Source organism: Gobius niger, assembly GCF_951799975.1.
Source record: "Gobius niger genome assembly, chromosome: 4".
Taxonomy (NCBI): Eukaryota; Metazoa; Chordata; class Actinopteri; order Gobiiformes; family Gobiidae; genus Gobius; species Gobius niger.
Genome location: NC_136855.1, coordinates 11,038,786 through 11,308,168, shown reverse-complemented (window position 1 = coordinate 11,308,168; position 269,383 = coordinate 11,038,786). Strand labels below are relative to the sequence as shown.

At 41.8% G+C, this 269,383-nt stretch overlaps 6 protein-coding genes across 10 annotated transcripts; all 6 read right to left on the bottom strand.

Annotated features, from left to right (window-relative positions):
- Window positions 1-31,671: 31,671 nt before the first annotated feature.
- LOC306962404 (sodium/hydrogen exchanger 5-like) lies at window positions 31,672-82,464 on the bottom strand (the record flags this gene model as incomplete). Its single annotated transcript, XM_079555525.1, has 11 exons — window positions 31,672-31,885; window positions 33,574-33,665; window positions 34,392-34,518; window positions 35,437-35,507; window positions 35,581-35,670; window positions 61,385-61,587; window positions 66,844-67,069; window positions 76,790-76,962; window positions 78,833-78,911; window positions 80,634-80,684; window positions 82,429-82,464. 11 exons carry the CDS (start codon window positions 82,462-82,464, stop codon window positions 31,672-31,674), a joined length of 1,362 nt encoding a protein of 453 aa, XP_079411651.1.
- LOC306962345 (uncharacterized protein) lies at window positions 38,950-40,166 on the bottom strand (the record flags this gene model as incomplete). Its single annotated transcript, XM_079555464.1, has 4 exons — window positions 39,824-40,166; window positions 39,516-39,663; window positions 39,293-39,402; window positions 38,950-39,135 (listed from the first exon to the last, which is right to left on the bottom strand). The coding sequence occupies exons 1-4, from the start codon at window positions 40,028-40,030 to the stop codon at window positions 38,950-38,952; spliced, it is 651 nt and encodes a 216-aa protein (XP_079411590.1). The 5' UTR covers window positions 40,031-40,166.
- Window positions 82,465-89,371: 6,907 nt separating the features above from the next.
- LOC306962403 (uncharacterized protein) lies at window positions 89,372-96,878 on the bottom strand (the record flags this gene model as incomplete). The annotated part of the gene is made up of 8 exons (XM_079555524.1): window positions 89,372-89,547; window positions 90,131-90,182; window positions 90,731-90,807; window positions 90,881-91,058; window positions 91,124-91,400; window positions 91,484-91,664; window positions 94,467-94,526; window positions 96,833-96,878. 8 exons carry the CDS (start codon window positions 96,876-96,878, stop codon window positions 89,372-89,374), a joined length of 1,047 nt encoding a protein of 348 aa, XP_079411650.1.
- Window positions 96,879-110,435: 13,557 nt separating this feature from the next.
- tpcn2 (two pore segment channel 2) lies at window positions 110,436-138,127 on the bottom strand. Of its 2 annotated transcripts, XM_079555031.1 has the most exons (25): window positions 137,917-138,127; window positions 131,976-132,031; window positions 130,833-130,909; window positions 130,579-130,756; window positions 129,318-129,434; window positions 129,116-129,222; window positions 128,562-128,634; window positions 127,417-127,516; window positions 127,265-127,330; window positions 127,099-127,163; window positions 126,263-126,354; window positions 126,083-126,170; window positions 124,851-124,931; window positions 124,653-124,772; window positions 124,078-124,137; window positions 117,738-117,866; window positions 117,576-117,622; window positions 117,310-117,409; window positions 117,018-117,089; window positions 116,875-116,948; window positions 115,079-115,181; window positions 111,459-111,541; window positions 110,954-111,035; window positions 110,782-110,873; window positions 110,436-110,622 (listed from the first exon to the last, which is right to left on the bottom strand). In XM_079555031.1, the coding sequence occupies exons 1-25, from the start codon at window positions 138,074-138,076 to the stop codon at window positions 110,544-110,546; spliced, it is 2,301 nt and encodes a 766-aa protein (XP_079411157.1). In that variant the 5' UTR covers window positions 138,077-138,127; the 3' UTR covers window positions 110,436-110,543. The 2 variants fall into 2 exon arrangements, 1 of the variants encoding a protein (XP_079411157.1); XR_013792804.1 differs by lacking the exons at window positions 110,436-110,622; window positions 111,459-111,541 and having other exon boundaries at window positions 110,820-110,873.
- A 2,010-nt stretch (window positions 138,128-140,137) lies between these two features.
- nadsyn1 (NAD synthetase 1) lies at window positions 140,138-163,749 on the bottom strand. 3 transcript variants are annotated; one of them, XM_079555367.1, is made up of 21 exons: window positions 163,601-163,749; window positions 162,179-162,239; window positions 161,887-162,003; window positions 161,607-161,660; window positions 160,373-160,462; window positions 160,073-160,124; window positions 159,912-160,000; window positions 159,472-159,589; window positions 159,242-159,373; window positions 159,070-159,141; window positions 158,329-158,453; window positions 158,204-158,252; window positions 157,736-157,838; window positions 145,246-145,414; window positions 144,215-144,350; window positions 143,952-144,058; window positions 143,685-143,816; window positions 142,900-142,969; window positions 142,683-142,811; window positions 142,363-142,539; window positions 140,138-140,709 (listed from the first exon to the last, which is right to left on the bottom strand). In XM_079555367.1, exons 1-21 carry the CDS (start codon window positions 163,683-163,685, stop codon window positions 140,674-140,676), a joined length of 2,103 nt encoding a protein of 700 aa, XP_079411493.1. In that variant the 5' UTR covers window positions 163,686-163,749; the 3' UTR covers window positions 140,138-140,673. The 3 variants fall into 3 exon arrangements, with proteins under 3 accessions (XP_079411493.1, XP_079411491.1, XP_079411492.1); XM_079555365.1 differs by lacking the exons at window positions 140,138-140,709; window positions 142,363-142,539; window positions 142,683-142,811; ... (16 more) ...; window positions 162,179-162,239; window positions 163,601-163,749 and adding exons at window positions 146,585-146,722; window positions 147,043-147,176; window positions 147,283-147,460; ... (7 more) ...; window positions 151,321-151,357; window positions 154,427-154,718; XM_079555366.1 differs by lacking the exons at window positions 140,138-140,709; window positions 142,363-142,539; window positions 142,683-142,811; ... (16 more) ...; window positions 162,179-162,239; window positions 163,601-163,749 and adding exons at window positions 146,585-146,722; window positions 147,043-147,176; window positions 147,283-147,460; ... (6 more) ...; window positions 149,632-149,884; window positions 150,166-150,568.
- Window positions 163,750-167,628: 3,879 nt separating this feature from the next.
- Window positions 167,629-241,308, bottom strand: dok4 (docking protein 4). 2 transcript variants are annotated; one of them, XM_079555049.1, is made up of 9 exons: window positions 240,975-241,308; window positions 194,544-194,846; window positions 173,115-173,222; window positions 172,630-172,744; window positions 171,452-171,571; window positions 170,677-170,866; window positions 170,231-170,369; window positions 170,017-170,116; window positions 167,629-168,084 (listed from the first exon to the last, which is right to left on the bottom strand). In XM_079555049.1, exons 2-9 carry the CDS (start codon window positions 194,607-194,609, stop codon window positions 167,939-167,941), a joined length of 984 nt encoding a protein of 327 aa, XP_079411175.1. In that variant the 5' UTR covers window positions 194,610-194,846; window positions 240,975-241,308; the 3' UTR covers window positions 167,629-167,938. The 2 variants fall into 2 exon arrangements, with proteins under 2 accessions (XP_079411175.1, XP_079411176.1); XM_079555050.1 differs by having other exon boundaries at window positions 170,231-170,357.
- Window positions 241,309-269,383: the final 28,075 nt, after the last annotated feature.

The following is a 269,383-nucleotide window of genomic DNA, read 5'->3' as shown; positions in this document are numbered from 1 at the left end:
TGGATGAGAGCACTGACATTTCGGACATTGCCCAGTTGTCGATCTTCATCCGCGGTGCGGACTCCAGCCTGAGCGTGACAGAGGAGTTTTTGGCGTTACGTCCTATGCATGACACAACTACAGGACATGATTTGTATGAAGAGGTGTCAAGATGTGTAAATGAGATGGGACTGCCTTGGGAAAAACTCGTGGGTTTGACAACAGACGGAGCACCTGCGATGTGTGGACACAAGAGTGGACTGGTGGCAAGGATACGGCAGAAGATGCAGGAGGAAAACGTCCCAGGTGAGCTGACAGCTTATCATTGTATCATACATCAGGAGTCGTTGTGTGGAAAAGCCTTAAAAATGGAACATGTAATGAGCACCATTACACGCGCAGTTAACTTTATCAGAGCCAGAGGTTTAAATCACCGCCAGTTCAAGGCATTTCTGAGCGAGTTAGAAACGGAGCATGGTGATTTGCTCTATCACACTGAGGTGCGATGGCTAAGCCAGGGAAAGGTGCTGCAAAGATGCTTTGAGCTGCATGAGGAGATTTGTCTGTTTTTGGACAGTAAAGGGAAAGACACTACTCAACTCCGAGATGAAACATTTTTGTGTGAAATGGCATTTCTGTGTGACATCACGACTCATCTGAATGCAATGAACTTGCAGCTGCAGGGTCGGGGTCGTGTCATCTCTGATATGTACAGCACAGTGAAGGCGTTTAAAACCAAACTGACTCTGTGGGAGGCACAGATGCGGAAAGACAAATTGAGCCACTTTCCTTGCTGCCAGACCATGAAAGAAAAGCTCTCTGCCAGTGTGTTCCCGTGCGCACAGTTTGCCGATAAAATTAGTGTACTTGCTGCTGACTTTCGACGTCGATTTGCTGACTTTGAAGCACAAAAAAGCAGGTTTGAACTGCTCGGTAATCCATTTGCAGTTGACGTGGAAAGCTCACCACCAAACCTCCAAATGGAGTTGATCGAGCTCCAATGCAATGATGCACTGAAAGCAAAATATGCGGCGGTGGGTGCTACGGAGTTTGTCCGTTTCCTCCCTGAAACAATGCCCCAGTTGCGCATCCAGGCTGCCCAAACGTTGTCTATGTTTGGCAGCACATACTTGTGTGAACAACTGTTTTCTGTGATGAAGCTAAACAAAACATCACACAGAAGTCGACTTACTGCAGAACACATCCACTCAATCCTGAGGATTTCCTCAGCCCAGAGCCTGGCCCCGAACATTGATGAACTTGTTCAAAAGATGAGACACCACCAAGTATCAGCCACAGCTTCAAAAACGTGAACATTACTGTGCAATGACGTATTTAGAGTTTTTACTCAGTTAAAATTTAAAAGTTAAATATTTGTTTTCACACCACATGTGACTTGTGAAAAATGTTTCATGTTAATAGATTTTTGCACTTTATTATTGTATTTCAATCCAATATTTCAGTTGAGTGAATTATAGAAAATGATATTATTTATTTCTTTGAAGTAAATTTAGGCCATTTTTGTTACTGATGGTGCCTTGAATAATACAGCTTCATTCATTTAATGTTCATGTTTTGGGGATTTTTACATAAAGCTTTTGTCCCTGTTCAAAATTAAAATTTACTGACAGAGCCATAAGAAATTATTTATTTATTTGATCATATACTAATATATTTTTAGGTTTTCAGTCTGTTTAATGGGGATCACTAGACTATATGCGGTCATTACATTTTTTTCAATGAACATTCGATCAGTCCGGCCCTTGGCTTGTTCCTAAATTTTTCATTTGGCCCCCCATCCATTTGACTTTGACACCCCTGTTCTAAACAAACCTCCCCTTTGATGCCATCACTGTCGGACATCAGCATTACTACAGCTCTTCCTGGTAACGTGGAATCGTGGGAGGATCTTGAGGTAAAATGTTATGTTTTTGCATGAGCTAGTACTTTAACATTAACCTCCCCACATCGGGTTGGCAGGACTCTTTGCAAAAATCTGCTTCAAATGACCACAAAGTGACTAAATCGCACACATTTTACACACCTGAAGCAGCACAGAAAGACCGGAGAAGAAGAATCAGTGCTGAAGTCAAGAAGGGGAGGGAGGGTGGGGTCAAGAGAGTTCAGATGAACAGTGTTGAATGAGCTCGGCTGCTATAAAAAAGGAATCCGGATGAAGACATGGTTGGCTGGTAAGAAAGGGTGAGTTGAGGCGTGGTCCTGCACCTGAACCTAGTCAATACAATATGAACTCCTTTTGCACAAAGCAGAGCAGTTTGAAATATAACCACAAACAAAACAAACTACAAAGTTAATGCTGGCTCTGAGACAATAGCATACTGCCTATTTACAAAAGTGAAAACTGTCAAGAGTAAGGTGACCAGACGTCCCAGGTTTTCCCAGTTTCGAGCCCTTTTTCTAAAGCCATTGATTGTCCCCGTTTCACCAAACAACGGTTAAAGGGGGGGGTATTATGCAAAATCGACTTTTTCAAGCTTTACATCATGTTATTATGTCATTCCCTCATTAAAAACATGCCTGAAGTGTTGCCTTGGCACATTCACGTATTTTTGAGTAATCTGTAGAAACTCTGATGGCGGCCATTTTAGGGATAGGTTTGCCCGAGTCCTCCTAGGAACGCCCCCACCTCCTGGAGACGCCTCCGAGCTTTCGTCACCAGCCGAGTAACCAACCACTGCTCCTCAGCAGAGCCCCCTCCCCACTGATGCCACAGACAGAGTGTGGAGGGGGCGTGTCGGAAAGAGTCAGAGGTTCTTAAAGAGACAGAGGCCTATTTCAAGACATTCACTACAGCCATTTTGAGAGAGACATTTTATACAAGGCAGTTATTCTAATTTACTGCATTTACAGACCGACAGAAGGTTTGGTTATCATTGTAGTGTGATATAGACTAGTGCTATGTGATTGAAAAAAGCATAATACCCCCTCTTTAAGGGAAAATGCTCAAATTATTTACTTAATGTTGATAAAAGTAACTCAGTCAGGAGCAAATATCCCGATAAAAGACCATCCACTTCCCGAATGAGATGTGGAGTTTTCCCTGCACTCTTGACCCATCGATTTATTCAGGAGCTGGACAGTGTTTAACTCACAGTGGGAGAAATAGTTTGTGGCTTGTCCTTGGAGCGGTTAGTAAGATGCGAGGCTGCGGGCAATGTTAATGTAGAGAAGAGGAAGTGTTGTAGTCAGTGCTGTTCGTAGCACACTGCACCTCAGCCAAACCCTCTTTTTCATCTAAGGAACACCCCAAGGCGACCGGCGAAAACACTGTTGTCGCGCCTGGCGGAATATCAGGCCCTCGTTCTATGTGGTCATTTGTCATTAGAGTGTGGAAGATTGAATGCTATAGTTGTGTCCTGGATATTGAAATAAATACTTGTCTGCATGTCCAACATCAGCCGTGTCATCGTATCAGGAATTGGTCAAAGTCGGACAAGCGGTCAATGCTGTTCCTCCTGCCGTTAACCGATGGCCCAGGGGCGATAGAAGCAAAAGGATCGGGAGTGGACACTGCAGAAGCAACAGCGGAAGTGACAGCGGCCGCCAAGCTTCCAAACGGCGCCCGCGATACAGCGACGGTGCGTTTGCTGTGGCGCAAATCGACCAGCGACTGATGCCCGATTCCAACTTTTGATAGAGTAAAGTTCTCCAGGGAAATATTTCTGCCTTCAAAGATGAGAAGAGCATCATCTGTGAGACAAAAAAAAGAAAAGAAAAAAGGTGACACTTCAGATCGTGAGCGGTTCCCAATCTTTTTTCTTTGAAGCCCCGACTTCTACTGTAGCCAACCCACCTCGTCCTACAATAACAAACCATTTATTTCAGACAGAGAGCAGCAACTCCAACAATGACAACAAGCATGTGCACATTTAATCTAGATTTGAGGGGAGATTTCAATAGTTTTTTCTTTTTTCTTATCGTTGTCGGTAATGCACACTAGCCTGGCTAACGCCAGACTAAAATCACAAGTTATATTTAGTCTGGCGACCACCAATTCATTTCCTCGTAGGAGAGGTGTGGTTTACGGGGCGCTACGAACGTCTATCATGCGTCTGCACGTAGCCCAGCCAATCGCATCATCGCATCCGATGACGTATGACGTACCCGCTGTAAACTTTCGAGCTAAACTATTTAGAACACGGTCTGAAGCTCGATCGCGTCTGCTGCTGTCTTGTTTGATCCGTAAATAAACTTTTTTTTTTTAAATCCGTAAATAAACTACAAGCTTCCGTGTATCGAATAGCTCGTCAGCGTCTTGCCGTCCCTCCTCGTTCTGTGATTGGTTCCCAAATCCACACGAAATTTCGGCCATGGTCCCCATGCTGCTGTGCAGTTCCAAATGATTCGAGCGCGTTAGCCAGGTTAAATGCACACGGTAATTCACGTAGTTTTGTTACGCACAGAGAAGGCTTCAATTCAAAGGTACAAAACATTACATGGATCGTAGGATGAGGCTAGAAACACATTAAATGTTATTATGCATCATGAAAAATGACACTCACATATGTATAATGAATGATTGGTTTATGAATGAATGATTTATTTTGGTTGATTGAGACATTTAAATCAATACAATTTCCAAACAGTAACACAAAAAAAAAATATTGTGCAGGGCATTTTTTTAATTTTTTTTTTGGGCGGTGATGATGGTAAGGAGCTCAGACCCGCGGTGTGCATCATGTGACCGCTGTATGGCGCTAATCTGTTTTCCACCCTAGATCTGATTTCAATATTCAGAAGCAATCTGGTTAGAATTGGCAAATTTTTACAATTTCATCCATATTGCAGTTTAATGTGTTTTGGACCATAAATGGTGTATTTTGGATGAACCATGCACTAAAAATAGCCAACATTATTTTCAAGAAATTTAGATTTAATGCCAAATTCAATGCAGTTCAATGCATTTTAATGATATTGGCTGCTTTAATTTCAGCATATTTATATAATGACTTTAATGCTTTTTAATGCGGCAGAAACCCCGCTATCAAGTGTTTTTGTGTTGCCTGGATATGAATATCAAAATATAAAGAAAGTTAAGACCCTAAAGCATTAACTTGCATTGACAACAGTAAGTTTTTGTTCATTTGGAAATCATTTTGTGTGAACTCAAAGTGAGGTCAGGTTGTTAGTTCAAGTTTACATGACAATGGACAAAACGCATGTTTCCAATATGTTCATGGATTACATATACGTATGTAAACTTCAAGGATGTGTACAGGTCTTTTTTCTTTCCCTTTCCCTGTCAATCTTAAGTGAATGACTATGGACAGATAGTTTCTATTTCTACATGGTTATACGGAGCTTGTACATTTGGGTATAGTTGGTATAGCAGGGCTGAGCGATATTATATATATTTTTGTATGATCAGAACGAAAGAGAGATGTGCCTTGGTATAACTCTTATGTACCATATGGTGTATTATCTATTTACGACTGTAAATGATAAATCCTTTATTTTTATTTTTTAGTAGACTGTAAATTATGAAATTCTTTGACATTTTGTACGATCATAAACGATTTATATCAACATGTAAGCCCAGACTCATGCATCGGTTTCTTGCATGAGTCTAGCGGAAAGTTTATGTGATGATTACTTGAATGAGAGATAAGGCGTAGGTTTACTTTAAGTTCTTTGAACTTCTTCCTACTCCTTTTGAGCACAAAGTTTTGTTTTGTATTTTTTTCTTTCTGTAAAATGTTAACATACTTTTTCTGCTCAAATGAATAAATAAATGAAATGAATTATTTTTTTCCGGTTGGGATCCACTCCTAACCTAACTGGAAGATTAGCCGATTTGATAGTGTTTTGGGTTGATGTGAGAAACTCTCTATTACAGCACACATTCACTGTGGCATTGTTTAAAGATCCCAGTGTTGCATTCAATTCAAACCAAGATTCTACAGTAATTACAACTACTTGGACTATACCTGGATTGTAGTGCTCGCTGCTAGACACCTCTGTGATCTTCGTCCACAGGTCTTGGACGGTCAGAGGCCTGAACTGCTCCTCAGTCTCACAGAGATGGACCTCAAAGGAATCACCATTGTCGGGGATTATTGTAACTGTGCACATTTTCAACCTTGAAGAAAAGAGAGGTTATACGATTTGCATTTACGACCATATTAGTCCAGCGCTCCGGTCTCTGCACTGGCTTCCTGTCACTCAGAGAATAGACTTTAAAACAGCTCTGCTTGTTACAAGTCTTTTCATGGTTTAGCTCCAAAGTCCATCTCTGACATGTTAGAGCCGTATGAACCATCTCGGGCCCTGAGAACTTCAGGGAGGGGCCTCCTGGTGGTTCCCAGAGTCAATAATAAACATGGTGAGGCTGCGTTTCAGTTTCATGCAGCTAAAATCTGGAACTGTCTTTATGAGGATGTGAGACAGGCCTCAACTCTGACAATGTTCAAATCCAGGCTGAAAACAGTTCTGTTTGCCCGTGCATATGCCTGAAAGTATTTTATCTGCACTCTCGCCTTTTACTGTAATTGATTAATCTTATGTTGATGTTTTTATTGATTCTATTTGCTTTCTTGTATTTATGCAACTGTGAAGCACTTTGAATTGCCTTGTGTGTGAATTGTGCTCTACAAATAAACTTGCCTTGCCATTTTAAGTCCGGCAGAATCTATTTTCCTGTGGCGAAAATGCTTTAGTTTACACTTAACATTACATCAATGCATTTTGTTATAATAATGATACAATTAATCATTTGAAAAGGAAGGATGTCCAAACCAATGAATGTCAGGACTCAGTACTTTCTTCCAGGACATACATAACTCCTTGCCCTCCAGTAACAATATCAATACGATAGTAATTATGACATGATATTGGTAAGTATGTAAGCTGTAAGGAGTGGGCATCCACTGTGTACTTTTATTTCTCTAAAGTTTTGCTGTTGTCTTTCAGGAACCCAATCCTTTATTCCCCCTTCAGCTCAGCCCCCGCAGCAGTCCTCGTAGACAAAGCAAGACTAGAGACAAACTTCCAATTCGTGTCACACAGCAAGGTCTGTAGAGCTCAACAGCCCCACCTACAGGTCACGTGCTGTGGTCCAGAAGTAAACAAAATAAATCTATTGTTCTTCATATTGCAGGCTTAAAACAACACAATAATAATAACAATAACAATAATAATAATAATAATAATAATAATAATAATAATAATAATAATAATAATAATAATAATTGTACTGATATTATGCATACATCCATCCACTATGTGGCGCTGTTGCCTGGAGTTACTGCCTGACGTGCTGAATAAAAGTTGTACTGGAAATGGCATCCTGAGTACGAGTGCAGTCATTACATGTAGGCGGCTGCATATATGAAAAAAAAACACCTAACACCAAAAAAATTGCTACAAATGGTTTTTCAATGGTTTTCTGTAGTATCAGGTGTGCTTATTAACATACTAAAAGTCTACCAAAATCTGACCTCTGGAAAGGTCTAATTTTCAAGATGGCGTCCAAGAGGGTGGCGAGATCTTTAAAATAGAAGTCTGCGCGGTACCGATTTTTCAGTCCCGCGCCCGCCCGCCCCCGCATGGTGCAGTACCGCTCCCGCCCGCATCCCGCAAAGGATTGTCATTTTTATTCCCGCTCCCGCCCGCATCTGTGTTTTTTTGTCCCGCTCCCGCCCGCAAAAATCCCGCAATATGCAAAATGGGGACGTTTGCACTGCAGGAGTCATGACCAGTGCAGGAAGATGTGTGGACGGACCTCGGGCCGCGCACACGGGGCAGAGCAGAGACGTCTTGCTCCGCCCTGCTCTCCCCTGACTCATTGGGCTCTTGCCAAATCAGGTTATACAAAAAGCAAATAGACCAGCTCAGGCCTGTCCATATAGCCTTGTGTATGACATAGGTTTGTCACGGTGGGACAGTCACACCAGTTCAACCCCAAACTAAGCTATGCTCCTGTCACTGTGTAGCATCAAACACAGACTGAATCTATCAACAAACGCACGCGCTTCATGTCAGATAAGTCCGTGCAATAGCCGCACATTAAGGGCAGACTTTACTCCACAGAATAAGCATAAAAACACTACACTCACTGTGCACTCGATCTTCTGGGTCAGTCCTCAGCTCCAGTTGGAAAAACTTTATAATCCACAAAACAGGCCTGTCTTCACCTGCCCCGCGCCGATCACCGCCTGTTTTACATGTCAAAAGTTGTAAATAAGCCTTAACTTCTCCATGGTGTAGCCATGGCCGTATCTACCATTGAGGTCACCGAGGTCCGGACCTCGGTAAAATTTTAGCTTTTTTTTTTTTTTTTTTTTACACATTGAATCCTGCGCAGATGAATGTTGTAAACACGCGCTTCTACAGGCGTAAGAGCCTCTAGTTCAGACGTGGATGAGCTTGTTCTGAACCTAAACGTGTCCACTCTGAAACCGGACCTCATGAGCTGCTTTGGACCCGAGTGCGTAAAACTCCGCGGAGGCGGAGGCGCGGCTGTGCGTCAGCCTCACTACAACAGCAGCGCATGAACCGCGCCAAAGTTTGATTGAGATGCAATTTCTTTGCTCTCCGTCATAAAGAGAGAGGAGTCAGTGCGCGCGCCGTCACGGTGACCTCGATTTACAACAGGAGTTTTCCTCATTCTGATCTGAGGAGCGAGAGGAGAAGGAGAAGCGTCTGCGCCTCATCATTGCCTCCTCCTCTGCTGCTCACTTTGTTTCTGTCTCATGCAAAGAATGTCCTGCGTGTAAATGATCTTCGCTTTAATGAGAGCTTAAACCAGCGCATTCACCTTTGTAGCTCCAGTGGTTTGACAGTGAGGGCGACGCAGAGGGGGCGGGGCCAGAGCGCAGAGTCTGATGTTCAGAATGAGCCAAAGCAAAACCCTCAGCTTCACCCATTCACACCCACAGCCTCGTTTTCAAAACAATTTTCATTTAATATTTCAGTATTTATTTAGGACAAGACATTCTTATTGCCTCTCACTCAGGCGAGTAAAACTGTTTGGAAAACCTGCTTCACAGTAATAATGGATAAAATAGATATTAAATAGATATTTTGTTTTGTGATATTCATCATGTCAAAGTAGGGGGTACGTGACTCGTCACCTAAAACTTCAGGGGGTGCACGGCTGCACCCACTGCCCATGGGTCGACTGATGGAAGCGAGGCCAGTTTGCACCATCTGCATGTCCGACCACCATCCACTCACTGGTCCCAAACGATGCAACAAAAAGCAATTTTGGAAAATGGCTCAAGGATGAGACAAAAGTGTTTTTGATCACTTAAAATACAGGAAATTACATCTGAATCTTTAAAAAATTCCTGGGGGAGGACCCCCAGACCCCCCGGTTTAAAGAATTATCCGGACCTCACTGTTTTTTAAATCCTGGCTACGGCCCTGGGTGTAGCTACTGCAACCACGCGCTGTTGTTTTGGTCAGTGGAGGCAGCGTGGAAGATGCATTCAGGGACCGTGAGAAGTGCGGGAAAGGCGCACTTCTTCTTTTATTCACAAATGTGAGGAAAATGTGGACAAATATACAATAGTGTGGTTCTCCAGCGGGGGGGCAATAGGGGTGGCAGGAACTGACTCCCAAACATCAGGAGGAACGACCGCAGGAGGAGGAAAAGCCGGCGGAACAACTTCAGCACCTGAGGAGCGGCGGCAAAAGTGCGCACTTCTTACGGTCCATGAATGCATCTCTCACGCTGCCTCGCAACAACAATGTGTGGTTACAGCAGCCACACCATGGATAATAAGGCTTATTTACAACTTTTGACATGTAAAACAAGTGGTGATGGGCGCGGGGCAGGTGAACACAGGCCTGTTGTTGTGGATTATGTAAAAGAAGTTTTTCCAACGACGAGAGAGAATCATTGGATAAAGAGGCAAAGAGCAGTAAGTTCTTCGACGGATCCTCAGAAGATCGAGTGCACAGTGAGTGTAGTGTTTTTTATGCTTATTCTGTGGAGTAAAGTCTGGCTGAATGCCATGTTGCACTAACTCATTGCGCGTGCGTTTGTTGTTATGTGTTTGACAGATCCAGTCTGCGTTTGTCCGTGTTACGCAGTGACTGGAGCCTATAACTGTATCAATTTTGAGCATGAACACAGTGATTCTGCGGTACTAATGCTCTCGTTATCAAAATAGAATGAACAAATGAAATGAAAATGAAAAATTATTTAGTTTGCAGGACAGCAGTTTATCGTCCCACCCGCCCGCTCCCGCACTCTGCCGTCCCGCCCCCCTCCCGCGCCCGCAATGAGCTTTAAAAATGTGTCCCGCGCCGCACTGTTTTGCGTTGGGTCCCGCGAGTCCCGCGGGACTCCCGCGGGAGTGCAGGGCTCTACTTTAAAATGCCCATTACTCCTTTATTATTCATCCTAGACAAGTCATTTTGGTGTCTAACCCCATGTTTTGGGTGTCTAGGAATCCAATGGGCTTGTTCAAATTGTAGTGACATGATCACATAATTATGATATACAAATCGTGGACAAAGACTCTATATATTAACATTAGCGAGTTGTCACGGCAACGGCACACATTTTCAATGCAACCTTTGCTTCCCAGAGGCTTAGAGGGGCAGGGATGGGCTCGTTTTAAAGCCCCAACCCTCTTCTTCCCAATGCAATAAAAGGTACGTCATTTACTCACGGAGATATTCACTAAAGTCTGCGAGGTGAGCGCAGTTATCTTAGTATTTTATCAGTTAGCATATTTAAATTATAGTGAAAAGATTGCAATTACAAAGTGATTACAAATCTTAATTATTTTTGAAGAAATACCTTTGATTTGCACCAGATTTACAAATAGTCATTGTCACACTGTTCCTCCCATAAAGGTGGATAATGTGGATTGGCACAATTTTCCACTTGACGTGGTCCACAAGCAGGTGTGCATGGTAGTCCACATCCTCTGCAACGACACCGTGGTGTTCGGCAGGCAGTTGTGCATAAATATCTCATTCTTCTGGAACTCTATAACTCCAGAAGGTTGTGTCACAACCTGTGAAAGCTTGAATAAACAGTAACTGAGAACACAAGTCACCCCCCAAGACTTGTTTCATCTCGTTGATATTTTATACTTTAGGAAGTGTGGATTTGTCCAAATGAAAATAGAAGTCCCCGTTTTTCATCTCAGCCTAGTAGAGAAGAAGAATATGTAAGTCTGTATCTTGGTCTATCAAGATCCTGGGCTGATGTTGGGACACCTGGATTGCTGCCTTCACAACGTCCATGTCTGCATCTCCTGTGCTGATAACATTGCAGCTGTTCTTCTGCAGTTCCTCAGTCACAAGACCAATAAGTTCTTGCCTGTTACATGGTCTGCAAAGAAAATTTTCCTTTACCACAAACTCAATTTTGCACTGAAGGATCTTCACTGTAGCCATCACAAACTACAGTTGCTTTACCATAATGACGTATCAAGCAAAGAATGTCATGAATGTCATTTGCTCAGAGTGTATTACCAGATTATGGTGTGGATCAGAAAGGGGAGTGACATGAATGTGGTGGATGGGGATGGAAACCTGGTCTCACCATACCCTCATACTCACTTCATAGAGAGAGTCTACTTCTTGTGGATATTCCCAATTGTGCTCCGTTTTCAGGAGGGAGGGGTGAACTCCTTTTAAAGTTTTAAATGATTGGATCTGATTTTACCCAATCGCTAGCGTTTAGTTGTGAAGTAATGCACCTGAATGAGTGAAGCAAAGCTATCTAATGCTTGACGTCACCTACAACATCTGCCTCCCCCGCCCGCTGAATGGTAGGTTGAAATTTAACCGATGCAACGCAGCCACTGAAATCAGACCCAGACGTTCATGTAGGGAAATTGTAATTGACTGGAGTTTACGAATGGCTAAGGTCAGGCCAGTTTGTGCCAGTTCTGACCGATAAAACTGCTGCCCTGAAAAGTCTCCTGTAGATGGAGACTGTAGATGGCACAACTACCTGCCGACCACCACGGTGTAGTTGCAGAGGATGTGGACGACCACGCACACCTGCGTGTGGACCACGTCAAGTGGAAAATTGTGCCAATCCACATAATCCACCTTTATGGAAGGAACTGTGTGACAATGACTATTTGTAAATCTGGTGCAAATCAAAGGTATTTCTTCAAAAATAATTAAGATTTGTAATCACTTTGTAATTGCAATCTTTTCACTATAATTTAAATATGCTAACTGATAAAATACTAAGATAACAGAGAGGCCACGTCGGCCCTGACATGGTGGACCTTCCAGGTCCACCATGTCAGGGCCGACGTGGTCGCTCACCTCGCAGACTTTAGTGAATATCTCCGTGAGTAAATGACGTACCTTTTATTGCGTTGGGAAGAAGAGGGGCGGGGCTTTAAAACGAGCCCATCCCTGCCCCTCTAAGCCTCTGGGAAGCAAAGGTTGCGTTGAAAATGTGTGCCGTTGCCATGACAACTCACTAATGTTAATATATAGAGTCTTTGTCCACGATTTGTATATCATAATTATGTGATCATGTGACTACAATTTGAACAAGCCCATTGGATTCCTAGACACCCAAAACATGGGGTTAGACACCAAAATGACTTGTCTAGGATGAATAATAAAGGAGTAATGGGCATTTTAAGGATCTCGCCACCCTCTTGGACGCCATCTTGAAAATTAGACCTTTCCAGAGGTCAGATTTTGGTAGACTTTTAGTATGTTAATAAGCACACCTGATACTACAGAAAACCATTGAAAAACCTTTTTTAGCAATTTTTTGGGGGTCAAACCATATATGCAGCCGGCTAATGGTACCAGGAGTAAATTAAGAAAATTTACTGAAATGAACAACATTCGACCACCAGAAGAGTTGAAACTCTCGGGGAATGTAAACGAAAACTGGAAATCCTTCAGGCAGAGTTTTGAGCTGTATTTGTTAGCAGCTGGCCTCGATGGCACGGATAAAAAGCGCAAAGTAGCATTGTTGCTAACGGTTGCGGGCCGCGGAGCACTGGATGTGTTCAACACATTTCAATTCGACAATGAAGATTTTGAATTGGATGATGTTTTGGCAAGATTTGAGGATTACTGCACACCATGAAGAAATGAAACCTATGAACGGTACGTGTTCAGGAACAGGATGCAAAAGGACAACGAGTCCATAGAGCAGTATGTAACAGATCTACGTCTCAAAAGTCAGTCCTGTAATTTTGGCCCCCTCTGTGACTCAATGATACGTGACCAAATTGTGATCGGAGAACAAGACAAGAGGGTGAGGATGCTATTGCTAAAAGAAACGGATCTTACGGTGGAAAAAGCCATACACATCTGTCAAGCATCCGAGAGCACCAAGTTACAGCTAAAGACTTTTGACAATGACGGTGAACCAGCGGCTGTGGACGCCATAAAGAAAGGAGAGACAGAGAAGAGGCGTTTCAGAGACACTAAAGACAAAAAGAGAGACAAAAGGGACTGTGAAAGATGCGGGAATAAGCACGGTCCAAAGCAATGCCCAGCATATGGAAAAGACTGCAGGAAATGTGGTGGCAGAAAAAACTTCGCAAAGTGCTGTTACGCAAAGAGAAACGTCCACATAGTGAGACAGGACAAGTCAGCGAGCAGCGGCGACGAGGAAGAACCTCTGTATCTGGATGCAGTTACACTAACGGACCTGGACGGTACTGAGGATGAATGGATTGCGCATCAAATGTTAACGGTGTTGAAGTGCCACTGAAAATTGACACTGGTGCAGAGATTAATGTTTTGCCATTCAAATATTTCAACAAACTGAGTCCAAAACCGCAAGTGAGACCAAAGAAACTGAACTTGAGAGCATACAACAACCAGCCTATTCCCCACAAAGGAGTGTTTCGAGCGACTATCAAAGGAGACGGTCGTTTCTGCAATGCTCTGTTTGTCCTTGTGGAGGAGGATAGACAACCGATACTAGGACTCAAGGCAAGTAAAAAGATGGGACTAATCAAAAGGATTAATGTTATTGATGGCACTGTTCTGAATACTGCTAATTCACAACAGAATAACGCAAAAGAAAGTCCAAACACAACAAATGAAACTGTGAAAAAGTACAGTGATATTTTTCATGGTGTTGGCTGTCTACCAAACAAATACAAAATACAGCTAAAGGACAATGCAGAACCAGTGATACATGCAGCAAGAAAAGTGCCTGTAGCACTCAAAGACAGACTAAGGAAGGAGTTACAAACACTCATTGATAAAGGAATTATCCGAAAAGTTGAGGAACCGACAGACAGGGTCAATTCTCTCGTTATTGTGGAAAAGAAAAACGGAGATCTGAGATTGTGCATAGACCCAAGAGATTTGAATAAGTGGATCAAAAGAGAACATTTCAAGTTGCCTACGAAGACAGACATTACAAGTGCAATGGCAGGTGCACGTTACTTTTCCAAACTGGACGCATCATCAGGTTTCTACCAAATCGAACTGGACGAGGAAAGCACAAAATTGTGCACGTTCAATACACCCTTTGGGAGGCATTGTTTTCTGCGCATGCCTTTTGGAATTGCCTCCGCACCTGAAGTTTTTCACCGGACTGTACAACAAATATTCGATGGTGTGGAAGGAGTTGGAGTATTCCTGGATGATGTGGTCATATGGGGAACCACACAAGCTGAGCATGACGCTTGGCAAAAGTAATGGAAAAAGCAAAGCAAGCAGGGCTGAAACTGAATAAACAAAAATGTCAGTTTGGGGTGAGTGAAATAACTTACCTGGGAGACAAGCTGTCAGCTGCAGGGATACAGCCGGATCCCGAAAAGGTGAGAGCAATCACGCACATGCCCATGCCCAAAAACAAAGCAGACTTGCAGCGAGCCTTAGGCTTAGTCAACTACGTCGGCCGTTTCATTCCGAACTTGTCGGCTAACACAAAAGCACTACGTAGCCTGCTGGAAAATGGCAAAGAATGGCAGTGGAGCCATGAGCACAACACTGAATGGGAGATGCTAAAGAGCAGCCTTGTAAGAGAGCCAGTGCTGAAATTTTATGATCCTGCTCTTCCAACCAAAGTTTCCACAGACGCCTCTAAGGATGGGTTAGGAGCGGTGTTGCTTCAGCAGCATGAGGACACATGGTTTCCAATTGCGTATGCCGCTCGCACTATGACAGCAGCAGAGAGAAACTACGCACAAATAGAAAAAGAGACTCTGGGAGCGGTATTTGGATGCGAAAAGTTTCATGAGTACATTTACGGACAAGAAGTAGTGCTAGAGACGGATCACAAACCACTGATCGCAATCTCCACAAAACCTCTGGGAGAGGCACCACCACGCATTCAGCGCCTGCTGCTCCGCCCCCAAAAAAATAAGTCTCACATTTGAGTTTACACCTGGGAAACACCTCGTTGTGGCAGATGCTCTCAGCCCAGCTTCTCTGGACTGTAAAGAGCCAAGCAGCACTGAACATGATGTGCAAGTGCATGTGGATACCATGAGAAAGCACATGCCTGTGTCGGAAGACAAATGGAAGCAAATCGCAGGAGCTACATCAAATGACACAACGCTGCGAGATGTGATAAACACGATCAGTTTACCAGGAGAACAAAACCTGAGCCACCCATACCAAAACTTCAAAGAGGAGCTGTCCGTAGTGGAGGGAGTTCTTCTGAAAGGAAAAAGGATTGTCATCCCCATGTCAATGCGCTCACAAATGTTGCATCTCACACATGAAGGACATTTAGGCATTGAAAAGTGCAAAAGACGTGCCAGAGCTTTACTGTATTGGCCACAAATGAAAAAGGACATTGACAGTTACATCCAACGCTGTGAGACGTGTCAACAACACAGATACCAACAACAAAAGGAGCCACTTCTCGCTCACAGCAGACCCAACGAGCCTTGGAGAAAGGTTGGTGCAGACTTGTTTCACCTGGCAGGGAAAGATTACCTTGTTATGGTGGACTACTTTTCAAACTACCCAGAAGTTGCTTTTCTCACAGATACTACTGCAAAACAAGTGATCAAGCACTGCAAAGCCATTTTTGCAAGACACGGAATCCCGGTGACAGTGGTAAGTGATAACGGACCTCAATTCAGCAGCCAAGAGTTCAAGGACTTTGCTGACAACTATGGGTTCAACCACGTAACATCTAGCCCACTGTTTCCACAGTCAAATGGCTTGGCAGAAAAGGCAGTGCAGATTGTGAAAAGACTGTTCAAAAAAGCAGCGGAAACACACAGTGACATTTACCTAGCATTGCTTCTCCACTGGAGTGTGGAAAATCTCCAGCTGAACTTCTGATGAGTAGAGAACTGAGAACCCGTCTACCTTCAGCTTCACACTTGCTGGAAAAGGAGAAAGAACAGCGTACAAACCAAGCCGAACAAAACCAGGCTTACAATAAAACTGCTAAAACGCTAAGCCCACTATCACAAGAGGACGTGGTACGTGTCAGATGTGATGGGAGATGGGGACCTGTTGCAAAGATTATCAGAGAGACGGCACCCAGGTCCTATGAAGTCATCACTGAGTACGGCAGCACACTGAGAAGGAATCGACGTCACCTACTAAAAGTACCTAAAACATCTTTCGTGGAGCTCGAGAACAGACAAGATGGACTAATGAAAAACACCAGTCCAAAGCGTCCAACTTCCACACAAGGTACTAGTGACATTGTGCATGCTCCAAGTGACACCACCAATGCGACGCCTGAAAGTGCAGTACAGGAAAGACCACGGAGAAACATTGTGAAACCTAAAAGACTTATTGAAGAATATTGAGTGAGCTATAAAAGTAAAAAAAAAAAAAAAAAGAAAAGAAGCAAAAACAAAGGTAGACCTACATGTTTATTTTGTTTTACAAGTGCCTTATGTGAAAAAAATGGTACTGTTGTATACAGATGTATATATTAAAAAAAAAAAAAAAAATAATAAAAAAAATATATATATATATATATATATATATATATATATATATATATATATATATATATATATATATATATATATATATATATATATATACATTTGATTTGTCTATATTGTTATGACACATTTACTTAAAAAAAAAAAAAGGGAGATGTACTGATATTATGCATACATCCATCCACTATGTGGCACTGTTGCCTGGAGTTACTGCCTGACGTGCTGAATAAAAGTTGTACTGGAAATGGCATCCTGAGTACGAGTGCAGTCATTACAATAATAATAATAATAATAATAATAATAATAATAATAATAATAATAATAATAATAATAATAATAATAATAATAATCGATCCGACTCTTACCTCTTCTTCCCCTGCTTTCCTGACAAGTTACTTTCACTTCCGTTATTATGGTCTGCTGTGATTGGCCATTTGAAGTGATGGAGTAATGTAAAAAAATCCCATCGACAGACACGGTAAAAAAATGCATAAATAGAAATATATACAGAATCCACATTGACTGTATTTGGTTTTTTGGTGAAGACGTACAATTTATTTCCATAAACACATTTAATGACATACATCATCAGTCCATTTAAATTCAGAAAAGTACTTAACTTCATTTATTTTCTTTTAATCAACAACAGGTACAGTATCACAACCATCAATAGGCAAAAAAAGGCATGATTAAAAGGAAAACAATGATAGATTGAAATCAGATTAAACCAGAGCAATCTCAAATCAGATCAATTAAATTAAACATGCACTTAAACAGCTTTGAATTTAACTATTACAGAACCACTGCAGTAGCCTTGGATCACTAACTATAATCCAACCTCTCTCATGACAAGTGCAGGGTTTAGAGGGAGCTACTATGTTCTTATGTCCAGACCGTTATGTTGATTTCGTCGGCGACAACTGTGGCCTTCCTCAGAGTCACTCCATGTTACTGGGATGTGTCTGGTCAGCCGATTGAAACAGTTTTTGGCCCTGTCTTCCTGTTTGTACCAGCAGGCCGACAGCGCCATCTGCAGTCCGACTTCTCCTGAACTGTGTCCCAGTTGTGGGAAAGTCGGGACGCCCCCTCATCCCGGTTCACAGTCTGGGGGGCGTGCTTCCGGATCTCGATGTCTTCTCTGATGTAATGGTGGTATTTGTTGCTTTAACATGGGCATTGTCCCAATCCATGAGGCGGCTCTCCCTCTTGCAGTGGTCTGATATAGTCGCAATAAGCCACTGCATATCACCTATGATCTCAGTCCGAGTGTTGGGGTAACGTATTACAAAAGGAACGTGTTACAAAAACTTACTTGTTTCAGTAACTAAGGGATATAACATATTATTTACACAAAATAAGGGAATATATTAGTCATTATAATTTAAGTATCTCAAGTTACAACAAGTGCATTAATGTATAAACAAAAAAATGGCAATTTCCTCCCAAATAAAATGCAGCACCAAAGCAAGTTGAACTTTGGTGTATAAGATCTGCAGTTGCATGTAGCTAACGTCATCAAAACAAAACAGAGAATGGGGAAAAACTAAGGAAAAGGAAATCTTTGACTGCACTTTTGCTCTGTGGCATTATTACTGTTTTGACAAAAGTAAGTAGTGTAACTCAGCCACATTTTTTGGAACTCTAATATGTAATACAAACATCTTACATTCTTAAAGCACAAGTAATTTCAAATATATGACAATTTTGAAGCAACTTGCCCAACAGTGCCAAACAAAAAGTCCAGCAGTGTTAGAGAAATAACAATGGTGTTCGAGAGGATAGATGAATGACAGGCAGCAGTCTGGATGTCTTATGCAGGAGAAGTTTATTTACCATCGGTGCGGGACCCAGAGACATGAACTCGAGACATTGCGCTAGTCCTACCATTCAAGTCTGTCTATGCTTCCACAGAAGAGGGATAAATACCCTCTCAGAGCGTCATACTGATACGCAAGCATTCAGTGGCAGAGAGTGGGCGCCTGAGCACCACAGTCAAGGCTATGACAGAGATAGTACGACTGTACAGCCTGACCCAGTATGATAAATAGCGATTTAATGTTATCCTCTAACACTCCTCCCTTTCAAAACTACAGCTTTCTAGTGGTTTTGACTAAGTGAAAAAAATCAAAATTAAACGCCAGCATAAAATAAACCTGAATCAACTACCTAAGTTTCAATTTAATCCAAAACCAAGATTTTAGAATAAAATCAAAATTCAAATGGTTTATCTATGCCCTAAGTGGAAGCATACACAGAATTTACATTTCAAAACAACATTCAACACACTTCATGTAAAGTACCACAGTACACAGTTATACGGGTCATTGTGATGGAATTAAATGACCCCCCTCCCAGTGACCCCAAAGTACTGAGACATGTGCATCATTAGATTCACTAATCACCCAATCGGGGCAAATACTGCTACCAATAAAAACACATGCATCAAGTACTAAAGGCGTGTAAAAGGGGGTACCATGACCAAACCTCAAATCCCCGACCTGATTGCCAATTATCAGGGATAAGTAAAAGATCATGGCCGCCAATCAGTTTCTCCTGCAAATGATATATTATTGGTCCAAGTCAGAAAATGTACATACAATAAAATACAAACACAACACAATATTCAAAGATATGAATCAATCAATTCTCCTGAGAATCATATTCACATATTAAGAGAATGCTCATAGCAAACTATTAATCATGAAACAATCTTCATACCGGATGGTTAATTTCAACACAACACTTGTGAGGCCCGTCAAAACACCTCCAGGTGCTTCAGATCTATACGGATCACGAGTAGACTATCGTGCCGTAACACCTCTTGGTGTGTCTTTGGGATTATTCTGCCCACACACACCAAGAGTTCCCTATTGTCTTCCAAGTCTTCAGGTTGAAATAGAATGGCGTGGAGAATTGGCAGCGTCCATTGAGAAGGGTGCAAGCTCATACACTCGTGCACAATGAATTTTCCTTAAAATTCAAATCTAACGAGATCGTAAGTCTTATTATTTGTTATCCCTTGCTTCCAATGTTTTAATCAAGATTAAAAATAATGTTACTGAAAACTGCTAAGCAAGAAACCATCATTCAGGACAAAATATATTAAATCCTCTTATACTTCAGGCGTAATGGCCTCTGAAATAGAGCTTAAAACCCTTCCTTTTTGACCTAAACATACCTGCAATGAGCAACACACACAAAACATAACATGAAAGAACCTCACCACAAGATAACCAAGTATTGAATACCTGCCCTTTTGTCTTGTGAATCTGTACCTGCAAAGTTATGAATCGAAATAAAATGAAATTGGTAAGTTGAATAACTAAGCCATAAAGAATAAGCACCAAAGATTAAAAAATATAAATGCAAAATCAAAATATAAGCTGAAAACTGACTGGACCAAAATGAGTAATAATATATAGAAAGAATAAAATAGAAAAATGCTAAAATAATAATAATAATAATAATAATAATAATAATAATAATAATAATAATAATAATAAAAATAGGTAATATAGAAATAAAGTATTTAAAAAAAATATCTAGCCTCACACTAAGTCCTAATTGATCAATATGCCTTTGTCGCTTTAATTGAAACAAACTGCCAACCATCATTGGTTTAAGCGGGAACAAATCCTGGCTTTAACGCTCCCTCGGTGTTGGCCACTAGTGACGGACTTCAGTGATATGGCCAGAAAAGAATAAACAAACACTAAATAAATGAACACTACATCTAAAATACATGCTGTAAAATTAAAAATACATGAAAGCTTATTAACTATAAAAGAGTAATAAAATATAAAATAATAAATGTCAAATATAAAGTAAATATGAATACACACAACTATGAAATAAGTAAATAAGTAAAAATGTAAATATAGAATAAAAGCACTTATGAATATATAAATGAAAATAATTAATTCTAAATGCTAACAAAAAGAAAACAAGAAACGAGTTTGGAAGAAAAGAGACACAATAAATGATTAAAAGAAAATTCCTCTGTACTTTATCAAAAAAGGCCCATCCTCAAAAGAGTCAATGCAGCATGCTTGAAAGTAAGCATAGTGTTATTCATTTCTCCTTTTGTCTTTAATGTGTTTTATTTTTAGTTGCCTTTAGGTTCTTAAAACCACATCACTAAGATTAAAACATCAAGAATTGAGATACTGTACTATGAATTTTCTTTAGCTCTTTAACTCTTTAACTATAATTTACTATATTAAATTCAATTGTCTATTCCAGACTTAAATTAAATTGGTCTCTAAAGTTTAATTTACACATTTCTGGTCAGGACCCCCAAAAACCCTTTGCGAACTATTCGAGATATAAAGTGTTTAGTAATTTAGACAATGTCAAGCAAAACAACACTTAAACTCTTTTATATTATTTGCATAATTTTCTTTTATTTGACCTCTATATTCAAATCAGTGCTGTTTGCAAATAGGAATTATTTAAAATTCATATTATCTCAGTGCTCGCCTCCTGGGGGATCCTAACCCCTACTTTGGGAACAACTGTTCCGACTAATGTTGGAATTTATTAAGACACTTAGTTTGCATTCTAAACCTCTGGTTACCTTTGTACAGTTTGGACTCCAGCTGACCTTGTCTTGAACCTTGTTCTCGAGGCATTACTTAGAAGAGCAAAGGAAGTGTTTTGACTACTCCAATCTAACCTTGGGCACAAAATGTAACAAAGCAAATACTTAAACTATCTTTAAAGGAACCAGGAAGCCAACCTGCCGTAATCTGGGCATCTCTCAATATTCAAATCTTTTATAAAGATTAACGATGTGCAACTCCTGTACAACTGAGAGCCTATATAGACATTCAGAGCCTAGAAAGACAGAGTTAAATTTCACTTTACCACAAGTCTAAACAGTGAAGACAAAATAACAAAATATAATATTTTTCAGGTCCTGGTACTTTTAGAACCAGGCCTACAAACTCAGGCTTCTCAAGCAAATCGCAGCAGAACAACATTTATCCATCTATTCTATTATTGGGCTAATAAACTAAAAATGCAAGCCATTTCAACTTCTCGATTGTACGCATTTTAAATTCAAATTTGTCTGACTGTGATCAATATCATTTGTTTTTTATTGCTCATCACACACAAATCATACCTTTTATTAACATAACTACTTGTAGTTATACATCTTTCCCTCATATATTTTTTCCTTGTGTATTTTAAAACCCAGTTGTTATACTCACAAGTTGCAGCTAAAAAAGAGACATTGTGACATTGTGACACCGGAAATCAGTCCTCCACACAGTTCCTGTGGCCTGTAACAGATTATAAAGCAGCATCAATTCACAAAAATAACACATTTTTCAATTCATCATCACCGTCATGTGAACATCAATTGATTGTGATTCAAAATGCGGACATTGTTTACCCTACAGGGACTCTTAACTTGTATCATTGCTTTACCAATGCATTATCATTATTCAAAGGCATACCCCCCTATTCTATGAAATAGTTATAGCAAACAATGTTGGCATTTTGTTTTGTTAAACTGACTCAACAATCTTCCGAGGCAAGAGTTTATCAGGAACGCTCTGCTCATGGACCTTCACAGACAGAGACAAAACAATAATAGATAGGAGAAACAGTAGATGTGGACAGAGGAGACAAGGCAGAGACACAAAATGTAAGCATCACTCTCCCTGAATTATTCTTACTTTGAAATAAGTGAAAATGTTCATAATTTGGTCTAACATTATGTCATTGCATCTTGCTGAATGTCAAAGAAACCGAACAGCATCAGGTCACCCCAACAACACAATCTGTCCTTTGTATAAAACTGACAGCTCCCTTACTTTGTTAATTTAGACCCTTGTTCTTCCTTGACCCTGTGTCCGTGAAAAACTCTCTACTCTCGTAGTTTGTTGCTTGTGAACACGGTCGGTGTTATACAGCAAGACCTTCACTTATAAGTCCAGATATAGGTGAAATCTCTGGCAAATTACTTGTGTGAGAGTAACATTACTTTGAAATAATTTAGTTTTTACTCGCTCAAGTGCAGTGGTGGAAAGCAATAAAGTAAAAGCACCAGTACAAGCAAAAGGCAAAATTATGGGCATCTTACTTTTGTTTAGTAAATTTATGATGAGTGAATCTCTACTTTACTTATTATATTTTTCAATTGGGTTCAAAGTAAAGCATTTTATTTTCAAAGTGACCTCATTACGATGAACTGGTTAGACCCAATTTAGACTTGGTTTAGTGGTTTAGTCCTTTAAACCTTGTTTTAGACCTTGTTCAAACCGGACTCAAATGATTTTAAAATTCTTCACAATAAACTCTTAAATACTTTTACCTTCCGCTTATAAAGTACATTCCACAATGCATAACTCAACACTCTTACCCAAGTCAAAATCATGTCAGACACCTTTACTTCTTCTCAAGCAAAAGAATCTGTATCTGCACTCTTAAGTAAGAGTGTCGAGCAATTCCTCCACCACTGGATTTTACTTGCTCAAGTGTACTCGAATGCTGTGAGTACTGAGTAACTGTGAGGATGGTGTTGCCTCTATTTTACTTTGTTGGTGTCAGTGTAATCTTATTACCAAAGAATGTATAGTTTTACTCAAATAAGCATGTTGTTATCGCAAAATAACTCAGTACACTTTATGTTCTCTGTGTGTCCATTATAGCCCTAAGTAAAAAATTCAAACAAACATCAAATAAACCAAGCAAACCAAGCAAACAAAGCAAACCAAGCAAGGAAGCACAGAATATGAAATATAAAAACATGGAAATAAAGATCTACTCGCTGCATCCAGAGCCATAGCCATCAGTTACATTTCTCTCAATGTTCATCAGTTGATTCTGGAGTTTCACAGTTGGATTAGAAATGAACACAACAAGCCTCCATAGGTTGTATATGGAGCGTACGTGTTCCTCTCTTTTGTGCACATCTCAAAAATCGGTGCTAAGCGGGTTATCTATCTTAGGAGAAAAATATCCTAGGTTCATCTCCTACCCATAATCCCTTAGCCACCAGTACAACTACTCTACTTCTTGTAACTATTCTATAGTCAGAAGAAAAATCAGCAGATGTATATTAAACCACAAGCTTTTATGACCACTAAAAACAGATAGTTCTATTCAAGTTTTCACACTAGCCTGTGGTCACAGTCCTCTGACTGTGGCGTATTTCTAAGTCCAACTGCCTTAGTAATTAATTACACGGCCAATGTAATTATTACCGATTCAATATTCAGCACTTAGTTCAAAATTAAAAGTAACATGAAACAACAGCTTTACACAGTAGCCCACAGCTTTTGCTTTGACCCACACTTGCTATCCGTAAACCAGACATAGAGACCAGTGACCTGGACCCAGACTCGTTTACAGCTTTCTGGAGCATTCTAGCTTCCTGGCTATGTCGGTGTGAGGCCTTTTGTTTGACACTAAAATTAACATTAAACAAAGCTTTACACTCAAGATAGTCTACAATATGTGTTCCTCACTTTTGCCTATGACGGCTATGTGGATAAACAGTAGAGTCAACAAGTTTAAAAACCTGACCTACTCTAAACTGTATGCATGGAGCTTCACAGATTATTGCAGCTATTTCAGTTCAAGCTTTGTGCATCGGAATACCCCAGTCTCCTAGTGGACCTAAAGTCCCTACTCTCGACCGGAACCAAACATCCAGAATTAACCGATAACATGAGATTATGTCATTTTTACTAATTGTACGTTTCCCATTGCATTGTTCTTTTTTCTATCAAGCATGAATCTGGTAAGGCCATTCCCCCTCCCTTTTATCAAAGGATAAAAATGCACTTACCAGATCAGCTGTAGACATGTTCGTTGACGCCAAATTGTTAGAGAAATAACAATGGTGTTCGAGAGGATAGATGAATGACAGGCAGCAGTCTGGATGTCTTATGCAGGAGAAGTTTATTTACCATCGGTGCGGGACCCGGAGACATGAACTCGAGACATTGCGCTAGTCCTACCATTCAAGTCTGTCTGTGCTTCCACAGAAAAGGGATAAATACCCTCTCAGAGCGTCATACTGATACGCAAGCATTCAGTGGCAGAGAGTGGGCGCCTGAGCACCACAGTCAAGGCTATGACAGAGATAGTACGACTGTACAGCCTGACCCAGTATGATAAATAGCGATTTAATGTTATCCTCAAACAAGCAGTAGTTGAGCTAATCCTATTTGTTATGGATTAATCAGTTCACTGCTTATTGCTCTTTATTGATCAAAGGGCAAAATATAGATTTTATAGATATATATAAAAAAAAAAGGATTCTTGCGATACCGCCGCTGTAAATCAAGTACCATTGCCATACTGGTAACAAAAAATTGTTGAGAAGTTACCCATTCTCACTCATGATGGAGGAGTTAAGCAAAGCCTTTGTGATGCTACGAGGGCAAGCTGACCTGGATGAATGAGAATCTAATGATTACCAGTACAAGCCTGGTCTTACCAAACCCTCGTACTCATTTCATACAGAGGGTCTGGATCTTCACAATTGAGCTCCGTTGTCAGGTGGGAGGGGTGAAGGCAAGGCAAGGCAAGTTTATTTGTAGAGCACAATTCATACACAAGGCAATTCAAAGTGCTTCACAGTCGCATAAATACAAGAAAGCAAATAGAATCAATAAAAACATCAACATAAAACTAATCAATTACAGTAAAAGGCGAGAGTGCAGATAAAATACTTTCAGTCATATGCATCGGTAAAAAGAACTGTTTTCAGTCTGGATTTGAACATTGTCAGAGTTGAGGCCTGTCTCACATCCTCGTGAAGACAGTTCCAGATTTTAGCTGCATGAAACTGAAACACAGCCTCACCGTGTTTATTATTGACTCTGGGAACCACCAGGAGGCCCCTCCCTGAAGTTCTCAGGGCCCGAGATGGTTCATACGGCTGTAACATGTCAGAGATGTACTTTGGTGCTAAACCATGAAAAGACTTGTAACAAGCAGAGCTGTTTTAAAGTCTATTCTCTGAGTGACAGGAAGCCAGTGCAGAGACCAGAGCACTGGACTAATATGGTGTCTGACAGCTCGTTTAGAGAGGCCAGTGAGCAGCCGTTACAGTCGTCTAACCTGGAGACAAATGCATGGATAAGACTCTCTAGGTCTGGTTTTGACACTATTCTAAACCAATAGCGTTTGGTCGTGACGTGTGTAATACGCCCGAGTAAGTGAAGCAGCCATCATAACTCTCGGGGGCAGCCAAGGCTTCAGTTTCAATTACTGGACATTTGGGAGCCGAGCCAGAACAAATCGAAGAGCTTCCTTTACTTTTGTACAGCCGCCGTCATTGCTAAACTACAACCAACAGATCCGGGGCAAATGCTTGACGTCACCTACAAGCCCCGCCTCCCCCGGTCACGAAATGGTAGGTTGAAATTCAACCGATGTAACGCGGCCACTGAGATCAGACCCAGACGTAACATGTAGGGAAATGATAACTGACCGGAGTGTAACGGACGGCAAAGGCCAGGCTCCCGGTGTATTATTATTATTGGAACATTAAAGATGCAGCTCTATCAAATATAATACCTTAGAGTACACAATGACAAAACGGGGGTGAAAACTGCTTCAAAACATCATTAGGTGGATACATTCAGATTTGTCACAGTATTATGCATTCTTTAAAATCAGCCAAGCGATCCATGCTGTCGGCTCTCATACTGGAAGAGCCTGAGCGGTAATTATAATGTAAACGCACTGTTGACTGATTCTTGATTCCAACATCAGTCAACAAAAAGCCGTCGTCTTTGTGAAATGTTCTGCCTTCAAACACGAGATCAAAATCGTCTGGGAACAAAAAAAAAAACATAGTTAGTCACTGCAACAACTACAGTCTGTGATATCAACACTAAATGCATTGAATACGCACATATACATATCATAAAGCGCCTGTAGAAATGTTGAAAGCCTTATTGGACGAGTGACAAAGAAAGGCTGGAGAACTTAAATGAGCGTTTTATGTCCTTCAAGAATGAATAGTAGGGCTGCAGCTAACAATTAGTTTGGAAATCGATTATTTTTTCAATTTATCGATTAATCGCTTGCCTGTGTATGACAATTTTTTCTTTTTTTTTTTACATTTTTTGTCACATAAAGCTGAAGTGGTGCTGCCTGAGGACATGTCAATGGTGTAAACTTAACCAAGTGCATTTTCTCCTGTTTGGCTTTACCCAAATCCAAAAGCTTTTTGACCGGAGAGCAACAACGTAATGCCTCATTTGAAAGCTGAGATCTACAAAGTGATCGGAACTTTGTCATCCCGCTGTCGTGTTTTCGTCTCTTTATGTTGCGTTTTCGTCGCACTTTTGTTGTGCATTCGCCGCGTTTTTGTCACTTTTTGTTTGCTTTGCCGGCACATTTCACGTTGCTTTTTTGATGTTTTTAAGCACTATTTTCATGATTTTTTTCGAGCTTTTAGATTTGGGTAAAGAGGTTAAAGTGAATGTGTGTTGGAGGCTCTTAGTTGTACAGTAATTCTGATTTCTGATTGGATGAGACACAGATATTTATGAAATATACAATGTACAAAACACTACAGACCCTAACTTTAATCAAACTTACAACGTTCTTATGTCATTATTGCTTTATTTGAGTGTTTACGATTCATCGAGGAGTAAAATAGTTGTCAGCTATTTCAATTATTGATTAGTTGTCGAATAATCGATTTGTTATTTCAGCCCTAATTAATAGTGGATATAATTATTAAAGAAAATCTGAATCACAAGACTGGAGGATGAATCTATTGTGCATGTTTTGGGTTGATGGGGGAAACCTGAGCAGACACAGGGAGCACATGCACACACAGAAAGACATTCTCGTGATATGATGCGAGAGCACCAGACACTGCCATGCCGTTCTGGTAAATGCCTTGGTTTGATCCTGGGACGAGAGATTTTGCATGTTCTCCCCGTGTACTAAAAACATGTACAACAGGCCAGGATGAATGAGAGTGTGTCGAGAGTGTGAAAGTGGGACAACAAATGGAAATGCATGTAAACAGGCCATGCCAGATTATAAACCTGAGCTCAGAGTTTAGATCTGGCATGGTTTACATGTCCATTCGTGAACATTAACATGCATTGTTCAGATCAAAGACACAAATGTGATTCTGAAATCTCAGTGGGATTTTCCTGGTTTAGAATTGGTCCAACAAACTCTTGACTCAGGATGTATCATACCTTGAGTGCAGCGCAAATTATTGGAGATCTTTGCCCACAGGTCCTGGGTGGTCAGACGATTGAACTGTTCCTGGGTCGCAGAGATGGACCTCAAAGGAACCACCACCGCAGAGCATCACAGTGACTGTGAACATTTTCAACTCCGAAGAAAAGATGAAATTATTTACATGAGTGAAAATAATGAAGCTGTAATAGGCAAGGCAAGGCAAGGCAAGTTTATTTGTATACATTGTAAACAATCCGAAACAACACATCTCCTGTACATCTTTATATCATTCTGTGATAAATATGATCTTTACAGGACTTGAACTGATTAATGGAAAAATTGGCCATAAAATATCCCCACTTTATTTATTTATTTTTTAAATTTTCTTGAAAGAGTTTTAGTTTTTCACTACTCAAAGTGAATTTTTGTCAACATGACAAAAAAGATCATTAGGCATGGGCGGACTGGCCATATGTCCATTCTGGAAGAGCACAGAAGGGCCACTGGCTCTAGGGCCACCGGTCTGGCCTCTCAGTTTACCTTACCCTTACCCACGGGCGAAACCGAGCTTTACCCAAATCTAAAAGCTTAAAGGAAAAGCATCCAAAAACAAAAATGTGCTGGAAAAGCAACAAAAATGTGACGAAAACGTGACAACAAAGCAATGAAAAAAGCGATGAATAAACAACAATAACATGAAAACCCCCCCCCCGAAAAACAAGAGACGAAAACACAACGAAAAAGTAGCAAAAAAGTGATGAAAACACGCCAAAAAGCCACAAAAAAGTAATGAAAAAGCAACAAAAACATGACAAAAATGCAGCGACAACGTGACAAAAAGTTACCATCACTTTTCTAGATTCGAGCTTTCAAATGAGACGTTACAGTGTTGCTCTCCAGTCAAGAAGCTTTTAGATTTGGGCAAAGCCGAACTGGAGAAAATGCTCTCGGTTAAGGCGGGGGGTAAGAGGTTACCATATGTATTTGTGGAAGTGTCACATTTACGCTAATTTGGGCCAGGCTGACCAGAGTCCAGGGCTGTTTTTCAGTCCCAGTCCGGCCCTGTCATTAGGGACCAATGGTCTGACAAAAGGACACAGAGTCACGTCCAAAAAGGTTATTGACGGAAGTGAGCGGGGAAGTCTTTAGGAGTTACTGCGTGGACGTTTTGCTCCTCGTATCATTACGCCTCACAATATAGTCCCCCTTTTTATTTGCTTATAAAATCGACATGTTACATTTCTGTGTAAATATACTTCGCATGAAAACACTTCACGTAACTGTATTTAAATAGGGAACTCGTGGAAGAGCTTGGTAGCTTCTATCGTGAGCTTTTTTGGAGCTATGTGACATGTGGGAGAGGCTGCGTATGTGCTCCGTTTGCGTGGCAGAGCGCACGGACAAAGACCAGACGGGGATATATTAACACGTCTAAAGTGAGGTAAGAGCATATCTTAGTATGTAAAAACGGTGGCCTATTCCTTTAAGGATTATAGGGTTAGGATTAGGATTATTTGTATTTTTAGACAAACCAACTCATAGATCTATACAAAATCACAGCAGACCGTCCCTCCGGAGCATACGATCTAGCACTAACCTTGGTAGATCACCCAGTCACGAGTGAAACGTCACACATATATCAACCAATCAGCTTAACCCTGACCCTGCCCTAGCCTCTAACCTTAAGGAGAGTGGGCTGGTGCCTAATCTTAAACTAGCCTCTGATTGGATGATGAATGTCCACTGTTTACCAACTATCCTAGGAAAAATATTTTTGGCTGACAGCGAGTGGACAGACTTACAAAATAAAAGTAAATTCAGTATAGCGCATTTGTTGTTTGACAGCATCATTTTGGCTGGAACAAACTGAATGTCTGCAAGCACGTGGAACAAAGAAACAGCTCCATTTAGAAAACACGCACTTCTTTTTTTATTTAAAGACAGACGAGTTTAATTTATTTCCACAAACAAAATCAATCACACAGAACATTACATTCTCGTGCCATGTTTTAAAGGGACTGGCAGACACAGAAGCGGCCGACCGAGGACTCACTTCAAATGGTGCAAAGTAAAAGCCAAGTAAGTTTCAATAACGAAGAACTGCACAAAGAGGCAGTGAGAAAGAAAGGACAAATCTGCATGAACCACCAGGGGGCAGCATCTAAGGCAGGTGGTTATGTCAGACAGAGAAGTACATTCAGGATTTAATTAACATTCGAGGACATGGACAATATATAAATACTCCATTTGTTATTGTTCTTGTAAATTAACAACCCAATTAGTTTTACGCACTTTGATCAAATACATACTTTAAATGTGCGTATACAACTTCCTGTTCTACACATTTGGATCAGCTTTAAGGACAACACACAATTTGGTACAACAGAATAACACAGCTCTGTAGATACAACGATCTCTATGGCAAATATGGCGGCCATTTTATGATTGTCAAATTATCCAAATTCGGATGTGAAAAGAGGGGCAGCTACTTCTTTGAACAAAAATAAAAAATGTTGTCTTTGTCAGGACAAACCTTTGCTGCAAATACAAATATTATATCCCGACTCGCAAGTTCACACACTGTACGGATACATCCACAGATATGTAATCATTGTCACACCAATTCATTTCAATATATGGGCTTTTATGAGCACACATTATTATTTTACTCCCAAGATATTCTCACAGTAATATCAACACAATATCAGCAGGTGGGAGTCCATGCTGAGAGGCGGGGAGGGCGAACGGGCCGGGGGGCTGCTGGACACCTCCAGAGCTGCAGGGACGGGGGACAGAAAACAGGTTGATGGGGCGATAAAGCAAATGTGGGAAGGAGAAATGGCTAAAATTCTATGGGAGGAACTGCAGTTGTATTATTTGGAATTGGATGCTGAGGTTTTGGTCAAATCGCCCACATTATTTCTATGAATGTGATTAGAAGTGTCCAGAGAGGCTGCAGGAGGAATGAATAAGTGAATGACTAAGTCTCTGGAATAGTGGTTGTCAGTAGATCCAATAGCTAACAAAACATTTAGGTTCAACATCGTGCTTGAACATTTGTTAAATTATCTAATTTCGTTCAGTGCAACACTAAACCATGCACAATAGGGTCCATGAAGGGAAATACAAAATCTTGGCGATACTTTCCTGGTTAAAACGTTTGAAAATGCTCATAGTATAAAAAACTCACCAAAAAAGAGAGAGAAATACTAGTGAAAGTGGCCTTTTTCGTTGATAAAGTCAGATGGAGACGGGGAGGGAGACGGATGCTGAGCTGGACATGCACTTTCGACTCTGCCAGTTATATCTGCAATAAAAGCAACCTAACTCTCAAGATATAATTTCAAACTGGACATTTTAAGATCAGACTGTGGGAACCTCGAAACTTAGGAACACATCTCTCACTGGGCAATTGTCTTTTACACTCGGAGTAACCAATAAACTCACAAATATAACTTTTACACCTTACAACAGCATTCTCTAACTACTTTCTGGACAATTGAGAAAAACTCTCTTCGTCGAACAATGGAGCCTTGGATTGAAGAAAGCTGTTTTATGTAAATATAATGGAGTTCCAAAACATCCACACTTTGGGGAAAAACTAAAAGGAGACGCGCGCGTGACCACATGGGTTTCGGTGGTTAGGCCCCAGACGTTTAAAGCAGTTTTAGAGGAAGCCAAAAGGTTGTGATTGGCCTAAGACCCATTTCATCTCAAGAGGTGATTTGCACAGCCCTCGGCGCGCTGTAGTCACCCGTCTGCGAGGCTTGTAGAGGTTTCCGGCAAGAACATGGTGCGTCTCCGAGTCCTCCTCCACTTTGGCTCCGGGGACGTTATCGATCACCTGCAGGTCCAGACACACCCCACTGCCGTTCTCTCGCCTGGGGACACACACGGGATCCTTTACAGTGGGAAGAGAGGGGGTATTTTTGCCTGTATTTGGTAACAATAACACACACATCTTAATCACTATCTTACTTTGTTGCTCCTCTTCGCTGAATAGCATTTTCAATCAAGTTAATTTTGTTTTTAAAAAGACCGTACGGCCCGAGTGTTGAGTGTTTTCACTTTGCGATGAAAGGCTTAAGCTTAGCGAGAGATGTAAAGCTTGTGCAAACCATCCTGGATTAACAGGACCTCAGGAGGTGCTTTTTAGGAGCTGTTGCTGTGATGCTTAAGATTCAAAGATTACTCAAAGATGCGCGACTGGGTTCAATTACAGCTCCAGGTTGGGTTTGAATGGGAGAACAACATTGTAACATTTTGCATAATACTCCAGCCTTTTAAGTGGAGATACAGCATAGGAGCAAAAACATTATTTTGGAGGGTCGATATGCACTCAATATTGGCTTCTGCAGCCAGTAAACAAGCTTTCACTGAAGGGCATGCTAGCAGGTGGCACTGTTAGGGCTTTTCCACCAAGGTGCTGGTTCTGGGCTGGTTCTGGTGCCGGGTTGGTTGCATACTGACTTGGTTTCCCACCAAAATGAGAGCTGTGCCTATTGTCATGTCAAGTCAACATAAAATATGGATAGCAACATCTTACTACAGCCACTTCTGGTTACAGAAAGATAAGTTTATATTCCCGTCACAGCAGCCGTTAACATTTTGATTTCTTCTTTCTAACTGTTCCCTCTTGTTTTAGCTGAAGAGCATAAAGCAAAGCAACAGTTAGTTTCCTCCACAGAGACTGTTTTGGCTTCTCCAGGACACTAACTAATATTGATTGTTTGCCACGCCCCCAGCCGCTGACATCACTGGTGCTCGTTTCTTGGTCCAGCTTCTAGCTGGTTCCCAACCGGCACCAGATTTTGGAACCAAGAGCCAGCGTTTTTTTCAGTGGAAAACGAAAGAACCGGTTCTGAAACTGGAACTGGCCCAGAACCAGCACCAGCTTGGTGGAAAAGGGCTTTGTGAAAACACTTTGAATTACTGCTATTGGCATCTTTCTATCAAGCAAAATAAATATTGGATTGGAAAGAGCAAAATGAGTGCTTTAAAACGAGTCCTCCCACAATTTCCTAGTCCTCAGGGGAACTGAGAAACATTGTGATGAAATTCGGTTAGCTACAAATTTGCAAAAACTCCAAAAATATCGAAAAAAAAATCCTTAGAAAAGCCTTAGGTGTTTCTTAAAGCCTTAGAAAAACCCATATCGGTCGACCTCTAATGCAAAATTCTATGTGGTTCAAAAGTTTAATAAAAAAGGAAACTACTTAATATTGTTGCCTGTTTGACCTTGCAGTCACTGAACGGGGGCTGTATGAGCTTATGGCACCTTTACTTTCCATCACAGTGGTCTCTTTTTTTGTCGCTATTTTGTCGCTCCAGGATCAATTGTTTAGAAGGTTTTGACCTCTGACGAACCCTCTCACCAAAAGACCTACAAAAGTTTGATCCTGGAGCTTTGTAGAGAACACTGTAAAGGAAAGTAGAGGCCGTGTTAGCCTCCCATGCAGCAATTGGGTCATTGAGGTAAATGACAAATATCAAGGTTTTTTTTTCTCTGCATAAAGATATTCCATTATGCACCTTTAACATAAAGCCTGCTGCTGATCATGTGACTCACAGGTAGTTGGTGACGTTGGTGAACTCCGGGAATGAAGCCCTTGAGGCCATCGACGGGAGGGAGAGGCGCGCAGAAGTCAGGACATTACCGCCCTAGAAACACCACAAAAGTCATCATTCAATTTGAATAAAGAGGAAAATGAATACTCCAGAGCAGGGGTCCTCAGACTTTTTTCTCTGGGGGCCACATTATTGTTCCTGACTGTGATGGGGGGCCGGACAGGGTTGGCTATAACATAGAATTGCATGACTCAGACCAAAATGCCTCTTTGTGAAGTAGAGATGACTCGCCTGCACAGTCGTCCCCACTATTATATCCACAAGATCAACACTTGATTCAGGCTCATATTTGTTTCATTGTAGTGGTTTGCAAAAATAGTAATCAAGTCTTCACACTTTGTTTTAATTTCCATTTATTTTCATTTTCAAATAAAACATCATTATGTAATGTGACCAAAGTAATAACTGTTTATACTTGCATTGCGCTTTACAAGCCTGGGTTACAAGTTTCTCAAAGTACTGTAGTCATTATTCATTCTCTCCACACTCTGGTGGTAAGCTCTAGTGGCTGGGATGAGTAAACTGGTTATTTAGTTAAAATATCCTAACTCCGCACAGGAATGGGCTAGAAAAGGATTTGTGCTCTACAGGTGGGGGGCCGGATTAAATCATCTCGGGGCCGTAGTTTGAGGACCCCTGCTCTAGAGTGTATTCAGTATCACATGCTTGGAGTCTTCTTGGTATCTATATTTTGGGATAATATGCTGTTGTATAAGTGCAATTTGTACCAAACATTAGCCTCCAGTATGATAATATTACCTGGTCAATGACACTGATGGCGTCGCGGATGTTGATTTTCTGGTAGGCCTCCCACAGCTCACTCTTCCTGTACACAGACTTCCTCAGCAGCAGCTTACTCAGGTACTTCTTATCAAACTGCTCCCACCTCAACGGGACACACAGAGATATCTTAGAACTTGGTTTCTTCCCGATTCTGATCTTTATTAGACCTAATTTAAATGTTTTTTTTTAGGGCTTTCTGGATCATCTGTCTATATCAGGGGTTCTCTTCTAGGGGGTCGCGAGACAAATTTGGGGGGTCGCCAGAGCATATAGATAAAATATATATTTTAATATTATTATTACAGTGTCGTAGCATACATGCTATTTTACCAGGGTGCCATTATTTGTTCTAAATTTATTTCATTTTTGTTTTAGCCATTGTTTTTTCTTTGTTTTTTAAGAGTTTTATAGTTTAACCTCTTAACTCCCGTCTGAACCGAGAGGATCTTTTTCCTCACGTCATCAGATTTTTTTCCCCATCATTTTTTTGTTGGGTATTCAACTCATTTTTGTAACTTTTTTGGTCAAATTTTTATCACATTTTTGTCACATTTTTGGGTCACATTTTTTATCATTCTTTTTTGTCATTTTTTGTCACATTTTTGTCCGATTTTTGACATTTTTTTGGTCATTTTTTGGTAAATTTTTTGTCAATTTCTTGTGACATTTTTGCCCCTTTTTCATACATTTTTCGTCACTTTTTTGTCACATTTCCATCATTGTTTTCGTCTCAGTTTTGTTGCTATTGTCACAGCTTTTTTCCAGAAGCTTTTGGACTGGGGTAAAGCCAAACTGGAGAATATGTGCTCGGTTCAGGTGGGAGTTAAGGGGTTAATGTCCCTGTTTATCCCATGGTCTAATTAACTGTTATAATGGGGGCGCGGCTCTAAAAGGTGGAGAACCACTGGTCTATATTATCAAGGCAAACATAAATGGTTCACAAAAAATGCTTGCACACAGTTTAACACATGACAAGAGCTCCATCTAGTGCCCTTCAGTCTTACTACATCTTAGCACTGACTTGTCTCTCCAGTGGTGGTAGCCCTGGAGTCCAGCGATGTCCTCTACGGCGGTCAGGATGTGGTCAAAAGCCTGAAAGGAATAGAAAATGTGAAATGAATTATGAGTATGTTGATGACGGCATGTGAACAACACGATGCCTCACTCTCTCGTGGATCTCCTCGTTGATGGTGGGTTTTCTGCTTGTGGAGCGAGGAACTTTGAGCCACTTCACCAGAGGTTTGATCGTCAGCCCCTGAAACACAAGGACATTTGTGCCATAGATGGATTTTCAGGAGCGGTCACCACTGCATATGTCGATCTTTGTCATGTTTTTAGACAGATGATGGAGAAACAAAGGAAACAGAATGAACTACACACACACGATCTTACAAGAGAAGGGAGTCATGACCTTTAGATTTTAAGCAACAATAATTATAGGGCAAAATCATTCATTACGCGATCGACAAACTTAAACTGAAAACATATGAAACTTAAAAATGAGCAAAAGTTCAGTTTCAGTTAGGATTTTTGTTTTCAGCCTCTGTTTGGTCCTGATTCAGCGTTTTTTAAAGTCTTGTTTTGATACAGATTTGCGGAAATCAAGTTTCTTACAGTACTAGTAGCTAGCCTAGCTACTTAGTTGAAGGCGCAGTTGGAGAGGAGGAATGGTGGTGAATCTCTGGGTAAGTTGAAAGCATAGACTGTAAAAAAAATGGACGTCTTATGCTCACTCCTCCCCGTTTACCATAATGACCACGGTCATGGGGGAATTCATGGTGGATTTACAGACTCCTCCTCCTCAGCTCTGACGAAGCATGTTCCTAAAAAGGACATACGGGCGGGATCTTCACTGTAGACTCGGCCCTTGCGTGACGTGTAGCTCGCGCTGCTCCAATGCCAACAGTCCGACCCTCATTAAGTACGAGATTTAAAAAATTCATATTACGAAAACGCAAGGTTAAGAAATTAACCCCGGTTCTCTGAGACATGAGTGAGGTATCTCACTATGGGAACGCTCTCACGCTGTTCCCCCAGAAGCCCAATTACATTACGCCAGTCTGCTGACTGGCTGTCAGACGTGACGTCGCTCAGCAGAGGAGGAGGGACTTCCTCCTACTATAAGAGCGTCATAGCACGTCATAACATTAGTCTAAGCAAGCGCACCTCTTCTCCAGTGCTTAATTTGTAAATTAGTATTTTCAGGAACACTTTTGGTCTGCTGTGATGGATTGGGGGAACAGGCCAAAACATTTGCCGGAACACTCTCGTTAGACACCATTATATCAGATACATTTTTTGCAGGATCCCCCAAAATATTTCCCGGATCCTTTACCCTGAAAAAAATTTAATTGGGGAAATGCGTTCCCCCAAACGGGGGATCAAATTAAGCACTGCTCTTCTCGCTCCAGGCAAGAAGGGCGGTCTGGTGAGATACCTCACTCATGTCTCAGAGAACCGGGGTTAATTTCTTAACCTTGCGTTCTCTTTCAACATTCGTTTCGGTATCTCACTATGGGATGTCGAGACTCCCGTATTGCCAGACAAGCTTACTCGAAGACCGAAAGAAAAACCTACACTGCAAAAAGTACCCTCCTAAAAACAGGGAAAAAAATCTTAAAATAAGACATTTTGTCTTGTTTTAAGCAAAAAAATCTGCCAATGGGGTAAGCATTTTTTTCTTGCTAAGAATTCTTATTTCTAGAATATTTTTCTTGTTATAAAACAAGAAAGAAAAACTAGATTTAAGCAAAGAAATTGCTAGAATTAAGCAAAATGTCCTCAGAAAATGGAATAATTTCAGAAAAAAATTCTTATTTAGGGAAAAATTGTGGGGTATTTCACTTAAATATTGCTTGATTTAAGCAACATGTTCTAAATTAAAACATTTTTAAGCAAAATGTTCTTAATTAATACTATTATTTAAGGAAATTATTCTTATTTTGGGAAAGAAAATCTGAATAATTTGATCGAAGTCTTGATCTAAGCAAAGTTTTCTAGATTCAAGAAAAGCGCAAGACATTTTTGCTCACAACATTACTTGTTTTACTGATGCAGTACCTATTTTAAGCATCAAAACACTTAATATTAGACACAGATTAAGGAAAATTATCTTCAAATAAGACCACTTCAAACACAGGTTTTATAATTTTAAAAAAAGATTTATTCACTGCAATGTGAACACTATTCATCACTGGGCACAGAGGATTTCACAACAGACCTGAAAATGCCAAATTTGTATTGTAACTTCTTTTCACAATGCTACACATTTTTATACTTGGTAATGCCTTCACCTTTGCCTTTAACTTACTTTAACAAGTCAGATTCGTAACATAGATGTCAACGTTGTTCAATGTAACAACGTAGATGTCAACGTAACATAACTGTTGTTTAACGAACACTCGAAGCTTTGAAACAACACTACTCGAACACAAGTAGAAATGGTAATAGATACACTCACTCAATGAAGGACCTCCACTCAGCAATGGCTTTTTTGTACATGGAAGTAGCATCTCGGTCATGGATAGAGTCCAGCAGAATCTCAGTTTGCAGTACTGAGAGCAGTGTTGAAATACACTTTGGGTATGTGAGGTGGAAGGCATAGTAATAGGCCATCAGGTACTAGGGTTGTGCCGATGGACGATGTCATCGTCCATCGGCGATGGATGAGCAACATCACGATGGAGCGCCACCATCGTGATGCCACGCCCCCTCCCGTCAAAAACACGCACTGGTCTTCTGTAGGCCTTGCAAACCTACAAACTTTGCAGGGATTGCACTGTAAATTAAATCACTGATGTAACTAATATGCACGCTAGCGTCAGTAGCCTGCCAGAAGCCACGATGTGTTAGCCGTAATTATTAACGTAAAGACGCAGCTGCTCTGTTTATGACGCGCGGGGCTCTCTCTCTCTCTCTGCAGCTCAGAGTTTAACAGCGCGTGGTTTTGTTTTGTTTTGCTGCGTATTGAAACTTAAACCGTTTTAAAATGAGATGGCTCTCACATCGGAGCTAGCTGAGCGCGTGGACTATTCTCACGAAGGACCGAGAGAAGAAAGAGAGAGGAGAGAGAAAGGCGCGGTGCAGCAGGAGTTAAGAGGTTAGATCACACGGACCGGGCGGCGCGTGGAGCGGCTTCAAAAATGTAGCTACGACGCAAACTTCAAAATATTGTTCCGTTCACCCACTGTTTCTTAAACATTACGTTAAAATTGAGCAAATGCAAATAATAAGCTCCGATTTACATTTGTATTAGTGTGATAAGAGCCTTGGAGTTCACGCTCTGAATAGGCTACGTCGTTCTCCTCTCAGACTTTGCGCACAAGTTTTAACACATTTCTTTTGCAAAAGTCGTGTCCGTGACTCTGTTCAAATCATGTTTAGTTTAGATCCATTTATGCTGCAATCTCACATTTCCCTAGCATACATAGTAATATGCAGCATATATAGGCTATGTAAATGTCTTAAAAAAAAATGCTTATAATGAGAAATGGACGATATCATCGTCCATCACGATGGTTCACTGTAAACATCGTCAACGGCCAATTAAGGGGACATCGCCCAACCCTATCAGGTACACAAGTCCTTCATCCAGCTTCGTACTTGCAAAGGTGGTCACCGGTGTGTTGTCAACTGCTATCATGCAGTTGTCCTTGGAAATGAGCAGCACTGGGCAAGACAGGGGTCGCTGTTGGAGATATCCCTCGGGGTCTTCCGCCGTCTAAATGACAAAACATAAGAATAAAAAATTGAGATGATCAATATCAGAAAATAAATTGTCAGTGTGTGTTTTTTGCTATAACAGCGGCACCAACGTTAGGTAACGACTACAAAAGAGTTAACCAATAAACCTTAAAGTAAAAGCAAAAAATTCTCACCTTAAGTACATGAAAAAAGGCTTCGCTGCAAGGGCCCAACTTCTTGGGTGGAGATACAGCAGATGGAAAAAGTTCTGGAAGAGCCGTAAACACTGCTAAGGCATGGTCCGCTAGTTTAAAGAAAGCACAAAAAACAAAGGAAAAAACAAAAAACATTAGCATCTATTCTGACCTTAATCTATACTCATTTATTGCTATTATATATTTGCTAATGCAATCTCACCACTGTTGAGTGTCTTGGGAGGTTTCATGGCTTTCTTCATTACTCCATAGAACTTGACCTTGGAAAAGAAGTCTTCCCATCTCACCATAGTCTCTGCAATGAAGTTTGAGTTCTTGGGTTGGACAATTCTCTGCACCTCATCCAAAACCTTAAAACAAATACATTGGCTTAGTCTTGCAAATGTTAATCCATAAATTACAAAGTAAATAGCATGTTTTTTCACCAACTAAAAAACTTTTTTTGTAATTTGCCTGTGAAAATGCAACTAAATTTACAACATACTGTATGGTAGAAGCTATGTTACTTACATGGTCCAATTCTTTGAAACAGGGATAGGCTTCTAGGACTTTTGTTGGTCTGTCTGACTCCTTCAGAACGCCACATGTGATAAAGCGTCTTCTTGCTTCAAACTCCAGGTTGAGTAAATGGGTTACAGCTGCTTTGTTTGGCTTTTTAGACTTGTACATGTCCTGGAGGGTCTTGTAGTGTCTACTCTGGCTCTTTTGGCTGTCCATCAGGTCAGGAGAACTCACTGCAAGCAATAAAAAGGTGTTGTAGGTTTTAAGGATTCAACGGTGAATAAATGGAAAGACACTGAACCTGCTTCATCTTCACTGCTTTCCTGACGGGGCTCTGGAGTACTAGTTGTAGTAGGTGACTTTTCCAGAATGATGGTCGATGCTTGACTTGATGTGGTGGAGTCTCCATCAAAATCGCTGGAGTCACCCTTCTCAAATGTCAGGCGACGTCTTTTTGAAGGGGTAGAAGCCTTCTTTGGACTTTTGACATTTGATAGCCTCTTCATAAGTCTCTTTGCCACATGAATCTGCAAGATTAAGTAAAACTTATTAATACGGTATGCAACATTACACAGATACTTAGACAAAATAACATACATTGTCTTTTAACATTGGGTAGTACTCGACCAATCTCTTCGCCATAGAATCCACCTCATGCCTGGAGGGGTACCTCGATTCCTGAAGTGCTCTTGCAATGGATATCATATTAGTCATGGTGTTCCTTATGAGTCTGCAAAAGAGCTCTTTGGAAATCTCAGTGGGAGTCGTGCCAACACGCTTTTGCTCAAAGAAACATGAACGAGCCTGCTCAAGTTCACCATCTGTGTAGACTATGTACTCCGGACTGGACATTGTTAAAAACTTCGATGTGTTCGGTTTCTCCTCTGGAGCGACATCGGCTGCATCGGATGGTTTGGATGGCTCCATAGTCTCCACCTAAAGACATGTCAGTTGTTATTGACATAGACGCGACAAAATCACATATGAAATATATTGTTGAAGGAATATAGGCCACCGTTTCTCCATACTGAGATATGTTCTTACCTTAGCTTTGACGAGTACTTTAGGACCTGTCTGGTCTTCACCCGTGCCTTCAATCACGTAAACACAGCACAGACTGCGTTAGCATTTAGCCTCTCCCCCTCTCCACTATAGCTCCAAAACAGGTCAAGATAGAAGCTACCAAGCTCTATTTAAATATGGTTACGTGAAGTGTTCCACTACAAAGTATAATTACCCCAAATTAAACAATGTGGATTTTCTAAGCGGATAAAAGGGCATCCGCACAGTAAAGTGAAGATTACTGCTCGGATTTCGAACTACTCCTGGTATTATTACACCTTACAATATAGTTCCCCCTTTATCCGCTTAGAAAATCCACATTGTTTAATTTTGTGTATTATACTTTGTAGTGTAACACTTCACGTAACCATATTTAAATAGGGAAAACGTGGAAGAGCTTGGTAGCTTCTATCTTGACCAGTTTTGGAGCTATAGTGGAGAGAGGGAGAGGCTAAATGCTAACGCCGTCTGCTCTGTGTTTACGTGACTGAAGGCACGGGTGAAGATCAGACAGGTCCTAAAGAACTCGTCAAAGCTAAGGTAAGAACATATCTCAGTGTGTAAAAACGGTGGCCTATTCCTTTAACAGTTACAATAACCTTTAAAAATTAAAAGAAACATTAAATCCAAACTTTGATTAAGTGCCCAACATATACTCACATTTTCATCATTATTCACAAGAAGCCATAGTGCCCTGCGCCTCAGAAAATTTTCTGGACCAGGAAAAAGATCCTTGACATCATCCCTGGAGAGTGACCGTAGTAAATCTTCCCCAATATTAGCAGCTAAAACACAATACCACTGTTAGATCTGCAAATTAATTTGTCACTTTATTGTAATTTAAAAATGTGTGCTATCAGCTAGTCGTGTACTGTAAATGATTTAAAAAATATTTGGCTACCTCTCTATGTTTAAGCTAACGTTATCGGTAGCTAAACGTAGCTAAACGGTAGCTAAACGAAACACCATTCAAATTAATACGTTTGCAATTTTAAACATACCTTTTAGAGTTTCAATCGTAGTTTTGTCGAGTTTATCCATAGTCTGACCTGGGTATCAATAACCACTTTTCTCTCAATTATTTTTATGCCTCTGCTTCGTTGCTGTTGCCACCGCTCGTCCGTTGTGAAAATGTCCGCGCAGCCGCGCGCACCCTTGGATTTGAAAATGGACTAGTCCATTATGTGTAATGGGGGGTGTCAGTTGGTTTTCCCGTGCCTTTATATTTTGTTATGTTTCTAAATCGTTACCAGTGATTAACTTAACTATGTTTTAAAATGCATATTAAACATCAAAACCAGTTCTCAACTGGTTATCAGATGAACAAACTATCATATACCCCACTACGACTGAAGTAGTCAGACCCAAAGTCTGCAAGGCATCATGGGTGAAAACGCTGGGATAAACATTCAACTTCACTAGTTTGCGCGCAAATTAGCTCTCTCGAAAAGATACCAAAATGATTTGGCGTTGCGTTATTTGCTTTGTGTTCGTTGGCCTTACCCTGAAATCTTTACTCAGTCACATTAACTCTGCTCATAGTCGAAGCCCAGACTTTCGCGTGGTTTGTGGAATTGATGGCTGTGAACGGGAATATCGAGTTTACAACTCACTCTGGTACCACATCCGGAGAAGCCACTCGGAACATCTTCACAATCATCGAGACGGGACAGCCCCGAACCCGTGGAGGGATCGCAATCCGTGGGCCTACAGACCAAATACGGAGCGCCCGGACGCGGAGACTGAAGCACGGGGTCGACCAGCAGGTGATGCCGCCGTGAGTGGAACCGCTCTGAACGACACTGCAGAGACAGAGCACCGAGAGGACGAGCACGCAGCGCCCGGGGAAACACTTGGACCCAACCCGGACTGTTTTGCTTTGGATGATCATTTCGGTGACTTCAGTAATGTTTCACTGTTTGATGGCTTTGAGCAAATCGCCCTTGTTACCTCTCCACACCGGGAGTCACCGCCCCGCGCTGGGACCAGCCCCGGGACCAGCCTCCATGGAGCCACAAGTGCGCCTGTCCAGCCCCCGGAGAATACTTCTGCAGCATCATACTGTGAGGTAATTATGAACCGTCACGTATTAAATTTGGTGCCTCCTACAATACTTACAGTTATGTGCAGTAAGTGTACATGTACATGCATTTTTTTATTACTCATTTATTGACGTAAAAAATGTGTACATTATTCCAATCCCCAACCTGGTTTAGTAAGAGTACTGTAGGTGATAACCCCAATAATTTTGCTATTTTTTGCTGTATACATTTGGTATCAGTAATCTGTGTCATCAAAAACTGATATAGCTATAAACATTAGAAGCTTGCAATTTAAGCTCATGATATGAAAGATGTTAAGCAAAGTATTTTTGTTTTTTTTTGTTTCTAATAAATATTTATTGGGATTTCATTTGTATAGGATGGCCAGGACACTTTGACCAAACAAGCTACTTCAATAGTGCTGTGTGCAAGAGAGAAACACCATCTTTCACAGGTATGTGTATGTCAGCTGGGGAAAAAACTATAACCTACATTTATAAACCATTAATTTTCACCTCTTCTTTTTTCAGAGCGGTGTCAATGATGTCGTGGCAGCAATACAGCAGTATCAAGCTCTGTTGGTGTCCAATTTGAGGAGTCGGCTTCAAAGTGTCTTTCAGCAACATCCAGGAAACGAACTTGAAGCGGAGGCAATGGCAGTGTTTGACCAGATTGAGGATCCCTTTGCAACAGTTTCAACAACGTACAGGCAGGACAGTGTGATAAAAAAGACTTTTAAATATGTAGAATCAGAGGAGGTGGCAGTGGGATACACGGCATGTTTCAATCCACTAAACCCAAATGCTTTTATTATATCCCCCTCATACAAAGTTTAGAACAGTTACTGTCTCATCCAAAGGTTTTAGCAATCATGGATGAAGGTAGAAACAACAGAAATGGATACCTATATGACATTGCAGATGGAGAACTTGTGAAATCACACTCTTTATTCTCTACTCGACCATCTGCTTTGCAAATAATACTTTATTCTGATGAAATTGAAATATGCAACCTAGGGCTGAAACAACTAATCGATTAATCGACAACTAATCGATTACTAAAATAGTTGTCAACTATTCCAGTAATCGATTAATCGTTTTCTAGTAAACACAGACTAAAGTAGAGCAAAAAAGACATGAAAACTATGTATTTTGGATGAAAACCTACTTTTGTTTCATAAATATCTGTCTTTGTCTCGTCCAATCAGTAAGCAGAATTAGCACAAATAGCCTTGTACAAACGTTTACTTTAAGTTACTCCATCCACATGTCCTCAAGCAGCGTCACTTTAGTTCTATGTGATAAAAAAATGGAAAAAACACAATTTCCATGCACCTTTCACAGCCAAGGGATTAATCGATTAATCGTAAAAATAATCGGTAGATTAATCGATTACCAAAATAATCGTTAGTTGCAGCCCTAATGCAACCCACTTGGCTCTCATGCTTCCAAGAATAAGTTAATTATGTTTTATTATACACTGGGAAACATTAATCCTAAATATAGATCCAAACTAGCTTCAATTAGACTACTTGCTATGGCAAATACAAATGAACTCTCTCAATGTGGAGTGGACAAGATATTAGAGAGACTGCATGCAGATTTGGTGAAATTGTATAATGGTGTAAAAATTCAGACAGAAACTGGTGAAAAGGAAATATATGGAGCAGTTGTTTCAATTTGTGGTGACACGTTAGCTCAGCATGAGCTTTGTGGGTTCAAAGAGGGAGTCGGATTTGCTTTTAGTAAATGCCGACAATGTGAATGTGTGTTTGAAGACATGCAGATGTACTTCAATGAAGACAACTTTGAGAAAAGGACCCTTGAAAGACATGTCAGACAGTGCAGTGACATTGAGAAGGCCAGTACTGACTTTCTGAAAAACTTTAAGACTAAAAAAAAAAGCTTAAAGACTACATATGGGATCAACAGGAGGAGCAAACTTATTGAATTTCCAGGCTTCAACATGATAAAACAAACACCACAAGATATAATGCACATCATTCTTGAAGGCATTGCTCCATTGGAAATAAAACGTGTAATTAAACATTTGGTACTATTAGGTGAACTTGACTTGGAAGATTTGAATGCGGGAATAGTCGGTTTCCCCTATTCTCCACTGGACGTCAGAGACAAACCCAGTTCAATATCCTACAGTACTTTAGCTTCAAATGATAATAAGTTAAAGCAGTCATCAGGGCAAATGATTGTTCTTCTAAAAATATTACCCTTTCTGATTGATAAAGTTAAAGATAATGAATGCTATTCTCTTATTCTTGAACTAATAGAGATTGTTCAAATTTTGCTGGCTCCTGTTATAAGCTTTCAAACTATTGACAGACTGAAAATGCTGATTGAACAACATTTAAAGCATATGAAACGCATGTTTCCAGATAACAACATTACGCCCAAACAGCATTATTTAATACATGTTCCATCGCAGATTAAAAGCCTGGGACCAATGGTTCGCCATATGTGTATGAGATTTGAGTCTAAACATTGTTTTTTCAAACAGTGGGTCTCTAAAGTAAATTTTAAAAATGTGTGCAAGTCTTTAATAAGACACAATCAAATGTATGAATGTTGCCAGAATTTAAGTAGTGCTGAACACCCAATTTTTTCATCTGAACGTATACTTGGACCAACATCTGAAGTTACAAACATGCCCTATCTAAGAGAGAAAGCGAGGGCATTCTTTGGAACTAATATCAGTCATGCAGTATCTGTAAAATGGTTAAATCTTAACGGGAATAAATATGTATCCGGTAAAACTTTAATTGTGAATGCAGTTTCTGATAACTTACCCGAGTTTGGACTGGTTAAAAACATTTTTGTCATAAATTCATCTTTGTGTTGTTTTGAGCTTCAGCCATATACAACTGTTTGTTTTGATAGGGATTATATGGCATATAAAACAGAAATTCCAAATATGGCACAAGCAAATGAATTCATATCTTCTGACCAAATGGTGGACTATACCCCATATTATAGCTACACACATAATGATGTGAGATATGTCCCTTTAAAATATGATCTCAGAGATGTGATTGAATTTCGCAGCCTCATCTGATGTTTTTGCATAATTACAAAGGCTGCAAATTGTATTGCAATCAAATCAAGGTGTTGTAACTAGTTAATTGCAGAGACAGTCTGTTCAAAATCCTTTGCAAAAAAAGAGAATTGTAATGGCAGAACAATGTTATCATTTTGAGTGTAAAAATAAAGAATGGAATGTATTAATCTATCTGTGAGAATCAGTCCTTAAATTAAGAGTTGTTGTGATCTTATTTTTTCTTAAAATAAGAAAAAATATTCTTTGTCTAAAGCTGAAGAAGATTCAAAAAGTCTTTCTTTCTTGTTATAAGAAAAAATAGCCGTTTTTTTAGCAAATATATCTGAACAAGAAATGGCCAGATTTTATTTCCTAAAATAAGAATTTCTTTCTCAAGAAAATTTAGCTTGACAAGACATTTTTACTTTTTAGGGAATAAATGAGAATTTATTTCTTAAAATAAGACTTTTTTTACTTGCTTAGAATCCACTTTTTGTACAGAGACACTCAGTGTGAAGCCCCCACGCTCAGGACATTCTGAGACAGTGAGGGGCCTGTGAAATCCAGTCTATAAAACCTGGCAAAGGTGTGAGGCGTAGCCCAACTGGCTGCTGCACAAATTTCCTCTACCGAGGTGCCCTGGAAGAGTGCCCATGAGGTAGCCATGCCACGAGTGGAATGAGCGCGTAGACCCGCAGGGGGTTGAAGCCCACTGCTGTTGTAGGCCGCTACAATAGCTTCCACCATCCAGTGAGACAAACGCTGTTTGGAAAGAGGTTTACCCCTATGGGGTTGAGCCCATGATACAAACAGCTGCTCAGATTTCCGAAAAGCAGAAGTCCTATCCACGTACGTGCGTAACGCGCGCACTGGACAGAGCGCATGGAGCCGCTGGTGGGTTAGGTTTCAATAAAACCTTAGAATCCCCCCATAGAAACTGCATACATGACGCATTAACAGACAGCGCGTGTATGTAACTCACACGTTTGGCTGATGACAGCGCCAGTAGCAAAACCGTCTTAAAAGAGAGTAGTTTTAACTCCACTTCAAGCAACGGCTCAAATGGTGGTCGAGACAGAGCGCTTAGCACTGTCGTCAAGTCCCATGGAGCGACCAGGTTCCTTGAAACCGGTTTTAGGCGTCGTGCTCCTTTCATAAACTGGCATATAAGAGGATGCTGACCAGCTGTCTTATCTCCAAAACCAATGTGGCAGGCCGATATAGCGGCCAAGTACACTTTAATGGTGGAGAAAACAAGCCCTTTATCCAACAGACTCTGGAGGAAAGTCAAAATAACAGGCATGGGGCTCTGAAAAGCGACGTGTCCCGAGTTTACGCACCACTCCTCGAAAGCACGCCATTTGCCGTCATATGCACTGCGAGTAGACGCTGCCCTGGCGCTCTGTATGGTTGCAATGACGTTCTCCGGGAGACCCGTTGAGGATAAGTTCAACCTCTCACGGGCCAAGCCCATAAAGCCAGGCGCTCCGGATGAGGATGGAATATTTCCCCGCGCGCCTGCGTCACAAGATCCCTGCGTAGAGGCCGAGGCCAGGAGCGGCTGCACAGAAGCTGGAATATCTCCGCCATCCAAAACATCGCTGGCCAATACAGGGCCACGAGGATTAGGGAGTGTTTCTTCTTCCGGACGCGGGAGAGAATAGCAGTGATCAGCTCTAACGGGGGAAACGCATACAGGAGGGTGCGTGGCCACTCGTGTGCCAGTGCGTCCACCCCCAGTGGTGCGCTCCGATCCATCAGGGAATAATATAAGTGGCACTGAGCGTCCTCTTGTGACGCGAACAGGTCCACGTCGGCTTTGCCGTATTTCTCCCATATCCGCGCTGTGGAGTTTCCAATCTCTGTAGCGAGGGTTTCCCCATGAGAGGAGATCCGCTCCTCGGTTCAAAACACCGGGAACGTGTGTGGCTCTCAGTGACAGTAGATGGGAGTTGGCCCATACAATCAGTCTGTGTGCCAACGTGTGCAGCTGATGTGAACGTAGTCCCCTTGTTTGTTGACGTACGCCACTACCGTAGTATTGTCCGTACCGACCAACACATGCTGTCCTCTGATTAGAGGGAGAAAGTGCTGTAACGCCAGCCACACGGCTTGGAGCTCCAGGTAGTTTATGTGGCACAGCTGCATCTGTGAACTCCACTTTCCATTCACCATTCTGCCCTCGTGCGTGGCGCCCCAGCCATGCAGAGAGGCATCCGTCGTAATAAGTTTTCTTGCCGTGGCTAAACGCAGTCCTCTTTTCCGCAGAGGTGCTATTGCAGCCTCTGTGCATTTCACAAATACCCGTGGGCTCAGAGAGAGGCCGAATGAGAGCACTGTGTATTCGTAAACCACCCCTTGGAAAGCAAATCTCAGATACATTCGATGAGGGGGGTATATAGGGATGTGAAAGTATGCGTCTTTCAGATCTATGGACACAAACCAATCGCCCTGCCGTACGAAGCGCACTAGAGCCGTTTGTGTCAGCATCCTGAACGTGTATGTTCTCATGTACTTGTTCAGAGCGCGCAGAGCCAGTATTGAACGCAAACCCCCTCCTTTTTTGGGAACAAGGAAATATCTCGAATAGAAGCCTGCCTGGCACTGCCCTGGTGGCAGTATTTGGATAGCTCCCTTGTTCAAAAGAGCTTTTATTTCCTCCTGTAGGATCAAAGCCTCTTTTTCTCGCGGTTGTGAAAACAGCACGCTCCTGAAACAGGGAGGGGTCGCCGCGAACTGGAGCCTGTAGCCTTTGGTGATGGTCTTCAGCACCCAATTCGGCGCTCCACACTCCAGCCATTGTGATGCGTGTGACGCTAGCGGACCGAGGGGCTTGATCCCCGTGTCTGCTTGCCTGGAGAGTGGAGGCTGCCTCACTAGTGGTGTAATAGCTCCCTCTAGTGGATTTAGAGGGTCCCGCAGAGCTAATGGAGACGCTGTATTGTTCAATCTGTCTGTGTCCACTATGTGTATGTTTTGCAACATGTGTGGCTGCGCCCCCCTGGGGCCTGGGTGTGCAAAGGAACAGGCGTTTATTTCTTTGCAAGAACACATTTTTATTGAACATTTTTGAGAGAGAGGACAAAGGCACTGGTGTGTGCTTGTAAACAACTGCTGTGGCTCCACTGAGCTCTCTGCAGAAAAAGTCCTCCTCTTTGGGCCGTGAACGTCGAGCGCTGATGCAACAGTCTCTGCACGTCGCTTCCCTGGTCTCGAATGCACCACTTGAACACTGGACTGTGGGGTGGGGAGAGGCGTCTGGCCTGACCTGCTCCCCCTCCTCAGAAGGTGCACGTTAGGCAGCCCGCTTCTTTTTCTTTGCACCCTGGGTGGCAGGCTGGCCTTGTGGGGTCCCTGGCTTCACCTTGGGGACAAACTGTTTTCTGGCCCACGCACCCTTGAGCTCTGGAGTCCCACTGCTCTGTGGTTGAGGTTGTGGTGGGCGTTTGGGGATGCGATAGGCCTGTCCACTTGTAGGCCGTGGAGGGAGTTGAGGCGTGGCTTTAGGTGGTGGCGCTTTCCTGGGGAGACACAGCTGCAGCGCTTCACCCTCACGCTTCTTCTCCTCGCATCTCTTCTGCATGGTGGCAACCGCAGAACCGAACAGGCCTTTGGGGTCCACAGGGACATCCAGGAGTTCAGTTTTTTCTCTATGGGAGAGGCTGGAGAGACTGAGCCATCTAGCCCTCTCCTGTGTAACCATGACTCCCATAGCTCGGCCACATGCTTGTACAGCGCATCTGTGCAGGCGGAGGCAGAGGTCAATGACCACGCACAACTCGTCCCACATCTCTGGGCTGGGTGAGGCCGCCATGTCGTCCTGTAGATCAGCCTGGTAGGCTAAAAGCAGGGAGGACGCATTGAGGGCTCTCACTGATGTAGCCACGGGTTTGTAGCCTCTCTCCGTCAGCGTCGTTTGGAAACAATCAGCTTTGGAGGGCATAGCCGGGCCCGCAGTGGTCATGGTGGACCTCTGTGTTGGGTTGAGATGAGCTGCCACTAGAGGTTCGATGGGGGGAAGGCGAGTGAAACCATTTCCCTCCATGCCATCCCAGTCCAGCGCAACCCCTCCCAGGGCGGGGGCTTTCGCGGTGAAAGGATTGCTCCAGGACCGAATGGCCTCCTCCAGGCACTCTGGGAAGGCTGGTAGGAGCTGCTTTGTGGAGGTTTTGGCCTTCGGTAGTCGTCGACCCTCGTAACGGGACCTCGCAGTCTCGAGAGGGGCCTCCGGCCACGTGATGCCTAGCTTTGCAGCTGCTCTACGGCAAACCTCATGCAAGTCCTGTGTGGCAGGCGGGCTGGTGATCCGCTACTGCCGGTGACCGCATCGCTTCCCGGCCTTGCGGCCTGTGTTAGGGTGAATTACTCCATATAATCGTCGTCCTCGTCAGAGGGGAGACTTATGGGCTCATCACCGGAGTCAGAAAACTCGGCAAGGCTGTCCTCCGCGGCCGCTAGGTCCAAGTCCAGCTCGTCCGAGTCCAGGAGAGGGTCCGCAGCATCAACCTGCTCGGCCCAGCTAGGTCCCGCGGAGGTGACTCCACGGGGCCTCTCCTTCAGCTCCACCTGTAGAGGGGGAATGGTTGCCCCCAGTACAGGATCTTCCCCCGACAAGCTCGCTTGGCGCGCAAGTCTCCGACGGCGGGTTTTCAGAGAAAGGCGTGCACAGTGGTCACAGGTTACCGGGTCGGCTAGCGCATCAAAAAACAGCATGGTTGTCTGCCCCGGGAATTTTATTCCCACATTTGCACGGCTTTGGTGGCAGCACGTCTTTTTCCATGGTGAGGAAGAAGCGTAGTGCCGTAATCTCTCGCTAATGTGAAGTAACTAGTATTGCGACACACAAAAAACTCACAAATGGCGACACGGTAATAGGTAGCATTCGGCGTCAGAGTGATTAGCTCTTCCTATGAACAATATGCTATCCCGTTCACCACTCACCGTCTGAGAGAGGCCTCTGGGAGCGAGAAGAGGTTTTAGACTAATGTTATGACGTGCTATGACGCTCTTATAGTAGGAGGAAGTCCCTCCTCCTCTGCTGAGCGACGTCACGTCTGACAGCCAGTCAGCAGACTGGCGTAATGTAATTGGGCTTCTGGGGGAACAGCGTGAGAGCGTTCCCATAGTGAGATACCGAAACGAATGTTGAAAGAGAACCAGCCTGGTTTCATAAGAAGATCAATAAAGTGTCATCTTATCTTATCTTATCTTATCTTAAATTGTGATTAACCCAGCGTTATCTCATGAGGAATATCTAGCCTAGTCTAATAAAGTTAAAGTGGTTTTTAAGGTGTCTAAACTCCAATGATTTTCAATGGGGGCCTAGTGGCGATATGGAGGTACTACAGCAATGGCGGCCCCCACGTTCGTGGTCAAAAAGCAGAGAAGCCAGCGCCCATCGGTTGAAAGTCAGACTCACGCTAACTTTACGAGCAATTCCCCCAACTTCTCTCTAAGTGACGGGGACAGATCGTGTCCGCTACTACGTACACGCAGAGTGATATGAAAGCACGAACTCTGTTGCCATTGGCAGCGGTCATTATTTTTTTCAGAGGTCCTTTATCAGAAAATAATGACCAGTAGAACATTGGGAAATCCCATTCAAATCAACGGAGCGTTCTACTTACGTTGTGAAGAGCCTATAATAATTGCGTATAATGAGCAATGGGCCTCTCCGACATAACACTCATGCCCCTCAAATTGCGAATATAAGCGGAAATAGTTTATTGCACCTCCCTCCAGGACCCACAGAACCTTAGACCTCTATTTTTTTAAAATACATTTTAGACAAATGTTTGCAAAGAAGTGCATGCTGGGAGTTGTCAGGTGACTCTGTCTTGCCCCTCGTCATCTGTGCGCGCAGTTTGGAAATCTTCTAGTTTCCATTGAAAGGATTTACAATGTGTGGCCTTTTTGAGACTTCTATTCTCACCCCACACCTCTCTAACTGTGTGGTGAGTTTTACCATTTCATCTTCAATCTGCAGTGGGATCATGTGGTTGGTTTTGAGAAGTTTATTTGTGTTGCAGTCGCGAGAGGAACTTCATTAACGGAGCGCACATTTTAAGATTGTTAAGTAATTTTACGAAAGTTCCTTCAAGTTATAAATGACCAGATTAAAGTGTTGAGTGCTGTGAGGCGGCACGGTGGCGCAGCGGTTAGCACTCACGCCTCACAGCAAGAAGGTCCCGGGTTCGATTCCCACCTGGACGGGGCCTTTCTGTGTGGAGTTTGCATGTTCTCCCCGTGTCTGCGTAGGTTTCCTCCAGGTACTCCGGTTTCCCCTATCTGGGACTATCCTGGTTAAATTAAGGTCAATAATAAAACAAATAATGAGGGGTTAGCTTGAATTCGGCAGAAACAACATGAAGCTGTTGCCTCAATTCGTAGCTTATACTGTTTTAGTTCAAGCAAAGGGCTTATTGTTTTGCTCATCACCTCGACTATTGTATTGAATATGACTGTTTTTGTTTTTTTTAGAGGGCCGGCCTTGACCCAAAAGTCCCGGGCTGATTTTTTATGCCAGTCCAGCCCTGCCATCAACACTTCTATTAAGGATTTATTAAGGTAAACAAGTTACTAAGTACTGCTTTAAAACCTGCCATGAGCAGTGTAGCTTAGAGTTACTTTTTTGCATGTGTTTTGTTCAGTGACACATTAAATCTGACGTTTAGAAAATCATTTATCGAATTAACAGTGATTAGTTTGTTGCCAAATTATTTGTTCACACTAATTATGGACATTTCTTTCCCTGCTAACTGCACGCCCAGAAGTTTCACCGCTCCTGTTGACATGGTGTGTTTCTGAGCTGTGGTCAGTCGGACAGACCTGTTATGTCCATCCGCCTGACCTCTGCCTCGTCACCACATCACCAGGAGCATTGTTACCTCTGGTGTTAGCTGTAGAAACACGCAGAGCAGGTGCTTGTCTTTGCAGGGGTGGGTGGGCATTGTTTTAATCTGTAAAGCTCTTTGCACTACAGCTTTGTATGAAAAGTGCTTTATAAATAATGTTTTGATTGATTGATTGATTGATTGATCACCACAACATGAATCTGCCAATCTGATTTTTGTGTCACTGAAATTATTTATCAAATTAATAGTGATGCCTGTGAGCCACAATACAATTGCTATTGTCTTATCAATTGTCTTGTTTTGTTGCGTTTGGAGCCCTTTTAATCTGTTATACAACTTATGGACACTTCTTTCCCTGCTAACTGCACGCCGTGCTCAGAAGTTTCACCGCTCCTGTTGACATGGGGTGTTTCTGAGCTGTGGTCAGTCGGACAGACCTGTTATGTCCGTCCTCCTGACCTCTGCCTCGTTTAAGTGACTAGTGTAACCATTTTGCATGGGTTTTGTTGTGTATATGTGTGGGTATATGTGTGTGCGTGTGGGTGTGGGGATTATTTTTAAGGGCTGATTCTTGGGAGCCATGTGGTGTTAATGTCAGCCTTCAATGCCGAGTTCTACTGATGTCCTTTGTAGGATTGGGTTTAGCGGCGGCCAAACCACTTCCACTTCTGTTTGCGGCGATTCTCAGGCTCCTGAATCTGCTCCTCTCTGGCCCTGACAGTTTCCTGAAGCTCATGGTTCTTCGTGAGCAGAGCAGAGTTGTTCTCCTGTGAAGCCTTCAGTGCGTCAGAAAGCTTCTGTATCTCACACTGCAGAACTACCCTTTGTTCTTCTGAGCTTCGCAACGCGCTCACCTGGTTTCTGTGGACGGCTGTTAGACGCTCAGTTTCCTGTCTGAGGTCCTGCGCCTTCTTCTTCATGTCCTGTTTGTCTGCCCGGGCTGCAGACACTTTGGTGCTGGCGTTCTCAACCATGGTCTTAAACATGTCCCGCGCTGCCATGAGGTTCTGCTCTAAGGCCTGGGCTGTGACCCTCTGGTTTCTTAGCTCCTGCTCCTTCTCCGTCACTTTGGAGCGAGCATCTTCTGTGGCTTTTTGCTGTTTGGTTAAGGCAGTTTTTAGATTTTCCACTGAGGACTGCAGACCGCCTTTTTCCTTCTCCAGAGATTTGACTCTGCTCTGGGCCTTTTGCAGGGCTGTTTTATTTTCTAAGTGGGCCGATTCAAGGTTGCCCACCTGCAACCGTAGGCCATCTCTTTCCGCCTGTAATCCACCCTTCTCCCCTTCCAGATGTTTATCTTTGGTCTGGGCCTTTTGCAGCGCCAAGTTCTCCTCACAGAGGGCAGATTCTAGGTTGCCAACCTGCAAGCACAGGCCATCGCGTTCTGCTTGTAGTTTCGCTCTCTCCTCCTCCAGAAATGTAACTTTTCTCAGACCCTCATATGCTGCCAAAGTATTTTCACGGAGAAGAGATTTTTGTCTGCTGATCTGCGAGTGTAGTTGGTCCCTTTCTGCTTCAAGTCCAACCTTCTCCACATGAAGCTTCAACACGTCCCGCTGCAGCTTCATCACTTCCTGCTGCATATGACTACTCTCGTCCTTTAGGCTTTTATCCGTGATGGTTTTGTCACGGATCACAGATTTAAGGGTGCTGTTCTGCAAGCTTAGTTTGTCCTTTTCTTTCTGTAATTCAGCCATCTTTTTTTGCAGGTCAGTGAATTGGTTCTGGGGCACTCGGTTTCTTCTTTCCTCGTTGAGGGCAATTTTTAGGTTCTCAATTTCCGTCTTCAGCCCATTAATCTCACCATTCAGACTGATGACTTTGCTCTGAGCCTCTGCATTTCCCTTATTCTCAGCATTTAATCTATCCACCTCCAACTGGAGGCCACATGCACCTTCCTGCAGGGCATTGGTTTGTCCTAGAGTCTCGAAGGCGATGCCTGCTTTCTTCAGATCCTCCCCTCGGCTCTGGACATCTGCACCTTTTGGCTGTTTGCTTAAAGCCGTTTGCAGACTTTTCACTGAGGACTGTAGGTGACCTTTCTCAGCTTCCAAACTTTGTACTCTGCTCCCGGCTTTTTGCAAAGCCTTGTTCCTTTTACAGAGCGCAGACTGAAGCTTCCACACTTTCCTCTGAAGCCCATTTATTTGATACTGGCTGTTGGAGCCATTGGGCCCTGCTTTCTCCAGCTCTGCCACTCTGCTCATAGCAGCGTCAGTGATCTGCTTTTGTTCAGAAAGAGTTAACTGCGCCATCCGCATACACAAATCCTCGTGTTCTGCGTCGCTGTGGGTTGACTGTAGGATCGATGCGGCCTCTTCCTGGCGCTCTGCGTATGTTTTCACCTGCGTACTGACCCCAGGACCATTCACATGTTCATGGATTTCAATGATTGAGTCTTTTTGAACAATCTTCTTGTGTTGTTCATTTACCTTTGTCATCAACATATCGATTTGCTGTAGGAGGTCTTCCCGTGAAGCTTGGTATCGCAAATAATCCATAACGTCAGAGTTATTCATGACTCGATGGGTCTGAGCGGTGCCTTCTTTGCTCATTTTGCCTTTGTTTTAAGCAAAGCGCACCCTGTAACGTGAAATTAAAGAACAAAGATGGATTTGCAGCCTTTAAACCAAGTTAAAAGCAGTTTCCGTCGTGAGTCTTGAGCTCACAGCCACCTGCGTCAGTGAGGGACGCCTGAATGTGACAAAATGGTGAAATGGTTGTCATGACATCACTGTCCCCTTATGTTCCGTATATGTACTGTTGCCGCGACGATGCTTTCAGGTTCTATAATGTGATGATGTCATATAGATACAGACGGCATCTATGGAATCGCCCATTTATGGTCATGTTTGAAAACAGTTAAGGGGGAAAACAATTTGGAGAAAAATCTAAACTTTGTCTAATTATTCAAAAACTACTTTAACAAAAGCTGAAATATGAATATAGTTTTCTCCTAAATAAAGATACAAAGACATGGAGAGGAGCAAAGTGGTTCAACAGCCCCTTAAATAACGGAGAATGCTAACATGATGCTTCATATTAGCATCGGGCTAACGCTAGCGGTTAGCTAGCGCTAGCTATAACGGCAGTTTTTTCACTTCTACAAAACAATCTGCTGTGACAAAATATCCATATGGGTCCGATTTACACTTGACTTTACACTGCGTTCCAAATTATTATGCAAATGACATTTTTCTAAGATTTTCTAAATTGTCAACTCAAATGAGAGTCAGCATAAATTTCAAGTCTTTAACTGGTAGAGGATCATTTAAATGTGGTGGAAAAAATCTCCCCGTGATAACAGTATTTTTTTCAAAAATAAATATAGTAAAAACCTCAAAATCCACTGTTCCAAATTATTATGCAACTCATCGTTTCAATACATTTTAAAGCTTGTAATTAACTGAAAATGATCATTTGTTGAATTTGTAGCATTAGGAGGTCATATTTACTGAAATCAGAAGCTATTTCAATCAAAAAAGTATTAACAGGTCAAGTTACATTTCAACATAGGAGCCCTTGTGTGAGAGCAGCTTCAAAATTCTTAAATCCATTAAACTTGTGAGTTTTTGTAGAGTTGTCTCTCCATTTCTTTGCAGGATGTTAGAATAGCCTCCCAGAGCTGCTGTTTGGATGAAAACTGCCTCCCACCCGCATAGAAGTGTTTTTTGTTGAGGCTCCAAAGGTTCTCAATAGGGTTGAGGTCAGGGGAGGAGGGGGTCCACATCATGAGTTTCTCTCCCTTTATGCCCATAGCAGCCAGTGATGCAGAGGTGTTCTTTGCAGTATGACATGGTGCGTTGTCATGCATGAAGAGGATTTTGTTCGGGAAAGCACGGCTCTTCTTTTTGTAGCATAGAAGACAGTTGTCAGTCAGAGACTCCACATATTTTTCAAAGGTCATTTTCACACCTTCAGGGAGCCTAAAGGGGCCTAAAGGGGCCGACCAGCTCTCTCCCTTATGATTTTGGTCCAAAACATGACTCCGCCCCCTCCTTACTGACGTCACAGCCTTGTTGGGACATTGTGGTCATTCACCAACTATCCACTACTCCATTGATCTGGCCATCCAGGGTTACACGGCCTCATCAGTGAACAAGACTGTTTGAAAATGAGTCTTCATGTATTTCTGAGCCTGTTGCAGCCGTTTCTGTTCTTCAGCTTCAATTAACCGTTTAGGGGAGGCCCGGATAGAAGGTTTATGCACAACTGCAGCCTCTGGAGGGTCCTACACCTTGATGTTCGGGAGACTCCAGAGGCACCAGCAGCTTCAAATACCTGTCTGCTGCTTTGTAGCATCTGTTCTCTTAATCTGATGTGTTTGTCTGGCAGAAACCGTCCATATTGTGCCTTTATCTGCACAAACCCGAGTGTGTGTCTGAATCATCCACAAATCTCTTATCAGTATGATGATTACACTTAATCTTTTATGAAATATCGAAGGCTTTCATACCTAGACCAAGGCATTCAACTATTTCACGCTTTTCATCAGCAGAAAGACCCTTTTTCTTTACAATATTGCTTAAAAAATTATGATCTGCATAATAAAGTGGAACACCCTTTTCAGTAGTTTTTCCCTTAACTGGGCTTAACCTGAAAACTAATCATCCCAGGTCTCTGAGATTAATGTCAGTGATTCATAGAGCCCTGAGGCACGATACCATCCATGAGTTTCATTATTATTATTTTTTTTTTTACCTTTTTGACACAAAAATACAATTTGCATAATAATTTGGAACGCAGTGTATTTATGTGTCATAAGTAAGTTAATATTCCATCAGAAAATGGCTAAAAAGGCTGAAATTATGTTTTTCTAAAGATTCTATTTTCCCCCCTGGCGAAGCCACGCCCCCCTATGACGAGATCCCGTCTGTATCGCTAAGCATCATGGGATTAGCAGCAGTGATAAACTAGCAGAGTTTTTAGAGTTATTGTTCACATTAAAACACTTGGACACCACAGTGTGACAGATGTATTTTCCAGTAGTGACTCTGCAGCTAACGGAGCTGCTTTTTTTCTATACGTTTTATCTAGTGTTAGTCTATGGAAAATGTTTGCTAACAGCCACAAACATGGCAGATCTCCATGGTAACAGTGGATTTTTTTTTCTCCGCCCCGACACCACTTCATTTGGTGTCAGGGCGATCCATGCACGCTTCCTGTAGCTTTGTCAGGTGAGATCTCAAGGCGTTCAGGCCATAGAGATATATAGTTGGTCATTCACCAGCAGCAGAGTAATTTGCATGTTTTGAGCCTACGCAGCATTCTCAAATACACATTTATTTGTCTATTCGATAGGGACAAGTCTGTACAAATAACATGTAACAGCGTTTGGAATGATTGTCCTAAAGTACAAATCAGATTTACGGCTTTATTTCTGTAATACAGTTTGTAATGGCAAATTAGGTGGAACATGTTTTTTTGTGACCTTTATTTTACCAGGAAAGTCCCACTGAGATTAATAATCTCTTTATCAGGGGAGTCCTGGCCCCAGAGGGGAACTTGTTGTTTTTAGTGGTAGGGGAAACTGGAGTATATGGAGGAAACCTGCATAGACATGGGGAGAACATGCAAACTCCACACAGAAAGGCCCTGTTCAGGTGGGAATCGAACCCGGGACCTTCTAGTATGAAGCATGAGTGCTAACCGCTGTGCTACCATGCCGCCCAAATGACCCTGAAGGTCTGTCCAGCGAGTCCTAGGTCTTCCCTGGGGTCTCCTTCCAATGGGTGTGCCCAGGAACAAAGATCTTTAAAAAGTAATGAATGAATGGCAATTCTGGCGGCCATATTAGGAATGTCCTTAAGAACCTCGTGCCATGTACACCAATAGGAAACACCAATTTTTGTACCTTTAAAGGGGCTGGAAGCAAGTTCGCTATTTTATACTCACTACTGCCACCCCAGGCCATATGTGTAACTGCACCTTCTATATTAAGCTCGTGCATGACGGCACTTCGGGCCGAAGTGACACATTTTTGAGTGACCGTACAGGATTTTAGAGGCAGTTGTGGTGAACAGGTCTGAGCTCATTCTACACATTAGGACATGGCTGGAACATGTAGGGGAGGAAAATACTTAATTTTAACATTTTTAAACTCCCTTTAAAAAACAAACCTGCTCATTTCATGACTTTATTCTAAATACTGAGTTTATGTCAACTGTAGAAAGAAAATGATGGAAAATGATGATTTTTCCTATTTTATTAAACAGTAGAACACAATTGTTTTGGGTCATATTTAGCTACTTTTATTTTTTCACTTTTACATACTGCAGATTCCCCCTGTAAACATGTATATTTGCATTTGTTTCATGCAGTATTTCATACTGTATTACAGGACTTTATATTTATATTTGCACCATATACTGTATAGGCAAACATTTTTTACAATTGTATTGCATTTTGTTACATAACATTAACCAAAGTTGATCTATTCTCACAGACGATGATAGATTGGCATTGCTGCTTTCCAAACAATCCTTTAGTTTATATGACCACAGTCTCGAAAGAAGGAAATAGACCGAATCTGACCAGTATTTAGCTGGTGAACTGTGAAATGAAAGGTACAGAATAGTGCTAAGACAAAACAACAGTCCTTTTAGGTGCATTATTCAACTTTTTATGCGAAAAAAGAGTTGATATTTGAGTGCATTTGACCTTGCAGTGACCCCAGTGACTGTTTAGGTGGTCAGCATGAGTGAGTATTCACCCAGACCATGGTATAAAGTGAAATAAGAAACCTGAAACCAGAATAAAAGTATCAAAAAGTAGTCAGAGTGATGACACAAGTAAAAATAAAAACTCCAAGGTGAAAGACAATTCAAGTATTACACAGCTGGTCAAGAAAAAAAATAAAAATAAAAAATGACAGCAATCTTATAAACAGATTAAATAGGATTTCCCCAGCTCAGATTAAAGCTGCCGTGATTCAGCCTGTGCTGCTTTGAGGGTCTTATTAAGTCAATATGAAATGTATCATTGAGCCAATAAAGTCAGAGAATCTTAAACTTGCAAACAGGCCATTAAATCCACTGTAATAAAAGCTGGCAGCACAGCTCTCTCGCCACCTGCACATTCAATTACTGTAACATGAGCAAACCTGACAATATCAAAATGAACCACTATGGAAGCCCTGGAGGGACACACTGCTGTGTGAAAACGGCGGGGAAGGTGGATTAACAAAACACACAGTTTGAATGGGAATCAATATCCCTCGTGAGATTAGGATTTCCATTTGTGGCCACATGCAAACCAGACAAAATGAATCGCCTTTCTACCGCTCTGATTTTTGAGAAAACCCACAATGGAGGTCAAACACAATCACAGTGTTCGTGTGGTTGGAGACTCTGCACTGTCTGAAGCACTGTTTACTCGCATTTTACACATTTGTGTTCGAAATATGTTACAAAGAGTGTAAGAATGTAAGAAGAAAATGTCTAAAAAGAAAAGAGTGAAACGTGATGCGACACGTCACAACCTGCCATCTGCATCTTGTGCATTGTTTAATTATCATTGTGATGTTCGATAATGGAACATCACAGCCAAAATATATTGCAACTAAATCACACAGCGATAATCCCGGGTTCGATCCCCAGGCAAGGCCTTTCTGCGAGAAGTTTGCATGTTCTCCCCGTGTCTGCGCAGGTTTCCTTCGAGTGCTCCAGTTTTCCCTACCACTAAAAATATGTACAATAGGGATGAATGATGTGTGTGCCTGAATGCATGGTGGTTCAGAGGGACTGTTGGTGCAGATGTGTGCAGATGTGTGCAGTCGTGACAGCGCTTCTGTCAGTCTACCCAGGGGAAATTGATGCTACATACTGTGCGTAGATTACCACCACCGAGTGTGGAGTCAATGAAGAACAAAACTCCAACACTATGTGAAGCACTATGTGAAGCACTATGTGAAGCACTATGTGAAGCACCATGTGAAGCACCATGTGAAGCACTATGTGAAGCACTATGTGAAGCACTATGTGAAGCACTATGTGAAGCACTATGTGAAGCACCATGTGAAGCACTATGTGAAGCACTATGTGAAGCACTATGTGAAGCACTATGGAGGACTTGTGTCATGTGAAACGAACTATGCAAATAAGCTTCCATTCCATTATCAGAGCAGTTCCACATCTGTATTTATATTAAGCGGACTGATTTATGAGCTCAATTTAGTTGATGTCGGATCAATAAAGAAATCCATTAAAGAAGCAGTACTTTACGAACCGAAGTAGCTCTTTAACTGATGATGATCTTAATTATATAATGCACTTTGACCACCACTGTACAAAAGTCACTAAATTAGTACCACTTTGTTAAGATAAATTGTATTATTGTTGCACAAACACACAAAAATCATCTTAAAGATGATTATTGTTGTCTCTGAGATAGATGTGAGGATCAGAGCTTGAATGTCAGATTACCCAGCAGGAGAATAAGGATGTTGTGAATGCTTTAGGTTGATGGGGGAAACCGAGCCTTACAAACAGAACCTGGGACCATTTTTGCTGTGGAGGAACTCTGTCCACTCAGTCACTGCTCTGCACCTACACAGTTCGTACCTGAAACATGACCGTGAAGAAGACCACTACAATGGTCGTGGCCACGAAATAATCCTTGGCTTTGACTTGCTCTCCGTCCAGCAGCACGACCAGAGCGAACGCCACCGCCCCCCGCAGGCCGCCGTACGACATCATCACCTGGTCGATCTTATCCAGCGGGACGAGGCGGAAGCGGTTCAGGACCCAGGTCTGACCAACCACTCCTGCAAAAGTACAAGGAGCAATTTATAATCCTGGTTTAGTTCACGGGGTCTAAACTAAACTAGGGCTTAAGGGGTTAAGATAGAGATTCTGCCACACGTTTATTCCCACACATGCAAAAACCCCAAAAGAGAACACCAAACAACGGGGCTTAGCTAATTCACCCCACACCTCAGATAAAGTTAACAGGTTTGAGGACCGGAGGAGAAACTGAAACCCAAATCTGGATTAATTCATATCCATTAGCAGGCTCTGAAAGTCCTAGACATGAAACCTTTTCGTTATCACCACAAAAGTATATTGGAGAAATATGAACTGCTGAACTGGTAAAACAAATTTCACAATGCTAATCTGTTTTTTTTTAATCTTATGTGACAGTGTGGAGGACATCTGCCCTCCCCATACCTGTTTCTCGGGGCGCTCCTCCTCGCGCTCCTCCTGGTGCTCCTCCTCACGCTCCTCCTCGCGCACCTGGCTTGGCAATGATTGGGGGGTGGAGACCCGAAGGGATTTAGGCTTGGGTTGGTGGATCAGATCCCTCTTGCCTCTTCCCCGCGCTGGTCTGTTTGTGGGTCCACGGAGTTGCGCTTTGGGAAGCGTTTGTGGTGGCTTCACACGCCGTGGTCACCGCAGTACTCACTGCTTTTACCCTACGTTGGTGAGTCCTGTATGCCGCCTGTTATGCACAATTCATGCACACTTGGCGCTCAACTGTGCTCTTTCCAGTGCTCTGGCGCATGTTGACGCCTGGTCGGCTGTCATATTCGGCTGCTGCTTTTGGAATCACCGCTTACTCCTCTCCGGTGAGTTTGGCACATAGTTGCTTCTCATGCCACGGTACTGTGCATGGCAGACACTTACGAGTGTTCTTCTCCTTCCCCAGTGTCACTGCGGCCCGTAGAGGCTGCGACAAGGCTCGTTGTGCCATCAGCGTGGGACGTTGGGTAGGCGGCACGTCTTGCCTTTTTGACCCGTCTGGCCGTGCCCTGCCCGTCCTATTCCTCGTCTATTCAGTATGGTGCGTATCGCGCACGTTTGTGGAGGCTGGGAGTGCACCTCCGCCGGGGTCTAGAGACCGGTGCTTTTCCTGTCGGTAAGTTGCTGTTTCTGCCTGACTCCTCTTTTCCAAATTCCAATCCACGGTCTCCTAACATGGTGCGTTTCCACCATAGCGGGACCAACTGCACCTCCCGCGTCAGCTGGGGATACCGCCTTGGCCCACACCATCCACGCGCTGCTACAGCGAAACTCCTCCCACCCTGTTGTTCTGGATGACACGAACTGGTAAAACCTTTTTTGAGTTCCATTTATTTCGACCAACGAGTTTCCGCAGTTGTTCCCACAACTGTTCCATCTGTTCAACGGGAACAGTTCCATGTACATATTGTATATTTTTAACTGTATATAACGGGTGTTTGATTTATTTTGCAATTTGTTTGTTGCATGGTTTGTATTTTTGTTTGGGTTGTCTTTATTTTGTTTCACTGTGCGATTTTAAAGAACATTGGCCTTTTAACTGTTAAATAAAAATATACATTTTTATATTAAAGGTTTTGTCTCTGCCCTACTTTAAAAAAAAAGGTAAAACGAACCTGTGTCTGCCTTGTGCAGGGTCCTAGGCCTATCCTAGGTGGCGTTGTTGACTAACTATTGACCTGCATTCCTCACCATGCCACACTTACATGGCCCCTCCACCACTTTCTAATTTTGTAAATCTGAGCAGGAGACAAACTACTGTAGATCCGCTACCTCAAATAACCTGCAAGTCCCCTTCAGAAAAAGTGCCTTCAGGCCTTTTCAGTGAGAGCAGTCCAGCTCTGGAACACAATCACCTCTCACATACGACATGTTGATACATTAAGCCCTTTCAAAAATATGCTAAAATCATTGTTGAGAATCAAACTTGTGTACATCACCATTAATGTATTTAATGTTTTGCTGCCATTGTGATTCTGCCTGTGTGTAACTGTCGATAGTGTTGATGACGCACCGTGAGTATGTAGTGCTTGTGCCAAATGTTGCCATAGGCTGTGAGTGAGATCATATGAATGAATTGCTTTACTATTTCTTATTTCTCATGCTGATTGTTGTTATCATTAGGTATTGCTTGCTGACCAGAGACTACGGTTTCTTTAGAGCTAAAACTGGCACATTTACAGAAAGGTTGATTAAAGGAACAGGCCACCGTTTTTCCATACTGAGATATGTTCTTACCTGAGCTTAGACGAGTTGATGCGTAACTGTCTGGTCTTTGTCTGTGCCCTCAGTCATGCAAAACGACCAAAGATGTTGTTAGCATTTAGCCTCTCCCAATGTATTCCTATGGCTCCAAACGGGGGCCTACCAGGATCAAGACCAGACAGGTACGTATCAACTCGTTTTAGCTCAGGTAAGAGCATAATATCAATATGGAAGGACGGTGGCCTGTTCCTTTAATGTACCTTTTCCCTGTTCAAATAAATTAATATAAAAAAAAAAGAAAAGGAAAACCATGATACAAAACTATTCATTTTACGATACAGCAGTAGTTAATAAGTGGGCAGTCACAGCCTTAAAATGAGCCCTCCCACAACTCCCTAGGCCTCAGGGGAAGTGAGAAACATTGCGTTGAAATTCGGTCACAAGTTTGTCACCGAATCGTATTTATAGATATTTTATGTTGCAGACTTTTGATTTTAAATTCAGAATCATGAGAGACTCATTGTTTTTTTGTTCTATACTCAAACCTGAACAAACTCCCTCTGAAGTAGCTACTAAACATGAACGTCAGCCTCATGCCTCTAATGAAGCGCCCCCTGCTGTCACAGTTCAACACTGACACACTTTACAGTTTAGAACAGGGGTAGGCAAGTTTTCTTGGCAGAGGGCTGATTTTCTTCATTGTAAACAGACCGAGGGCCGAAGCCGCTGATTATTAGCCCAAAGTAAAGCACAACACTGGAAAAATGACCAACTTAAATGAGATAAATGACTTAAAATTGCTTGAATTAAAGTTCTTCTATGTTGAATTTGAGTCGGTTTGAACTAATCCACGATACAAATGCTATAGCACCAATGGAACAAAAATAAATACTACTTGAAATCAGACAAATAATTGTTTTTCACTTGAAATGATCTGAATCAAGAGAATAACTACTACTAGAGGTTTTATCTCGTCTAAGACCAGGCCTAATCTACTCAAACCTTAGATTTAATCTCTTAGTTTTATGTCATTTCTTCCTTAAAACGATTATTCTTTTTCCAGTGCACTTCTTTAAAATGTCAGTATTGTACATAATATATGATATAATTGGGTGTATTGACAGTATTTCTACCTTTTTTTCTCCCATTTAACTCTAATGATATTAAAAGTACTCTCTGATTCATGTAATAATGTAAATAATAATTTCTCAAAATCATCTTGAGGGCCAGAGGAGCGGTCTGACGTTGCCTACTCCTGGTTTAGAAGCTTAATACACAGGATTATAGACAAGACATAAAAAAAATATAGGTCCCTATCGGCCTTGAAGTACCCATACTGGTCGACCTCTAATCATCACCCAAATGTTAACGCCAAGATTCCACATCTTCACGAGCTGTAAACTCCTGTCACCCAGGAGATTTTTTTTCTTCTTTTTTCCCGCCTCCTTTGTGTGAGGGAGAGAGTTACGTGAATGTGAGAAATCGAAGCTTAATCGGGTCATGGTTATATTGTGTAAAGCAGTGACATTTTTGTTCAAATAAATTCAGCGCGGAGGGAATTTACTTTGAGAACCCGGATGTTGTTGTTTTTCTCTTTCCTGCGTGGTACGATCTGAACTGTGGAGCTCGATCCGGCCGGCGCTGACAGAGCTGAAAAATAGAGCTGATCCGTGTTTTTGTCAGGTCAGGAGGACGGAGGCCCCACGGAGCGGAGAGAAGGATGCGGGACGTTTCTTAAAGGTCCTATATCATGCAAAATCGACTTTTTGGAGCTTTTAGCCATGTTGTTGCTATTTCCTTATCAAAACCCCCCCAGAGTGGTTTGCGGCTTCATTCACGCAGCTCTCAGTAATCCTCCTGAATCCTGCTCTCTGAGCAGCTGCTCCGCCCTCTCCTGGTGAACGACTGAGTGTTCAGTTGTGTCGTAACAGCGGAACGGAAGTGCTCGACGTCTGTAATGTAATGTCTACGGCCTGATTTTAATTTGTAAAACAGCTTTTTCATTATTTCTGTCGTAAGAGAGATGAAAGAGGAAACAAAATGAAAAGGATGTGCCCGAGGTGCTTCCAGGTCAGCTGTGGCCAAAACAAACACATCCCTGAGCGTCTGAACAGATCAGTCATGTTTGCGCTGCAGCTGTGAAGATGGAGCTCGTTATAACTGGACACACCTGTTATTTATTCTTACCTAACGATCATGTCACAGAGAAAAAGAAGCGCGTTTGGCTACGAGGACGAGGAGTTTATTCAACCTTTTTCAAGAAGAGGCCACTCGAAGTTGTTGTTTTCTGTGGGATTCAGCGACTGTCACCAAAATGGTGTTTTTCTGTGACTGTCTCTGATGGATGTTTGGTGAACCTTCACCAGAATCAAAGTGGATTAACTTTTATAACCAACGTGAGTCCCATAATGTAAACAGCGATGGAGCAGAGCGGTGAGTCAGTCCAAGCGCGTGTTAGCTTGTGTGTTAGCATATTAGCATGTGTGTTAGCCATTTATGAAGCTGTGTTGCAGATGTCAACTCCGTATAACTGCATCATTATTGCTGTTTATTTATATTACGGTAAAGTATGTGCGGAGAGAGGGGGCGGAGTTAACTGAATCGAAGCGTTGTGTCTTCCGGGTTTGAAAAATACCTCCAGAAAACACTTATATTTATCACAAAAATTAGTGCTCAATAGTGGTAGAGGTAAAATCATTCATATAAATGCCTATACTTAACTTTGGAATGGCTAAAATAGCATGATATAGATCCTTTAACAATTAAAATAGCAATGCATTCGCAGCGGAGGACGGGGCGGAGTGGAACGAGGCGAACACAGACAGTGTGGAGACTGGGGGTAAGTCATTATTGTTTTACACCAAGCAGCAGAGACACTCTCCTCTTTTGCACAAACAATGCGAGGACAGAGTGGCATCAAACCCAAATGTCACATCTCAGCGGTAAATGCCAAAGCTTTCACCAGAGTGGACACTTGGAGAATACTAAATGTACCGAGGGGAGATACAGCACACCAGAAAAATAAATAAACAAAGCTGTGACAGCGATGTCGACATGTTCCGTTTGCCTGTACTGACCCATGGCTCTGAAGACGAGGATGAAGACCAGCGTGCAGGAGACCAGCCCGGTGTCCCAGGCCCATTTGGACTTGTCCACCGCAGAGATGCCCAGGAAGATGAAGATGATGGTCTCCGCGATACTGGCCAGAGTCTTCATGGTGTACTTGACCGTGGTGCGCGACTTCTGGGAGATGTTCGCCTCCACGTATTTGTTTGCGCCGATGCCGCAGAACGTCATGCTGGGGGGAAAGACGAGAGAAGCGTCTAGAAGTAAAAGACCCATTCATTTTTTCCCCCAGACAGACTTTTCAAAACAAAAAGTAAGTCCAGCGGCTCACGATAAGATGGCTGTAGGAGACGCATCTGTGTGAGTGTGTGCACTTCTGAGGCGGGGTACTCACGTGGGCATGGGCGTGTGCACGCGGAAGTGTGTGTGAGTAAAAACGCGCACTCACCTGGGGTCCGGATGAGAGAGGTCTAGTCTGGGTAGCCACAATTTTTGTTGACCGCACCGCACCCATTCCATAAGTCATTTTTTGTCCGTTTATCCCTCCTGGTTTGCATCATTTTGTCATATTCATTTAATGCGCTGTTATAGCTTTGTCCTTTTTTTTTAAATGCAATAAATGCACTAACGCAACTCTGGATCTCAGCGTATCTGTCACCATAGCCTCCTTGCGCGTCACAAAACTGAGCCACAGGACCCAGCCTTATATCCTCTCCGCGGTTATAAAATATTGTTTGGAAGCCGCAATATTTGTCAACAAAAAAGGCACTGAATGAAAATCATCAGTCCGGCCAAAAGTGTCAAGGATCCAAGTCATCTCCAGCAATTAGACGGGGACAAGAGCGCCGCAGCTAAGTGCCACATAGCCAACACCACGCTATCCATTCACCTGGAAGCAGGTAGGCCTGAACCTGTTACTGTTTGTGGATAAAGGAATCTGCTTCGATTGCAATGCATAATGCCTAACGAGAGCGATGTATTGAGTGGATGTTACGCTGGTTGTATTGGCGCATCGATGGTGGCGCACTATCTCCGTGCATTATTTGATTGAGATGTCTGGACCGTGCGGCAAATACGGCGCGGCTGGTGTTGTCTAAAGGCCTAAGCTTGTTGAATTGTTTGGATGGAATCCGCATTGTCAATGAATTCAAATGCAATGTCTATGGATGAATTTGGAAGCACTGTTTTGGATGAATTTTAAACGAAATATTTATGGACGGACTTTGAACGCGCGTTTGATGAATTGTGATTGTGTCACGCCACCAACACGAAAATATCAAGGAAATGAGTCAAATAAATGCTGATGTTGAACGTACAAACATGGAAACGGAAAAAAGAGAAATAAAACTGACCGCCAAAGCTTTGGAAAATAAACTCGAACGGCTGCAGCATGAGCGCAAAAGTGCCGTTAACAAAATCAAGGCGCTTATCCCGCAAATAAAAGCGCAAATGAAATTAAAAGAAAATGCTACTGAAATCCCCTCCCAGCTGGACAAAGTGAATGCACTGTGTAAAAAGGCAAATGAACTGCACAATGAATTATTGCCACTGTTTCCTGATGAAGAAAAGGAAAAACAAAAGGAGTGGTTTTCCAGCATTATGGATTACAGCGACGCATTTACGCACAAAACGGAAAAATGGATACAGGAAAATCTCCATGAAAGGTCAAGTGAACCCCAACTTGAAACACAACCACAAAACAAAAACGACCAAGCAGAGCAAGCTCCTGTTGAACAAGGCAATGATTTGCCAGATGGTGACCCTCCAGAGCCCGTCCCTACTGTACAGGACCCTCAGGACGCACTTCATGCCTGCGACAGCGTCTCAAATACAAGCAAGAGATCGCGCTCACATCAAACAGGTTCCTCAGCCTCGCGTTCATCTGCTCGCTTGAAAAGTGAAGCGAATCTTGCATTTTTGGCTGTAAAACAAAAGGCATTAATGGAAAGACATGCATTGGAGGAAGAGGAGTTACAATTGCGCAAAAGAAAAGAGCAATTTGCATGGGAAGAAGAAGAATTAAAGCTGCGCAAAAAGAGAGAGCATTTTTTACTGAGGAACGAAATTGCTGAAGAAAAGGCTAAATTAAGCTCCTTAAAATCACAAAGCAGTGTTGGTGGGAAAACAAAGTCAAATGTTTCGGATGGCATGAATTCGTACTATTCAAAGACACAGTTAAAGAAACTCAATATCAATGCCACCGAATTTGTACCATCTCAGTCAGTTAAACCAAAATACCATGCAGCTGAAACCATGCATCCAGCTGTGAAGCCTAAAGTCACTCACTTACCTGACATGAGACAGCCCCCAGGTCCTCCCTACATGCTCCAACGTTACTTAATGGCTCCTGAAGACACTGTGATCAATGTGCCACAACAGGAAGATCTATTTAATAAAACTGATGGATTACAAAATGATAAAGTACTGGACATCATGAGAAAACAAAACGAAATTACAACACTGCTAATGCAACAACAAAGTCTTTCAGCACTCCCAAAAAGGGAAATACCCATTTTCGATGGAAACCCGCTCAAATATCACTCGTTCATTAAAGCCTTTGAAAATGGAGTTGAACAAAACACCAATAATAACTCTGACAGACTCTACTTCCTCGAACAATACACCAAAGGGCAAGCCCGAGAGCTGGTGAGGAGCTGTCAGCACATTGAGGCAAACCGAGGATATCTGAAAGCAAAGGCTCTACTGAGAGAGCATTATGGCAATGACCAGAAGGTGGCAGCAGCATATATGGAAAGGGCTTTATCATGGCCCACCATTAAAGCAGAAGATGTTGAGGCTCTCCAAGAGTACAGCCTCTTCCTGCGCGGGTGCTGCAACGCTATGGAGGATGCACAGTATTTAAGTGATTTGGATACGCCCACAAACATGTTGGACATAATCAAAAAACTTCCATACAAGCTCAGAGACCTCTGGAGAAGTCATGCATGCGATCTGCAGGAAAAGTACAACAGAAGAGCAAAGTTTATGGACATTGCTAACTTCGTGGGAAAACAGGTGAAGATTCTGACAGACCCTGTGTTTGGAAATATTCAGGACACTGCTCCATCGACGAAACCATATAAGTTCAAACCTCACCTACGCTCTAACATCCAGGGAACCAGCTTTGCTACCACCGTAAATCAAGCAGAAACACCTCCGCCCAGAAACGAAGCAGAACCCACAAACCCACCTGTCAAGAACTGTCCCTGCTGCTCTGGAGGACACACATTGGATGTGTGTGCACGGCTGGAAGAGATGGCACACCAGGAGAAAATTGACTTCCTGATGAAAAATGGCTTATGTTTCCGCTGCCTGTGTGCAGGACACATCAGCAGAACTTGTCAAAGGAAGATTTCCTGCTCAAAGTGTGGCCAAAAGCACTCAACTGTGCTCCATAAGGACAGTGTGGCTAATGCAGGACAGGCTGAGAGGCGCAGCCATGTGGCAGTGGATGGCACGATGGTTTCCAGTGGGCTTACAGGGGCTGGTGAGATCGATTGCAAACTTCCTATTGTACCAGTCCAAGTTAAGGCGAAGAAAGGCAATAAAATCATCTTCACTTATGCCTTTTTGGACCAAGGAAGTACGGCAGTGTTCTGTACAGAAAGCTTGATGCAGAAGCTCAATCTGTCTGGGAAAAGAGCCAACATTCTCCTCAGGACCATGGGGCAGGAGAAGGTGGTCAGCAGTTACATTGTCCCAGAGCTGGAAGTCGCGGCACTTGAAGATGACACATTTGTTGACTTGCCAAAGGCCTACACTCAGTTGTCAATGCCAGTGCACAGAGCCAACATACCGACAAATAAGGATCTGACAAAGTGGCCATATTTGAGACACATCTACTTACCGCAGATCGAAGCTGGAATTGAGCTGCTGATTGGAACAAACGTCCCACGAGCCATGGAACCACTGGAGGTCATTCGCAGTGAGCATAATGGACCCTACGCTATAAGGACGGTGCTGGGCTGGACGGTAAACGGACCACTGACAGGAAACGGTGGAGAGGCCGATTGCAGTGAGCAGCCAGTAACTGTAAACCGTGTGTCCATTGTCAATCTGGATGATCTGTGGCAACAGCAGTTTAAGATGGACTTTCCAGAATCTGCAGTAGAGGAGCAAGTGGGTCTGTCCAGAGAAGACCTGAGGTTCATGGATATGGTCACAAAGTCAGCCAAACACATTGATGGCCACTACCAGGTCGCCCTTCCTTTGAAAACCCCAAACATCAGCATGCCAAACAACAGAAAAGTGGTGGAACAGCGCTTATACCACCTGAAGAGGAGGCTGCATAGGGATCCGGTGTTTCACAAGGAGTATAACGCCTTTATTAATGATCTCCTTGTCAAAGGCTATGCTGAAAGAGTTCCCGATGCAGAGCTGGACAGGAGTGATGGCAGAGTTTGGTACATTCCGCACCATGGTGTCCACCATCCAACAAAAGGAAAACTCCGAGTCGTGTTTGATTGCGGCGCCAGTTACAAAGGACAATCTCTGAATGAGCAGCTGTTGCAAGGCCCCGATCTAACCAGCTCACTAATCGGAGTTGTGACCAGGTTCAGGAGGGAACCTGTGGTCATCATGGCAGACATAGAAGCTATGTTTCACCAAGTGCAGGTGCCTCCAGAAGATGCTGACATGCTGCGATTCCTCTGGTGGCCACAAGGAGACCTGAGTCAAGCGCCATGTGAATACAGGATGAAGGTGCATCTGTTCGGCGCTACATCCTCTCCAAGTTGTGCCAACTTCGCACTCAGAAAATGTGCAGAGGATTTCGGACAGGAGTTTCAAGAAGAGACAGTAGACAAACTGCAGCACTGCTTCTATGTGGACGATTGTTTGGTGTCAGTAGCCAAAGAGGAGGAAGCGCTGACCCTACAGCACGAACTCTGGTCCCTGTGTGCTAAAGGGGGATTCTGTTTGACCAAGTGGCTCAGTAACAGATCTGAAGTGCTGGAGGCCATCCCAGAGCCCAACAGAGCTAAAAGAGTAAAACAATTGGACCTGGAGCGGGACTTGGCACCCATGGAGAGAGTGCTGGGGGTGGAATGGTGCATCAAGTCAGACACCTTTAAATTCAAACTTGTGCTGAAAGACAGACCACTCACCCGCAGAGGCATCCTTTCTATTGTCAGCTCGATTTTCGATCCTCTGGGCATGCTCAGCCCCCTGGTTCTTACAGCAAAAAAGATCTTGAGGGATTTGTGCAAAAGAGGAGTCGGATGGGATGACCTCATGCCAGAGCCAGTCTCCAAGGAGTGGCTTAAATGGGTTCAAGGACTCCATCTCCTGGAAAACTTTGAGCTGCAACGATGTCTAAAACCTCTGAAGTTTGGAGATGTTATTACTGCGCAATTACATCACTTCTGTGACGCTTGCGAGGAAGGCTATGGTACAGTAACTTACCTGTTGTTACAGAATGAGTGCCGACAAATGCACAGCGCCTTCATCATGGGGAAAGCTCGTGTCTCCCCACTGAAGACAGTTACTATCCCGAGAATGGAACTGATTGGAGCAACAATGGCCAGTCGCATGGACGTACTGTGGAAAAAGGAGCTGCACATGAGTCTGCAGGAATCTGTGTTTTGGACCGACAGTGCTTCTGTGCTGAAATATATCAAAAATGAAACCTCCAGATTCAAAGTGTTTGTTGCCAATCGTGTTTCAGAGATATTAAAATCATCTCACCCTGCTCAGTGGAGGTACGTGGATACATCTTCAAATCCAGCTGATGCAGCATCCAGAGGGGTCAAAGTAGAGACATTTCTGAAAGACAGACTCTGGTTGACAGGACCTTTGTTTCTATGCCAACCTGAAACAGAATGGCCTGTGAATCCTGAGCCTGTGAGCCATCTGTCCCAGGACGATCCCGAGGTGAAGAAAAGTGTTGTCGTAAATGCTGTGCAAATTGAAGAAGATTCCATAAGTCACCTGATCCATCATTATTCTTCGTGGATCCGGTTAAAAAAGGCTGTGGCGTGGTGGCTGAAATACAAGGAATGGTTGTTGTCCTGCAGCAGAAAGCGGAAACAGCTAACAGCCAATCAGAGTGAAGAAAGCGTACAACAGCAAAGAATTTTTGAAAATGAAATGCACACATTTAAGAGCACAATTGTCCTGGGGAGACTTACAGTGGAGGACATTGATGAAGCGGAGCTGGCCATTATTCAGTTTTGCCAACGAAGAAAATATTCAGAGGAACTTTTGTGTCTGGAAAAGGGCCAAAACATAAAGAAAAGTAGCCCTCTGCATAAGTTATGTCCAAGCTTCAAAGAGGGAGTCTTGCGAGTGGGAGGTCGGCTCAGTAAAGCGTCCTTGCCTTTGGAGTCAAAGCATCCCATAATTCTGTCAAAGGATCTACATATTTCTACCCTGCTGCTGAGATATGTTCATCAAGAGGTAGGACATAGTGGCCGCAACCACATGTTGTCCAAGCTCAGGGAGAAATACTGGATGACTGGAGTGAGCACTGCCATCAGGAGAGTCCTGTCAAAATGCACCATCTGCAGGAGACTCAACGCTACACCAGTTTACCAGCAGATGGCAGACTTGCCCACAGAAAGGCTCAAACCAGATGAACCTCCATTCACTTGTGTAGGAGTTGATTATTTTGGACCCTTTGAAGTGAGGAGCAGGAGAAGTACAGTGAAAAGATACGGTGTCATATTTACCTGTCTCGCATTGAGAGCTATTCACATCGAGGTGGCACCTTCTCTGGATACGGACTCCTTCATAAATGCTCTGAGGCGTTTTATATCCAGAAGAGGACAGGTCCGCGAGCTGCGTTCTGACAATGGGACCAATTTTGTGGGAGCAGAACGTGAGCTTAAAACGGCTATTGAGCACTGGAACCAGGCACAAGTGCATGATGTGTTGCTCCAAAAGGGAATAAAGTGGACATTCAATCCCCCTGCTGGGTCACATCATGGAGGAGTGTGGGAAAGGCTGATCAGATCTGTGAGGAAAGTCCTGAACTCCACCCTCAAAGAGCAACGTTTGGATGAGGAGGGACTTCACACCGTTCTCTGTGAAGTTGAGGCTGTTATTAACAGCAGGCCCATCACTAAAGCCTCCACCGATCCCAACGACCTGGAAGCTCTGACACCAAACCATCTCTTACTGCTCAAATCCCAGCCTTCATTGCCACCTGGAGAGTTCCAAGCAGCAGATCTGTATGCACGAAGAAGATGGAGACAAGTTCAGTACATCTCTGACCTTTTCTGGAAACGCTGGACGAAGGAGTACCTGCCTCTGTTACAGGAGCGACAGAAATGGATTGGAGTTCAGAGGAATCTTGTCGAAGGAGATCTAGTTCTACTCATGGACAGTACTGCGCCTCGTAGTTCTTGGATTATGGGACGTGTACTACAGACTTTTCCTGACTCTAAAGGATTTGTCAGGCAAGTGCGGATTAAGACTAAAACCAGTTGCCTTGACAGACCCATATCGAAGGTCTGTTTGTTGCTGGAGGCAGAGGAGGCAGCATAAGGACGTTGCTGACCTCTACATAGACTCTGTTTTTTCTGGACTTGTACATTTTTTGAACTTTGAGACGATTTTTTGGACTATGGACTAGTTGATCAAGACGACTTACTATTTAGCCTAATTATGGACAGTAACTTTAATATCAAGCGTTACACTTGAAATCCTATGATATGTTTATGTCTCCTATATGTGTCGTGAAATATGAATTATTATGTGTCACCTAATAATTAGGGGCTGGTGTGTAGGAGACGCATCTGTGTGAGTGTGTGCACTTCTGAGGCGGGGTACTCACGTGGGCATGGGCGTGTGCACGCGGAAGTGTGTGTGAGTAAAAACGCGCACTCACCTGGGGTCCGGATGAGAGAGGTCTAGTCTGGGTAGCCACAATTTTTGTTGACCGCACCGCACCCATTCCATAAGTCATTTTTTGTCCGTTTATCCCTCCTGGTTTGCATCATTTTGTCATATTCATTTAATGCGCTGTTATAGCTTTGTCCTTTTTTTTTAAATGCAATAAATGCACTAACGCAACTCTGGATCTCAGCGTATCTGTCACCATAGCCTCCTTGCGCGTCACAAAACTGAGCCACAGGACCCAGCCTTATATCCTCTCCGCGGTTATAAAATATTGTTTGGAAGCCGCAATATGTGTTGGAGCCATTTCAGCCACGTTTGAGCCTCCTGCCACCGTGTGGCGCTGTGTGTGTGTTTACATAATTACCTGCCCTATATAAGGGGCGAGGAAGGCGCATTCAGGTGTTGCAGTATGGAGGCAAACATCTTTTTGACCGTGTCTATGGAGTTGGAAATCTGTATACTTGTTGATGGCTGTGAGGTATGCCAAATAAACCTTTGAAAATACAGTATCAAGCGACGATTTGTTTGGAAGACACGCGTCCAAGACGCCTAATTACTGTAGCCAGAGCGGAACTTTGCATAGGGCAAATCCTGGCCGCTACATTTGTCAAAAAGATCGCCTCGGGCACCGGGCGTACAGAGCTTGCGCCGGCTGTAAGAGGCACAGCGCGGTTTCCTGGAGTGGAGTGGACCCACCAACTACCGTGGCGGTGATCGTCGCGAGGTCTACGGCGAACCGGCGGACTGTTGGCGGGAGGAGGAAGAGGAAGGAAGGGGACTGTATGTGCGTCCTCTACCAGGAGCGGTGGTGGCGACTGGCGCCCGACGGGCTCTGCGCGGGAGCTTGGAACACGAGGGAGCGGCCCGCAGTGGAAGCCTGCCACGCCACGCATTTCGGAGACTACACGAAGCAAAGGCAGATCACCCACCTGGTGCGCAACTTCGTGAGTTCGATCGTGGAAGCACAGTTTCTTAATAATGGCACAGGAAAAAATGAATGAGTTTTGGGAACGGGACAGCGAGTGCACTGTAAAATTGAACACTGCAAAAAATGCACACCATATGTTTGAAGAAAATGAAGTGGATTGGGAGGGACCAGTGATCTTTATCCCTTTAATGGCTGTCTGTGAAGACACAGGGGCCAGTGATGGCTTTGATGAGGTGGACTGGGAAGGGCCGGAGATATTTGTTCCACAGTGTGTTGCCTGTGACGATACAGGGGCCGGTAACGCCACTGAATTACAACCTTCACTTCCTGCTGCTGATCAGAAGGACACAACTCTGGTCAAATTGGACTGGGAAAATGGATCACTGGTCAACCAGCCTGCTGCTGAGGTGGTTGCTGCTGGCTCTCTCAAGGATAAGGAGCCAGAAAAGAACATCGTGAACAAGGACTGTTTCAACGCAGAGAAAATGTTTGTGTTTGTAGCTATGATGTTCGCACAAACTCCTGTAGAACCCACATGTGTGAAAGGTTGCTCAATGAGCTCTGAAATCTGTACCGTTGCCATGTTGACCTGTTTTATGTTCTTGCTTGTTGGACAGACCCACAAACTAGTCCAAGTTAAGCAATACAAAACCTTCAAAAGGAAGAAATGGAAATTCATTTACTAAGATAATTAGGATGCAAAATTCCACGCTAATGTGAAAACTACTGACATGATTTTGGAATTTGGATTGATGTCTGTATAAAGTAAACTGTTGAAAATGTAAATGTATGAAATGTATTTGTTATGGCTCCATTTTTAGTTGTGTATTTGTATTGGTAATTGCTTTCACATCTGGCTTCAGCAATTAAGGGGCCGGTGTGTTGGAGCCATTTCAGCCACGTTTGAGCCTCCTGCCACCGTGTGGCGCTGTGTGTGTGTTTACATAATTACCTGCCCTATATAAGGGGCGAGGAAGGCGCATTCAGGTGTTGCAGTATGGAGGCAAACATCTTTTTGACCGTGTCTATGGAGTTGGAAATCTGTATACTTGTTGATGGCTGTGAGGTATGCCAAATAAACCTTTGAAAATACAGTATCAAGCGACGATTTGTTTGGAAGACACGCGTCCAAGACGCCTAATTACTGTAGCCAGAGCGGAACTTTGCATAGGGCAAATCCTGGCCGCTACAATGGCGGAGAGGGAGAAGAGCTCGGCGGTGAGGTAGGCCAGGTACACCAGCAGGAAGACGAACAGCGGCTCGATGATGCGGACCTTCTTTGTGAAGCGGGTGATGAAGCCCAGGATCACGGCGAACACCAGGCCGACCAGCGTGCCCCCGATGCTCACGATCAGAAACGAGGCTGACCGGGAGAGAAGCCAGACACAACAGGGGAGAAATAAGTTACATTTGGAGATTTTGGAGATAAACTACACATTTAGGCTGGTAGTGTTCAGTTTACTCGAGTCGGAGTAGTTTCTCATCTAAACTTTAATTCAGTTTTCGAAATTTAATCGAAATCGCAAACTCTACTTTGATCAGTCTCAATAATCGGCATGGGACTTTATAATCGACAGGTTTACAGTCATTTCTTTGGCACAAAGAAAGAAGAAGTTTGGACGAGAGAATGGAAGACTTTTGTGCGTTAAATGAGACTTCATGAAAGTATTTGTTTTTGTTTGAGCTGAAGTTTGAATAAAAGATGTATATAATGACGTGCATTGAGATTTGTTTGCTTTATCAAATGTTAGGGCCCGATCTTGTGTTTGAAAATGCAGACAATGACGTAACATTTTGCTCTTTGTAAGAGCGTGATCTTGCCACTCCAGACCATGAACATTGTTTAGCTCACGATGGGGTTAATAAAGTCTTTAGTTTGACCTGTGAGAGCCTATCAGGCCCAAGGAAGAACGCAAGCCAGCGCGATGTAAACGAGGAAATGAACGTCAGCGGTGCTCCTATCAGAGCGGTCGCCTCTTCTTGCGACGCCCTCTCGCAAGTGGCTAAGGCGGAGAGCGCGTATCCTGCACGCACATTTCTCCTGCGTCAGTGCTTGTGGCCATTGGCTATAAGCTGTTGCTTATAAAAAGAGGCCATTTCCTCTTTACATTACATACATTACATCGCACATCATGTACTTCATGTGGAATTAAACATTGGCCCGAGAGAAAGAGAATAGACTGCAGGTCCCGCTCTGACGCTGGTATTGAAAAGTGCGGGCTCTCCACACTGCAGAAACATGATCAAAACAGCTGCACGTGCTGATCCACTCCAGCTAAAAAACCGTACCAACTTCCCCTCCCGCCCGACACATTTAACCCCCTAATCCCCACCTTAACCGACTGCATTTTCTCCAGTTCATCCATCCATTTTCTTCCGCTTCAGTCTCAAATTTCTCAATTTGAGACGCACACCTCCTCCAGCTGTTCTGGGGGACCCCGAGGCGACACCAGGCCAGCTCAGAGACACAGTCCCAGGTTCTAGACACCAGCGTGTCCTGGGCCTTCCACGAGGCCTCCTCCCGATAGGACATGCCTGGAACACCTCCCGAGGGAAGCGACCAGGAGGCATCCGGAACAGATGCCCGAGCCACCTCAGCTGCTCCTTTCGACGTGAAGGAGCAGCGACTCTACTCCAAGCTCCTACCGGGTCACTTTTCATTGTTATTTTGACACTTTTTCCAAGAACCTTTTAGATTTGGGTAAAGCCAAACTGGAGAAAATGTGCTCTGTTCAGGAGGGGGTTGAGAGGTTAAACATTCCAAAGTTACAGAGTAAATATTTGGTATTTCTGAGAACTATTCCAGGGTGTATACAGGCGACAGCCGGTGAAAGTTCTCGTATCGAGGAACAGAAGGATGACGGAAAAGTTGGATTATTTCAAAGCAAATGGAACAAAAAGGGTAAAACTGACAAAGCTTGACTGTAAAACCTGCATCTAAATGAGTTTTGGGGCATATTTTTTTGATTGAACAATGCTTTTTAATGACAATGAAGGCACTTGTCACTTCTTCTCAAACCTCGACATCACCAGTGCCAGTTTCCCAGCCTTCTCCATAACACAATGCATTTGAAGCTTTCCTATTATTTGGCTGAAATCAACACTATATTAGCACTACTCAAACTGTGAAAAGGATTAGCACAATGATAAACTTTCATAATAAAATCCACAGTCTTAAAACGTATTTAGTGACTTGAGAGTTAAGAATGCCAAGATTGTAATCTGCCTCTCACCCACGCCTTTGAAGTAGTCGGCTGTCTGCACATTCGCTGCTCCCACTTGCACAAAAGAGGTGTAGACTTTGTACAGCACCTAAAATTGGAGAAGGAGAGAATATATTAGAAGGGAAAAAAAACATGCGGGTGGAAAAAAGGTCCACAATATCTCATAAAGAGTGAAGACTATGCTTTTATCCCGGACAAAAACACGCCATGGCAGTGCCCCACATCGTCGCTTTAATAATGGGTCATCATATGGCCCATTAAACTAATTCGCTGTTTACAACTAAACCAAAGCAAAAATGTAGCGGTCAGTCATAATCGGACTAAAAGGTCGACCGGCTCAAACTAAAACTATGTCACGGTGAGTTTGTGAAAGCAGTGATTTTATAAGACGCTTAGACGGCAGGTGACTCCGGTCTCACCCATATGTGGCCTGTAATACACCACAACACGGATTTAATATACAAGAAAGCATGATTACACGAATATCGGCATTTCTTTGATGAATCGTGGAATAGACAATCGCCTAAAAAAATCACCTGAATGAAAACTAGTTGGAATTTTCAGACTTTTTAAAGATTTTTTTGGCTTTTTTCAGACATTTGGTTATAAATTTACCGCTATCTTACATTTTGGTTTGTTAGAAAATGCTAAATTGACTCTTAAGAACTTTCTAAAAAGTTACAATGCTGTTCTCTCATCAAAAACACACCTGGAGCTGTGTTCTGAGCCGCTAGCGCATCTTAGAGTAATCTTTGGATGTTTTCTCCTCCTCTTGAGGTCCTTTCTCCAACTCTTGATCTCTTGTAAAGCTCAACCCTTTCATTGCGAAGTAAAAATCGCTCTCCATAGCTTCACTACAGCCGTTTACAGCTTTTATTTTCTCTTTATTGAAACAGCTGCGCAGCAAAGGGGAGAAAGAAGAGGGAGTGGGAGGAGCATCTGGTGTGAAAACCTCTTCTCCTTCTTCCTCCTCTCTTCCTCCTTTTTTTCTTCTTCTTCTTCTTCTTCCTCTTCTTCTTCTTCCTCCCAAATCCGGCCCGCGAGTGGGTTTTTTCTGGCCCCTGGGATTATATAATTTCATTATTAGAACTGGCCCGCAGGTCACTGCACGCCAGCAGCATCCAGGTACTTTACACGCACCAACGGACTACATTTCCCACAATGCAACGGTGGCGCTCCGAGCGGGAGGCCACTTCCTTTCATTATTCATCAGCGGGCATTAGCATCACTTCAAAAGTCAACTTTCAGATAGTCTACCCTTAAAAATGGCAAAACGGAAGGTGGACACTGAGAACCGGACTTTTAAAACAAGGTGGGAGTCGGAGTACATGTTCACGGAGGTGCTGGAAAACCTGCGTGTCTTTTGTGTGGAGAAAGTGTGGCGGTGATGAAAGAGTTTAATCTGAGACGGCATCATGAGACAAAACACGCGGACCAAGCCAAGGATATGGACATGGAACAGAGGCTACAGAAGGTGGAGGAATTAAAACGAGGCCTTAAATCTCGGCAGGCCCTGTTCAGAAAAGCCAAATCACAAAGCGAGGCTGCTGTCAAGGCCAGTTTTATTTTGGCAGAAGAGATCGTTAAATCATCCCGGCCATTCACTGAGGGGGATTTTATTAAAAACTGTATGCTAAAAGTTTGTGACGAAGTTTGCCCAGACAAAAGGCAACTCTTTTCGAACGTGAGCCTGAGCAGAAACACCATTGCTCAGCGTGTGGACGAGCTGTCCATCAATCTAAAAGAGCAGCTTGTGAAAAAGGGAAAAGAGTTCATCGCATATTCCCTGGCTGTGGATGAGAGCACTGACATTTCGGACATTGCCCAGTTGTCGATCTTCATCCGCGGTGCGGACTCCAGCCTGAGCGTGACAGAGGAGTTTTTGGCGTTACGTCCTATGCATGACACAACTACAGGACATGATTTGTATGAAGAGGTGTCAAGATGTGTAAATGAGATGGGACTGCCTTGGGAAAAACTCGTGGGTTTGACAACAGACGGAGCACCTGCGATGTGTGGACACAAGAGTGGACTGGTGGCAAGGATACGGCAGAAGATGCAGGAGGAAAACGTCCCAGGTGAGCTGACAGCTTATCATTGTATCATACATCAGGAGTCGTTGTGTGGAAAAGCCTTAAAAATGGAACATGTAATGAGCACCATTACACGCGCAGTTAACTTTATCAGAGCCAGAGGTTTAAATCACCGCCAGTTCAAGGCATTTCTGAGCGAGTTAGAAACGGAGCATGGTGATTTGCTCTATCACACTGAGGTGCGATGGCTAAGCCAGGGAAAGGTGCTGCAAAGATGCTTTGAGCTGCATGAGGAGATTTGTCTGTTTTTGGACAGTAAAGGGAAAGACACTACTCAACTCCGAGATGAAACATTTTTGTGTGAAATGGCATTTCTGTGTGACATCACGACTCATCTGAATGCAATGAACTTGCAGCTGCAGGGTCGGGGTCGTGTCATCTCTGATATGTACAGCACAGTGAAGGCGTTTAAAACCAAACTGACTCTGTGGGAGGCACAGATGCGGAAAGACAACTTGAGCCACTTTCCTTGCTGCCAGACCATGAAAGAAAAGCTCTCTGCCAGTGTGTTCCCGTGCGCACAGTTTGCCGATAAAATGAGTGTACTTGCTGCTGACTTTCGACGTCGATTTGCTGACTTTGAAGCACAAAAAAGCAGGTTTGAACTGCTCGGTAATCCATTTGCAGTTGACGTGGAAAGCTCACCACCAAACCTCCAAATGGAGTTGATCGAGCTCCAATGCAATGATGCACTGAAAGCAAAATATGCGGCGGTGGGTGCTACGGAGTTTGTCCGTTTCCTCCCCGAAACAATGCCCCAGTTGCGCATCCAGGCTGCCCAAACGTTGTCTATGTTTGGCAGCACATACTTGTGTGAACAACTGTTTTCTGTGATGAAGCTAAACAAAACATCACACAGAAGTCGACTTACTGCAGAACACATCCACTCAATCCTGAGGATTTCCTCAGCCCAGAGCCTGGCCCCGAACATTGATGAACTTGTTCAAAAGATGAGACACCACCAAGTATCAGCCACAGCTTCAAAAACGTGAACATTACTGTGCAATGACGTATTTAGAGTTTTTACTCAGTTAAAATTTAAAAGTTAAATATTTGTTTTCACACCACATGTGACTTGTGAAAAATGTTTCATGTTAATAGATTTTTGCACTTTATTATTGTATTTCAATCCAATATTTCAGTTGAGCGAATTATAGAAAATGATATTATTGATTTCTTTGAAGTAAATTTAGGCCATTTTTGTTACTGATGGTGCCTTGAATAATACAGCTTCATTCATTTAATGTTCATGTTTTGGGGATTTTTACATAAAGCTTTTGTCCCTGTTCAAAATTAAAATTTACTGACAGAGCCATAAGAAATTATTTATTTATTTGATCATATACTAATATATTTTTAGGTTTTCAGTCTGTTTAATGGGGATCACTAGACTATATGCGGTCATTACATTTTTTTCAATGAACATTCGATCAGTCTGGCCCTTGGCTTGTTCCTAAATTTTTCATTTGGCCCCCCATCCATTTGACTTTGACACCCCTGTTCTAAACAAACCTCCCCTTTGATGCCATCACTGTCGGACATCAGCATTACTACAGCTCTTCCTGGTAACGTGGAATCGTGGGAGGATCTTGGGGTAAAATGTTATGTTTTTGCATGAGCTAGTACTTTAAAGGAATAGGCCACCGTTTTTACATACTAAGATATGTTCTTACATAACCTTAGACGTGTTAATATATCCCCATCTGGTCTTTGTCCGTGCGCTCTGTCACGCAAACGGAGCACATACGCAGCCTCTCCCACATGTCATATAGCTCCAAAAAAGCTCACGATAGAAGCTACCAAGCTCTTCCACGTGTTCCCTATTTAAATAAAGTTACGTGAAGTGTTTTCATGCGAAGTATATTTACACAGAAATGTAGCATGTCGATTTTATAAGCAGATAAAAAGGGGGACTATATTGAGGCGTAATGATACAGGAGCACAGCGTCCGCGCAGTAACTCCTTCCCCCGCTCACTTCCGTCAATAGAAGCTGCGTGACTTGTAGTCATGGATCTATGCTTGACTTCAAAAGAAATAAAAAGATGGCTGACGGAGCAACACGGTCAATTTACCGTGCTGCGACGGATAATGTTGTCACACGCGTAAAATCAGCCTCAGTGTCAGTCATTCATAGAAGAGGTTAAAATTAGAACAAAGAAGAAACTAACGAACTAAAGATTTGCCTCTACAAAGACAACGAAGTGAAGATTTATGGATATTCCGAACTTATACAACTGTTTGTGAATTGTAATTCAGATGATGCATTTCAAATTCAATTGGAGCCACAGATTGAAGCTGCACGTTATTGTCCCTTTACAATAATTAACCATTTAACCCATCCATCTGCCCCTGGAACATGTCAGGAGCAGTGGACAGCCATGCTCATGTTCAGAATCACCAAGTTAGAGGATAATCCTCCTGTGGATCTTTTACGTTGATGGAAGAGACCAAAGCAGAGACCAAAGCACCCCAAAAAAATCTGTCCAGACACAGACAGAGGGAGTAAACTCCACAAAAAACACCTAAATTGAACTTCATGCTGAGAGGCAAGGGAACGCTAAGCACTAAGACTAACCACTGAGGGCATGCAATCTCTCCTGCGCATTCAACACTTTTTGGGCCAGATCTTCCACCTGGTGCAAGGACAGCGCTGCTCCAAACAAGACAAGACCCACATTCTTTTCCTAGGTTACATCGTGCTGCCTCATGTTCTTCCTTTAGTGTTATGGGCTTCTATAAGCTCTATCAGGTCAAACTAAAAACTTGAGTTAACCACTGTCCGTGTCTGAGAGAAAAAGATGTAAAGCCGGTCCTGCTATGTTTCCAGGTTGTACTCAGCCGTAATTCACCCCCCACACCACCTTTCTCCCTCGCCCCTTCCCGGTCGCGGAGTCTGGTTAGAAGAAAGCACAACATTGCCATTGGTCACGAGTCGCCATTGTCAACTGTTGCAGGAAAAGCTTGGTTCTTGGATAACCAACTGTCTAACCAACTGCAGTTTGTGTGTCTTCTTGGACATAACGGTATTCCCTTCGCCCTTTTCTATCAGCATAATGTTTTTGTACAAGGGGATTCAAGAGTGACTGAATGTCTAGCTGTCACCTCACAGCAAGACGTTCCTGGGCCATGTGGGACCTTTCTGTGTAGAGTTTGCATGTTCTTTTTGTTTCATGTGCCCTGAGTTAATTTTCTGTGGAATCCAGCTCAGTACGGTAGAACACCTTGGTACTTCTAACCTAGCTATTGGCTCAAAATCTAGTGATAGTTAACCCCCTTTCGTCTTTTTGGCCATTCGACTGCACAACTCTCTAGAAGCAAAAGATAATGGTGTCTGCAATGTTATATCGCTAGAAATGTTATTTATTTACCAAATACAAATGTAAAATGATGTGGTTTCAGTAGTGAATGAGTGAAAGTGAATGAGACTGTCAGTGAGTGTTTATACAGTGTGCAGGCTACATAATATGGATATTATTTTTACAATTTAGGACACAGTTTATATAATACAGAATAATTGTAATTTTTATAAATGTATTTTCAAGTTGCATCGGCCTGTCCTGGACAGAAAGTCTCACCAGCTGTTCCAACCTTAGAATGGCAGATATAGGCTCATTTCAATGGGAGAGGCTCATGTGAGGTGGACATTCTTTTACTTCGTGGCTCACTGTGAGGCCTTAAGTTGAGAAGTACTGACATGTTATACATTTCCTGAATCCTCAAGTCTAGAGAGTTACCCAGTATCAAACATTTGTCTCTGTGATGTTCCTTGAAGAAACAGCGTTAAACATAGTAAAACTGTTTTTGTGAAAATGGTGAAAAAAACGTCCTCAGGTTTGCGTTTGAGGAGGTTTGGTTACCACGGTAATAGTCACAGAGTAGTACATTTGGGCTCAAATGAAACATGACAGTGTCTTCTTTACAATGATACCAAATACAATGGTGTAAATCAGTATCTAATGGGCTGGAAATGGCCTCAACCAAAATATGGACCAGTGTCAAAAGCGACTTTTTTGACATGGGGGTGGTTCACTTCAACAGCTGAAAACTATGATAAAGCTGTAACTCTGAAAAGGCCAAAAATATAAACCTCAGACATGGACCTACTTAAACATCAACGATAGCCTTTGCCACCTTTTCGGTACCGATATTTGGTCTGGCCCATGGACTAAATATCGCCTTTATGATAGAGACTTCCCGTTTTCGAGCTCAGTCAGAGCTTTAAAATGAGCCCTCCCACAACTTCCTAGGTCTCAGGGGAGTGGAGAAGTTTATATGACTGACACCTTTACTATAATAATACAATAGGCTATTTGAGAGATAAAAAAACGACATCAAATTAAATTACTTAAAATATCAGCCTATATAACCCTCTTTATGTCGGTATCAGACCCAATAAATCCATATCAGTCGGACCCTATTTGGCACAGTGGTTCTCTTTTCACATAAACTGCCACCTCATAAAATAAGTGATCTTCCAAATAAAACTGAATCAAGTTGTTTTGTATAGCCCAATATCACGACACCAAACATCAGAACAGTGAAGCAGATAACCAGTGTAGCGTTCAAACAAATTTAGTGTCTAAATAAACAAGAAGTCAGCAGGACTAGGCCTAGACAAGAACTAACCTTGGTTTAAAATAGAAGAATCCACTGATTTATCACACACTTGTGTGGATAATATGGGAAGGATCATTGTTGTGGTTTACTTCCATGATTTTCACTGGATGTTTTGGTGAATGGTGGGTTTATTTAAATCACCGATCTGTTACAGTGCAGTTTTTACAGAAGCAACATGTGAACATTGTTTTGACCCACCATAGAACTATTTAATACATTTGTGTCGCCCACCAGAGTCTCGGACGTGACGATCCCCCTCATCCTAAACAGTTCTCACCTTTATGATGGCCTGTTTGTAGTAGCTTTTCAAGTTGACTTTGGACATCACTTTGAGCACAGTGGCCACTTGTATGGAGGCAGGTTGGCTGAACAAAACGACACAAACACACGTTAAAACTACTCATTACAGAGAGTGATCATTACAAAGAGGCTTTAATACACAGTGATGAAGTCTTACTCCGCGGTGGGCTGCTGCAGTCCACAGCTGAGGACCTGAAACGCGGCTCTGATTCCCAGCCTCCTCCTGATGATGGACGTCTGGACCGACATCTGAGAAAAAACAGGTCACATGTCTTTTCCGTTTGCCACAGATGCCCAGGGGCAGACTGACAGGGACGTGGCTAATGTTTTCTCCATACAGCAGCTTAAAGGTGCATTGTGCAACTTTATATGTGGAAAAAAAAGGTGATACGTGTGTGTAGTTGACCTTGTAGTGACTGACTGGCTGTATGAGTGGTCACAAACCCTCTCACCAGAAAACCTCCAAAATAATTGATCCTGGAGTGTTGTAGAGGCCACCGTGATCAAAAGTTAAAGTGCCGTGCTGACCACTCATACAGCCGTTGGGTCACTACAAGAGGCGGGGGAGGGGATGAGAGGAGGAGAGAGAGGAGGAGGAGGAGGAGAGAGAGGAGGAGGAGGAGGGAGAGCTCACCAGTAAATATCCTCTGAACTGGTTATAAATGATGGCGGTCAGTAAATTCATCAGGCAGTAGGTTCCTGTGAACAAAAAGGGAATGAAGAAAGATGGATACACACAGACATAACTAAACACATGCATTAAAATGGACTACGCTGACAGAAAAGACAAAGAGAGAGAGGGATATTGTACATCCAATTACACAATGGAGATTTTTTGTTGTTGTAAATGTTGTTTAAGTGGCGCTAGCCCACAGTTAGCTTTGCCCGTTAGCCTGCTAGCTTCTTCTTCATGATTGTATTAGTGTTTATTGGGGCCTCCGGGTCAGAGCAGGGAAAGCTGCAAGTGTGGTTTTCTGGCCAGGGGAAGATGAAAGAGCCCCCAATCACCCCATCAACACTTGTATTACCACAGACGGACTCCGGATTTATTAAGGTAAACAAGTTATTCTTTAAAGAACTACTAACCCCTCCTTCAGAGCCTCAGCGCCAGAGCCTCAGATTTGAAAATCTCAACAGAAAGGGGGCGTTGCCTGGAGGACTAAGGGGCACGCGGGAGGGGTGAGGGGTGGGAGGGGCCTGGGTCTGTGATTGACAGGCTTGAGGCTTCGACGCTGCACCGCTCCTCGTAAACAAAGTCCGAGCATGGGAGCATGGAGTTCCAGCGAGCTAACTTATTTAGCAACATGTTCCACTGGGACAGATCTACAGCTCTCTCTACACAGGGGGGGCATCGTGGCAGACAGCGGCCTTGTACCTGAGGCGCTGGGTCATTTATTCCTCTGTCATTTACAAAGCTAGCAGCTTAGCATTGAGCTCGATCGACGTTAGCATCGCAGCTAACGTAACTGGCTGCTTCAGAATTTACCGATCTATTTTAGATGTAGACTTTTGCTGTGGTCTACGTGAACATGGGAGATGTATCTCAGTGTCCTCAGCAGAGTGTGTGATAGAGAGACGTGGCTATTTGTGTTACAAAGATTTTTATTATAGCAAAGTGCACAAAACATATCACATAAATAAATATATGTAGGCCTGTATTATTGAGCAAGAACACTGTCTTTTTGAAATTGTTTTTGGTTTGCCATTGAAGATGTGAAATAATCTTTCAGGTTATGTTTCTCTAAAGGCTTGACTCTAACATTGTGAACCCAAAGAGCCAGTTAGCCCTAAGTAAATAGCCTGAAGTAATTTCTATAACTAAATTTAGTGAATTAAAGGTTTAACCAACGTTAACACATACACTAAACTACCACTGAATGATGACACTGTAGAGTAAAGACTATAATGAAGTATTTATATGTATGCTGTTTTAGTTGAATATTGAAATATTATAGATCTTGTTTTGTACCAGTTTTCTTACTTGATTCTGCACTTCTGGCTCTTACAACAGTGCAATTTCCCTATTGTAGCACAATTTCTTTGGTAAAACTTACTACAAACTTACATCAGACAGCTCACATTTCACTTGAGGTTGAGCTGCATGTGCCACTCACTTGGCCTACATAGATGTGTGCAATAAACAAATTGAACAGACAAAGTTGACTGGTTATGTTATACAATACCAACTGTAATAAAAATATACATGCAGTAAGTTTTCAGCTTCTAGAAACAGAAAGTGGTGCTGCATATACCTTCCTGTGACATATCTGACAGAACATATACAGGCTTCATTTTTTTTTCACTGCCCACAATTAAATCTTGCATGAAACATTGATTTTAATCTATTACGTTGTCCAATGGGCACAGAGTGGTTCAGGCACAGGTCCTTTGTGTGCTCCTGATATGGGAGAGGATCCTCGACCACACTTTCAAACAGCAGTGCCATTAGTTGGTCAAAGTAGACTGTAAACAAAGCACAAAACATTTGTCCTTGTAAAAGCATTGGTTGTGTTGTTTTTAATGTGACATACCTGAGGTAGCTCTGGTCTTCATGGCTCTCACTGTGTAGTCTCCACGCTTGAATTTTGGATACACTATGGCATACAGCAGCATATGACGATTTGCCTTTTTTAATCATAATTCAAGGCACCAACCTGCACCCTAAAATTTCACAAATAAACATTAATATGCAGTATCTATGTATTATTTTCTAAACATTTCAAAGTGCTAAAATAACTCTAGTGAATATTTGTTGAACCTCTAGGATTCATTACCTGGCCAGCATTCCTTTGAATAAGAAGCCCAGACTATTGTGAGAGAATCAGACTATGGAATGCCTCAATATGCGAAGTGTGGTATTGTGGGCTTATTTTAGCTTAATCTTTCAAAAAACGTGGTGTTAACAAAAGAGTAAGAGTCTCTTGCATGCTGCTATGCCTATATAGAATTATGAAGAATTACATAGAATAATAAATTGATATGTGAAGTGTAAATACATCAATATAAATTAGATATTGGGAGGACTAGTTGTAATTACACATACTTGATATTGGCCACACTCTTGCATCATCCCCAACCAAAGGCCTGTGAAGACAGCGAGGGAACAGGGGGTTTACCGTGGACATTCTGAATGTAGTGATGCCCAGATGTCCACTCAGCCACAGCTTCATCACCTGAGGAGGACTTTGATGGTGACCAGTAGAGATGGTTCATATAGATGGTTCACAATGCTTTTCTTCCACCTCGTCATTTCCTCCGTTCACCTTTTCTTGCCCAGCGCATCATTTTTTTCCGATCCTGGGACACCCAACAAAGACAAAAAAATATATATATATTGTTACATGATATATAAAATTAAATCACAGGCAAAATTACACAATTACATGACAAAAATACACATTGGACTTTGGTTAATGGTTAGCACTATAGTTTAGCTCTATAAGCTAGCTCTATAATCTACATAATTTATTTGCCATACAAAATGACCAAGTCCAAACTTTCTTCAAATCTGTATGCAGTACAGGTGCGTTGGTCACCTTATGTCTTCTTGAAGAATCTGGACCTGTGCCTGCTCACAGCGTCCTGTTTGTCTGGCCTCTCATATTGTGCACAGAGTGGTTCAGGCACAGGGACTTTTTCTGAATGCTCCTGATACAGGAGAGGATCCTCCACCACACTGTCAAAGAGCAGTGCCATCAGCTTGTCGATATAGACTGTAAACAAGGAAAAAAACGTTTGTCCTCGCTGACTTAAAAGCGTTGAACTCATTTTATAAATGTGACATACATGAGGTAGGTTTTGTCTTCAGGGCTCTCACAGTGTAGTCTCCGTGTTTGTACTTTGGGTACACAATAGCATACCTAAGCACACCCTCTACCGTCGTTGCGTGAGACCTATTTGCATTCTCATTGTAATGCAATGCAGCAACTTGCAACCTGGGGAAAAAAGTATGTTTACATATATATATATACACAGAACATAAACATTTGTAATACTTTCTGTAGGTATTACCGAGCAAACATTCCTTTGAAGGAGAAGCCCACACTTTTAGGGGAGAATCTGATAATCAGACTGTGGAAAGCCTCAAGGGTTGATGTGTGGTACACCGGACTAATTTTTTCTACATCCTTGACAAAGCGTGGGGCCAAAAGAATGTCTGTGAGTCTCTCACACGCTGCTGTACCTACAGAGTAAAGCATTTTAAAGAATGACATTTACAATGGCAATGCTAGCCTGAAATCTATTAAATCCATAAAATACAATGGCCAAAGGGCCAGTATTGCTTGCTATACTTACTTGGTTTGAGCCACACTCTTGACCCTTCCCCAACCAGAGGCCCATGGAGGCACTGAGGGAACAGGACGTTGTCATGCGTGTGGACATTCTGCATGTGGTTCGCCACAGAAGTCCACTTGGCGACAGCCTCTTGTCCCGAGGAGGACGTAGAAGCTGACCAATAGAGGTGGTTTACAAGGCTTTTCCTCCACTGGCCAGCGTCCTGGGTGCTCTTTCTCTTTCCCAGCTCATCCACTTTCTTCCCAATTCCTAGGTATTAAAATATATATTTACTAAATGCACAATAACCATAATATTACACAGCATAACCAAAATGCATACCCTTTCCCATGTGCCATGGGTCAAAGTAGTGACTGATTTCCTTTCTTTCCTCCCGTAAAAACTTTTGCACGCCGGTGTGTCGGTCCGTCACAATGGCCTCCACATTGACACCCCTCTCTTCCAGCATAGTCAGACTCCGCACAAAGCCCTCCTTCTCCATGCGCACGCTGTTTCCAACCTCATTGCTCTAATAAGACAAAAAAAATAAGAATAAAGAATTCTATCATAATGCACAGTTATCCCAAATTACATAGTTATGTTTTTATTGTAATGTTTTACCTGGACTAGCTGGATGTCAATGACTTTGTTACACGTTAGATTCATCATGGTGTAACTGCCATACTTGGCTGAATGTCCTACATGAATGCAAGTTATACATTAGCTGACTTTTATTAATACTTCAGATAAATGTTTATGAAATGTATTTACCAGGTGAATCTGCCCGCATGTCCCCGCCCAGTGTAACAGAGCCGCTTTCAAGAGCCTCCCTGATGAGGTCCTCCTGCTCCAGCTTCCACTGCCAGTTTACCGTAGGGATGAGGAGCTTTGCCTGATGCCTGTAGAAGCACTGCTCTGACAGTCCCTGAATATTGAAGGCCCCCAAGAACTATAAAATTAAAACATCTGTTATCATTGGATAATATATGGAAAAATCAAATGTTTTTGCAGTACCTTTGAAATCTGACTAAACGATGAGCCGGTGAACAGCACAGCAGCACAGAGCTGTAGGTTTCCAGCTGGGATGTTGTTCACCATGGGCTGACTGGACCACTGACTGGAGAACTCACAGCGAGGACACTGTTGAGTGACCCGAAGCAGTGTGCCGACTGTGATCGTGTCCACAGCACAGCGACCAGTGCAGACAGGACATGGCCTGAACAGCTCCAGCAGTTGGTCCTCATGAACAATATATTTTTTGTCCTTGTGTGGAGGGACTTCAGCAGGAATGCTATATAAAAGAAAGGATATTTCATTCCTCAAAAAACCAGGACGCTGTATATATTTTTTCAATTAAAACTCTTTTCTTTTTACCTTGAACAGTTCACAGTGCTGGCACTGTCATCAATGTGGAAGCTGGGGTCAGACGCTGACACCTCACACCTTCTCCTTTTTAAAGGTGTAGAGGCTGCTCTGGGACTGTCAGGAAGAGGGATTTCCATCAGGTCCTCAGTCCCACAACCGACGCTTGTGTAAGCGGTCCGGGCTTGAGTAGCTGTACAAAACACAAACAAAATAAACACGTTTAAAATGGCAGTAATTACACAACTTGTGTCTAACTATATAAAACAAACAAAAGTGGTGACTGTTTTATACATAAAATGACAGTACTGTATAAAGGATAAATAGAGATCACCTTTGCTTCGCCTGCTCGGCTTCACATTGGCCTGGACACTTGCATGCCATGTAATGACTGGATCAGTCTGGCAACCAATTTCTCTGCTCACTTTTGGCTGAAAACACAAAAATAAATAATATTCATAAAGTGTACACACACGTGACATGCACATAGATTGTAAACTTGTATTGATGATTTATAGGAAAACAACCTACAATATACTTTAGAATATGCCACCCTATAGCAGATAAACCAAATATTTGTATCAGGTTAATTCTGGCTACAGTAGCTACTAAAAACTTCCAAATGGTTTGGCATTTTGAATAGCTGCGTCCAAATAGGTGTAAACTTTGGTTCACTTCAGAAAACTTGTCAACATGAACATAATTAGCAGAATTGATCCTACTTTGTGAACCTGTTCAACAACAATGGCAATAACAACTATACTGATTCTGAAAGCACGTAAGAACAGCTCACATCTGTGAGCGCCCAATGACCACATGGTCCACCTGGAGAGGTCAGCCCTCTCCTCACTGACCACACGGTCCACCTGGAGTGGTCAGCCCTCTCCTCACTGACCACACGGTCCACCTGGAGTGGTCAGCCCTCTCCTCACTGACCACACGGTCCACCTGGAGTGGTCAGCCCTCTCCTCACTGACCGCAGTCGAGCATCAAACGGGAGTACGTTCTAGCTATACGTTAGCTTTACAGGCTAGCTTGTAGATGCTCTACTGTCAAAAGCTACAGTCATGTAAAACTTAGATTAGTTTGGTGCTCAGACTCGTGCACATTTGCGCACAGTGTTGGCGTAACTTTGCAGACGGATACATTAGCAGGCTGCCCCGGGCAGCGAGTAGACGCGCTTATAACCGGTGGCTGCTGTTCCTCAGCCACAGTGAGCGAGTGCGGGACACGTCGCCTGGAGCTGACGCTGCAGAGTCTATTTACACGCCATATTTTTTCAACATATCTACACGACTCATGTGATTGGTATTATCAGAGGCCAAAACGGCGAATTTGTTTGAGACACTACAATAACGATCTATTCTGACGTGCACATCAAAATTCTATATACTGTACATGACTCAATCTGTGAGCAAAGTAGCTACTACTGACAGAAATGACCGGGACAGAGTGAACCAAGTGCCTCTTTTTACAGCAGCTACAATCATTGCAATTATTACCAAATCCAAAATGGGTAAATCAGCATTATTTTTCTCACTCACCTCACATTGGCGCCCGAAATCGTTCTGTTGGCGGGGCAGCGGTGTCGGTGGGCTAAGGCTCAGTCGTGGAAGAGCAAGGGTGGGGACGGCCTCGCTCTTCAAACGGAGAAGACTAGCATAGCCCAGTTCAACCTCCATGAAGTTGGCGAAGGAATCGCGCGTAAAATGGTCTTTGCAAACTCCAGCCTGAGCAGGGAGTTCGCAGTTTTCCCCCAAGCCAATTGCGCGCGTCCACTGGCGCCTAATTTCTAAGTTCTGCGGAAACCTGTGCAAACCTACAGAACTGTGGCACCCCACTACACTACACTTCCTCCCCATCCTAACACAGTACAATTAACAACTAACAATTAAATTATACACGATAGACCACTAAAAACAATACTAACAAACGCCCTAAGCTAAATTGAGCAAACTAATCTAACAATAAAAGCAACTAGTGATTACAACTACAATATTCAACAACTAACACTACTAAAACTATACAATTATCTATAATAAACAAGCTATCCTAATAAAATCTACCTAAATGCTATGATAACTAATCGCAAACCTGACAATCGATGAAAATATTCTCTCGCTATTCCAACTCCAACTCGCTACGGGGGCGTGAGCGAGACTGAGCCCTTTTATACCCCAGAGCGGCAGGGCCCGTGACATCATCTCTCGCCTCCTGACATCATCTCTCTCCCCTCCGCTAATTGGGTGCCGAATTCAAAAAATCAAATGCAGTACCGACAGTTCGCTGCAGATGGCGCCACACAGACGGTTTGGGACACAAAGACAGGATTTCAACAAATTTGCACTAAATTGTTAAAATAGTGACAGATACACGTAGACAACACTATAAGATACCCATTTATACAACTTAGCTAGAAAAAAAAGTTGATTTTGGGGTTAGTTGTTCTTTAAGTTTCTTTTTTGTTTTGCGTTGATGATGAACGTGATGAAAACACAACCAAAAAAGGACAAAAACATGACAATCGTAACGAGGAAGAAGCTTAGATGAGTTTTGTAGGTCTTAGCTTTCAAATGAGGCATTACACTGGCCTGTAGACTACAGTCCAGAAGCTTTTAGATTTGGGTAAATCCGAACTGGAGAAAATGAGGTTATGGTCTACATACATAAATGAAGTTTATAAACCTAACTTTGTGCACATTGATGTTGCCCTACGTTGGCAGCAGGGGGGAATTATCAATGGATAAAACAAAATTCAAGCCACCATTTTAAGAAAACTGCTAACAAATGTATAAACACCTTGATGAACATTGTACAGCTCAGAACGACTTGAGTGGTGTTTTTCAAAGTTCCATATATTACACAATCCGATGAAATGAAAACTCCTACTCCAGGCCTGTTTTCATGAGGGAATCTTGGTGAAAAGCTTGAAAACATGAATTTTGCACGACAAGTCCCCTTTGAATTAGAGAAAACTACAATGCTGTGTGTTCACCGACCTGCACTCCCAGCACTCCCGTCAGCTCCTGAGGGATTGGCTGATTCAGAGCCGCTTCTGAAAGTGAATAAAAGCATTAACATAACATTAACCAATCTTAGCAACTGATAAACTGGGATTGGTTTGTTTGAAGAAAAACTCAAATGAACGTAAAAAACTCACAGAAAATAAGAAATAAAGATATAATAGCAAATAGTACGGTTATAACATTAGCATCAAAGGTTGTTTGTGTTGTTGATCGAGTCTCGGGATATCTTTGGGACTTTCTTTTATTTGTATTTCCTGCTGCCTTCAGATTCCCCTGATCTGACACACTAAACACAATACTTTTGCTCAGACTTACTGGTAAAGCATCAACTTGTCAGTAGATCATTAATTTTCACAACAAATTCCCAAACTCTGCTGTCACAGTTTTCATACCAGAACTCAGGTTTGCGGTTTGTCTGAAGTCAACAGCCAATAAGGTGCTATTACTACTAGTCATTGTTGATCTTGCCTATTGGTAAAAGTGCCGCCTCATTTCCTTGTGAGAACTGTGGCTGGTAAAGGATATAAAACATAATAATTTCCTTATCTGACCAAAACCAATTAAATGGGTACAAAATACACTAAGCAGTATTGACAAAACTAGGTTCCATTATGAACGAAAATGGAATAAAACAGGAAAAAATCAAGGCTACAAGACTTCACTCAGGTAATTAAAACAATGTAGGACAAAAGCAAGGACCCCGAAAGACAAAACCAAACCAATGTATGCACAAAATTACAAAAAAGGTTATTAAGAATTCAAAGCAAATGAAAAAAGTACCATGTTGATTTAACACAATTTAATTGTGGACATTGGTTCCACACGTGTAGTTTGTGTAGATGCTACATGATGCAAATTGTGTTGCATCAACATGAAGTAATTCTGAAGAATTGACACTCTAGATTTATGTTCAGTATGCAGGACTAAAATGTGTTAAAACTACTCAATTTCAGATGGTTAAATCGTGTTACCCTTACATAATTCTAATCATGTTGTTCTTACTTGATATTAATCATGTTGTTCTTACTTGATATTAATCATGTTGTTCTTACTTGATATTAATCATGTGACTTTTACATGATTCTAATCATGTGACTTGAACAAGATACCTCAAATCTATCACACATCCTGTATTCTCATTAACCTTAACTGAAGTAAAATACAATTACAATAAATGAAGGATGACAATGCAAATGAAATGCATACAAAATGAGAAACAATTTCAATACTTTTTTCACCTTTATTTGATATAAATGTGAAAGAAACATAGTGCCAACAATTGAGCATAAAACTGCACTTATGTAAGCTGTAAAATCAGTGTCAGTGAACACACAAAAACATGTTTGCTGTGGGAAGTTGAACGGGAAGCTCTGAAAGTTTCTTGCTGTAGTGACTTTTCCATCCCTCAGTTGAAGTTAGATTGAAAACGCGTTTGTCTTACCATATGCTATATTGTCCCATTATTCCCCCTTTTGCTATTTTTACTTCTCTATTCAAAATATAGGAGCCAACAGCAAAAGTCCAGCCAGACTGCATAAACCAGGTTCAGTGAGCCCCTGCTGAACACTATGGAGATGCCACACAGACTTAGTTCATTGCTATAATACAGTCTATGTTTGGAGTCAGGCTGAAGCTAAGCCCCTCCCCCTCAGTCCATAAAACACAACTCCCACAAATGCATCAAAAGATACAAATAATTGCCAATATAAAACAATGTCTAACCTATTACTACCTTTTTGTAGATAAACATTCTGACCATATCCATGAGTGCTTTAGGAATTTAGATTCAAACTTTATTTTTTTTAATAGATGTACCATAGATTTCTCCCTCATCTCCTCACTGTCAAAAACAAGTCAGTCAAGACTTAGTCAAATGATTGTTTTCAGTAAACAATAATTCAATGCACAATTAGTCCCACATGGACAAAGCTCAGACCTGTTTCTTTGAGTGAATTTAAATCATATGAAGTCCACAAAATTTTAGTCCCTTTTACTTTTTAGTTTTTGAGTCATTTTTGGTCTTATTTTAGTCAGCAAGAATATTACTGACAAATAAAATAGAATTTTAGAAGACAAAATTAACACTGAAGCATGGGGCAAAGTTTAAATGCTATACAATGTTGACAACAACACAATGCTGAACCACAGCTAATATCCCTCCAGGAGCCCAAAAAGACAAATGTTCATTTACGTTTTCAGGGTGCAAGTTTTTCTGGACAGCAGAGTTGGCTCCAACTCCATGACGAGTTTATTCTCACTTCAAGGGCCACATTGTCCGAGTCATGGAGGACGACCTCACCTCAACACCTCAGAATACTCCAACTTTGGATCTTACCTGGTGGATCCTCACAGCGGTGGCCTATTCTGAGCTTCATGTCCATGTTCTAGTGGGAATAAAAATAATAATAATTAAAATAAAACATGTTAATTTACAATGTTAGAAATTCATAATATATCTTGCATAAATATTGGACAATAATCTGTCTTGGGCCATTTTAATCGGTCATTAATTAATCTCTCGTTGATGTGAGCGTGCATCATGTTGGAACCATCAACCATAAAAGACGGTTTAGTTTACATATGAAATGCAAAGTGAAACTGCGTGCTGTTCCACAGTGATGTAGCTTTAGAGCAGTGCTGCCCTAAGTTTATGACATAAAATAATTTTCTGCTAAAATGTCCACAGAACAAAGGAACACGAGCGGGTTTTGAGGTAGCCTTATAACTACGCAATAAAACAGCACAACAGATCACTGAAATCCACTGACTCCACTAAGTACTTACAGGCATTTCAGCAGCTTGGTCTTCGAGCTTCCTTCCATGCAGGCTGGAGAGCTTCCTGGACACGTTCAGAAGATTTGGAATCCAATAGTCCAGTTGTGACAGGACTCTTGTTGTACACTTGAACTCTGCATTTATCTGCAAATATACAATATCACACATTTCAACAGCTGAAACTACAATAAGAAGTATAAAAAAAGCCTCCAAACATTTACCTGAAATGCGCTGCACATGTATCCCATCGCTGAGCGCCTCAGAGGCCGAGCTGCTTCACAGAGAGCAGGTGAGAAGAGGCTGCAGCCCTTCCTCGTTCTCTGTAATGAAGATATTTCACAGCCATGAAGGGAATACAGAACACAGAACTATTTCAAAAGGGGTTTTCGTTGACTGGCTGATGTTAAAATTCTCAAAGGACATGTAGCAGTGATCAACTCCAAATGAATCAATAAATAAATATTTTCTAAAATGCAAAGCTTAGAATTGTGGAAACTATTACACAATATTGAATAACTATATTGTTCCAGCACCATAGGCTGACTTTACAAACTACAGCACAATAAATCAAAATGTAAATTATAGCATACAATTGACTAAATGTTAAAATATTGTTATTTATACTTACATAAATGAGGGCCTGGCCTGACTCCATCTCCAGTCATCACATGTTGTATCAAACTAGAATAAAATAAAAACAAACTTGAGGACAAAACATGACAAATGTAGAGGTTATTGCTTATTCCAACCATACTCCTATACCACATTTTATAAACATGAGATTACAAAGTGCAGTGAAAAGAATGAAGTAAAAGCTGGATGTAGCTGCTTGGATCGTCAGGTTCAGACAGCAGCCTCCAAAAAACAAACCAAGATCAAGCTCAAGACAATTAATGGTAAAACCACAAATATTTCTTACCACAAACGTGAGGGAGAGCCATGTTGAGTCAACTTGAGTTGAGCCGCGTTGTCCCAATCTGCAACAACAACAAAACTGTCATCGTTCACATAGCAAGTGGCCCTTATCAAACTTTAGATATTATTTTAAACTTGTGTTGTCTATGGACAGTAGCTACTGCTTTGCACCAGACACAGAACAGATTTCCATTTTCCCAAACTCAGTTCGATATGTAGGAAAGCTAACAAGTTAACATAGCAAAGGAGACGAGGAGTAAAGAACTGGACAAAAAAGCGCTTCAAATCCTCTTCGTCCTGTCTTTGCGTGGCTGGAGCGAGGCCGCGGCGCGAGCCTCCAGTCGGAGCGCGGAGGCAGCACGGGGCTCCGCCCGGAGCGTGGAGGCAACGCGGGGGGCAGAGCCTCGCTCCAGCTGGGGATGCGACCCCGCGGGGCTGCAGTATGGGGCGGCTAGGGCAGGGTTGCCAGGTCCGCGGTTTTCCCGCGGAATTGGGCGGTTTTTTACGTCTTTCCGCGGGTGAAAAAAAGTGTCCGCGGTTTTCCTGGAGGGGTTCTTTATAGTTCAAGCACAAGATGTATTAACACATTTATAAATACAAGGTGAATGGCAGCATTATTCTTGACTTGCTATCAGCAAATACAGGCATACAGGATACCCAATTTGACCGAGTCTGACCATTGACAATCTGCTGTTTGAGTCCGACAGACCAACTCATGTCACGTCACGGTCACACACACAAGCGCAACATAGAGCGAGAGCGCGCCGCAGTGCAGCTTCAGTCGCGCGCATTTGCATTATTTGTAAGCTAATAAAAAATACAAAGCTAATTAGCCACGGACAAAATGCCGCCTGGTAAGTGGGCTAAATATGGAAAGAAATACGCAAAAGAGTGGGAAAGTGAAGCTGGGCTTAAGGAATGGATCCTCAGTGTACCTGGGGATGATAAAAAAGCTTTCTGCAAATACTGCAAATGTGAGATCCGAGCTCACCACAGCGATTTACTGGACCATCGCAAAACACAGAAACATTTAAAAAACGCTGCTCCCTTTTCAAGTATGCGCACACTGTTCGACACTGGGATTAAACGCACAGTGATCGACCACTCAGTAAAAATTGCCGAGCTTAAATTAGCAGCACACATTGCTTGCCATTCAAGTATTTTAACTGTGGATCATCTTGGAGAAATAATTGCTGAAATAACGCAGAAGGACATTAAGCTACACAGGACAAAGTGCTCTGCACTTCTACAGCATGTCATCGGACCAGAGATGCAAAGGGAACTACTGAATGATATTGGTCAGGAATCGTTCTCTTTAATTGTTGATGAGAGTACAGATGTGGGCATGACTAAACAACTAGCTGTGGTGATAAGATACTACAGTCAAAAGCAGCAGCGGATCGTCTCAACGTTTGCTGGCCTGTTACATTTGGATGGTGGAGATGCAGACACTATAGCAGAGGCACTACTGGCCTTTTTACAAGCATCCAATTTGAGTCCAAAACAATGTGTGGGGCTTGGGACAGATGGATGCAATACGATGTGTGGCAACAGACACTCGCTGCTTACACGTTTCAAAGAGCACAATCCTGACGTGATATTTGTCAAATGTGTGTGTCACTCAATACAACTCTGCTCATCTTATGCCATGCGTGCATTGCCAAGGAACGTGGAGTATCAGATTTCACAAACTTATTCATGGTTTTCCCACAGCACCATGCGTCAACAGCAGTACAAACAACTGTATGAAACCATAAACGAAGGAATGGCTCCGTTAAAGATTCTACAGCTTAGTGACACGCGATGGCTTTCTATAAGCACCTGCCTGAACAGAGTTTTAGACCAGTACGAGGAGCTCAAGCTACACTTCCAGCTCGCAAAAGATAAAGACAGGAACTATAGCGCAGAGTTGCTGTATCAAATGTACAAAGACCCCACAAATAAGCTGTACTTACTTTTCCTTCAGCCCATTGTCCAGGAGGCTAACCGAGTGAACAAAATGTTCCAACTGGAAAATATAAATCCATTCCGACTGTTCCAGGAGTTGATCACATTTTATGTCAGCCTACTGAGACGGGTCACGAAGATTGGTTGTGTTGTTGTGAACTCATCCAGGTGGTCCGAGGTTCTCCACTTTGACGCAGAAAAAGAAGAAAACCAGCGGCCTCTCTCCGTGGTGGATTTCGGTATCCAGTTCCAAGTCGAGCTTGAAAAGGCTAATATCCCCGAGCCAGCGGCAGTGAGCATCAGGCAGCGCTGCAAAGAGTATCTGCTTGAGTTTATCAAGCAGGTAAAACAACGCCTACCAACAAACATGGAACTACTTCAATCACTCGGGGCATTAAGTCCAACTGTGGTATTGTGCGCGGCCGCGGACAAACCTCAACTGGCATTGTCACAGGATGATAAATTTGCACATTTGATTTTATTGTTTGTGTGTGTGCTTTTATTTTGAAGTGTTTTTATCGTGGTGCGTTGCTGTGCTTTTTATTTCCTGTTTTTAATCACCTGGACCCTCACACCTGTGGCAGGCTGTTTTAACCTAGTTTTTTATCCAATGAGCGTGGCGGCTGGTGGCGGACAATGAGCTTTTATTGGACACTGGGCCATTTGAAAGGGAGAGCGGGTAACGAGAGGAAGGACCGGCTGGCTTGGGAGAGGCACGGAGACGGCAGAGAGCAGGACCAGCACCGGGAGCGGCAGCAGCAGCAGCAGTGAAGCCAGAGTACGACGTGCAACACGGCAGGCGGGCAGAGTTTCTCTGCCCCTGCGCGTAAGTAACGCTCCCTAGTACTCTGGCGTATTTTGAAGTTAGCTGCTGCCTGAAGTGGTTAGCTGCGTGGGCCAAGTGACTGCCCCTGAGTTTTGTCCTCCACAGCGGCTCCGCCAGCGGGAGGACCAGTCACGCACCACCATCCAGTGAAGCCAGAGTACGACGCTGATCACGGCAGGCGGGCAGAGTAACTCTGCCCCCGCGTGTAAGTATCTCTCTAGTACTCTGGCCGGATTGATTGTGTTGGCTCTAGAGCCGTCTGCCCTAAAAGGACAAATCACTGCCTCTGCCGTGTTTACCTACAGGGACGCCGAGGAAGAGAACTGAACCACACCTCTGCTGGCCGCCCCCACCCCTCACTACCGCTTGGGTCCTTCTTTTATTTTATTTTTTAATGAACTTTTAGATTTTTAACGTTTTATTTTTCTGGCATCATCATTCACTGTTGTTTTTAGTTCCTGTAATAAATTATTTTTTAAAAACCTTTTTAACTCCGTATTTGGTTGATTACACTGCTTGCCTTGTTTTAATTGGTTTTAGAGTTCCTAGCCTCTTAAAATACTAGGTGGCGTTGTCGCTTTCGGGCGCAGCTTACAGCATCACTCTCATTTTTGAAGCTTTTCCAAGGAGACCTCGGCAAGCTGGACCAACAGTGGAGGGTGCTGGACACGTTTCCGTGGAAGAATGTTGAAGACTCTGAAAAGTTTTGGATCGAGGTAAAAGGGCATGTCGATGCAGCAGGTGAACATGACTTCGCAGAGCTCGCATCGCTGGCGCTCTCCCTTTTGGCTCTCCCTTTCAGCAACGCAGCCGTGGAGCGCACTTTTTCAGAAATGAACCTGATAAAGAACAAACTGCGTAACCGTATGCATGACGGCCTCCTTGAAAACATACTTCGTATTCGTGGGTTTATGCAGCGCCACGGAATCTGTTGTCAGCAGTTTCAGCCTACGAAGGAAATGCTGGCATTGTTCACAGCCAATAGGATTTACGAACACCAAGGCGATGAGCAATAGTTCGATTAAAAGGATCAAAGTTGTTCATTCAAAATATGTTTAAAATGTTGTTTTGAAATTAATTTAAATTTATTTTAAATCGCTATGAAATTATTCTATTATGGTATGGATTTGTATAGGTTAAATAGGCCAACGTTTTCTGTGTTTTTTTTTATGTTTAAACTAGGCCAATAAAATAACCTATTTTAAAATAGTATTATTTTTCTTCTTTTTATTACCTTTTTATTATTATGGTATCATATATAGACATGTGTTTACTGAAAGACAATCATTTATAGAAGATAGAAAACAACCTATTGGGCTTATGTTCTGGGGCTAAAAGGGAAAAAAACAGGGGCACTGCGCACCACCAGATGTCAGTCTATATTCCGCGGGTTTTGGGCGGTTTTTGAGATGCACTTGGGCGGGTTTGCTGAAACCTGGCAACCCTGGGCTAGGGGAGAGCGCGGAGCGGGCAGGGAAAGCGAGAGCCAGCAGGAGGGGAAACGCTTTTAAAAACAGTGACAATACGTTCTTGTAAACGCGTGTAAACTCCACAGAGGCAAGGCCAGCGCTCTGTCTAGCTAACATTAGCACTGCTGAAACAGCGGCAGAAAAAGACGTTGCCCCCCCCCAAAAAAAGACGTTGGTCACTGAGACACGAATGTAACAGGCCATTTCCACAATTATGGACATACTTTAAGTACATGTACACTCAGCGGTCAGTTTATCTGTAAGGAGTAACTTTAAAAAAAAAAAAAGGGTAATGACCACAAACGAAGAAAATGTTAATATGAAATTTTCATTTCAAAATTTGGAGTAATGGCGTATAATGAGTATGATTGGCAGAAGCCACTTTTTCCGGCCGAACGCTTCTTTGACATTGATAATAATAATACAAAAATACAACAGTCCTCTATCTACTAAAAACAAAAGTATGTAGCTCTCATAAATGTGTACTTACCAACTTTGGATGGTTATTATTCCTATTTTTTGATTGTCAAGACCGCAGTCTCCGGCTGTCTTCTTCCCATGATGCATTGCAAAAGCCCGCCTCTGTAGTCTTCGGCGGGAAAATGAATTGCGTTACTGTAACTTGGACTGTTCATGTTGAGCTGACACGTATCTAAGGTGTATGCGCATTTTAACGCCCTTTGTGTCGGTTCAACACAAAACTAACGTGCTGAAACACAGAACACGTTACAATAGAGTAGACGTAGCAAAATAAAATTTGGTCAATTTAACAGACGGCCTTTCCCATTTCTTTCAGTTACAAGACTTCACTCAGGTAATTAAAACAATGTAGGACAAAACAAAAGACAAAACAAAACCAATGTATGCACAAAATTACAAAAAGGTTATTAAGAATTCAAAGCAAATAATTTCTTCTCTTTTTTTTTTATTATGGTGTGAAGTCCTCAAATTAAAATGGCAGCCAACAAGATAAAATCAAGCCCCCCTCCAAAAAAATAAGAAGGTCACATGCTCTAATGTTTTGTTGTACCATCTTAGATCTTGTATTGATGATGGGAGAGTGTGACCACATCGCAAAGCCTTCTCCAGCACATCCCAAGATTCTCAATGGGGTTAAGGGAAAATGATGTGTCTAAACCACTCTTTCACAACGTGAGCCATCAGGGAAGAAGACATTGATGGAATAACCTGGTCATTCATGTTGCTGAACCTAGAACTGGCCAACTGCAGCAGATCCAGGTCAGAACTACAAGAAGGCTGATATATCGGACCGATACCCAGCTAGCAAATTTCTCTTGGGCCAGAACTGGCCTACAACCTTATGTTTCTTCTGGCTGACAGTTGGCTTTTTCCGCGGCCCTTTGCTGGGCCATAGGCTGCGTGTCTTATCGATTCACAGCTGCCGGCGCACTAGTGGGCCACACGCTCCGTAAAGGCATAACTGGCGAGAGTTCTCTTCTGGCCCAGTTCTGGTTCATACACTTCAAATCTAATGAAGTTTAGAATGTGTTCTGGCCCAGTACTGGTTCATGCACTGCAATCCTAATGAAATTATAAATTATGCTCATACACATATTAATTGAATTGCAGGCTTACAAAAATGTCAACATAGCTGTCTCTGAATGTAGAAGGAAACATCTAAAAATTACATGTAAATACAAACCAACCAACAGGCCTACAGTACATTTTTTTTGTCACAAATGTTTTCTCCATTCAAACAGTCGCAAAACAGAATAAAACAAGGATTCATGTTGTCAAAACAAAGTTTATTCTCCACCAAAATGCAATTTTAATTAAACAAAACAAACAATTACAAATTACAATGCATTTTAGGTGCTAATTCAGTCATTTCACACTGCATGCCCCATTCTCAGTTCAACTCATTTGCTATTTTGACAGTAATATTTTTACTGACTTAAACTGATATAAAAAAAAACTCCATGAAGACTTGATTAATCATGTGCTGATATTTGCATTGACTAATAAACAAAACAAAAAAACAAGCAAAAAAACAGAGGGAAAGTATGAAAATAAATCAAAGCTTTCAATTCATTTCCATTGATTTCAAAGTTCCTCAAACTATTATACCAACTGTACATCTCAGGAACAAGTTTGCTCCTTTGTCCATTTGCTTAAACATCCCTGATGCTACATATTAAAGAAGGCCTAAAATATGGATCATCTCATGATAGGTCACTTATTCATCCAAACCCCTGTCTAAATGCATTGTCACAGCAGGAGTATTCTGTATGTGACTTAAGCACCGTGAAGAACAGATTCATGTATCAATTTTTCAGATAGTATATCTCTTAATTCTCTTGAAGCGAGTTGGGTTTAGAGTTACCATAAAAAAGAACAAGTTACTTCTTTATTATTATTTTAGAACCACTGCTAAATAAAAATAAATTGAAATCAGATGTTGATCTTGCTGGCTCTCAGTCTCCTACCTCTGCTCTGGTCATGAGCCACACATGATGTATTCATCATTTTTCGAGCCTTCCCAGATCACGTCACAGAGGGCGTTGAGGATTTTTTTTTTCTGACAGCACCTGAACTGATGGAAACAAAAAAAGAACTCAGTATATTCTTTGAAAATTGTTGGAAGTTTACAAAGATTTTGAGTTGTTGGTGGTTTTACTCGGCCCGAGCATTTTATTAACTCGGGCATTTAATTGTTTGTTGATGTTTACCTCAAATCTGGTGACATGACTGGTTATTTTATGAAACCAACCATAATATTTAACAACCTAAAGAAAATGTTTACTTACCAAGTAAAGTGAGTGGTGCATGAATTTTGGACGAATATTACTCTATAAACAGAAAAAGGAAAACATTCAATAAAATGTAATTCATGCTACTATCTCTATTTAGTTAAATCAGTGCATCCTGAAGTAATCTCTGATGGCACATTAGTGTAATGTGGCTTTAACAAGTTTGTCAGTTTTCAATGTAAACTTGCTAGCTGGATAACCTAGCCAACCGGTTTAGTTATTCAGCTTTGGCATCACAGAAATTAAATAATGTACATAATATGGCACGACACAACGGTAGCTCACAAACATGTTCACTTATACACTAATGTAAATGTTAGTCTGACAAAAAATCCTAAGAAAAGTTACAATAATTACTCACTTACCGGCAGAAAATAACGTTTGTGGGCAGATCCAGACGTCCACTTGAAAGGTAGCTAGGCAACCACACTTTCAACGACGTACGACGTGACTTATGGTTTGTCGGTTGTGTCCGTTGTGTCCCAAGCGGGCGGGGTCATGTAATACAGACAAACTGTAGTGTCGTTGTAAAGTTATTTTCACTTTTTACGTTCAATCAACAATGACAAACTGCAGAATGATGGCTTTTTAAATAACATATTTTGATTACGGTAATCCCCGCCCGCCTTGTTTGTCAAGGTAATTCAAACCAAGCATCTATTCCAAAAGTTGTGGCTCACTCGCTGTTTGTTTCTTATTGGGCCAGAAGATGGCGCCGCGTGTATCCGCCACATGTTTTGACCGCTGTGGCCCGCACCAGTTGTGACTGTTGTGGCGCAGACGCCGCGTGTCCACTTCAGGCCCAGCAATGATTTTACTGCCTATTACTGACATTCGACTTATTGCGTATGGCTCGTTACTGGGCCAGATAAGAACTGTCGGGTCGCCAGTCAACCAGCTGTGCCACAAGAAAGCCAGAACTGGCGCAGACACGACTGCTACCTGGGTATATTGCTGATGAAAGCAGATATCTCCAGGACCAAAAGAGACTTCCTGTGTTTTGCAATGGAAAAAGCAAAGTCAGGGCTTTAAAACAAGTCCTCCCACAAATAGGCCTGAGAGGAACAGAGAAACTTCACGATGAAAATTGGTTCGCTACAAGCTTGACTTCAGACGGCAAAGGCTTCACTAAACCTCAGTCAATATGGAAATGCTGTACATCCTTCTGAAGCACAGAACCTGGAGAAATCTAAGTTACCTATGTAACTATAGTTCTACGAAATGTGTGCGCCGCCCTTAGGCTGCGCTATTGGCTTGTTGCACAATGTGGCTACGCTAGTTCCTCTGAGCTGAAGCTGTGGGCGCTAGTACTTCCTGTTCATATTCATTTCCATTAAGATTAGCTTAGACCAGTGAGTTTCTGGTAGAAATATTTCCATAGAGGAGACGTTTATGTTTGTGAGGATCAGTGAGTTTGTTTTTTTGGTCACATTTTTTTTTAAATCTTTTTTTTGTCCATTTTTTATCACATTTTTGTAATTTTTTTTGTCAAATTTTTATCACATTTTTGTTATTTTTTGGTCATTTTTTTCTCATATTTTTGTCATTTTTCGTCAATTTTTTGTCAATTTCTTGTGACATTTTTGCCACATTTCCATCATTGTTTTCGTCGAGAAAACCTGCTCGGTTCAGGTGGGAGTTATGGGGTTAATGCATTACACAACTTGAAATAGTGCCTTTATATATATATTTTTCATAGCATGTTAGCCTTTAGCTTCAAGACAAATTATCAATCCTTCATGATCACAGGCGTCTCTGATCTGAACTTGTTCATCATGATTTGAACCCACAGTAAATGATCATCTACCGGGAACTCACCGCCCCCAACATAATCTTTAGAAAATATGATTATTATTCCAGGAAAAGAAAACAGACAGGAAGTACAGGCGCTCACACCTTCAGGTCAGAGGAACTAGCATAGCCACACCGTGCAACAAGCCAATTGCATATCTCTCGGAAGCGCCAGCTTCCCGCCCTGAGAGGATCAAAGAACTGACCGCTCCAATCATACTTGGGGTCCACTCACCCCTGACCCCTATAAAAGGGGGTTTGGTGCTTTTTGTTGACATAAAATTAAAATTATGAGCGATACTGTAAGTTTCTTGTAAACAATGGAGAAATTACTTTATGACTTTTATTTATTATTATGACATTAGGTTGTACTGTAATGGCAGAAACTTGTATGTGCACAAATGTATTTAATTTTTTACATACAATATTTTCACCTGTATTTTAAACTACTGTGTAAAACTAAGAGAGTTATGCAGATTATGTCACAACCTGGCAACAGAAGCCAAGTGAGTCCCTTGTATTATTTTCAACAGAGCACTCAAACAAGGAATATTTCAAAACTCAGCGCGGACACTCATTTGCTTTCAGTTTGCGGTGTGACATCATCTGTATACCCTCTTCAAAAATACCCAACAGAGAAAGACTTTTCAAATGTTTATTAAAAAACTCTCATTGCATTTTATTTACACATTAAGTTACAAAAATACAGTAGAGTGGAAATGACATAAACACTTTTTAAAAGCTCTTCTTTTGCTTTTTGCATTTACAAAAATATATTTGATTTCATTTTTAGAACATACAGTAACATCCCTTTTCACCGTTAAATAAAACATGTTCAGATTTATTTATCAAAGTTAAATAAGACAGTGTTTCCCATACACAAAAAAAAAAGAATGCGTTGTATGGCAGCAAATTCATTCATGTGTCCTTGAAACTCGAGTTCAAGTCAATTATTTTTTATTCCAATCCACAAACAGGTTATGAGGGTGAAGTGAGTTGACCCAGTTATGTTAATGACGCCTATACCAGCCTCGGTTTGCCTCAGTGAAGCAAGATGAGGTCCTTATAAGGTTTAAGGTTATATAATCTTACAGGAAAGCGAGCATAAAGTCCAGTCTATGAGCTTTCTCTATCATCCCCATCAATTTTAAATGTTGTTTGTCAGTAACTTTTTCTTCATGTTTAGCTTTTGTACTAAAGATTTGCTTCATCGACACGATTGGCAACATGTACATAGATTTCCAAACCCTGTAATTCAACAGTCGATATTCAGAGTTTGCCGTCAGTTTGGGAAAATTCACACCAAACAAGCCTTTCATTGGCAGCTCTCCTTTAAGAATAATGAAATCTTTGTTTGATTGATCGGCCAATTACTGCAATGACTGTGTGCTGTTATGAGCCATAAAACTTAAGACATACTTAGGCTGTAATGATGCTGTAATTTTCAAAGCAACAAATTAAAAAACACACAAGGTTTTTACTGTGCATTTGGTGCTCCTTGCTGTACTGCATGCTGTACTGTATGTACATGCATGTACAAGTGATCACATCATGTGTCACAAAGTTCTCTGTACAAACATAGCAGAGATGCTTTGCTCATATAGACAGCTCTCCAGCTTGCGTTTTTGGGAACTCAAGGAATCATTTGCTGGAAAGGATTTTGAAACCTGTTGCAGCAGCGGTTCAAATGCATTCTTTGGTTGAATACATGGACAACAATTGTGCAGTGATGACAGGCAAGATATTTGCTAAATGTCTGCACTGTTGTGGAAAAAATATCTAGCTGCAATATTTATTTGCAACTGTGATTAGATTTGCCATTTCCAGGAGCAATGACACAAGAGAGAAAACAGAAATGTTTGCAAATAATAAGGCATTGTCAAGTCTTTGCAATTTAATAACTGCAACCATTCAAAATGCATTTTCAATTTGATTGTGATTAACTTTGCAGGACCGATAACAGAGAAGTTTTGTCCACATAGACAGTCCTTAAGCTTGTATTAAAAAGGAATTAAAGTTTTTAAATGCTTCAAAAGGATTTGAAGAATTGTAACAACTGTAAACAACATCTACAGTGGTGGCTCTGAGCTTTGCAGCAGAAGCTTCAACTCATTCTGGGCAAAAATAATTAATACAGATGAATTTGTGAGCCACTTTGTAACCACTAGAACCACAACCACTAGAAGGCACAAACCACTCGGAAAACAAGGGCAATTACTTGTTTGTGTGTATGTGGAAAACTATTTGTTTTGAGAAGAAAAAAAAAAAAAAGTAAATCCTGAGAGTTTAAAATGATAAAGTTGGATCAATTATAAATTATAAAAGATGACGTTTATACATTAGTCTCCGCTCACGGATAAATCTGACACAAACCCAGCCCTGAAGAAAGGACTTTGTTAATAATGAAACATGGGTTTTAAAAAAAAAATGTTTTCCGTCAAATCGTTTTGAATAGAGGTCGAAGGCTGATGCCGATATGCTCGGCCGATATATTTTTGATTGATTTTTCCAAATGTCTGGTCTATTATCCTGTAAAAACAAATACTTGGCCACCCCTGAGCAGTGGCTAATTTTACTTTATTACTTTAGGTGATGTAGTTTCTGTCCCAGCTTTGATTAGCAGCCGTTAGCTTTAGCATAGTGTTGCAAAAATACAATTGTGGAGGTTAAAACTAAGCGATCGAATTCTCCAGGTTCTGTGCTTCATAATAACACACAGCCATGTCCATATTCATTTAGGTTTAGTGAAACTAACTTTATTCAAATTTGTAGCTAACCAATTTTCATTGCAATGTTTCTCCGTTCCCCTATGACGCTGTGGGAGGACTCGCAAAGCCCTGACTTTGCTCTTTCCAATGCAAAAACGGGAAGTCACTTTCAGTCACGTAGCCAATATTGTGAAATCCCCAAATATCGGCCAGGCGATGTACATCAGTCGACCTCTAGTTTTGAATGATTAGACTAAATGTAGATGTAAAACCATTGTAACATGAAAAGGAAAAAAACCTTATAAAATGCTATATCAGTTTTGATTGATTACTTTAAATTGTTTGATTGTTTACTTTAAAGGGACGAGAGTTTAAAATGTTAAAATCACTGTATTTTCTACGCCCTACTTGCTTCAACAATGAGCCCAGACCTGTTCACCACAACTGCCTCTAAAATCCTGCATTTTCACTCAAAAAAAGTTCGAGTCCGAAGTGCCGTCATGCACGAGCTTAATATAGAAACTGCAGTTACACGTAAGACCTGAGGTGGCAGTAGCGAGTATAAAAATGACAACTTCAATCTCGTCCCTTTAAATATGTACTTTGCAATCTTACATGACTTTAATATTAAACATGAAAATAATGAACTATTTGAGCGTACTGGGGTGCAAAATGGTGCTGGCTGCTCTGTGTTTAACATGGTAACATAGGTTATTTATTTTGTCATAATATTTTGTTCATTGAGTATTACTCTTTTGGCGATGTCTCAAGCACTACAGACCCCAGTGGTTTCCCCTCCACCTTGAACAAGGCTTTACTCTGGGTCTGGCTTGGCCCCCGCGGGTCACCAGTCTAAATGGAGGTGCGGGTGTTGGTTAAGTTGACACACAAGCTCCTCCTCCGTGGGCTCCTGGATCTTCTCTCTGCGGCAGAAAAAGAAAAGAAGAAAATATATGTTTTCAGTCAGGACGCAGGTGGAGTCCAGGGACACATCTCTAAACCTAAGCCAGAAACTCGGTCAGGAGGAGTTTTGGAAACTACTAGAGCACCAACACACCCACCCACACACAAAGACGACTTACTTGAACATGAGCTGCACAGAGGTTTCATATTGGATCCTCTCCACGTCTGTGACCGAACAGCTGCCACTGCGATCCCATCTATAAATAAAGTTCTGAGGAGGAAAAAAATCAATTCAATTGCAATGACATGTTGTTATCTGATAAATAGGGGGAATTATTAAACCCAACCCACCTCTAGGATGAGAGCTACAAACAGGTTGACCCACATGACGGAGGACGTGAGCCACCAACTCACAAAGTAGATCTTAGACCACCTGGAAAACAGACAAACAGTGTTCAGGGCAGGATTATCTTGTCTGGACAGTCAGAGTATTGCGCTTGAACTTGTTGGTTATGAAATCCAATATTGATCTCAAGCAGCAAGAACAAATTGCACTTCCTGATTTCACCCAATCTCATTGTAAGCTCCTCCCACCCCCACCGTCTCCTACTCCCCTTCACTATGCAGCCGTTTCAATAAAGAGAAAAAAAACATGCCACTGCACTGCTATCCACTTGGGGAGATTCAAAGATTACTCAAACACAGCTCCTGGTATGTTATTGATGAGAGAACAACATGGTAAATGGCTCTAAAAATGGCTGTTGTGAAGGCAAAAATGACACTTGAAATTAATAGTTTGAATTTAGTTGATTTTCAAGACCAGATAATAAAAAGTGTGCTCTGCGGTTGGACTTACTCTGTGGTGTATCGGCTGTACGCGTCTATAAAGGCCTGCCAGTTGTTCACAATCATCACGTCATAGAGCAAAATGATGGCGGCCTGCGGGAAACAAACGTGAGGATTCAGAAAACGGGACGGACTGGTTCAGCGCACAAAACCTTCAGTCAACACCGCGCAGCAGTACAAGAACACAAGAACAAGAACACAGTGTCAAAGCCAGGGTTCAGTGAGACCTTCCTTCAGTTTAAGCTGCAAGATTTACTGCCATTATGAGACATTTAAAAAAGATGATGTGTCCGGGAAGAGGCTTCGGTTGTGTGGTTTGCAGCAGTGGTTCACAAACTGTGGAGCGCGTGTCTCCGGTGGTACTTTAGTCCTGTCTTTGTTTATGTTCTAAATATTAACTTTGTATTGCACTATTATAAGGGTGCATGTTAATAAAGACATACACGTAAATATATCACCACAGCCATTCATTTCTCATTGTTGGTTAGTTCTGTTTGGCACCTGGCTTCGTTTGACCTTGTGATATAGTGGTATTTGCTAAATATTTCGAATGCACGCAAATACTGTGAACACATAATAAAACGTAACTGTGTGAAAAACTGCAACAAATCAATAAGAGTTGTACGTAAATGATGCAGTAATCTACAGCAATCTCAATGGTAATTGTAAATGCAGTGGGGAAAAAAACAATATAACTGAAGTGATTGTAAAGTTAACAAACACATGATAAGCGTTGCCCTTCTCTTGGCTTCTTTTCATTTAAGCTGCAGTTTTGTTGTTTACATTTCCTAAAGTAAAGTAAATCCTAAAGAAAAAAAAAATGTATTCAGCTAAATTTATGTTAAAAGCCAGTGAGGAAAAGTGTGTCTTTAAAGGGACTATACAGAGTTTAAAAATGTAATAATTATGTATTTTCCTAGCCACTTTAAAGCAGTACTAAGTAACTCTTCCCCCTAGAGGCCATAAGCGCGACTGCAGGTGTAGTAGCAAGTTATGATTTTTTTACTTATTAATTGTCTTGGAGAGTAAATACTACGCTGACAGAAAAGGCGAAGGGAGAGAGGGTTACTGTGCATCCAATTATACAATGGAAATATTTTTTTTTCACTCAAACTTGGCTGTAAATACTGTTTAAAGTGACGTTAGCCGCCAGTTAGCTTTGCCCGTTAGCATGTTAGCTTCTTCTTCGTGATTCCATTAGTGTGTATTGCTTTCTCCGGACCGGTGGCAGTCAAGTTGCAAACATGGTTTTCTGGCCAGAGACACCAGGGGGAGATGAAAGACCCTCCAATCATCCCATAAACACTTGTATTACCCCCACAGGGACTACGAAAAGGATTTATTAAAGGAACTATAAGGAGTTTAAAAATGTTAAAATTAAGTATTTTCCTCCCCCTACATGTTCCAGCCATGTCCTAATGTGTAGAATGAGCTCAGATCTGTTCACCACAACTGCCTCTAAAATCCTGCACTGTCACTCAAAAATGTGTCACTTCGGCCCGAATTGCCGTCATGCACGAGCTTAATATACACTGCGTTCCAAATTATTATGCAAATTGGATTTTTGTGTGAAAACGGTAAAAAAAAAAAACAATAATAATGAAACTTATGGATGGTATCGTGTCTTGGGGCTCTATGAATCACTGACATTAATCTCAGAGACCTGGGATGATTAGTTTTCAGGTTAGGCCCAGTTAAGGGAAAAACTGCTGAAAAAGGGTGTTCCACTTTATTATGCAGATCATCATTTTCAAGCAATATTGTAAAGAAAAAGGGTCTTTCTGCTGATGAAAAGCGTGAAATAGTTGAATGCCTTGGTCTAGGTATGAAAGCCTTCGATATTTCATAAAAGATTAAGTGTAATCATCATACTGATAAGAGATTTGTGGATGATTCAGACACACACTCGGGTTTGTGCAGATAAAGGCACAATATGGACGGTTTCTGCCAGACAAACACATCAGATTAAGAGAACAGATGCTACAAAGCAGCAGACAGGTATTTGAAGCTGCTGGTGCCTCTGGAGTCTCCCGAACATCAAGGTGTCGGACCCTCCAGAGGCTGCAGTTGTGCATAAACCTTCTATCCGGGCCTCCCCTAAACGGTTAATTGAATGTTCATGAACAGAAACGGCTGCAGTGGCTCAGAAATACATGAGGACTCATTTTCAAACAGTCTTGTTCCCTGATGAGGCCGTGTAGCCCTGGATGGTCAGATCAATGGAGTAGTGGATAGTTGGTGAATGGCCACAATGTCCCAATAAGGCTGTGACGTCAGTAAGGAGGGGGCGGAGTCATGTTTTGGGCCAGAATCATAAGGGAGAGAGCTGGTCGGCCCCTTTAGGCCCTTTTAGGCTCCCTGAAGGTATGAAAATGACCTTTGAAAAATATGTGGAGTCTCTGACTGACAACTGTCTTCTATGCTACAAAAAGAAGAGCCGTGCTTTCCCGAACAAAATCCTCTTCATGCATGACAACGCACCATGTCCTGCTGTAAAGAATACCTCTGCATCACTGGCTGCTATGGGCATGAAAGGAGAGAAACTCATGATGTGGACCCCCTCCTCACCTGACTTCAACCCTATTGAGAACCTTTGGAGCCTCAACAAAAATAACTTCTATGAGGGTGGGAGGCAGTTTTCATCCAAACATCAGCTCTGGGAGGCTACTCTAACATCCTGCAGAGAAATCCAAGCAGAAACTGTCCAAAAACTCACAAGTTTAATGGATTTAAGAATTTTGAAGCTGCTATCACACAAGGGCTCCTATGTTAAAATATAACTTGACCTGTTAATATTTTTTTGATTGAAATAGCTTTTGATTTCAGTAAGTATGACCTCCTAATGCTAAAAATACAACAAATGACCATTTTCAGTAAATTACGAGCTTTAAAATGTATTGAAACAATGAGTTGCATAACAATTTGGAACAGTGGATTTTGAGGTTTTTACTATATTTATTTTTGAAAAAAATACTGTCATCACTGGGAGATTTTTTCCACCACATTTAAATGATCCTCTACCAGTTAAAGACTTGAAAATTATGCTGACTCTCATTTGAGTTGACAATTTAGAAAATCAGAGAAAAATGTCATTTGCATAATAATTTGGAATGCAGTGTAGAAGGTGCAGTTACACATATGGCCTGAGGTGGCAGTAGTGAGTATAAAATAGCGAACTTGCTTCCAGCCCCTTTAAGGTAAACAAGTTACTTAGTACTGCTTTAAAAGTGAATTGAAATGAAGGAGTGACTCTGCAGCTGTAACATATAGGGAGAAGGCTCGGTCCACCTCTGCCCTTTAGTTTAATCTTATGGATGTCCAGGAGCAGCTAAGAGGAAGATCTCACGGGTTTGTGAGAGTGTGGGGAGAAAACAAATCAGACAAATGGGTATCTGCATTTTGTGCCAACTGTGATCTCAAAAGAGGCCTGGTCTAAACCAATATAAATAGAATGTTTTAAGGTTGTTAATAAAAATCAAATCATCTCGCTAGACTTTCCACGGCAGTCAAAAACATTCAGACGGCTTGAACTCTTACGAAACAGTTAAGTAAGACAGACGGGACTAGCTTTAGGCGCCATGTTGCTGTCAGTGATTTAAAGAACGACCCGAGGTTAGACTTAAAACTCACGGCAAAGTCGTCGAAGTTGTTGGGCCAGTATTCCAGCTGTTCGTAGGTGCCGCACAACGCGCTGTAGTTACTGGTGACGTTCTCCATAGAAGAGTTACCCGAACTGGGGAGAAACGGACACATCACGGTTAAACCAGAACAAAAGGGGCTGCGTTCATTTAAAGGTGCACTATGCAACTTTTAATGTATAAAGAAGTTTATATCAGTGCGTATTTGACCTTTCAGTGACCCAGCGGATGCTTGGGTGGTTAGCACGACGGCCGGTAGGATGCTCCAGGACCAGTTGTTTTTTAGATTTTCACTGCTTATTGAACCGTTTCCATGGTTGCATATACATTTCATTCAGAAAACCTACCATAAATTCTGAAAAAACTTAAATAAATTTGATCCTGAGGCATCATAGGAGCCACTGTGATGGAAAGCAAACCCGTCAAGTTAACCACCCATACAGCCACTGGGTCACCGAATGGTCAAATACACACAAACAACTTTTCCGTATATTTAAAAAGTTGCACAGTGCAGCTTTAATATTGAGAACACTAAAATGTCACATCAAATACTACTAATAACTTTGAAATATGGCGACTGTGCGTTCATTCTAAATAAAACCCTCAACACCAACATGTAGCAGAAAAAGAAACACAAAAGAGTTTGCGATTGTGTCGTGAAAAAGATTTCTGGGATTACTCCACAATAATAAAACAATGGAGACTTCAAACATGTAAAATACTGTGTTAAATTTATTTTCCCGTTGTTCCATAGCTTTTTTTTTGCTATTATTTTTTATTTATGGTATTGTACGTAACTAATGTTAGTCTGTGCACAACCTTTGCGAATAAATTTGCAACATTTCATCCCAAGCTCTATGTGAGTCACTGAACAGATACAGACGGCATCTCGTCATAGAGGGGGGCGTGGCTTCGCTGAGGGGAAAATAGAATCTTTAGAGAAACACAATTTTTCACTCCTTTTAGCCATTTTCTGGTGGAATATGAACTTATTTACCACACATAAATAAAGTCAGGTGTAAATCGGGCCCATATGGATATTTTCTCACAGCAGATTGTTCAGTAGAAGTGAAAAAACGGCAGTTGTAGCTCGCGCTAGCTAACTGTTAGCATTAGCCCGATGCTAACATGTAGCATCATGTTAGCATTCTCTGTTTTTTATGTATTTATGGGCTGTTGAACCACTTTGCTCCTCTCCATGTCTTTGTTTCTTTATTTAGTAGAAACTATATTCATATTTCAGCATTTGTTAAAGTAGTTTTTAAATAATTAGTTTAGATTTTTCTCCAAATTGTTTTCCCCCTTAACTGTTTTCAAACATGACCATATATGGGTGACTCCAGAGATGCCGTCTGTATCTCATAGATGATAGTGGGACGTCCCCATTATGTGGTAGGATTGGGGGACCTTTGCCTAAAAACAGTTGAAGATTCAAACCAGTTTTCAGATGGAAGTGATTATGTGCTTCAATATCATAGTATTTTTCTAATTTTTCATTAAAGCAGAGAAATCCCACAGAGATTCAGATTTTTTTTCTTTTCTTCTGGGGATTTCTTGCTCCATTTAAACTGCTAGAATCAGTACATGCTATAAAGTGAGTGTTGCTGGACGTCTGAGGCTTTGGGGAACTTGTGTGAAAGCGCTGTTCAAGAAAGGATTCCCACCAGGCTTGCACACACTGGCTGTACCGGCTTGTGATTGTACAACACCGCCCTCTGCTGTTTGATTTTGATAGTACATACTTTAGCTTCTCTCACTTATGCTTAATTTGAGTGTGAATTTCCTTACCTGGGATGTGGGGGTGGTTTGATGGCTCCTTCAAAAAGCCAGATCCCAAACACAGCGAAAATGTAAAACACCACCTGCAGCACACGGACGTCACTCTTTGAGCTAAAGAATGATACTTAACGGTCACAGCTTGGTTTACTCACCACCAGAATTCCTGCAAACGCCCTGAGGTTTTTGACCAGATCCACGAGAGTGCTGGCGACGAGAGCCATGAGCTGAAAAGGAAATGATTAAAAACATAATTGGGGAAAACCTTAAAGCAGGACAAGTGCTCCTCTTCCTGCAACTTTGAACTTAGCTCTTTTTTTGCTATACTTTCAAGTAAGTCTGACTACTAGACAAGTAAAAATCTTCTGGGAATAGTATATTTTTGTGTGAACTGTAGGATTGAGCGTGTGTTTTATAATTGAACAAAACCTGTAACTGTGTTTTTACCTTGATATCAGGGATGATCCGTAAGAAGCGAAAGACGATGAGCATGTTGATCATTCGAACCATCTCCCAAAGTGAACCCACATCTTGCCTGTCTGGGTCCCTGTGAAATATAGTTATGAAAGTCATGCAAGTACATTTGTAACATGGGATTTAATAACTATCGTGTTGTTTATATCACAGCATGCAGTATTTAGAGTGTCAGAGGTCAAATACATCGGGAATCTCATGAAGCTTGTACATTGCAATACAAAGATCCTTAAACCCACCAGCGCGACAATGGTGACTTGAAGATAAACATGGTGATCTGCAGAGCCTGCAAACGCAAAAGAGATACTGCAGTTTATCCCTCACAGAACCGTGATGAGAATAGTTAGTTAAATTTATTGTCATTGTATCGTTTTTAGCATGTTCAGGTGTAATGTTTTTACCAGCAGCAGAACGGTGAGGATTCCATCAAAGATGTTGTTCTTGAAGGAGAAGTATCCCCTCCAGCCGAAAGCAAAGAGTTTGGCGGACATTTCAAACAGATAGTATAAGATGAAGACCAGGTTTATCAGCTGCAAAGAGAGAGAATACAAATACAAAATTCATATGAAATTGGAGCTGTTTGTTTTCTGTTGTGTCTGGTTTCACTCTCATCTCCATCACGGTGTTTCAGGAGCAGTCAGTCAAGCATTACAGGTGTGTCTAAAGGCATACCCTAAGGTTCTCTTGGGCCTTTGTTATCTGATCCTCCAATAAAAATGTGTCCATAATTAAATATGTCATAAAAAACCAGACCCAGAATGAAAGTAGTGCTTGTATTTTATTCTTGTTCTTTGGTGAAGTGGTTCGCATCATGGCTTTGACAGCCTATTCTTCCTACTCATGGTTTGATAAAAGTCTGGGGATTTTAAAAATCAGTAGAGACGCTGTTGGCAGTGTTTGCAGACATTACATTCATGTTTTTAGGTCAGCTTTTAAGGATATTTATCCAGTTTAGTCCTATTTATTTATTCAGTTATAATTTATGACTATTATTATATTTAGCTCATATTTTATATTTAATAATAGATGTTTTTTAAATCTAATGTTATTCAATTATATTACTTGCAAATATTGTTTTTTCAAACTTTTATAATCTCCAGTGTTTGCTCTGGGGGGGCCCTCGGGAGCAGTGGTTTGCTGTGGATGTGCGGGCGTTGTCCGGTGGGTGCTTGGATGGAGCTGTCGTGTGCCTCATCTGGGCGACTGTGACTGTGGCGCTGTTTCGGTGCAGACGGCTCCATTGATGATGTTTTGGTGTGTGTATATGTGTGTATATGTGTGTGTGTGTATATGTGTGTGTGTGTGTATGTGTGTGTATGTGTGTGTGTGTGTGTGTATATGTGTGTGTGTGTGTGTGTGTGTGTGTGTGTGTGTGTGTCTGTCTGTTTGTATTTGCAGGGATGGGTGGTTGGGTGGGCATTACTTAAATCTGTAAAGCTCTTTGCACCAAAACTTTGCATGAAAAGTGCTCTATAAATAAAGTTTTAATTGATTGATTGATCTGACATTTAATGTGAAATCATTTATCAAATTAATAGCGATGCTAGTTAGCCACAATACAAGGCAAGGCATGTTTATTTATACTACGCATTTCATACACAAGGCAACTCAACAATTGCTATTGTCTCTTGTCAATTGTCTTGTTTCGTTTTGTCCGGGGAGCCCATTCAGATTGTTGTCGAATTATTTGTTCATACACATTATGGACATTTCTTTCCCTGCTAACTGCACGCCATGCTCAGAAGTTTCACCGCTCCTGTTGACATGGTGTGTTTCTCAGCTGTGGTCAGTCGGACAGACCTGTTATGTCCATCCGCCTGACCTCTGCCTCGTCACCACATCACCAGGAGCATTGTTACCTCTGGTGTTAGCTGTAGGAACACGCAGAGCAGGTGCAGAAACATCTGTAATGCTAACATTTTCAATTTAAGTGAATAGACGAGTTGCCATGTAGCTTAGAGTAACCTTTCTGCATTTGTTTTTATACGTGCGTGTCTGCTTGTCTTTGCAGGGGTGGGTGGGCATTGTTTTAATCTGTAAAGCTCTTTGCACTACAGCTTTGTATGAAAAGTGCTTTATAAATAATGTTTTGATTGATTGATTGATTGATCACCACACCATGAATCTGCCAATCTGATTTTTGTGTCACTGAAATTATTTATCAAATTTATAGTGATGCCTGTGAGCCACAATACAATTGCTATTGTCTTATCAATTGTCTTGTTTTGTTGCGTTTGGAGGCCTTTTAATCTGTTATACAACTTATGGACACTTCTTTCCCTGCTAACTGCACGCCACGCTCAGAAGTTTCACCGCTCCTGTTGACATGGGGTGTTTCTGAGCTGTGGTCAGTCGGACAGACCTGTTATGTCCGTCCTCCTGACCTCTGCCTCGTTTAAGTGACTAGTGTAACCATTTTGCATGGGTTTTGTTGTGTATATGTGTGGGTATATGTGTGTGCGTGTGGGTGTGGGTATTATTTTTAAGGGCTGATTCTTGGGAGCCATGAGGTGTTAATGTCAGCCTTCAATGCCGAGTTCTACTGATGTCCTTTGTAGGATTGGGTTTAGCGGCGGCGAAACCACTTCCACTTCTGTTTGCGCCGATTCTCAGGCTCCTGAATCTGCTCCTCTCTGGCCCTGACAGTTTCCTGAAGCTCATGGTTCTTCGTGAGCAGAGCAGAGTTGTTCTCCTGTGAAGCCTTCAGTGCACCAGAAAGCCTCTGTATCCTACGCAGCAGAAATACAATTTGTTCTTCTGAGCTTCTCAACGAGCTCATCTCTTTTCTGTGGACGGCTGTTAGTTCTTGGTTTTGGTTGCTGACCTGTGAGCGTAGTTGGTCCCTTTCTGCTTCAAGTCCAACCATCTCCTCACGAAGCTTCAACACGTCCCGCTGCAGCTTCATCACTTCCTGCTGCATGTGACTACTCTCGTCCTTTAGACTTTTATCCGTGCACTGAGTCTCTCCCTTTGTCGTGATGGGTTTGTCACGGATCACAGATTTAGCCTTGTTCCTTTTACAGAGCGCAGACTGAAGCTTCCACACTTTCCTCTGAAGCCCATTTATTTGGTACTGACTGTTGGAGCCACTGGGCCCTGCTTTCTCCAGCTCTGCCACTCTGCTCATAGCAGCGTCAGTGATCTGCTTTTGTTCAGAAAGAGTTAACTGCGCCATCCGCATACACAAATCCTCGTGTTCTGCGTCGCTGTGGGTTGACTGTAGGATCGATGAGGCCTCTTCCTGGCGCTCTGCGTATGTTTTCACCTGCGTACTGACCCCAGGACCATTCACATGTTCATGGATTTCAATGATTGAGTCTTTTTGAACAATCTTCTTGTGTTGTTCATTTACCTGTGTCATCAACATATCGATTTGCTGTAGGAGGTCTTCCCGTGAAGCTTGGTGTCGCAAATAATCCATAACGTCAGAGTTATTCATGACTCGATGGGTCTGAGCGGTGCCTTCTTTGCTCATTTTGCCTTTGTTTTAAGCAAAGCGCACTCTGTAACGTGAAATTAAAGAACAAAGATGGATTTGCAGCCTTTAAACCAAGTTAAAAGCTGTTTCCGTCGTGAGTCTTGAGCTCACAGCCACCTGCGTCAGTGAGGGACGCCTGAATGTGACAAAATGGCCAAATGGTCGTCATGACATCACTGTCCCCTGATGTTCCGTATATGTACTGTTGCCGCGACGATGCTTTCAGGTTCTATAATGTGATGATGTCATATAGATACAAACGGCATCTATGGAATCGCCCATTTATGGTCATGTTTGAAAACAGTTAAGGGGGAAAACAAGAGAAAAATCTAAACTTTGTCTAATTATTCAAAAACTACTTTAACAAATGCTGAAATATGAATATAGTTTTCTACTAAATAAAGATACAAAGACATGGACAGGAGCAAAATGGTCCAACAGCCCATAAAGACATAAATAACGGAGAATGTTAACATGATGCTTCATGTTAGCAGCGTGCTAATGCTAATGCAGTTTTTTTCTCTTCTACTGAACAATCAGCTGAGAAAAAAACAAAAAAACATATGGACCCGATTAAAACTTGACTTTATTTGTATGAGATAAATAAGTTTATATTTCGCTAGAAATGGCTAAAAAGAGTGTGTTTCCCAAAAGATTTAGTTTTCTCCCTCAGCCACGTCCCCTTCTATGACGCGATGCCATCTGTATCTATGGAGCTATAATAATAACTATAACAAAAGATAAGTTTAGAAGCTGTAATCTAAAAAAACAATAAAAAAGAAAGAAGTGTGTTCAGCTCAGTTCGTACCAAAGGCCTGTGTACATCTTAGACCAGACCTGGGCAAAATACGGCCCGCAAGATGATTCAGTCCGGCCCACAACATGTAGAGCATGAATTCATAAGTATGTCACAAAAAAAAGTAAGTCTCTAGCCCATTCCTGTGTGGAGTTATGATTTTGTTTTTCATTACCAGAATACTCACTCCAGCCACTAGGGGGCAGATTAAATAAGGATAAAAAGAAAGAATTCCACAGGTGTCCAGCAGAGGGCACTGACATAATAAGGAATCAGGATTATAAACAACACAGTCAAGTGGGAAATGGACAGTCTGCCTCTGGGCAGCTGTGGCTACAATAGTCGCTTACTACCATGGAGTGTGACGTGAATGAATATTGACTACAGTGTAGCAGAGACTTGTGACACAGGCTGGTAAAGTGCAGTAAGTGTAAGTGTTTATATGAGGCTACAGTCCTGCCCGGCTCATTATTATTCATTTATTGAAAAAACCTCCTCAATGTATTTTCCCAATAAAAACATGTTTTTATTTTGGAGCTTTTGTTTATGGACCCGGCGACACACTCCCCATATATTATACTTATGTCCCGATATAAGTTTGAGTTATTGTTGGTGCTGCCCTCCGACTCAATTCAGGCTTCTCATGTGGCCCCTTATGAAAATTAATTTCCCACCCCTGTACTCATTTTTGTACAAAAGTCACAAAGTCCGCTGCTGTTTGCAAGTGTTTTGCAATATGGGAATACAACCATGCCGGCCTGGCAAAACGGAGGTAAGGAAGTGAAACTATAAACATCACAAATATGGCCAAACTTAAAGGGGCTATATCATGCTATTTTAGCCATTCCAAAGTTAAGTATAGGCATGTATATGATATATTGTACCTCTACCATTATGGAGCACTCATTTTTGTGATAAATATAAGTGTTTTCTGGAGGTATTTTTCAAACCCGGAAGACACAACGCTTCGATTCAGTTAACTCCGCCCCCTCTCTCCGCGCATACAACTTTACCGTAATATAAATAAACAACAATAAGTGAAGTCACTTCACGATGCAGTTATACGGAGTTGACATCTGCAACACAGCTTCATAAATGGCTAACACACATGCTAATATGCTAACACAGGAGCTAACCCGCGTTTGGATAGACTCACCGCTCTGCTCCATCGTTGTTTACATTATGGGACTCGCGTTGGTTATAAAAGTTAATCCACTTTGATTCTGGCGAAGGTTCCCCAAACATCCATCAGTGACAATCACTGAAAAACACCATTTTGGTGATAGTCGCTGAATCCCGGAGAAAAAAACAGCTGAGTGGCCTCTTCCTGAAAAGGGTTGAATATAAACTCCTCGTCCTCGTAGCCAAACGCGCTTCTTTTTCTCCGTCCGTGACATTATCGTTAGTTAAGAATAAAAAACAGGTGTCCAGTGTAGGTAACGAGCTCCATCTTCACAGCTGCAGCGCAAACATGACTGATCTGTTCAGAAGCGATGTGTTTGTTTTGGCCACAGCTGACCTGGAAGCACCTCGGGCACATCCTTTTTTTTTTTTCTTTCTTTTTTTTTCTTTTTTCTTTTTTTACTCTTTGTTTCTCTCTTACGACAGAAATAATGAAAAAGCTGTTTTACAAATTAAAATCAGGCCGTAAGCATAGAATTAAGACATTACATTACAGACGTCGAGCACTTCCGTTCCGTTGTTACGACACAACTGAACACTCACTCGTTCACGAGGAGAGGGAGGAGCAGCTGCTCAGAGAGCAGGATTCAGGAGGATTACTGAGAGCTGCGTGAATGAAGCCACAAACCACTCTGGGGGTGTTTTTGATAAGGAAATAGCATAACAACATGGCTAAAAGCTCCAAAAAGTCGATTTTGCATGATATAGGACCTTTAAGAAAACTGGGTACAATCTTTATCAAAATCTTAAATATAATCGTGTTAACTATGTTTAAAGCAGTACTAAGCAACTCTTGCCCCTAGAGGCCATAAGCGCAACTGCAGGTGTCGTAGCAAGTTGCGATTTTTTTAACTTATTAATTGTCCTTGAGAGTAAATATTACACTGACAGAAAAGACAAAGGTTGAGAGGAATATTGTACATCCAATTACACAATGGAGATACTTTTTTTCACTCAAACTTGGCTGTAAATACTGTTTAAATAGCGCTAGCCCGCAGTTAGCTTTGCCCGTTAGCCTGTTAGCTTCTTTTTCGTGATTGTATCAGTGTGTATTGGTGACTCCGACCCAATGACACTTGTATTACCCCCAGAGGGACGACGGAAAGGATGTATTAAGCTAAACAAGCTACTTAGTATTGCTTTAAGAAAAAATTGTGTCTAATGTGTAATACGCACTTTAAAATGTACTCTTTTTTTCTTCTTTTTTCTTTAGTATTGTGTCAGTTACAGTCCATTTTGTCCACAAAAAGAGACATGGCTTTAGTTTCTAATCAAATTTACTCACCTCTATGTAGAAGTTGTCTCTCTCAGATGTGGATTTCTCAGAGTTTAGCACCAAAATAGCCTGAAAAAACAAAATAAAGACTTAATTCACGCTCTACACAGGACAGGGATGACTTTTGGAAACGTATTTAAATTGAGTTTTAGTCAAGATTTAGTCGGGTAATTATTTTTACTTTCAGGCAGCCAAAACTTTAATGTACATTTAGAGTAAATCGAGCAAATCTAAAGTTCATTGAGTCGTAAATGGTTAGGAACAGTCATACATGTGGCCGGTGTGGGCTGAAAAAAGCCCTAACCCACGCATCACTAAGTTGAAGTTCAGATGTTGTACGTTTGTATAAGTCGACAAACATATCAGGAGATTTTTTTTTTAACTTTTAAGCTAGTTTTAGTCTTCATTTAGTCAGCAAAAATGAAGACTGACACAAGAATAATAAAATGTTTATAGTGGTATTGGGGTAATGCCAAAAAAACCCCGACCAAATGGACTGTCCAAAATGCTGTAGTATTTGTATTTTTACACCAAATGTACAAAGAAGTAAAAGAACATGAACACATTTGGTAAACTGCACTTACACATATGCAGACGACGTTAGCCAGAGCCACTGCGTTTCCGATGATGGTCAGAGCGTAGTGACTGAAGGCCGTCTGTAGCTTCTGCAGGACGGGGGAGTTGTACTGGGGCAACGGAGGGTGCTACAAACAGAGACGACAGAACAGAAAATGACGTACAGACTCGGCGCAAAAGCATCAAGAGCGAGAAAACAGTCCCACCTCTTTTATTATGTCCTTGTCCAGCTCGTCGAAGATCCCCCTGAACTGGTCGCAGTCTAACGTTTCGTGACGTTGAGCTTCCTGCAAGGAATGGCAACGAACAGTTAGTGCCAGACGCTCTTCCTGGCTCTCTATCTATTTAGGACTGGAAAAAAACTGTCTGGTGCCTAGATTTTCAACGAGGAATATCTAGATTTGTACTTGCAAACTCCCAAATGTCAAAGTACAATATGACGCTAATAAAACTGATGAAATAGTTGACCGTACACTGTAACTTTAACTAGACGTGCAACCTCACTTAATTTAGTACTAGGGTCCAACATTTGGTTATTTTCAATATCGGCAAAAAGGTCAATATCGCCTTTATGATAGAGACTTCCCGTTTTTTAGCTCAGTCAGAGCTTTACAATGAGCCCTCCCACAACTTCCTAGGTCTCAGGGGAGTAGAGAAACATTTAGATGAAAATCGGTCACTATTTTATATATTTTATGTTGTAGAGACTTGAGCGTATAATTTTGAGCTTCTGGAGCTGAGCCGCGCTGCCACTGTGTGTCAACCTGACCCGCATGACTATAAGACATATTTCTATAGTGTTTATATGACTGACACCTTTACTATAATAATACAATAGGCTATTTGAGAGATAAAAAAAAACCTACATCAAATCAAATTACTTAAAATATCAGCCTATATATTGGCTATCGGCCATGCCAACCCTCTTATGTCGGTATCAGACCCAATAAATCCATATCAGTCGGACCCTATTTGGCACAGTGGTTCTCTTTTCACATAAACTCCCACCTCATAAAATAAGTGATCTTCCAAATAAAACTGAATCAAGTTGTTTTGTATAGCCCAATATCACGACACCAAACATCAAAACAGTGAGACAAATAACCAGTGTAACGTTCAAACAAATTTAGTGTCTAAATAAACAGTCAGCAGGACTAGGCCTAGACAAGAAGTAACCTTGGTTTAAAATAGAAGAATCCACTGATTTAGCACACACTTTTGTGGATAATGTGGGAAGGATCATCGTTGTCGTTTACTTCCATGATTTTCACTGGATGTTTTGGTGAATGGTTTAAATCACCGATCTTTTACAGTGCAGTTTTTACAGAAGCAATGCTCTGTTTGTGAACATTGACCCACCATAGAACTATTTAATACATTTGTGTCGTTCACCAGAGCCTCGGACGTGACGATCCCCCTCATACTAAACAGTTCTCACCTTTATGATGGCCTGTTTGTAGTAGCTTTTCAAGTTGACTTTGGACATCACTTTGAGCACAGTGGCCACTTGTATGGAGGCAGGTTGGCTGAACAAAACGACACAAACACACGTTAAAACTACTCATTACAGAGAGTGATCATTACAAAGAGGCTTTAATACACAGTGATGAAGTCTTACTCCGCTGTGGGCTGCTGCAGTCCGCAGCTGAGGACCTGAAACGCGGCTCTGATTCCCAGCCTCCTCCTGATGATGGACGTCTGGACCGACATCTGAGGAAAAACAGGTCACATGTCTTTTCCGTTTGCCACAGATGCCCAGGGGCAGACTGACAGGGACGTGGCTAATGTTTTCTCCATACAACAGCTTAAAGGTGCATTGTGCAACTTTATATGTGGAAAAAAAAGGTGATACGTGTGTGTAGTTGACCTTGTAGTGACTGACTGGCTGTATGAGTGGTCACAAACCCTCTCACCAGAAAACCTCCAAAACAATTGATCCTGGAGTGTTGTAGAGGCCACCGTGATCAAAAGTTAAAGTATCATGCTGACCACTCATACAGCCGTTGGGTCACTACAAGGTCAAATACACACAAATATAAAGGTTTTTTTTGCATTGAAAGTTGCACAGTGCACCTTTAAACACTTAGCTTTTACTTTCAGCTTGCTTTTAGGGAAAAATAAAATTCTCAAGATGAACTTAAAAAGGAAAAAAAAATATTTTCTGCATCTATCGAAAAGAAATTGGTAGATTGTGACTGCAGCTCATAACTATTACGGTAATGCAAAATCTATCAAGTTCATCTGTATAAAGTGCCTGTCTTTATACAGGAGGAGGAGGGAGAGAAGGGGGGAGAGGAGGGGGAGAGGAGAGAGAGGGAAGAGGGAGAGGAGGAGGAGGGGGAGGAGGGGGAGGAGGAGGGAGAGGAGGAGGGAGAGGAGGAAGAGGAGGAGGAGGGAGAGGAGGAGGAGGGAGAGAGAGGAGGAGAGAGAGGAGGAGGAGGAGGGAGAGCTCACCAGTAAATATCCTCTGAACTGGTTATAAATGATGGCGGTCAGTAAATTCATCAGGCAGTAGGTTCCTGTGAACAAAAAGGGAATGAAGAAAGATGGATACACACAGACATAACTAAACACATGCATTAAAATGGACAGTTTCTCCATGGACTAGAATGTAACTCACCAATGACGCTGAATGTGATGAAGAAAATGGCGTAGCCTCGGTTTAAAGAGTAAGCCTGGATCATGACTGAAAAACACACATTAAACACCATTAGAGACATGTAATAATAATGGTAAAAACAGAATTAAATGTGTTGTGAAGTGACAGAGCACCATCGGGGTTGTTGGCCGTGGTCAGCAGAATCAGGAGCGACGTCAGAGAGTTGGGCATCCCTCTGAAATGAGCCTCCCACTCGCCGTTTTTAGACGGATCCTAAACAACAATGACAAAACATATCAATTATCAGTGTAACAACAATTCAATGATTGCCGGGATTTTTATTTTCAGACAATATAATCGGCCTTTGAAAGAGCAAGCTAAAATAATACATCATTGATTAATTGAGACTTTTATTTTGGCCGCATTTCCTTTCTTCACCCATTGCAATAAACTCCAATAAACTCCAGAATAATGACTTCCACCTTAATCATGAATCCAAATCAAAGGTTTGGATCTTTGCAGGGTACAAGTTCAGAATCATATTAAGCTAAGCAATGTTAAGCAATGTTTTTTTTAAAGGGAAGTTCAAGCAGGGTCAAAGAGCTGGACATTCCACACCAATGCTACAGCACAGTGTCCGCTGTCATGCACAATATTGTTTGCACGACAAATTACGAGAGGTCAAGAGGGAGGGCACTTGACATTCGTCTAAGAGATAAGTGGGACATCTCCAGAGAGCAAGGTTGCCAATTCTGAAGCTCGAAACACTCCTTCCAGTATCTTAAACCCATGAAGCATTCAACCCAAAGCCCAAATTTCACAGATTTTAGCGCCGCTGTGCTAAAAGAGGCTACAGGGAATGGCTCTGAACTTTTAGATTGTCCACTGAAATAGTAAATTGCCACTTTATTCAAGCGTTCAACACATAGCTCTGCACATATGCCTCTGAACAACTGTTTCCACCCGCGGCCTCCATAAAACTGCCCATTTCCACACGATTACGACAGACTTGGCAACAGTGCAATTTGGTGAGACCACGTTGAGTCAAAGGGTGAACATTTCAAAGCTATCGCACAGATTTGAGAGTCTGTAAGTCTAAATCAAATCATTTTGTAGACATGAATATCCAGTTTAACCTTATAATCATAGCACTCAGATCAGAGCACTTCAGCAGCAGAGAAGAAGAAACAACCAAAGTGAGCATGACTCTTCAAAACTGCATGAATGAAGCTAAATGCTACTCCAGGATCGTCTTTCACGAAGGGACAACATTATAAAAGTTGGTTCTGCACGTGTCCTTTAAACGGGCATGTCTGACCTCCGTTTTGACGAACAGCAGCATCCCGATCATGGTGAAGAGAAGGAGGTGCAGAGCGAGCAGCAGGATCACACTGAAGACAAGACAAATAAAAAGCAGGGTCATTGGACTGATATTGGCTGAATATGATATATAAAGAGGAAGATTTACATTCTGAGATCAATTTTGTCTATATACAGTGCTATATGAAAAGAAATGATAATATTTGCAGTTTACCCTCAATTGATAAAACACTGTTTCTGACAGATTTCCCCAAAACAGTGCACAATATTATCTTCATTAGGACAAAATTTCCAAAGCACAGCGCCTTCAAGTCAAAGGTGCACTTTGCTATAAAAATGTGAACCGTGTTGTGCACACAGAGCAGATGAAACACTCCCCTGCGCAGGGCAAAAGACCCCAAAACCCTAAATACTGTTCAATCAAAGTGAAGAAAAGTGTTCAAAAGAGCAAAGAAAGGTTTTGATTTGAGTCATTTGAGAAATGAGTTCCATCAGTCGGTGACTTAAAGCAGTGAACGAAGCAGATACAGGTAATTGTCCATTTGTTTGTACCTGGCGATTTCTGGCAGCGTCCTCTTGATACATTTCAGTGTCTTCTTCATCAGAGACGAGTTCTGCAGCAGGAAAAACGGGCGGAAGAGTCTGCGCACCCTCAGCCTCTAAACAAGGAGACAAACATGAGAATCGTCTAATTCTGGTGTCGTATAGTGAGGCCACAGCTGACTAGTAGGCAATGGGTGACTTGATACCGGACCTCGTCGCAGACCATGCTGACGGACAACATCCAGTCGATCACGGAGATGGTGATGACCACAGTGTAGCCAATGAGCCACTTGCTCTTCCTGAACTCGTCCCAGCCGATCAGGTAGCTCTGAAGGACAAAACACAGACAGGAATACACACAAGTTCACAAGTCGTCTGTAATGTTAATTCATTTCTTATAAATACTCAACCAATCCACCCGAATTTAAAGTGGTGCTAAGAATAAAGAATAATAAAAAGGCACACTGTCAGGTATGTGGCATTGGCTGAGAAAATCATTGCCATGTAAAAACTGATAGATCTGGAGCTGGTTAAGTAATTAGTAAAAGATAAACAGGAACATCCCTAATAGACAGACAACTCATGATCCTCATATCAAGTCCCTACACTATAGGATAGAGCCAGTTCAAACCACTTTGAGGCCTTGGAATAGATTAGAATAGACTGAGTTTTGGTGTCCCTCATGCGGGCCCTCCACTCCCCTCCACTCATGGGTGTGGCAGCAGGCAGCTCCAGGGTATTGTGGGACTTTTAGTTCAAACAGTAAAAGATAATTATATTCGTCTTACCTTAGACACTTTAATTGTTTGTAAATATCAAACAAGGTGGTGGGCGGGGTTTAACCAGAGGCAGGAAACCAAATGCTACTTAACTCCATTCTACCTGTTGTCATCGTAATGAGGAGAACTTTATGTTTTAAATCTTCTATTATCGCCAATAAATACTGGACGACATTTCAAATGTGTAACTTTACACTTACGATCACTTATAATTGGCCAACAAGATTTTGAGCGATCCGTCACATGCTCTCTATTCAAAGTATGAAATTTTGCCTTCGGGAAGAAGGCTCAGAGTCATCTCAACAGATTTAAAACTCAGGCTCTTTAATTATACTCTTAGTGAATGGGGCAGGCCTGTTGTATCTTTGGCTGCAGTATGGGAGAAGGCCAAGACAAATGTCCCATTGTGGGACAATGAAGTTCATTTTATCTTATCTTGTCTAGTTTAAGTTTAATCTTTTTTCTGCTGCATACTGCCGCCAGATGATGAAGGCGGGGAAAGGGTCTCTATTGTAACTCTATAGGAATTAGAAGTAAACGTCCAGTCTACCCTAAGCTTAGAGCAACAGGAGCCATCTTAATTTCACCAATTTATCAATTAATGACAGTCTTTTCTATTGCTATATTTAGCATATTTCATTATTTGTCTCATCTTTTGCAAGCCCCCGTCCTAGCCCTGAAGGAAGCCCGTACCTTGATGGCGAGGTCCAGAGTGAAGATGAGGAGGCAGACCATCTCAATGCCCTCGGTCAAGCCGCACGGAGGCTCCCAGGGCGGGAGGCGGTGCCGCGGGTCAGAGGACATGGAGAGGGAGGAGGGCCGCTCCACGAACGCCAACAGTAACACTGCGGCGATCGTCAGACCAAGACCCCTGCAGCAGAGAGAGAGAGACGGATCAGTTACTGTAGCATATTAAACGTCTATTACAGGCTGCAATGTAAAGGTACCATTGGCAGATCTTGGAGTAGTAGCACTTGTACAGAAGGAGAGACTGGGTGTCCACGCGATGGTTTATGGAGCGATACTGGAAACAAAACAAAAAGAATACATTTTATACACAAATATAAGATAACGAGCAGATCTATCTGTGAATTTTTGCGTGACTGTGGGCATTTTGTCTGCAGCCATCGGTAGCAGGGAATTATGAAGTTTACTCAAGAAAAACAAACATTTACTGAAGGCTTTGGGGTCAAGCTGATGACCTGTCCTGTTATTGCTCATAATACAAATGATACAAATGAGTGAGTAGGTACATACACATGAACTTGTACTTGGACAGTTTTATCACACCAGATTTTTTGTTTTGTTTTGTTTTCTGTTTGAGTATTACCATTTTAGTATCAATACTCAAATTTACACCTCCTATTACGAGAAAGCCAGGTAAGTGACATCGGCATTAGTGTTTCTTGTGCCCTAACATCCCTTTAATACACCGCCTTTAACTTTGATTACGACATGCATTCAGTGTGGCATTGTTTCAATAAGCTTCCACAACGCCAAAAGATCCAGTGTTACAGTAATTTTTCACTGAGATCTTGCATCGACGATGGGAGAGTGTGGCCACTGCGCACTGTTCTCCAGCACATTCCAAAGATTCTCAATGAGGTTGAGATCTGGACTCTGTGGCGCACGATCCATGTGTGAAAATGATGTCTTCTGCTCCCTGAACAACTCTTTCACAGCGTGAGCCTGATGAACCCTGACATCGTCAACTTGGAATATACCCGTACCATCAGGGAAGAAGAAATCCACTGATCGAATAACAACCCGGTCATTCAGGATTCAGGTCATTCAGCTGATCTGAACCTAGACCTGACCATCATAACAGGCAGTTAAGTTTTTTATGCTATATTTATTAGAAATATCAGAATTGTTACATAATTTATTCTTTGTCTGTCAAATTGCATCACTTCCAAATCCAATATGGAGCTTTTACACTATTTTTCACTACTCAAAATGGCCTATACTACAATTTCACCATTTAATATTACATGACAACAATGATCTGGCTCACTACCTTTCACTTACATCTGAATAGAATTATTACTATCCGTCACCTCTGCCCACTTTAGTAAACAAAAGCGCATTACCTGTATGGCATCTTCAATGAACACGACAGCCTGCTGAACGTAAAGCTCCTCGTCTCCTGTGAATAAAGACCCAAAGATCTTGTTTAGATTCATCTGCACACCAATGCCAGGACAAGGAGCAGGAGCAGTCTCCACAACGCAGCTCCTAAACTCTGTATCCCATAATACGACTGGGCTCAAGGCTTGATGTTTGTTCGCATTTATTAAACCTGCCGTTCGTCAAACTGGTTTCACGGAGTAGAAACAGGGAGGAGGCTTTTTCCTCGCGGCAAAACCTGGGAAGTGGAACAACACTGAGGGAACACTGCAGTTTGAGCAGCCTCTGTTGTTATACTGCAATGTTTTGGATATGCATGTTTAATTTGGTTTAATGTCAGTCGCCCTTTCGTATATTCTTCAGCCGGCTTCAGACTCATGTCACTTGCACTGCCTTGCCCCTTCCTAAACACAGGTCCACTCTGATACATGAACTCACAAAATAAAGTGCAAGATTCTGTAACATGGAGTAATGCTAATGTTATTTACGACTGTTTATTAAAATGGGAAAAAACGGGCATTTTCTTCCTCCTGCCATACTAGGTAAAAATTACTTCATGGTGAAACAAATGTGTCAGGGCGTTAGTTTGAAGCCTCAAGGTTCAGAAAACATGCAGAAGTTTGAAATTACATTTTTAATCCGTTTTAGAGTAGCGGTTTGGAAAATAGTCTGTGGAGTCGAAGCTCCAACAACGCCAATACATTTTAGGAACTTTTTGAAAGAAAGTTGGCAATGAAAGGGTTACAATGTTTTTTTTTAAAAAGTAATATTATTTGTAAATGACAAGAGGAGAGTGTGACCTTCAAAATAAAAATGTTTTAAAAAACATTGTTCCTCCCACAACGCCTGTGTTTCACTAGAATGGCCTTTACATAAACAAATTTTAACTTAGAAACAAATCCTTCAGGCCATATTTCACAGACATCTGGCTACACAAAAACCAGATCTGAAATGTCCCATTTTGCATTTGAAATTTTAAAAACATTTCATTGATTTCTGTGTTTTTGGAACATAAACTACAGAAACGGTGTGTTGTAAAGTTGGCAATTAAGGGTTACATTTAGTTAAAGTAATATTCTTTTTGTGATAAGAGGAGAGATGAGCCATCCAAATTAAAATGAAAGTTTCAAAAAATATCAATTGGTAATTAATTTTTTTTATAGCTTTCTACAAGTAAATGTTTGTGTCAAAGCTCCCACAACGCCACTTTTGCAAAGCGATGAGTAAGGGTTAAGTCTTAAGTTATAAATGTAAAATTCAGTCATTTAGTCACACTTAGTTATGCATCAGATTCAAACTTCTATTCAGAAAACTTTGCCTGAGAAGGGCAATTGGGTTTGAAGCCGCCCAGTGCTTTCAGTGCTTTACATTGCGTTTTCAATTAAAGTTGAACAAACAAAAGTTGAATTGTAATCTTTCATATTTGACACTTTTCATAGTTTTTGCAGCACCAGCACCAGCTCATTCACACACTTAGTCTTTGGTCAAGGCCTTCCTGACTCAGTCTAACCACAAACTGAAGCGCTCACACAGACAGCTGTCGGTGCTGACTGAGTGTCATGCAGAGGGATGTGTCATTATGGGACAGACGTGGTGAAAGGGTGTGGAGACGTGAGGGGTGTGCGTTATTGTGTGCCTGATGGCGGTGGTTCCGATTAATTAACCACATATGGTTTAGTGCGATTAAAAATATTAATCCCTCTTTCCTTCAGTGGCACAGACACTTTTTCAGTTTCTGTTTTCCTGCAAGACGTTGCTTAGGGATGAACTCAAAACAAAGCCAAAAACAATTTCACTGTCAAACTTGCTTATTCACACAGTTAAGCCGACATCAACATTTAAAAAGGTAATTCTCCAATGTCTTGGGGCTGGACAAAATAAATCACACTGCTATTGTCTTTGAAGTGTTAGAAATGATCACACAGGCCTCACGTCTCCACTTGAAATAAGTTAAAATGTAGGAAAATACAAAGTAGTGATGTTGACTTCGTCACAGAAATGGCTTTGACCTCGCAGGACAGTTGAAAACCATTTCAGCTGACGACGAATAGTGTTGAACACAAAGAAAAGCTAGTACATAAAAAGTGTTTTCAAACTTCTGACTTGTAATTTATGTAATGTAATTGAGCCCTCACTTTTATGCACAGTTATTGTCAGAGGGTGGAGAACAGGACTGACAGTGAATTAAGGTCTCTCTGAACATATAGAGAAATTGATAATAATAATAAAAACATCTGCATACACTGGTGTACGATTGTGCGTGTATATGAGAAAAAGGTTGGTGTAAAGCGCTATGACTATCCGGTGGCAGTGGAAAAGCCATTTACAGTAAATGTGACCGCTTGCAGTGAAAATGCATGCTGAAAAGTGTTATCTTCTGCACTCCTCTTCAGTAAAAGCATCTACATTGTTACTCCAGCATTATACCTTCTCTCGTTTTCTCTGCACTTGGGATTGGCGTAGACTTGCAAAATAAACTAATTCTGTGATTGAACAGTCATTCATGCTCAGGCTGGGTACGTTTGTTGTGCGTAGACAAGCACCAAACTTGTCTGAAATCTAGGAAAATGGGCGTGGGGCCTTTCTGCAGCAGAGCCATGATTCATATTGTCCTCACAGTCAGACTTGTTATCCAAATTATCCAGTGACATGAACTGCTCAGTCTGGAGAGGCCTTTGCTGACAAGGTTTCCCCTAAAAGTGTGATTGTGGCAAAACTGTTCCCGCAGTCAAGTGAGGAGTGTGTAGCAGGTTTACAAAACGTCTGGTGTGCTTATAATATGAAAAAACACATTATAAAATATGAGATCGTAATACAGAATGTGGGTTAACATATTTAAATCTTGCGAGTGGACAGTTGTGCAGTAAGATGTGTTTTTTTTATACCTGTGCTTTAACAATACTTGATTTACAATGCCGATAACTGAACGATATTTTTTCCCCATACCTAAAATATTTGTCATCTAGAACCAGAAAACAGAACAATAATGTTCATTTACTCCATAAAAGACTATTTCTTTTATATTAGTATAATCCATGTGAGCTGAAACAACCAAGTCACTTCCTTTAATGCTGTCCCTGGACAAACAGGCATCAAAACTCGGTCTCTGAAGATACAATATTTTGTCTAGCACCTAAACGTTTTTTTCAATACTGGTATCGTTTAACAATACCCAGCCCTATGGACAAGACATATTACATAGATAATTGTAGTAATCGCGACTTGCTGATAGCAGCACTCAACATTATAAACTCGATTTGATTGTGAGCAATTGCGCAGCCCTATTGTGTCGGCGTAAAGGGGCTAGATGCAAGTTCGCCATTTTATGCTCACTACTGCCACCACAGGTAATACATGTAACTACACCTTCTATATTAAGCTCGTGCATGACGGCACTTCGGACCCGAATTAACACCATTTTGAGTGACAGTGCAGGATTTTAGAGGCAGTTGTGCTGAATAGATCTGGGCTCATTCTACACCTTAGGACATTGCTGGAACATGTAGGGGGAGGAAAATACACAATTTTGACATTTTTAAACTCCGTATAGTCTCTTTAAGTATTAAAAAAAAAAGAGCTCAAATGAGCAGTTTTCAATTGTCTTCCAAACTCAAAGGAAAACCTTGAATTTGCCCTTTAGGTTGGAGACAGTGAAATTAGTAAAGGGGAGTCACCGGACCCATAACGGTAATGACATTCGCTTTTAAAGGTCAACAAAAGGAGATAGCGCTCAGCAATTACATTCAATACTATTAGCGGTGAGAGTCATGTTACTCTTATATTCACTTAACTACGACATGAAAGTCATGGCTGTAGTGGCACAGAGTAATTTGCAAACACTTGCACGTTTTTTCTTATGAGTTAAAACAGGAGGTACAGACTTGCAGCACTCTGTCCCTCCCTGTGCTGTCTGTGTGTCCAGTCTTTAGAGACACAGAAGACAGAAGTTAGAACAGTATGATTCAGTGAGGAACAAGTGTCATGACTCTTTCTACCAATAAACATTCAATTAGTCTCTGGTTTAAAATCTAGAAACAATTCCCTTTCAGTCTCTATACCACCTCTAGTCTATTGCACATGGCTTTAGTGGCAGGGACAGCACAGAAAACCATGAAACTAGGGCTGCAACAAACACTTATTTTGGTAATTGATTAATCGCTTGGCTGTGAAGGTGCACAAATGTTAGCACATAGACAGGCCTAACGCTAATGTGATGCTGCTTGAGGACGTGTTAATGGAGTAAACTGAAAGTGAATGTCTAGGAGGCTCCTAGTGCTTTAAAAAAAAGTCACTACAGCTGAACTTGATTTGCTCAAAGCTGCACATGAACAAAAGTACAAGTTTCTGTGAACAGGCCATTCATCATTTGAAAGCTGAGAACCTCAAGTTCGGCCACTAAGCTTTAACGACTCAAGGCTGCACTGGCACTGATTGGGACTTCATCAGGGACAGGAGCTGGGATCGAGGAACTAAGAGTCTGCGTTTCTTTATTCTTTTTTAAAACAACTTTGTTTTTAAAGTGAGGGTATTAAAAAGGCCTCGTGGTGGTGGGACTATGTCTCCGAGCTGGCCTGGTGTCGCCTCGGGGTCCCCCCAGAACAGCTGGAGGAGGTGTGTGTGGATCGGGAAGTTTGGGCATCTCTGCTGAGGCTGCTGCCCCTGTGACCCGGCCCCGGATAAAGCGGAAGAAAATGGATGGATGGATGGGTATTAAAATTTCATAAATATGTCAGCACGGTGGCGCAGCGGTTAGTGCTCGTGCCTCACAGCTCGAAGGTCCCGGGTTCGATTCCCACCTGGACGGGACCTTTCTGTGTGGAGTTTACATGTTCTCCCCGTGTCTGCGTAGGTCAGTGGTAGGTTATAAAAACATGTGCAATAGGTTAATCCTCCAACCAGGTGTTTCTGACCACCAGCCTGGTTCCACATCATGGAGATGGGTCCCCGAGCGCCGACCACTGCTGGCAGCTCACTGCTCCTACAGGTCGCCCCATGTGATACTGAGGATGGGTCAAATGCAGAGAACTAATTTCTCTACAGAGATTAATACAGTTTCAGGACAATAATCCAATCAGAAGGCAGATTATCTACGCTCTTATTCTTGCCACATCCTTAAGTTTAAAATCAGTTTGGAAATAAACATAAAAGTTATGTCATTTTGGCTCTTATTTGAGTCCAGAAAACGATAAGTCAACGATTCAATAACTGATCAGTTGTTTAAGCCTATATGCAGGGCTTAAACCTGAGATCTAGTGGTGAACCGAAAGCACTAACCGGTGCACCACCAAAGCCACATCAGACTGCAAACGTATCAAACATTTTTTTAGTTCATTGGACAAATGTGCTGTGTGTCTCTTAACACACCTGTAGTTGACTTGTTTCATTCATTCATGTATATACAGCATATTCAGCTCATCTTCTCAACAACTAAAAATCCTACCTTTTGCATATTACTAAGTCATAATATTGACCAAATGATTCTCCCCCCCCCCCCCCAGTATATTACAGAAGAAGTGGTCATCTTAAGTCAATGTATATTTTTTCTCTAAAGCACTTCCATGTTTTTAGTATTTCTACCTTAAAACGTCCTGAACACTCACCTGTGCATACCAAAGCTGCTTCCTGCTGTGGCTGTGAAAGGCATGAGTATCACTTACCTGCCCAAACTGGTAGCACGGGTGATATGCGTTCAAAATCCAGCTCAATAATGCCAGGTAGTTCTTTTTAAATCGCTTTTGTTAAAGTTAATTTGAAGCCGTGATTGACCAAAGGCGAATCATCAAAACGAGAGCCTTTTGTGCGTAAAATAAGTTGTTTGCGTCAACTTCTGTGGCGACTCCTTTCCCAAACTCTTCCCTAAACAGCCCACTCCCATGTTGGGCTTTACCTTTATCCTCCACTCACCTGCGCTCCCCTCGAAGCAGCACGACTCCTCGGCCACAGAGTAGGACAGTGGCCTGCTCCTCCTGCCCCGGGACCCTCCGCTCTCCGAGCCCGACCAGGATCCATAGTCCGCCGGCTCTCCGTTCACTGACCCCGCTGCCAACAAGCGCTCCGTTTCCATCCAAGAAGCCCCCGAGGCATAAAAAACAAAGCCCTTCGCAGCAGGAGAGGTAACAAAAAAAACTTGAGCGGAGTCGGAGAGAGAGAGAGAGAGAGGGTGACGCTACCGGTCAGCTGACTCCCTGGGCTGAATTCATAAACATTGGGAAATAACACAAGAGGATTTATGCGCTCACGTCTGTTTTTAGGAAGTCGACTCGTGCGCTCCTCCTCCGTCAGTGCTGTGCTGTCCCGCGAAGAGGAGTCATCTTACACCGGGGGTACACTGTGCCAAACAAGCGCCGCCCACGTCCGGAATGCAGCAGCGCACGAGAGCGAACTAAGTGAAGAGAAAAGATGATTAAAAAGTGACACAAGTTAAAGGAACACGTGTCACTGAAGAGAACTGGGTTTATTTATTTTTTTAGTTTTTATTATTAGGCCTAGTTAAAGGATGACGTAAAGCCTATTTTATGAGTGGCCACGTGGTTATAGGCATACACATAAAGTTACACTAGAACTTGCTGTCTCTGTGATTATAATAAGAGTAATTAAGGCAGTACTAAGTAACTCTTCCCCCTAGAGGCCATAAGCGCAACTGCAGGTGTCGTAGCAAGTTACGATTTTTTAACTTATTAATTGTCTTGGAGAGTAAATACTACGCTGACAGGAAAGGTGAAGGCAGAGAGGGTTACTGTGCATCCAATTATACAATGGAAATATTTTTTTTCACTCAAACTTGGCTGTAAATACTGTTTAAAGTGACGTTAGCCCGCAGTTAGCTTTGCCCGTTAGCATGTTAGCTTCTTCTTCGTGATTCTATTAGTGTGTATTGCTTTCTCCGCACCGGTGGCAGTGAAGTTGCAAACATGGTTTTCTGGCCAGAGACGCCAGGGGGAGATGAAAGACCCTCCAATCATCCCATAAACACTTGTATTACCCCCACAGGGACTACGGAAAGGATTTATTAATTTATTTATTAATTGATTTATTATTAACACGTTACTTAGTACTGCTTTAACAGTCGGCAATTTAGCTCCGATGTAAACATAATGAAAACACCGATACTCATGCAGAACTATACTGTTCCATAGACTCGTTGCAATGTTGTTTTTACACCTATAGATGTTTAAAGGAACAGGGCACCGTTTTTCCATACTGAGATATATTCTTACCTCAGCTTAGACGAGTTGATACGTACCTGTCTGGTCCTTGTGCGTGTCCGTGGAAGAGCGTGGTAGCTTCCAACTTCACCCCCGTTTGGAGCTATGGGAATATACTGGGAGAGGCCAAGTGCTAACATCTTTAGTTGTTGTGCGTGGCTGAGGGCACGCACAAAGACCACACAGGTACGTATCAACTCGTCTAAGCTCAGGCAAGAACATGTCTCAGTCTGGAAAAACGGTGGCCTGTTCTTTTAAGAAGAATCGTTTCAAGTTATTATGGCCCAGACTCGTTGTACAGTTCATGTGTAATGACAAATAAAGCAACAAACAACTCCTGAACAATAAAGGCCATGTATGTAAACACACACTTTGCATGAGTCATGTAAATTTAGACTTTCTGTGTAAGCCCTCGTTCTTGCATGGAAGCCTTTTGCATCTCATCAAGCAACTTTCCCTCACAGTGGCATCAACAAAGAAGTCTATATATCTAAATATATATTATCTTACCTTATGTCCAGAAGCAAGTTCAAAGTGGTGAAGTGGATTATGTGGTGTCAATAACAAAAGTAAGTTAGTTTGAGTTTATTAACACACAAACAAACCAAAAGACCTTGACAAAAGATGACTTTAAATTGCATTGTTGTGAAAATCCTGAGCACCCCACCGACATACTGCACATGATAGTAGAAAACATTTGACGAGCGATGACGGTCAACAACAATAATGAAAACAAAATACAAATGAACAACAGTAAAAAAGTCTAAATCAAATCACCTCTGCTCATCAGGACGACTGCAAAGTGAAGACAAAAATTTAGACACAGAATAGAAGATCAGATTGGAAGCATCTAGTGGAAGATCATTTGTGATTTTTGCCACCATTAGCACTGCATCTCTTGACTTGTTTTGTGCCACTTCTTACAAATCTGCAGATAAAGTTTAGGCCTTGACAAGCGATATACTATTATACTACACTCTGATGTCGCTCTAATGTAATCTCGCTATTTTAAACAATGACAATAAATCACTCAACATAGAAACTTAAAGCTTGGGCAAGAAGGTTTTCTTATCGTTCCATAGTATGAGGAAAACATGTTGAAATCTGATTAATTCTGGAGTTTCACAGCTTTCAAATGAGGTATGGCATGTGTTTGTATCTTCAATATGAATCAAAGTGGACATGTAATGCATAACTGAGACTTAAACACATTATTTTCCTGTTTAATTACTTCAACTATCGTCTACGTAAAGAAAAGACGGCAATGACTGAGAGACTGGGCTGTTCAGGATGTCGAAGTGTCATGTGCTGTGTGTTGTGCAGGGGTTTCCTGCTGCTTTCACATTCAAGATGAACCACATTCCCCGAACAGAGCAGAAAAGGTGACGTGTAGCCGGTTCACAGAGAAGTAAAAATGGGTTTTTTGAGTGTTTGTCATAAGCCACTGGTGGACGGTTCATTCATCATGTTTCTTTGGAGCCATCTGAGACACCTGTAGGTAAAGAGTGAAGAGAATGGATCAAATATTTTAGTGAAATGTAGAATATAAACTGGCATTTACGTTCACAGTTGGTCACTTTCTATATACAAAGATGTACTGTCGGATGATTGACAGGCAGATTAACCTATCAGAGAAACTCATGGCCTGCATCAAGACAATATGGCTGCTCAAGCAAGTATGAAGAAATTAAGAAAGAGCTAATGAAAATCACAGAGGGCTGGGAAAGGAATAAACAGATATAGCACTGAACACTGTTAATCAGAAGTGTGGGGGGGAGTTCCAAACGTTTGCGCTGAGTTGTCGAGAGTCGCATTTGAGTGACGCGATACGAGTAAGAGTTTCCAATGGGAACGACACCAAACTTGTGAGGGCAGGTTTTCAGACGCTCCCGCTCATGAACTGAAAGTAGAAGTGGCGGACTTGCGAGGCGAGGCCAGTATGTGCGGATTTAAACACAAACTAGTCACAGTGGTGGTATTAAAGCATGTGGCCCCAAAGACAAGGATAGTGCTGGTAGTAAGTAGCACTTGTTGGTACACGGTAGTAACAGTGCTTAAAGTAGTGTTATTGAACGTGCAGAAGGAGCAGTTGTGCGAGTGTCATTCAGCAGTTTCTAAATGGTCTGGTAAACCACAGCCACTGACTGCAGGAGAACTATATCGGTCGTTAGAGAGAGTTAATGTTGGGACGGTGCACATACTGTTACATGCTTAATATTTAAAAGGTTATAACTCCGTACAAGACACGACTAGTTTTAATAAAGAAGTGGCATTTTATATATATATATATATATATATATATATATATATATATATATATATATATTTTTTTTTATAAATATATTGTTGACGGCAGGGATGCAAATTCTGTTACATTTTTTAACAGATTAATTGATCGCTTTATCAAAGGATTATCGATTAACTGATGCCATTTCACATTCTTTGAGGACCTCGCTATCAATTACTGCGCGGATTTCAAACTACTCCTGGTATTACCAGGTATTACCAGGAGTAGTTTGAAATCCGCGCAGTAATTATCTTCACTTTACTGTGCGGATGTCGAACTACTCCTGGTATTATTACGCCTTACAATATAGTTCCCCCTTTTATCCGCTTAGAAAATCCACATTGTTTAATTTTGTGGTGTAACACTTCAAGTAACCATATTTAAATAGGGAAAATGTGGAAGAGCTCGGTAGCTTCTATCTTGACCTGTTTTGGAGCTATAGAGGAGAGGGGGAGAGGCTAAATGCTAACGCTGTCTGTGCTGTGTTTACGCGATTGAAGGCACGGGTGAAGATCAGACAGGTCCTAAAGAACTCGTCAAAGCTAAGGTAAGAACATATCTCAGTATGTAAAAACGGTGGCCTATTCCCTTAACTAGAGATTAAATTCACAGTGCATATTTTCAACACACCCAGGAGCATTTCAGAGAAGACTCAAAAATGAACTGCTTAACAAGCACACATAAATTTATGAACACGTACAGACCTATAGGAGATTTTCACTATTTTTCGTAATTGGTAGACTTTTTTTTACTGTCCGCTTACACTGATCTGAAAGGCTTGAGATTCTATTTGTTTAATTTTAATCACTTAACACAATTGTAATAATTCATGGTTTCTGACTTCTCAGTGGTCGGTACCTGGCCGTCGATGGCTCTGAACTGCCAGCTCCAGCGTGTGTTGTAGAGGAACGGGCGCAGGTCAAAGCGGTTGTCGTCTGGGCTATAGACCTCAGCGTGATAGGACGGAGTCACGGTCGTCATTTTGTGCCGATTTATGGAGTACATCCGGAAGAAACGCTTCACCTTCTCGGCCACCTGGAGAGGAAGATAATGAGAAGATCGTTTGAATCATAAATGTGTCTGAAAAATGTAAGAATTAAAACATACTGTCAAAATTAACCCTGGTCTACATAATGGACTTTCATAGTTTCTTCATAGTGACTGTGCTCTGTACTGACCTCTGCTGGCGAGAGCGCGTCCCTCCACATGTGGATGAGTTTACAAAACATACTGAATGGACCGCACTTGGAAATCTTCCTCAGTCGGCCGATCACAGACAGCTCAGCGTACGTCATCCCCATGTCCGCCTGAAGGAGTTGAGAAAATTGATACAACTAAGTTTTTCCTTCTATAAAGCATAATGTTTTAAATCAACATGGTCAAAGCCGGTGTTACCTCATCCGTCTGCGACACCTGTCCATCGGTCAGAGGCTCGAGTTCAGCAGTCGGAGGAGCTGCCAGGATCCTGGAGAAGAAAAGACACTGACATAAGGAAAAAGTATTTCACACCAACGTTGAAAAACTACTGAGAGTTCATTCTGTCAATATATTGCCTGGACCAGAGTGTCTCAACAAAGGAATGGGTTACACGCATTCAACTTGGCAATCTGATCACACCGTCACAATTGTCAGTTCTCAGCTCAACAATGGAATGGGGTACACGCATTAAACTTGTCTGAACACACAGTCACATCATATTGCTTGTACGACCATGATACTTTTGGGGGAGCTTGAACCTTGATCTGGCGACTGCAACAATGGAATGGGTTACACACGTAAAAGCTGGCACACAGTCACAATTGAATGTGCTGTATATTATCTCATTAATTACGCTGATATTTCTGATCAGAACTACTTTACTGTTGCTTTGAGATTCACCTGCATGTCAACAAATGTCATTTACAAAAATAAATGTATTTGAATCAAAATTTAAAAATACTTTTGCTATTGATCCAGTTTGAAAAAAAAAAGAAGTGAAGTAAAAGTAAGAAATATTAATTATAACATTTACTTGAACGAACAAGTCCCACCGAGATTTCAGGATTTCTTTTTAGGGGATTCCTGGCCCCAGAACTTATCATTAGCCTGGCCAGCCACTCCTGCTCCTTTGGTTTTTGTTGAAAACAGCTGGACAGGCTACTCTACTCTGCCTTCATGGGTGTTTTTTTCTGCCTCTTTACCCTCTGAGAGCTGTGAGTTGATACTTGTTCACACAGTAGGACAGGAAGCTCTTCAGGTCTGTTTTGCTCACGCCTCCGATCGGGTTGATGTCAGCGCTGGAGCAATCGTACTTAGTGAAGTAGCCCGTCAGGCTGAAAGAGACCAGAAAAAGCTATTACATAAAATGATCACAAGATGGAGCATTGAACTAGTATGTGTTGCCTTAAGATTTATACACATTATACATTTTACTTAGACATTGATAGTAATATTTAAACATTACTTACCTCTCGTCTACATTTGCTGAACCGAGCACCAGCAGCCCTCCAGGTTTCCCACGGGCCCAAAGACAGAGCTGAGCAAACAGGTAAGCCAGGACCATCCGGACTCGGGCCTAGAATGACAACATACAGCATCGAATTACAAGTTTTAGGAAAGATTTCCATTTTGTGACAATAAGTGCATCTTTGTTTTTGGAAACCAAAATATCTAAAGCAATAGTAATCCCTGTCAAATAGGTTGAGAAAACAGGTAACCATGTGTTTCTGACCTGAACATTTTGCAGAGCCAGGTTTTCTCTGTGGCTGCCTCCATTCGCTCGAAACTTTGGGAACATCCCGGTGACGGCAGAGAAAATACCCAGAATGCCTTTCACCGCCAGGTCTATGTTGATGCTCAAATGCGAGCTGCAACACAAAGGCAAGATGGGATACATTTCATCAAGAACATGTTATAACATGACAAATACCGGTAAATTAAGTTACAAATGTCACTTCTTCACCAATGTCGTTGGACTATGCTGTTCCTAATGACCAGCTCGACACCTTTAGTCCACAGTAAAGCCAGGTCTGAGGAGAGGTGAGCCACTTGCTTGTTCATGTTTCAGTAAAAATAGTAAAAAATATCTGTTTACAAATAAATGCTTCTTTAATGTATTAGTCCATTTATTGGGTGAAATGTTATGCAGTGTTGCTTTAAATATAGCAGTTCTTAAACAACATAAAGATAAAGGACATTTCTTGATTTTGTCAACGTAAGTATTTTGACACAGCTTTAGTCTCAATATATGAATATATCAGACTAAATATATACATAATTTAGTCTTATATAAATATAATAATCTTATACTATTATTAGGCTAAAACTAAAATAAGTAGTTCATGAGAACTAAAACTATAACTAAAATATTTGTGTTGAATAAGAAAAAACCCTAACACTGAAAAGACTGGATTAAAAACATCCAAAGTTCCAGTGACACAGTTTTAAAAAGCCTCTTTTAAAGCAGCATTATGCAACTTTTTATATGGAAAAAAAGTTGATATTTGTGTGTATTTAACCTTGTAGTGAGCCCGCGGCTGTATGGGTGGTCAGTGTAGCACCTTTACTTTCTGTGACACTTGTCTCGATGACTGTTTTTTTTGCATAAAAAGTTGCGTAATATACCTTTAAATTCAATACCCAAGACGGTATTCTCAAAACAATGAGACCAAAACTAAGTATAAGTAACTTACAAGACATAACCCATTTCTTTCAGCTACACATTAGACCACGCAGAGTGAGTTAAAATGCCGTCCTCCTCACCTGCCGATCTGAGAGGCCAGCTCCTGCGCTCTGTTGCGCGTGTCTGTGGAGGAGTTCTCGCTGGACATGTAGCAGGTGGTGAAGATGCGACTGCACAGCTCCTTTGGGTCATTGGGGGAATATGCGTCATCGCCAACCACCCTGCGCACGTCTGCCAAAACCTGAGAGTCTGACAGAGGAAAAAAAAGTGATTGTCACGATGTCCTTATGATTTGACTTTTTCTTTAACCAGTGCTTCAGGTCAAACCGTCAGGAGCAGTGGACAACCATAGTGCAGCAGTGGACAACCATAGTGCACTTTCCTTTTAATTCATTCTCCATTTCTCCTTACTTTTTAAAATTTGAAATAATTCCAAGTACCCCCTGCAAAGTGTTCAAGTACCCCCAGGGGTTCCCGTACCCCTGGTTGGGAAACACAGGCGTACAGATGTCAATACAGTAACACCTAGATCCATTTATCAGAGATTTAACCACTTTTTTTTAGGTTTTATATGAGACCTAAACAGGGTTATAATTGTGAAGCATTTTTAACCTGCAGCAATAAACATCTTCTATGATGTGTGCCAACTCAAGGCCAACAAAAAATGGTCAAGGACCCGCTCTTTGGGTGTCCCTGCCGCACATAATACAGACCTTTTTGCTGTTAAAGTTGTCACTTCTCCACTCAGTGACGACTGGTCCAGGAAATAATCCCTGAAATGTTGTTGCAAGGCAGAAGTGCCAACACGTGCCCTGTTAGTTTGGATATAACGGTGTGGGGATCAGAGGTCTAACTAAAAGTTACCAATGAGAGAACATGCCATTACCATCCCCTACGCTCTGGGCAAACTACATTAACACTGGGAAAATGGAAGCTGCAACCAAACACAAGATAACAGAGACTTGGAGTGCAAGTTTAAAATCCAACAATGTACATTATCACAGTGAGTCTTTTTGAATGTTTTTAATTTAGAAAACAGTATTCAAACAAATATTATACATAATATACAATGTTTTATTTATACAAATGTTTTTTTCCCCCAGATTCTATAAAGCAAAAATTGTCACAGTCTCAGATGGGACAAGAGTCAGCACTCCTGTAGTGATAGTACAGCATAATCCCGACAATATTCAAAAGAAAAATTCACAAATGTTAAACCAGACCATTTTCACCAGTGAAGAGGTCCATCTATCTGTAGAGTTTATCTACATAACCATAACATAACCATGTTCGCAAAAGCCATTCTACCTTTTACCATCCACTGACTGAATTATGCAGAACTACAGGCAGTCGCGATGGCGTTTGAAACTGAAGAACCATTTCTAAACAGCTGAACGGGACAGACACGCCTCCTGTGGCACTTTTGCTACTCCCTCGTGTGGTCCATTGGATTCGTTTGTCTTTTGGGGACTTGGGCCTTTTTCAAATCTGCCACAAATGAGGACGGGTCCGTAAAAACTTCAGTGAACACCAGCCTCATCAGGTTCCGCACGTAAGCTGAAAAACACAGAAAAAGCTTTTGTCATTTGTAATTTACTCACCGCTTCGGCAATAAATTCAAGAACGAAAAATCCAAAGGTGAAAATGATGAGTGATTCTGGGAGAGACTTGTCCAAATAGTTCATCAGTAAATTCTCAAGATGAAAGTTACACAGTCAAATGTTGATCCATATAAAGTAGATATTTCTGTGACATTCATGCAATTAATAGAAATTGAACACACAAATTAGATTGCCCCGAAAGACAAACCAATATCAATTATAACTCAGCACCTTTTGATTCTCGGTCACTAAACTTTAATTTATTATTATTTTTACCATAGGTTGTCTTTGTCCTCACTGGATTCTCTGTCGAATCGTCCTGCTTGGATTTTGTGAACAAAAAGTTGTTTCCACATGTTGCCTGTTCAAGCGCCATGTTCTCATTAAAGTGCATTGCTGCGAGAAAGAGCCTGCGAAGAATAATATATTCAATTAATATCAAATTAAAACATCTAGGACTAAACACCCCAAAACTACTTGTTGGTTTAGAAGGGGAAGAGTTTGGCTATTTCTTACCGGCACATCATCTCCACAAACGAAAAGGTCTCATTCTCATTCCTGGGCACGAACTGCAGACTCGTGGTGTGAAACGTGTCCAGTGAAGACGTCTGGTGATCGGAGCAGAGTTTTTCCACATCGCGAAGCACTCGTTTGTTTAGGAGGAGTTTCTCAACTTCGTACAATTGTTGAGTGCCTGAAAGAAAGAAAATAATGAACACCAAATAAAAAACGTATGTATTTTATCTGGGGTGAAATATCATGTAGTAACATTCCTCTCAGAGACATGTATATGGGTATTTGTGGAAAAGAGAATTACAACAAACCTGGCTTAAACCACTTGTTTGGATCCCGGGTCACTCTGTCTGGATGGGAACATTTAGGAAACAGCGGGTCTTCGTGGCTGTGGACGTCCTGAATATGATTAACCAGAGACGTCCATTTAGCCACTTTCTCTGCGCCCGATTTGGACGAGGCGGCCGACCAGTACATGTGGTGTTTGATCGCGGGAGACCACTTTTTAACCACCAGGAAGTCCTTCCTTTCTGCCAGCTGATCCAACTTCTTTGACAACTCTGGAAAAGTGCCATTTACTCAATCAGCATTTGTTTAAAGTGTTTACAGTGTTTGACAGAGCTGCTATGCCTCAATACTGTAAATCTTTGGTAAAAATCTATAGCTTAATTATTTGAGGGAAGCCTGTGTCTGAGGAGTAGATGGATATATTTTATACCCTTTTCCATTCGCCACACATCATAGAAATGTGCTATTTGCTTGTCCTGGAGATATTTCTGAACACGGTTGTGGCGATCGGTCACGACGTAGTCCACCTTGAGGCTGCTGCGCTCCAGTCGGTCCAGGCACCTTTTGAGGCCTTTCTTTTCCATCTGGACTTTGCCCCCCGTCTCTTTGCTCTACAATTAACAGAAACACTTACATTAGGGCTGCCAAATTAATTGCAATATGGAGGGTCACAATTAGCTCACAAAAGTTATAGGTTGATGTAAGGTGTTCCCTTTGTATTCTTTGCGAAAATAAGTGAATTACATAAAATGCTTAGGTACATTTTTGAGGAGAGAAAAAATTTGGATACAGGCATGAAATATGTGACTTTTAAATAAAGGCTGTGAGTCACACACCTGTACAACCTGGATGTCGAGTATGTTTTTGGCTTCCAGATCTATAGTGGTGTAGTTTCCCAATTTCGCACTGTTCCCTAAAAAGGTATAGGATGCACAATGTAGACATAACATAACATCGATATGACAGAAATCTACAGTATAACGATGATCTACCTGGTGAAAAAGGCCTCAAATCACAACCCAAGGCCACTTCCCTTTTTTCTTTCAACTCCTCAAACAATCTCTCCTGTTGTTTCCTCCACTCGTGGTTTATGGCCGGTTCAAGAAACAGCCGTGAATGTCGCCTAAACGCATCCGGTTGGTGGATTTGTAGATTCATTGCTTTGCAGATCTATAAAAAAGTGCAGTGTTTTGCAAAATGTAGTCAAAATTAAAACATCGGAAACCCCCCAATTTATAATAAGGTGAAATGATAAATTACCCTTTGCGTTTTCTGAAAGGATCCCCCGGAGAAGTAAACGGCAGCGGAGAGTTGCAGGTCGCCAACAGGAGTGCTCTTCATCACGGGCTGATTCTGCCACTTGCGGCTGTACATGCACTCGGGGCAGTGCTGACTGAACGAAACGAACGTGCCGCATTTCTGTCGCTGGACGTTACAGTCACAGTTACACACTGGGCACTTGTCGAAGAGCTCCCGCAGATTCCTTTCAAACACTATGTATTTTGTATCTTCGTACTCGGGGCCACATTCCATGCGCCTATGAAAACAAAGAAAAGGATATTCAGGTAAGTGGTAGCTTATGGGTAATGAATGCAAGTTGCCCACAGTTGCCCCCGTCTTCCTCCTGGTATTTTCGATTCACTGTGTAAATACTGTATGAATAAAATCTTACGTCAAGTCACAAACTTCCATCACAGGCGGTTTTAGTTCCTCCTCCTCGTCTCCATCCATTTCCACACGGGGTCTTTTCCTGGAAGGTTCGGCCAAAGTGGCTTTTGCTGACGGCTGGAAAGCGGTGGCTTTTCGACCCTTAATCGTCTGGACGCTCACGTTTGACACTAGTATAGACGTAGATTGAACAGCTGGGAAGTTAAAAAAAACAAGACACAAAAACAATTTTACACTTAAAACAAATCTATGAGGCAATGAAGGAGAATGTAACGTATTGCCATAACGTTTACAATTTGATTTAACTTCAAGCTCACGGAAACAGTATTACCTCCATTATTAGAGGTATTGCAATTGTATGAAGTCTCGCGTATAATGCCCAAAATGTAAATGTACCTCGACTTCTGAAGTGGTTGGTCTTGAGAGTGTTCAAAGACAACTGGGTGGCGACTGTTTTGGTTTTCTTGAGCTCAGGGGCTTTGCCAGATATCAACATCACAGGAAAACTGGTCAGCGAAGCCGGTAAGGCGGTGTCACTCGGTTGGTAAAGAGTGGGATTTTGATCAAACGGCTGAGACAAATCTATTGATGAAATGGACGGCTTCTCCTCTTCCTCCTCCTCCTCCACTTGTTCATCCAGCGACGTGCCCTGAAGACATGAAAATGAACTTAAATAAATCACGGTTCAATAAGAAACTGAAAAAAATGTAAACATGCAAACAGACAGGGCATGTGGATGATATGAGCCATAAAAGTTTCCTCGGTCCAAATTTCGACCTGGTTTTGACAAAAAGTTGTGTTGATTTAGGTTTGGTCTAGACTTGGTTTAGTCTTGGTTTTCTCCTCACATTCACACAATTGAGGCTACAAGAAGCAAAATGCCTCCCAGTATTGCTGCGTACATCCCGAGGGTAACTTATTGCCACTTACAGGCTTGGGTGGTACAGTCACATATATCGTGGGAACCGAGCCGGGCTGCAGAATTAACCTGCTGACCGCCCCGCTTTCAAACATGGCCTTATTCATCAGGCAGTCGTCGTCAAAGTGCCGATCACAAACAAACAGGTTTTTCGTGTAGTTCTCCTGCTTCGGGTTCCCAAAAATGAAATCCAGCCATTTTTCCCGAGTAGCTTCATCTTTGGGGAGGCTGTACATCGTGTTTGAATCATCGCAGCCGAACACGCACTTTCGCCACGACGACTTGTACATGATGCACGACAGACAGGGCCGAGCCGATTACTGAAGAAAACGCTACGAAATTATGTTGTTTTTTTTATCTGTCAACTTGTAAACAATGCGCCCCAGTTTAGGAAGAGCCATAGGGGAAGCGCGCTCTTCTTCTTCAGCAAACGGGTGCATTTTACTTAGGACTTTGCTGCCCCCTACCGGTGACACGGTAGACCTACAATAACAAGACAAGCATGACATCTCCCGAGTGCTCCATTAAACAATATTTCCACTAAATATGACCTCTTACACATGGCAAAATGTTATAAACCTTTACGAGGACTTTCTGGGGGAATTTTTGTGCAACCCGGAAGACACTTGGACTCAGTTAAAGTAACAAGCCACCGTTTTCCATACTGAGATATGCTCTTACCCAAGACAAGCGGATACAAAGAGGTTCTATTTTGGTGACACAAAGGATAAACAACCGACTGTCCTCCATGTTCAGGCTTACAATAGAGTTCGGGAATGTGATGTCATATCGCTAAGCATTATGGGATTAGCAGCAATTGTAAACTAATGGAGATTTTAAAAGTTTAAAATACTGGAGTTATTGTTCACATTAAAACACTTGGCTTTTTTTCTCCACTTTCTATACTGTTTTTATCCAATGTTAGTCTATAGAAAATGTATGCTAACAGCTGCAAAGATGGCGGATCTCCATGGTAACTGTGGATTTTCCAGAACTCTATATAACGTTAGGCTTCTTCATTGTTTGTTCTGAGCTCATATTATACTATAGTTATACTGGATGTGCTCAAGTAACGCTAGGAGAGCTTATATTTGTTTGGCCTGGAAGTGGCAATAACGCATGAAGTTATTGCCACTTCCAGACCAAACAAATATAAGGACACTTACAACGTAGGGTGATGATCTTCTTTGTTGGATGCGTGATCTCCAAACCGTCGGTATGGCTTTATCCTTTAGGCGTAAACCAGACGAGGTATAGTCCTCCTCTGTAAAATGCTCAGAGCAAACACGCCATTTCTTCAACACCTCCTCTGGTGTTGTTGGATCCATGTTCAAAGCAGCTAACCACACTTTCCATCGTTTACGGTCAGGTGGAAATCTGTGGAACATGACGACGCTGTACACCTTCGCCTTGTTGTCACAGCCCTGCACGATGCACATGTGGGGCATTGCTCACAAGTTATCTCACTGATTCTTCTTCAACTTTACTCAGACCAGGCATCCGAGAGCTCTCTACTACTGCATGTACTGCTGGCCCCGTTGCAGCGGGAAATCGGCTTCTTCTTCTTTCGTTTATTGGCGGGCGGCAGCCAACATTTTAGGTGCATATACCGCCACCTGCTGTACCGTGTGTGTCTCGGGATGCCACATTATAGGTGTGGTAACTGTTTCTTAAGAAAAAAACCCAAAATAAGATAAAACAATAAAGTAAAATAAAGTAAATCAACCTATACTCTGTCCCTTTGAGGAAACCCATCAATGCCCTCATACTTTTTCTGTCCCCTCTATCAATGTAGACTCAACTCGTACATCCTATCCCTCAAAATCCATCTCTGCCTTTCATACTTTCTACGTTCCATTAATACATGTTCCACACTCTCTGGCACATCACAAACAGCACAATTCTCAGACTCCACTTTTCCCATTAATAATAAAGCTCTCCTTAAAGGAATAGGCCACCGTTTTTATATACTAAGATATGTTCTTACCTCACTTTAGACGTGTTAATATATCCCCGTTTGGTCTTTGTCCGTGCGCTCTGTCACGCAAACGGAGCACATACGCAGCCTCTCCCACATGTCATATAGCTCCAAAAAAGCTCACGATAGAAGCTACCAAGCTCTTCCACGTGTTCCCTATTTAAATAAAGTTACGTGAAGTGTTTTCATGCGAAGTATATTTACCCAGAAATGTAGCATGTCGATTTTTATAAGCAAATAAAAAGGGGGACTATATTGTGAGGCGTAATGATACGAGGAGTAAAACGTCCGCGCAGTAACTCCTAAAGGTTATTGACGGAAGTGAGCGGGGGAAGTCTTTAGGAGTTACTACGCGGACGTTTTACTCCTCGTATCATTACGCCTCACAATATAGTCCCCCTTTTTATTTGCTTATAAAATCGACATGTTACATTTCTGTGTAAATATGCTTCGCATGAAAACACTTCACGTAACTTTATTTAAATAGGGAACACGTGGAAGAGCTTGGAAGCTTCTATCGTGAGCTTTTTCGGAGCTATGTGACATGTGGGAGAGGCTGCGTATGTGCTCCGTTTGCGTGACAGAGCGCACGGACAAAGACCAGATGGGGATATATTAACACGTCTAAGGTTATGTAAGAACATATCTTAGTATGTAAAAACGGTGGCCTATTCCTTTAAACAGGCGTGTCCGAATCTTAATCTCGAATACACCGCCTCTTCTTCCTTCCTGCCTTTCCCTTTAAAGTTTCCAACCTGACAGATGTTTGAATACTATTGCTGGGTTGCAGGTTAGAGAATATGATGATGTCACCGGACCCAACGGGGGGCAGGAGCCAGTTTTTCCTATTAACAGCATTACACTTTCACAAGTCCTAATAAAAGCAAGAACAAACGCAGTTATCTCAGCTGTGAACACTGCCATGTTATTTGAAATTCTCTTACTAATTGGAACATCAAACTCCGGAATATACCAATATGTCCTGTATTTGGATCTTTGCTGCACCATTTGCTCCACTCCAACATTTCCTTCTCTCAATAAGATTAAAATCCATATTTGGCAAAGGTCAAATCCAAGGGGGAACATCACCCCAAAGCAGCGCTGGCTACAGAGCAAACTGACGGAGGGTGCATTCGAGCTTCAAAAGGGTGCAAATAGAGTTCTCGCCATTAAAATACATGGTGATGCCATTAAAACTGAGGGTGCAAACACTTCAAAATGAGGTTGCAATGCACCCTCGTGCACCCCAGTAGATCCGGACCTGCCCCAAAGCAACGCAGGGCCAACTTCCAGATCATTTACCCCAAACTGATGAGCTGTATTGTCAATAGTCCACCCAAAGCCCCTACAGTTCTGTGGCTGTAAATATTCCCCACAATTATTCAACAACACTGTTTGCAGGCTGCTCTGTCCCCGACCCTTTAACTTGACCCAAAAGACAAGAGAGAATTTGATCCTTCTCAAACTTAATGGCATTTCACCTGCTTCCACCAGAAAAGCATTTATAGGTGTTGTTCTCATTGTGCTGGTCCGAAGAGCCCTATACTGGATCTTGTCTATTTTAGCCAGTGCACCCACCCCTGCTTCATATATAATGCACCCATAGTCAATACTTGCCCTGATCAGAGCCAAGAGTTACATCCTAGTCTGGGGTGAAGGCCCAGAAAACAAACTACCCGTCAAATCAAATTGCAAAGAGTGTCAAACTTATTTACAAGTGAAAAAGGAGAAAAAGAGCAAAAAGTCTTCAGTTCAAAAAGGCTGGTTGAGAGGGGTGCTAGTCGGAATGCCCCACACCCATTGGACTGAATGCCCCGGCCTGATTAGTCTGAATAGCACACTCATTATTGTGTGAATGGTTTACCAATTCAATGTGTAATTTTGTAATTCAGGCAGTGGGGCATTCAGACTATGATTCCCTGAGAGTACTCAAAACAACATGAATGCTCCTCCCCCTACAATTAGTCAAGGCATGAGCATGAACAGGAGGACTTTTTGTGAAGCAAATGTTACACAACGACACTCCTCAATGTTCAGGCTCACAGTATGACGCTAAGATACTTCATTGTTATTTCTGAGCTCAGTCATAATGCGAACCAATCATTTCTTTCTTTTTGCAAGTCTCGTAGGAGCTCTGATTTCGCGGTGAAGTTAATATGTGCAAACCGGATTGAACTCCACTCAAGTAACTTTAGGATTACTTATATTTGTCTGGACTGGAAATGGCAATAACTTTATACGTCACAAAGACACTTACAGCGTAGGGTGAATAACTTCTATGTTGGATACGTGACTTCCACACCGTCGGTATGGCCGTGTCCTTTAGGCGTAAACCATCGCTTAAACCAGGCGAGTAATAATCCTCCTCTGTGAAATGTTCAGAGCAAACACGCCATTTCTTCACCACTTCCACTGGTGTTGTTGGATCCTTATTCAAAGCAGCTAACCACACTCTCCAGCGATTGTGGTAAAATGGAAATCTGTGGAACATGACTGCACTGTACACCTTTGCCTTGTTATCACAGCCATGTACGACGCAAGTAAAAGTCATTGTTTACAAGTTATCTCACTGAAACGTGATGCTTCCTCCACAGATTTAGACCAGCTAAGCTAGCTCTCTGACACTACTGCAGGTCCCGTTTCTTCTATTGACGGAAGTCTTTCTTCTTCTCTTTGATCACGGCAGATGGCAGTGAAAGAGCATTACCGCCACCTACTGGATCTGCGAATACAGCTCGTTTCAACAACTTTACGGTAGAGTGAAATAAGACCTAAAACAAAATCAAACCAGTCATTCCCATCTTCTTTGCAGGGTCAATCCCAGTAGCCTGTGAATAACCTTCCCTTAAAGTGCTGTCCAATTCTTCCCCAGTGATAGCATCAGCATTTAAAAACCTCCGCAAGAACTCCGCAAAATACACCCACTCACCATCCCACTAAAAACATCTGACAGAACATTGAGTTTAACAATTAATGCCCATCGCCATGTCTTGCTGTTGCTTTGTCTTGCACTGTATTAGGACCATTCCTTTACTGGTAATTCTGACAGAAACCACATCTCCAATCTCCAATCTCCAATCTTCTTCCTCACAAACTTTCCAACTTCGTGTGGGTCACCAAATATCTCATTCCCTCCTTCAACCAGAACCAAACCGACCACAAAGCCACCATTTACCAGGCTTAATTTTGTGTAACTATACTTGGATCGTGTAACTACTCACGTTACCATATTTAAAAAGGGAAAATGAGCTTGGTCGCATCCAACTTCACACCTGTTTGGGTCCGTAGGAATATGCTGGGAGAGGCTAAATGCTAACAACATCTGTGGTCACACATCAACTCGTCTAAGCTCAGGTAAGAACATGTCTCAGTATGGAAAACCGCTGGTCTGTTCCTTTAAAGGTAAGAAATAAAAGACAAACACAGCACTACTAGCGAAAATATACTGGCTTGCATCTTCACGTAGATTGTACTGCGATCCTAAATGAGGGCCTCTACATGAAGGTATATTGAAGTAAGACGCAACCACGTATTATTGTGGTAGTAATTGCTTTATTTTTCTGATTCAATGGAAGATACTGTATTCAAATTGTTAAGTAAAATTTGCAATAATATATTTTTATCATAATATTGCAGTTGAGTTTTCAGTTGAGATAATATAGCCCTCCACCAGGCCTAGACCAGTATATAAATACTAAACCAGACCTAAATCAGTACTCAGAAATGACTTTAATGGTATTAAATTAAGTTTAGGTTGAAATATGTTTGTGAAGGCGTTCATTCATCCAGGGAGTATCCATCGTAGAAAAGGTTAAATCATCGTAATGAGCTAAGAAGAAGCTTCTGTGACGACAGTAGAAGCAAAACGTCCTCAACTTTACCAAAACCCGGTCCAGTTCATGATTTAACCTTTTCTGCGATGGTTTAGGTTTAAACTGAACCTCAACTCTTATGCAGGAGTCAGGACGAAAGCATAAACATATGTTGCTATTCTAAAATTTGGTATTTTTAAAATCAATTGTAACTTGTTAAAAGTCCAACTAAAGAGAAATTATATCTTTGCTTTATCTTCCAGCGTTTTGTTGGTGTTAAACTCATATTACACAGTGTATTGTAAGTGGACGGATAGTTAAAACTAAACCATTTTCCTAATAATTACTTAGTTTGCGGTGATTATGCTTGTGGTTTGTATATCTAAGGTCTAAAATACAGTTGTTGTCATGTAAGAGTTACTTTTTAACTTACCGCTTTGTTGTCCCCGCTGTTTCCATAGACTGAAGGAACAGAGCCCTCGATCAGCTTGAGTCTTTGGGCGAATCCGTCTTGATACTGCCGGAGGTTGGTGAAGCACTCGCTCTTGAAGTGATTAGCGCAAACGAACAGGACTTTCCCCACAGTCTCGGGCATGTTCCCATCAAAAATAAAGTGTAACCACTCATTTCGAAGAGGTCCCGCTAATGGAGGTCGGTGCAATGAATTGTGTTGTCGAATACACCCGACAACCGAACATCTGCATTTTAACTTGTTTACTCGAACCTCTGTCATTCTGGAGCTTTGACCACAAACAAAGCTGCAACAATAAAAGTGTCAGACAAGCCGGTGTCAAGACAACAAGTGGGAGTGGTGATGCAATAGATGGAAAAATATGTAATAAAAACAAGAAGCTGAAATCTCTGCAGAACTGGAGAGAAATGTCAACTTTTCTGAACTACTAGAATGTCCTCTTTTATTAGTGTATAACTTCGCTATTAAACACCCTGGACCATAATGATCACATTTGCACAGATTTTAGGAGCAACACCAGGCAGGAGAATTAATGTACTGATTGTTCTACTTAAAAAACAGGGCTTTAATTGATCAAATAATCATGGGACAAGTTAAGACGAACGTTGTCAAAGTATTTCAAATTCACAACACTGAAATTCAGCCTCTCGTTTCGCGAGTCGCTTCTAATTTTACGAGGTTATACATTTAACACTATGCTAGCTTCGGCGTATTCGATTACGCACTTTTTACGGATATTTAATAATAATAAAAACATTTTAGAGTTGATTTGAAAAAGAAAAACGGTAGATTTGTCAGATGTGGATGAAAGCCCCGTTTCTAAACTTGTAAACATTAGAAACAGGAAGTGCGCTTTTCATCTTCTTCGTGATTTCCGGTAGACTGTGTAGGCTCAATGCAGTGCTGCCCTCTAGAGGGTGTTTTGCATCTTAAATTGATTGTGGAAATTAGCAAATTAAATAGGCTACATAAAATAGCGAGTTAGTAAGTTGCATTCACGACTTTCTAGATGCCATAATTTCAGAATGAGGGCAGCTGCCAGAGACCTGTATAAAACTATTGGCTGAGGAATATAGCATTTGCAAAAGTCTAGTAATTACAGATATAAATCCAATTATCTACATTTTGACAGTTAAAAACACATTCTAAGCTCTATTTGCAACAACCATAATAAAAAACACAGCAAAGCCTATTAATAGTAGTAAAAGCACCTGCCCCATCCCAAGTATATAATACAAGGCGATTGAATACTGAGGTGTCACCCGGCTGGGTCCCTGTAATTGTGACTTATAACTAACATATTAATATTATGAACTTACTTCCGACGTCTACGGCCCGACATATTTGCACACACATGGAGTAGACGATGCACGCTGTAGATGAGCTGTCCACACCTCCACTCAGAGGCAACAGGAAACCAGCCTGTGGCACAACAAGCAGTAGGTTAATGTTAACATAGTACATACTTCATTGTCTTAAATAGGGAAATTTTCCTAGAGCCCATCCTTCAATACTGCTGGGGCAACGGTGGTGCAGCGCCTGGGCAATAGTGTCCAGACCGGCTAGCTGGAGAAGTTATGCCATTGTTGAGCATGTTTTGGGTTGAGGGGGAAACCAGAGCGAAGTCAGATGAGCAGAAGTCAGGACCATATTGCTGCGAGGCAACAGCCCAACGACAAACCATATTGGCATCTTTTAGGTTTCCTTATTACATGTACATGTTTTATTCAAGAAGAAAAGAAAAGACGGTATGGTGTTAATTCCAACATCGTGGTGTTTTTTCTCACCTGTCCACTCCTCCTGAGGTAGTCCCAGAGCCAGCACGCCGGCCCTAGACTGAACAAAACATAGAAAAACACATTTTCAAAGTGAAATATTAAATACATAACAGTTTTGGTCATTTATTTTTTACCTGATCTCTTCCTCTGCCGTGTGATATTTCCAGTCGATCGGTTCGTGAGTCGGGAGGAAAATGTCGTCGGAACTCGACAGAGAGAAGTCTACCTTCACTCTGCGACATGGTTTAAGACCAGTCTCCTGAAAGAAAATGCCCAAAATAATAATGCACATTAACAATTATAACAAGATTAAAAGAGTAGGAATGCAGGCTTGGGATTGATTTGCTACAGCATAGATTTCTCAGTGTGTGTAATGTTAAACCAATGGAGATTTTTAAATTGTAATCAATTTAGCCTTCACATTCTGATGCTATCGTGCGCTAATTGCATTCACTACTGGTTTTCTTCACTTTTTCAACACTGTTTAACATCTTAAAACCTCGCCTTAACCAAGTGCATTTTCTCCTGTTCAGTTTTACCCAAATCTAAAAGCTTCTCCACTGGAGCTTATAGCCTATAGGCCAGTGACTCATTTGAAAGCTAAGACCTACAAAACGGACTGTGACATTTTTGTTGCATTGTTGTCTTTTTTTGGTCATGTTTTTGTTGCTTTCTTCATTGCATTGTTTCCTTGCTTTTTGATGCTTTCATTGTCATCTTTTCGTCACTTTTTTATTGTGTTTTTGCTGCTTTACCTTCGCTACAATGTGTATTTCTAGAAGCTTTTAGATTTGGATAAAGCCAAACTTGAGAAAATGTGCTGGGCTCAGGCTCTTCATTAAGAGGCTAATGTTAAGAAGTAGTAGCAGCTTCACCAGGTGTGGATGGCATTTCTCTCCTCTGTAGCTGCGCACGTCTTCAAGGTCCAGCGTGGCAGTGATCACCTCCTACGGAGAGAGAAAGATTCCACATCACGAGCCACGACAAAAGTGTTCAGATTATACAGAGATTTATAAATAGTAAAGACAAATGTTTTCATCGCTTTACCACATCCTCGAGGGAGAACTGAGCTCCCTGGACCACGACATCTCCGTTGACGGCGATCATCGCGCATCCGTCGTAATAAACTCTGTCTCCGTCACAGCCTCGTTGGTTTGCGTAAAGGTAGATCCCTCCGCACTGTGAGGAAAACAGACGCCAAAATCACACATTGAAGAGTTTGGGCATCGTTCTTCCACTTGTTCAGTTGTGCCGACAGCAGAGACTCGAGCTCTTACCTTAGCGGTGGTGGAGGTGACCAGGTTGACTCTTTGGTCGGCTTTGCGCAGCTCGTGGTGACTCGCCGAACCATTAGTGAAGATCTCCACACCGTCCAGACTCATGTTAATGTGGGGACTGTAGAAAACATAAAAATGACAATTGCTGGGTTTGAGATGACGGCATCGCAAGATTTTATAGAACTGTAATGAGCCGAGGGCAGGTAAAATGTCTCTTTTGTTTTAAAACTGATTCTCTCCTAAGCTACAGCATATAATCAGCAGTAACATGTGTGGAGGTTTCTTGTGCAAACAGACGATGTCACAGCTTGGCAACAAAAGTCAGTGAGTGGCAATTCTATGTTGCCCAGGAAAATCTTTTACAATCTGTATACCCACTGTGGTTTGTAACTGATAGTGAAATATGATGGTGAATGATGGTGTATCCTCTTTTCACATACCTGTTTGGGCTCCATAGCTCATGACAGACTTCAGAGCCGATGCATGTGTCTTTAGTAGAAAGCACACAATCACCAAATGGCACAGTTTCCTAAAAAAACATTAGAAAAGACAATTTCAAACAAATGTCTACCAAATGTCTAAAATTGTTGTAAAGTAATACCTGTCCTGTGACTTCCTGGATCATACGGGGCAGAAAATACTCTTCGACCTGCCTTAAGAACAAAACCACAGTCGATATTAATTCTAAAATTCTAAAAAGTGTTAAATGCGACTAAACAATTTGATGTAAACGTGTTCAGCCTGAACAAGAAAGGGATGTTGGAAATACATTCATTGTTATTAAGCAACATTTCATGAACTTTTGGTGAAGCTTTGTATGTAATTGGCGTCTAGCTCCTTTAAAAGCATAGATGGAAATTCATTTTAAAAGTATAATCATAAAATACGGTTAAGTTCAGACCTGGTTTGGTTCCAGGGAGAAAACCAGCGCAGTTCTCTGTGGACACCAACGTTTGCCAACATCATCTTCGGTCTGATCAGGAGAACCTTTCTACAACAGGGAGACGACAGATCTTTTTCATCACGTTATTAGATTTAATAGTGATACTAAAATGAAGCTAAAGACTATTAGTGGCTTAAAGGACGACACTGCAGACAGTCACTCTGAACATCTCCAGCAAGACTAGGCTGGGTACCGTTAAACGATTCCAGTATGGTATCGAAAAAGAAGTTTAGGTGCTACTGGTATCGGTAAAACAATAAATGTATTGAAAGACGTCAAATATTGGGCCCATATTTGGCAGCACGGTGGTGCAGTGGTCAGCGCTCGTGCTTCACAGCTAGATGGTCCGGGTTCAATCCCTGGCCAGACGGGCCTTTCTGTGTGGAGTTTGCATGCTCTCCCCGTGTCTGTGTAGGTTTCCTCCGGGTACTCTGGTTTCCCCTACTACTAAAAACATGCACAATAGGCCTGTGTGAATAAGAGTGTGAGTGAGTGAGTGCTTAGTGATGGCACAGATTAGCTGCCTCGATTCTGTGCAAAGGGCGGCTTACCACCACTGAGCATGGAGTGAATGCATAATGTCAACAGTGTGGCGCTTAAAGACACTTGGTAACACAGGCTTGAAAAGTGCAAGTGTAAGCCATTATTATTATTACTACTATTATTATTATTATTTTACAGTAGGTATTAAAAAAATGTATTGTTCAGGTATCGATATTGTAAACCAGCTATCGTTTAATTACCAGTATAGAAAACATACCCAGCCCAATCAGGACTTGCAGAAGATGCAAAACAAGAGAAAAAAAGAGCATGATGTGTCCTGCAAGCCTCGTACCACTCAATCTGGCACTTAGCACACACTGTTTTAAACACATGTACTGTATTAGTCAATCCTGACTTTAAGTGCAAATCAAATCGCAAATGCAAGACTCATCTGACTCAAATGAGATATTTTCTTAAATCCTTCATCCCTACTTCCAGTTGAAATAAGAACAGTACAGTAAGTACAGCTTCTTTCATGAACCTGTTAAAGGATTTTGAACCAAGATTCTCTTGTACCTCACGTACTCAGACCAATGAACATGTAACTCTTAAAACTGCACTTTGGATGTTCCATAAAGTTTGTAGGAAGTGGGAAATCAGTCAACGCCGATAAATTATCTCCATGTACAGTGAGTTGAACAAGTCTTACCTGTTGAGGAAGATGACTCTGCAGTTGTAGCGCACATTATGATGCATAATGGGCCTGCAAACCATTCATATCCACAAAACATATCATTAGCACACGTTATAACAGGCTTTGGCAGCATAATAAAACCTATATTATATATATTATCAATTTATATGGGAAAATCAAATTAGTTAAGTGGACAAAGCTATTTCATATACATGTATTTTCCTGTATTTTACGTTTCTTCACATTTATCTTATGGATTTAAAAAGATAAATCACTTAAATTAAACAATACCTACATGCCCACGTCGCAGATGATGTCCTGAGTGACTGGAGACTCCAAGAGTTTCCTGAGAACTTCAAAGCTGTGCAGCAACGTGTCCGACTCGTAATAATGGTCCGCACAGCCGTAGCCACTGAGACGAGCAAAGACATGGAATAATGAACAAAGACTTTACTGTGGATTTACTGCTTCTCCACAAAAATAAGGGTAGAATCCAGCGACTACAAGCCTTAGTCATGAGGCACAGCCAGGTCCATGCAAACACCTTACGCCGACAGACTAACAAATTCATTTATCTATTATTTTACCATATTTCCAGCTCTGGTCCAAGCCTGTACTTTGCTCCTTTAGTTTTGGCAATCTCGACACCTGCAACACAGCACAAACCAAACACAATAAAGATGATCAAGTTTGTGACTTCACTATGGAACTTTTTCATTTTTATTTGCACTGTAACATTAAATTCCCTTCTTAAAGCCAATAAAAGTAATGTTTGCAAATACCATGTGCTCATAGGATTCACAGATTGCTGAGGCCCAGAGAGAGAGACTTTTACCCAAACTACAGTCACTGTCTATGAATCCTTCCTCACAGGTGAAAAACCTGGGCGTGATCTTTGACTCTGAGCTGACTTTTATTCCACACATTAAGAATATCACAAAGATAGGTTTTTACCATCTAAAGAACATAGCCAGAGTCGCCCCATTCTCTCTCGGGCCAACACGGAGACGCTCATGCATGCTTTTATCACCAGTCGTATCGACTACTGTAATGCCCTGCTTTCTGGTCTTCCCAAAAAGAGTATCTCAGGTTTGCAACTTTTACAAACTTCAGCAGCTCGTGTCCTGACGAAGACCAGGAGGCGGGACCACATTACACCGGTTTTAGAATCGCTGCATTGGCTCCCCGTGTGATTCAGGATCGATTTTAAAGTTCTTTTAATGGTTTTTAAATGTCTTAATGGTCTCGGTCCTTCTTATCTTTCAGAACTGCTTTTACCTTATGAACCTTCACGGCCCCTTCGCTCCTCTGGCAGAGGTCTCCTTGTTATTCCTAAAGTCAACAAAAAGACTCACGGTGAGGCGTCTTTCCAGTATTACGGCCCTCGCCTCTGGAACGACCTGAGGAGGAGCTCAGGGCTGAGGAGAACGTTCATGTTTTTAAGAGCAGCTCAAGACCCACCTTTTTATCTTAGCCTTTAACTGACTAATCTATTTATTTAATCCTAATATATAAAATTTATATATATGAGAGGTTGTCCCAGGCGCCAGGTCCCAGGGTGTTTTAAATGTTGTAATCTGTAAAGCACTTTGTGATACCTTTCGGTATGAAAGGCGCTTTATAAACAAAGTTTGATTGATTGATAGATAGGATTCACAGATTTCAAAATGTCAAAAAATAAAGTTAATGTAATTCTTTATTAAATTGTATTTATTTAAAATTATTATAACAGAGCAGGAACAGAGCACAACGTTGCTTTTACTTTATTTTATTTTATTTTATCAGTAATAAAGGTTAGCTATTATGCTGATTAAGGAAGAAGGTTTACTTTGGCCATGGTAGTCTATTATTACCATTACAATGGCATAGCTTAGGTATTGTATCAATTGCCTAACCAATAACATGTGACTCGCAGGTTATGCAATTGCTCAGCTGCAAAACAAAAGTGTATTCTTACTCCCAAAATACACATTAGCGAAGCAAACATTTATAAAAACGCTAAGACTCACTTTTCAGAATCCTCTCCAAGTTTCCTTCGAAGTCCAGAGCCCACTGATTCAAGGAACAGGTCGCTAAAGTCACTTTTCGACCCATTTCCTTCTAAATCGAGACTCAAACTACACAATTATAACAAAATTAGGGGGACTAAAGTGCTAAAGTAGCGCTGACAGTAGTTGTTTTACTACCTTGGAGAAGATAGGCAGGGTGAAATTATTTCAATGAGGTAAACTTGTCATTGAGGGAAAAGCATGATCCGTCTTCTTCTGGTGATTAAACTCAGGCACGCGAACAGAAGCTTGGTTTTGCAGCGCCATCTAGCTGTCAGCATGTTCCGCGCATGAAATCGAGTAATCCCCCAGTCAGCTTTGATTTGGCTCCCTCTGGTGGACACGGTGCAGACTGTTTCAACGCCATGAAAGGAAACCAACATATCAGGAGGAGCAAAAGAGACTCAGAGACCGACGTTTACAAATCATGAAGTTTATTTCTCTCAAACATGCAGATGGTGGACAACAGTGTACATGGATGGAAACATTGTCTGGCTACAAAGCTACTGAAGGCAACTATTTATGTTGGTAATGCACTGCCTAAGGCCTCACCACAGTCTTAGAAAAAAGAGTTTGTTTTGACTTTCCAAAGAAACGTGAAGGAGTGAAAGAGTTGACGAAGCTGTGACACAAAATTTAAGGCCTAAAATGTGTTGTTGTAAGGTTTACCGTGAACAGAGGTGGGCAGCTCACAATTATGTAAAAACGCATTGTTGCATGAACTTTTATATGTTGAGTGGGGTCCGAAGAATTTTACTAAATTATGGGTGTAAACCATGTCTAAAACGGACAAATTCTAACTTGATGCATTGCTAAAGCATACATGAAATAGGTTGCTTTCACATAACACCACAACACTGCAAACATCCTAATTTAGAAGTTATTTGATGGAAAGCTAAGAAATCTGGTGTGGTAACTATGGTAACAGTCAGATACAGACGACCTCTCGTCATAGCAGGGGGCGTGGCTTCGCCGAGGGGGAAAATAGAATCTTTAGAGAAACACAATTTTTCACTCGTTTTTGCCATTTTCTGGTGGAATATCAACTTAATTATCACCTAGATGAAGTCAAGTGTAAATCGGGCCCAAATGGATATTCTCTCACAGCAGATTGCTCTGTAGAAATGAAAAAACGGCAGTTGTAGCAAGCGCTAGCTAACCGTTAGCATTAGCCCGATGCTAACATGTAGCATCAAGTTAGCATTCTCCGTTATTTATGTATTTATGGGCTGTTGAACCACTTTGCTCCTCCCCATGTCTTTGTATCATTATTTAGTAGAAACTATGTTCATATTTCAGCATTTGTTACAGTAGTTTTTAAATAATTAGAAAAAATATAATATTTTTTTCAAAATTGTTTTCCCCCTTAACTGTTTTCAAAAATGACCATATATGGGCGATTCCAGAGATGCCATCTGTATAAGATCTGTGTACTGACTGGACCTATCCACATGAAACAAAAACTGTCTCTCAGATGTAAGACGAATGGGGCCGGTTTGTGAATTCTATCACTTCCACATAATAATCACGTTCAACATTTGGACATTTCTTTCCAAAACTGTGTCTCTCCCATTGAGTTGCACTGGGCCCTGCACCAAATGAAATTATGACATGACAATCTAGAATGTTGTGAACGCAACAATAATAATTAATTTATAATAAAAATAAAGTCTAAAATTGCAGATGAAGCCTAGTACCACCGGACCACAACTTGACAACCAGTGGTAGAATAAATATTTTTACTACATTCAATGGAGCAGCCCAGCAACATTTTGGATGTCAAACTCAATCTATGTTTACGGTATTATTATAATTGGACCGGTCAAAACATAACATAATGTGCAGTTTCTTTTTATTTCTATAGCTAGAATATAATTTGCACAAATAAGAAAGAAAAGTTTAACATAATATAACAATTACTGCGCTTGTGTGCATTTTATATGTTGTGGACTGCTGTATTCCCAAATTTACCACTAATAAAGAAACCTTGAACAATATCGAAACCGAAACATGTGAAAATGTTAAAATCCAAAAGTTATGAAGCTACTTTTAGACGTGGATGCACAATCTGTCCAAAAGTCCCTGATCTAAATGTGACTCGCTGCTGCCCACCTCTGACTCTGAAGCCGCTACTGTGTTGGGTTGAGTGCTCAGTTGACCTTAACCTAGACTACGAGAACAAGGCAGCCGTTCCATTTCAGAACGTCCATGGTTTTTACCCCAGTCACACAAAGAATAAATAAAAATAAGTTATATACAAGTTCAAAACAGTGGTTTCAAACGCAACACATTGAACAGTTTACAGTGACAAACATGTGCTTAGCCCTGTCGAAAAGTCAAAAAGGCAACATAAATATTGTAGTACATCAGGTTCCCAGCATTTAAGCAGAAACAATCAAAGAAAGCAGCGCGAGATCTGACAACAAACTTACAATTTCAATAGTTTTTAGAAAGAGCCAGATTTGTCATTAGCATTAGCTCAGGTGCCACACCCTTCTTGCCATTTTTATAGACTTTTGTATTTGACACAAAATGTCCAGACTTTTTGCAGTACTTTGATTCCTATACTGTAAATTACTTTTTCATTTAACAGACTATAACTACGACATAAATACCTTAGCTGAAAAAGTTAACAGCACAAGGAAGTGGGAAAGAATGTCCCAAAGTGGTACCAAATATATTGTGCATTCTGTAACAAGCTGCATGAAATGGTGAAATTGTGCCTGGGAGAGTGAATGGTCGTGTCGGTGCTTCATTCAAAGTGTCGTTGTGTCCTTGGGCAAGACACTTCCCTCTGATTGCCCTCTCCGTCGCAGTAATTGTGGCTGGTTGTGACAGTGAGGGCCTTCAATGTAAAGAGTCAAATCGCTGTGTGACGGGTTAGCTGTGGCAAACAAAATGGGAGCGGTGCAAAAAGTTCATGACGACCCCTAAATGCAGCATGATAATAGAAAAGGCTGATGAAAAAGCAAAATGAAAATGCCTCAATGACTTTACAGTGACGTATGGCCTGTTTCAAAATAGTTTATCCAAATGAATCAAAGACACAGGAGGCTGTACATCCACGGTTAAGTTGAATATTTCATTCTTTGCATTTCCGTAAACAGTTCTCTCCAAGGAATGTCCTCTATACAGTGCCCGACACTGGACGTCCATCGCGCTGATGCCCAAATATTGTCCTGCTTTTAGTCCTAGTTTTGTCATAGTTGAGTCGGGTTTGATCTGGTTCAGTCCTTTAGAGCTGTGGTTCTCAACTGGTGGGTCGGGACACTTCTTTCAATACGTTGATTAAAACTGACGTATCGCAGCTGATCTCCACGGTAACGGAGGACAGTCAGCACCAAATAACACAGATTTCCATGACTTAAAGAGACTAGATGCAAGTTGGTCATTTTATGCTCACTACTGCCACCTCAGGTCTTACACGTAACTGCAGCCTCTATATTAAGCTTGTGCATGACGGCACTCCGGCCCTGTAGGGGGGGTGGAAAATACTTAATTTTAACATTCTTAAACTCCATATAGTCCCTTTAAAGTAGACAGAAACTGATCAATTTCAAATAGCTTACTTAACCCAGATTGCCCTTTGGTCCAGTAGCACTTCCATTTACATGGCTTCTTTAAGACACCAGACTTTTATATATTGCATTACGTTAGATCTGTAAGCTAATCACGGTTGCTAAATAAAATGTTGTTTTGTATATATTGTTTTGATAATCGTTTCAGCTTTTTGTGGCTTGTTTTTTATGCTTCTTTAACATTAACTCTCTGTTGCTAATTTAATTCTGTTTCTGTTTCTCATCATCTTGGCGTGATGGTGGGTCCCGACCCAATACCAGTTGAGAACGACTGATTTAAGTCATATTTCTTGATATAGTCTTGGTCACAGATCGATATTAAAACTCTAGATAGGAAATTGTTGCAGTCCTGGGTGGATTTGCTCAGTTTGGTAAAGTCCTGTTTGTGTCAGGCAGGTGAAAACATTGTAATGCAGTAGTCATTTCTGAGATTTGTGGCAATTTTTTCCCCCTATTCACCTGCAATATCTCGCCTTAAAGACCAGTTTTATCCTGATTTGTTACTGACACTAGTTCTTTCTGCTTGGATCGCTGAAACCTCCACGGTGCGTGCGGCCTGTTAAGTCTTTTGAAAAGGAATTTTGTGCATTTTGTTGGCTTCACTGTCAATCTCCATTGTCCTGGTGCTGTTGGGCATGCACTGGCTGCTCCCCTCTGTAACTGGATATAAAATCATAATCATGTTGAAGAGTTTTTGGTCACTGTCCGGAGGAGGTCCGGGTCACTGTCCGGAGTAGGTGGCGTAGTGGTGTGGAGACAGCGTGCTTATGTGCGGCTGGGACTGTGTGAGCAAGTTGGACAGGGGCAGGGTGGAGTGGCGCTTCACAGAGAGGCGGGTGGAGAGGAGTTCGTCATCTGTGGAATCTGCTTCAAGAAAACAGAAAAGAGGAAATAAGAGACAGAGCACGTAATCCATAATCATGTTTAAAAATAAGAGGGTGCAGTTAGGAAACATCTATAACTGGCCATGATGCATAAAATCAATCAGCTGGAAGCAGTGCCCCACTCAACTCATCCCTACCGACTGCAGCTGGATCTAATCCACAGACATGCAGTTGTGCTCACAGGTTTATATACCCGGACAGAATTTCATCAAAGGCCGTCACTGGCCTTGTTGACAACAAAAAGTGTGCCATACCTACTGTGAGATATGGAGGTGTTTCGCTGATGCCACTGGCTCCAGCTGAGTAAAGTGAAGGTCCAGTCAGTGCCATCTCAGTCTCCTGGCCTCAATATCACTGAACCACTGTGGGGAAAGCTCTAACGCGCAGTTCATGCCAGACAGCCCAGGAACTTAACAGGAACTGGAGGCTTTTTGCCAAGAAGAATGGGCCGCTCTACCATCAGAAAAAATAAAGAACCTCATCCACAACTACCACAAAAGACTCCTACACTGTCACTAATGTTAAATGGGTCAATACAGAGTGTTAAAAACTGGGGTATGTAAATTTTTGATCGGGTCATTTTGGTATTTTCTTTTTTCATTGTGGTTTGAAAATCGCAAACTCAGTTGTTTCACCATAAATGGCTTCACACAACCACTAACTATGAGTTTGAGACAGTGAGAAAATTCTGCCAGGGTATGTAAACTTTTGCACAACTGTATATTAGTAGACACTCGTTCCTCACTCCTCCCTATTTAATAACATAATTTGAGAGATAATCCACGATGGCAGCTCAGTCTCCTCATTCAGAACGTGTTCCAAAAAGGGGCAAAAAGGTGGGAAACTCCGCCCCTGTGAGGGGGGCTGAGCAACAAAAAGCCTGTCACTCAAAGCATACAGCTAAAACTTTAAAAATGCACACAACAAAAAAAACAGCGTGGTTAGAGATATGACACTCTTCTCAAAGTTGTCCCGGGAGGAAACTGTATTTTAAGAAACAGTAAAAGTCTTTGGAGCAAGGTTTTTAAGTTGTTTATGACACGTGTAAAGTCCCCATTAGTTGATACACAGTATTATAGAAAACCTTCTCCCTGCTTTCCTCGTCCATTGACCTCATCACTCATTTAAGTATCGCTGCAACAACGACCACTCTCCCCCTTTCCGATCAACATGATATCCATTAGGGGTTTGCCAAGTCATACATTATTTAAAAACAAAGGGAAGGGATGTAAAATCATGGTCTCATAACACAAAGCTGACTTTAAAGGCACAATTCACCCATTTCTAAACAGCGACAAAGGGAGCAAGTCGAATTTAAACTCATCCCTCAGTCTCACAAACTCACATCGCAACTGTACATCGCAATTCTTTACATGCATTTTCCAAACTTGTCCAAACTTTCCTAACTCCAAAAACCAGTGAAAGGGTTTACTATCAAACTACAAAAGTATTAAGTAACATCTCTCTGTGAGCGCATATGCCAGTCCATGATTATGATGCAGAACACATGCAGTGGACTTTTTCTTTCCACAATACAAAATACAAATAGATGTTTTCTCTACATACTGCTTAAACTAAACAAGGGGGACACCAGCACCAAATGTCTCACATGAATTTACATTAAGATTGGGCCAAGACTCAGGTATGGCCAAACACCCACAAGGGCCTCAGCTTGGAAGTAGTTATACATTATCTTTCCTTATATCGGTGAAAACATTGATGGTGTTCACCCTTTATAGCTTGATCATATGGGCTTGATGATGTTTTGCCCCTGGGCCTTAGTTTTCCCACCTCTGTTACCACTGTAAGAGTGGTAGTGCCTAGTGAATACTACTTTTGTGTCCATGGGCAAAACAACATTGACATGAAATCTCCCACCATGTGAGAAATGTAATGTAATCATATGTAATCGTACCACTCTGGTTTCCAGTGATGTGGTGCCAGTAGGCCGAGCGGGGCAGGATGGCTGTGGGGGTGCAGGGGTACGAGCCCGTCTCTGAACCTTTGTGGAGCAACTGGAGAAAAATAAGTGTTTACTACAAACTCAAAAAAACGCGATACAGATTCATTGTTGTCACATGCAGAAGTTCAAACCAGAAAGGTGAAACATTGTAAAATGCTGTGCTGACCCTGGTGCTCTTCTCCATCTCCAACAGGACTCTCTTGTGCTGCTCGGCGATGGCCAGTGTGGCAGAGTGCACCCTTTGGTAAATCTGCTCCCCCTCCCTGGTCTGAAACGTGTACAGGCCCTCGCCGCTGTCACACATCCTGAAGAAAATAAAAACATCAATGGACATAATACACAATACATTTTATTAAGCATAGAGAGATGTATTAAAGGAGAACTACCACTAGGGGGCAGTGCTGGCCTTTCATTTCCCCCTTATGTTCATTGTTTATTGTTCACAAGTGTGATTCACAAGCTGAGTGGGCTTTTACACTCCACTTTAACTCACTGTTATGATATGGGGTCGCTGCAGTTGGTCAGGTCTAGGTTCAGGCGGTGTGTTAAAATGCATTGCAACTACAGTCTATCATTTTCCTGGACAAAGACGGTGAAAACGCCTCCTCTCACCGTCCAGCCTCGAAGGTGAAGCGCGTGGCGTCTCTTCCGTAGCGGCGCAGCGAGCACAGGGGCCACGTGACCAGTTTGGTGCGGGGGTTGTGGACGTCCCACAGGTAAATGTTCTCGTGAGTGATCTGCATCATGCACTCCCCGTAGATGTCCAGGTTTGGGCACGGCAGCAGAAACACGTTGAAACGCTCTGGGGAAAAGACGACAATGGGTTTCTCTAAAATGTTACAGTTTTGAGTCACTTTTGAGCCATTTTCCAATATCATAATCTAAATAATATTTGTTAAATGTCATTCTATTATGTTAAGCCAGTGGTTCTCAGACTGTGTCACTGTTGATATTTGGGCTTATTCTACTAGACTTTAATACATTTAGATCAATAAATTGGACATAAGCTTTAGTAATGCATTTGAATTATGTTTTTTATGTTCAGTTACAGTTTAAATCCAATATCAGACTAAATCCCTTTTTTAGATGTAGCTTAGCTGTGATTTGCAATTCAGCTTGGCCTGGTGGTACCCGAAAGGTCAAGTGTTTATCGAAATAAAAAATATAATATAGTGGTGCTTGGGAGAGGGTACTTGATGTGAAACGTTTGAGAACCACTCTATTAACTCATAGTGCACATTGCAATAAGACTGTGAAGTAACGCCGACTGTAACAAGTGAATTTCTCCTTTGTGAGATCAATAAAGGTTTATCTTATCTTATCTTATCAACCGTTTTGCTTTTAGGCAGTACAGCAATAACACAGACGTGACTGGATGCTCCTGTACCCGTGTGCTCGCACTGGACCCCGGCCGCCAGCAGGTCCGGTTCTCCCAGACTGATGTCGTTGAGCCGAGAGCCCAGACACTCCACGGACAGAGTCTTGAGCCAGTCCTCCGCCTCCAGCTCTGAGGAGATTTACGATAAAAAACATTAGACAACTTTATAAAGCCCATTGTTCTGATTAGAGGTGCAGCAGCCAGTGTTAATGTCGTCGACTGAAATGTTCTATGATGATAGAAATGATCAATCATAGAAATGTCTTAAGCTACCTGAGCCTGTTCCTGCGAATGCGTGCTTACCAGATTTGTTTGAATTAAGTCTTTTATCTCCATACAAATGAATGGTGAAGGGCCCGATGTTAAAGAATACACATTTCATGTTATTTAGATCATTTCTGTGGTTTCTCCATCATTAATATATTGATGATGCTGTGTTGGCATTGGACATGTATCCAACCAAAAGCAGAAACTGATTTAACAGGATTTGATTTAGGATTTAGCTCAGAGGCCACATTTTTATAGGCAAATACTACTAGAATCTAAAAAGGTCTGTGCATTCATCAATGATTTCTAACCAGACTTGGATCTCCACCTAAATGTGGTCGACAACAGCTGAAAACCTGTGGATCTTTCATAATTTGCGATGTTTGATGATTAAATGCTAACGGATAAAGGAAATGGACATCGAACAGACTGACAGACACTGAAAAGTTTCCCAGACTCGATAGAACGCCGCTTCTCCTTTATCCTTATTTCTATGGTGCAGTTTTATGAAAATAATGCACGCCGGTTAGCTTAAGAGAGTCTCACTGGCCATGGTATAAATGATAATAAGACTAAACAGCCTTAAATTTAAAACAACTTTCTTCATGAGGGAGACGCTCCATGAGTAAGTATGATTAAACAGGTTTGAACACAACAACTAAGTTTAAAGTTACATGGAAACTAAAAAGAATTAATCGTCCAAGTCTTGGCTAAAACTAAATTACATTTTCATCAAAAGACAAACTAGACAAACTTTAACTATATTACTACTTGGGTTTTGAACTTGATCGGCCTCTCACTCTCTGCATGTATCATATCATCATTATGAAGACACTACATTTCCTTCGTCCTGCGCAAATCTCTCAAAACAAAGCTCGGCAAAAAATGTCTAAAGTGATCGTCTTCCTTTGTGTTTTTACCCGAGTCACAGGTGAAGGTCCTCGCGGTGTCGTCTGTGAAAACGATGGCCACGGCTTGTCGTTTGGTATCCCTCGGCAGCCGCGTGATAGTTTTGACGTTGCTGATTTCTGTCACCTGCACAAACACATGAAACAGGAAGAAACAGGAGGGTTCAGACATCTCTCCTCTCCCCGTGTAAACATACATCTCTGAATCTGTGACACATTTCAGAAAATAGAACAAAGAACACATGTAACACTTGACGCTGCAGACATGATCTCTTTCATTAAGGTGTGATGCAGCTTCTTACGTTTTTACATTTCCCTATTCCCTCTATTTTGGACTCTCCCTTTGGCAGTGGCTCCCAAAATGAGGGGTTTCACGAGATTATAGACGTTATTATCAAAAGTAAATGTTTCCAATGCCTACCCATCACATCAATGTAACTGAAGATGGTGACAAAGGTGAAAGGTTTAGTCGAGTTTGAACTATTGTTGCGACAGACCTTGGGACAGGCGCGGATGTAGGCGGACTTCTCATCGGGATACTTCTCCAGACGACGAGGGCCTTTACTGGACGACTTCTTAAACACCAGCCAACAGCGGCGATAGATCTGCACAGCAATTACATAAAGCGTATTTAGTCTTCCAGATTCTATCAAAATGAAGAATGTCAAAGTGTATGTTCTGAATCTAAAAGAGTGTCTAAAATGCAGCAATCACACTGACCGCTGAAAGCAGAAACATGTCACTGATGAGACACTGTATGGAGAAATAGGACATTTTCTTCTGACTTTCATCAAATGCAGCAGTCACTTGACTCGAGTCGTGAAGGTCGGTGGATGCAGCAAACACATATCTATTCATTGATCGGTACAGAGTTGTGAAAGTGGCCTTTATGCCTTACAACCGCCCAGTTTTCATTTAACCATTGATCCAAATCGCTCCGTTTTTTTTCAATAAGGACCTTTACGTTCCGCTTTATTTCGCACTCTAAAACTCACGCAGGTTCACTGAGTTCGGTTCATATTGTTTGCTGACCTTCTGCTGCTGAAGGAAGCACTCACGGGAGATTGGATACAACATTATAAAAATACAACAAAGTCTGGCCCTGACCAAATGTCCTTGATGTTTCTGTGGGTTTTTATTAGCTCTTACTGCAGTGAGTGGGAAGAGATTTGAGAAAGCAAAAGATGCACCCGTTTAGTGGTTTAAAGGGGCATTTTTTTGCGGGAAAAATCGAACGTGTGTAATTGCCCTTTTTTTGACCCAGTGGCTGTATGGGTGGTCAGCACGGCACCTTCGTTTTTCATCACGGTGGCCTCAGCAGGATCAGTTGTTTTGTAGGTTTTTTTGGTGAGCGGTGGAAACCTACCAGAGACTCTAGAAACAATTGATCCTGGAGCGTCATCATGGAAGCCACTGTGATGGAAAGTAAAGGCGTCATGCAAACCAATGGGTCACGAAAAGGTCAAATATTCACTAATAAAAAGTTTATTTTCACATAAAACTTTCCATAATGCACCTTTAACTTCTGCTGCCTGAGGACAGAGTAATGGAAGAACGGTTAGCAATGGGAGGACACCCATCAGGAAGTCAGTTGGCTATTCCTTACAATCCCCCTGAAGAACCTGGAGGAAGTTTGTGTGGAAAGAGAAGTCTGGGAATCTTTGCTCAGTGTGTTGCCTCTGTGACCCGGCCCAGAACGTTGCGGTTTTGCCTTGATACTTACAACAATGCATCTAGTCCAGTGCCATTATTATGTTGAATGTCAAATTAACTCATCATCAACATGTAAACAATGAGATTTCCAGACTTTCTCTTTTCACACACACTTCCTCCAGCTCTTTTCAGGGGACTGCAACTTAGAGTTCCCAAGCCAGGAGGGAAAAATAGTGCATCCAGCATGTCCCAGGTCTTTCCTGGGGCCTCCTCCTGACGGGACATGAACACTTCCCCAGGTCAGTTAAGTGTATTTGCATTTGCAGCATAAGATCCTTTTATTGTCAATTCACAGATAAATCGAAATTCAATAACTCTCAATTCCTTGGTGAAAATTATCATATAGACCAGTGTTTCCGAACAGGGGGACCCTTGGGTGTACTCGAGGAACTAGCAAGGAGAACATGGAACTATTTCAGATTGGAGGAAAAAAATGGGAAATCCCAACATTATTTTGATATGAAAAACTATATTTTGCGGTAAAATATGTAGTTTTGGGAGAATGTCAGGTTTATCTTGAATGCAAGATTGTCTTTTTACTTACAAACAGCACTTAACTGATTTCTTTCTAAATAAACTGCACCACCCTTGAGTTAGGGGGTAAGTGGACTACCACTGAATGGTCCAAGGTGTCCCTAAGACAAAAAAGATTGGGAACCACTGATAGACGACAAACATAAAACACAAGCATAACAACGAAGCAGATGACGTCCCAAACAAATGCCGAGCCACTTCGGCAGACTCCTCTTGACCTGGAGGAGCAGTGGCTCTACTTGGAGCTCCTCAGCCTTGAGGATTATAATTTCAACCACTTGTATATGGGATCTTGTCATTTCAGTAATTACCGGAAGCTCATGATCATAGGTGAGAGTAGGAACATAGATGAACCATGAAACAGGGCTTTGCCTTTAGATGCGCTCTTCTCCCTGACCTTCTCCCAAATCTTTTACAGTGACATTTCTCAATTTCTTTCGCTGACTCCCTGGTCATCATGCTCCCACCAGCGTCTGCGCACTTTTGTGTAGGAATGAGCGTGAGAATGGGTGACTGGTTCCTTTCCTGTAAAACACACTTTCAACATACTTTCCCTTCCGTTCGTCATTGTTACTCACTAAATCTCACACCCATCGTACCCATTCATGAGTGAAGTGTCTTGCCCATGCACTGAACTGAGAACTTCCAACCTTTGGGTTCGTGGGCAAATAGCACCCACATCCCCAATCGCTTCAGTCCGATGTCAGTCCTGCTTCAAAGGCTCCAATGTTGCTTTGCCAAATAAACACGTAATCAAGATACTCCAAGATTACACACGGTGAGTAGTCGAGCGCTGTCGGTGGTTTCGGTCGGAGAAGCGACTTTGCCCGAGGCGGGAGGAGCACAGACATGAGTTTATCTAGGAAACATGGAGCCTACACTTCAGACAGGTCTAATCTCAGCCAGCGGCAATAACACAGGAGTCACCCACAGAACAAGGATCCAAACAGGTTACATGGAGCGGGTTAGCGGGGGGCAAGGCTGAGCAGATTTAATTGCCTTCGCCATAATTTCATTTTATATCCCCCTTCTGACTCTGCAGTAAAACAGGAACACACAACCAACTAAATCCGTATAAATAAGCCAACCCGCTACTTTTCATCCCAGTGTTGACAAAGCCGTTGTAGTGAAAGTGAGGCATGAGCTGAATACCTTTGGGAACCTGAGCATTGATATTTTTCGTTTTGTAATTTGAAATAATATCTACATAAGGATAAGACATTGGCTCTAAAACACAGTGGCCAGAGCTGGTGAGGAGTTTGCCTGGAGCTCCCCCCGCAGGCAGCAGTGAGAATGACTCCCTATGACGCGGTATAACCAGGAATAACTAATCAGAGCTTCAACAGAAGAAGAAACCATAAAGTGAAAAGGATTACTTACAATGGAGTGAATGAAATGTGACTCCATCATGTATGCTTTTAACAAGGGTTAGGGTTACAATACGGTTTGAAGCTCGAAGAGGACAAAACAGGCAGCTAACTTCCTGTAGGGTAACAAGTCTACAAGTAAATTAATAACCAAATATGATTTAAAAACTTGACAAATGGTTAGATGGCTTGATTAACATGGCAATTATATTTCACCTTCTCTTCATAAAAACTACTCGGGCTGGAATATCACGGCTAGAAGCTCAAAGACGTCCATTGATACGGGAGATTTAACATTAGTCATACAGTGTGGGCTGATTGTGCATGTGTTTTACGGGCCCTGAAGGCATCATTACATCAGGTGGACTCTCGGGCTGAGACCTTGACGGGGCTGAGGTCTCGCGCTGAGCAGATGTGGCCTCAGGCATTTTGACCACTCTTTCACCCCATGTACAGCGTCTACTGTTCATTAAAACAGAAGTGGTCCATTTAAATGCTAATGTAACAGAGAACCTGTCGCCTCTATGTGATGGATTAGAATACAATAAAGAAAACAGGGCTCGTCGTTAAAAGTCAATGACACTAAATAAAATGGTTGCAAGTTGCCAAAATAATCAATGTGTTTGCGTAATCCATCCATCCAATCATCCGTTTTCTTCCTCTTTATCTGGGACCGGGTCGAGGAGGCAGCAGTCTCAGCAGAGATGCCCAGACTTCCCGATCCTCCAGCTGTTTTGGGGGGACCCCGAGGCGACACCAGGCCAGCAAAGAGACATTGTCCCTCCAGTGTGTCCTGGGTCTTCCACGAGGCCTCCTCCCAAAAGGACATGCCTGGAACACCTCCCGAGGGAGGCGGCCAGGTGACATCCGGAACAGCGGATATGGTCCAGGCTCGAAATTACCTAGTTATCAGTCGTGGTCGAAGTACTTCATTTCATTCAGAAGATACTGGTCAAAGATTACTCCAATCAAAGTAAAAGTACCTCTGTCAAATTGTTACTGAAGTGAAAGTACTTGCTGTCGAAAACACTGATGTAGGCAAAGGAGAAAGTGCAAGTCAGCTTAAAAAAGTGGTCTGAGAAATAACTTTGTGGGTTCAAAAACGGCCAAATTTACTACATGCACAGCAACACGATTGGGACAAACCAAGAGGGTCTAAATGCAGCCGATTATTACTTATTTTATTACTTAAGGTGAATCAATCAATCAGTTTCTGTCCCAGGTTTGATTAGTTGCCATTAGCGTTAGCATCCTGTTGCTAGCCACGAAATTTTGTGCGGCGATCAAAAATACAATTGCGGAGGTTAAAACTTACTCAGCAATTAAATTCTCCAGGTTCTGTGCATCAAAATACAGCATGTCCATGTTCACTGAGGTTTAGTGAAACTTGTGTTTCACAAACTTGTGGCTAATCAGTTTCATCACGATTTTTCTCTGTCTCCGTGAGGCCCAGGAAGTTGTGAAAGGACTCATTTTAAAGCTCTCTTCCCAATGCAAAAACTAGTCTCTATCACTTTCAGTCCCGGAGATATCGCCGCTAGATCGGTCAATAGCTGATATTGTAAAATCCACAAATATCGGCCCGATACATTGGTATTATATTTATCTTTCAAATGTAGTGCCGTAAAAGTAATAAGCATGACTCAAGTAAAGTACAGGTAAAAGTACAGGTAAATTGACTTAGTAACTGACCAACTCTATAGATAAACCAGGTTTCGTCACATTCTGACTTAGAGTTTTGTGAAGTCACATGAACTCTCGATCAACTTTTATTGACATAAACATTGCAACTTAACGAGACAATTCGCCATCTAAAATCCACCCGAATATGACATTTTCCCTCAGTGATGACGCGAAAGCCAGCAGTGGTGCCAGATGGCCTGCCCGCCTCCTGAGCGCTCGGGCATATCCCATGATGCTTTGCGGTCCCATTCAGCGGCTCGCGGAGTCTGATGGTCCATTAGCCAGTGACGCGCCGCACATTTGAGCCGGGCCGATATACCCCCGTGATGGAGAGCTATTAGAACCACTCAGAGCCGCAAACCCAAACGCGCAAACGATCACTCAGAATCATTATCTGACAGGGCCGTTAGCGCCGACCTTGTGCCTTTTTCCACCAAAGTCACGGCTCAAAAATAGCAGCTCAAAATTTCAACTCTGCTGCGTGGGATTGGAGCAATTAGAGAAAAGCCTGGCCAGTCACTCCAATTCTTTTCTCTGAAGAGGAAAGGGCCAGGTCACACTTTACTCGAGATTAAATTTCAGGGGAACCGAACACACAAATCTACTTTGATTAGTGCTGATAATAAACTTGTAAAATGTGTAAATACGCTTCAAGACAGTTTGGACTTGTTTGTTTGTTCCGGGCGGGGCATAATCCTGGGGTGGCACAATGAGCAGACCATGTCTTTAAAGAAGTTGTAAACAATATACTGTCTTGTAGTCGATTTATTTATTTTTTTGCCAACATAGGTCCACATTGTAAACCTAGCATTTGTGAAAGAAACAGTGCAGTGGCAAATTGAAATAGTGAGCCTGCACTCGTCTTGACTGTGCGATAGTTCAAAGAGACAATCGTAGCTACAACCAAAGTTTTGTCAAAGCAGTTTCAGGCTTCAGTTGGTGTTTTAGCTGAGGCAGGTGCTAGCAGGGTTTATTTCCGCTGAAAAGTGCAGGGAAAGTCCTGCAAAATGCGGAGTTGGTGCCTCTCCGCTCATGCCCTCTGTTGCTTATGACACAACATTCACACCACCTGGAGCAAAACAAGCAGCTAGCTTCAATTCATTCCCAATGCTGGCTGGCCACCGGAAAGCAGCCCCTCAGAAATACACAGGAGGTTTTGCACAGTGCGGAAATCAATCTAGCTCGATGCAAGTACAGAGCGATTTCCGGCGGCGACCACCGACCACAGACACCTGCTTGTAAATAGGCTCAAGCACTTCTGCCGCGTCTGAAACCCCACCTCCACAGGCTGCTGCACAAGGGGGGCTGGCAAAGGAAGAAGAGCAAGCTGAGCGAAGGAAAGCAAAATATTTCCGCTCGGTGTGAATGCGGTGTGACACTGGCGGCGGTGCGGTGTTGACAGACAGAGATCCGAGTTGCCGCGAGAGAATGACTCACTCTGCGACTTGCGTTACAAAATATCAGACAGAGCCTGATGACGGTCGCAGCTCTTCTTTGGTCGAAAGACGGTTCTATTTGACATCTTTGTCCCCGTCTCAATGTGAGCTCGGATTAAAATGAGCATCCAACTCACGTGAACTCCTCACCATCCTCGACTATGCCTTTGTATTGTGGAGAACGTGATCTGTTTTTCATTCACTAACTGGTTTCATTCTATCTCACTGCAAAACAAAAATCGCCCAAATCGAGTTTGAGTGGCTGCCCTCTGTAATACGCAGAGGAGGAAGACCACCTTTGTGTCCACATATGCACTTTACTTTATCTTGTACTGTGTATGCTTGTTCAATGAATGTCTTCTGCTACTTCTGGCCTTATTAAATTGCCCCTCGTGGATAGTTTAAGTTATTTGAATTGAATTAAATTGAGCGATCTGGATGTAAAACATTTTAGAACAGGATCATTCAGGTAGTGCAGCTTTGGCTTTGACAACATTTTAATTTGGAATAAAACAATTACATTTCAGCATTTTGATGAACAGATTCATCTCACTGGTTAACCGTTGTTATGAACTGTTCGTGCTGCAATAGGTTTAGAAAATACAAGAAGAAACAGTAACACAAATGAAAACCAACTGAAGATATACTCTGGTGAGTCTTCCTCTGATTGCCTAAATCCAAACAATGCTGAACTCAAAAAGCTCTCCTGCCCGCTTTTGTGCTCCGTTTTTAGAAGAACCAAATGTCCTTTCTCAAATGAAAGTAAATAAGAAGTGCATTTGCTCCCACTCCAATCACTGAAAACACATGCTTTTGGTCTCCTCTCATCTACTCTTCTCATGCAAACGCTCTGACTTCATGCTTTATTGGAGCAGGCTGGTTTTATGGTGAATGTCTTTTAGCCCCGTAGCGCCTGAAGTCAGATCAATATCAATCTACAATGTACAATGCTCCAGATTCGGGGATATAAAACTGTGGCATGGAGTTGGTTAGTGGTTCCTTGGCTCTACTTTTTTACATCTTTTTATCTTGGTCTCTTCCAAGCAGAACATTGAGCATCAACTCACATAATTGTTAAAGTGCATTTTACTTTTTTTTAATTAATCATAGTTTTACACCAGTCGAGTGGCAAATTTAAGGAGTAAAGTTAGAAAAAATGACATCATGTCCCTTAAAACTCTAACTCACTCCTTGCCGCTGATCAGTCTGCGGTGGAAGCATGATCTGTGGTACAATAACAAGTTAAAGTGGCATTATGCAACTTTTTATGTGGAAAAAAAAGTTGATATTTGTGTGTATTTGACCTTGTAGTGACCCAGCGGCTGTATAAGTGGTCAGCGTGGCACCTTTACTTTCCTTCACAGTGGTCTCTACAACGCTCCAGGTTCAATTGTTTTATAGGTTTTCTGGTGAGAGGTTCTGTCAGCAGAGAAACCCTTCCAAACAACTGATCCTGGAGCATCCGAGAGACCACAGTGATGGAAAGTAAAGGCGCCATGCTGACCACTCATACAGCCACTGGGTCACTACAAGGTCAAATACGCACAAATATCAACTTTTTTTCCACATAAAAAGTTACATAATGCACCTTTAAAGTACTAAAGAGGGGTTGTAAGTTTGAAGTCAAAGCGTTTGCATGAGACGAGCAGAAGAGAGGAGACCAAAAGCATGTGTTTTTGTGATTGGATGTGATAAATGCACTATTATTTACTTTAATTTGAGAAAGGACAATTGGTTCTTCTTAAACTAAGCACGAAAGGAGCTGGATAGGCCAACTTTTTTTCAAAAGGGTCAAAAGACAGAGGGCTGAACCTCCCCACGTTGGCCCGCACACTTTTCTTTTGCCAAAAAACATTTGCAAAAAGACAAAATCACTGTTGAAATTAAGTAAATCTATTAGGGCTGGGGTGATTTTGATACTCAGGGGCCGATCCAATACATAGTGAGTTACAGTAAGTAACTATGATAAGTTATATTTTTACCTTAAAATGTGTAAAAAAGAAATCAGTCCTGTGTACAAAGTTTATAAACCAAATGCCACATTTATTATTGACATTTATTTAAGTGTTAGGATTGAAAAGTGCATTAACAAAAATGTAACAAGTGCAGTTACTGTTGATGAAAACAAAGGAGAGCAGGATAAAAATGTCTCTAAACACAAGTCTTGAAAGTATGCGATACTTGATAAAGCAAGAGTAAAGAGTATGTGATCCGATCCGATATTTTGTCCCAGCCCTACAGTCTATAGATAAATTGCTCATTTTCCAAATATTATAGACACTTAGTATTTGCACAGCACTTGCATCTGCCTCGAGGTGTGCAGTGACACTTTTCTCCTTGGTGTAATGTGTTTTGCGTCACTAAAATGTCAAGGATGCTGCTCACTATTCTTTTTTCTCACAAAATCATAAATATATAGTTGGTATTTCGGCCCAAAATACCGACTTTTTGAGTGACAGTGCAGGATTTTAGCGTCAGTTGTGGTAAATAGGTCTGGGCTCATTCTACCCATTAGGACCAATGGCCGCTGGCTGCTCTGCTTTGTGACGACGACACTAGGGGCCGCCATTGCTCCGCCATTGCTGTAGTACCACCATATAACCGCTAGTGTCCCATTGGAAAGCACGTTAAAAACAACTTTAAACCCTGGTTTCTAATTTTCCTAAATTTTCTACAGCTAGATATTTCTCCTGTGATAACGCTGGGTTAGCTGCAATTAAAGAAACCAGGCAGTTTTTTGTAAGAAAAATGTTAGAAATCTGAGGGCCAGACTGTTAGCATTGGAGCTGGGCGAACTACACGTCACGCAAGGTCCACAGTGAAGATCCCGCCCTTATGCCCTTTTTAGGAACATGCTTCATCAGAGCTGAGGAGGAGGAGTCTGTAAATCCACCATGATTTCCCCCTCGAACGTGGTCATTGTGGTAAACGGGGAGGAGTGAGGAATGACGGTCTATTAATAATATGTCTATGATTAGTACAGTGCTGGAGCATGAAGGGGGGGGACATTGGACAATACATAATTTTAACATTTCTAAATTCCGTCTAGTCCCTTTAAAGTGCAACTAAACGGGTGTGGCAGAGCCTTTCCCCACCCACAAACACAAGTCAAAAAGTGCTGAGAAAGGGGTGGTCTCGGAGGCTTTGGGGGAGACGAGGGGGGTGAGTGTGTGCTCTGTTGACAGTCTCAGACCACGCCCCTAGATCTGACAGGACTGACAGACTGCTGTGACCGCTGTCACCACTGTGCGCAAGGTTGATTTTTTTGTAGGAGAGTTGGTGCACTCTCATGACTTGTGATTGCTTGATGTAGCAACTAGTGATGCGCGGGTCAGGGTTTTTTTCAACCCGCGGGTCCCGCATTTGGAGCAGGTTCTAACCAGACCCGGCCCGCCCCGCAACCATTAAATATTACGCGTTACAAATATGATCCGTATGAACAGTACCGGCGTGTCATCACGCGCGCTCTCGCTTTCTCTCTCCCTCTGAAGAGCGCTGGGCAAGAGGGAGAGAGGAAGAGAGCAGAGGTCGGCCTAACGCGAAGTCACACACAGTCGCACATACGGTGGAAAATAGGATTTATGAGCTCCACAAAAGTGTTCTCTGGATCACAAGCTGCAAAACGCTGCTTGTTTTATGAAAATCTGACGTATATTTACGCCAAAAACCTGCTGTAAAGACGACGGTGGAACCCGCAACCCGCGCATCACTAGTAGCAACTAATCTACGAAAAAAAAAAAAAAAAGATCTACTCGCTCGCTGTCAGTGACTGCGAACAGAGAGAGAGCATCGCACAGTAGCTTTTCTAAGGGATTTATTCCTCTACACCACCTCAGCCGATGTGTGAGCATCGCAGGGGCGCCATCTACTGGTTTGACTGCGCGACGCGTGTCCTGGTTGCTACGTGACGGAGGCGGAGGCGTGTGTGGGCGGGGCCACAGAGGCATAGAGGCAGAACTGATGACGTTTTGTGGACGCCGTGGACACACTCTCCTCCAACCACAAAATATCAAATGTAGTTGCTGCGTGAAACCAGTAGGGGCGCTAACCCTGCGGTTTTAGACACAAAAGTGAGATTTTGAACAAGTTTGCACCAAATGTCAACATATTGACTGGGACATGTAGCTAACTCTATTCAACAACCATTTAGACCGTTTATCAGCAAAAAAAAGTGGATTTGGTGTTTAGTTACTCTTTAAGGTTGTATGGGAAAACAGGTCATACATTTGTAATGGTAAATGGACTCAACTTGGCACTTTTCTACTTTTTTTTAGGCCCAAAGCGCTTTACAGTAAGGAACCAGTCACCCATTCCCTCTCTCATTCAAACACCAGTGTACACAGACACTGGAGGCAAGATGGATGAAGTGTCTTGCCCAAGGACACAACAACAGTGTGCACCTTCAGGAGCAGGGATTCAAACCCCCGACCCTCCGATCATGAGACGACCCGCACTACTAACCGTCCCGGGACTGAACTATAGTCTGATGCTGGTGAAGCCACTGTGCAATAATTGTAAGACTCTTGATTTTTTTTTTTCCTTTTTTGCTGCTGTCGGGTTTAATGAAGCATGACTTTGGTGGCCCGTCTCTGCGCAGCCTGAAGCCAGACCTCAGCTGTGCAGGTCCTCCGCTCCGTGCCCCGGGACCCCTGACACCAGCTCGAGTCGTCCTGTTTCACCGCTCTGAGGCGGCTTTAATCCATGCCCTGCGCCTCCTCCATGTGTCTGTTACGCTGAGTTAACTTCTCCCCGAGGGTCACACAGAGACGCAGGATTTAGAGACTCCGCTGAATTAAATTGAGAAGAGAGAGAGAGGGGGGAACACTAGATCCCTGACGCAAGGGTTGGCTACAGTTTTTAAAAGAAGTCCTTGTTCGTATGAAGACATGAAAAGAATACAGTCAGTATTGTAGCGGCTGGAGGACCGTGGATACAGAGTGCACTCTGTATCCACGGTCCTCCAGCCGCTACAAATGTTCACAATCACTTTTCAGCAAAGCAAAGTGGGTGACATGTCTTGCCCAAGGACTTTGTGGGTAAAGAGGATCACATTTTGGCAAAACATCTCTTTTAGCTGCTTCCCAATGTGAACCACGTCCTCATCTTATTCCTCTTTCGCTCAAAGCTGGGATTTCTTTTCGTTTTTAAAGGATTTTGTAGCCTGAAGCTTTGTTCGACAGGACAGATCGGGGTGAAATGGGAAAGATATGCAGCAAATTGTCACAGCCAAGACTCAAACCCACGACACAGAGGACTACACCGGTGGTTCCCAACATTTTTTTCCCCCCAGAAGCCCCTCCCCGATGGTGCTGGAGAAAGGCCGGGCCTCTCATTCCTAACAACCGCAGCTCCCCCAAAGGCAGAAAAACATAAAAATAATGGCCAATTAACAGAGTGTTTTCTGAGGTCCTTTCTCAAGTCATATGCAGTGATTTGTTTTTTGTAATTTGGGAACCACTGCACAAGATTTATTTACCGTTAAGATGACCCACTATTAAAGACCTGGCATTACTGTGCAAAAAACATTAGCACAGTATTGGTCAGAAATGGTTCTTGTTGAAATCGTTGGTGGAAAGGAAAGACTTTTAGCGGAGCCTTTGCAGCTGATTAGGCAAATAAATAAATATATTTGTTTTGTTAATTTGTAGCAGCATATATTGCATATTGCGTATATGTACTGCACAAAATGGATTTTTGTTTATGACCTCACAAATCTTGCAACAAAGCAATACTAACTTGTTTAGCTTCTTTCATCTCCCCCTGGTGTCTCTGGCCAGAAAACCACAATTGCAACTTGATTACCTTCAGGTCGGAGGCCCCAATACACACTAATGGAATCCCGAAGAAGAAACAGGCTAACGGGCAAAGCTAGCAGCGGGCTAGCACCACTTAAACAGTATTTACAGCCAAGACTGAGTGTAACAAATAATTTCAATTTTGTAATTGGATGAACAATATCCCTCTCTCCCTTTGTCTTTTCTGTCAGTGTAGTATTTACTCTCACGGACAATTAGTGAGTAAAAAAACACAACTTGCTACAACACCCGAAGTGGCGCTTATGGCCTCTAGGGGCATGAGTTACTTTGTACTGCTTTAAATGAATCATTACCGGCTACATTAGTCCGTCTTTCACATCTGAGGCCACTTTGCTGTTTATGCATCAAAGCGCATGGATCCACCTTTATTCTATGAGTTTAGGACATTAAACATGAGCAGCTCGGACGCAATTCAGACCTGTTCAAAGACACCGCAGTAAAGTTAGTTCAAACTCATTAAACTCTAAAGCAGTGGTTCCCAACTCTTTTTCCCTGAAGCCCCCCTTTGTGAGTGTTGAAGCTTAGTTAAAATAACACTTCGCAAACTAAAATTCGACCAAAACGAGTAGTTAATGAGACTTGAACGATGACTAAAATCTCAAGATATTTAGGACTAAACTAAATGAGAGGAAAAGCAGGGCCTAAAAACATCTGAACTTTTTGACACAGTTTGAAAGAGCCTCATATCATTAGGACAAGCCCGAAATCAGTGATAAAAATCTGACTTTAAATTGTCAAAACGATGACCTGTCTTTTGCAAACTTTTCCCATGCCTCTCCGCGGACCTGTCCCGGCACCTCGCTTCCCCCTAAATACATTTATTTTGGCTCGGTCTCAAAGAACATTACAAAGTCTGGATTATCACAGCCTAATTTCATAAAAGTTGGAGTGACTTTGTGTTTTGTCCCGGGGCGGTCTCTCCCTCACGGCCCAAAGTAATTACCGCCAGTGTCGCCGCGCTCAATAAAAGGATAACAAGTGCATTAAATTTACCGCGCGCGACACCAACACTGTAAAAGCTCCGACTGGGCCTTTTCTTTTACGAAGCTGCGCACTGCAACTGCGGCTGATCCCATGGATGTTATGCATTGTTTGTGTCCGGAAAACCTTACGACTGCTGACGTCTAAATATGATGATGGTCGACATGGGGCTTAGAACTATGGAGGTGTAAATAATATGTAGTAAATAAGAAGTAACACACAAAATGAAGAAAGCAGCTGTGGGGGGCAGTTATTGCATGCCCTTTTTCTTTCAGTAGCCGCTATTTTCAGACATTTTATTGTATTTGTTTGTGTTTGATGAGTGGAGTTTATTCAAAGAGGGGGTGTTAGGCTTTTTGCAGGTATTTGGCAATAATCTCAAACACATCTTTGTCACTATCTTAAACTTTGTTGGCTGGAAAATGCTATACTGGTTCAAAACAGCTGAAACAAAAGATCCAATAGTTTCACTTCCTGGTTTCACGTGATCTCACTCTAAACCCCTCCCACCCCCGTCCTCTTGCGACCCTTCGCTGAACAGTGGTCTGTAGCACAGACATAATAAATCGTCCTTCTCATGTTATTACTGTGTTTTTCTTGTCAAAATGTAAAGCACTTTGGGCTCTTTGCATTGTAAATGTGCTACAGTAATAAAATCGACTTTGACATTGACGTTCTGCTCACTCCTCCCCGTTTACGTTAATGACAATCGTTCGAGGGGGAGTCCATGATGGATTTACAGACTCCTGCTACCCTGCTCCAATCGAGCATGTTTCTAAAAAGGGCGGGATCTTCACTGTAGACTTGGCCGTCGAGGGGCGTGGAGTTTGGTCGTAACTGCGCTCGCGCCTTTAGCTCTGATGCTAACGGCCTGTCAATCAAAATCAAGCCCTCATTAATATATGAGAAAAAGGTTTCTTTAAATATATCTAACCTAGCGTTATCACAGGTGCATTGTACTGTATAGCTATAGAAAGTTTAACATTACTAGGCAAAATTGTTGTTAAAAAGAGCAATGCTTTCTCATAAAAAAAATAGGTGTTACCCGCAGCCAATGGGCTGTAGTGAAGCTATGGCGAGTGTTTTTGTAATGAAAGGGGTAAGCTTAGCAAAAGATCAAGATGCAAGAAAAGATTTTCCTGGATACATAGGACCACAGGAGTGAAAAGGTAGAGCTTTCAGTGCCCCTAAGAAAAGCCACTGGTCAAGATCCATAGATTACTCAAAGATGAGTGAATATAGGTCAGAACACAGCTCCAGGTATGCTTTTGATGAGAGAACATCGTGGTAACATGGTAAAAAGTCAATTTAAATTGATAAGCTGCCATTTAATGCCCAAAGTTACTGGGACTTTGCACTTGTATATCTCTAGATCAAGGGCCTCCAGCTCATGCTTCGAGGACACTAGTTTAACGATGCAACAAAAACAAAATGAATCTGAAATGTGATTCATCATGTAGAAAACCTTTGGGGAGCAACTTGGAAAGGGCTGGAGCGCTGCTGATTGGAAATACCTACTTAAGATACATTATTCATGCAGACTTCCGGTCATTAAAGGTGCATTATGCAACTTTTTCTGCGAAAAAAAAAAAAAGTGATATTGTGAGAATTTGACCATGTAGTGACCCAGTGGCTGTGAGTGGTCAACATAGCATCTTTACATTACATCATTGTACGCTCCAGGATCAATTGTTTTGTAGGTTTTCAGCATTGAAAACTTGAAAAAATGTATCCTGGAGCGTCCTAGAGACCACTGTGACGGACAGTAAAGGTGCTATGCTGACCAGTCATGCAGCCGCTGGGTCACGACGAGGTCAAATACTCACTAATATCAACTTTTTTTCCATATAAAAAGTTGCATAATGCACCTTTAATGTACAAAATCAGTATTATTGAATTTGTAAATACCATATAGGTTTATAGACAAGCAGAGAAATTCATCAAATGTCAATAAGCCAGAACATTCTTCATTTGAAAGGTCAAAACCTTCAGAATTCAATCAATACGCTTTAGCTGGAGGCTGGCAAAAGCACTACTTATTTGAGACAGAGATTGTGGAAGTGGGAGAGAGTCCCTTTATGCTTTCTCAGATGGATTCACCCATAGACTCTGTCAGCCCTTGGCTACAGAGGAATCCCTCTTTCTAACTGGATCATTTTCTCAAAAAGCAAGACAAAGAATGCAAACTTTTAACATGTAGAACATTTGTGCAATTCTGAATAAATCAACATTATAACCACTGTTCATCAGTAAAATCAATACAAAACAAAAAGTGTTACCAGGATCAGGCAAAGGAACAACAACAAGCGGTTAATTTCTGTACCTTCACTTGTCTCCTCAGTTCATAGAATATGGATCTCTTCACTTCCTGCAATAGTGTAATTTACATGGTCTATTAATCTTATTGTAATGTAATTTGGGCTTAAATAACTGCCGGATAATGAACTGTATGAAGATATTTTAAGAGCACATAAAACTCTTTGCCTTGGGCTCAAAATCAATAGCAATTTTCTCCTCTGAATGTGTTTGGATCCATAACTCTCGGAAAGTTTGCCTGAGGCCCGAGCGAACAGTCCCCGAGGCGAGATTTAAACGCTCCGCTGAAAAGGAAATTACCAGCGAAAATGGTCCCGCTGTTTGTCACTTTTAATAAAATAAGCCAAAACTGTCACCAGGAAGTTTATGTCGACCTAAACCAGAAAAGTCTGTATTTACTTGCCTATTTTCTGTCTGCTGACTGTAAGTGATCCTGCATATTATTTTCCAAACTACAGGGTCAAAGGCTCAAAGAAGTCAATTTAGCGTCATGTGTTCCCTGAATAGGTTGACATCTGTTAATAATAGGCTGGCTAATAGAGAAAGCCATTACCATATCTCACTACTATTGATTAATGAACATCAGTAAGTCATGCGCCTTCTGGGACTCATAACATAATAAATAAATCAATATTTATCTGTGGTATCTTTTAATTCCATGGCCCATAAATCTGACACAACAGTCCCAGAACAGATCACCCGGCCAGCGAGAATAGACGGTTTTCCTGTTCTTTACAAATGATAGGAAAAGTCAGGGGTGATTTCTTCAAATTTCCGATGGCCGTGATTGACAAGCGTATTAACCAGAGAAAAGCCGTATATGACGCAAGCGCCGTATTTTCTAAACAGGGAAGTAAATTGTTTTACAATGGTATCGGCCAGAGGAGCAGAGACGAATGTTAACGACATAAACTCAAGGATACAAGACGTCCTTACAACTCGGTTCAGATTTGAAATGTAAGAGACATCAACGCGATGCGTAACGGCTTTTCCAATCAATGTACGTTTGGAACGGGACCAAAAAAACTTTCGATAGACCCCAACAAGAAGAAAATCTCTTCTTAGAGAAGATGAAGCATCATCATCTACATTCTTGTTAGGTACGTTTAAGAAAATATTTTACTTAATTTGGTTCCTGTCGTGACAACTAGGCCTAGGTCACAATAACAATTTTTGAAGTTCGATATATTGAGGCATGAAAGTATCGCGATAAACGATATTATTGACTCGATATGAACGATACTAGAAACTCTCAGGCAAAAAATTATATAAACCTTTGTTCTAGAAGTGCTTCATAATTTGCTAAAATACCACACAAGCTGCAATAAACATGAAATATAATGTAACTCAATTTGCTTCTGTTAGAAATCCAAATTTTACTAAGAAAAAACAGGGGGGAAATGCTAATAAATGTACAGCCAATAAATATCGAGCCCAAAAATATATCGTTTATCTGTTATTTATTGAAAGATAAGTCGATATAGTCATTATCGTGACAACCCTAGTGACGGCGCAGTCTAAAACCTTTCAAGATTTGACTGGTTGTTAGCAAAGTTCAGACGGTGTTGCTTTGGAACAGATAAAAAATGCAGGAGTGAACAGACGGCCAGGCAAATGGACAGAGGTGGTCAGCAACAAAGTAGATGTATTTAAGCAGAGTCTTTGAGGATCTGTACTTTACTTGAGTAGTAAATGTGTTGAGATTTCATTTTCACTCCATTTGAAAGAGAACTACAATACGTTCTACTCCTCTCCATTTACATAAAGGCGCCAAAGTAAACGTGTAGTAAAACTGACCATGTGTTTTGTTCATTTTAAAACCAGTAAAGTACACACTCCAGAACAGTAGGTGGCGCTGTGCAGATCTAAAGCCATTGTCTCACAACAAGGGAAGGACGTTCGTCAGCGTCGTGTTATTTCAACAGATTTGAACTGTCTATTTGAATACTTAAGTACTTTCAATAGCAAATACATCAGTACTTTCACATAAGTAATAAATTGACTGAGCAATTTTTACTTTCATTGGAGTAACATTTGACCAGTAGTATCTGTACTTTTACTCATGTTATGAAAGCACCTTAACCGCCGCTGCCGAGACCGTATTGCTGTGAGGCCACCGTAGAACTACTGCAAATAAAAGTATTTTAACTTCTACTTCCACACTCCAAATTTCTTCACGATACTGTAAGTCAGTCTGTTGAAAATGCCCGAGTCGGTCCGCCTGCAGCCTGTTCCATTTGGATGGGGCTCACGGCGCCCGCATTAGCATTCATGTGAGCTCCAGGCTGAGACGCACAGAGCGGAGGACGCCGCGCTGCCTCTGCCTCCACAAAGAAGCACCTCCCTGGGCCGTTTAGTCTCCAAAAAACACACCACTAAACAATGCGCTCAATTTACAAAACAACTCCAGCCCTAACCTTATTCTCACACTGTTTGTGATGGAAATGTGGAAGCGGGAAAGAGTTAAAGGAGCAAATTGAACAAATAGCTTCACATACTTGTCTGTACAGCTGTGTGATCTGGAATACAATTGATATATATATACAGTGAGACAATGTTACTGCATTACTAAAGAATTTTTGCATGAGTTACTGTGGACTTACACTTATTCTGCTGCGGCTTTTTCCGTTTGTTTTGTTCCTGGCATAAAACATGAAATGACCTGCACTTCTTGAGTAACATATATTTCGTTACATGTATTTTGTTACACGGCAGTGATGCGGTCACTGTATCGGACTGTTGTGGTGAATAGGGATGGGTACCGTTAGTTTTTTTTCGATACCAAGTACTTTAACGATACCTGCTTTTCGGTTCCGGTACTTTTTTAACGGTACTTTTTTCGATACCTATGTTATTTTAATTCAATAAAAATAACGTGTATTAAAAGCAGCAGCGTCGCCTGTGACTTCGTGTTTTGAGCACAATTTCCACTTAAGCAGTAATAAAAAGAAAGAAAGGACGTTATTACCTCTTAAGCTGCAGAGACAGGACAGATCCACATCAGGACATGGTTTTCTTTCAGTTAAACTTTTCTAAACACACTGCGCTGTTCGACGAAGCGAAAGCAACTTCACACTCAAAGATCCTTATATGGTGTGAGCGCTCACTCTGCCACTAACAATTTACCAAAACTGGACCAACAATGTCTAATACAGAGTGAGCGCTCACTTTCAACAAACCATCTTCGATATTCCTGTCGCTGCAGCTGCTGTAAAGTTGTAAACAAGAGCACGTAAACTCAGCCTCCGGTCTGTCGCTAAAGGTAAAGACGTCTTTCTTGTTGTCACTGCTCTTTTTTGCTTTTCAATTTGACTAAAAGCTCAAGTTTCTTATTCAGTCCTGGTTTAGTCCTGGTTCATAACTGATTTTGTTTAGCTCTGGGTTTTACCCGGTGTAGTCTACATCCTGGCTCAGTCCTGCTCAGTCCTGACGCAGACCGCGGCTCTGCCATCTCTATTACAGAAGTTTAGCAAGTTATAGCTTTGCTTCGCTATAAGTTAGGCTACATCTATGAAATATATCTTTGCTTCGCTCCATTTGCGCTGAAGCCGCTCAGTACCTGCACACGTTCATGTTGCTTTTTTAGACTCGCTGAGGGTTCATATATTGACGTTTGGAGAGAAAAAGAACCGGAAGTTGGCACCGAAAGAATTAAAATTTTTCGATACCGCCTCCGACCGAAGCTTTTCGGTCGGTTCCAAGTAGGAACCGTTTAACGGTGCCCATCCCTAGTGGTGAAGAGGGAGCTGAGTCGGGGCAAAGCTCTCGATTTACCAATTGATCTACGTTCCCACCCTCACCTATGGTCATGAAATCTGGGTAATGATCGAAAGGATAAAATCGTGGACACAAGTGGTCAAAATGAGTTTCCTTCGCAGGGTGGCTGGACGCACCCTTCGAGATCGGGTGAGGAGCTCAGTCACCCGGGAGGAGCTCGGAGTAGAGTCGCTGCTCCTTCACGTCGAAAGGAGCCAGCTGAGGTTGCTCGGGCATCTGTTTCAGAAGCCTCCTGGTCGCCTCCCTCGAGAGGTATTCCAGGCATGTCCTAGTGGGAAGAGGCCTCGTGGAAGACCCAGGACACGCTGGTGGGACTATGTCTCCGAGCTGGCCTGGTGTCGCCTCAGGGTCCCCCCAGAACAGCTGGAGGAAGTGTGCGTGGATCGGGAAGTCTGGGCATCTCTGCTGAGACTGCTGCCCCCGCGACCCGGCCCCGGATAAAGCGGAAGAAAATGGATGTTACTTTCCACCGTAAGTAAATCTTTAAGTTACAAAGGCATGTTGATGTTAGGAAACAGATATTGGGCCAGATCTCCCAACCTGGCGCAAGGACAGCTTTGGTTGAGGCGAGGCTGCTATCTTGTGCACACACAACGGTGCAACAGTGCTTTTGCCAGTAGCCTAAGGGCGTCACTGAGGAAAAAAAAATGGGTCGGCTGAGGCATGTACTACAAGCAGCGCTGACTATGAGTGCTTGCTGCGTTCCCTTCACTCAAAATCTCCTCTCACATAAACATCTTACACAGTCTCGCACATGATATTAAGCTTTTGATGGACAAACTACAAACTCCCACTATGAATTAAACACTGTCCATGACTGGACTCAAAAAAAGGTGAATCAAAACAACTGGAAACTATATCACCAACCAGCTTGTTTTGTTTTTGAATACACCATCAACCATAGTGCCTGTTAGGAGTTAAACATCATTCCATTTCGAGTTGTTTGTATTTTAGTCCTAATTTAGCCTTTGTCTGGTCTTTGTTTTTTACTTTTGATACAGGTAAACAAACATCTAATCATCTAATTCTACTATACTGTGTAAAAATTGTGTGACAGTGATACTCAAGACAGTAATCTTGAAGACAGTTATGAAATATCACCCTTTTTAGTCATATCGTGCAGCCAGACACCACTGGGGATTCAAATGCACGGAGCAAAGTGTAATGAATTCACAGCACAGTCTTCTCAATATGAAACTGCCTGCTGTGCCAAACATATTCTCCGGGGAAGAGCGCAGTGGACCTTAAAATCCAGCTGTCCTCCCATACACCCAAGTCCAAATCCTTTTGCATTGTTACCATTTAGAAGTGAGACGTAATACCTGTCAGTTTTACTGCTGCATATATAGCCGTCAAGAAGTGTCTAAATCTTGGATTGGTAGCAATGGTGGTGTGCAATGTTCTTCAATATTCATTCTAATGGTGGTGCCTTGGTTTTCTTGTGGTTTAGATCTGGTCCTTTGGTTCTATCTGAGTCCTGCTTTAGCGCCGGTTTTGTCTTGGTTTCATAATGCAAATTCTTTTTAGCAGTGCATCTATTTGTTTTGTATTTACTTTTATTTCACTTAACCCTCACCTAAACGAGCACATTTCCCCGAGTTTTTCATAAATCTGAAAGCTTCTTGAAAGTGTGAAAATAGCAATGTGAGTTAGAAACAGCAACAGGCTAATATTTCCATTTCCAGGTGCTTCAGAACGGAGTCCAAAGTTATAAGATTTGGGAGGTAAATTCTACCCCAGAGAATTCCAATCTGTAGGGCATGACTCTGAAAGGCAATTTCCCTCTATCTGCCCTGACTTGGTTTACTCTTGGATGTGCCTTTTTCTATAAAACACAATGCGGCTTGGATTTGGCCTCGTTTAGGAACAGTTATACCGGAATCTGTTTTACTTGAAACTCAACATCTTTTTTTCTGTGCAGCTCTATTCTTTTTAGCCTGGCCTTTTCCAATACAAATCCCATAGTATTGTCCACTTATAGCCTCTAGACTTTGCTTCTTTTTCCCCGACACCAGTGCACACTACATTATTCATTATCTAGAACCATAAAACAGACAAATAATATTAAGTTATTCCTTTGAGCTGGTACATCCAAGCAGTGCTGTCTCAGGAGCCACCAGGCATTAATGCTTACAATCGAAAGGCTCTTTTTTTTCCTCCTCCAATATCACACTGGCCCTAGACTTAGACCTATTTCTGAGTTCACCTTGGTTCAGTTTTTGTCCTCGTTCACCTCGGCATTATCTTGACAAACTCTGCTGCAGCTCAATACTGCACAAAACCATCATTAGCCATTGACTCACCCCCAGTTTGCGACTGCGCATGCGTACGTATCCTTGCTTTACGATGTCGTTGAAGTTGGAAGCCATGATTTGCGGAGGGCAACCTTCTCACAGCCGCCGAGGAGACCATCCAGATCTTCTACGTGCCCCTTCCCTGCAGTATTTCCTTCACAAAACCTCGCTCTTTTCCTCCAGCGGCCTCCTTCACATCCTGCTTTAAGTCCTTCGCTCCAGCTCAAATGCAGCTTTTTAAATCCCCTCTTTCGTTTTAGTTCACGTCACCGCGGTTCAGAGCTGGTTCCGTCTCCCCCGTCCGGGCATTTTCTAAGACACAGAAAGACAAAGAGATTGAGAGGGAGCGAGCAGAGCATTGGACATATGTATATATTATTCATAGTAGAGTCAGGAGCACAACATTATCCTGTATTATTCATGTAGACTGGCACAGGGCAAGCAAAGAGGAGACTGCCGTACTGTAAGGGCTAGTAACACAGACCTGGGGTAAGATACTGCCTGATTTCAATGTGGTGAATCTGTTAAAAACACTGTATTTCGCATGAGATTGTTGTTGAGAAAACCCTTAAAGCTGAAAACAAAAGAACTGAGCACACTGCAGTCTAGAAATAATTGAAATGTTGTTGAAATGAATATGTTTTCCATTGATTTGGGAAGGAAAAAAATCTGCCAGTGGAACAAGCGTTTTGCATTTAACCCCCACGTTCACCGAGTAGATTTTCTCCAGTTTTACCCAAATGCAAAAGCTTCTCGACTGGAGAGGTTACAGCCTTTAGGCCAGTGTAAAGCCTCATTTGAAAGCTAAGACCAACAGAACTAACCTGAGCTTTTTCCTGTTTTTTGTTACCATGGTTTCATAGCTTTTTAGTCGTTTTCCCCCCACACATTTTTGTCCCATTTTTTTAAACATTTTTTTTTTTCATTTTGTCACATTTTTGTCACATTTTTTGACAATTTTTTTGACACATTTTTGTCACTTTTTGGACATTTTTTGCCCACATGTTTGTCACATTTTTCCACATAATTGTCACATTTTTTGACATATTTTGAAAAAAAAATATAATCAATTTTTGTCACATTTTTTCCACATTTTCCCACATAATTGTCACTTTTTGACACCTTTTTTCCTCACATTTTTTCCACATTTTTTCCCACATTTTCCCACATTTTTTCCACATTTTCCCACATAATTGTCACATTTTTGACACATTTTTGGACACATTTTTGTCACATTTTTGTCAAAGGCTTTTTTGAAGCGTTTTTGCCTCATTTTGTTTTTTAGTGTAATGTAAATGTGATCAAGCCACATAAGAGATAAGAGAGATAAGATAATCCTTTATTGATCTCATAATGGAGATATTCACTTGTTAAATCAGCTCTCAAGAAACACTACGGGTGGGCAAAAAAAAGACAAGAAATGTGCCATTAAATAGTAAATAAAGGTGTCTTACACACAATGAACACAAAAAATAAAAATGAAGTTAGAGCAGACTATAAAAAATGTCAGCAGTGCAAAGTCTTTCAGTCTTAGTGTGGGTAAATGTGACCAAAACAAAAAAAAAAGCAACAAAAACCTGATGAAAACACAACCAAAAATGTGACAATCATAACAAGCAAGAAGCTTAGATTAGTTTTGTGGGTCTTAGCTTTCAAATATACGGGCCTATAGGCTGTAAGCTCCAGTTGAGAAACTTCTAGATTTGGGTAAGGCTGAACTGGAGAAAAGGCACTTGGTTAAGGCAGGGGTCAAGAGGTTAAGCTAAATGAAAAAATTATACCATGCATTTCCTTTTTACTTTGAATGTAGGTGTTTTTTCTTGTTTTGAGTGCAAAAACACTGATTCTGCTGGCATATTTTCATACATTTTAAATCCACATCACGTAATATTTCTCCTTGAAAAATACCTAAAGAATACCTGAACAAACATGTCGTTGCTGTGCGCGGCTCACCTCTCCTCAGACCCGACTGTCAACTTTGTGGGAACGCTCGTCTCCATGGAGATGTTGACTAAAGGCAGCCATTCAAATAGGTTAGGCCCTCACCCAAATCCATTATTTGAATACCCGCGGCAAAATTTGCATTGTCTGTGTCTCGCTGGTCGTGAGGAGCGTGGTTTGTATTTACTGGCTGCAGCATCATCCAAAATGTTACGCAGCTGTGTGCCTTTCACTTATCAAGATGTTGTTTTTGTTGCAGTTCATTTTAACAGTTTAATGTACTTTTTCAGTTGATTAAAGCTCTAGGACCACTGAAATTGTCTCCGCAAACACACTTCGGAGGACCACTGCCATAAAGTATCCCTATAACCGTCACCTTCAACTCTTCTTCAGTTTATGAGCCTGTTCTGGTGGAAACAAACATTATTCTTTGACAAATACTAAGAAAACAGTGTCCAGCGTGGTCCGTTTCATCCTTTTTACGTCATTTCTAATTTCCCAGTCCATGGTTTGGGGGAAGTTCACATTTCCATTTCAAACAGACTCCAAGAGAGCCCCGTGTCTGCTGCAGCTGTGGGGTGGGCCTTTTATTACATGTTTTTTTCCCCCCTTTCATGATATTTCTCAATGCAATTTTTTGTGTTTGCCATCAACACAAACAGCTTATGACCAATGACACAGAAAATCCTTTCTCTCTCCAACAATATGTATTCACAGCTAGGGCAAATCGGGGCATAAAAATGTAAAGATAGGGCTATAGGCAGTACAGGACAATGCTTTTAACGCCAGGAGGAAATACCATCTTGGACGTAATGCGGTGATAAAACTGATATACACGACACTGATGTGGCTTTTATGGCCGTTTGCGAGTGCTTGTGGAATCCCACGCGCTCCAGTCCGAGCCAGTATGGGGCTATACAGCAGCAGTAGGGCAGTGGGGCAGACGGGTCCCAGGGGGGGCGCAGGGTAGGGGAAAGATCTGCCCGGCAACAACGGCACGGAGAGATTAAAGTTTAATTTCACTGGTTCATTAGTGCAAACATGAGTTCAGAGACGCAGGTGAGAGCAGGAGGATGTGGATATTAAACATTCAGTCATAACAACAGATTGTCGAGGCGCGTGAAAGGACTCAAAGGAGGCACATAAAAAGTAAACAAATACAAAATAAACATATATAATATAGTTCCCGATTTTTTGGGGTCTGATACTGATATGAAGGGGGAGCTGGCATGGCTGATATATAAGGCAATATTTTAATTAATTTAATTTGATGTAATTTTCTTTCAAATAGCCTCTTGTTAGACATTTATTATTATAGCAAAGGTCTCATCATAGAAACATATTTAACCTCTTATCCCCCACCTGAACCGAGCACATTGTCTCCAGACTGGCTCAACCCAAATCTAAAATACGTCTGGAGAAAAGTGGCAAAATAGCAACAAAAATGAGACAAAAAAAGCAATGAAAACATGACAAAAAAAAAAGGTTTGCGTGACAAAAACAAACAAGCCACAAAAGAGCATCAAAAAAAGTGACAAAAACTGATGAAAATGTGACAAAAATGTAACGAAAACAGGGATGAAAACGCGACAAATGAGCCACACAGAGTGACAAAAAAGCATCAAAAAAAGTGACGAAAAGTGATGAAAATGTGACGAAAATGCTGCAATAAAACAATGAAAAGACATTCAGACAACGCGAGAAAAAAGATCAGATCTTAGCTTTCAAATGAGGTGCTACACTGGCCTATAGGCTGCTAACTTTTAGATTTGAGTAAAACTGAACTGGAGACAAACCCTTGGTTAAGGCGGGGATTAAGAGGTTAATATCTGTCTGATAAAATAGATAAAAACTGTCCCGGTGGCTACTCTTTGAAAGCTTTACTGAAACTACTGTATTATGGAGATTTTAGTTGATGAAAAAAAATAGCTAAGAACAACTGGGAATGTGTCAGATTCTGCTACATTTACATTTAATAGTCAATTATGTTTCCTTTTTACATCATGAGCATTCACTTTTTGATAATGCACAATGAAATTCGATGTGGCTCGTCCAGGTTCGCTTTTGTTTGATTGTGAAATGCCTGATATCTCTTGGATGGGTGGTTCAGTGTCCTCAGAACGTTTTACTGCTGTCATAACTTTGTCCTGACGATGTGCTGTTAAATACACCGAGCCGCGTCCAACGAGCTCTGAATTAGCCTGGAACCAGGAGACCGGGACGAGACGGCAGCAGCTCGGCTTTCCACACATTTCAAATCGGAAGTTTGGTCCGTGTTTCATTACGGGGGTTCATACAAGTGAATCAAATTTCCATCCAAAAAAGTGCTGAATTTTGGATGCTACAAACGCAAAGACTGTGCATGGGGGAGACCGGGGACAGTTGTAACACGGGGTGAGTTGCAACAGCACCAGTTCAACCACTTTGAAACCAAATAAGTGCGACATCATGATCCTGTCTGTAGCTCCTCCCTCTCTGATCACACACAGCAAATTTCAAGTCTGAAAGTCTTTGCTAGCAGATTTTAGCCTGTCCGCTAAACATTTTTGACATAGGGCCTCATTTCCTAGTTATCCAGAGTGTTGCTGATTTCTGGAGATATTTTTTTTTGTAATTCATGCAGTTATTATGTTTGAAGAGTGTCGTGGCGCTAGGCTAATGCAAGGCTAGCACATTTCTATGGTATCAGCTAGCCTGCATTAAAAACAGTCTGACCCGCTCCACAGTGCACCTGAGGCAAATCACTTATAACTCTAGACTAAACATAGAAATGTTTGTGTCGATAGAATAATTTTAACCATTTTGCATTTTAAAAAAAACTATCTTTGAGCAGCATCAGCTTCGTGGTCGTATAAGCTACGCGGTGGCGGAGTGATCTGCTAGAAAATAGTCCCTCAAAATGCGATCATTCATGTGATGCAAGGTCAGTTATATTCCAAAAATGATTCTATCGACACAGACATTTATATGGTTAGTCTGGTGTTATAAGTGATTTACCTCAGGTGCTCTGTGGAGCGGGTCAGCCTGTTTTTAATGCAGGCTAGCTGATACCATAGAAATGCACTAGCCTTGCATTAGCCTAGCACCATGAAACTCTTCAAATGTAAGAACTGCATGAATTACAAAAAAAATATCTCCAGAAATCAGCAACACTCTGGATAACTAGGAAATGAGGCCCTATGTCAAAAATCCTGAAATATCCCTTTAATGGGACAATCCACGCGAAACAAAAACTTCCACAATGTCCAGTGTCTCCTCTGCCAGCAAAAGTGCTGACAATATTCAAAAACATTTGCGTGAAGATGAAAGGGTTTGTGAATCCAATCACTACCAAATAATGATGAATTTCAACCATTGTTCATTCTTTTTGATTTCTTTCAAAAACATGCGTCCCTCCCACAGAGTCTGAGATTAGGACATCCTCAAATTCTACAATATGATAACTAAAACAAAACATTCAAGGCTTTTTCAATGTTCTGCGGAAACTTTGTACAAAAATAAATAAGCAAAAGATTCAGGCAAAATGTGGCAGCGCTTTGTCACACTTAAAACACAATTTGCACCATTGCAAGCTCCCGAGTCTCCCATCCTCCGATCAATAACGTATGCAAAACGATTGATTTGGAAAGATCCATTGCAAACCATGGGGGAAAGTGTCAAAAGAAGTGTCGGGGGAAACATACGGAATACTAATAAGTCTTTGTCCACTGTGTCCAGAGCACGCCCCGGGGTCAGGTGTGCCGTTTCAAAAATGGACTTTGATTTGGCCGCTCATGCATCTGAACTGTTTATTATCAGACGCACACACAGAGAGGAGACAGGTGTGAATCATCAGCGGTGCAGCATTGATCCGTAATACAAGGGTTGCAATGGTTTCGATCGGCTGCCGGACAGAGTCGATGCAGGTGCCACAACCTCGTAATTATACAGGGAATCGATTCATGCAGAAAAGAAAAGAACAGCCAAATTTAATACATAAAAGGCACAGACCTGGTAAAAAAAAATAAAAAAATAAAATAAAATGGCCTGCACTACAAAAAGTAAATATCAAGCATTGGCTTAAATGACTTGAATTGAGGAAATGTATCTTGTTTTGAGCGGTTTTCACTCATTTAGACACTTTTCCTGATCGGACCAAGTTTACTTTGCTTGTTTGAGGACATTTCAGACCAGTTCTAGGGTAAATCTCGCTTGAAATATGAAAGTAAAACTGCCAATGAGATAGAGAAAGAAAATTACCTGAAATAAGGACGAAATGTATCGAAACGAGTCAGAAACATCTCAGAACAAGTGAAATAATCGAGGACAAATGCCCAAGAACTTCTTAACTAGTCAAAACAACTAACATTTGAATTATTATGCTCAAATTGAGATGTTTATACTGATCTAGTTAATTATTTTTTGCAGTGTGTTATTGAAGACCTTTTTAACGCGACCTTTAAAGCTTCAAAATGACAGTGAAGCTTCGTTTGAAAAGCACCTCATCTTAAGATATCCTATAAACATGAAATACAATGAAACACAACTTACTTTGGTTAAAAAATAAAGTATTGTATTGCAAAATGGGGGGAAATACGCAAATAAATATACAGACGATGAATACTGTGTTGTTTATCTGTCAATTATTGAAAGATAAGTAAGTTGAGCAATTATCATGGCAGCCCTATTGGTACGGATGAGCAAAGTTAGGTCACAGTTTGTAATAATGTGCCACATCTTGGACTAAAGTCTCTTGTCAGATTACGAAGGAAAGATGATAATGACACAAACATTAGTAATGCTCTTGGAAACGCTTCATCATTTACAGTTTTCCTAAAAAGTGCAGAGTGTGAACATGTTATTACATTTTGGGCTGTTCATCTTTTCTAGTCCAGAGGGTGGGTCCAGTAGGATAAAAACTATTCATAAATCCCGGCTTGTTATGTCTTGTGCTTAGAAAGTGTCCAAAAACGACATTTTCTTTTTTAAAACACAAGCCATGCAAATGAATAAAACAATAATTACACATATTCAGTAAAATAAGAAAAATGTACAATATTGAAACTGTCGGCTTTAGTCTTTTATACGGTTTAATTGGCCTTGTTAAATCAGACATGGGCAGTTATTGATCTGAGAAGAGGGGCCTCACGCACACGTCCCACGCACTTTAAAACAAGGCGCTGATCCTCACATCGACCGGACTCTATTTAGGCACGTCCCAGTTAAACGCATGTCTGTCAATACTTCACTGTGAGAATTTAGTCCTTCTGCACTGCAGGCAGACGTCAGTGTTTAGTTTGTTTGTTTAGCCTTGTTTAAGCTGCTTCACTTCCATCCAACTCCAACTTCAGCTGTTTCCGTGGCATTTTGTGCGCACAGAAACTGAGCAGATTCTTTAAATGTTTTCTTGCTTACATATATACATTATTTTAAAGAGGCCCGCATTTTTTCTCTCCAGTTTTTTAAATTATGGGCTTGTTTACAGTACGAAGTAACCCCTAGAGGCCATAAGCGCAACTGCAGGTGTCGTAGGATGTCGTGTTTTTTTAACATATTAATTGTCCGTGGACTGTGAGAGTAAATACTACGCTGACAGAAAAGGTGAAGGGAGAGAGGGATATTGTACATCCAATTACACAATGGAGATAATTTTTTTCACTCAAACTCGGCTGTAAATACTGTTTAAGTGGCGCTAGCCCACAGTTAGCTTCGCAAGTTAGCCTGCTAGCTTCTTCTTCGTGATTCCATTAGTGTGAATTGGTTGCTTGGGACTACGAAATGGATTTATTAAGGTAAACAAGTTACTTGGTATTGCTTTAATATACACACTTTCACAATGGAAACAAATGAATGATCTAATCTTTGTAATAAAGTGTTTCATTTTTGCACTGATTGAACATTTCTCCATAGGTTTTGTGGGAAAGTGTAACTTCAAGGGCCATTTAACACAAAATGCATTTTTCTCATATTCTTGCAACAACATCTCCACATGAGCCTAAGCACTAAACTATTTTTTCAGTCCTTTACAACATTTTGAAGGTTTTTTTTTTTTTAAGTACTGGTGTCGGAAGAAAATATAACGGTTCCCAGCCCTGGTCAGATTGTTGCCTGAACAATGTAAAATGGCGATCACATGCACAAAACACAGGAAGAGAATTGAGCTTGCGGTAACATGTCACCAGGCTTGGTCAAGAGTACCTAGCTGGAGGATTTTGCCTGTTGTGCATGTTTTAGTTTAATGTAGGAAACCAAAGCACCTACAAGAAACCCACCCCAGTAGAGCCTACGATCTCCACACACGATCTGCGAATCAAACATCTTTCTCTGAGGCAGAGGCGCTAACCACTCCGTCACGGTGCCGGCGTCCCGTGGAGGGAGTGTGTACCACCAGGGGGCAGCACTCATTAGGGAACAGCGGTGGTAAATGGGCCACAGATGGCGATAAAGGAGACCGCCGCTCGTTCTGAGGTTATGAAACACATCTGCGTCGTTATCGCCAGAGGAGCAGCAGATGTTCGGCCCGACGAGAAACTTGTTAAAGAGGGTCAGGTGAAAAACAGATATTATTCGTGGGCGATATTTGCATTTGAAGATTTTATTGTCTCTTTTAGGGCATTTTGTCCTCCGTCCATTCCCTTCCTCCCATCAGCAGCAGTCGCCGACCGCAGGGGACCCATGTCCAGAACTTGAGTCAGGATCTTGGGTTCAGACTGTAGCAGGAGGCAAAACAGTGTAAAAAAAAAAAGGAGTCCTAGACATTGGGAAAACATGCAGTCTCCTTATCCTCAGATGTCCTTGCTGCGAGGAAAGTACAAGTAAATTGGAATCAAATGACTCCACATAGACCAAAATACACTGCACTACATTTGGGAAGGCAGCGTCATTTTTCAACAATTTTCCTTCAAATAGGTTTGCAAGATACTGTATATCACTGCTGCCTCTGGCCTCAGGTTTGTCCTGTTCCACAACACAGAAGATCATTTACTTGAAAGACAATTACCTTTTGTACACAACATGCAACTACATGTACTTCCCATAAAGAGTGAACCCAAAAACACATTTCTTGTCTGTCCTTTATTGAACCGATAAGTCGATATAGTAATATTTGTGACAGGTCTGATCCTAGCAAGCACGTATTTGCAATTTTTAAGCCCGTATTTTAAGACAGATGCCCCTCCTAACGCAAGGAACCGTCCATTTATCAGGGCATCGATGTGCCAAAAGTAACTGTTGGTTTGTGACTGTCTACAGCAGGGGTAGGCAACCTCAGGCCCGGGGGCCAAATCCGGCCCTCCAGCACAGAACCTCTGGCCCCCAAGATGGTTATGTGAACTATTGTGCAAATAAGAGATCAAATACCTGTTAAAGTAGTCTAAAAATGAAAGAAATAGTGTCAGTATTTTAAAAAGTCAGAACATCCCGTTTGGTCATATATAATGTTAAACAGTGATTCTCAACTGGTGGGTCGGGACTCAAAAGTGGGTCATGGAACCATTTTCAGTGGGTTGCGAGTCTATAGGGAATTTTTCTTCAATATTTTCCATCTGAAACTGCATGGAAACCAATGTTATTGGGTTGTTGTGATCATAATTTCAGTCTTATTGGGATATCTACTGCTCGTTCAACAAAAACTTGTGTGGAAAATGCAATATTTTATACCATATATGACAAATTGCAGTTTTATTTGGGTCCTCGGCTCGTCATCAGAGGGCAATGGTGGGTCCTAAAGCCACTTGGGAACCACTGATGTAAAACATTGGCATTTGCAGAAAATAGTTCTTTACTTTAAGCTACAATGTTGAGGTTTGGCCCTTGGGTGTTTAAGCAATGATGAAAATCGGCCTCCACGACGCAAACTTGCCTACCCCTGGTCTACAGCTTGATGTTGAAAGTGACTCCGAGCATTTAACAGAGGATACACGAAAGCTGAAAGCATTCATGAACTGGGCTGGTGCCTGGCTCAAGGGCACCTCACCACATGGGATTAACCATCGACCTTACCAAAGTAATTCGGTGTTGCGTTCCGTTTTCCTATCTGTCTCACTTCTAAGGGTCGCAGATGGCTTAATCCTGTCCCGGTACCTTTGGGCCTTCTGGCGAGGTGCAGCTACGGCCAACTTTTCAGAAAACTGACCAAAGCTGACACAGAAAGACGTGATTTCAATGTAAAAACACAACACAATAACTAAATGAAGATCTTTACATATCTAATTTTGAGTCACACAAAAACATTAAAGTGAGGGCGGGTCAATCCAATGAAGAGATTAAATTTGGCGGTAAGTGCATAATCCTCAGACAATGCATTAATTGAAATCATTTCCTTGTTAGCGGGGATGAAAGTCGAGCCAATCCTGTTACAGTATAGCCCGGGCCGTGAGTCTGTGGGACACTGATAACTGTATCTCTCTCTCTCTCCTTTCTCTACTCTCCCCCTTTCATCTCCATCCCTCTTTTCTCTCTCTCTCTCTAATCCTTTTGCCTGTGACCACTATTTTATCCCGTTAAACTGCGCAGGGACCGAACCACGGCAACAACATCACACAGCGTTCCAAAATCGTGATCAGCTTTTAAGGCGCCAGTGGCACAGCGGACCAAAGGGGTTGCCCAATAACCTTGGAGATTCCGCTCCCGCCTGACCTTGTGTCCTTGGACAAGAAAATCCAGTGGGACAGAAGTAAATACCCTCTGGATGAAAGGCTGTACGTTTGGCAATGCGTTGTCCTGAAGCAGTAACGAAACAAAGCAGTTTGAATAAATGGTCAGTAATATTTTTATTTTGAGATATCCAAAATTGATTCATAAAAGCTAAATACAGCAGATAAGAAAAAAAATAGCCTACGAGCAGTATACCAATGGGTCTCACAGGTAAAAGGTACAGTAAAAGTAAAAGGTCTGATTCCGATTTTGTGTTTTTTGATGACCTCTAGCTGAAAAACTTACTTACAAGTTACTTCAATATCGTGCTGCCCTACGAGGAACAACTCACCCATTCATGTTCACTTCTCGGTTCTCAGATTTTGCTTGACGTTATATTTCTGCCCTCCACTGTCCTGACTGGGTTCTTGGGATAGGGTTACTATAGGTATCGGTGTTGATATATCGTCACACTTACAGGCCTATAATATAATCCGGCCTCTTGAGAAATTTTGTCCGGCCCTCAACTCTCTTTCCATCATTTATATAATTTTATTTATTTATTTATTCCCTTCAAAAGTGACATTAAAATATATACAACAAGACTGCCGGGTCAATGCAGTTAAAAGAAAAGGAGCTGAAAAAACAGCAAACTTATATCTGAACTGATTATAATTTTATAATCAGTTCTGTTATTTTGCCTTTTTTTTTCCAAGTTCCAGATATAATTTAGTGCATTCTGCAAAGGGAGAAAGTTGAGCAGAATTAAGTTCAAGTTATTGTTGGTGCGGCCGTATTACTCACGTTACTCATGTGGCCCCTTGTAAAAATCACTTGCCCTTGAAATTAAAGGGTTAAACAATGAACAGAGAGCGAGAAGAGTCTTCCTCAACTCAGTCAACCCAGTCAAGTCGGTGATACTTCAAAAATATCTACTACGATGAATAGTTCCTGGACGACTGACTGAATCACAGTTTGAGAGCCACTGCCCTATATCCCAAGGAGAAAGATCACTAGATTATTGATTATTAGATTATTGGTGATTACTGTGTGGAGTTTGCATGTTCTCCCTGTGTCTGCGTACGTTTGCTCCGGCACTCCGGTTTCCCTTACCACTAAAAACATGTACAATAGGCCAGGACAGAGGAGAGTGTGTGCAAGTGTGGGACAATGGACGAAAGTTAGCCCATGGCTATAATCCGGCGCGGCTTGTTTACATGCATGAGCCCCATGTACGTTCATGAACATGCACTGTCCCAAATAAACAAAGAAATAAACAAAAACCTAAAATGAAATCAAGTCGTTTCGTACAGCCCCATATCACAACAGGGGCTACACCAAACATCAAAACACTGAAACAAATAAACAACGTAATGTCCAAGCAAATGTCCAGAATACACTGTAGAATATAAGACATGCCTCGTTCCTTGTCGTGGCAACAGTGCTAGAGAATTTCCCATCCCCTGCACAGCCTTACCAAGGAAACCGCTCGGTCTTCCCATTGTTGACATTCCTTGTGGATAACTCCGACTACACTCGGCCTCATCTTAGTGCTGTATTTGTCCCTCACAAACACTTCCTTTGGCACAACATCGTCTCACAGTAGCCTTCGCATTTATCCACACAGGCTTCCAAACTCATTTCTCCAACATAAGAAACTCCCATGTAAGGAAAACATTAAACATTCTATGAGCCGGGATGGTCCGGCACCGTTTCATATTTCACGCCGTGACGCATTACATCAGTCTGGTTAAATAACGATGTCTTAATGGTGCTGTGATTTCACTCGTCACAGTCCTGATAGGGGCTGGCGCCGCTTTAATCAACAGGCCGCCACTCAGACATTTACAACCACACCAACAAATCATGCAACTTTATGAGCAGGAAAACCAAAAGGGAGAGCCAAAGCTTTTACCATATTTTGTAAACTAGGTAATACAGTTTACAAGGGGGAAAATGAGCCAATTGTCATGTACGATATATGACTGCAGCTATGATTATCACCTCCTGCTGTTCACACAATCACTGATATAAATAATATTCAGTTATCTCTGTCACAAGTACTGTACAACAATCCAACTGTCAGGGCTTACGTTGTCCAAACATAGAAGGATCCTCATTCTCATCTGCTGTAAGTACTGCTACTGTGCAATGGGGTCTTATTTTTGTTTTTCAAGATCTGTACTTTATTGGAGCAGTATTTTTAATGTGAACTTATAACTTTTACTCCACTGCATTTGAAAGATAAATATAATACTTTCTACTCCACTACATGTGCTTAGTTCATTTTAGAATAGTCTGGAAGTCTAAATGTTTTACACATTTTATATAATGTGCAAAATCGACCACGTGGTCTTGCATTTATATGTAAAGTAAGTAATTATATATATATTTCATTTTTTGTAAAGTCCCTCCTTCCCGGATCTCAGCAACTAATCAGAGTCTAGTATCCTCCCACGTTGACCAATGAGACGAGCTTTTCCTGTGAACCAGCCTGTCAGGTCCAATCAGAAGGGAGGGCTTTCTGGTTTAACAGGAGAGGAATTTGATTGTTTGCTTTCAAATTTCACTCTACCTCTCCTCACTTTGCAAACTTACAGACTATCACTTTAAGATGCACACTCCAGAACAGAAGGTGATGCTGTGGAGATATTCTGTCAATGCTTAAAGGAAGGAAGTTTTCCCTCCTGGTATTGCCATACGGGCAGTGAATTTGCACAATTTCTCAAACCTTTCAGAGTTTTTAAAAACATATTTATAATGTTTGAATATTTACTTCAGTATTTTCACTTCAGTAAAAATGGACTTAACAACTCCTACTTATATTAGTGCATTCCAAGTAAGTAAGTAAGTGTTTTATTTGTCATGGTGATGTTAAAGATCTTTTAAAAGATCTTTAACATCTCTAACCTTAGTGTCTGGCAAAACGAACCTAAAAAGTGATACTAGAACACAAGTAGACACAGTGAACGTTACGAAGTTTATACTGACCAACATGTTTTTGGAGGTTGGGGAAAATGTAGTACCTGGAGGAAACCTGGCTGGCTGCCCTCTGTCTCCTCTGATCCTCTGTCTCCGCTGAACGGTGCAGTATGAAGGTTAATTTGTGTTTTTATTATCAAGGTGTTTTTTATACACTGAATTTATGTATCTGAATTTTTTGCATCCGTATTTCACCACCATATTGAAAAAAATTCAGTGTATTTTTTTTCGCTGCTGAAAAAAAAAAAAGCCAATTTTTTTTTCAGCAGCAAAAAAAAATACACTGAATTTTTTTTTCAGCCGCGAAAAAAAATCCACTGATATTTTTTTTCAGCAGCAAAAAAAAATACACTGAATTTTTTTCAATATGGTGGTGAAATACGGATGCAAAAAACACCTTGATAATAAAAACACAAATTAACCTTCATAGTGCAGCGCCTTCTGGGTTTATCCCTGTTTCAGAGCGTGGTGTCCTGCACTGGTCAGCTCCACCTCCTCCTTCCTCTTCCAATTGTCTTTCACCATCTTCTTCTCCTCGTTTGTCTCTTCCTTGTTTCCTGCAGCGCCTCTTGTGACTGTGCTGCAGGCGTGACAGGCTCTAATATCTGTACTTTTATAAAAGTACCTTGACCACCACTGTTGATTTGTAGTGTGTCGCTCACATGCAGAAGACTTTTCCTCTCAAATAAACCCATGGGGCTGTTTTCTCACTGTTTCTGTTTGATTTCCCAGTCTTTTCTGTGTTTCTGGGATTGTTGTCTCGTTGACGGGATTTAAAAGGAACATGAGGAAAGGTACAGCTTTTTTCAAACTCTAAACAGTTGTACTAAAATCCTTTCCCCAGCTACTTTCCGTCATTGACAAAACATGAACTCTATAGTAAACTTTAAGTACAGTATTAAGGGCACTTTAAGGAAAGTTTTATTGGCCCTTAACAGGACTTTCTGACATCTCCGCCACAGAGACCGGGGTCACGTGTGGGCGGCCGCTGGGGGCAAGTGGAGATTTTAGAGTCATAAATATTTAAAAACGTGCTACAACTCCACGGGATATAGTAAAAGTCAAATGGCCTAAAACTAAAGTTAGATATTTATTGGTAACAAGAGACTTAATCCAAACTGCTGCCCAGGGACGACCCCAAGTGCCCCGCTGAATACTGAAAGAGAACGAGTTGGAAAGTAGCACTTAACACTTCAGTGCTTTTTCCCAAATAGAAGAAGGACTTATTGAATTCAATTGATTGTGGGCTTCGCACTTGCTTTATAGTTCAGGCAAGGACACTTACTAATCCAAGGCTTCGTCGCAGATAAAACCTCTTTTAAAATCAATAAAGGACCAGGTCATATTCCCAAGGTGGATATTCAATACTTAAGTAATGCTGCGTACTTGAAACTATAGAAACAATGTCTAGAGTGTGGGAAAATCCAAGTCCATCAGTGTTGTTTTAGTCAATGTCAATGTCTATGTTATTTATAAAGCACACTTAAAAACAGCCTCAGTCGACCAAAGTGCTGTACAAGTACAGAAACAATATGCATAATATACACAATAAAACGTTTTTTGGTAGCCCTCTTTGTTTAAGTCAGTTTCATTAACCTGTTACCCTCCATCCCCCTGATCAGGGGGCTAGGGATATGATTAGGGTTAGGAACGGCAAATGTGATGTATGTTGTGTTTCACTACACACAGACTCAAACTAGGAGGTCTTGGCTTTCAAATGAGGCATCACACTGGCATATAGGCTGTTAGCTCTCCAGTCAAGACGCTTTGAGATTTGCATATGCCTAGGGCTGGGCAATTAATCGAATTTTAATCCAATCGAGATTTTAATAACGGTCCATCACAATAATCGTGTGGTGCGTTTTAATCGAGGAGAATTGGCCAGAACTGTCTGGAAGAAAATATGGACAGCATAATGCTGCAGTGCCTGTCAGATCAATCCCAGGGAAACACTCGGCCCAAACCAACAGGAAGCACGGATGATACATGCAGCATGAGGACAGCATGAGGACCTGGTGATTACGTGTAAAATCAGCTCCAAAGTTGTGCTAACTCGTATAAAAGGGCAAAAGAGAAACACGCGAGGAGCCTCAGAGGACCAGGACGCGCACGGGGATGAAGAGTTTAGACCTTCAAAGATGGAAAACTATCGATCGCTATTCGGACCATGTGGATTTGTTTTGAGGCTGCAGCCGTGGATTAGCTGGACTTCTAACAGTGAACTGCAAGTTTGATCGTCTTTTTTACGAATAAATGTGCGGTTTACTCATTTCTTTATGTAAATATTAAGTTGTTAGCGCTTCACTCCGTGACGTCGTGGCCTTTTGAGGCCCCGCACACAAACATGCTCACGTTGTCTGTTTCTGACATTCTTCTCTCCTGCAGATGTTTGTGAGCTGTTATGAGGGGATGTTGTACTGTGACGCTAGAAGTGCGGTTTGTTTTTGCTGCAGTTTTCTGTTTGGCCGCAGCATCTGTTTACATGCTCATCCAGGAAAGAGAAAATAGCAACAAACTGGAGAATTCTTTAGTGTAAATACAATAATCCACATAGAGCTGACTTTATTACAGACTGCGCTCTCTAATCAGTCTGTGCTGGATTTAACCAGAGCTAAATGTTGTTACTGCTGAAGCGTGGAGTCTGCAGTGTTTACAACATACAGGCTAACGTTGCTAACTCGTGGCTAGCCGTTTTGGCCATTCTGATGCCGTTTTATGCCCAGGGGTTTATTCATCTGAAAAACTAAACCAGCGACTAAAAAGTCCTCAGAAAATCCAACGTAAAGAGATACAGCATGTTTATACTGAGCGAAAATGAGCTGCAGCAGAACAATGAAAACGCTGTAGCTTCTCGCTAAGTTGCTACAAAACACACGAGAAAATCCACACGGAGCTTAAGTAAAGACGAAAAGAGACCATTTAAGTAACATCTCAATACTATCGTTAAATAAAAACACATAAATGAATAAAGCTCAGGCATTGGGAGCTTTTGGACATGGGCTTTTCTGTCTATGATGGACAGTGCAATAAAAATTAAAAATTGTATTGAATGAAAATAAAATAAATAAATAAATGGCATCAGCACAATTCTAATAACTGCCCTTAAAAGTGTAGCAAATGAGTAAATTTACTAATTACAAACCAATCTGCTGTGAAAAAAGTAAGAATGTTAAAGAAAATGCCTTGTGCTCGTATCGGTATTCAGCATCGGCGAGTACTTAAATCCAAGTACTCGTACTCGTATCGGTTTTAGAAAAAGTGGTATCGGTGCCTCCCTACCCTAAACCTACGATGGCAGGTAACAGGTTAAAGGGACTATACAGAGTTGAAAAATGTTAAAATGTTATTAGTATTAGTATTTTCCTCCCCCTACATGTTCCAGCAATGTCCTAATGCGTAGAATGAGCCCAGACCTCTGACGAACCACTTTCTCTCATTTTCGTCTCGTCAACCTGAACTCATCAACGTCTCGTCATGTTATGGTACACAACCATTCGCTTTAACCACAGACTGTTGAATTCAATGGTTCTAACGCTCACCCATTACAACACTGATGTGCGTGGGCAGCCTCGGGTGGTACTCGGGGTCAATAGTTGTAATCTCGTGCAAAAGCTGTTGTAATCAATTTATTCTCTGGCAAAAGGGGAGCATCACATCTTGTTGAGGCACTTTAAAGACCTATAATTATTTCTAGTTGCATCATATAAAAGCAGGGTTATTTTCATTGACAAGCCGAAAATGTTAGATAGAAATTTGTGAGTAAGAATGCAGCCGAAACAAAACTAAACCAAGGCTAAGAATTCATAGCGCCACTGTTTGATATTTGGTGCTTCGCCTCTCCATGGGTGCACTTCTCACAGCAGCAGCGGGGGCCGGTTAATCAATATGTCTCCCTCGGCTCGCATAAACACAGCCCCGCAGAACCGGCCTAATTGACACTTTTCCGTCAGAGTCCCAGCTCCTCTCCGCTCTCCTCTCACTGTGGACGTCTGTCATTATTCCACCTGCGCACACCTGTTTACTGCCATTACCCAAATAAACGCCGGAGCAGGAGTCCCCGGAGCAGACACGCGGGCCCGTAAAGGGAGCAAGAGTGACACTTTTAAGGCTGGGAACAAAGCTCGAGCGAGGAGAGCGTATGGGAACATTCACCGGGGAAGAGTTGTAAAACACAGTGGCGGCAGGTTACACGTAAATCAAACTATCTACAATCGAAAATCCAGTTCATTTGCTCAAATTCACAAATGAGTTCAGCCGGGAATCCCCGAAGTCCCCCCTTATCGAGCGAAGCATCCCATGAGGACCCTGCAAAAATGATAATGAGAATTTGTCAAGTTATATGGCTTAAATGACAACAAATAGCAATGACTAGACGTGCAAAAATGTTTCTCCACAGTACTCGTCTGCACTTTGAAGACAAGCTTTGAGGGCCCCCCTGCAGCTCCCGCTTTTGGAAGCGCTCAGTTAAACGATGAAGTTCAGAAATATGGAAATATTATGGAAATAATAATGAAATAACTGAGGAACACACGTAGAATAACCAGGAAAGTCGCACTGAGTTTTGAATATTTTTTTGAAAACGGAGTCCTGGCCTGAGAGCAGGACCTATTGTACATGTTTTAGTTGGGCAGGGATGATGCACTTTTGTGAAGATAAAATACGTGTCAGATACAGAGGGCCCGATACGATACGTACTGCGATACAATATATACTAATATACTGTATATTAGGGCCCGCCCGATCTGGATTATTGGAGTCCAATATCGATATGAAGGGGGTTGGCCTGGCCGATAGTCAATATATAGGCTGATATTTCAAGTAATTTAATTAAATGTAATTTCTTTTTTTATCCCTCAAATAGCAAAACATTCATTATTATAGTAAATGTTTCAATCATAGAAATATATAGAAATAAAACTGATAGAGGTCGACTGGGTTGTTCTAAGGCCGATGCCGATTTGCGCCGCTGATATTGTCTAAAATGTCTCATCTATAATCCTGTGTATGATGCTTCTAACCGTGTCAGTGTTGAAGTGCAACAGCAGGGGGCGCTGTATGAGTGGTAAAGCGCTGATTTATTCAGGACATTCATGTTTAGTAGATACTTCAGAGGGAGCTTGTCTCTGTCTCTTATGATTCTGAAACTATTATGCAAAAAGTATACAACATAGAATATATAAAAGAGGAGTACAAACTTGTAACCGATTTTAACGGTGATTTTAACCCCCCCTTAAGGTACGCGGATCAGGTGCGGTTGATTACTGTGTATTGCCAATGAGAAATGCGCCCACGTGCATTCAATAACTGTGCGTGGCGGCAGGTGTGGAAGAGCGGATACACGTGCCAGCTGTTCAGAGACACACATTCTGGAAAAATGTTTGTATCATCTGAATTTGGAGCAACAGAACCACCTCTACGGCATCATAAAGACACAAGTGAAACGGAAACACCGTCCGAAAAGAGGAGGAAAAGCTTTATGGTTTGAAATGCCTTTCCCGAGCCCAGGCATTCGGATCAGAGGAATCACAAGCTTCAATAAACTTGTGAAAACACGGACGCAATGAAGAACGCTTTGGATTACAAACATGTTTGAAACAGGATTTTATGATCGCTGGACAGACAGGTACTGCACACTCAACCACATATAACACATTTAAATCACATCCGGGGGAGGCAGGAGGGAGGAAAAAGGCGAGGTTTGCATCAAGTGTCAGAGAAATGTAGCCGAGTAAAACTATTCCACTGTCACCAAAGCACAAACAAAGAATCAAGTTGTTAGGAGATAGGAGTGTAGGCACCTTTAGGCCTGGGAAGTTGTGGGAGCAAAAAACGGGACATTGCTATCACTTTTGCTTTCGGTGAACAAAAAAAGGATCTATATCTTCAGGACTACGGAATCCACAAGCCAGTTCCAGTCGACTGAAGAACAGTTTCATACACCAGGCTATCAGGAAGCTGAACTCTCTCCCTTCCCTCCCCTGTGCTTCCACCCTTCACTCCACAACAAGGACGAGAGAATTAACTATTTCATTCATTGAGAAATAAATTGACAATGAATCAATTCTTTGAAATAATAAAATCTTTAAAAAATCTTTGAACAATTTGTTTCCAAGAGCTGAGTTGGGTACAAAAGTGTTGCGATGCTTGGTTTCTGATACAATATGCATCACAACAAGGACATTATTGTCAAGCAAAGCAATATTTTGTCCCAGCCGTAGTTTTAGTGGGAGGGTAATATACATAATAAACAGTCATCTGCTATAAAGCTTTATCTATAACAATTCTTAAAAGTTTTGCTGCTCAACTTAATTCTATTGTGTATGTTTTTGGGGCGCGAACGAACACCAAAACTTCATAAAATATGAGCAAAAATATGAGATTTTTTTGCACCTGACGCGCAGACCAGGCACAAGTGATTCCTAAGTTCTGCTCCAAACGCTGCTGCTCGAGCCTCTTCCGGCAGCAGTCGCAGCAGCTGCAGCTGCAGCTCTTGTAGTGACATTACAAGTGTGTACCTCTTTAAAAGCCTGTTGGAGATAAGGCTGAGAGTGGTGTTCGCTCCGCAGTTATCAGATTGAAGGCTGGAAGACGCCGGGTGCTGTGTGCTCCCTCTGTCCCGGGACGCTCTGAGGTGCTGCTCTTATCTGTGACACATGTTCAGAGCAGACTGGCTGACGCGCTCCCAGTGTTCGCCGCCAGCCTCGGGGCGGGGTTAGGGAGGGAGGGAGGGAGGGCTGGGGCATGCGAGTGGGACAGGAGCTTCATGGAATCACTAGGAAGAGTCAGTGGGATAGGGCAGGGAAGCGGGAATTGTAATAAGTCAAAATCGCAATTTCAATAGATACTTACATGCAGAATCTGCAGTGAGGCCGCACAAAACATTGCTTGGACCCACCATGAGAGGAGACAAACCCTTCATTTTAATCGAGAAGCTTAACGTAGCTTCTCGTGCCCTTTTTCTACATCTACAGGACAAGTTTTATTGTTAGTTCTGTGTAAATATTGGTTGGATTGCTAGATATAGCAATAACAATGAAATATGATAAATGTAATGACTCGCTATTCATTTGGCTAAATGTTATCTGGCATAGGATTATGAAACTATACAGAAAGCTGCTGTGTTCCTTTAAGTCATAGTTAGTGAAAGGACTGGGAAATACATAAGGCTACACTTCATCACACATGCTATTTATGTTGATATTGTCTTGCAAATGATTATTTGTTTTTTCTTTTTGTTTTGTCAAAAGGCATATTTTCTATATAAATGTCTGTCTCTCTACAGGACAATATGTTTATTTTTCTACAGTAACTCTGTGCCGGCAACATTTGAAAGGAACCAATTTATTTCGAGTGTGCTTAAAATGCTTTTATTCCACAGGAACATGTGAAAACAAGAATCAACAGTTTTCCCCATCAGGGTCGGCCCTGTCCTATTTGGTGCCCTATAGGCCAGATTGGAATTGGGCATCTGTAAAGTAAAATCTGTACGACTGGAGCAAATACTTCTGTAGCACACACACACCTTTGGAAGGTTTTTGACCTAAAGGCAAGGACAGGATATGGACGTCTTATAGCAGGGGTGAGCAAGTTTGTGTGTGGAGGGCCGATTTTCTTCACCCCCAAAACACCAAGGGCCACACCACCCAAGTGTATCCCAAAGGAAAGCGTAGTTTTCTACATTGTGCACCATAAAGGACCAATTGAGATGCATTTTTCCAGGGAATTTTAAAGATACTGACAGGCATTTTACCTTTCCACTGCACCCCATTGGTCATGCTGTGAGTGAGTATATTTAGCCACTCACAGTCTGATCTCTCTGAAGAAGTAAATGGCTTTATACAACTTCAAACAAAGAGTAAATACAATATGAAATGTGATCTTTGTGTTCAGCAAAATATTCATTCATTTTCACCTAATTTCATCCTTTTTGCAAACAACAATATGAAGCTTAAGTCACAGCGACTCGCTCCACAAACAAGCTTGTATCCAGTTTTGTGTTTATTTAGTTTCCTGTCATCTTCTGGTGTCGCCCTGACTCCACTGCTCTCTCTCTCTCTCTCTCTCGCTTTCATCTCTGACACACAGGGAACACCCGAACGCCTCACTGTCTGCGACTCAGGCAGTTTGAGATTTACCAGCTCCATTTAACACCACACATTACAGATAATTCAACACTTTAGTCAAGTAGCAGGGGCCTAGATCATAACTCTGAGGCAAGATGAAAAAAAATGATGGGTGTAAGGCGCCAAGTTCAGATTAATCCAGCGGGGAAAGTGCGAAGCAATTATGCAGCATTAAAGTCACATTTACATTGCATGGCATTAGGACATATAGGTAAGGAGGGAAACCCATCATCTCACACTGTTAAGGCCTGTAACAGATTGAGGATGGATTCAGAATGTGACTCAATATGGATGTGCAAGCTGAGGCAGGAGACTGAATACTTTTGGCAATAAGTATTTACATCCTGCGTGAAGTTTTTGACAGAAGTGGTGATCTGCAATTTACATGTTTTCTGCTACAGACGCATTCTTTAACCTCTTTCACCCCAATGAATAAAAATGAAATACAAGCATTTATTTTATGACAGACATTCACATTACTGAAAAATTCCTCATAAATGTACAAACAAACATGTACTTTTGCTGTGACATGTCTGTAGCTTTACCGGGAGTGGGTACGTCTCCGGCTCGTTTCCATGGAGATGTAGACTAAAGTCGAGATTCTCATTCAAATCCATTCTTTGATTGATCACTGCAGTGATAGCATTTTCTGTGTCGGGCTGGTCATAAGGAAGATGTTTGGTACTGATAGCAATAGACCAAAATGTTACGCAGTGTGCCTTTAACCGAGCGCATTTTCTCCAGTTCAGCTTTACCCAAATCTAAACGCCTATCGTAACGCCTCATTTGAAAGCTAATACAAAACTCATCCTAACAGATATTTTTCCTCGCATTGTTGTCACTTTTATTCATAGCTCTTTTGTGAATTTTTGTTGTTGCATTTTCAATGCCTTTTTTGTCACTTTTTTTGTCACATTTTTGTCAGGGTTTTGTTGCTGTTTAGTTGCATTTTCATCCTAATTTTTGTCTCATTTTTGTTGCTATTTTGCCGCTTTTTTCAAGAAGCTTTTAGATTTGGGTAAAGCCAAACTGGACAAAATGTGCTCGGTTCAGGTGGGGGTGAAGAGGTTAAATTATTCTGACACCTGTTTTCCCTACCCGATGCCGATACTTGGGTTCAGAGTAGTCACCGATACCGAGTACCTGTCCGATAACACAGCAAGTGAACAAAAACAATAACGAAGCCTGTAAGATATTCCAAAAGCTATAGCACATGGTTCATTATGCAGATTAAACAAAGTCTGTGCACTGTGTGGAGAAAAAAAAAAAACACAAATGTGATTAATGGGGGTTTAATTGTCTGTCAGTGTGTTTGGGTTTAGGTCCTCACCGATACCAGGCAAATCTGTGGTATCAGCGTAAAATCCAGAACAACCCTACTTTAAATATCTTTTTTCTTTTCTTTTTTCTTTCAGCGAGACACGGAAAACTTCCCAAAAGAATGCAACAAGTACAGGAAACAGTTGGGTTTGGGCTAGCTCGGCCGTCGGACTATGTTTTTCTTAATCAATAGATGCGGTCTGATCCTTCTCACGGTGCTTTTTACAAATAGGAATTAGTGGTAGTGGAAACAATAGCAGTTCCCCCTAAACCGAGAGATCTGTTTGTCCACCCTCAGGCACATTTGAAATGAATCAGTCTCACATTTTAAGTAGTTTACTAATATTTGACTTTTGTGTCCAGCTATATTTCTCACAGTGATCTGGGAGGGCCTAACGTTACACTATGTTAGGGTTAGATCAACACTCTTCACCTTATTCCGCCTCTTTTTGCCACGGATCAGCACTTCCTTTGCCATGACTCTTCCTGTAGAGCGAGAAGTCCATTCATTAAGTCCATTTGCCGCTAAAATCCGAAGTCCAGTACCGTTAAGTACATTTGTGTGAAATCTGTCTGAAAACACTTGTGTCTGTGTAGCTTTTCTCTTGGCGTCTGCAGTCCTGGGTAAACTAACACAAGTGAAGGGCAGAGCAACACTCATGCCAGCACCCATGGGAACGTAGTCAGGTGAACAGGTCCATTAAAATGAGGGTGACGTAAAAACTCCAGGCTGCAGCAAGTCCCTTCATTCCAGTCATTAAAAAGAACTGGCCTGTGGTCATGAACCGCAGCCATCATTAGTCTCAAAGGTGTTGTTATTGATATATTATATGAACTGGGGGTTGTAAACATTGCAGTGCATTAGTGGATCCAAACCGGGTCAATACCGCAAAGGTCACTGACAAAAGAGCAAGCAAATGTTACCGAAAATTACAAGTAGAAACAACATGAGCTTTAAGTATTCAGGCTTTTACCAGAGATCTGTCCTCGGTCAAACCCCTGGCCTCTGGCTTTGCGTCACAATTTCCCCAACGTTGACTGTGTTTGTAATCTGCGTGAGTGACTCAAAACAAAAACCCTCTTCACCAGCCGGACCAGACCCCAGCGCAGACATTTTGCTCGGGGCGCGAGAGACAGAGAGGCTGTGAATCATTTTATCTTCAGAAACTGGCATAACGCGCTTCTCATCATCAGCCGCAAAAAGAGACCAATCCCGCTCGAACCCGAAGCCGTCAGCGTGTCTGCGTCTGTGGAGGGCTCTCGGAGTTCAAGACCACATGCAGACGTGGTTTAGACAGGAAGGAGGCGAGGAGAGGGAAGAAGGAGTTAAGAGGAGGGTCAGTGAGCAACCATCTGTCAGCAGAGCGACTCGCCACAGAGCTGTCCACAGACATTACAGCCACACCAGCAGCTTGGCACAGCGCGCATGTATGCACTATAGGCTGAGCAGCACGAACAAGCACAAGGACGGAGACGTGAATGTTGCGATAATGATGTTTCACCAAACCATTTTGGTAAAATATCAACAAAGAGATTCATCCAATCCGAACAAAAATGATGAGACTTAAAATAGATACTACATCAGGAACAAAACAAGGCTTCAAAGGAACTGGGGGGAACTTCAAATACAGTTATTCATTTATCAGGACGATGTACAATTACATTAAAGCAGTACTAAGTAATGTGTTTACCATAATAAATCCTTTTCGTAGTCCATGTGGGGGTAATACAAGTGTTTATGGGATGATTGGAGGGTCTTTCATCTCCCCCTGGTGTCTCTGGCCAGAAAACCATGTTTGCAACTTGACTGCCACAGAGCTTTCACAAGCTACAGTGCCTCTCGAAAGTATTCATACACTTTGAACTTTTGCACATTTTGTCATGTTTACAACCCTAAACATAAAGATTTTATTTTGATTTTTTTACTGAACGTTCACACACAAGTAAAGGACAACTGTGAAGTGAAAGCGAAATGAAACATGATTCTGTTATTTTTCAAAAAATAGAAAAGGGAAAAGTGGGCCGTGCATAAGTATTCATACAGCATGAATGAATACTTTGTGGAACCCCCTTTTACTGCAATAACAGCACAAGTCTTTTGGGGTCTGACTCTACAAGATTTGCACATGTAGAGACTGACATTTGAGCCCATTCCTCTTTACAAAACAACTCAAGCTCTGTCAGATTAGAAGGAGAACGTTTGTGAACAGCAGTTTTCAGATTATTCCACAGATTTTCAATAGGATTTAGGTCAGGACTTTGACTGGGCCATTCTAACACATTAATATGTTTTTATTGAACCATTCCATTGTAGATTTAGCTTTGTGCTCCGGGTCATTGTCCTGCTGGAAGGTGAATCTCCGCCCCAGCCTCAGTTCTCTTGCTGACTCTAGCAGGTTTTCCTCCAAAATGTCTCTGTATTTGGCTCCATCCATCATCACAACTATTCTTACAATCTCCCCAGCCCCCGCTGAGGAAAAGCAGCCCCACAGCATAATGCTCCCCCCCGTATATTTGACACTGGGGATGGTGCACTCAGGACGATGAGCAGTGTTAGGTTTGCTCCATACATAACGTTTTGCATTTGGGCCAAAAAGTTCAATTTTTGTCTCATCTGACCAAAGCTCCTTCTTCCACATGGAGCTGTGTCCTCCATATGACTTCTAGCAAACTTCAAACAGGATTTCTTATGGCCTCCTTTCAATAATGGCTTTCTTCTTCCACTCGTCCATGAAGGCCAGAGTACGACTTATAGTTGTCCCATGCACAGATTCTGCTTTAAACTTCTCCACAGCTCTCTGGTGCTCCTTGACCTTCATGATGTTGTTTAGTGACCAATACACTCTGACCATAGCTCTGAGGGCCTAAAAGAACAGCTGAAATTATACTGAGAGTAAATTACACACAGTTGGCATCTATTTAATGGTTAGGCCAAGGTGTGAACATTCTGGAGTCATTAGGAATGTTATAAAGGCAATTTAATGCACTCAGAAAATGCTGTATGAATACTTATGCACGCCCCACTTTTCACTTTTCTATTTTTTGAAAAATAACAGAATCATGTATCATTTTGCTTTCACTTCACAGTTGTCTGTTACTTCTGTGTGAACGTTCAGTAAAAAAATCAAAATAAAATATTTATGAATGAATGAATACATACGAGAGGCACTGTATGTCCAGTGCAAAATGCACGTATAGTAGGTGCACTGATCTGTATTGGGTGTCAAATGTTTTTTGGTCTGTGTACCTTTTATTTTGGACCGGGTCATTTTGGCGTCATCGGCCACTCCTCACCACTATGTAGCCATACCTCCCCAACACATGTGCGACCCACCTGCTTTCTTAGTGCGACTGAAGTTTTAAGGATCAGTGGAGGCTAATCGTTTTTTGTTAGAGAATTAACAACGGTGTTCGAGAGGAGAGATGATATCCCCTTATACAGGAGAAGTTTATTTACCATCGGTACGGGACCCGGAGACATGAACTCGAGACATTGTGCTAGTCCTACCATTCAAGTCTGTCTATGCTTCCACAGAAAAGGGATAAATACCCTCTCAGAGCGCAATACTGATACGCAAGCAAACATTCAGTAGCTGAGAGTCTGAGCACCACAGTCAAGGCTATGACAGAGATAAAATAGCGATTTAATGTCATCCTCTAACAGTTTTGTGAGAAATACCTGGAAAATACAGTGAAACACTTTTAGAACCTTTTGGCTCACAAAGTTTCAGGTAAATATTGGTGTGTATTATGGTCATTATAGCGTTTCCAAGGCAGATTAGTCTTAATCATTCCTTTAAAAAGTCGGAATATTCATATTTTTCAATGGCAAAAATGGTTTAAGCTGGTTTTATATGACACAATGAAGATGGAAGATTCAGATCTCTGCTGAAGACATTTTAGTAGATAAAAAATGCAATCATAATAATTTAATAGCACTTTCAATTAGACTGTGTTTCATCTTATAGCTACTGATAGAAATTTCAGCATAAGCGAGTGTCTTGTCTGTAGCTATAGTATACGTACAGTACGCCTGAGTATTTGAGCGCTGAGCGAGTCGAGGCTCTCATTAGCGCTGCAAACAGGAAGTGAAGAGCAGTAAATACCTCTGAAGTACAGTGTGAGCGGTGATTAGGCCCAGCAACAAAGGACTAAATGTTCAACAGACGTGCGCTCAAATAGAGAAGAGGAGGACTTCAAAAAAAACACAGAGAAAAACATCACAGAGAGGCAGAATGGGCTGCTTTGGATCAATGCGAGGAAGATTATCAAAAGAGCTGAATAATGGACAACAAATATGTGAAACAGGGCTGGCCGATATCATCGCAAGAAAAATGAATTAGATTTTCAATCCTCTTCTATTTTTCACATTAAAAACTAGGCTAAGAAATAAAGCTTTGACTGCTTTGATTCATGAGTGGGACATAGACAAGAAGACAGAAGGCATTTTAGTGTTGGCTAGTTTTATGTTTTATACGGGACAGGGGCATAAAATTACTTCAATAATTGCAGAGTTTGCAATTTGCTGCGATCATTCAGATTACAAGGAACCTCCTGTGAATAGAAATGGTACAGTATACTCACTGTCAGGGAAATATCAACTGTCATCTGAGTTTTATTATGTGGTTGTATCACAGCTCTCTCCTCTCTCAGTATCGCCCTCCTCTCTCTCCATCTCGGCTTCTGTTTCCATTTCTTTTTTATGGCTTCCATCAAACACAAAAAACATGTACATTATTAATGACTCCCCATTGATCCTGCGCTGGAGCCAACTGTTGCTGTCTGTTCTTTATGAGGCAGAACAGGAGCGGCCGGAGAATCACTGCCAGGAGGGACTTTTATCATGGCCATTGTTTTTGCTTTGGCAAAGTATTTCAAACAAGAACATTGTTGCGCCGCACAAAGCTGAAACGCATAATCTGGCCACTTTGCCGTCCCAAGAGTCATGAGATTAATTCCCAGTTCTGACAGTTTGCTGAATGCCTCTCCCCACTCCTGAGCCTGCAGCCCAAAAAATAAATACAGTCTTCCAAGGAAATTGCATAGGAAGTAAGCAAGAGCTCAAAATCTTTGATGATGCATAAGCCTCTCACCAACTGCTTTTCCCGTCTGTCAAAACCGCTTTACAGTTTGACACATTATTCTCTCTGCTCAGACTCAGAGGCGGAAAATTGTTCTTTCACAGCTGCCCTGGGACAGATTGGCAGAGACATGGCTGCAAATGTACGTCTGATAGTGCCTTGCACAAGGGCACAAAGACACCATAAACTTGTACAATTTGGGATCAAACTGGCTTGACAAGGTTTCTTAGATCAGAGGCGGAAAAAAATGGTGGGGGAGAGGGTTGTTGGAATGTAAGCCAGATGGCAAAGCGTAGGTCGCTTTGTGATCGTTAGCCCCGCCTCCAGTCTCGATTTGGAAATTGCGTCCTTCCACCACAATTCCAGACTGTCTATAAATGTATTTAAAAATACATAAATAAAGTCAGTCTGGCTTTATGCCAGGCTAACTCCGCCCTGCCCACTTTGGCCTCTTTGTGTGCACTGCGGATCAGCAGTGCACACGTATTGATACTTCTGGTAGAACGCGAAGTCTGTTCACTAAGTGGAGAACGAGGGAAAATGTTTGCCGCTAGGATAAAATGCACAGTGGCTCTGGCCGAGTCCTATGCGTCTGTCGTGGTCGGAGGTCGCTGTTGTGTCCGTTGAGCACTCCGTACGCCATCGAAGCGCACCCTGGTGCCCCCCGCGTTCATTTGCACCAACAAGTCGACACTGCACTGTTTCTCCAGACTAACTAACACACGTGAAGGGGCGGGTATACAAATCATGGTGGTACCCACGGGAACCTCCGGGATAAGGTAGGTACTACTAACACAATACAATCTGCAGAATTAGATCTACAAAGTACCAAAATTCAATATGTCTTGCCCTAAGAGAATACTTCAATAAGAGAATACTACAAAGTCTCTCCAGAAACTCATTATTCTGCGCTGTTTGACCAAAAGAAAGCACCACAAAAAAAGGTCACACACTCTAATATTTTGTTGGTCGCAATTAGCTTCTTTTTTTTTTACAGCACACACTCGCTGTGGCATTGTTTCAATAAGCTTCTGCAACGTAAAAGATCCAGTGGTGACGATGGGAGAGTGTGACCATGGCGCAAAGCCTTCTGAATTCAATTAAATTCCATTCAATTCAAAAGATTTATTATCAAATCTCATCAGAATCAAAATATTCATTTCAATCAAGTCTCCAGCACATCCCAAAGATCTTAACCCCTCTACAGGGTTAAGATCTGCACTCTGTGGTGACCAATCCATCTTATGCTCCCTGAACCACTCTTTCACAATATGAATCCTGAAGAAACAATCCTTTGATGGAATAACCTGGTCATTCAGGATGTTCAGGTTCAGCTGATCTCATTCTTTGGGCTCATAACGTTGCCGAACTAAGAACAACTGCAGCAGCCCCAGATCAGAACAGTTAGTCAAATCTATGCAACTGTTCTTTTTATATACTTCAGATGAACGTGCAATTCAAAGCTGTTAATCAGTGGTGTGAGAGGTTTTAAAGCTGGCACTGAATGATGCAGAAATCTTTGTGAGGATATGGTTTCTTCTGCACTTGAGTGACGCGCTGCAATCAGTGGCCGTGATGGGATAGTCCTCAAATCCTAACGTTCCTGCATTGAAGAAGAAAGTCGGCGTGTCTGGCGAACACTTCCTCAGCTCAACCAACGTTATGTAACACAGCTAATCTCCTCATCTAAATGTCAACTTTCCCCAAAGAATGCCAGAGTTTTACCGTCAGCCTGAGTTATCTCGCTCCCGCGCAGGTATCTCTGCATCGACATGAGGGTCACGTCTCCCCCTGTGCGTCACTTTTCATAAACACAAGATCAACAAAGTCCAACAGTCACAAAAAAAATACAGATCCTAATCTGGAGTGCGTGATTCAGGGGAGCGGTCCCGAGCCCCAGTCTGCACGACAGAGACGGCAGAGATGGAGAGATAGAGCCGGCTGAAAGCATTTGAGAAATATGACTGTATACAGCGGTATGACGGGATAAAGATGAAATGTATGGGAGAGCTCTGACTTGAGATAAACAATAGACAAAAGACAGGCCAAGCAATTCAGCTAAATACAAGATGGCACTTAAAGAGCAGCTGTAGTTATACTGAAAGCTGATCCATTATTTCTTTTTTTTGCAATTTATGAGAATTTGTTCACAAAATTAAAGTTTAGGAATAGTGTATCTTGTTATAGTGAAAACCATTTGTCACCGATGCATTTGAAAATGTAACACACTGAGTGCCGCGCTGGTTTTGGTATTTAGCTGTTGAGCGCCGACAATCCAGACCATTTTTCATGATGTTTGTAGCACCACAGTGTATTCTATGTTATAGCCATGGACACAATGCTATGGCTCGTTTGAAAGGTGAGACTCTGAGCTCTCCGTAGGTGAAAACAGTTTAATTCTACACCTCGGTTCCGGTGATATCTAAGCTAAACAGAGGCAAGTTTTGATCAGAATCAAAGATTTTTTTCTAGAACCGGAGATAATGCGTCTTTTATGAAACACTCTCCTTTCTGATTAACTCCGCTCTCCTCTACAGGCACTAACGTCATGGGAGGAGGCAAATGCCTAAATATCTCAGTTTCAACGACAACATTGTTGACACATTTTGAAAGACACCACGTCTTGCCGCAGATCGATCACTTTTTATCGCGTGTGGATTTAAACAGCCTGTTCTCGGATTGAAGACTTTAACAAGATGTTTCTCAGCCGAACGATTTTAACCATTTAAAAACTCTTCCATCGGAAGTCGCTCTGCTTTGTCAAAAGCGCTCCACAGGGCGAGACAGAAGTGTCGGCTCTACAGCTTCGAAGCCCAACACCACGCCCCCTCGGACTAAAAAAAGAAAAGAAAAGAAACATGAAATGTCCAGGTGTGACTTTTCACAAGTTTTTGATCGTCATTTATTTCAGTTCTGTTCATCACAGAGCTACCAAAATCACACATACGGTATGAGTGTCTAGTTTCGTACACGCAAAAACTATTTTTTCCGTTTTTGGCACTCAACGTGGTAAGAGCTTCATACGTCACTGAACACATTTCAGGTCATACAGTTTTGCAATATTCAACATAGTAATTGCATATTTTATATGTTCCTTACTTACAGCAGCTCTAAATGTCACTTAATGTTACAGTAGTTGATGCAAACCCAATGAATCACATCCGTTAAAAAAAGTGCAAAGGGCAGAATTACAACCTCACTTCAAAATGTTCACACGCTCACTTTAAAGGCACATTATTAAACTTTTTATGTGAAAAACATATATTGATTTATATTGCTTGTTTCACCGTTTAGTGACCCAGCCATGAGTGGTTTGCATGGCGCCTTTACTTTCCATCACTCTGGCTCCAGAATCAATTGTGTTTAGAGTTTCTGGTAGGTTTTCACTGCTGACGGACCCTCTCTCCAGAAAACCTACAAAACAACTGATCCTTGAGCGTTGTAGAGACTACTGAGATAGAAAGTAAACCATGTTAACCACCCGTACAGCCAATAGGTCGCTAAAAGGTCAATTACGCACAAATATATATATATTTTCACATAAAAAGCTCCATAATACACCTTTAATTCCAACACAATGTACTTTTATGACAACAATCTGTTTCCTATTTGTGAAACTCTGATGCCTCAGGTCACCCTTCACAGACACGGGCACAAAGCGCTTTTACATGGGACAATATGAATTCACTGGGCGGTGGTAAACGACCTTAGCAGCCACAGCTGCCCTGGAGTTGACTGATGGAAGTAGTGCTCTCAATCCACCACCAGCCACCCACTCTCACATACGCTCTAATGTCCATGTTCTTTGTGGTAGGGGAAACCAGAGCACTCGGAGGAAACCTACGCAGACAGGGAGAACATGCCAACTCCTCAGAGATCGAACCCGAGACCCTGTTCCCTGGTCATTTCACATTACTATACTCAGCAATATAACAATTTATGTCATTATGTGATTTGATTTACAATAAAATAAAAAAACATCAGTAGTATCCTTATTTGACCATCGGTATCAGTCCAAGTGATATGAACTAAATAGAAGCGCAGTAATTATGAAATGTTATTATGCAACTGAGATTTATTATTTTATTCATTTTTTTAGATTGCTTGAAAAGAGTTCATGGAAAACTTTTTAACTATTCTCAAACGCAAAGGCTTCAAAGTGAAGGCAATTCACATCATTTATAACTTGCAGCAACAGGCCATAAAACATGAACGCCCATTTGCAACCGTGGACCGAACCATAAAGCGGTTGATGCTGTGAGATCATCGGGTCTGAACCGCAGCCACATGTCCTCATTAAAACTCATCAAAAGAGCGGCTCTGCTAATAACAGGCTGAAGAGACACACCCAGATCATCCCTGCAGCATCTCGGGACCTGTTGAGCCGACTCTGCAGGGCACACACAGCATCGAAACATGGGCCGCGGTGAGGAGTTTATCAAACAGTGGACTCGTCTGTTGTCCTTTGGATGCTACATAAACAAACGTCACAGCAGGAATCAATCCCAGCAATACTTTTGCTTTAGTTCTTAATATATCTTGCCAATTAGAGTAGAACATCGAATTGAGTTTATTTTTGTGATGTAAGATGCTAGTTTATGTCAGCAGTGCCCTGGCAGGTGACAGAGCTGAAACATACAGCAACACAAATACAAATAGTGACATCAGCTAAATAATAAAAGTGAGTCTCTCTTATTGTACCAGGCAGAGGCCGGTTCACAGGAAAGCTCGTCTCATTGGTCAGAGTTACGGAACTGCAGATTCTGATTGGTGTCTGAGATCAGCAAAGGGAGGGACTTCAGAAAAAAATCAAATTGTTTAAAATTACTTAAGATACATCAATTGCAGGCTGAGGCAGCCAATTATACGCAATCTATTATATTTGTAAAACATCTAAACTCGCAGACCATCACTTCAAAGGATCTATATCATGCTATTTTAGCCATTCCAAAGTTAAGTATAGGCATTTATATGATATATTGTACCTCTACCATTATCGAGCACTCATTTTTGTGTTATGTTCTCTGGAGGTATTTTTCAAACCTGGAAGACACAACGCTTCGATTCAGTTAACTCCGCCCCCTCTCTCCGCACATACAACTTTACCGTAATATAAATAAACAGCTTCATAAATGGCTAACACACACAAGCTAACACGCGTTTGGATTGACTCACCGCTCTGGTCCATCGCTGTTTACATTATGGGACTCACGTTGGTTATAAAAGTTAATCCACTTTGATTCTGGCGAAGATTCACCAAACATCCATCAGAGACAGTCACAGAAAAACAATATTTTGGTGATAGTCGCTGAATCCAAGAGAAAAAAACAACTTCGAGTGGCCTCTTCTTGAAAAAGGTTGAATAAACTCCCGTTCTCCTTCCTTTTCTCCGTCCGTGACATTATCGTTAGGTAAGAATAAAGAACAGGTGTGTCCAGTTATAACGAGCTCCATCTTCACAGCTGCAGCGCAAACATGACTGATCTGTTCAGACTCAGGGGATGTGTTTGTTTTGGCCTCAGCTGACCTGGAAGCACCTCGGGCACATCCTTTTTATTTTATTTTTTTCTCTTTGCATCTCTCTTACGACAGAAATAATGAAAAAGCTGTTTTACAAATTAAAATCAGGCTGCAAGACATTGCTTTACAGACGTCGAGCACTTCCGTTCCGTTGTTACGACACAACTGAACACTCAGTCGTTCACCAGGAGAGGGATGCGCAGCTGCTCAGAGAGCAGGATTCAGGACGATTGCGGAGAGCTGCGTGAATGAAGCCACAAACCACTCTGGGGGTGTTTTTGATAAGGAAATAGCATAACAACATGGCTAAAAGCTCTAAAAAGTCGATTTTGCATGATATAGGACCTTTAATGAAATCCTGCTTCCGGGTCCAAACTGTTGAGAGCTCCATATACAACACCAAAAACTGTTTTACACCTACTTAGAATAATATATCTCATTTCGCCAGGTAAAATGAAGATTTTTTTAATTTTTAAAATAAACCGTCATTGTGTAAGGAAAAAAATAATTTGATAATTAATGTAAAAAAATCTTCAGTGAAAGTTCTTGAGTCATCCTCTGTACTCTGTAGTTAAAGTGTAGAACGTCGGTGTCGCTGACGAAGCCTTTTGGATGAAGAGGCGAAACATTCTACACTTCAACTACAGAGAAGATGACTCAAGGACCTTCATTGAAGATGGACAAGTAGAGTAAATGTCATATTTCTTTGCGTTCAAATGTTTAAAAAGGTTACAATCAGTTAAATCCCATTATAGTGAATAGAACTAAAGCTCAGTTGGGCCCGGAAGTGGAGCCATGACATCCTCACAAACATATAGAGGAGGGGCAAAGCTGCTATATTTGAATTAACAAAATAATCAAAAGTGAGTAAGTTATTCTTATCTAAAACATTGCAATGGTGAAATAAGAGCAGCTTCTTATTTTCTTCAAAAGTGTTTCTGTTGGGTTGATTGTTGTGCCAGCTGCAAGTGACCATGGAGTCACATGTGTGCGGCGTACAGAGAGTGATGAAAAATGTCTCAAATTTACACCATTAAAATGAACAATTTTAGCAGGGCTCACTAAATCCTCAGCATTTTACTTACATGGAAGAGTTGGCTCTTTAAAGGTTATATCTGTGCAGATCATAGCCGTAAATATAATGTATCAACCGCTAAGGTCAGGATGGAGAACAAGGATACGGTTAAAGTGATTACATTTGGCTTGTATGTTGGTGTTTGTGAGTTTGTAATAATGAGAGAACATGCTCTTCCTTTTCTGATTCAGAGGAAAGTGGGCTGCGGTGAGGGCAGTGGTTAATCAGGATTAGCAGAGGGACATTCAAATCATGATGTGTTTCTAAGATCAGAGCATAAGTGGCCTCACAGGGCGGCACAAATATTATTGATTAACAAACAGAACAAGGAGTAATGACAGATATTAACTACAATATAGACTGATGCATTCTTCAAACGCTTTCATGTCTTTGGAAACTGGGAAGGCAAAAAGGAACAAAAAAAAAGGAACACGTAAAGCTTCTCTTTCGCTCACAAGGTCAAATGTTTTTACGGTTATCTCAAACACACCTTGAGATCGAGACTTAATCCCCAGATACCAAATTATTCCATGAAATATTGAAGGTCAATTCTGGAAAAAAAGAGATCTTCTGCTCTCAATGAGAAGAGCCACACTCTTGTCTCAGGGAGCGTCAGAAATCCCAAGTTTATATTTCAACCTTGAGGAGACAAAGACAGGATTGTACAATTATCTGTTTTAGTGGAATGTGCTTGTCCTCTCTGTTGCTGTAGCCTCCCTTCCCCGAAGTTCAAAGACAAGTAGGTTTTAGGTGAAATTTCCTCGACTGAATTATATATGAGTGAATAAGAAAAGCATAAATGGCTGAAATTTTACAGCCCATGTTGCCATGATGTGAAATGCATGTGATTATTTCTAATAGTTTCATATTCATTCAAGACAAGACTGTACATTGTCCTGTGATTTTCCTGGACTGTGCAGCCATCATGATTAGTGATCTTTTTCTGCTTTCTTTCTTACTCAAGTCAGCGTTCATTTTGACAGCATATTCTAATTTAGTTTGGGTTTGTGCACACGTGTGCGCCGTTTGTGGAAAAAGCGACTCCACCCGAAACTCTTCAGTTCGGGTACTTGTGAATGAAAAAGTTTGTTAAATACGAAGTCGTGACGTTTCTCTTTTTACAGCGGTTTAGCAGCAGCAGCTCGGGGGGTTCTGAGCAGAATAAGCACGTTTTGAATGTCTAACACAGTGGGTCTGTCCCGCGAGCACCTGTCCCGCCGCACACGGCTGCAGAAGCATCCATGAGAGCGGCGAGAGACTTTAGTGATTATTTGAGCACGTGTAATCAGAAACACAGCGGCCCCGTTAAGAAGACCGTTATGGCTGGAGCTTATCGGTCCGGGTGGACCGGCACATGTGGGCCCCGGGGTTCGGTACCCATCCCTACCGATATATCGGTCGATCTCTAATCGATTCAACTGGACTATTTCTTGTTGTCTTGTTGTCTGTGTTGTATCTACCTGGATGATTGAGATCAATCTTTGTTAGACTTTAAATATAATTTGGCGAGTTTTGCCTGGTGACAGTGCAATCTACAACACCTGTGCACTGGAGTATGTCACCACCAGTCTACCGTTTAATGGACTTAACAGCTTTGGCCCTTTGAAGAAGAGAATTGGATGCTTCTCGAAATATCGGAGCAACTATGTAAAAAAGAAGAAGCCCAGTTGAATAGATTTAGCTTTCTGTATTATATAGGGCTGGGCACCGTTACGTTACAGCACTTTAAAGATACTTGGTTTTCGATACCGATACCTGTAAATATCTGTGGTCCAGAACCAATAAACAGAACAATAATGTGTGGAAGATCTGCAAATCTACAATATCGGGTTTATCTCCAATGTCAAGAAATCTGTGAAAAATGGGGAAAATTGGGAGAAGCAAAATAAAGAAAAAATTGTGTGAAAAAAAAAAATTCGGGCAAAAATAGGGAAAAATACATGCTGATTCCTGGACTTTGACAATGCTTTTATACATAGCTCAAACAAAAACAAAAGCTCTCCTCCAGCAACGTTTAACATAACAAAAATCTCCCATTGTCTCATCCAAACTCCAAAACTAGGAGCTGCTTCTGAGAAAAAAAAGTACAATTTCGATTAATTGCCCAGCCCTATCAAAGAATTAAGTCAACGAAATGAACACTGACTCAAGTGCACCACTAAACGAAATAGCCAATTTATCCCCGGCGCGGCACGCTGCATGTGGCGTGCCGGCTGCCGCTATCCTCATATTGTATCTCAATGTTTATGTTGTCTCATTGCGTCGTGCTGCTTTGCCGGTTCCTTCAGCACAAATGAAATTAAGCCGGAGATCGCTGAAGCGTCTCCAATTAGATCTGGAGAAGGAGGCGGCGTGCACCAGTTTCTGCGGCGTCTCCAGACCTCCCTCTCCTCAGACATGATGAGAGGCGAGCCAATGCAACCGCTGTCAGGACAAATTACAGCCCGAAAAACACAGAGAGGCCCCCCTCCTCCGCCTCCTATACGCTCTCCATTCACCACTGAGAGGGAGAGATGTGCAGTAATGGGCCAAGAGTATCTTTCTCCAACCGCAGCTATAAAATGTAGGTGATGGTTCAATAAAATGCATTAGGAATTAGGGCTGTGCTCAGTAATATCGTATCAGAAATATCGCTATGGTGTACGTGACAATATGTATATATCGTATCGAGTCACCTGCGTGATATGCAAATATGTTTGTCTGACCATAGCCTTTAGTCAGAATGTATCACATGCTTATAACAACTTCAATGCTGGGGCGGATCTAGAAAAAAATCACGGGGTGGCAATAAAATAGCAGCATTGTCCATAATATAAGTAGGAGGGTTTCTTACTCAGGTAAAATGCAAACTTTTGTTAAAAAAAAAAATAATAATAAAAAATCATCATCTTGGGAGCCCCAGGAGTTTGCACCTGGCTCCTTATTCAGCTATACAGTTATAAGTACTAGCTGAGAGTGAGCCTCTGTAGCACCCAGGTAGCTTCTATAGAGCAGATATGAGACATCACATTGGTTATACAGACCAAAAAACTATTAAATGAATCAGGCTTTGAAGATCTGAATAGCAACTAGTCCTTGAATCAATGCATTTATAAAGTACCAGGTTGATGGCTACACTAGAATTTAGACAGTTCCAGACAAGGACAAAACCTGACTGAAATCAATGGGATGGCAGCTGGCGCCCCTCTAGATCCGCCCCTGCTCCAATGAAAGCCGTTAATATGTTTTGTATTATGGACACTCTATCGCAGACCACTTGAACTCTGTATCGGAATACGTATCGTGAAGTTGTTGGTAATACCCAGTAGGGCGGCACAATATATCGCAAAAAAATATCGTGATATCAGTTGGTGCAACATCTGTATCGCAAAAAGCCACAATATATCGCAACATTACTGAAGTCTTCATCTGACTGAGATCGACAGTTTTTTTGCAAACTCAAGTTCACTTTCGAGAGGCATTTCTGAATTTAGTTCAATTTTTTTTTTTTCGGTTTTGGTGTAGTGTTTAAAGTCTTCTTTTGACAGAAATATGAAATATCGCAATAATATCACAATATTGCACAGCCATATCGCATTGTTGCATTTGTTTGTCTTATTTTGATGAAGGGAAAGTCATATCACGTCCTAAAGATTCAAGGTCTGGACTCTGCAGTATAAAAATGATGTCCCATGCTATTTTCTCCTCGAGCTTCCTCTAGGCCAGGGGGTCCAAAACGTTCCAGAGCCCAAAATTATCACACATATAACACAGGACTCCCACAATCAAAAAGATAGTTGACACTTACAGAAACATCAAGCAGTAAAACACTTGAAGGTGGGTTGAATTATGTGTATTTAAAGAGTTGACTTTGCTATTTCACCTCAATTTATATACTGTTTGGAACAACTAATGACATATTTCAAAATCATCCTGGGACCTTGCCCTCCCCAGTTTGGGAACCACTGCTCTCGGCCCCTTGTTTTCAGGCAGCTTTAACTTCCGCGTCCTTCCACTCATAAAATCCACGTCCCACCACTGTACATGCAAAACCTCAACTTTTACTATGTATCCGACTTTATCTCCGAAACAACCCTCTGTTGAAGCCCTGCTAATTCTTTGCCATGTCCATGATTTTCACTGAAATGACTTGGGCGCCGTCTCCTCAGCTTCATGCCAAAGAACCTTCCTGACAGGATGAGCTCAGCCCACAGCAGCAGATGCCCTGGCTTTTAAACAGCGCAGGAGCATGTGTGTCGTACGCTGTAATTGTGTTGATTTATGGAAATTAACATGTGCGCGCACCAGAGCCCGTCTGTCTCGAGTGAGGGACACCGCTGCATGCCTTAAAAGGTCATACTAATCATCTCTGTGACTGTTTTCTTTAGTTAATGCATCTGCAGTTGAAGACGTCCCATAATGTACGCTGCTATGTTTTGCTTTTCACATTCAGGGTCGGGTCAAGACAGTCATCAGAGCCTGCATTCATAAATCAACTGTACAGGACCAACGCAAAGAGTGCACATGATCAACACTGGTCATGAGGCGTAGTGCGGAAGGCTTATCTGCATCACAATCAATCATCATCCGATCATCACCCAGGACATTTAAAGAGGGGGTTTAATGCAAAATTTTGTTTTTTGGGCTTTTTGCCATGTGTGTCTCTCATCAAAAACATACTTGGGGGTCGTTGCTCATGTGCAAAAGTGGATCAGCAGCCGAGTCATTTAAGAGTTTTACTCCCACAGGAATTTCCTCATTTACATATCAAATTTAGGGCCCTAATACTGTAATATGTGCATTTTCAAGCGCCACATTTTGCTGTATGCTCGTTTCCAGCTTGCACACGTCTTTGAATCTTCCCCAGTGACTATTCTTAGCAACTTAAAGTGTTAGTCTGGAAGTGTAAATGTATTACAAATTTTATAAAGTGTGCAATATCTACCACCTGGTCTTGTATTTTGATGTAAAGTAAGTAATAATATATACACCGGTATATTATTTTTTGCAACGTCCCTCCTTCGTGGACTTCGGTGACTAATTAGAGTCTAGTATCCTCCCATGTTGACCAATGAGACAAGCTTTTCTTGTGAACCTGGCTCAGGTCCAATCAGGTCCAATCAGGAGGGAGGGGGAGGAGCTTGATCGTTTAATTTTGAAAATTCTGTTCCTGCTCTGCAAACTAAGAAGGGCTTACGCAGTCTGAGTCACATTGATTAATGAATCATTACTGAACCAGGCTACAGGTAAACACGTCATCTCCTCAAGGCACCTCTTTCAGGACTCTATGTTTTCACATGAGTTTCAGTTCTGACCTGAAAGCAAGTTTCACAGCGTGGAGTGGACTGACATCTGTGCTCCCTGCCCACACTGAGCAGAGTCCATTATTTACTATTTATTCATATTATATCTGGTGGCAAAAAGGTGCTGCAGAAACTTTCTGGTTAAAGATGGGAGGATTTTTATTTTTTTCACTTTCAAATATCACTCTATCTCTCCTCACGTTGCAAACTTACAGACTATCACTTTAAAGAAGCTGCTGCTGTTCCCATAAAGCTCCTCCTGAGGTCCTACGTGTCTAAGAAATGCTTTCCTCACTGCTAAGCTTAATCCTTTCACCGCAATGTGAAAACACCAGCCATAGCCTCACATGCCACACACTCTCTTTACTCTAACAGCTGCAGCAGAGGACGGAGGTGGGAGGGGCTTATGGTGAGAGCGTTTCAAAATCAGGAAGTGAAGCTGAGGGATATTTTGCTTCAGCTGTTTTAGATCTATATTCCAACCAACAAAGTATAAGATAGTAGTAAAGACGTGCTTGAGATTTTTACTAAATACCTGCAAAAAGTTTAATACCCCCCCTTGAGGCCTTACCCTCCAATTCCTCGCCTGCTTCCCAGCTGCGACCCCTCCGCCTCATCTCCACCTGGCTTCACCTCTGCTCCGCCTCAGTGCTCATCGTTCTCTGCTCAACTCTGGCCTCATCCTCTTCCCAACCAGTGTCCACACACGGGGGAGAATACATCTGCTATATCATTGTGCTCATGCTTATACTCAAGGTCTTTTTGCGAAAAAAGTTAAATGTACAACAAACCTTTCAAAGAACTTGTACTTATATCCTTTTCTTCTATCTTTGAATGTTTGTATTTCAAAGTACGACTCTACGATTCTCCCCTGAGGCAATAAGAGCTTCCCATCTTCTTTCTAAAATGTGTAAATGTCGCACTCAAGGTCAAGGAGGACTTGTTCAAGAAACCACAAACACACATTTACGCCTAATTTTGCCACAATCTAATAAGCCGTTTACTCGCTGTCGGTTCCAAGTAAAAATAATGTTTTTTTCCGCGAGGAAGGGAACAATCTGGCAAACAATTAAGCTTAATAATGGTGCTGTATGAGGCAGATTCTTTGCCTGGACTCCAAAAGCACGTTCTTTTTATAGTCCACAGCTCTAAAACCTAAAAGAAAAAAATCCCTCTCTTGTATGACCATTAAGCTACAGTAAACTTCCTGACTTCTTGTTTGTAGCTGGTGGGAGTGGAGCCTTTTATTATTCCCAGTGCATCCCCCGGGCTCCGCTCCTCAGCATTTTCAAACTCTCCTCTTAGCACTTTACAGTCGCTGCGATAACACGGGGAGGTGCTTCATTAACGGCGCCAAAACACCGGCCCCTGAGCTTCCACCGCGAGACGGGGGGAGACAGCGGCGGCAATTTACGAGACGCCGGGCGAGGAGCGGCGGCGCGATAGCGTTGTCAGGCGAAGTGTAGGTGAGATGTGTTCTGAAGCTCGTGTGTGTGAACGGATTCGGGGGGAAAATGTGTGATTTCAATTGTACGGGCAAGTTTTGGGTGGCTGCGATTTACGAGTTGTGTTTTCAAATTGAGATTCAAAGTTCAAAGGGCAGATTTCAAATATTCCCAAGAGCATTGCTGAAGTAGAACTGCCGAACTACCGCAAGAACCACATGCATTTCAGAATATCACTATAGAAGAGGTCTAAACTCATCAAGTCCAAATATCATCCACAGAAGACTAAATGCAAGACGCTCATACAGTTTACAGTTACAATATGGATTTGATTGCAATCAAGCTTATAGTACATGTAGCCCAGGGGTGTCAACCATGCGGCCCGCGGGCTGGATCTGGCCTGTCTTGTAGAGCATAAATTCCATGTAAAGAGTATGTAAAAAAAAAAAAAAAAAAAAAGTAAGTCTCCAGCCCATTCCTGTGAGGAGTTATGACTTTTTAAAGAATAACCAGAATGCTCATTCCAGCCACTAGAGGGCAGCTTAAATTTAAAAAAAAAAAAAAAAAAAAAGGAAAGAATTCCACACGTGTCCAGCAGAGGGCACTGACATAAAAAGAGATCAGGATATAAACAACACATTATAGCCACGTGGTAAACAGCTTCCCAGTGTGGGGTCAATGAATACTAATTGTTATTGATGAGGCTACAGTCAAGTTGGGGCTTTGACCAAATCACAGCTCATTATTAATATTCATTTATTGTAAAAAATGTTCTCTCTCACAGTATAGTATTTTCCTGTTTACATTGTGTGTGGCCCACGACCCACCGTGGGAGCTGAATTTCGGCCCACGACCCAAAATGAGTTTGACACCCCTGAAAAAGCCCTATAGTCCAAAACATGGGTGTTCAGACTCTTTTTCATTGGAGGCTGAGTATTTAAGTGTATACCACCATAAAACCACCCTTTTATTTAGGCTTGGAAGCTTAAAAAAGCTCCTTCTCACTGCACTAAAATGTAAGGTATTGAGATTCTAATCATCTAGATTAAAATGATAAACTTTATAAGTAAAAAGCACCATCTCTGGCAATGTGTGCCAACTTAGCAAAAGTGGGCCATATTTGGTCCCTGGGCCACACTTTGGGCAACACAGATACAAAAATACAACAACTTTATCAAATTGTGCAATAGCCGGTTTGCTTCACTGTGTAATAAAGAACTCCTTAAAGTGAAATCTTTTCCAAATCCCATAGATTTTGTATAATTGGGCGCTTAGGCCTGGAATTTGACAGAACGTAAGTAATATTAAATAATTCATTTTTTTCTAAAGTCCCTCCCTTTGCTGATCTCGGCAACTAGTCAGAAATTCCGATGCCACAACGTTGACCAATGAGACGAGGAGGAGAAGGAGGAAAGGTGAAGGACGCTCAAGCTTTCACTTTTGAAATCTCTTTTGCTCTCTCCTCATTTTGTAGCGGTGGCTTTCAGGTCTAATCACTGTCACTTAGCTTTGCCTGATCTTTTTTCTCTCACACAATTTGAAGCTTCAAAAGGCAAGTTTTTATGTCTTTGTATCAGTGATCCACATCCTGAGCGACTCTGTCTGACCCAATGAAGCTTCTGCTGCCGTTTTAAACAAGAACAGAGGTTGAATGATAGAAAAATAAATTGGAATCCAATGGAAATTCCAGTTTGAACAAGCGCTTAAAGGGCTGCAAGAGCTCTTTTGCATTATTTATTTGGACATTTATTTATTTTCAAGAGGATTTATCTTCAGAAACATTGCAATTGGAAGATGATGATGCTTGTGTTTTGCTTTCTCCGTGTTTTGAAGAGGGACAGCGATTAAACGGGGAGATGGACGCTGAAGAGCAAGAGCTGCCAGGAAACCCGAGGCCGAGAGCAAGACCAAAGACGAGACTCATGGAGAGAAAGAGGGGGTGAGTTTAGTGTCAGAGCAGGGGCGGCGGCGGCGGATAGGGCTAGATAAAGGCGGGAGCGATTCACTCTGGTGACCCCTGAGCGGAAACAGCTGAAATGAGAAGAAAATAAATGTGGTCTTAATTGGTCCCAATGCTGCTGCGATGGGTCACGAGGGTGCACTTATTTCGCAACCGCTGAACCAGAGACAAAGACAATTTGCACGTTTGATTTCGCTGATAAGGGACCAATTATCTGCCGCGTTAAGAAAGTCATATTTGGGGCTCGACTTAAAGGGGAAAAAATGAAGAAAAAAAAACATCTCATTTGAGAGAAGAGACGGACAGCTGAAGTAAATTAAGATTCTCGTGCGTTTCAAAACATATTTGTATGTCTATGTAAAAGAAGTTGTAATACAAAACAATAAATTGGAGTGTAACTAACCAACATAAGAAGTCTTGGCTGCACTGTTGTTGGCAGGGGGTTCATTCAGCTTTTTGACCTCAGGCGAAGCAACATGAGGCTCATCCACTTGAGACTGCGTGATATGGCTCCATCTCAACTTTGGATTCTTTTTTTCCCATTAATAACAAAGAAACAGAGCTTGTACTATTATGATTCATGACAGGGAAGACATGTTTCAAATAAGACTTAGCTCAAACAATAAATGGAGGCTTTCCACTAGGGATGCACCCATTTGATACTGGTATCGGATATCGGAGCCGATACTCGTTTTGTCTGTCACCATTTTAAAACACACAACTTTTACCAACTCAATCTCAGTGTATATGGACAACTTCAAGCTCAAAATCTAGAGAATTCAGTCGTTTCAACCTCCACAAACAGACCTTTGATCGTAGCAGAAGCTAATCAAGCCTGGGACATGTTACAACCCCAGGCCTCCAGGCTCCCTCCTTTTTGTATAAGCTTTGTGTGTGGCTTAAACTTGCATTTTTCCCACCATGTAAATTGGTGTGGTCCTGTGAGTGGATTGCCTTGGGAGTCCTGGCTGTTGGTCGGGTCCGTTGCTCTGATGCTGGTCGGTTGGTGGGGCAGTTCTACACCTGGGGGAACCTGGGAAAGTCACCTGTGCCAGCTACTCCTATAAAAGGACCTCACTTGTGATCATTCTGGCTGCTGGCCTTTGTGGCCTGTATGCCATTCGTTCTGTGTCTCTTCGATGTTACCCTTTTTGCACTCCTTTTGGTAAATTACAACTTTATTTACCCATTGTACATCTTGGTTTTTGTTACTTCCCTTACCCTAGGGTTGTAGCAGGACACAAACTATGATTGGATCACCTAAAGTGGCCCAATAAGATAAAATAGCCACTGCTGGAGTGGATAAATGTTTGCATTGTAGTTTATGAAATGCGGTTAGAGAATAACTGATATATTGGTAATGCACAAGTTGTAATGATCAGATCACTTAATGTGCGTTGTTTATATGTTATAACCTGAAGCCTGTCATATACCCAAGGATGTAGAAAAGTCCTTGGATCCTTGTTTAATGTTTTTCTATTAGTTCATTATTGATGATTGATCTGTAACATTGTGTTTGCAAGAAAAAAGAAAAGACTTAATTGATCTGACAACGGAGAAAAGAGGACCATTCACTTTTTTTTTGCCACTCAAAACAGCCGCTTTTAAGAAAGTCTCTCAGTTTCGGTTAGTATCAGATTGGCTGGATCAGTGCATCTCTACTTTCCACTCCAGTATCATTTAACACATAAATCTTCCCCAAAATCTCAAACCAGGAGCCGTTACTTCCACTGAAAAAACCCCATGACCACAATTGAGACCTAAACCTTTATTGTGAGCTACTTCTATCCTGGCAGAGGCTGAAGAAAAACATTAAAATCTGAAATATTTGTAGAATGGCCCACTACATTTGAGAGTTATTTCAAGGTAACGACCGTGACAAAGACGAGCACAAAACCAGCAGATAAAAAAAAACTTTCGAGCATTGAGCAAGTCATAACCTGGTCCAGTATTTTTTTTAAGGAAGCCAAACATATTCACCTGCAGTAACCCGCCGGTGCACCGCAATTTAGGCAAACAGACGCCAAATTACATGTTTAACCTGTCCCACTGAGCTCTCCGGTTTGCTTCTCCAGAGCAGAGCGAGCTGTCAACTCTGCAGTAAATCAGACGATCCATCCCACAACATGCAACAGAAACACATAGAAACACCGTGGGGTATACCTAGTATCAACAATACTTTAATAGTCAGTCTTTTCCATCTTCAGTTGGTATTCAGGGATCATTATTGTTGACTTTTGATACTTTTATGCTAAAACAGCCACAGACCAAACACGAATGGTAACTTAAGTTCAACATAAGTTCAACATTCTCCAAATTCAGTTCAGTTTAAGCCTAATTTTGGTCCTGATTTTGTACTTTGTAAGTCTTTCAGTCTGATTTAGACGAATATCATGGGTTTGTTCTCACAACACGCAGCAGTACATTATATGGATGCTGCATTTTGCACATTTATGGATCATTATTGTGTTTGAAATCAACCGAAGAGCTTGACAAAAGGTAACGGGGCCAAATGCAGAGAAAAAACTATTTCCCAACGCTATAGCCAGCAAGCACACAGATTGTCAGGTATGAAATAAATGGAGAATAAATGGAGAAAGCAGAAAGGGTCACAGTATACAAAGGCATAAACGTATAACTATATTTGCTCTGGTTCAAAAATCAATGGCCCTAATCGAGACTTGTTTGTTTGGGGACAGGTTGCTGGGGGTTTCGGTAGCAAGTTATATTTTCTAGATCTGAGAGAGTCTTTCTAGGCTTATTGTACTCTGGATTTAGCCATAAAGAATCTGAGACTTTGCTTTGGGATTGGATTATCAGCTTAAGAGCTAAAGCAAAAAGTGTAGACTAAACATCTTTTGTTAGCACCAAGTAAAATGCTTTGTGCTCGTGATGATTTTGGTGTCTATCATTATCAGCATTTGATTTAAAGATGGGGCACAAAAAAAAATAATCCTTTAGATTGTTGACAAATAACTTATTACAACATTGTGCAGATATAAAAGTTGATTAAGTGTGACATTTAGACTGTTTCAGAGAAGTTTCCTCCCCACACACACACACACACACGCACACACACACTGATGCTCGCTTCTTACCTGGTGGCGCCCAAAGATCCGATGTCCCCGTCTCCGCGCTGCTGGGACTGCTCCTTCCCCGCTCCTCAGCCTCCCCTGTGCCGCTGCGCTGCCTCCTGCGCTCCCGCCGAAAGATCCTCCCTCCCTTCCTTCCCACTAACTGCTGCTGTCGATTGGATGGTAAAAGAAAAAGGACCAGGGTGTTTTTTTTAAAGATCCAGGGAGCGCTGCGCAGTGGGGGCAGACTGAGACGTGGTGATCGGCGCCGCTGAGGACGTGCGTCTGTCTGGGGGGGGAGAGAGCGCGCTGGCAGCCCCGGTGTGTGGAGCAGAGAGGCAGCCGCTGACAGCCACAGGACGCACACACACGAAGTGAAAACACGCCCAGCAGCCAAGCATGCCCTGTCAGACCGGCCTCCTACCGTAACGCTGGGGGAAGTGGCGCAATGAGAAAGTTAAGGCAGGTTTATGGGTGAACAAGGAGGAGAAAAGAGACAGATTTAGGTTTTGAGCGTTTTATCAGAAAGAAGCTTTGCATATTGCTTGTTTTCCCTCCATGAGCGGTTACTCGAAGGTTTGGTTAAACATGTCCTACCAAAGGTATCTCACCCAAACGGTGGCCCAGTGCCATGCTGGGCAATTCTTATTCCTGTAAAGGTTAAGCAGACACACGCATCACAAAAATGAAAGGCGTGCAGGATCTAAAAAAACAACAACAACAACAACAGTGAAATGAGAAGGTAAAAGCTCCGCACAGCTTGTACGCCCCCAATTAATTCCCCAATAAATGTTTTACTTCTTGCACTACGAAAGTGACGTTTGGGGCCTCAAGTCAAGGGCTGACTTGAAACGTCACTTTCGTGGTGAGAGAAATAAAAAATTGTTTGGGAGCATACAATTCTTATTCTTAGCAGCCGAAGGCTAATGGTTCTGTTTTCTCACGGTCAGGTTGATTCACAGTGCCGGGCCCACAGTTTGGTGCTTTGCGGTGCAAGTAAATAATATCCATCCATCCATTTTCTTCCGCTTTATCCGGGGCCGGGTCGCGGGGGCAGCAGTCTCAGCAGAGATGCCCAAACTTCCCGGTCCACACACACCTCCTCCAGCTGTTCTGGGGGGACCCCGAGGCGACACCAGGCCAGCTCGGAGACATAGTCCCACCAGCGTGCCCTGGGTCTTCCACGAGGCCTTGTCCCACTTGGACATGCCTGGAACACCTCCCGCGGGAGGCGACCAGGAGGCATCCGTAACAGATGCCCGAGCCACCTCAGCTGGCTCCTTTCGAGGTGAAGGAGCAGCGACTCTACTCCGAGCTCCTCCTGGGTAACTGAGCTCCTCACCCGATCTTGAAGGGTCTGCCCAGCCACCCTGCGAAGGAAACTAATTTCGGCCACTAATATGTTGGTTTTAAAATAAAACCGCCTAAATGTTCATTATAACACTGTTTATTATCTCAGAATAAAATTGGCAATGGGTTATAAACAAAATAGAAAACAAAATCGTAGTGCTCTAAAGAAGAATAAAAAAATAGGAAAAAGAAGCAGCCAGTGTAGACCATGTGCTCATAAGAGTAGCTTTCACTTTCAGCAGCTAAAACACAGTGCATTTGAGGTTTGTGTTTGGGCTTTTCCTGAACAACATTATGCTTGCACTTGTATGGAAACAAAGCTTTTGAAGCCCGGATTATCACCAGGATTGGATCTCATGTAGGGCCTATGAATCTGCTCTGACATTGTATGGTGGTGCAATGGTTCGTCGCAGCTTGGCAGCCAAACCATTACAAAGCCACGCAGACTCCATCTGTTTTTGGAGGATGTAACTTTGCAGGTCTTGAGTGTCCACAGCCTTCAGTTTAGCGGTAAGTGATGATGAAACAGTGCTCTGCTTGGTGTGTGCGCATACACGAAGAAGGCCTAAAGACTCAAACCGGTACGATCAATACTGTCGTCGATTTTCGCATCGTGCTTGATGCATGTTACACTCCTTGTCTTTATTGAATTAAATGAGTCTTCTTTCATTTCATTTAGTTTTATTGTCATTTCTACCACATGGAAAGGACATGTAGTGAGTCCAAATTGTGTTATTCTCAAACAGCCTGGTTCAAAAAGACAATAGTTCAATCAATCAATCTTTATTTATATAGCGCTTTTCATACATTTCACGTAACACAAAGTGCTTTACAGATTTAAAAACATTCTCTCACACCCACGTTCTCCCACAAATACAAACACATCGTCGCATTCACACTCTCCCCACCACCTCCCCAGAGACACACCACACCACACAAGCACACCACACACACTCAAGGTAAAACAATGGACACAATGGACATAAGGCTGAGGTAAGGCTGAGATAAGGCTGGGTACAGATAGTTCACGATACTACTGACACGAAATATGGGATACCTAGGCTATACAGTAGGGGGTTGCTTCATGTTTAGTTCATTGTAATTTGGAGAGGTAAAAATAGCCTTGTCATTAAGAGTTTTCACAAAGTCCTGCAGTTTTTTTTTCCACCAGTGCTTGTATTTCATAGTAATGCCCTTCCATGCCTGCACCAACTCTTTCCATTGTTACAGCTTTGGGAACGTCACAAACTGCACTTTTTAATGTATAGATGGTGTAAATGTGTAGGAAAAGAGTCCAATAGTTTGGCTGTAATTGGCCTCAGACTGGGTGGCACAGACAGGGAGGATCTTTCTCTCTCTTTCTCTCTCTCGTTCCCTGTCAGTCGTGGTTGATGGTTCAATCCCCTCTGGACTCATGCCTCCCCTCTCTCCCTCCATCTATCACTGTATTTCTCTGCACTGAGACCCAAGAGTCCCGCTGACATTTCTCTGTACAAATGGTCTTTTCTGTCTGTTAGATTGGGCCCACAGCAACTCAGCACGTCACTGTCCATCACCCGGAACGACCCTGGCTTCAAGGAGTGACGCGGCCTGTAATGAAGTCTCAATTTCTCTCATAACGACGTATAATATAAGTGCTAATTGTCCAGCCAAAGGCCAGTTGTGGCAATTTGGATGAAAACTTCTTAAATCTGGTATCCTCCTTGGCTATGTGTGAATGTGGTTGGTTGTGATGCGAGGGCCACAGGGGGTTTCGCTAAGAGGACCAGACCAGTTGCGTTTTCAAGTTTGCGTCTCTAATATAATATGCGTTAAATACAAGAGGGAAACAATAGCAGAAGCCTGACTACTTTGATTAATCTTCTTCTTCAGTGTCAAAAGATCCAATGCTACCTTCATTTTTCACCAAGATCTTTTATTGAGGATGGGGAGTGTGACCACTGCGGAAACTCTTCTCCAGCACATACCAAAGAATCTCAATGGGGTTAAGACCTGGACATTGTGGTCAATCCATGTGTTCCCTGACCCTGAACCACTCTTTCACCAAGTTAGCCTGATGAACCCCGGCATTATCATCTTGGAATACGCCCGTGGCATCAGGAAAGAAGAAATACGTTGATAGAATAACCTGGTCTTTGAGGATGTCCAGGTCGTCAACCGATCTCATTCTTTGGACACATGGTGCTGCTGAACCTCGACTTGAGCAACGACAGAAACCCCAGATTAGAACAGTTGTTTGCCCACCTCTGGTGTAAAGTATATTTTTCCATTCTGTAGGGAAATTTGTCCTCTACATCAAACACATCCAGTGCTGGGGCAACCTGTCAGACGCTTTGGACAGCAGCAGTGTCGTACCTGGGGACTCATCTCCAGATCTGCTGGTTCGTGGTCATAATTAGGGCTGTGTGATATATATATATATATATATATATATATATATATATATATATATATATATATATATATATATATATATATATATATATATATAAAAAACATTTGCTATAGGGCTGTGTCTGGTTTGCAGTTAGTGCTGAAAATAGCTCAACTGACCAAGCATGCTTGCATATCTCATTATATTTGGACAAACTTTATCCGATTCCATTGATTTCCACTGTGCTCGCTACAATCAATAGCATGTTTTTTATGCAGCTCCACTGACAACAAAATCCCACATAGTTTATAGGCCCAAACTACATTATCAGTCAGCCCTGACTTAACATCACAAAATCTCAAATTTCATGCAAACCGAGAACCAAACTACCATGAACCACTACCGATTCATTTTTGTCCATTCGTGGTTAAAAATGGGGTAAATGTACCAGTGCATGTTCAGGATTATTTAGGTGTTGATTCGGCTGCAGTAAATGAATTTGTCTCACGCTGTTGTGAAGATTAGCGCTGTTGTTGCGTTGAGAAAACTTTTAAAAGTTACCTCTCAGAAGAATCCTGCAGGAATGTTGTGGTAGTTATCAGTTGTGTACGACTCCTGGTCAGTGTCACGATTCACGAAGCATACGGGACTTTTGAGGAGTGTGTTATCAGCGACAACGTCATTCCGATACTGTGCTATACTGTATGCGAATACTGATGTAAATAACCTTGTCCTCAACGAGGGAGTTCCCATTATAAATGTTGATGGCGATGGGAGAAAAACAGTAGCAAGTGGAAAAAAAAACACCCTGACACAGATAGACTAAAACTCCATGTGGCCCGGGAATCAAACCTAGGAACCTGTTGGTATCCACAGCCACTATGAACAACTTGGAAAGTGCATGGACAATAATCCCTCGTGACGCTCTTTGTGACCATGTCAGTGACGAGCACTAGACAAATCAATACTGTCAGAAGATGCAGTTACGCCAACATGACGCAAAACACAGCGAACGTTCTGCAAGCTTAAGCCCTCACTATATCATCTCCAATCACTGTAGAAATGAACAACAATTTGCCATAACATTAGATCTTATAAACAAACATGAATAGACCATTGTGTCCCTCATCTAAATCAATCTACAGTGCGTAAAGAACTGTTTCTCTAATGGGCCGTTTGTGTGGGGTCAACTGTTCGGGCCCGTGGGAGCTCCTTCAGGATGATCGATGAACTAACCCTGTTTTTTTCACCTTTTTTTACAGTCTGAAAAATGCTGAACGGACGACTTCCCGGTTGTCGCTTGAATGCACCGTGCCTTCACTGAGTTAGCTGCCAGCGCGAACGCCATCCATCACCCGGACAGTCAATCAATTAGCCGCCCAATCAGGTGAGAGCGTGACGAATGTGCGGGAGCGGCCTATAGTCTCGGGCTAACGTGTCTGACAGCAGCCTTTTGAAGGTTTTATGATGTTTACTGTTTTCTTGAAAGTGGCCTGTCAGAGGTGGGTGGAGCGTGGGAGAAAAGTAATCTGAAAATGAGCATCTCGGTGCTCAAATTGCCTCGGATAAAAAGCGTTTCTCACTAGTAACTGGCAGTTTTTGTCAGTAGTCGTGTTCCCTTTTCTGTCAGAAGATGAGTCCTGTTTTCCATAGTCCGTAAGTGCAAAGGTGCTGATAAATTGCAATAAGACAACCTTATCCTGTTGGAAGTGGTTTTACCTTGAGAGTTCAACAGTCCTGCTCTCCCCTCGGTGCCCAAGTAAAAGTCCAAGTAAAATCTCCACAGACTTTAATATGAAATTCAAATATTGACAGATTAAAAGCATGACGGAGGCCTTGCACTAGCTACTGAACAGAGCGCGGGTATTTTACAGGAAAGTAGGAAGGACTTTGGGCATAGGTGATTTAGGCGGCCACTTTGAGCGCCATCTGGTGGAGGGGGCACCGAATTGCGCTTTAATTTAACCATATGAGGTCCATCCCCCGCCATCTACTACATCACGACTCATGGACAAAACAACGGAATTAGAAACTTGCGGTCTTTTGTGTCGGAAACTTCACATTATCGAGTCCTCCCAAGGTGTGTAACAAAGTTGTAAATATACATCTAACAAAACTGTTGCGTATCTTCCGATTTAAAAAATGTAGGGTCATTATTATTATATAATACTCATAATACAGTGGGGTAAAAAAAAAAAGTATTTGGCTGAAATCCTATAGAAAGTCTATGGGGAACTGACCAAATACTTTTTTTTCCCCCATCATGTACAATGAAATCATATATAATACAACTAAGCTTCATCTTAACCTCTTGACCCTCACCTGAACCAAGCATATTTTCTCCAGTTTGGCTTTACCCAAATCTAAAAACGTGCCGGAAAAGCAGCAATAACACAATAAACAAGCGACAAAAACGTGACTAAAAAGTGACAAAAGAGCGACAAAAAGGTGATGAGAAAAAGCAATGAAAAAGCAGCAAAAACGTCAAAAACTCGCCAAAAAGGCTTCATAAACGTGACAACAATGCAGCAAAAAACAGGTCACGATCAGCTTTGTAGGTCTTAGCTTTCAAATGAGGCAGCTTTTGTGTAAAACTGAACTGGAGAAAATGTGCTCAGTTAAGGCGGCACACATCTGGGCCAGTGGATCCTCCGACCACCCTTATTCACCCTGGCTTATACATGTTTTTAGTGAAAAAGGAAATCCTGGCACCCAGCGACACAGGGAGAACTTCAAACCCCTCACAGAAAGGCCTGGGGATTGAACTATAGATGTGCATTGGTTCACCCTGCTGCTAACTGAAACCTCTTTTCCAAACCGTGAAACCTCCTGCACAACGGAGAAAAATATCACTAAAGTAACTGTAACTCATCTGGTCGTAGCGGGGTGCGCGTGTTTGACAGGAGCTCAGTGAGGCTTTTATGGCGTTTATGTTGTGTTGCTGCAGTGGTGATGGATTGCGTGACTGTTTGCCCCTGGCCTAACCGCACAAACGACCGGTCTATTTTAGCCTTTGACGTCTGACAAGTGATGATAAATACCATGACCAAAGCCTGTTCCCATTGAGATCACGCGTGTGTGTGACCTCACAGACTCAGCTTCGTACATGTTGCGGGCGTGTTTTATGGGATTTTGTTACGGAGTGAAAGTGATGGATGTGGTTCATGTTCACAGTCCTGGCCTGACTGTCTATGGGGGCGAGACAAGTGATAAAGGATGAAAATTAGGAGGAACAATACATGTCGAGAAAACGACTTTAAACTTTTGCTGTAGATTTCTTTCCCCATAAACAAAGGGAAATTAATGTTTTGCACGTTTTGTTTCATTTCATATATGTATCATATATTATATATCATATATTCTTTGGGCACATCATGTTGCCGAACCTAAACCTGATCCACTGCAGCATCCCCAGATCAGAACCCGTGGCAGAAAGGTGAAAAATGGATTGGTTAATTTTGTTGACATACGGTCTTAAATACAAATGTGTGTGCACAGGTGATTTTGGATACCTAATTTTGAAGTTATTACAGGAAAAAAATGTTTATTCAGGATTCAAAGCTTGGTAAATCAGACTATTAAAGTGATAGTGGTGGGTCGTTGGTGTCTTCAGCCCTGTCCACTGAGGAATGGAGGAAACCCGCCTATAGGGATCGGACAAGAGGAACTGAAGCTCCAACATGGACTGGCAAATTGTAACCTGGCTACCGCCAGACTGCTGTGTGCAATTTCGAACTGCACAGCAGCCTGGGGACCATTGCCAAAATTTTCGCATGGATTTGGGAACGAGGAGGGACGGCAAGACGATGACGCGCTTTTCGATACACGTAAGCTTGTAGTTTATTTACGGATCCAACATGACAGCAGCAGACACAATGGTATTTTTCGATCAAGCTTTAGGCCGTGTTCTAAATAGTTCAGCTCGAAAGTTTACAGTGGGTACGTCATACGTCATCGGATACGATGATATGATTGGCTGTGCTACGTGCAGACGCATGATAGACATTCGTAGCTCCCAATAAACGACTATGGACGATCGTAAACCACACCTCTCCTACGAGAAAATGAATTGGTGGTCCCCAGACTAAATATCACTTGTGATTTTAGTCTGGCGTTAGCCAGACTAGGCAAATTGTGCAATCTCGGCCTGTCTGCTGAGAGGCTCCCCTTCGCCCTGGGTCTCTATAGCCTGTTAGTCCATGGGAGTGGATCTCTCCTTCTGTGGTTCCCCCCGAGATAGATAGATGGATGGATGGATGGATGAGGACGGGAGTAGAATTGTCCAAAGCTCCTGTTTGGACCTGAGAGGCTGGTTCACAGGAAAAGCTCGTCTCATTGGTCAGCGTGGGAGGAAACTAGACTCTGATTAGTTGCTGAGTCCAGAAAGGAGGGACTTTACAAAAAATAATACTTACTTTACATCAAAATGAGATTTTTTTCACATTTTATAAAAAATTTTAAACATTTGAACTTCCAGACTATCACTTTAATCAGATATTGAAAAGTCTTTGTTAAAAACGTTTACGTGCAAAACTGAAAACAATGTTGGCTTTGGTTGTCACTTCAAGAAAACAGCTGCATTGAATCAGCGCAATAAATAATAATAACATAACTTGATTTATTTATTTGCACTAAAATGACACTATCTTCTAGGGAGTGGTCTACCTTGTTATTGGTTCCATAAAAACGACGTGCCTCTTGTGCTTCAGTGTCTGCCCTTAACACAAAACTTTACCCCAGTGTCTATTTAGAAACCACGACCCGGGAGACGCTAACCACTATGCCCGCCAAAAGCAAAACATCACATGCTGACCGTTTATGCTTACAAAAATATACACAGTGGCAAAAGCACGAGTGGTGTTTGGACAGATGTCACGGCAAAGCAGCGCGGCGCGAATTCCCGTTGCCCCATCTGCACAAGACTTACGGTCGAGTTAATAACAAACCTTCACCGAATAGCAGCGTGAGCCCCAGCTGTGTGTTGAAGCGATGACACAGTGGAAACTCGCCTCCACCGTATCATCCCCGTCTCTTCTCTGACTGGAACAAGAGATGGAGCCAGTCAAGTGTGGCTGCCCTCGGCTGAGCGGGAGCATGAGGCGAGATTGGAAAATGCCTTGTGAAAGATGTATAGACATGTGATGCAACTTACAACAGCATAGGCCCGCTTCGATTTAAGTTGAATTATTCACACAAAAGGAGTAATAGACATTTGAAAGATGCTGCAATCCACTATCAAAATGTGCTTAGGGCAAGACACTTCGCTCACTTTGGCTTTGTGTGAATGTCGTCAGTGAGAGAGCGGCTGGTGGGGGTCAAAACGGGTCGATAGCGCAGATTGACAGCCTCGTATTCACTGATCCCCAACTTCAATATGTGGTTTCAAGGAGGACGAACGCTCTATATCCTTAATGCAAAGTTTGTATAAGTCCATCCCAAGGAATTCAGTCCAGCTGCCAATCCGTGGTTTGCCTCGTAGCAAGGTCCAGGGCCGCTACAAGCCAGTTTGGTGCCCTAAGCAGAAATGTTTCATGGTGCCCCCTGCTCCCCCCCTGTTGTTCTGTATTTGGAGGATCCTCTCTTTCTCCCCAGTCGCTCACTGCAAATCACATTTACAAAGCACGCGTCTTCTTAAGCGTCTGTTCTTCAGCCATTCGGCGTCAAAGGGGGCGGTCCCAAACCCGCCGTTCCTCGCGGTTTTGTTTTGCAAGCTCGCAGCAGTTGACAGCAGAATCATGAGGCAGCGTCAGATATTCTGCCAGGATGTGACGCGGTTAGCCCTCCATGTCCCCGTTCAACTCAGAAAGATTCAGCGAAGAAAACTAAAGCGACTGCAGAAGAACAAATGAGAGTGGGGGGAACAACAGCCTTGGTCGGAGAGTGTTTTCTGTGTCTCACAGAGGACTGTCAGACGTGCCACAGCATCAGAAGAGATTCATTCCTGAGCAAATCAGATCAACCTCTTAGTGCTTCGTTCCACAAGCATCTCCTGCGCTAAATACAACTACATTTTGTATATTTACTATTACTGTCCATGTATGATCCTTATTCTACAACAGTAAAGTTTTTTTTTACAGTGTGCGAGAAAAATAAACAAGAACCAGTCTTCTTAACCGCATAGAAAGAAAATAAATATGAATAAATAATACAGCAGTTTTTCAACATTGTTTTGATGCATGTTGGTTATAAACCCTCTTAACTGCAAATTAAAAAGAATCTGTAATTACAAATCCCAAGCTCAAAAGTTGCATCTTTTAATGTCACTGCATTTCTATAGCTCCTCTTTCTCAACGTTCTCATTGAATTACGGCCCGTTCTTTTGTTAGTTGCGTTAATAAAACAGCGGCACAAATACAAACAGTGGCATCCGATCACATTCATTCATTCAAAAAGACTTGATGCCAGACGCACAGCGCGTTATGAGCGAATAGGATCCCAGGTTTGGAATACTGATATAGGGCTTTTCTGTGTACATCAGGATGGACAGATCTTCTATTGTCCCATAAAGGGAAATTTGTTTCCACGGTCCGTCATGTCAAGTTGGTATTTCACACCATAAAATAGGAAATCATCAACACATTAAACCATCCCAAAAAATACTGCACAACAGACAACAAAGCTATTGCAGATTAATTGGTGAGGAAGCTTGTTGAGAATGGCAATGGCTGATGGAACAAAACATCTTTTCAAAGGAGAGTTTGTAGAGCTTTTTACCATGTTATAATGTTGTTTTGTCATCAACAAGGCAAGGCATGTTTATTTATACCACACATTTCGTACACAAGGCAACTCAACGCCACAACATACGTGGAGCTGTGTTTTGGAGCCATCAGTGCATCTTTGAGTAATCTCTGAATTGTCTCCAAGGGTTATTGTTGTTGTCCAAAAACAGGGAATCCTCACCTCGTGATCTCTTGCAAAGTTTAATAATTTCATTGCTGCGTAGAAAGTTGCACCGTGAAGGGGAGCAGGAGGCGAGGGGTTGGAGTATTGTGAGATCGCTTGGACAATCAGGAAGTGAAATCACTAGCTTGTTTCAGCTGCTGTGTATTTTCTAACCAACAAGAGAATGTGCTCTGTAACTAAAGCTACAGTTTACATGTTCTCCCATTGTCTTGGTGGAATTCCTCAGGGGGCTCTAGTTTCACCCATCAAACTAATAGGTTGGAGTCATGGAGATGGGCCCCCATGTTGCATTGGGGTCGCTCAACGCTTCTGATGCAGTATACCTTGTCCGGCACTGGTTGAAGGACGGGTCAAATGCAAAAGAATTTCCTGGCTTGATATCGCCAATGTGGCCTTTATTTCTCCCGCTAAAGCAGCGTCTTTTAATATATTCTCAAATATGCAGATGTTTTCTTCATCTTGCTGTTTAGTTTGTAAGACGGAGACAAAAACAGATCCACAAACGCAGGCCCTCTCCACACACAACGGCCTCCTACGGGACAGGCTGTTTTCCCAGGACGCCCCGCCGCTGTTTACATGTGAGGACCAACTGGGAATAATTAAATGGAGTCACTAAATTAACGCTCGTGTGATGGTGAAAACAAAACGGGAGGGGCCGGAGAGACGCAGCCATAAAAGAGAGGGGTGGGGGAGGGGAGAAGTCATTAATGTAGAGCTAATAGTGCAGGCTCAAAGACTATATGGGGCCTTCATGTCTTCTGTCGTGTAATATTGACTGGGATATGATTTCAATATCCTGGATTTTCTTGAGATTAAAACAAACCATTTGTTTGTTTGTTTTATGTATTATATACTATGTACATAATGTAGTAAATGGGCTCAATTTATGCAGTACTTTTTCACCCACGTTAGGCACTTAAAGCACTTGACAGCAAGGAACCAGTCACCCATTCACGCTCTCATTCATACACCAATGTACACTGGAGGGAAGGTGTGGGGGTGAAGTGTCTTTGCCCAAGGACACAACTCTACCATCTGAGCCACTGTTGCCCTATATACAAACAGAATACTGTGAATACCAAAATGTGCAATATAGGTTGCATTCACATGGCGTCACAACAATTCAAAATCTGTGGACGTTGGACTTCTAATGAAGCTTCAGCGCAAATTCAAGCCGGAAGGTCTGCAGCTCTCATTCATTGCCTCATCGCCGGCAGCTCTTCACCAATCATCCAATCATGGCCCCATCTCAAGCCGGACCTTCGCAAAACAGCCAATCACTGCAGCTTCTCGTTCCTGCTTCAGCCATTCATCCCAGGATCCCCTTCTTAAGCTTCCTCGTCCATCGCTTGGCATTTCCCAGTTGTGCTGCGCCCCTCCTCCGCCCCTCCTCGACTCTTGCTTGTCGTTGTCAACTGGCCATGCCTTCTCTACCACCACCACAAGTGTCCAGACTCCGGGGGGGGGGGCAATCATTCATCATTGCTGTGTATTTTATATCATTAATTCAATCCGGATTCATGTCCAATGAAACTCTCTCATGGTGCCTCTCTGTTTCTGTGAGTCTTTTCAGGTTGAATTGTGGTAACTATGGTAACCAACAAAATATTTGGCTTTGTTTTAGCTTGATCTCCTCTCAGCTCCTTCATTCAAGTTGTAGTGGCAGCAGTTTTGTTTTGTATTTTTTATGTCACTTATGAATGAATTAAATGAATACAAAAGAAAGAAAGGGAGAAACCCTGTGATAACGCTCAATGAAATGCTTTATTGAAGTCAAAATGAAATGATCCGTAATTAAAAGTCTGAACCGGAGGCCAAAAATTACACATTTCTTCGCACATATTGGCGAAAACTAATGACAGGCCATGGATTTGATGTTGTCGCGTTATTCAGAGGCTGGAGCTCTGTGGGGATTTTAATGACACACTTGAAATGGAAATGGCAGCGTGCGGCGGGGCGGCGCTGAGTGCTACAATGCTGTTGAAACCGTGAAGTGGTCGTTAATGTATATAGGTTAATAAAGTCGATTTGAATACGCATCTAATGGGTTTAACTCACAGGGACGCCGAGGCTTCAGATACGTTAGAGAGGAAAGTGGATGAATGGTACTTCGGAAATGGCTCGAGAACCGGTGTTGTCTTTGTGCCAGTCCAAAGCCAAAATAAATCTATATCATTCAAACATATAAGCAAAGAAAGACAGAGAGAGTCTTTACAAAATTGGAATAGAGAGTATGCAGATAATGTCACAGCATGCATGAGTGTCAATGTTGAGTCCTTTCCCTGTCTTTTTTATGGAGGATTCTGTTGAGAATGTAGCTCTATAATCACTTTTTGAAACAGAAAGTTACAGTTTTCACGTGTTTGCGCCTGTTTGTTTGTGGCGTCGCGTCTCGTTGCTCTGCTCTTGTCCAATTTCAAATGCTTGCTTCCCTTTGCATCATCTTATTTCCATGTGGTGAATTCCGTATCTGTAAATGACATTGTCGGAGCAGAGACGGGGCTGCTCTTATACATTGGTACGAATGAACTTTAAGCAGGCCTTACAAACAATCAACTTTCAAAAAATCTGTTTGGTATATACATCAGATCGAGGTTCTCCTGATCAAAACTAATACAGAGAATACATTACTAGAACAGTAATGGTAAACCTTCATTTCTCAAATTCAAATGTTCAATATGCAAATGAATAGACGTGGGTGAGTCCACTTTGTATGTCCACAGGTGCTCATCAAGAATGAGGCCAGTACAGTTCCTCAAAAACAGAATGATTTGCTGTGTGTACCTTGTTATTTTTTGCAGTCAAAGAAGGACATCCGAGGAACTCCGTGTACAAAAAAAGTAAAAGGTTAAAAGGTTAAAAGACTTTTGCCTCGGATGCCCTTTTTTACCAGGTACACACCAGGTACACACAGCAAGTCATTCTGCACTGTTTTTGTGCCAATATGTAAAATTGTTTCATATAATCTTTCTCCTGGTGTACATTGATTTTGCTTTCGGACAAAGAATTGATTCATTTAATGACTTACTTACAGTGGAAAGGGTTTTCATCCAGTCAAATATTCAAGTAAGAGTCAAAACTCAACATTGGGCAGTGTCATAATCTGACAGACTCATTACATCATAAGTAACAAAATAAATAAAAAACTGATATTTATTATTAACACGAATGAAATGTGATAAATTATATGAATCCTTTCTTTTTCAGTTGGTATGGTGCATTTGTCACTGTGTAAAAGGCAATCAAATGATTAATAAATAAATCATAAATAAATCAAATAAAACAAAAACATTGAAATTAGAAGCACAAAGTATAATTTCTTGTAGATTTTACTCAATTAAATGCACTTGATTAAATACAAGGGAGTAATACCAATGAACTCGTACTTTTGCTCTATATGAAAGCCGTATTTTCTTTCTTTACGCAGCAATAAAGTCCACACAATCGGAGAATGCAAACATCACAGAGTAATAACACACTCTTCATTTAGCGTTTACGCCTCGGTTCATTTAAGACAAGATTGCGTAGCTGCGGTTTTGGAAATGGAAAGAAGAGAGATATGGATCCAGGAGCACGGCCGAATATCAATCCTATTTAGAACACACCGCGGGACAATTCGCTTCGGCTGATAAAACATGTCGGTCATATTTGTTTGAGGAGTCAATTCTTCATCAATATCACTCCCTGCCCCTGAATGGCACGTGCATATTTTTGTCATAATGTCGCCACCTTCCCATTGTTCTATATGCGTAAACAGCAATAAGCATCAGGCCCATTTTTCAAGGCAAATTGACAATAACAGAGAGATTGGGACCAATAATAATTTGTGGGTGAATGCTTTATCGTTGAGCCAAAGCATTGTAAGAAAGGATGATGATTCCAGAGTCTGAACAATCTTCATGGATCTTTGAAATAGAGCTGAACTTGTTATTTGCAATTTGGGGTCAGAAAACCCAAGCTGCACCTCAAAATTAGAGAACAGCTAATACGCCTGCTCCTGGTTAGCGATAAGTCTCTTTGTATGAAGTAAAGTTGCAGGTCAGCAGTATTGATTTTTTTCCTTTTAGCATTGGTTAGAGCAGTGGTTTTCAACTGGTGGGTCAGAATCCAAAATGTACCTGCTCTGTTAAATAAAATGAGTTATTTTGATCATGAGTTCAGATTTATTGGATTATTTCATGCTTATTCCATACACTAATGTATAATACAGTGTGTTACATTATTTATGTAGCAAATTTCATTCTTATTTTGATGGCGGGTTGTCATTGCAGATTCCTTTAGTGACTTCTGTAGGTGTGGTTGCCATTTTGGAGACTGCTAAAGAGTGCATAATCATATCAAACTATGCATCGGCACTGACTGAAGTCAAGATGCTACATCCAGAAGTAGCGCACCTCGTGTAGTGAGCAGAGCTGATACTGAGAAAACTGAAAACTTGATCCTTGATGCCTTGATGGAGAGAGTCACTGACAACTCTTAAAAGCAGAAAAGTCTGCCCAGATAACATGTGTGGACATTAGCTACAGCTGCTGAGCTACAGATCGTACAAACTTCTCCAAGAGAAAACTCTGAACTATACACTGAACTATAAACATTTAGCCTTGTATAAAACATGTGACAGAGGAAAGAGCTGTCATTTTTCTTCAGAGGGTTCATAGATGTGACCCACAGGTGCGTTTATTGTGTTGAAGCTAAATGCTAACCGCGGTAGTATGCTAATGCAGTTTAAACACAGATTCAGACTGAGGCTCCGTTAACATGACAAAACTAAAATTCACAGAGTGGCTCACGGGGTTTTCTGTTTCCTCTTCGATGTGTTCATTTAGTCTGAGGAAGCAGAGCTTTGGTGAATCCTGCTGTCGTTGGACTGACAGCGCTGCTACATCTTTGCCTTATAAACATAACCACATGCTGGTTTGTTTACATAAACATGTGCTCCTGGGAACCTTTTTTTTTTAAACAGTTTTCTTCTTGATTACGAAATAGTACAAAATGCTTCTGTCAATTGGTTGTCCTTGATTTTCATCCTGTTTCATCCTGTTGTTGTGTACAGCATAATTCCACTTAGGTTTTTAAAATGGCGGCCTTCACTATGGGTGATATGGTCATTGGAAAAACATAGATTGATGGCGGTCCCAACACAATACCAGTTGAGAACCTATGGGGAAGAGCATTATCCATGAATCTAAAGGACTGCAGTTCAAACCCCAGCTCCTTCTGTCATTGTGTTCGTGGATAAGACTCTTCACCCGCCCTGAGTGAGCGGCTGGTGCCAGTATAAGTGGTGCAGATTTGGAGCCACTCTGATGAAGAGAGCGGGAAAGATTATTTGATAGAAGAGATGGTTATCAAACAGGGTTGGAGAATATAGCAAATGACCGCCACCCACACTGTGTCAGATCGATATGAGTTAATGCCCTCGGGTAAAAGGACACAAGAACTCTTTCGTTTCCCTATCAATCTCGACTATGAATAAAACCGAAATGGTATAAACAAGGAAAGGTAATTTAAGGCCTTGTGGAAGAATTAAATCATGACTGACCTTCAAGGCCAGTTAGAGAGATGTGCAATACTAACCGAATCTTATTACACTACTCGACCATCAAAGGAATGGCCTAATCCATGCTGACAATAGATTCATGGGTCTCACATTGTGAAAGAGTGTTTCAGGGAGCAGGAGACGTCATTTTCACACATGAACTGGCCGCCACAGAGTCCGGATCTCAACCCCATTGAGAATCTTTGGATCTTTGCATCAGCAATTCAAGATCTTGGTGCAAAATGAACTGGATCTTTTGACATTACAGAAGCTTATTGAAACAAAGCCACAGCGACTGCTTGCTGTAATCCAATCTAAAGGTGCTACAACCAAACATTAGCGAGTGTGACCTTTGCTCTGGCAGTGAACTTTGGGGGTTAGGGGAAGAGTGCACCTTAACCGCACCTTAAGGCCATTCGGGGCCAGGCTGACGCAATCTTTCTTTTCTTGTGTAAATGTATACAATGTTACCGGGCACGACCATTCAGCCGCGATGTGTTGCTGTTGGTTTGTAAAATAATGATGTGTGAGCGTGAGGGATGTGAGAAATGAGTGTGATGTGTTGTCTTGATGCCCTTGACGAGACAATAAAGAGACTACCTCAGGGCAGCCATAGCCATATATCCCACACAGCTTGCCAACACATATTGAGGTGGATATAGTGGAGGGCTACAGATCGTTGGTCAAAACATTTAGTCCGTTCATTCGCCATGCAAACACACCTCTAGCTTACCTTACAAAGTACCATCTCCGGCAAAAAAAAAAAAGAGAGATTTGTCTGGGGGCCTTGCAGTTTGTACCCCGGGCAGCACTTTGGCCACCTCTCGCTTAAATAAAATGAAATAATTGAAGCGATTATTGCTTATCTGCGTCTGTTGATTTGTTTATGTCCCGCTCCGACAGAGTCAATGGAGCCAGCCGACTGTGAGAGCGCTCAGGAAGTCTAGACAATGGATTTAGATGAAGACGATTGCCCTCCCTCGCACTAAAAAAACAACATCCATATCACGAGCAATTCAATTAACCCCAATAAGATAGGTGTCATTTTTAATAACCAAGCTTTCCATTTCCCACAGTCATTTAAGGATAACACGGAACTTCATTTGTTTATTTTCACTCATTGTTTCTTTTAAAGATTGGGCCTGCAGATTAAAGCATTAAAAAGAGGCTCCTATTGCCTCTGACTGAACCCTCACGTCTTCATGAGGATGTGGGACAGGCCTCGACTCTGATTCACTCTTTTTTTTTTTTTTAGCATTTTAAAATCACCGCCGAACAAAGCATCTCTCCCTCGTAATAACCGCAGGTATCTCGTTTATTCGTGCGGCGGACTCCCGAATTGAACTGATACTCATATATTGAGGCAGAAAATGAAGATGGAGGAGAGTTTATTGCATTTGCCCTTTACGTGACGCCGGTGTGAGCGTCCTCTCCCGGCCTTTTGACCTCCCACGCACATACCGTATAAACCGTAATGAAGTCCGCGGCGACAGAGACGAAACGGTTTCCTTTTTTTTCTCCTATTACATTTGGAAGTGCTTCTTGGGCGCTGCAATATTCTCTCTCTCTCCTCATATTTTCTCAGACTGAAATACAATTCACTTCAATCTCTGCCTCTTTTTTTTTTTTCTTTCTCCTATTCTTTTCTTTTACTGCCCCTAACAAAAGCACAGTAGTGAAACGCTTGGGGAGTTATTTAAATGCAAATATCCAGGAATTTCCATAAAGTAGTGGTTGTTATTTTTTGTAATGCAGCAGCAGCAGAAGAAGAAGAAGGTTTTCGCTGCTCAGTTTCTTGCGCCGCCTTTTTGCTCGAACTGAAACCAAGTTCAAGTTGTATTAATGGATAAAAGTTTGGGCACCTTCAGTTATAAAAGCCTATCCCAAAACAAGCAAATACAAGCTTTTTTTAGGCAAAGTGATTAGTTCTCTCGCACCAGGAGGGCCGGTCATGGGTTTGATTCTTGAGTGGGTTTGACTCTGGATGAGTTTCCTTTGAACTCTTTCCACACATCTTTCCACAAGCATTTGTTATTATTTACTCTTGACCAAAATCCTGGGCATAGATAACCTGGTGAGAGCCAGATCAATATACTGTGCCAATGACATTAGCACATCAATCTGGAATTGCTCAGGCGTAAACTGTTTGAGGCCAGGTGATTCCCCCGTTGCTCCCATTGACAGTATATTTGCTCCTCACAGATGCAATGGATGGGTGAAGTGCAGATGACAAACTTCATCACGGGGACAAAGTAGTAAAGTTCATGTTAAAGGAACAGGCCACATTTTTTACATACTGAGATATGTTCTTACCTGAGCTTAGACGAGTTGATACGTACCTGTTTGGTCTTTGTGCGTGCCCTCAGTCACGCAAAACGATCAAAGATGTTGTTAGCATTTGGCCTCTCCCAGTATATTCCTATGGCTCCAAACGAGGGTGAAGTTGGAAGCGACCACGCGCAAAGACCAGACAGGTACGTATCAACTGGTCTACAGTATGGAAAAATGGTGGCCTGTTCCTTTAAAGGGGCTAGATGCAAGTTCGTGATTTTATACTCACTACTGCCATCTCAGGCCTTATGCGTAACTGCAGCTTCTATATTAAGCTCGTGCATGACGGCACTTCGGACCCGAATTAACGCCTTTTTGAGTGACAGTGCAGGATTTTAGAGTTGTGGTGAACAGGTCTGAGCTCATTCTACACATTAGGACATGGCTGGAACATGTAGGGGGAGGAAAATACATAATTTTAACATTTTTAAACTCTGTATAGTCCCTTTAAGCAACACAAGTACATATACTTGTGATTAGAGTTAGGAACGGCAAATGTGATGTACGTTGTGTTTGACTCACACAGATCTTACACTTTTTACTAGAAACTAGAAGGTCTTGGCTTTCAAATGAGGTATCACACTAGTATATAGGCCAGAGGGGGGCAAACTGTGGCCTGCGGGCCGAATCCGGCTCCCCAAGCAGTTTTGTCTGGCCCTTGACCCTTTTTCCATAGTCTTCCATAACTTTCTTGGCATTTTCCATGCAAAGTTGCAAAGCGGTTTATCAGAGGCACCATGTCAACCCACTGCCAGGGTGGGCTCAAATGGCTCTATATTTGTACTGTAATATTTTTCATTTTATTTAATTTCTTTAAGCAAAAATGACACTAAAAATATACAACAAAACTGCTAAGTGAATTAATTGAATGAAAGGGAGCAGAGAGACAGCAATCTTGATATCTGCCTTTTTGTTAACCTTCCAATTACTTTAGATTAGTCAGTATTTTTGTCTTTTTCAATGGGAGAAAGTTAAGAATTAAGCTACAGTTCTCACTTCATAATACTCATCTGCCCCCTTGTAAAAAATAATTGCCCGCCCCTGATATAGGCTGTAAGCTCTCCTGTCAATACGCTTGGAGATTTGGATTTGCATAATTGCTAACGATAACTCGTCTCAAATGCCTGGCAGTTTGTGATTATTCCACACCCAAAACTGTACAAAAAAACCCAGTGTTCATCCTGGGGAAGAGTTAAAATCGGACCCTTTTTTTTTAATAGAACCATTAAAACAGGCTTCACTCTCGGTCTGAGCAGAGATCAGTGAAGCAAATACCCGCTCTGAAATCGTGGAAAAGCTGACGATGAAGCATATTATTAACAGGATTAGCCAGAGTTGCAGTATCAGCTTCTCTGTAATTATAGTTTTCCTGTACTGCCTCGTCATGCATTTTATTTATTCACACATAATGCTCTTAACACCGGCGTCAACAAACCAATAGCACATTTTTGTGTTCCTGGATATACGGATGTTTCACGGCTAAAGCCATTAGAATGTATGAAAAAGAGAGACATGAGCCACTCCATCTCCTGCTGTGTATGATAAATAATTTAAAGTGATATATCATGTGTTATTGATTTTACCCACTTTCAGAATGGGTTTGCTTGATGGTTTATGGACTGTCAAACTCTTATAGGTTCTGGAAACACGACCTGGAGCGATGAAGACTATTAACGCTTCTCCAAACATGTTTTAGATGAAAGAGTGTTATAACAGGCCTTATCCAAATCCACTTTATTTAGCCTATATGACACGTTTTATAAACACTAGACAGTTTGTAAAACGGCTGTATGCGAAGTGTTTACAAGGCAATAGATACAGACGGCATCGCTGGAAATGGCCCATATATGGTCACGTTTGAAGCAGTTGAGGGGGAAAACAAAGAGGAGAAAAATCTGAACTTTCTAGATTTACTGCAATGTCCTAATGTGTAGAATGAACCCAAACCTGTTCACCACAACTGCCTCTAAAATCCTGCACTGCCACTCAAAAAGTTGTTCCGGGTCTGAGGTGCCGTCATGCATGAGCTTAATATAGAAGGTGCAGTTACACATATGACCTGAGGTGGCAGTAGTGAGTATAAAATGGCCAACTTGCATCTCCATTTAAAGGAATAGGCCACCGTTTTTACATACTGAGATATATTCTTACCTTAGCTTTGACGAGTTCTTTAGGACCTGTCTGGTCTTCACCTGTGCCTTCAGTCACGTAAACACAGCACAGACGGCGTTAGCATTTAGCCTCTCCCCCTCTCCACTATAGCTCCAAAACAGGTCAAGATAGAAGCTACCAAGCTCTTCCACGTTTTCCTATTTAAATATGGTTACGTGAAGTGTTACACAACAAAGTATAATTACACAATATTAAACAATGTGGATCTTCTAAGCGGATAAAAGGGGGAACTATATTGTAAGGCGTAATAATACCAGGAGTAATTTGACATCCGCACAGTAAAGTGAAGATTACTGCGCGGATTTCGAACTACTCCTGGTATTATTACGGCCATGATTCTGGCCCAAAACATGACTCCGCCCCCTCCTTGTTGACGTCGTAGCCTTGTTGGGACATTGTGGCCATTCACCAACCATCCACTACTCCATTGATTTGACCATCTAGGGCTACACGGCCTCATCAGTGAACAAGACTGTTTGAAAATGAGTCCTTATGTATTTCTGAGCCACTGCAGCCGTTTCTGTTCATCAGCATTCAATTAACCGTTTAGGGGAGGCCCGGATAGAAGGTTTATGCACAACTGCAGCCTCTTGAGGGTCCGACACCTTGATGTTTGGGGGACTCCAGAGGCACCAGCAGATTCAAACCTGTATGCTGCTTTGTAGCATCTGTTCTCATAATCTGATGTGTTTGTCTGGCAGAAACCGTCCATATTGTGCCTTTATCGGCACAAAACGGAGTGTGCTCTGAATCATCCACAAATCTCTTATCAGTACGATGATTACACTTAATCTTTCATGAAATATCGAAGGTTTCAATACCTAGTCCAAGGCATTCAACTATTTGACGCTTTTCATCAGCAGAAAGACCCTTTTTCTTTCCCATATTGCTTGAAAATGATGATCTGCATAATAAAGTGGAACACCCTTTTTCAGTAGTTTTTCCCTTAACTGGGCTTAACCTGAAAACTAATCATCCCAGGTCTCTGAGATTTATGTCAGTGATTCATAGAGCCCCAAGACACGATACCATCCATGAGTTTCATTATTATTGCTTTTTTTTTTAACCTTTTTGACACAAAAATCCAATTTGCATAATAATTTGGAACGCAGTGTATCTATAACACACAATCACATAGTAAGAAAAGTAGCTGAGTCAGTCTGAATAAAACTGGTAAAAAACCAAGTTAGCTGTTGAAACGATAGCAATGAAATAAGTTAAAAAGCTCAGAGTGAAGATAAAACGACACCGTAAAACAATAACTATGCACACAATTGCCCGCAATGACATAAAAATGAAATAAAATGAGACGATAAAAGACACAGCGGCCCATGCACAACACAGGCGGTGTTAAAAGCAAGATAGTGAAAATAGTCATTTGGAGATGAGATGTCTCTTTTAAGAAGCGGCGATACACAAGATCAGGTGAAAATGTACTAAACTTTGAGATGAGAATTTGAAGAGGTGAAATAATAATAATAAGGCACCAAACAAATTTATCAGCAAATCTTGTGGCGACTTCTTTGTGGTCAGGTTATGTATCCATTCATTCATCCAAGTGCATCAAAGCCTTGACTGGATTGAAAGAAACACAGGATGCGATGAAAATTGGGTTGATGTAATTTGGGCCTAGAGCAGGCACCAGTCAGAGCGTGGATCGATGATGCCGTTTGCCTCTGGCCTCTCCATCTGCGCCTCTGTCTGTGTGTGTTGTTTCGACCGTCCCTTGGCCTTACAGTAAATCTCTGTTATGTTTTTCAGTCCTGGAGCAGCCCCCGGGCCAGTCTCCTGATCGCCGCTCACTCTGTAAGCGCTGAAACACTACGAGACAGAGAGGCATCAAAAATCGTCTCGCCGCGGGCTGAACTCGCTCTCAGAAACATTTCACAGGGAGATTTTCACTGTCTGTGAAATTAAGGATTCATAGACAGTGCAAAGATACGATAAAAATGTGGGCAGTAACACATAAAAGAGAGATCTGGCTCTTTCATCCATTTGGTATTGGCAGCTTCTGGTATTGCTGTTAAGACTGAATAAAATGTAGTGTTGTTTTTAGAAGGATCATGGAAAATTCACTTATTTGAGCGTTTTAAAGCAGTACTAAGTAACTCTTGCCCCTGGAGGCCATAAGCGCAACTGCAGGTGTCGTAGCAAGTTACGATTTTTTAACTTATTAATTGTCTTGGAGAGTAAATACTACGCTGACAGGAAAGGCGAAGGGAGAGAGGGATATTGTACATCCAATTATACAATGAAACTAATTTTTTGCACGCAAACTTGGCTGTAAATACTGTTTAAAGTGACGCTAGCCCGCTGTTAGCTTTGCCCGTTAGCATGTTAGCTTCTTCTTCGTGATTCCATTAGTGTGGCAGTCAAGTTGCAAACTTGGTTTTCTGGCCAGAGACACCAGGGCCGTGCTGCCCGTTTAAGTTATTTAAGTTCATCTGTGTGGGGATAAGTGTGCACCAGGAGTTTGTATGTTTGCTTCATTTCTTCTTCCACTGCTGAAGCGCTCCAATCTTTATTTCCAAGATTGTGTCACGTCATGGATGAAAGACAAAACTGTCCATCACAAGTGTGTTCATCACGCCGCCATAGAGTCGCGAACATGCCATTAGCAGAAAGTTTGTGGTCACTTCTATCTCCATGTCATTCCCACTGCTGCCAGCAGATGGAGCCCCTGCTCAGTGTCTCACACACACAGACACTATTTCAAAGCCTCAATTATGCAAGATCATTAGTAAGCCTTAGTGAATCCTGATAAAAAGACGGACTAGCCTATTAAGAAGTTTAGCGATAAAAAGCTATTTGTAATTCCTACATATTTCCCACAAAAACACAATTCTCTGCTGGTGCAAGGACTAAATCTTATCCAGCTACTCAGACTGGGTAACCAACTCCCTCAAACTATGACGAATAAAGCACTAATGAGGGAACACCGTTCTACCAGTGGGGCCTGTGTTTTTCCACTGTGTATTGGTATTATTGGACCGTTCAGTTCTAACTGGTCCCACTGGGTCCTGAAGGCACTGGTCTAGACCTGAGCTGAAGCCGAGGGCGGGTGTTTGGGGACAACTGGTGAGATGTGGATACTCTTCAGAGAGAGAACATAGTATGGACCAGAGGTGTTGGCTGTGAGTAACGGCTTTGTCATACACTGCCTGACCAAAACATTTTTAAATAAATTGCCACTAACTGGTTTAACGAACTGGTCAGGCCTAGGTTCAGCAACACTACAGTGCCCAAAGGATAGATCAGCTGACTATCTGAACATCCTGAATGACCAGGTTATCAGGCCGTGTATGAAATAATGACTCGGAAAGAACTTTTGCATCGTGCTTCTCAGTAGTTTGGTAACGTTGGTACAGTCCAATCATCTTATGGAGAGAGACGAACGCGACGTGAGTAAAGAAGTGGACAGAAAAAAATGCAGGTGGGGCTGTGTGGCCGCCGCCCTGAGTGGGCTTTGGTCATGGCATCATCAGAATATGAGATGTGTTTAATATACAAGTAATGCTTTATGCTTTGTAGTAGAATTTTACATACACATTAGTATATATATGTTGTTTTGTGCATCATATGCCTCGATGAAATCACAGGAGCCATTATGAGTACCCTTGCAAATAGGTAATTGCTATGTGCTACGAGAAAGTGCAACATTTTGCTTATATATTTTTAGATGCTAGGAACATCATAGACTTAATAAGACATTATAACAGTCATTTATAATTACTTTGAGAGTGTTGCTTGCTGTATGAGATAAGCAATGACATGTTTTAAGATTTTATGCAATGATTTGCTAAAATAATGCTGACATTTTATGATATGCTTATATTTTTGTGATATGAATAAAAGTTAAAGACGTTAAAGTTTTATTGCAGAACTTGTGAACGTGTGAACTTGTACGTGTGTTGTAAGCTTTTTGGAACCTCACTTTCTATCATACCTTTCCTATTTTTGGAGGTGCTGTGTGAAATTGGTTAAAACTGATTAGTTAATGAATCTGCAAGCATTTCTCAGAATACTAGTGACAATGCAAAGATTTCTGAGAAACCGGCCACAGCAGAAAGTCTCGTAACTTTCCAAAAACTTGTGGCTTTTAGACTCCTGCATCGTGTAGTAACTTACACCAAAAACAAGGTAATTTACTATGTTCATATATGTGCATGGATGTGAATGGTCCAGGTCCCTGTGCCGTTCCGCTGCAGGGAGCTGGTATGCGTCGATGTTTTGGATGTCAGCTGGCTTCTCCAAACACCGCTGTTTTGCGGTGAGCTTGTTCCTTTAAGGCCCCTTTTCTTTCGCCTTATCTTTATGCATTGCTTTACTTTCTTCCTTTTCTTTGTCATGTTCGTAGATCCGTCTCTGTCCCGCGGAAAAAATAAATGCGCAAAAATTTAAGTGCTCTGTAATTTGAGGAATGCGTGAAATTCTGGGGGCGTGCCACTAGTGTAGTATACCATCATGGCAGACCGGCTCAGAGCCCCCCCAAATTAATCCAATTTGACACGTGACTCCTCACTCTCAATATAAGATTGTGTGTTTTCATTGCATCTTTGGTAAAATTTCTACTTGAGCACTCTGTATTATTTTCTACCCTTGTGTAGACTTAGGGAAAAAAGAGATATTGCTGTTGGAGCATCCAGCATTTATTGAAAATACAAAAAGAGCAAACATTGATGGATTGAGTCGATTGAGACACTAGCCAATCTTGTGCCTCACTAGTAGGCTTGTATTCAAAAAGATTGGTTGTATACTCGCTGTGCAAGCGATCAAACACAAATAAAGATCCCTGAAACACATTTACTATTGCCCAGTGCTGTTTGTTGAAAGACTACCTTTCAAACTTAGAATAATTCTAGATCCTTCAACTTCAGACCTCTTCTCTTGGTGAGTAATCCCTCTTTCTGACACTTGACACTGACATAACTAGCAGGGGACATCACACAGCCTTGTGAGGAAAAGATTCAAAGGTTTAACATTAGGGAGTCCACCTGGGTTATCTGTTTATTAGTCCGAGCAACTTCATCAGACTGAAAAAAACAAAAAAAAACAAAAAGGCATTAGCGACCCGTTTGTAAAAAGTGGATATATCTATATATTTTATTTTATCTATATATATATATTTTCCATTCCGGTTTTGCTGACTGTGGAGATATATAAGGCCTAGCTGTGGCGGCCCATGTGAAAAAAAGAGAAAGTGTCATTTAAAAGCCACCAGACAACCTTTGACTTACAAACTGAATGCCCTACGAGGTGGAGCTAAAATCCCAGGAGCAAATCAATTATAAAACTCACAGTGATGATTGGTATTTTCTAACATTTTTCTTTGAGAAGCGCTGGATCCACTTTCATTACATCATTACGACCTCCGCAAGGACATGCTCATTAGGCCTGGGGTCAAAGTTCACAGTTAAACTAATATAATATGTGCATATGTAAATGAACACACATGAAATATAGATGTTCATATGAAGGATTTATTCAAAAGGAGTCATTCATATTAAATAGAAGAGGGAAATGTAATGCTTCGAAGGTTCCCACATCTGTGTCATTGACTATAAAAGGGTCAATGTGGAAGATTCACTGACATACAACCAGTCTTTTCAGAGCTAGCAGATTCTTTTTGCAGCTCTCCGGGGAAAGCTGTAGGGCACGTGGACTTATTTGGAATAGATCATGTAAAAATAAAAGCATTATATCAATCTATCTATGAAGAAAAAAAAAATTGATTTATTTCTCCAACGCCAAAATCCTGTCAGGCCCCAGACGGAGAGCAGCTTCTGAAACATATCTTTTCAAAATCAGCGGCAAAAGAGCAGAGCCGAACAACAGCAGACGATGTGTTAGGGACAAAATACATAATTACAGCCCTCCATCACGGCTTTCACAGAGCCACAGTGACAGCTTTATAATAGGAGAGCAAACCGAAGACACCAACATGAGGTCCAAGCCAAACTGAAGAAAATGGAATAGTAAATATCGCGCCATTGGGAATACCACAGTGCACATCACCAAATGTGCTGCTTTTTACTGCCAGTGTAACAGTTCTACGTGATTATAATCGCAGGAACTTGCATTTTAAAGCGAGACAGAGCTGGTGGTAAGATTCAAAGTCTATTTAAAGGTATTTCATTTCATGTCATGGCGACACATAAACAAGCAGCAACCCCCCTCTGTGTTGGTACAGCTGCCTTTTTCTTCAAAGTTTTTGTGTTCCACATTGTTTTACTGGATACTTTTGTGCATTTTTGCTGTGTTTTTGTGAGGTTCAGTGGATTATTATTATAATTTTTTTACTGCAGAGAGTCTGTACTGGCCATGAAATGCTAATGTTTGCTTATGAGCTAAAGCCATTTGAGACCCACAAATGTCTTCTTCTGAAACACCAAAGAGGCACCAGGAGTCACCCAAGCGTCACAAGAGACGCTACACTACAAAAAGTAAATATCAAGCATTGGCTTAAATGACTTGAATTGAGGAAATGTATCTTGTTTTGAGCGGTTTTCACTCATTTAGACACTTTTCCTGATCGGACCAAGTTTACTTTGCTTGTTTGAGGACATTTCAGACCAGTTCTAATGTAAATCTCGCTTGAAATAAGAAAGTAAAATTGCCAATGAGATAAGAACAATTTTCTTTTCTTTCTTTTCTTAAGAAAATTACCTGAAATAAGGACGAAATGTATCGAAACGAGTCAGAAACATCTCAGAACAAGTGAAATAATCTAGGACAAATGCCCAACAACTTCATAACTAGTCAAAACAACTCAAATTTGGATTATTATGCTCAAATTGAGATGTTTATACTGATCTAGTTAATTACTTTTTGCAGTGTACAGGAAACAAAAAAGGGACAAACGAGGAGGAGATGGTGAAAGACTGTTGTGGAGCGGAGGGAGCTGCGCAGGAGGAACAGGAAGGGGAGGAACTGGCCAGTGCAGGACGCCACGCTCTGAAACAGGGACAAACCCAGGAGGCGGTGCACCATTTCAAACCTAACCATAGCCCTCATTGTTCATCAACGGCAACTTCCCCCTTCCGTCCTGTGAAAAGAAAGTTAGCGTCCCCGCCGTTGTCGTTCCATATTCTTTACCACACACAGCCCTGAAGTCTGGCCTATATTCCCTGACAAAAGTTACTACATGGCCATTGAAGCCTTCGCATCAAAGTCAAATATTTCAAAGTGAAAGGTTCAAACCGGATCTCATTTTTATGCAATTTTGCACAAATATAATTGAGCAGCTAGAAAACGACACGCGGAGCAGAAACCACAAATGAGAGGTTTCTGTGCATAAATTACTTGCCGAGGCAGTTTTAGCCTCTCTTCATTAACTGTGGAAAAAGGTTTTGTTCACATGACACACATTTCCGAGGTTACAATGAATTCTGCTACACACTTTAGATCTGTGGTTCTCAACTAATGAAGTTTCATGACCCACCATCAGCACCACAAGCAAGTTTATTCATAAGGCACGTTTCAGACAGAAGGCGGGTGGGTGTTTGACCAAGATTATTTAACTTTATTTAACTCAATTTAATACATTTTGTCTTTATTTCAGATAAAGATATTAATCTGAAACACAGAGTAAGCAAATTGTTCTTATCCTAATGGCAGTTTTACTTTCTTATTTCAAGCAAGATAACCTTAGAACTGGTCTGAAATGTCATCAAACAAGCAAGTGTTCTGGGTACGATCTAGCCTGGCCTTAGCCATCCGTAAACTCCGGTCGATTATAATTTCCCTACATGTACATCTGGG

Bases quoted from the DNA above. Each gene is read 5' to 3' on its own strand.
- tpcn2 (XM_079555031.1), bottom strand. From the start codon at position 138,076: ATGGAAACGGAGCGCTTGTTGGCAGCGGGGTCAGTGAACGGAGAGCCG. The intron at 115,182-116,874 runs GTAAGGAAATTC...GTTTCTCCCCAG, and splicing joins AAACCACCCCCACATCCCAG to TTCGGGTAACTCTTCTATGG. The intron at 110,874-110,953 runs GTGGGTTGGGTT...TTTCCTCCTCAG, and splicing joins TTGTAGCTCTCATCCTAGAG to AACTTTATTTATAGATGGGA.
- nadsyn1 (XM_079555365.1), bottom strand. From the start codon at position 154,683: ATGACTTTTACTTGCGTCGTACATGGCTGTGATAACAAGGCAAAGGTG. The intron at 148,179-148,403 runs GTGTGTGACTCA...TGTTAATTGTAG, and splicing joins TCGACATCCAGGTTGTACAG to AGCAAAGAGACGGGGGGCAA. The intron at 146,723-147,042 runs GTAAAAATAATA...TGTGTTTTTCAG, and splicing joins GAGGACAAAGACAACCTATG to CTTACGTGCGGAACCTGATG.
- dok4 (XM_079555049.1), bottom strand. From the start codon at position 194,609: ATGGCTTCCAACTTCAACGACATCGTAAAGCAAGGATACGTACGCATG. The intron at 173,223-194,543 runs GTGAGTCAATGG...ATTGCTGTGCAG, and splicing joins TGCGCAGTCGCAAACTGGGG to ATCTATCGCCGCTGTTGGCT. The intron at 170,867-171,451 runs GTACAGGAGCAT...TCTTTTCCCCAG, and splicing joins GGTCCAGTGCGAGCACACGG to AGCGTTTCAACGTGTTTCTG.